General features: G+C 30.7%; 29 protein-coding genes, 9 long non-coding RNA genes and 3 other non-coding genes across 57 annotated transcripts; 19 read left to right on the plus strand and 22 right to left on the minus strand.

The window, feature by feature from the left end:
- Positions 1 to 450: 450 nt before the first annotated feature.
- Positions 451 to 7,261, minus strand: LOC128395711 (myosin-G heavy chain-like). 3 transcript variants are annotated; one of them, XR_008326702.1, is made up of 4 exons: positions 6,137 to 7,261; positions 5,842 to 5,971; positions 3,086 to 5,683; positions 451 to 2,872 (listed from the first exon to the last, which is right to left on the minus strand). XR_008326702.1 is itself a non-coding variant. In XM_053356182.1 (3 exons), the coding sequence occupies exons 1-3, from the start codon at positions 6,823 to 6,825 to the stop codon at positions 5,534 to 5,536; spliced, it is 969 nt and encodes a 322-aa protein (XP_053212157.1). In that variant the 5' UTR covers positions 6,826 to 7,261; the 3' UTR covers positions 451 to 5,533. The 3 variants fall into 3 exon arrangements, 1 of the variants encoding a protein (XP_053212157.1); XR_008326701.1 differs by having other exon boundaries at positions 2,932 to 5,683; XM_053356182.1 differs by having other exon boundaries at positions 451 to 5,683.
- A 337-nt stretch (positions 7,262 to 7,598) lies between these two features.
- Positions 7,599 to 9,480, minus strand: LOC128395709 (glutaryl-CoA dehydrogenase, mitochondrial-like). The gene is made up of 2 exons (XM_053356180.1): positions 8,503 to 9,480; positions 7,599 to 8,434 (listed from the first exon to the last, which is right to left on the minus strand). The coding sequence occupies exons 1-2, from the start codon at positions 9,055 to 9,057 to the stop codon at positions 7,703 to 7,705; spliced, it is 1,287 nt and encodes a 428-aa protein (XP_053212155.1). The 5' UTR covers positions 9,058 to 9,480; the 3' UTR covers positions 7,599 to 7,702.
- Positions 9,481 to 10,011: 531 nt separating this feature from the next.
- On the minus strand, positions 10,012 to 13,104 carry LOC128395712 (DNA damage-regulated autophagy modulator protein 2-like). Its single transcript, XM_053356184.1, has 3 exons — positions 12,336 to 13,104; positions 11,946 to 12,089; positions 10,012 to 11,825 (listed from the first exon to the last, which is right to left on the minus strand). The coding sequence occupies exons 1-3, from the start codon at positions 12,404 to 12,406 to the stop codon at positions 11,105 to 11,107; spliced, it is 936 nt and encodes a 311-aa protein (XP_053212159.1). The 5' UTR covers positions 12,407 to 13,104; the 3' UTR covers positions 10,012 to 11,104.
- Positions 13,105 to 13,179: 75 nt separating this feature from the next.
- On the plus strand, positions 13,180 to 16,677 carry LOC128395720 (uncharacterized). 2 transcript variants are annotated; one of them, XM_053356196.1, is made up of 3 exons: positions 13,180 to 13,812; positions 13,875 to 15,976; positions 16,075 to 16,677. In XM_053356196.1, the coding sequence occupies exons 2-3, from the start codon at positions 15,949 to 15,951 to the stop codon at positions 16,635 to 16,637; spliced, it is 591 nt and encodes a 196-aa protein (XP_053212171.1). In that variant the 5' UTR covers positions 13,180 to 13,812; positions 13,875 to 15,948; the 3' UTR covers positions 16,638 to 16,677. The 2 variants fall into 2 exon arrangements, with proteins under 2 accessions (XP_053212171.1, XP_053212170.1); XM_053356195.1 differs by having other exon boundaries at positions 13,180 to 15,976.
- A 468-nt stretch (positions 16,678 to 17,145) lies between these two features.
- On the plus strand, positions 17,146 to 20,019 carry LOC128395715 (cell division cycle 5-like protein). Its single transcript, XM_053356189.1, has 2 exons — positions 17,146 to 17,338; positions 17,508 to 20,019. The coding sequence occupies exons 1-2, from the start codon at positions 17,294 to 17,296 to the stop codon at positions 19,908 to 19,910; spliced, it is 2,448 nt and encodes an 815-aa protein (XP_053212164.1). The 5' UTR covers positions 17,146 to 17,293; the 3' UTR covers positions 19,911 to 20,019.
- Positions 19,907 to 21,189, minus strand: LOC128395719 (regucalcin-like). The gene is made up of 3 exons (XM_053356194.1): positions 20,565 to 21,189; positions 20,342 to 20,491; positions 19,907 to 20,268 (listed from the first exon to the last, which is right to left on the minus strand). Exons 1-3 carry the CDS (start codon positions 21,187 to 21,189, stop codon positions 20,069 to 20,071), a joined length of 975 nt encoding a protein of 324 aa, XP_053212169.1. The 3' UTR covers positions 19,907 to 20,068.
- Positions 21,190 to 21,194: 5 nt separating this feature from the next.
- Positions 21,195 to 23,407, minus strand: LOC128395716 (adipocyte plasma membrane-associated protein-like). Of its 3 annotated transcripts, none has more exons than XM_053356191.1 (5): positions 23,273 to 23,291; positions 22,914 to 22,975; positions 22,654 to 22,823; positions 22,456 to 22,571; positions 21,195 to 22,394 (listed from the first exon to the last, which is right to left on the minus strand). In XM_053356191.1, the coding sequence occupies exons 3-5, from the start codon at positions 22,815 to 22,817 to the stop codon at positions 21,355 to 21,357; spliced, it is 1,320 nt and encodes a 439-aa protein (XP_053212166.1). In that variant the 5' UTR covers positions 22,818 to 22,823; positions 22,914 to 22,975; positions 23,273 to 23,291; the 3' UTR covers positions 21,195 to 21,354. The 3 variants fall into 3 exon arrangements, with proteins under 3 accessions (XP_053212166.1, XP_053212165.1, XP_053212167.1); XM_053356190.1 differs by lacking the exon at positions 23,273 to 23,291 and adding an exon at positions 23,095 to 23,234; XM_053356192.1 differs by lacking the exon at positions 22,914 to 22,975 and having other exon boundaries at positions 23,273 to 23,407.
- LOC128395718 (adipocyte plasma membrane-associated protein-like) lies at positions 23,371 to 26,479 on the plus strand. Its single transcript, XM_053356193.1, has 5 exons — positions 23,371 to 23,511; positions 23,691 to 23,784; positions 24,127 to 24,305; positions 24,418 to 24,533; positions 24,942 to 26,479. The coding sequence occupies exons 3-5, from the start codon at positions 24,157 to 24,159 to the stop codon at positions 25,982 to 25,984; spliced, it is 1,308 nt and encodes a 435-aa protein (XP_053212168.1). The 5' UTR covers positions 23,371 to 23,511; positions 23,691 to 23,784; positions 24,127 to 24,156; the 3' UTR covers positions 25,985 to 26,479.
- Positions 26,253 to 27,313, minus strand: LOC128395721 (uncharacterized). The gene is made up of 2 exons (XR_008326704.1): positions 26,561 to 27,313; positions 26,253 to 26,478 (listed from the first exon to the last, which is right to left on the minus strand). It is a non-coding gene; the product is annotated as an uncharacterized LOC128395721 (long non-coding RNA).
- Positions 27,314 to 27,503: 190 nt separating this feature from the next.
- On the minus strand, positions 27,504 to 28,288 carry LOC128395723 (uncharacterized). Its single transcript, XR_008326706.1, has 2 exons — positions 27,794 to 28,288; positions 27,504 to 27,703 (listed from the first exon to the last, which is right to left on the minus strand). It is a non-coding gene; the product is annotated as an uncharacterized LOC128395723 (long non-coding RNA).
- A 1,036-nt stretch (positions 28,289 to 29,324) lies between these two features.
- Positions 29,325 to 30,179, minus strand: LOC128395722 (uncharacterized). The gene is made up of 2 exons (XR_008326705.1): positions 29,630 to 30,179; positions 29,325 to 29,546 (listed from the first exon to the last, which is right to left on the minus strand). It is a non-coding gene; the product is annotated as an uncharacterized LOC128395722 (long non-coding RNA).
- A 98-nt stretch (positions 30,180 to 30,277) lies between these two features.
- On the minus strand, positions 30,278 to 30,824 carry LOC128395724 (uncharacterized). Its single transcript, XR_008326707.1, has 2 exons — positions 30,563 to 30,824; positions 30,278 to 30,484 (listed from the first exon to the last, which is right to left on the minus strand). It is a non-coding gene; the product is annotated as an uncharacterized LOC128395724 (long non-coding RNA).
- A 104-nt stretch (positions 30,825 to 30,928) lies between these two features.
- Positions 30,929 to 31,663, plus strand: LOC128395215 (uncharacterized). Its single transcript, XR_008326547.1, has 2 exons — positions 30,929 to 31,370; positions 31,445 to 31,663. It is a non-coding gene; the product is annotated as an uncharacterized LOC128395215 (long non-coding RNA).
- A 2,933-nt stretch (positions 31,664 to 34,596) lies between these two features.
- Positions 34,597 to 35,353, minus strand: LOC128395429 (uncharacterized). Its single transcript, XR_008326635.1, has 2 exons — positions 34,854 to 35,353; positions 34,597 to 34,779 (listed from the first exon to the last, which is right to left on the minus strand). It is a non-coding gene; the product is annotated as an uncharacterized LOC128395429 (long non-coding RNA).
- Positions 35,354 to 35,506: 153 nt separating this feature from the next.
- LOC128395428 (uncharacterized) lies at positions 35,507 to 37,271 on the plus strand. Its single transcript, XR_008326634.1, has 3 exons — positions 35,507 to 35,663; positions 35,742 to 36,991; positions 37,074 to 37,271. It is a non-coding gene; the product is annotated as an uncharacterized LOC128395428 (long non-coding RNA).
- A 2,118-nt stretch (positions 37,272 to 39,389) lies between these two features.
- Positions 39,390 to 45,772, plus strand: LOC128395410 (uncharacterized). The gene is made up of 5 exons (XM_053355836.1): positions 39,390 to 41,392; positions 41,839 to 41,987; positions 43,520 to 44,019; positions 44,190 to 44,493; positions 44,617 to 45,772. The coding sequence occupies exons 1-5, from the start codon at positions 40,066 to 40,068 to the stop codon at positions 45,274 to 45,276; spliced, it is 2,940 nt and encodes a 979-aa protein (XP_053211811.1). The 5' UTR covers positions 39,390 to 40,065; the 3' UTR covers positions 45,277 to 45,772.
- Positions 45,773 to 45,964: 192 nt separating this feature from the next.
- Positions 45,965 to 46,037, plus strand: Trnav-aac (transfer RNA valine (anticodon AAC)). Its single transcript has one exon. It is a non-coding gene; the product is annotated as a tRNA-Val (tRNA).
- A 621-nt stretch (positions 46,038 to 46,658) lies between these two features.
- On the minus strand, positions 46,659 to 87,923 carry LOC128395328 (extracellular serine/threonine protein CG31145-like). The gene is made up of 10 exons (XM_053355739.1): positions 87,785 to 87,923; positions 86,903 to 87,073; positions 82,998 to 83,535; positions 57,641 to 57,765; positions 54,042 to 54,120; positions 53,835 to 53,927; positions 52,532 to 52,644; positions 51,183 to 51,313; positions 49,499 to 49,743; positions 46,659 to 47,174 (listed from the first exon to the last, which is right to left on the minus strand). The coding sequence occupies exons 2-10, from the start codon at positions 86,961 to 86,963 to the stop codon at positions 46,898 to 46,900; spliced, it is 1,662 nt and encodes a 553-aa protein (XP_053211714.1). The 5' UTR covers positions 86,964 to 87,073; positions 87,785 to 87,923; the 3' UTR covers positions 46,659 to 46,897.
- A 1,987-nt stretch (positions 87,924 to 89,910) lies between these two features.
- LOC128395259 (uncharacterized) lies at positions 89,911 to 124,035 on the minus strand. The gene is given in 11 exon segments (XM_053355663.1): positions 89,911 to 93,350; positions 97,007 to 98,360; positions 98,446 to 98,572; positions 99,286 to 99,490; positions 109,169 to 109,274; positions 109,362 to 110,706; positions 110,708 to 110,766; positions 110,769 to 111,190; positions 111,193 to 111,874; positions 116,226 to 116,794; positions 121,826 to 124,035. Coding segments are annotated over 11 exon segments (10,044 nt in total). The 5' UTR covers positions 123,759 to 124,035; the 3' UTR covers positions 89,911 to 90,108.
- Positions 124,036 to 125,191: 1,156 nt separating this feature from the next.
- On the plus strand, positions 125,192 to 131,966 carry LOC128395674 (SH3 domain-binding protein 5-like). The gene is made up of 2 exons (XM_053356135.1): positions 125,192 to 126,232; positions 130,082 to 131,966. Exons 1-2 carry the CDS (start codon positions 125,637 to 125,639, stop codon positions 130,836 to 130,838), a joined length of 1,353 nt encoding a protein of 450 aa, XP_053212110.1. The 5' UTR covers positions 125,192 to 125,636; the 3' UTR covers positions 130,839 to 131,966.
- Positions 131,967 to 132,114: 148 nt separating this feature from the next.
- LOC128395675 (S-formylglutathione hydrolase-like) lies at positions 132,115 to 133,948 on the plus strand. Its single transcript, XM_053356136.1, has 2 exons — positions 132,115 to 133,243; positions 133,323 to 133,948. The coding sequence occupies exons 1-2, from the start codon at positions 132,569 to 132,571 to the stop codon at positions 133,503 to 133,505; spliced, it is 858 nt and encodes a 285-aa protein (XP_053212111.1). The 5' UTR covers positions 132,115 to 132,568; the 3' UTR covers positions 133,506 to 133,948.
- On the minus strand, positions 133,707 to 137,423 carry LOC128395673 (inosine-5'-monophosphate dehydrogenase 1b-like). The gene is made up of 10 exons (XM_053356134.1): positions 136,948 to 137,423; positions 136,778 to 136,826; positions 136,584 to 136,685; positions 136,399 to 136,473; positions 135,793 to 136,299; positions 135,549 to 135,639; positions 135,046 to 135,439; positions 134,762 to 134,905; positions 134,576 to 134,659; positions 133,707 to 134,448 (listed from the first exon to the last, which is right to left on the minus strand). The coding sequence occupies exons 1-10, from the start codon at positions 137,019 to 137,021 to the stop codon at positions 134,427 to 134,429; spliced, it is 1,542 nt and encodes a 513-aa protein (XP_053212109.1). The 5' UTR covers positions 137,022 to 137,423; the 3' UTR covers positions 133,707 to 134,426.
- Positions 137,424 to 138,223: 800 nt separating this feature from the next.
- On the plus strand, positions 138,224 to 138,440 carry LOC128395858 (small nucleolar RNA U3). Its single transcript, XR_008326735.1, has one exon. It is a non-coding gene; the product is annotated as a small nucleolar RNA U3 (small nucleolar RNA).
- A 143-nt stretch (positions 138,441 to 138,583) lies between these two features.
- LOC128395672 (NBAS subunit of NRZ tethering complex-like) lies at positions 138,584 to 142,921 on the minus strand. The gene has a single exon (XM_053356132.1). It carries the CDS (start codon positions 142,728 to 142,730, stop codon positions 138,720 to 138,722), a length of 4,011 nt encoding a protein of 1,336 aa, XP_053212107.1. The 5' UTR covers positions 142,731 to 142,921; the 3' UTR covers positions 138,584 to 138,719.
- Positions 142,922 to 143,398: 477 nt separating this feature from the next.
- Positions 143,399 to 143,615, plus strand: LOC128395859 (small nucleolar RNA U3). The gene has a single exon (XR_008326736.1). It is a non-coding gene; the product is annotated as a small nucleolar RNA U3 (small nucleolar RNA).
- Positions 143,616 to 145,555: 1,940 nt separating this feature from the next.
- Positions 145,556 to 161,130, minus strand: LOC128395351 (uncharacterized). The gene is made up of 6 exons (XM_053355762.1): positions 160,366 to 161,130; positions 154,039 to 154,280; positions 152,398 to 152,527; positions 148,528 to 148,661; positions 148,220 to 148,445; positions 145,556 to 146,063 (listed from the first exon to the last, which is right to left on the minus strand). Exons 1-6 carry the CDS (start codon positions 160,412 to 160,414, stop codon positions 145,939 to 145,941), a joined length of 906 nt encoding a protein of 301 aa, XP_053211737.1. The 5' UTR covers positions 160,415 to 161,130; the 3' UTR covers positions 145,556 to 145,938.
- A 1,665-nt stretch (positions 161,131 to 162,795) lies between these two features.
- Positions 162,796 to 164,144, minus strand: LOC128395821 (ferredoxin-2, mitochondrial-like). The gene is made up of 4 exons (XM_053356304.1): positions 163,935 to 164,144; positions 163,664 to 163,858; positions 163,547 to 163,599; positions 162,796 to 163,445 (listed from the first exon to the last, which is right to left on the minus strand). Exons 1-4 carry the CDS (start codon positions 164,051 to 164,053, stop codon positions 163,342 to 163,344), a joined length of 471 nt encoding a protein of 156 aa, XP_053212279.1. The 5' UTR covers positions 164,054 to 164,144; the 3' UTR covers positions 162,796 to 163,341.
- A 73-nt stretch (positions 164,145 to 164,217) lies between these two features.
- LOC128395266 (phosphomannomutase 2-like) lies at positions 164,218 to 165,979 on the plus strand. Its single transcript, XM_053355670.1, has 3 exons — positions 164,218 to 164,353; positions 164,461 to 164,662; positions 165,002 to 165,979. The coding sequence occupies exons 2-3, from the start codon at positions 164,503 to 164,505 to the stop codon at positions 165,622 to 165,624; spliced, it is 783 nt and encodes a 260-aa protein (XP_053211645.1). The 5' UTR covers positions 164,218 to 164,353; positions 164,461 to 164,502; the 3' UTR covers positions 165,625 to 165,979.
- Positions 165,980 to 166,160: 181 nt separating this feature from the next.
- LOC128395264 (uncharacterized) lies at positions 166,161 to 169,404 on the minus strand. Its single transcript, XM_053355669.1, is given in 4 exon segments — positions 166,161 to 167,692; positions 167,695 to 167,835; positions 167,908 to 168,864; positions 168,953 to 169,404. Coding segments are annotated over 4 exon segments (1,599 nt in total). The 5' UTR covers positions 169,107 to 169,404; the 3' UTR covers positions 166,161 to 167,345.
- Positions 169,405 to 169,533: 129 nt separating this feature from the next.
- Positions 169,534 to 193,831, plus strand: LOC128395787 (calcitonin gene-related peptide type 1 receptor-like). The gene is made up of 9 exons (XM_053356270.1): positions 169,534 to 170,373; positions 170,683 to 170,837; positions 172,754 to 173,088; positions 174,228 to 174,319; positions 181,556 to 181,647; positions 188,090 to 188,687; positions 190,831 to 191,075; positions 191,488 to 191,587; positions 193,388 to 193,831. Exons 1-9 carry the CDS (start codon positions 170,305 to 170,307, stop codon positions 193,466 to 193,468), a joined length of 1,767 nt encoding a protein of 588 aa, XP_053212245.1. The 5' UTR covers positions 169,534 to 170,304; the 3' UTR covers positions 193,469 to 193,831.
- A 934-nt stretch (positions 193,832 to 194,765) lies between these two features.
- Positions 194,766 to 197,349, plus strand: LOC128395788 (transcription factor GATA-4-like). The gene is made up of 2 exons (XM_053356271.1): positions 194,766 to 195,817; positions 196,427 to 197,349. Exons 1-2 carry the CDS (start codon positions 195,311 to 195,313, stop codon positions 197,060 to 197,062), a joined length of 1,143 nt encoding a protein of 380 aa, XP_053212246.1. The 5' UTR covers positions 194,766 to 195,310; the 3' UTR covers positions 197,063 to 197,349.
- A 5,177-nt stretch (positions 197,350 to 202,526) lies between these two features.
- Positions 202,527 to 205,585, plus strand: LOC128395840 (importin subunit alpha-3-like). The gene has a single exon (XM_053356327.1). It carries the CDS (start codon positions 202,955 to 202,957, stop codon positions 204,509 to 204,511), a length of 1,557 nt encoding a protein of 518 aa, XP_053212302.1. The 5' UTR covers positions 202,527 to 202,954; the 3' UTR covers positions 204,512 to 205,585.
- LOC128395841 (alanine--glyoxylate aminotransferase 2, mitochondrial-like) lies at positions 205,474 to 207,799 on the minus strand. Its single transcript, XM_053356328.1, has 5 exons — positions 207,516 to 207,799; positions 206,665 to 207,456; positions 206,523 to 206,595; positions 206,126 to 206,427; positions 205,474 to 206,028 (listed from the first exon to the last, which is right to left on the minus strand). The coding sequence occupies exons 1-5, from the start codon at positions 207,657 to 207,659 to the stop codon at positions 205,828 to 205,830; spliced, it is 1,512 nt and encodes a 503-aa protein (XP_053212303.1). The 5' UTR covers positions 207,660 to 207,799; the 3' UTR covers positions 205,474 to 205,827.
- A 267-nt stretch (positions 207,800 to 208,066) lies between these two features.
- Positions 208,067 to 210,901, plus strand: LOC128395842 (UV-stimulated scaffold protein A-like). The gene is given in 5 exon segments (XM_053356329.1): positions 208,067 to 208,200; positions 208,375 to 208,970; positions 208,973 to 209,234; positions 209,272 to 209,635; positions 209,674 to 210,901. Coding segments are annotated over 4 exon segments (1,617 nt in total). The 5' UTR covers positions 208,067 to 208,200; positions 208,375 to 208,576; the 3' UTR covers positions 210,271 to 210,901.
- A 14,856-nt stretch (positions 210,902 to 225,757) lies between these two features.
- LOC128395835 (calcium-dependent protein kinase C-like) lies at positions 225,758 to 231,462 on the minus strand. The gene is given in 3 exon segments (XM_053356323.1): positions 225,758 to 227,593; positions 227,596 to 229,686; positions 229,824 to 231,462. Coding segments are annotated over 2 exon segments (2,472 nt in total). The 5' UTR covers positions 229,574 to 229,686; positions 229,824 to 231,462; the 3' UTR covers positions 225,758 to 227,099.
- A 709-nt stretch (positions 231,463 to 232,171) lies between these two features.
- LOC128395836 (uncharacterized) lies at positions 232,172 to 236,899 on the plus strand. Of its 4 annotated transcripts, XR_008326726.1 has the most exons (6): positions 232,172 to 232,292; positions 232,371 to 232,456; positions 232,919 to 234,088; positions 234,300 to 234,594; positions 234,807 to 235,902; positions 235,972 to 236,899. It is a non-coding gene; the product is annotated as an uncharacterized LOC128395836 (long non-coding RNA). The 4 variants fall into 4 exon arrangements; XR_008326723.1 differs by having other exon boundaries at positions 234,807 to 236,899; XR_008326724.1 differs by having other exon boundaries at positions 232,919 to 233,832; positions 234,807 to 236,899.
- A 4,953-nt stretch (positions 236,900 to 241,852) lies between these two features.
- Positions 241,853 to 244,237, minus strand: LOC128395845 (uncharacterized). The gene has a single exon (XM_053356332.1). It carries the CDS (start codon positions 242,909 to 242,911, stop codon positions 242,276 to 242,278), a length of 636 nt encoding a protein of 211 aa, XP_053212307.1. The 5' UTR covers positions 242,912 to 244,237; the 3' UTR covers positions 241,853 to 242,275.
- A 2,260-nt stretch (positions 244,238 to 246,497) lies between these two features.
- LOC128395844 (uncharacterized) lies at positions 246,498 to 262,136 on the plus strand. Its single transcript, XM_053356331.1, has 4 exons — positions 246,498 to 247,168; positions 247,873 to 247,968; positions 259,315 to 259,473; positions 261,324 to 262,136. The coding sequence occupies exons 1-4, from the start codon at positions 247,111 to 247,113 to the stop codon at positions 261,692 to 261,694; spliced, it is 684 nt and encodes a 227-aa protein (XP_053212306.1). The 5' UTR covers positions 246,498 to 247,110; the 3' UTR covers positions 261,695 to 262,136.
- LOC128395846 (uncharacterized) lies at positions 250,196 to 261,037 on the minus strand. 8 transcript variants are annotated; one of them, XR_008326730.1, is made up of 9 exons: positions 260,473 to 261,037; positions 260,236 to 260,357; positions 259,963 to 260,148; positions 259,835 to 259,863; positions 258,899 to 259,493; positions 257,725 to 258,075; positions 255,360 to 256,067; positions 254,354 to 254,698; positions 250,196 to 251,112 (listed from the first exon to the last, which is right to left on the minus strand). It is a non-coding gene; the product is annotated as an uncharacterized LOC128395846 (long non-coding RNA). The 8 variants fall into 8 exon arrangements; XR_008326733.1 differs by lacking the exons at positions 257,725 to 258,075; positions 259,835 to 259,863 and adding an exon at positions 256,762 to 257,150; XR_008326732.1 differs by lacking the exons at positions 257,725 to 258,075; positions 259,835 to 259,863 and adding an exon at positions 256,586 to 257,150.
- Positions 262,137 to 262,576: 440 nt separating the features above from the next.
- Positions 262,577 to 265,076, plus strand: LOC128395843 (homeobox protein 4-like). The gene is made up of 3 exons (XM_053356330.1): positions 262,577 to 262,858; positions 262,994 to 264,405; positions 264,502 to 265,076. The coding sequence occupies exons 2-3, from the start codon at positions 263,025 to 263,027 to the stop codon at positions 264,603 to 264,605; spliced, it is 1,485 nt and encodes a 494-aa protein (XP_053212305.1). The 5' UTR covers positions 262,577 to 262,858; positions 262,994 to 263,024; the 3' UTR covers positions 264,606 to 265,076.
- A 1,451-nt stretch (positions 265,077 to 266,527) lies between these two features.
- LOC128395091 (retinal homeobox protein Rx-B-like) lies at positions 266,528 to 268,358 on the minus strand. Of its 2 annotated transcripts, XM_053355489.1 has the most exons (4): positions 268,025 to 268,358; positions 267,576 to 267,705; positions 266,915 to 267,480; positions 266,528 to 266,834 (listed from the first exon to the last, which is right to left on the minus strand). In XM_053355489.1, exons 2-4 carry the CDS (start codon positions 267,673 to 267,675, stop codon positions 266,577 to 266,579), a joined length of 924 nt encoding a protein of 307 aa, XP_053211464.1. In that variant the 5' UTR covers positions 267,676 to 267,705; positions 268,025 to 268,358; the 3' UTR covers positions 266,528 to 266,576. The 2 variants fall into 2 exon arrangements, with proteins under 2 accessions (XP_053211464.1, XP_053211463.1); XM_053355488.1 differs by having other exon boundaries at positions 267,576 to 268,358.
- Positions 268,359 to 274,209: the final 5,851 nt, after the last annotated feature.

Raw genomic sequence — 274,209 nt, forward strand, 5'->3', positions numbered from 1 at the left:
TTATAAATATTAATTCAATATGATTACAATTGATTGGTTGAGTTAATCAAATTTAATCATTTACAATTAAAGGGAAGACGATGAAACTTCAATGAAACGTAAATCAATTTTTTTTGTCATTCGTTTGATCAACAATTTAAATTAAAGGCTAATTTTTTACAATTTAAAGCTTCAATGATCATTTTTAATCATGACCAACAATCAATTAATCAACTTATCAGTCTCTCGTAAAGATTAATAACCTTATCATGGCCAAACAATTAACTCAAACAATCAAAGTTAATCATTGTCTCTATGGTTTAATGGCAAGTAATAAATTGAAACAAAATATCAATTTACATTTTAATTATTAATAGTATCAAACAATTAACAATTAGTTACATTTTAACCAGGAAAGAAAAATGAACAATTAATAAATCACAAGTTAATTATTTGAAATAAGATATAAAATTAAGACAGAAAAATGGTTAATCAGATTTAATTAACTTCCTTGTGTTTAACCAACAACCAAAATATTGTTACAATTAGTTAATCATGTTATATATTTAAATGATAATTAACTAACCAATAAAATCAAACAAGCTCACAAATTGTTAATCATTAACTAAATGATAACAAATCTGGTCACAATTAAGGAAACAATCAAAATCTATCAATAGATGCAAATATCAGTAATACAATAACTCAGCTGATTACCAATTAATCATTTTAATTATTTCACCAAAAACAACAGTACCAACAGCACAATTAAAACCAACACCAAGGTAAAAATCATCTAATTGTTACAATTGAGTTAACAATTAAAGCACCAAAACGCAAATATTGATTAGAATGATGAAGAAAAAAAAAACAAATTGTAATCAGTGTATTGACTTTATTGATATTAATTTAAAACCCGGCGGATTGTGTGATTAACTCTAATTGTTAAGCATATTTTTAGATTGTCGTAAATTAAATCAATTTACTTAAAAGTTAATTGTAAACAATTGAAAAGAACAAGTTGATTAACTTTAAATATGCTTTGAATATGAAGTAACAATAAATGTCGATCATTGAACGTACGACCAATTTGAATGTTAATCTTTTTGAATAATCAGTTAATTAACGATAATTGTAGATAGAAAAAAATTAAGATAATCAATTAATCCTTCCAATTAAATTAAAACAAAATAAACAAAGAAAATGAAACAACAACAATTAGAGAGAGAGAAAAAAATCGTTTATCTAACTAATTATTATTTTCATCGTTCGAAACTAACATTATATAAGTTGTGTCGTTTTCTCTTTCGACAAACTTTTCTTTCAGGCCACTTTCTTTTTGTGCTACATCTTCATCTTCATCTTGATCGTCATCATTATCCTCCCCCGTCATCTTCTTGTTTCACTTTGATCTATTCGTACACAAAACTAACTTGACGCCTCTTTCGAAGCCCGAAAATCCATTCAACCTATTGAAGGGTGACACCGAACCCGAAGCTCCTTAATCACCCTACATAAGACACCCTCCATCAAATTGTTATGCTCATTTGACGGTTAGAACGGAATCGGGAACAATTTAAGAGAAATTATCAAATTGTTAGTGTGTTTATATTCAATCAATCAGATTATCATCTCTAAATTTGGTTTACTTTTCGATCATCATTCCAATTGTTCATCACATCGACTATTTGTCTTGATATTCAACATTCAACATAATTTCATTTTCTTTCTTGTGTTTTCTTAATTTAATTGTTCTCCCCTTCCCCTTTGTGAATTAAATCTTCCATCATATTTTGGATCCATCATCACCTTGGATTATTACTGAGAGAGAGAGAGAGAGAGAGAGAGAGAGAGATAAATAAACAAGTGATTAACTTGTTGATTGATTTGTTTCTTGTTAAGTGTTTAAACTAATCAACTATGGTGGAGATTAGTTTATGTCAACTTTGGTTGTCGATTGTGATTCTAATCACATTGACCAGCGCTGGACTTGTTGAGGCGGGTAAAAAGAAGGAGAAAAATTTAATTATTGTTTTATCAAACGGCGGATGTGGTGGTAATATTTTGGTACAAACCGCTGGTAAAGATGGTAAAAAAGGCAGCGGACACAAGATTGTAGTTAAAGGTGGTGACAGTGGAGGAGGAGGTTGTGGTTGTTCAAATTCTTGTGGTTCTTGTGGCGGTGGCGGTGGTGGAGATCACGAACACCATACAGTTCAACATATTCCCATTCCAATTCATGTTCCTGCCGGAGCTCCTATTCCACCTCCACATGAAATGCACGCCGCTATGATGTCTCACCTCAGGCCAGTATTTTCAGCTGACAATTCTCAAGCCTTAGCGGGGCAAAGTGATTCACAAAGTGATCAAGAAACTCAAGCATCAGATTCATCACCCTCAACACCAGATGATCCAAGTAGAACTTCAACTTCACCCTTACCCTTTTCACCAATACCCTCATCGGCATCATCATCACAACCTTCATCACCTTCACCCTCATCCTCATCTTCATCTTCCCCTGCTGATAAATCTGATATGGTTGCACCTTTATTTATACCCATGAACGTTATGACTCCTCCCTGGTTCCATGGGTCCCCTGTATTCGTGGATCCATCTTCTCAAACTGACCTTTCATCAAGAAATAATAACCAAGGATACCCATCATCATCTTCATCTTCCTCATCCTCATCCGCATCTTCACCAATCACATCAAACCATTACGATAAAGAGTACACATCATCTTCCGATGTGGCACCAACATTTAACGATCCAATGTTCAACTTACATGGAGTTAATGGTCAATTCTTACCTCCACCGGTGGGTTATCAAGGATTTGACCCAAATAACTTCAACTCTCTCTTGCCTATTACTCAATCAGCTGGCGATGGAAACACTAGAAAAGATCAACAATCAAATGATAAAAATAAATCACAATCGAGTAGAAATCGTTACCTTCAACCTCTTATCGATTCAGTTCAAAGGTTACTTCGTGGCCCTGGTCCTTTGCGTCATATTGAAGAGAATTTAGTCAAACAAGGACAACGAATGCAAGCCTCGTTTTCAAATTTAGTTCCGGTTTCGATCAATAATATTACCTCATACTTACCTAGTTTACCAAGTTTACCAAGTTTACCGAGTTTACCCAGCATACCCATACCTGGACTGAGATCGTCTTCAGGTAATCGAGATCGTAAGCCCGCTGGAGCAACACCAACATCGTCATCATCAACCGGCAATCGAGGCTCTCGTTATTTGGACAGTTTACGAATTCGTTTACGACCTTTAACCATGATGGAGGGAAATCGATTGACATCAACACTTGAAAACCTATGGAGAAATATTCGAGGTCGACCATCATCATCATCATCATCTTCTTCATCTTCATCTTCAGATCAACCTTCAGCTTCTGCTTCCAATAACGTGCCCGAAATTAGTGGTAATCAAATTCATCATCATCAACACTCACTCTCACCCAATGGTCAACATCCTCATCACTTTAATGTTCCTGGACAGCAAAACAATCAAGTGATGCAACAATATCTTGAACAGATACTCACCTCTAAATGGTGGGAATGGCCCTCAGGCGGTTTATTAGGACCAAATCTAAATCAATACTAATTAACTGTCATCATCATCAGAAACTCAATCATCATTAATCAACTTCCATTCTTATCTTAACTTTTGTTATCCTCATCACCTCTGTAAATATGTTCATAGATAAAAACAAAAGGAAAAGGAAACAAGAAAAATCAATCAACATATAATAAGGAAATAAACAATTAAGACAATAAGACAAAAGGAAAACCTCATCATCATCATCATCATTAATTAATTAGCTTCATCATTCACCATCACAATCAAATTTTTCATCTTTGTAATATAAAATTAAAATTATTTCTTGTAATAAGATAAATCAAATTGCCAAGTACCAATAATAATCTATTAATTGTAATTAATTCTCTCTCATCTATCTCCCTCTTTCTCCTGTTTAATTGTTTCTCAATCAACTGATTGTAATAATCAATTTGCATTACAAAAGAAACACAAATCAATAGCTAATTGTGATTCTAATCACAGATTGTAAATCATGTTAAAGAAAATGGATGTTAATTGATTGAAGATTAATTGTTACAACTTATATTTGATTTTCGACTAATTTTTCTTTCAGCTGATTTACTGATTGTGATTCAGTGAACATCAGTTAAGTTCTAAATTAACTTTAAATAAGTGGAAAAGATGAAGCATGTTAGTGATGCGAGAAAGAAAAAAAAAATGAAAGAGAAAAGATAATCAGGGTTGAATAGACTGATTCTAATCAAGAATAAGAAATTTACCTTTTTAATGCCTGAATGAGAAAAAGAGAAATTCTAATTGTAACACTTAATTCTTCATTAATTGTTGTTCGCGATGTCTGTTAACATTTTGAACAATTTTCGTTTTCGAATACAAATTAATGTTTCTAAATAATTATAGTTATAAAAAGAAAAAAAAGAGAGAGAGAGAGAAATTAAAGAAGACAATTGATGAGGATGCTATTGACTCGGAATCGTCTTAAAGAGATAATCAATCATAAAAATCTGATTTGATTCTGTTGATTATCTTCAAGATTAATCACAATTGCAACAGCCAAAACACACAGGGATAAGAGAGAAGAGAGAGAGAGAGAGAGATGGAAATGATTTACATAATTTAGGGAGAGAGAGAAAGTTAATAAGGCTTAATTGATAATTTAGAATAAATCATTTGCCTTACAACCTGAATTAGTTGATTGTAATTCGTTTGTTGTTGATGTTGACGATGACTCCTGATTGATTACGATCGTTGATGTTGACACTTTTGCATAGTGAGAGAAAAAAACAGACAATTAACAATTTAACGAACGAAAATATCGCCATCATGATGGAGTTTCTTTCGGACTTCTCGACGCTTTCCAATGATCCTTGCGTGACCACTTTGGACTTTGGGAAATTCGTTTCGTTTTCTTTTCGCTTTCTTTTTATTATTTTGGAACAGGATCTTATTTTAACCCTTAATCGTATCGTAGTAATAATCAATAGTAATAATAATAATAATATATATACATTTGTATATAATCATTATATACAAAATGACGATGAGTTGGGCTTTGGGATCGTTTTTGATTACAGGGTGTTGAGTGTTGAGTGTTGAAAGTGATTTAAGTGAGAGAGAGAAAATTATGATTATCTTAACTTGATCACTTTCGCTTTGAGGGTTTGGGATGAAATATTATGTATATATAAAGAGAGATTTGATTTAGAGGAATCAATTTACTTTTGGTGAAATTGTTTCAGTTGATTTCATTGATCATCGATTTCCTAGCGTTTCTTTTATGGTTCCTCTCTCACTTAAAACGCGTTCAAACGTTCACACAATACTCTGTATAAGTAGAATTGAGAACAAAATTTCAGCGAGTGATTTAGAGACACAAAAAATGGTGAACATTTCAATCGATGACAATTAATAAAGATGATGAATTAATCTCCTGAAATGAATCTGCCATATGACTTTTTCTCTTCTGGTTAGCAAATGTTTTCTACAAAAAGATCCTATGGTAATTTTTTTGGGTTAATTTTTTTCTACAGTTGGGACAACAGTGATTCGTCTTGATGGCTTGTTGAATACACGACTTGCAATAAACATGACCACAAACTGTAACAACAATTTCCCCTCCAGCAGCAAGTATCTAAGAGATAAAGAGTAAGAGAAAAGTAAATTAAGAGTGAGAAAGCATTAAAAAGAGATATAAATCAAAGTGATGTAACAATTAAAAGGTTAAAAGAGCTATTAATTAAATAGATCTTCACCCGATCGTCATTAAGGAAACAAAAACAAGGTACTTACTTTGTGATCTTCCTCAAGGCAAATCGGACATTTTACTATTTTATATCGAACTGGTTCCTGAGGTTTTTGAATCTCCACAATATTTTTACGCTTTGGTACACTTTCCACCAGTATATCGATCGAATTGCTCCTGTAAAGAATAAAACAAACATTAGAAAATGATTGGAATGAAATGAAACACAAGTTGACAAAGAAAACTGGTAATCAGAAGGGAATGAGAAGGTGAGAGAGAGAGAGAGAGAGAGAGAGAGAGAGAGAGAGACAAGGTAAACACCAGAACCAGATGAATTCATACTTGTTTGAACTAGATGACGTAGAGGGTGAAGGTGAATTGGCGAGATCGACAATGAATGAGTCGGATCGAGGTGGACTGATGCTTAATTGCTCCTGTAGCGAAAGTACTGGCAACAGTCTGGGCGGTGTTAGAGGTTGATGATGGTGAGCTGACCGACGGCTAGCGGATCGGGGAGATATTCTATGGTTTGAAGTTGTTGAAGATTCTCTCAGAGAATTTCGACAAGGCCTATGGGGACAGCATGAGGTTGATGTAGAAGATGGTGTTCTATGTTCACGTTTCCGCTTTTTGTGAGGCCTGAAAGATATTTTCTCATTTATGATTTCGATATCATCATCGCCTTCAGTTAAATCAATACAAGAGATATCACGAGATAAATTTGGGTTAGTTGATGAATTACTAGAATCACTATCAAGGGAAATGTTAGTATTATTAGCACTATTGGTATGGGTTAGGATTGGGAGGTTATCATCGGTTACAACGGTACAATTAATGGCGATTATACTGTTATCATCAATATTATTGTTGTTGGCAGAATTGTTGTTGTTGGTCAAAGAGATTGTAGAAGATGTTGAAGAGGAAGAAGAAGATGAAATGGTATTTGTATTGGTCGTCGTTGTGGTTGTCGAAGATTCCGTTGTGGTTATTAACGAAATTGTTTCGTTTACCTGAGAGGTAATATTAATCATAGTTAAATTGTAGAAAAAAAAAGTGAAAAAAGAAAACAAAACAAAAGAAACTAGATTAACATTCACACAGAAAACAACAAATTGTATTTTCCGAATAAAAAGTTTTTCCACCAGATGGAGTTGCCGAACAATCGAATAGCTTTTTATCCGAATTTTTAATTGTTAATTAACTTTTTTTTTCGTTCTTTTCATTGATCTCTGATTGTTGGCAGAGGAAGATGAAGATGATAAAGATGCAATTGAGATTTTGCTATCAGTCTATTATCCATCTGATTAGAAACTTATTTATTTTCAACAGCAAATTAGATGATTAAGTTGATTAGATTGATTTTTTTTTTCTTATGAGTGTTTAACACAAAATATTAATAAAAGCAATTAATTGATGATGATTAGTAGGAAGGAAATGGAAATTGTTACGTTGAGTTTTATTGTGAACAATAGAAATCAGTTTAAGGCCAATTACTTTTTTTTCTAAACGTGGAAAATTAAATTTAGATGATTATGATGATTAAATGATGGCAACAATTTAAAATTAATTTAGTAGAAATGGTGATGGAAACACTGATTCCAATTGTGATTCAATTGTTAGTTGACATAACTACGACTGTATGAAAATTTTATTGAAGAGTCATAATTAATTTGATTGGTTGATTTACCTTAATTTTAAGGTAGGAAAAAAATTTGTTGTTGAAATTTGAATAATTAAACTGTACATTGATAGAGAGTTTGTTAAATTGTTACAGACACTTACGTGTTGGTGAAAGAGAGCACAATTAAACAATATATGGCCTTTAATTGTTTTGGGTATACGAAAAACAAAATAATTTCTGCAAATAAGTCAACAAATTGTAATATAAACGCCAATATAAAATTAGAATCAATAAAATGATTGGATTCCCGTGATCGCTTTTCCCAAAATCAACGCGTGAATATCATGTGTCCCTTCATACGTGTTAACGGCTTCTAAATTATTGGCATGACGCATTATATGATATTCATCGGAGATTCCGTTTCCACCGAGCATATCTCGAGCCGTTCGAGCAATTTTCAGAGCTTTACCACAAGAATTACGTTTAATCATGGAAATCATTTCGGGTGCAGCAAGTCCTTGATCCTTGAGACGACCAACATTTAGACAAGCGGTTAAACCGATGGATATTTCGGTTGCCATGTCGGCCAATTTTTTCTGGATCAATTGATTAGCAGCCAGTGGACGATCAAATTGTTTACGATCAAGTGTATATTGTCGAGCGGCTTCATAGCAAAATTGTGCCGATCCCAAAGCTCCCCAAGCGATTCCGTAACGAGCATTATTTAGACAGGAAAAAGGTCCTTTCATACCATCAACATTTGGCAGAACATTTTCCTCGGTAACTTTAACATTATCCATGACAATCATTCCAGTGGTTGAAGCTCTTAATGATAATTTACCCTCTAATTTAGGAGTAGTTAACCCTTGCATACCTCTTTCGAGGATGAATCCTTTAACTCGTCCACCATGAGCCTCACTTTTAGCCCAAACCACCATAATGTCCGAAATGGGAGAATTGGTTATCCATGTTTTAGATCCACTGATTGAGAAAGTTTTAGAGGTTGGATCATAAGTGGCCTAAGGAAAATTGGAAAGAAAAGTGAGTTAGAAATTGTTAATTATAATTGTTCAGCACAAATCGTCACCTTAGTTGCCATTCCACCGGCATCACTTCCGAAATCTGGTTCAGTCAATCCAAAGCAACCGATCATCTCTCCTGACCTGAGTTTATCCAAGTATTTGTCCTTTTGTTGGTCACTTCCAAATTGATAAATCGCTCCCATTACCAACGAAGATTGGACACTTAATGCTGATCGATAGGCGCTGTCAACCTTTTCAATTTCATTAGCTAACAAACCATAGGCCACTGAAGAGACACCCGAACATCCGTAACCTTGAATTGTTGACCCTAAGGCACCAAGAGATCCCATTTCTTTCATAATATTACGATCAAACTCTTCATGACGATTGGCCATCAATATCCTTGGCATTAATTTCTCTTGACAATAAGCTCGAAATTGATCTCGTATAAGAATCTCATCCTGAGTTAGAAAATGGTCCAAATTGAGAGGATCCGTATAACTAAATTTGGCATAAGAAGCACTGGTTAAAGACATACTTCGGTTAAGTAACAATCTACCAGAGAAGATACAATTTGATGATAGTAAAGGTTTCATACAATTTAAAACTTTAACCATCATGAGATATCAAGGAAAATTTAAAAACAAAACAAAACAAATTAGCGTCGCAATTGATTGAAACAGTAAAATCAATGACAAAGACAACAGAGAATTAAAATCACAAGAGAATCACAAGATAAGCTCCAAGATAATCTCCAAAGATAATTAAAGAAGGAGATTGGTAACAATTACCAAACTCTAACCAAAGCAAAACTAATAACAATTAGAATCTAAAAAAAACAAACAATCAACAACAAAAAAAACATAAACAATGAGCCGAAACTTTCACTTGGAGACAATAAACAGAAACAATTCCAATCAAGGAACTTGAAACTTTGATTGACTGGCACAAAACACAATTAAAAACTCAGAAATTGATTCTAATTAGCCAAGAAACAATTAGAATTGTATTAATCAGATTAAATATTAATTTCTCATCAGAGACAACAACAAGTCTAATTTAACAGCTACTCTTTTGCTCTGAAAATAGCAACGAATTGGTTGTGATTAATTGTTGACATTTTGATGTTTCTAAAAAAACAATCAAGTGATTTTCACCTTTGATTATCAAGGACAATGATCAAGGAATAATTTAATTCAATTTAGATTTCTCTGTTTCCATTAACCTGATTCTCTTCTCTGATTAACTTTATCTTGAGTTAATTATGTATCAAACTGATGAGTAAATTAATCTGATAATTTGGTGTATTCATTGATCAGTTAATTAGGGTAACCACAATCAGAGGAAAAGCTTTGATGATAAAAAAAACAAAGTTAATTGTGATTAGAAAAGAAAAATGTTCTGATTTTTGATTGATTGAGAGTAACTGGATTATCTCAGTTAGAATCTGTAACATATAAATAAACCATTATGGTCATGTGATTATGTAATTTGCTATTAAATAATTAGTCAGATGATTAAATATCTTCTAATTAGTAGGATGGGAGTTGAAAAGAAAAACAAAATAGAAATGATTTACTTAATAACAATAATATTTAATCCTTTTTGGTGAAAGAGACATTTACGATTTTCAGCTTAATTCATTGGTGATAATCTTCAGTTTTCATGGAGGTTTTTAAATATCATCATCATCATGAATCTTTGATTAAAAGATCAGTGAACAGTATTAAAAATATTTTCTAGATGTAAAGGTGGAGAGAGAGAGAGAGAGAGAAAGGTAAAGATGTTTCCATCCTCGGTCGAAAAGATTGTTAATTGTAATTTCTTGGTGAATGGTAAACAATTTAAATATGTATATATGAAGAATCAGAATAATCGAAAGTGTCAAAGTTGTCATCAATTGTCATCTTTCTACTAATTTCGTTTAGTTTCCACTTCCAGAAAGGATATACAATATGAATCTACTAAAAAATTATTATGATGCTCAATATATATAAGATATTTATATATTTATAATAGTGTAAAGATGACAAGAAGGAGAGAGAGTTGGACACAAACACGAAAAAAAAACCAAATATTGCTCTTCGATTTTCGTGATTAGGACACAATTGCGGATGTGGAAAGATTTCATCATGGCTACGTGAGTTTGTTTCATATTATAAGTTGACGATGATTAAGAGATGGTCAATAATGGAGACGCAATTGAATACACAGTCCTTTCGGTTGGTCATAGGCTTTTGATCAAATTTGTTCGATTTTGTTTTCCTCATCGACAATTACCCAATATAATGAAGATAGAATGAGAGAGAGAGAGAAAGAGATTATGATGATTCTTCTCAAATTGTTATATATAAATGAAGATCTGATTTGATAGCAAGCGGGTAGTTGATGACGAAAATTAAAGTGAAATTGATGTGAGCATGATGGTTATTACGACGATGAGGAACAATATTTTCTGAGAATGAAAAGTTTTTGTTGATATTGTTGTGATGATCATTTGATTGTTATAATTGGTAAAAAAAAGAACAACAATTTCCTCTGTTTGTTGTTCTAACTCAGTGTTTTTTTTGTGATTTATGATTTGTTATTGTTATCATTTGGATGTTGAATTTGGTTGTGTGTTTATGTGAGCGTCTTTCTTTTACATTTGTTTTCCTGGGTTCATGTTCAATGAATCAGAACTTGATTATTGATGGAACCTACTTGAACTCCTCCACCATTACCAGTACCTGAATTGGGACGATTACGGAAGTTGGTGTGTAAAGAGTTAATATCTCTTCGTAGGGAGTCAGGTGAATTTGATCCATGATAAACTTCAACCTGATCATCATTGGTGAATGGATAATTGGCTGATAGAATATTAACATTTTCAACCAAGAATAAAACTTTGGGACTGCTCATGGAAATTTTCCTCATCTCAGTTATGTAGGTACCAATAAATATATCCAAACTTAAAGCCATTATCCATTCGGCAATCGAAGCAGAAATGTGTAACCAATAACCTCCATCTTTGATTGTCCATTTTCTAGGATTATCACCATCATAAAATTTGAAGGCTAATGGACCACAAACACTTTGTATAACAAAGGTAATTGTCATTATGGTGCATAAGAAGAACCTAAAAATGGCACAAGATCGACTATTAACAATTGGATAGGCTTTAAAAGAGATCCAAGTTTGTATCCAACAATAGATCATTCCACATCCGAAACATGTAAAAGCTCCGATCAGATGGACAATAATTAAATTGGTCTCTTGAAAATTGGCTACAATGGAAAGGCCTAAACAAGCAATTACACCAACAAACAGTGACCATCGATTGCGACTCATTATTTTAGGACTTTCTAGCGATAGATGATCTCTGTAATATTGTTCGATTTGTTTATATCTGTTATAATAAGGAGGAAAAAGAGAAGAAAATAAAATGAAACATCTTTTCCAATAGCCTTGTTGTATCTCTTCTTCTTTCTTAATCAACTAAATTATTCTCATGGTAACAAAAACATACCTGAGATAGATGGTGAATAGATAAAGGAAGGCAGTGATATTGAGAAATTGTGAGAAAATGCAAGACTCTGGACTATTTGTTCCAGTATCACTGATATATGGAAATTCGGGAGCAACATCATGTAGATAGACAGATAAAGCATAACTGTTGGGAGAATAGAAAAGAGAAAAAAAAATTAGTAAACCAAATCAAAATAGAATTTCAATTGTACAAAGAAACCACAACGGTGAGTAAGAACGTTCAATAGAAAAATATAGAAAGAAACAGTTGATATAAAATTTGAATGGAAAAGCGTTTGAATAACAGGCCGTTAGGCCTAAGCTTCGAATAGATGATTTTAAGGTAGAGGAAAAAACCGTTTTCTTTTTCGATTTTAATGGAAACACTTACGTGGTAATGAAAGTTGTTGGAAGAAGGATGAAGGCTGCTAATGGAATCCAATGTACATTAGCCCAAATCATAATTGTGTCTCTCTAATTACTTGGTAAAAATAGTTGATAAACAATAACAAGAGATTTGATGGTGAAGAAGAAACGAAAACAAAGAGATTACTCGCAGAATTACAGGTTAACAATAATAAAGAGGAAGATTTGCAGAAACAGTTTCCAATGGTTGATTAAATTACTAGCAAATAAATAATAGAAATTGATGAAAAATCCATTGAACATCACATAGTATATATTGAGAAAACAAAAAGATAACCATTCAATGGGTTACATGTTTCATCTTGTGTATGTTCACTTTGTGTTTCTATTCACTTGACAAAGAGGCGAAAACCAATTGAATGCAAAGATGATGAGGAGAAGATGAGGACACACAGAATCAAATTGACAATTAAAACACAGAGAAAGAAATAAAGAGAATAATAAATAAATTGGAAAAAAAAGAGAAGCCCAAATGTAGACACAAACAAAAGGAAAGAGAAAATGAAAATCTATAGAAAGGTAAATAGACAGAGATGGTAAAAGACTCTTTCCAAATCTAAAACTCCTCTTTTTCTTTCCTCGTTCCTAAATATCATAGAAATTAAATTACTTCTAATTACAGTAATTAACAATATTCTTTTAATGGAAGAGAAATTAAAACAAAGAAATAAAATTAATAGAAAAGGTTTAAGACACAAAAAAGATGATGACGGTTAATGGACTTTGTTGTTGTTTCTTTCAAAACAGAAAAGAAAGAAGGTCTCGTGATCTCTTTCTCTCTTTCTTTCTTCTCTTTCTTTTTTCTTTGTTGTTGTTGTTTCTTTTTTGTTTTGTTTATGTTCATTTATTTGATCTCACAATTTAATCCATTGATTAATTAGCAATTAAATCTTTAATTATCTTTTAAATTTTTTGTTAATTTCCAAGTTTGAGTTTATCTCCATTTTCTCAGTGATTCTTTTGTTTTTGTCTATTCTATTTTTTTTCTCAATCTTTTTCTCTCTTTGATTTGATTTCATTTGATTTTCTATTTATTTTTCCTATTCGCAATTCTCAATGTGAATATTTAATTGTTCTGAGAATCTCTTGTAAATTAATAATCTATCACTTGATTTACTTTATTCACGGTGATGTATTAATAGATTGAACTTAATCTTAGATCCGTTTGGATTGATATTCATTTCCTGCCTCTTGGTCATCATCATTATCATCATCTGGCTCCTCTTATTGATATAAAGTAAATACGGATCTAATTAGGTGATAATTAGATTAAATTATGGTTCAAGTTTCCCTTGGTAAAAGTTCAATTGTCAAGAGAAATGACCTTTGGTACAATTGGATCAAATTTGGATAAAAGTCAACAAACTAATTTCAGGCCTAACACGAAATTTGGACTCAACCAAAATGTTAATCAGCTGATTTTGGACATTGATCTAATCATTGTAATGATTTAATCCACAATTCATTTCATCGTCCAAACAATAATGTTTCAATTTCTGTTTAGATACAACAAATTAATCCATTTGAATTGTTGGAATGTAAATTCACTTGTCAATTAGTCAACACATTGATCCTGATGAACCTAAATGGCAAAAAAAGGTGTTAATTTAAATGGAGACAATTAATTTATTGGAATGATAAACATAATTAGAGAGGATGAACTAATTGTAATTCTCAAATGACTGTGATTATTTGAATCTACAATCAATCATATTACACCATAGGGATCAAGGTTCTCTCACAGAAAATTGTTGGAAACAATCAAAAGTAAATCGTTGGTTATTGAGGCTCCACAATATAAGTACAGAGAGATGATTAAAATGTGTAATAATCAATTTCTCAATGTATACTAATTGTTGTATCACTTATTTGTGTTTACCTTTGATGATTAGACGGAATTATGGTTGTAACAATTAAGGAAATGTATTTACCCATAAATTGGTTGAAACAACTTAAGATGAAACCAAATTGTCGCAATAAGGTGAATCCACTTAAAAAGTAAATCCGGTTTATTAATCTCTTAGCAAAGTTAATTGTTCTTAAATTGTTCTCAAATATCAGTTGATACATGCAAGTAAACAAAGGGAACTTGAAATTAAGGATGAAGACCAATTAAACAAGGAAATTCGTCTACATGCAAAAGCGAAATGAATCTAATTTTCTCATGAACTTTTTGCGACAAATTCATTTTCGAAGTTGACAAGTCACTTGTTCAAGATTCGCACTTCGAACTCAGTTGATTAAAATGAGATCGGTAAAATGATCTTTCGGTCGAGAGTTTCAAATAAACTTTTCGGTAGAATTGTCCTTCCAATTTCTTGGGTTCGAACAATTTAATTACAAGATTGATCGATTTAATCAAAACAACTCAACAAAAAGTCAACTAATTTCAGAGTTTAAGGTTAATTGTTTGTCTCTTTCATCATTTGATTTTCATCTGTTAGTAAACAATCAAAAGTAATCAGCTGATTTCTATTTGTGTTAATTGTTATTCTTTGATTGATTTTTCTTTGTAATAATCACTCTACTAAATTAGCAATTGAATAAGAACTCATCAATTAATCCAGTTTGATTTTCTAATTGTGAACTTAATGTAACTTTTTGTCCCAAGGTTAAATTATACCTCTTTTCCCCCAACAAATTAAGTTAATTATCACAATCTAATCAACAATTAAATTCTCCTACTGTTAATAAAATACTCATTGAAATCAAAGGTACAATCCTATGGATTAAATTTAATTAGAAAAAGTTAATTATAACAATGAACCTGTTAAACGATCCTAATCAACTCTAAATGATAATAATCACCAATCGGTTGGTTAAATTTGATTAGTAAATTGGTTTTACTTAACAATCAACAATCAGATGCGAAAGAGAAAACTATTTTATTTTCTATTAATAAGATTAATTGAAGCAATTAAACATTTCTAATGATGATTCCATTATATTTTCCATACGAATCATTTTCTCACCAGGATCATGAAAATCCTTCTCTCCGATTCAATTATAATCATGAAAGTGATGCAAAGTAGATGAAGAATAAGAGTATTTACCTGTTAATCCATTAGAATGGATAACAAAAGGATAAGATTAAATGGCGATGATTAGAATTCACGAAAGCGTAAACATGCAAAAGAGAAAAAAAAAATTTCGCTCTCAAAACGGATTAGCTGAATTCGAGAAAACTTTTGTTCTTTGTACCATCGAAACGTTAATAACTTATTCATCTAATTAATTTATTCACAATTGTTGGCATGACAATTGAAGAAGAAAAAAAACAACGACAACAATTAGATGATCATTTGGATGGTTAAGTGATGATTAAGAAAAAGCGAAAACAAGAAAAACCTTTCGCTATCAATGTCGCTGTTTATTCAAGGGCAAAGGGCTGAAAGTGTAACAATTTACAATCGTTACAACGTTAAGATCGACGGCAAAGTCAAAGTATATAAAGGATCGTCGATTGGAATCAAATATCATCAGTTAATCATCAACATTTATCAAGTAAACATCAACAGTTAATCAAAAATCTTCCAAAAACTTTATCAACTTTCTTATTACAATTAAAATCTTCAACAATGTCTTCATCACAACAACAACTTTTTGGTAAGTTTTAGTTTCTCAATGATTAACATATGATATGAGAAAATTAATTACTCTGGTTACTAATTGATTCATTTTGTTTTGGTGATTTCTTTTTCCAGGTAAAATGATTGTTAATCTTTCACTTGTTGCCACATTAAGTTTAATTGTTTCCCTTATTGGATTAACTGGAGCTGTTTCATCCCAGGATTCGGTTAAAGCTTCATCGGCTAATCTGACTGCTTATAATACACCTTATGCTTATTATGATTACGAACGGGATCCTCGAAGATGGTTTGGAAATGGTCAATTCGCTCCCGGTGCTTCATATGCTGGTCCATTGGCCCAATTTCCCGGTGGATTGGAGGCCATTGCAATCGGTTTAATGATGGCCGTTGGTGCGGGTTTCATTGTTATTCCTCTTATGATTATCCTTTACATGATCTTTGTCTCTCCAAATGGTAATCCCAATCTTAATGGTGGATTTAATTTCTCTCAACTTCCAACCACCACCACAATTGGACGTAAACGACGAGAAGCCGGTGGAAAATCAGCTGAGGCTCTTGTCGGTGGTTTACCAGAAATGATGTCACCATTTGTCCAAGAGAAATTACTTTCTTTCTTCAAGAAATTCGCCAATGCTCCAGATCGAATGGAATATATTAAGAATATGCTTAAACCCTAAAGCGATTTGATTCTCTTTTTGTTTTCATATTTACCTTTTTTCCAAAACTCTCTCATTAATTGTTATCCTCTTGATTGACACATTCACTGTGTTTCCATTGTACGATCACAGAATAAGCTTAACCAAAATTGTATCTAAATGATTGTTTTCAATCACTTTTACCCACCAAAGTTTAAATAAAAGTATTTTTTTCACAAATTGATTGTTGATTAAATAAATTCAATCTCAACACAATCCAAATAATTGATAATCTAAACACTTTGAGTTATAACATTCAAATTGATTCTCTTTTGATATCTAGCAGCTTCATTGGTACATTTCATTGGAAAATTTAACAAACAACCATTGAATAATCATTTAACAATCGATATTTTAATTCGATTAACTAACAAGTTAATTGTTTTCTAAATTTTAAAAAAGAAAAAGTTTTGTCGTGAAAATAGCTTTTGTTGCTATTCTCACGAATTTCTGCTGTTGGAATAACTTGGAAAATGCTTTTCCTATGAAAGAAATGAAAAATCAATGACAAGATTGAAACTCAGCTGATTGTAATAATCTTTTGTTTTAATTGACGATTAATTTTAAGTTTCTTTTATTTGATTTACCAGTAATTAAATTTTCTCTGTTACCAAAGATAATCAAACAATCAAATTAAGATGCCGAGGGTTATGATAAAAGGAGGTGTTTGGAGAAACACTGAGGTGAGAACATTTTTATTTTCTATTTTTCTATTTTTTGTTTTGATTTTTTCTAATTAAAAAATTATAGAATTGAGTAAATGTTATTTTGGAAATGATTCTATGTTTATATTTGCTAATCTCTTTTGTTTTATTTGATTTTTCTTTTGGAATCTTTTTGTCTTCCATTCAGGATGAAATTCTTAAAGCTGCTGTAATGAAATATGGAAAAAATCAATGGTCTAGAATTGCTTCACTTCTTCACCGTAAATCAGCTAAACAATGTAAAGCTCGTTGGTATGAATGGTTGGATCCTAGTATTAAGAAGACAGAATGGTCAAGGGAAGAGGAAGAGAAACTTCTTCATATGGCTAAACTTATGCCAACCCAATGGAGGACTATTGCTACTATTGTCGGTAGAACAGCTTCTCAATGTTTGGAACATTATGAATATTTGCTTGATCAAGCTCAGAAGAAAGATGAAGGTGACCCTACTGATGACCCAAGGAAACTTAGACCTGGAGAGATTGACCCCAATCCGGAGACCAAACCAGCTCGACCCGATCCAAAGGATATGGATGAAGATGAATTGGAAATGTTAAGTGAAGCAAGAGCTCGTTTAGCCAATACCCAGGGTAAAAAAGCTAAAAGAAAAGCTCGTGAGAAACAGTTGGAAGAGGCTCGTCGTTTAGCATCATTACAGAAGAGACGTGAACTTCGAATGGCGGGGATTTACTTGGGCTCAGGTGGCCGTCGAAAGAAAAAAGGAATCGATTACAATACTGAGATTCCTTTTGAAGCGCCAGTTCCAGAAGGTATTCATGATATTTCCAGTGAAGTTTATGTACCAGCTAATCATGACTTCAAGAGATTAAGACAACAACATCTTGATGGTGAATCGAGAACTGAACGAGAAGAAAAAGAACGAAAAAAGGACAAAGAAAAGCTCAAGAAACGTAAAGAAAACGACGCTCCACTTGCCATTACCGCTGATGATACACCAAGAAAACGAAGTAAATTAGTTTTACCTGAACCCCAAATATCTGACGTTGAATTGGAACAAGTTGTTAAATTAGGAAAAGCTAGTCTAACTGTTAAGGAGATTGCTGAAGAATCTGGTAACGAAGCATCAGAAGCTCTATTAGCTGATTATTCAGTAACTTCTTCTCCAGCAATCGCTGCCGCTAGAACCCCAAAAGTTGCATCAATGAGCAGAGAAACGATTCTAATGGAAGCTCAAAATCTTATGGCTCTTTCCAATGTCGAAACACCATTGAAAGGAGGTCTTAACACTCCGTTACATGAGATTGAGACTCCTCTTGGTGGACCGAAAACACCAGTTTCGGCTACACCAAACACAATGATAGTGACTCCATTCCGAACCCCGGGTAGTGCCGCTGGTGGAGGATCAACTGGTCAAACACCGAGTGCCAATGAATCTTTCAACACACCTCGATCAACTAGAAGTGAATCATTCAGAGATCATTCAGTTAACACTACACCTTTACGTGATAAGCTCAACATTAATCCAGAAGAATCATTAAGCTTTGAAAGTGGATTAGCAGTGAAACTTTATGAGAAAGATCAACGTGAAAGTTTAAAGAGACAACTTTCTGAACTTCCAACACCAAAGAAAGATTTTGAAATAGTCCTTTCCGAAGATGAGATGAACTTAATTAACAAAGATGACAAAGATGATAAAGAAACTGAATCAATGATTTCAGAAGATCAAGCAGATATTGATGCTCGTCGTGAAGCCCAACTAATCGCAGACATGGAAGCTCATCTCTCCCGACAAACCCAATCAGTTCAACGTAGTTTACCTCGACCAACGGAAATAAATCAACACTTTGTCCGAACTTTACCTGCAACAAGTACTGATCTACAAAAGGCCGAAGAATTAATTAACCAAGAAGTTCTAACTCTCCTTCACTATGATTCAATAAATAATCCAACTGATGCACAAATATTATCCTCAAGTATTAAAGCTAAAGCGGGAAGTGTCCACAATATAAGCGCTAATTATTTAGAAAAATTTCCCTATCAAGAGTTTGAAGATGAAGAGATTGCCGTTGCAAGGGAAGTACTTCAAGAGGAAATGTACCAAGTTCGAGAGGAAAGTGGCCATGGAGAAATATCTGATGAGAATTACCAACAAATGTGGGACGAGTGTTACTCTAAATTATTGTATCTTCCCTCGTCCAGTGCTTATGTACGTGCCGATAGACGAGATATAACCAAAAAGGATAGAATTGAATCATATGAGAAACAATTAGAAATGAATCGTAATCTAATGACCAAAGATGCTCAAAAAGCAAGTAAAATGGAAAAAAAGTTGAAAATTTTACTCGGCGGGTACCAATCTCGAGCTCAAGGTTTAACGAAACAATTTCAAGAGACTGTCGAGCAAATTGAAGCGACTCGAATTGAATTGGAAACTTTTAGGATGTTAAAAGATCACGAAGACATTGCCATTCAGAAAAGGATCCTCTCGATCACGGAGGATGTCACCCGTCAAGAGAAACGAGAGAAATCACTACAAGAAAGATACGCTCAATTATTGAGGGCTAAAAGTGAATTAAAGACCAGCAATTAAATGACAGAGAATGGAAACTTTAATATCTCATCAATCTTATAATTCTTTTGATTTTGTTTGGATGTACATACGAAAATTGAGCAGAATTAAAAAAGAAAGAAAAAGGCCAGTTGATGGTTATCCCGATAATTTGTTGACTAATTTAAATCAGTTGATGATCATTTAAATTTGAAAGGTCGATTAGCTGAGCCACGAATATTTTCTTGCTCAAAAGTGACCTTAAATATCGAACCAGCTTCAGCTTCAGCGACAAATTCATCTTTAGCAGTAGTAACATAGAGAGTCCGAAAATCGGATCCACCCCAAGTGAGTGAAGTAGTTGAAATGGCTGGAGTTTTAATTATTCCCAAAATTTTCCCTATTAAATTTGGAAAAGAAATTAATTACAAAATCATTAATTAGATTCAAAGAAAAATGAACCATCTATTTACCTGTTTCCGGGTCAATTCTCATCACCTTCTTCCCCTTGTATGAAGCGATCCAAAGTTTATCATGTAGATCAATGGTCATCCCGTCAGGTACTTCAACGCTATTTAAGATCCCAGGTGATTCGTGGTAATCAAGAACTATTTTGCAATTAGCTGATTATATGGTCGGAAGAAAAGTGTTTGTTATTGATTGGTGATTGTTGCGAATAAGTTGACAAGGACTTACATATATTTCCAGTGTGATTATCATAATCGTAGGCCCAAACTTGTCGTTCGATTGATTCAATTACGAAATATTTGGTCTTATCCTTTGACCAGGCCATTCCATTGATCAAGGAAAGTCCATCTCGTTTAAGTGAAATATGAGAAGCAGAATCCAGACTGTAAAGTGCACTAAGGCCAAAGGCGAAAAGTCCTGGTGCTTGTGTCCACTTTAATGTACCAAACCACATTGTACCGAACCAGAGACGACCCTTAGGGTCACATTTACCGTCATTTAAATGAGTTGGTTTTGAAGGTTCAATCAATTGGACACAATTAACTTCCTTTGTTGCCCAATCAATTGTTAGAAGTTTTTTCTGCTGTGAGACAATAAATTTATTTTCTTGACCTTTAATTGGAATTATAAAACTGAGTCCAGGTTCGAGGTGAAATTTACCAAAAGCGGGCGTCTTTGTATCCATATAATAACAATCACCAGCGATTTGATCAATGTGATATAATCGACCTGATCTTTCATCATAATGAGGTCCACTTCCAAAGAAGACGGAGTAAGTTGATGCCCGTTCAATTTTGTGTCGTAATTCAGGAATCATGATGAAAGTTAATTTGATGGATTCAAAATGATACATAAAAATTGTAAATAAATGAAAGTATTGTTAATTGTTGAATAGCTAAACAGTTCATAATACATGGGATTATTTAGCGATTTGATTGTTATTTTTAAAAAAAGGATTGTTTTTAGTGTAAAAAAGTTGATCAATTTGATGATTGGAATATTTTCTTGTTAATTATTATTAACTTTCAAGGGTTAAGACACCGAGATAATTATTAGTAAATGAGCCAAGATATAAAGTTCGTCGACCATTTTCATCGATTTCGTCATGAATTTCAGATATTGGTCCAAAGTAACCATCGTTAGAATGTAAACAATTGATGACATTTCCTTTAGAATCAATTTCTAAAGCCATCGATCGACTATTGGGACCAACGAAAGACCAAAGTGAACTTTTCAATTCACCTTCGGCCACCAAAGCATCAGAATTTAAAATTACTCCAATAATATTGTACAAAGTTCCAATGATTCGATAAACTGTAATCATAAACTTGCGGTGAAATGGTCGTTCGGAATAATAATCAATAGAAGATGGAGTTTTTTTGGTTCGAGGTGAAAACACTGCAATCCAATAAGTTTCAACATCCGAACGTGCAGATCGACGGATATTATCTGGTTCCCCTGGTAAATTAATCAACACTTCAGTGGTACCTTTAGATGGTCCAGTTAAGTAGTATTTTAAAATTCTTCTATGAGTGAATTCACCAATTAACAGGGCATCTTTAGAATCAGTTAATTCGATACCATTTGGAAAGGCCAATCCACTCAGAACAACATCAATCGAACCAGTAGACTCAGTGTACCTTAAAATGCGTCCCGAATCATCCATATCCATGTAAGCGGCTACACAGTCATTCAAATCCCATAAGGAACTGGCATCGGTTATGTAGATAATTTTATCACCATCACTTTCATCAATCACCAAATCGTCAAGAAAAGCGCTTGAATTACCATCAACAGGTGAGCTTATATTAAACAAGAGTTTAAATTCGGGTTGACCTGAAGTTCCATCAATATTGGTCACTTTTATCAGTCCATTAAGACCATCAATTGTATACAAATCTCCCGATGAGGTGACACGAATTCCCAAAGGTCGTCCACAGGCTTTTTTACCATGTTGATTAGCACAAGATTCATCTCCAAATTGAACTACTTTGGAAACTTTATCCACTCCTTCAATTCGGACAATCTGACCATTAGATATTCCAGTATAAAGGTTACCTGAAAATAGAAAAAAAAAATTCTATTCTAAATGAGATACGAATAATCAAAATACTTTTACCTTTGTATTTAGCTAAACTTTCGGGTCCATAAAGATGATCGGTTAAAACCTTTTCCGTTGTAAGTAGGACATTGTTATCAGCCCATGGACCTTCAAACGAGTCAAATAAATTAGGCCTGAAATTGAACAAAAATCAATCAATCACAATTTCACTTAATCACAGTTAATCAAAATTCACTAATTCACAATTCTACTAACTCCTTAATCTTATCTTTTAGTCTGTCATCTATGCTGAAGTAAAAAATAACTGCAACTATCGCAATCCAAGGCCAGGTCTGATTTGATGAGCTCGAACGGCGTCTAGATCGATTCCTATTTCGTTGTCCATTTCGATGTCCACTCTGACCTCTTCTTTGGTCCATCGTTAACTATTGAAAAAAAGAAGAAAACAATTAACTAACTAGAGAAAACAAAAGAAACGAGAACCATCAATGATTAGGCAGATGAGAAAAACTCACATTAACGGAAAGAAAACCAAATGATTACCAGACAAATTTGGAAAATTTTTGAAAACAATTAACTTAAAAAAGTGAAATTGAAAGAAAAGAGAATAAAAATCCAAAAGAAATTAAAAAATAATTCCAATAACAAGTGAATAGAAACTCTTGTTGTCAACCCAAAGTTCCCGTCACAACTAACCGATAATAGAAAAAGAGAAAAAAAATTTTTCTCTAATTGGATTGATCTTCATTAATCATTTGTCCGGATCATCTTCACATTTTGATAATCTCCTTTGTTTGTTTGTCTCTTCTTCTGTTTTACCGGATGATCAACTGTAGATGTTAATTGCTGGAGAACAACAATCTGATTAACTAACCTTTTTCGCTAATTTTAATGATGGTTGTTTATAGTTGACAATTTCCTTATTTTTGCTCGACAATTTATTTCCTTTTCCAATGGATTATGAGGGGAAAAAAGTCTTTCTAATTACATCAGAAAGAGACAAAGAATCTGTCTCCTTGTTCACAATCAAGTGCTCAACAAAACAATTATTATCCAGTTTTCTCTTCATCTCTTCCTGATTCTAGTTAATTAAGAATTAACTTATTCCACCAGGTAAGATGATTGGAATAAAATTAGTAATTAAGTGACTCTTTAAACTGAAAGAGAGAAAAATTAAAAGAGAATTTTTTTATTCTCTTTGTTTCTTGTTGTTTATTATTCACCGTCAAGGTTACAAGTTAACTGATTGATTCTAATTAATTTTCCATCTTTTTGGTTAATTTACTGATTAGTGCCCATGGGTAATTGACTGGATACATGATTTCCATTGTTTTTAATTAGACCGTAACTTAATTGGAATCCAAAAGTGAATCAATTTTCAATCTGGTAAGTTGATTTTTCCTTTTCTCTTCTCTCAATCAAAATGTCGGATCAATGTTTCAATAAGAAGATACAATGATTAGCTTAATTTGATTTTAATCTTAATCTTGCAGCTTTGTAATTTATTCTGTTCACTTCTAATTGTTTATGAGAATAATTAATGTCAATTAGCACCTTGGAAATACAATTTTTGTATCTCCTTCTATACAGAGACATGTGTTAGCATCACCTTTTTACATAATGGATCATTTGACTTAAATTGTTTATATTGTTTTTGTCCAATTGATTAGCAATTAGGCAATTGTGATTAACTTTATTCTCATTTGTTTATCTCTCTAATTTATCCAGTATTGATCGGTGTTGATTGGTGGTGGAAAAATGTCAAAGAAACAAAGGATTGGAAATAAAAATGGACTCCGATCACCAAGCTCTTCATTCATTTCAATAAATCAGATAATCTTGACGGCGATTTCTGGCATTTTATTTTACTTCTCAATTGATAGTAGATTAAGTGACCGAAGCAAAGAGTAAGTTAGATGGACATTGGTCATTCAAATTACATGACCATCTTGATTACTAATTTGATTCTCCGCTTCTATTTCTTTGATCTCTTCTGATGTTAATCTTTTATCACTACAGGTTGAAACTATTCGATTCGTTTAATGGTCCATTTGCCGAGAACAATGACCTGTTCGATGTCGATAAAGTCTTCACTGACCATCTACCTGGACCTGAAAGCCTGGCAAGTTACAAAGGTCTGTAATTAAAGTGTCTCATTTAATTACTTCTCTGTACGTTTATTTGATAACCAGTTTTTTTTTATCCTATTGACGGATTTGAGTTGAACGTTTAATTGTTACACAACCAACGGTATCAATGTCAAAACACATAATCATTCTAGAGGGAATGCCTTTGGCAAGTTAATTTAATTCCAATTGTTGTTGAGTTACCATGGAATTAGGAAGAAAAGATGAAACTTTTTCTGCCATTGAAAAGGGAAAACAATAGAAAGTGAATAATCCTTCATTCATCATGAAATTTTCTCCTCCTTTTACATGACATTTTTTTACTTTCTCTTCCTCTTTTTCTCTTTTGATTCTCAATAATCACTAAAAAGTAATTAAATTGATTAATCTCATTACAGTGAATCTTTTCCTCAACAGGTGATTTTTACACGGGAACTAAAGATGGAAGAATTGTTCGAATCCATGGTTCTAATAAATTGTCCACGGTAATTTCACTTGGACCTGATTCTTGCCTTGGAAAAGTTAACATTAAATCTTGTGGTCGACCTTTGGGTGTCCGTATCACTTCATCGGGCGATTTGTATACAGTAGACGCACTGAATGGCCTGATAAAAGTGATCAACATCGACGGATCCTCAGGGCAACCAGAATCCAAAATCCTCTACGATATTGACGTACCAGTGAATGGAAATTCAAGCGTTTTTCTTGACGATCTAGTTGTCGATGATAGATCACCGGAAGATCGAATCATCTACATGACTGATGCTAGCACTTTATGGAATATTAATGAAGCTGTACCCTTAATCATGGATATGGACGATTCAGGGCGAATCTTGAAATTCTCTGAATCAACTGGTAGAGTTGAAGTTATTCTCGATAAGCTTGCTTTTCCAAATGGTATCGAGCTAACCGATACAAAAGATGCTCTATTGATCGGTGAATTTACTGCTCGTCGATTGTTGAAACATTACATTGATGGGCCTAAAAAAGGCACTACTGAAGTGCTACTAGATTTACCCGGTGAACCCGATAACATCCGTCGATCAGCTCGTCGAGATGCCGAGACTTATTGGGTTGCAATCAGTGCTCCAAGAACCAAATTATCATCGTTAGCGTACGATTTTTACTCGGATAAACCAATTATGCGAAAAATAGTAATCACATGTTATCAATTGATTGGAAGTACAATCGAAAATTTTGGAGAATTATTTGGCTTTGAGAAACTAGTCGAAAATGGTCTAAGCATTAAAACACTTCAACCTTTTTGGGAAACGTATCACCGATCTTTGGTGATCGAAATTGATGCCAAAGGAAATGTAATCAGAAGTTTGTATTCCAATGATGGTTACATTCATTCAATCTCTGAGGTCAATGATGAAATTATGGAAAATGGTCAACATATCATTCGCCTTGGGTCCTATGCAAATGATTATCTTGGAGTTCTCACTCTCAGCACTTAAAAATTGAGTAAACAATTAACTCATTGGATGAATACATGTTACAATCAACAGTACAATCTATTTTCTTAATCATATAAAATGACTCTTTGAATTTTGTAATTTACATCAATTTATTGGTGTTGAAAATGATGCATTTTTAAATGTGAACCCAAAAAACTTTGCTTATTTTTTTCTTCATCACATTTAACTGTAACTTGGTGCTTAATTATGTTCTCAGCTTACTAATCACTTGCATCAACTCATAAGAAGAAAAGTGAGAAATTGAAAATTTGCTTGGTTCTAATTCTTTATTTAAATTTATCAATCATAGTATTGATAATATGTCGAACAATATAAATTAACTTGGATCATTTTAATCAATGAAAACTTCAATGAACGGTTGTTTAATTTTCGTTAATAGAACATTTTTCATAACTGTAATTATCACTTTCCTCCGAGAAGGCTGCTGAGTAGTTGACCGATTGGTTGTGGTTCAGGTTCGGGCTCTGGGTTAGCTGATTGATTGAAAGAGAGGAAAAAAATTATCAATGAATCAATAATTAGCTAATTGTTTGTTGATTATTTAGATGAACTTACCAAAAGCCATTGCGATGGCTGAAGCAAAGAGAGCGACATAAACGATGATTGATTTGGAGTCCATTTTATTTGTTGGGATTGAGTTGAGTGATTTAGACACACGAACAAGGGCAAAATAATCAGTTAATTGTTTGTTGAACAAATGAAGAGTCAGAATGATTTTCACAATTAAATTACATCTCCTTTTATACTAAGAGAAAAACGCTAGAAATTAGTGGATGAGCAAAAGTAAATTGTTGCCACGAGTATAGGATTAGGAACTTGTATAATCAGAACATATTTCAATCAAAAATGAGTAATTAATCAGCCATTGATTTAGATTAATCTTTCTCCAGTCTGACAATTAATAATTGATTACACTTCTCCAATGTTTGTGTTCGGTGTAGCCGAAACTGATGTTTTCGGTCCACCAAGAGGAGTCTCAATCTCATGTAACGGAGTGTTAAGACCTCCTTTCAATGGTGTTTCGTCATTGGAAAGAGCCATAAGATTTTGAGCTTCCATTAGAATCGTTTCTCTGCTCATTGATGCAACTTTTGGGGTTCTAGCGTCAGCGATTGCTGGAGAAGAAGTTACTGAATAATCAGCTAATAGATAATTTTTTCGACGGCCACCTGAGCCCAAGTAAATCCCCACCATTCAAAGTTCTCGTCTCTTCTGTAATGACGCTAAGCGACGAGCCTCTTCCAAATGTCTCTCACTTGTTACAGTCAAGGCGGGATAGCGAACTCAATGATTAATCTTAACCAGTGATCGAATAATCATTCACTCATATTTATGTCTCTCTCTCTCTCTTGTGTGACAATTAACTAATTGCTCTATTCTGAAAAGTAACAGTATATCATAAGAAAACATGTTTACGAATAAAATCTATTAATATTAATAGATTGAAATTCATTGAGAACAAGTGAACTTAAAAATACCGAAAGAAATCAATTAAAAGTTTTTTAGTTTTTAAATGCTTAATTTATTCATCAAAATTTATATAACTGCAATTAACTATTAGTAAATCATAATGACCATTCCAAGGTATCAATGTAATCAACATTTGATTAGTCGCTGTCGATTAAAAGACAATTTATCCGAGAAGACCGTTGACCAAGCTCATGATTGGTTGTGGCTCAGGTTCTGGGGCAGGATCAGCTGATTGATAGAAAAGTGAAAATCAAATATAAAAAGTTATGATTATTATGGAAATAATTAGTTAATTGTCGATCATTTAGATGAACTTACCAAAAGCCATTGCGATGGCTGAAGCAAAGAGAGCGACATAAACGACAAATGATTTGGAGTCCATTTTATTTATTGGGATTGAGTTGAGTGATTTAGACACACGAACAAAATTCAAATAATCAGTTAAATGTTTGTTGAACAAATGAAGAGTCAGAATGATTTTCACAATTCAATTTCATCTCCTTTTATACTTAGAGAAAATAATAACTTTTAAATAGTTTGACATTTTCTTCACATATTTTTAACAATTAAAAATCAGAACAGCCGGATATGAGATAATTAATTAGCTAATTAACAAAAACGCATTTAAAACGGTAACTACTATGACATTTAGATTTAAGCTTTAGTCATTTCTCGTGACAATTAACTAATTGCTTTTCTACCAATCAATTAATCATTAAAAAAACAATGAAAATCCTTCAAATGTAAAGTTTTCTCATTTGTCCTGAAATAAACAATAGTCTTAATCAGCGTAATCATTATTTGTGTGTTACTTGAATCTCATAGATAATCTTATTGGGCTGAAAAACACCAATCAACAGAATAGAGATCAACTGAATTCCTCTAATTGTCCAATCATTTTCCCTATACAATTATTAATAAGTTTTTTTGGCCATATCTTGTTCTTTAATTTTCGAGGGATCATTCTCATATGAAATACAATATCCTTCCACATGAGTGCAGGGAAACGTTATTAAAATAAACACAAAAACACCAACTGATTGCATTTCAAACAAACGAATAACATGAACAACCATTTTCGTTACGTTTCGATATCGTAATTGACTTCGTTCGTTGAACGGAAAAATAATTTCCAGTTTCTTTCTTTTCTGATAATGAGCTGATATCCTCTAATTTAATTGATAACACTTCAGTAAAAGATTAACCCTTTGATATCATATTTTCAAGACCTTTTCTCTAGGTAATATCGGGTGACCGAAAATGAGTGAGTATCTCACGAATCTTAAGTTTTAGTCCCACATTGCTTTACATTTTAAGAAAGTAAATTTTACGTTCATTCCATAAATGTTCGGTTGTTTTTCTAGGACGTACGGTTCTCGAGAAATCAAAATCTCATTGGGAAAATCGCGATTTTGACCTTTAAATACATACCACAGTCACATTTGAGCTCCGAAAATTTTGAAAAAGTTATTCATTTATATTTTATCGATGGCGCGTTTGAAACTTTATTCTAGGACCTAACATTCTTGAGATGGTCACTCATTACCGGTCAACCGATAGTCAGTTTAATGAATTTGAACATCCAAAAGAAAGTTTTTGCTTTTCATTGGAGAAAACGAATTTCATTCATAAATTCACAATACACAACGAATTGAACTCGATTTCTATAAACTTATATGAATATAAAATTATGATGAGAAATATTGAGTATTCTGAACGTTTTATTAATATTTTTAAAGACGAATACCTAAGTTATCATTAATGTTTCAATCTTTCGTATTCATACAATTGACTGCTTATTGCTGATTAATAGTGAGAAAATGAAATATAATTTAAACTTTGCAAGAAATTATTTTGATTCAGATTCTTTATTTAAACGAATTAATCAAATTAGATTCATATGCTGTTTAATTAAAATTCAGTTAAAAAATTACAATCAAACAGACTTTATAATCGATTGATTAAATTTGGTCAGTCCACCATTCTTTATTATTGCTGAGTCTGGCCTCCGCCTCCGAGAATACTGGTGAGTAGTTGCATGATTGGTTGTGGTTCAGGTTCGGGCTCTGGGCTAGCTGATTAATAGAAAGAGAGAGAAAAAAATTATCAATGAATCAATAATTAGTTAATTGTTTGTTGATTATTTAGATGAACTTACCAAAAGCCATTGCGATGGCTGAAGCAAAGAGAGCGACATAAACGATGATTGATTTGGAGTCCATTTTATTTGTTGGGATTGAGTTGAGTGATTTAGACACACGAACAAGGGCAAAATAATCAGTTAATTGTTTGTTGAACAAATGAAGAGTCAGAATGATTTTCACAATTCAATTTCATCTACTTTTATACTTAGAGATAGATACTACATAATGTAGATAATTGTTGCTACGAGTATAAGATTGAGAGGAACTTGTATCATTAGAACATCTTTCAATCAAAAAGATTTGATTAATTAGTCATTCATTCAGAATAATATTTCTCTTTTGTTACAACTAGTAACTAACTGCTCTTCTTGAGGTATCAACATAAACTCGTAAAATCTAGATGAATGATATCGCCCTCGTTCCAAGTTTGTTGACAGACAATCAACTATTAATAGCATTTTCTTTGAGGACTGAAGCACTCGAAGATACTTAGAACATTTGTAACAAGTCTTTTGATAATTTTTTATGTAAAATTAAACTCTATTATTAGAAAATATTATTCAAAGTTGAGTCAATCACTCGCGTATTTGGAAACGTTTTCATTGAAATACATTAATAATAATATAGAATATAGAATATGAATAATTTGATAAGCGAATTATTTGTTTCAAATGCTTTGATTTTATTAGTATTCTTATTAATCCATAACTGTTGCTATTAACTTAATAATCTTCACGACAATTAAAATACAATCAGAATAAAATTTTCTTTTATTCTTATTTCTTCAATTGTTACGTTGATTAACCAAGGATATTCTGAAGAGCGCCTAAAATTGGTTGTGGCTCAGGTTCGGGCTCTGGGTTAGCTGGTTCATTGGAAAAGAGAAAAGTTATTATTAATATGGAAAGAATTAGTTAATTGTCGATTACTCAGATGAACTTACCAAAAGCCATTGCGATGGCTGAAGCAAAGAGAGCGACATAAACGACAATTGATTTGGAGTCCATTTTATTTGTTGGGATTGAGTTGAGTGATTTAAACACACTAACAAAATTCAGATAATCAGTTAATTGTTTAAAAGTTAGAATGATTTTCTCTATTAACTAACATCTCCTTTTATACAAAATGGAAAAATATTTCAAATCAATTGTCATTATAACTTTAGCAATTAAAAATCAGGTGATTAAAAGACATTTAACTCAAACTCAAACCAAGACTCTCATTCATCAATCATTCATCATTAATCTATAATTTAATTTTAATTACTCAGTTTTCAGCTTTTAATCAATTATCATCAGAAACATTTGTCTTTTACATGAACACAACTAACTTTAATATCAACCATGTGGATACATTGAAATTATTAATGTTAATATTGATCAGTAATTAGGATTTTATCGGATAAGGTATTCTAAGCAATCAAATTCAATTCAACTCGATAACTTATCAAAGATTAATTGATAATTATATTAGTTGAAATGTGTTTGAATCACCTGATTTTTACCTGTTCCGATTATGTGAGAAAATGTCAAACTATTTAAAAATAATTATTTTCTCTAAGTATAAAAGGAGGTGAAATTGAATTGTGAAAATCATTCTGACTCTTCATTTGTTCAACAAACAATTAACTGATTATTTGAATTTTGCTCGTGTGTTTAAATCACTCATTTCAATCCCAACAAATAAAATGGACTCCAAATCAATCATCGTTTATGTCGCTCTCTTTGCTTCAGCCATCGCAATGGCTTTTGGTAAGTTCATCTAAATAATCAACAAACAATTAACTAATTATTGATAATTTTTTCTCTATCATTCTATTAATCAGCTAACCCAGAGCCCGAACCTGAACCACAACCAATCATGCAGTTGGTCAACGGTCTTCTCGGAAAGTAATTATAATCATGTAGAGAAATTGTCTCATTATTGAAAATAAACCAATTAATCAATGAAGTTTTTACTGATTAAAATGAGACGAGTTAATTTCTATTAACCGATATGTTACTCTGATTGATAAATTTAAATAAAGATTTATTATCAACTCAAATGTTTAATTTTCCTTTCCTGTTAAACTTTAAGCAAGCGAGAACAAACCTTCTTATGAAAGTTTTTTCAAGAGACCCGTTGATTTGAGATACTGTGAGTCATTTTTTAACTGATTTCTTAATTGCGGATTCGAATATAAATTTCTTTTCCTTTCTCTCGTCGCTTTCTTTTCGAATTGCGCTCTTAAAAAGCCGAACTGCGCCTCCGTTCATGCTAAACTTAGAATCTGAATTTCTCATGAGTTGGTGCTTAGATTTTGTTCGGACTTTTTTTTCAAATAGTTCCAGTGTCCGTTGCTCGGACACCTTCACGGTTTATTTTCAGAAACATTTGGTACTTTGCCCGTTACCGGCAAAGTTTCTTACAAGATGGGTTCGGATGGTACGACGCATAATTTTTGGATTGTTACAATTTGCATTTGATTGAGTGAGGAATTTGTGTTGGGATCGGATTTCGTAGGGAGGGAGATATTGATTTGATTCGGTTGCCTGTTGCAATACATATGTATGGGTACGGATTTGTGTTGGAATTGGATATTTCTAGGGTTCGGATTCGTATACAAAATAATTGTTAAGAACTGTATTGGCTGCAAATTACAATTTGGTCAGGGTGAAAGTGAATTAAAAGGGATTTTTATGAATAATAATAAATGTTGTTGGCAGGCTAGCGGAAGGAACATTAAGATTGACATTGTTTTCTTACAATGTATCACAAGGTTACATTTCTATTTTACAATTCGTTTTTTAGAGGGAGAGGGGGCCGAAGGCATTATCCTTTTCGATGGCTCAGAGGCTTCGGTTGGTTCGACATCGACTGAGACTTCGGCCTCGGCTGCGGCTTCGGCTACTTCATCACTTGCTCTTTTCTTATTTTTCAGACCTTTGTCCTTCTTTTTCCTCTTCTTCTCTTTTCCTTGAGTATCCAGATCGATTAGTTGGGACTCTAGCTCTTGCTTGAGGGTCATCACTTGATGGCTCTCTTGCATTGCCTTCAACTTGGCCGATAGCTCGATCTGTTCATACTCCGCTCGCAGTGCTTTCAGGCGATATTCATGGAAGTCCATCCATAAACGGGTGCATCGCTTGTAAACTTCCTCATCCACTTTGTATATTGATAGAGGCTTTTCTGTTTCTTTCTCTTGGCTTGGGCGTCTGCTACAGTCATGTCGTTCGAGATCGGATTCAGTTCGCAGAAAGTCGAGACATCGGTTGCACCAAATCAACTTGAACTTTGGCTTCCGAGGCCTCGGGGTACACATTTCTTTCAGTTGAGCTCGTACAGCGGTCAGCTCATCTTTGATCTCGTCTTTAAATTTTCCAATGGACGCATTCACATCCTGGAAACCACTTGATTGGCCAGCCTTCATTGTTAGTAGATCACTAATCATTCCTCTAAGTTTAATCGAGTTCTCGTTTGAGAGTATGTTGATCTCAGTTAGAATAGTTTCAAGACAAGACAATGAGGAGCTTTGGTTCGTTCGAGGGCTTGATTTGGCATTTTTATGACCAGGAGATTTGCCAGGAGATTTCGACATGTTTGGGATGAGTTCGGACTCGTTGTGCAAACAACTGTAGAGTTTGGGTTCGGACAAACAAACAGTTCGGCTTGTTTCGGGTTCGGAAGTTGACGTGCACGATGAGAAGACAGAACTATTATGATCAGCTCATGGTACAGTTTTCAATAGGTAAAACTCTCTATTGGCGCCATCTATCATTCCGTTCTTTCGGACCATTTACCTCGTGGATAGGTGATGCTTTGGTTTCGGTTTTGATTTTGTTTCGGCTTGACTAGATTTAGTTATTTACAATGGGTTGATGGGCTTATGATTTAAATATGAGATTAAAATATTTGATATGTTAAAGGTGTTTTATATGTAAAATTAATAATAATTGGGAATTACATTGTTCAAAGGGTTCGTTCGGACTTATTTTCTGTTCTGTAGGATTTTAAGCTGAATTTTGGATACTTTATACCTTACGTAGACTCCTTTTAGGCTAAAAGTTTTAGCTTAAGCATAATCTTAACTGAAAAATCCACCTTATTTTATTTATGATGATGATGATTAGTAGAATTCCGCTAAGGACTATATCCATCTCCAAAATAAATTTGCCCCTCACCGATTTTCTTGAAATTTTAGATCGACGAGCATCAATATCTGCTTGATCTTCTTAAATCATTGATTCAGTTTCTTTATCATCTTTGTCATCTTTGTTAATTAAGTTTATCTCATCTTCGGAAAGGACTATTTCAAAATCTTTCTTTGGTGTTGGAAGTTCAGAATGTTGTCTCTTTAAACTTTCACGTTGATCTTTCTCATAAAGTTTCACTGCTAATCCACTTCCAAAGCTTTGAATGAGTTGATTATGTATGAGATGTTGATGTCTTAATCTCTTAAAGTTATGATTATCTGGATCATGAAGCGCACTGGAAATATCATGAATACCTTCTGGAACTGGCGCTTCAAAAGGAATCTCAGTATTTTAATCAATTCCTTTTTTCTTTCGACCTGAGTCCAAGTGAATCCTCACTATTCAAAGTTCACGTCTATTTTTTAATGGAATAAACAACGACCCTCACTTTATTTCAATAAGACAAAATAGCGAATTCAATAATTGTCCTTAACTAGTGATTGAATAATAATTCACTCAGATTTATTTGGTAACAATTGAACAATGATAATTCCTCTTTTCTGCAAAGTAACAGTATATTTAGGAACAAAACCTATTAGTAGGTTGAAATTCATTTGGAAGAATTGAATTTGAAGATTCAAAAATCTGAATGAACTAATGAAGTTTCATAGATTCACGTTTAACAGAGATCTTATAGATTGCGTTTTCAAGTGTCTCATGTACATATTTTATTGGTGCTTTCATTTTTGCCTCCTCGCAACCATTGACAGAAAACTTAAAGATACCGAAAGGAATCAAACAAAAGTTTTTTCTTTTTCAATGCTTTATTTATTCATCAAAATTTATAACTGCAATTAACTATTAATAAATCATAATGACCATTCAAAGGTATCAACACAATCAATATTTGATTACGAGACAAATTATCCGAGAAGACCGTTGACCAACTGCATGATTGGTTGTGGTTCAGGTTCGGGCTCTGGGTTAGCTGATTAATAGAATGATAGAGAAAAAATTATCAATAATTAGTTAATTGTTTGTTGATTATTTAGATGAACTTACCAAAAGCCATTGCGATGGCTGAAGCAAAGAGAGCGACATAAACGATGATTGATTTGGAGTCCATTTTATTTGTTGGGATTGAAATGAGTGATTTAAACACACGAGCAAAATTCAAATAATCAGTTAATTGTTTGTTGAACAAATGAAGAGTCAGAATGATTTTCACAATTCAATTTCACCTCCTTTTATACTTAGAGAAAATAATTATTTTTAAATAGTTTGACATTTTCTCACATAATCGGAACAGGTAAAAATCAGGTGATTCAAACACATTTCAACTAATATAATTATCAATTAATCTTTGATAAGTTATCGAGTTGAATTGAATTTGATTGCTTAGAATACCTTATCCGATAAAATCCTAATTACTGATCAATATTAACATTAATAATTTCAATGTATCCACATGGTTGATATTAAAGTTAGTTGTGTTCATGTAAAAGACAAATGTTTCTGATGATAATTGATTAAAAAGCTGAAAAACTGAGTAATTAAAATTAAATTATAGATTAATGATGAATGATTGATGAATGAGAGTCTTGGTTTGAGTTTGAGTTAAATGTCTTTTAATCACCTGATTTTTAATTGCTAAAGTTATAATGACAATTGATTTGAAATATTTTTCCATTTTGTATAAAAGGAGATGTTAGTTAATAGAGAAAATCATTCTAACTTTTAAACAATTAACTGATTATCTGAATTTTGTTAGTGTGTTTAAATCACTCAACTCAATCCCAACAAATAAAATGGACTCCAAATCAATTGTCGTTTATGTCGCTCTCTTTGCTTCAGCCATCGCAATGGCTTTTGGTAAGTTCATCTGAGTAATCGACAATTAACTAATTCTTTCCATATTAATAATAACTTTTCTCTTTTCCAATGAACCAGCTAACCCAGAGCCCGAACCTGAGCCACAACCAATTTTAGGCGCTCTTCAGAATATCCTTGGTTAATCAACGTAACAATTGAAGAAATAAGAATAAAAGAAAATTTTATTCTGATTGTATTTTAATTGTCGTGAAGATTATTAAGTTAATAGCAACAGTTATGGATTAATAAGAATACTAATAAAATCAAAGCATTTGAAACAAATAATTCGCTTATCAAATTATTCATATTCTATATTAAGGTATGTATGGTAAAGTTTGGGAATAAAATTTTCAAACTATTATGGTTACTTTAATTTCCAATTAAATTTCTTGAAATTATTAATAAACTTTTGAGCTTCAATTGGGTATCTTTTCACGAATATTGCATCAAATCAAAGCATCGAAAATTCGATTTTTCGAATGTATGTCGAAAATAAATTGTCATATTTTTCAGAGGTAGCTCTGAACAAATGTTCCAAACTTTACCGTTCATACCTTATTATTAATGTATTTCAATGAAAACGTTTACAAATACGCGAGTGATTGACTCAACTTTGAATAATATTTTCTAATAATCGAATTTAATTTTACATAAAAAAATTATCAAAAGACTTGTTAGAAATGTTCTAAGTATCTTCGAGTGCTTCAGTCCTCAAAGAAAATGCTATTAATAGTTGATTGTCTGTCAACAAACTTGGAACAAGGGCGATATCATTCATCAAGATTTCACGAGTTTACTGGATTTGTTATTGTGATATGTTGATACCTCAAGAAGAGCAATTAGTTACTAGTTGTAACAAAAGAGAAATAGTATTCTGAATGACTAATTAATCAAATCTTTTTGATTGAAAGATATTCTAATGATACAAGTTCCTCTCGATCTTATATTCGTAGCAACAATTATCTAGTATTTATCTCTAAGTATAAATGGAGATAGACTCTCATTCATCAATCATTTATCATTAATCTACAGTTTAATTTTAATTACTCAGTTTTTCAGCTTTTTAATCAATTATTATCGGAAACATTTGTCTTTTACATGAACATGACTCACTATAATATCACCCATTTTCTTTCAGTATAAAAGGAGATGAAATTGAATAGGAAAAATCATTCTGACTCTTCATCTGTTCAACAAACAATTAACTGATTATTTGAATTTTGTTCGTGTGTTTAAATCACTCAACTCAATCCCAATAAATAAAATGGACTCCAAATCAATTGTCGTTTATGTCGCTCTCTTTGCTTCAGCCATCGCAATGGCTTTTGGTAAGTTCATCTAAATAATCAACAAACAATTAACTAATTATTGATTCATTGATAATTTTTTCTCTATCATTCTATTAATCAGCTAACCCAGAGCCCGAACCTGAACCACAACCAATCATGCAGTTGGTCAACGATATTCTCGGATAATTTGTCTTATTACCGACAGCGACTAATCAAATATTGATTACGTTGATACCTTCGAATGGTCATTATGATTTATTAATAGTTAATTGCAGTTATAAATGTTGATTAATAAATAAAGCATTTAAAAAAGAAAAAACTTTTCATTGATTTCTTTCGGTATCTTCAAGTTCCCTGTTGATAATTGTGGAAAGGCTGATGATGATCGACCAGATCCAATTCAACCCGAAAACTTATCAAAAGGCAATTATCCAATAGTTGAAATTCTAATTGTCGTGAAGAATATTAATTAATAGCAACAGTTATTAATAAGAATACATATAAAATCAAAGCCTTTGAAACAAATAATTCGCTTACCAATTTATTAATATTCTAAATTGTTTTCAATGAAAACGTTTACAAATACGCGAGTGATTGACGCAACTTTAGATCATATTATCAACGATCTCATCCAATTCTAAGTGAAAAACCATCACAAGAACTTTCTTCAACTGACCTTAGATTATTCACCATCATTCTCATCGGAATCAAAGTGATTGTAATTTCAAATTCCAAGTCTATTTTCTGAATAACTTTTCAAAGGTCAACAGTTTTATCGTTTTTGTATTTCTTCAAGTGTCTTGACTTTCACCATTCATATGAAATTATTGACTCTTTTTCTGGTTAAATTGTTGAGATAAACAATTCACATCGTTCACAATTAGCAGTTTATTGTTATTGTAATAATATTCTGAATCGATTAGTGTCTTTCAAATTAATCAATCGATTAACTGAATGTTATAAGAAGAGGAATAAGAAAAATGGAAATACTTAATTGTAATGATCTGTGTCGATCAAAGAGTAATACAACAATTAAGAAGAAAAGTTCAGCCAACTTGTTAATTCTTATTATCAATACAATTTTCTCCTAATGATGTGGATTAATTGTGACAATTAACTTGATGAGAATAAGAGGAAAATAAATGCTAATTCATTTTCTAACCTAATTATATTTTATCACTTACAATTTGATAATCAGGTAAAAGGTTTTCACCAGAATAACATAGGAAATAATGTCAAGGACAATTAGCAAACAATTTGTTTAAAAAAAAAAGGAAATCACAATTTAGATAATATCGACCAACAATTAACTACTTGGACAATCAATCAATCAATCATCAGCAATCATTTTAATTCAGAGTTACAATTAAAGTGTCAACCAATTCCCTCAAGAGATTGGTGATTAAAATTCAGGGTTAATTGTTGTTTGATCAACAAATGATTGATTGTATCATTTATAATTTAATCTAATCAATAATTTTACCGAAAACAATTTGATTTCAATTGTTTCAATATTAATCTGATTGAATTGTTGACTTTTTTTGTTTCTCTAACAACAAAATATTGATTAAACATCCTCTCCATTTAACAGACTGGACAAACAATTTACTCTAATTAACTTAATTAACATGATTTAATTGGAACCATAGTATCATAATTATCAAAGATAATCAATGACATTAAATTATGATCACAATCAAAAGCAAAAGGATCAAGTTTAATCCTTTGGTTTGTTTCACATCAATGGTTTCGTTTCTTGATTGTTATTTGTTATTGTTGTTGTTTCTAATGGTTTTAATCATGAAATTAAACCTAAACTTGTGATCAACAATTAAGTCAAGGTCAGGTTTATAATGATCACCATTAAACCCTTTTTTTTACCAGTTAACCGGAAACCCATTTTTTTATCCTCTTCACTGACCAAGCCTACTGGTCAACACTATTTGTTATGAATGACAATTAACCAATTATCATATTCAATAGTGACATTTTTTATGATAATAGCAAACAATTAAGTTGATAGACACAATTGAAACAAGAACAGGAATCACAATCAAGTCCCAAGTTCATCATTAATGGTCAGTTTATTATCATTGATGATACAATGAGATTCAATTGATTGTTGAAATCAAAATTGGGAAAAAAAATTTCGGTTAATGATTAAAAATGATAAAACGATTAACCTTGATTTAATTAGTTTTCCTGGTCAATTTACAGTTTCATCTGAGTCTCTCATGAGTAAAATTAGTTTGAGTAATTATCTTAATCATAATTAAATGATAATGATTAACAAGCTTAATGAGTGTATATTGATAACATGATTGGTAAACCGCAAGAGGATTTTGAGGTCGAATGGACCAAGGAAAATATTATCACTTTTCGATATCCACCCTGTATATATATATATGAAATTCTGAGCAAGAATAACAGGAAAAGAGAATGAGAAGATGAAGACAAAGTTAGAAAGAGAAGACAAGAAGATAGGGGAAAAAGAAGGGTGGGAAAAAGAGGAGAGATGATGATGAAAATCGTCTCTCGATTTTTAGTTGTTGTTATTGGTTAAAGATCCAAGGCAACGAGTTAACGGTAAAAAAAAAGGTATTACATTTACCTGAACATTTCGAGGAAGATTTCCTTCCCCTTGTCATCATTATCATCATCAGCACCCACCATTCATCTTCCTCCCTCCAACCCACTCACTTTCACCTCCCAGGTAAAACCTTGGATAAGTTAATGGCAATTCTGATATGAGAAAGAAAAGAGTAAAAGATTTTCTTTGTCTAATTGTAAGTTTTTTTTTTCGTTTCAATTTCTACAATTAAAAGACCATGACAATCAATTTAAGATTCAATTCTATTGATTAATTGTCTTATAATTACTTTAATCGTCATAAATTTTTTGCAAATTGTGGACAAACAATTAAAACACTCAAAGTATTAACTTAAGCTTTTGAATCTGTATCAACATTTTAGTTGATATTTTTTTTTTGTTTTGGTTTTAAATTGTTCTTTACCTAAATTGGTTAATGGTAGTTAATTTATTGTTAATTGTATTGAACAGAATTTTTAATTGTTCTGTCAAATTTTTTTCCTACAATCAGCGACAATTTAGTGATGGGTTGTGGTGTTTCAAAGAGTCAAAGTGTTGAAGATTCAAGTGTAACATCAAAGGATAAGAATCAACGAAATAATTTACAAAAATCTCGAAGGAAATTTAAATCATCATTAGTTAATCATAAAGGAAGTGAATCGTCACCATCATCAGATATTAATAACAATCAACTTAAATCATCATCAACGGTACATTTTGATTCATCAATTGATCAACAATATAATCACCACAATGTTACAAATCATTCAACATCATTTCCACCTCCACCTACACCACATCCGAAAGTTAAATTGTTACCACGACAATTAAGTCGTATTGATGAAATTAATTCAGAATCATCATCTCTCCCATCAACATCAGATGCTCCCACTGTTAATAGTAGTTCATTGATTAAATTTGATTCGATTGCTTGTCAAACTGAATTCACGGCGATTTCAGTGATGACCCAAACTGACCCTTTGCCAACACCCGAAGAGGAATTGGAAATGTTAATCAATTGTGAATATGATTTTCCAAATAATTTTAGGCCCTCAGTTGATTCAGGTCAAGGGTCATCAATGAGTAACGGATTTTCACCATCATCTTCAACAATTGTCACCAATGGTCAGGTAACAATTAACACTGAAGGGTCACTTATGGTAATACCTGCAAATAAATCAAATTGTGTTGATTTTTTCCAAGATTTTGAAATCTCCAAGCAATTAGTTACTCCAGAATCAAGATTAGTAGATGTGGCCATTCAAGTTGCTCAGGTTCGGACATCTTGTTCAACCCAAACAAACATTGTTGCTGGACAATGTCCAGTTCGTCCTGAAGGTGATCAAACACAATCAACAACTTTTGTTAATCCATTAAAAGATGAAGATATTAATTCCAATGATGGTGATAATCGACTTTTCCACCGTTTATCAACAATTAACCCTCAAATTGATAATCATCGTCCATCAGCGACAAGTCCAACAGTAACTTGGTCACAAATTTATAACAATCAGGTTAATCCAAGTGATAACAATCAATTAATTGCTGTTAAAGTTGCTGATTTTGAATCACAAACTGATCCGGTTAGTGAGGTTATGGCTGCAAATGCCGGTGATAATGATACAAATGTATTACAATCATTTAATTTGTCATCGCCATTTTCCCACATCGAGAAACAATTAGGATCAATTGGTGAATCAAGTAGTGATACAATTAACAAATCCCATATGATTACCAGCAATTTAATCAACAACAAACATCAAAACAATGATACTAAACTTCAAGAGTGTCTTAATCAGTTACTTGATGATATTGAAGGTTCACTTAATTTTACCAATACAATTAAAAAAGGTAACTAATCAATTCAATATCTAATAAACTGTAATTGATTAACATTGATCCAAAATGATAAGATAATAATTAACTATTGTTAATAGTAAACTTGATTAGTTAATTGACCTCAATAACAAGGAAAAGTCAACTTGTAGACAGAGCAACAATTAACTTAATCAAATAAATCAAATAAGCAAAAAAAAAGGTAAAATTAACTAGAAACTCTAATGATAACTGATTAACAATTAACTAACTAACATAAATCATTCAATTGAATATCAAGATGGTCTGATCAATGATTAACAATCAAGTAAATTGTTTAACCTTTTTTTTTTTGATTGATTGATAGTCTAATTCAAGTTAAACTGAGAATAACAAACAATCAATCAAAAGATTTCCAATTGGTTAATTATTTCCTATTTACTAATCAAGATAATTAACTAATTGTCCTAACAAACTTCTAGGTGAATACAAAGATGCTTCCGTTCAAACCGTTAATGACCCGATAACCGATGAGGCCCCAGAATTTGCCGCTCGACCTCCGCCCTCAAGGAAAAAGGAAATGATCCCAACATTGACCATCTTTGAATCAATTGATGCCAAAGCTTTAGAGGTCAGTTGAACAATTAATTAATTGATTATCATGATAAAATGCTCGAGTAATCAATCAATCTTGATAGAGAATCGGAAAAGCAAATAACAAAACCAAAGATATTATATTTACCTGTAAGTCTACAGGTAAATCTCATGTGACCTATTATTATTTACCAAACAATTTATCATCAGTGATCACAATTAACGGTGACATTGGTTTGTGAATATGAAAACTCATCAATTAATTGAATCAATTGTTTGGCAATGGAAAAAAGTAATCAAAAGTGTTAATCACTTTTTCAATAACAATCAAAGTTGACGAGACAAAACTTTGATTTTAAATTGTGTGTGTCTGTTGATTGAAACTAAATTATTATCATTATTGTTATTCAATGATGACAATTAATTATTCATAAGCTGTAATATCCTGAATTGTTTAGTAATATTAATGATTAACTTTAATCATTACAAATATTAATATACTTTTATTTGTTATGAAAAACTTTTTGGTTCAATTAAATTGTTTAATATCAATCTTGATATTATTAGATGAGGATTGCATGATAGTTAACAATTAGAATTTTTTAAATTGCAATGTTACATCATGATGATGATTAGTTGATTGTAAACAATTTCAAGATTAGATTGTGGAGCAATTTAATCTGATAATCTAAAAAAAAATCCTCATTTCGTGATTTAATCTAATCAAACTTTCAAAACAATTTAATCAACTCCCAAAGTCCATCACTTAGGATTGATAAACAATCAACTTAATCATAGGATCGTCATGAAAATCAACAAACACAATCAGCTAATTGCAACTAATTAACTTTACCAAAGAGAAAGACTTAATCATTATCGATTTAAATTAATCCAAGAGATTAAAGTTATCATGTTAATACATCATCGTTATTAGAATATAAGTTATAATATTTAAGAAAAAAGTTCTAATATAAAAATCGTCGAGTTTTTTTTTTCTTGAACATCATTACAATCGATAGCATTTCTATTGTGAGTGTATAATTATATTGCATTTTTTCATGATAATCGTGATGATGATAATTCAGATATCGATTAAAAGTTGATTCATATTGATTCATCCTTGAGTATTCAATATTCATGGGATTCTGAATGATAAAAGGTAACATGGAGTCACATGAATACTAATACAATAGTGAGAAAAACAAATCAACAAACTGAATTAATATTATCACCATGTTTTTTTTCATGATGATTGTTATTAGTTTCTGAATTCAGGTTAAACTAAGAAATGATTTAATAATCAACAACAATCAAAAGATTGAATGAAGACTTTCAAAGATCTGACAAATTAATGGTTAACTTCAGTTCAACTGACCGGAAACATATTGGCTTTTGTATCTGTTGATCAATTCTATGGATCGATGAAAGTTCATTGATCATGTTTGAATAATTATCTGAATTTTCTTGATCATTGAACGAGAGATAATTAATATTTTAAACAGTTTTGTTTTCGCCAACAATTATACTTTCATTTTGATTTTCTTTCCACTAATTGTTGACTATTTCCAGGTTCCTGATTCTGAAAGTTCATCACTTATCTCATTAGTCAATTATCTCATCTCCGGTTTACCGAACGATATGTTCAAGGTTCGAGGTATTTTCCGGTGGATCGCTCATAATATTCGATACAATTGGAACTTCATGGGAGTGTCAAGCTCTTCAGAGGAGATTCTTAAATCAAGGGAAGGTGTTTGCAAAGATTATTGTCAATTGTTCGGTGACATGTGCCTACTGGCTGGAATTCGGGTTAAAAAGATTCAAGGGTTCGCCAAAGGATACGATTATCGGCCTGGTCACCAATTCGTTCCCGGTGAGGATATTACTCATAATTGGAATGCTGTTTTTATCCTTGGCTCCTGGAGATTTATTGATCTGACCTGGGGAACCGGATACACTGACCATTCCGGTAAATTTCAACGTAAATTGAATGAGCACTTTTTCCTTACCGATCCAGAAACAATGATTTGGACTCATTATCCTTACAACGAGCTGGAAGATAACTACTCAAGGTAATCATTATCATCATCATCATTATTCATTCATACATTTCATTGATCTTATCATCCTTTATCAATCCTTGACCTTATTATGAAAAAAAAACTGTTACGATTATTGATATTTTTTTTTGTTTATTCTTGTTTATTGATTTTGTTCATTGTATTTTTGTAAATATATTTAGGTGGCAATTACTGGACAAACCACTGACCCTGAATGAGTTTAACACTCTACCCAAAGTAACGCCATATTTTTTTGAATATAATCTCAAGATACGATCTAAACTTGCCAATCCAATTAGTTTTCGAGTTCAAACTGAGATTAAAATTGGTGGACACGAGGCGATGCGATATAAGTATAAGTTGTACCCGGCGGATGAGGTTGAAAATGCTTCTCTTAACCATTACCTTTTCTGTCAACTTAAAGAGGACCGGATGGTGGGCTCATTTCAGGTGACACCGCCGATTGAGGGCCGATACTTTTTAAAGGTAAGGTATCAATCAGGAAGACGAAAGCAGGTTAATAATAATGAGTTTGGTCCATTTGATTTTGATTTTGATTTTTTTTTTCTCTCTCTCTCTCTCTCTCTTTTCATTCAATTTCATGGAAAGATTTATGCTCGACCGGAAAAAGATATGGCCGAATGGAATATTGATGCGACAACTAATCTACCTCCTCCAGCTACAACTTCCTCTTTGACCAGTGGTCAGCAAGGAGCTCAATCAAATCTACACAGTTGTGTTACCTTTCTCCTTGAATGTTCCCGGTCTCGGAAATATCTTCAACCTTATCCACTTAATGAACTCCCCTGGGGACCAACTCAATCTTTTTACAATTACAGGATGAGACTTCTCAATCAAAGTGGACCAGTGGTCACTACATGGGGAGGTAAACGACGTTTAATCCTTGAATCTTCTGAGGCCATGTTAATAACCTATCAAGTGTTAGATGCTGAAGGTATGGAAATGGATGCCAAAAATTTACTAATTCGAGAAGATAATGGGAATAAGATAACGTTCATCATCTCACCCCCTCGACTTGGAATGTTCAAATTGATGATATTCGGAATGCCCAAACCTAAGCAAAAGGGTAAATGGCGACTTCCGCTTTTGGCAACTTTTCTAATCGAATGTAAAATGGCCAAAATTGCAAAACAACCACCGGAAGAGGAAGATCCACCACCGGTGGTTGTAGATTATGTTGAACCATCAATGGAATATAATGAACTTTACCGGCAAAAATTTTCAAATCGATCATCAGTTATAAGATAATCAACTAATTGATAAAATCCACTTTACAATCAATTCAGAATCAATGAAAAAAACAACAACAGTTTCCACCTCTTCACTTAATCATATCCTCTTCATCCAATTTCCCACCGGTGATTTTCAATTCATGTCCTCCAAATTGGTACTTTTTTTGCTGCTTCTGCTGATGTTGCTATTAAACCGAGTTTTCAACAATCAATTTTGATTATGCAAAGAGAAATTAATTAATTAACCTAAATTTCAATAAGCTGATGATTGTGATAAGTTGATTGTTGAGTTTGTCAAGTGGTTAAATTGTTGATTGAAAAGCCAATCAATTTGTTCAACATAAACACATACACACTTAATTACTTATATATACAAACAGAAAAATCATCAGTTATGATCACAATTTAACTAAACAAAATGAAAAAGTGCCAATAATGTCAACAAATTTGTCGATTAAATAAAAACAAATGTTTAAAATTTAAATTTTGATCGAAAATAAATCAAATTTTCACTCGTAACAATTTACAAATTAATTTAATTACATTCATGGTTACTGATTAAACTCAATATCTTCATGTTATATTGCCTTAATTAGGATAAACTTCCTGATTAATTAAAGCTACGAAGAGACAGTTGAAGTGAATACTTGATAAACTTTGTCTGCATTTTAAATACACCAATTAAACGACTTCTTTCATATCAAGTCTTCGTAGTGTAGTGGTTATCACATCTGCTTAACACGCAGAAGGTCCCAGGTTCGAGACCTGGCGAAGACATTTTTTGTCCTCCTGTTTTGCTTATCGTTTGAATCTTGATCTTTGAGCTTGATTAGTATTGAGAGTTTCTCGTAAGCGCAATTTTCAAATTCAAAATTGTCTCATTCTGATAGATTTTCATCCTAATCTAACCCAATCTAACCTACATCACAATCAATTGCAATTGTATTGAATAATATGCTCTTGTTAGTTGAGCTTGTTAATTAGCTGATCTTAAATCGCGTAAGATATTAAACAATTTAGTGTCTCATTATTTACAATAGCAATTTAATTATGTATATTTATCATACAATCAAATCAATTTGATTTTATCTCTTCCAATTAGTAGTAGGAGTAATTAAGATTAACATTAGTTGTATTACAATTTGATTAGTATTTATATTAATTTACATAACAATTATAATATCAACAAATGTAATAAATTGGTAAGACAATAGCGAATTGGGTTAGAGGTTAAAGGTTACAAAAAAAAGTTATTTCGGTCTTAATAACTGTAATTGTGATCAGAAAGAGGAAAGAATTAATTTTCTCTCCAAATTCAATTTAAGAACTGATTCTAATCATCTGTAATCAATATGATCTTTTTTTTCAATTAAAAAGTTGATGATTAAGTCAACGTACTAATTTTTACAAATTGATTTTAGTTTTTTATTTTTGGCTTAATCAATTGTATCATTTTTGTTTAGCTGGATTCCCAACAATTAGCAAATTGTTAGGAATATTGTTTATCTCTCTTAATACAAAACAAAAAGAGTTAATTTTTGCTGAATAAATTTTAACAGAGTCCATTGGTTTTTTTGAATAAAGTACAGAAAAGTTTTAAAAGTTAATTGTTTATAACAATTTAGAGGACAAAGAAACTAATCAATATATAAAACTTGTTCCGGTGTCTTGGTTTTAAAACATGTTCTCAATGTGAGTAAAATAATGGACACCCGACGATCCAAGGCGTTCAGATGAGGTTCCGTTATAACCGGTGAAATTGGATCAGAGGCAAGTGAATTTCTCATCAGGTCAGAAAGGTGATCTGATCCGTTGTGTAGTTCGAGTAGTTTACGTAAGGTTGAAAGGCGAATCAGGCAACATTGGCGAACAGGGGAAAGAATGGAAAGCTCATCATGATTGGCCAAACCGAATCTGAATTGAGACAATTTTGAAAATTTTTCCATTATAATTATTGAATTTGAAAAGTTTTGATCATATTGAAATTGTATTTGTAATTGTGTATGAGTCTAAGTGTGCGTGTCTATTGAGAATAACAATCAGCTGAAAAGCAAATTTTTTGCAAACAATTTCCAAATTAATATCAATGAATTTATATTATATTCAACATCATATACATGATAGATATCATTTCAATTGTACTCAACAAAAAGGTTATTTATTATTTTCATCGGGTGGGAATTATACTAATATTGAATAGAAGAGAGGAAAATTTTTGCCACTTCTACATGAAAAAAGGATAACAAAGATTTTCTCATTTCTTTTCCACTCTGAGTAAATTGAAAAAAATGGATAAAAGGTGAAAATTGTCACAAGAATCTAGAATATATATTGATGTTGATCATCATAAACTTGATGATGTTCATGGTGAAAATTGAAACTCAACTGAAAATACAAAAGTAACAAAAGAGGAAAAGATTTTTCCTTACCCTCCCCACCCTTACCACCCACTTTTATCCTCTCCCTTGAATAATCCATTCTCATCTTTTCCACCCTGATGATAATAACAGATAAATCTATTTCAATTTTCGTCATCATCATGTTATTTTTATCATTTCTCTCTCTCTCTCTCTCTCTCTCTTAGTATATTCCTATGAATACAATGGAAATTCAATTGAAATGAATGAGCAAAAAGCAAGGGTGGGATGTTGACTGTGTGTTGGTAATGAAGAAAAAAGTTGCCTGAAAATTACAAATTGAATTTAACCTTTTCTTAGCCTTTTTGTTGATCAGAATTCCAACACCACCACCATCACCCTGTAACCCCCACTAACTCTGAACGCCTTTATTGTAGTTCTATTATTAATATAATTTCCACACCTTGACAATATATATTAGATGAAAAATTTTGGTTCCAAGAATTTCCCCTCAAAATTTAATTCCATTACTTGTGATGGAGATGGATGAGTTAAGATGAATACAAGAAGATTCTAAAAGATCAGATTCAGAATCAGAATTTTTTTTCTTCATCATCTTCCCATTCATCTTTTTCCTCCTTTTCCTACTCATCATCATGTACTAGATACACACACACTTTTTAAAATACATTCTGAAATTACGTTTCCAAATTGAATATATTTCATCTCATCTCATCTTTGCAAGAATCAATTCTGAGTATTTCATGATAATCATGATAATCATTGTGAGGGTGAAAATAAAATAAGATGAAAAAAAACTAATTTCCTGTTATATGTTTGATGAAAATGAAGATGATGATGATTATCATCATCGTCATCGAGATGTGAATACAAGTAAAAGGATGAATACTGATCATCTTCATCTTCATCTTCATCTTCATCTTCATCATGATGCAAAAAAAAGATTCAGGTTCAAACATTTTCCAAAAGTAAATCTATTTCCAAAAGAGATGGAAAAGTTTTTTATCAGTAAGTAAAATCTTCCCCTGAAAAAGACAGGTAAGTAATAGTTTTACCTTTTAATGATAAAGGTGAGGATGAAGATGATAAGCATGATGAGCATGAGGATGATGAGCATGAGGATGATTGAAGTTGGTCTAACAATTTAAGGCTGGATTACGATAAAAGTTGATTGCCTCAGAACTAAATCTGTTTCCATGAAATTGAGAAAAAAGAAAAGGTTTTCCATGTTGATCATCATCTTCCATGATGATAATTGTTTTCTCTTTCTTTTTACTTTCTTTCAGAACTTTTTTTTTCAATTATCTTGATAAATATATTATCCTCTAAGGAGATGAGGCTACTTTTGATATACAAATAATTTTCCATGATAATAATAATAATAATATCCATGGTATGATATCATGAACATCCCTTATGAATACTCATTCTGTATCTATAATTTATCTATCATTTCATTTTCAATCAAATTGATTAACAGTAGCAATTAACTTTCTATATGATAATCAGTTTGATTAGAATCATAAAACTTTTTCAGTTCTGATATTATTATTTTTTGTGGCTTCTTGTTAGTTTTGATTATTCATTTCAACAGCAACAAAATTGTTTATTGTTTCAATTATTTAGGTTTCAAAGTTAATTTGGTTGATATAAAATTCAATTAGTATCATAAACTTTCATCATGTTGGCTGAATTGTGATCAGTTCAATTTATCTTCACTAGGATAATCTACTTTTCACCTCATTGTTATTCATTAGATTTTTAGATTCAAAGTTTTTTTTTCTACAAAATTTCAAGAACATTTCGAACTTGATATTTTTCATTCTTGTTCTACTCTTCGATATTTGAGGTCAGTCTTACCCTCTTCCATGGTCAAGGTGAAGGGGGAATGTATTGTTTCCGAAAATTCTGAATGTCTCATAGTGGTGACGATCCATGTTCCCAATAAGAAAGTCCAATATCGACATGTCCATTAGATCGGGCAGTCGACGGCCTTTATTGTAGGGACCCGTTTTACGGACAATTGTATCACAATAAGAATCATCGGTCTCCCAAATGGCCTTTCGACGTTTATGATAAGATCTTCTCCATGGATGTCTCCAGATCTAAATGGAAGAAAAAATCGAAATTGTAACGCAAATGTTTGATTTAAATTCTTCTCCATCATCAAGCTTTCTCATTTTCTTTGAATTCTCACCATGGATTTCATTCAAATCATTAAACTTTTTTTTCTCTTCACAAACAATTTACTAATAATCATTAGTAGAAAGAGAGAGAGAGAGAAGAAAAAAAATAGATTAACTAACCAAACATAGAAAAAAACTTTGATTAATATAAAACTCTATTCTTTTAACTTTCGAGTCGATTCAATGGAGAAAGAAAAAACCGAATACAAAGTTCTAAAAGCATTCGAATACACAATTTACATATACTACCCACTTTCGATTAATTTTCAAACTTCTATCGAGAACAACAAAAAAGACTTACAATAAACAGGCAAAGGAAAAAAATGACTACTCCGAGTTCTGAACAATATGGAAACCATGATAATCTCAATTTCATCCCAATGAACAAAAGACATTGATATTGTTTCTTAGTTTCCAATGAAAATGGAATTAGATTAAAGCCATGAATGAAACTCATCAATCTTACATGATGATTATGATGATGAGAGAGAGAGAGAGAGAGAGAAAAGTTCCAAATTGTATTTCATTTTTACTCCATTTTCTTTATTTTTTCATAAACTCTTTTTCCCTCCTTCCATCGCCCTCCCTTTCCCATGCACTGTTTTATTATTATCATGAAAATGAAAATAATATTAGATGAACATTTGAAAATCATTTTCGCCTCATTACCTTACAAGTTTATTCCAGGATTCATTTCAATTGAACAAACTCCTCACCACTCACCCACTCCTTACCATTCATTAAACAATATTATTCTTATCATCATCATCATCATCATCATCATCATCATCATCAATGCATTCAAAATTCAGAGTAAAAGAGAAGAGAAATTTAAAAAAAAAATTCTCAACCTTTTCATCCTCATCTCCTCAATCATCATCATTATCATGATATTTTCACCACCCACTTCCCTCCTACCACCCAACCAACAATAACAACAACATCTTGCTTTGAATAATAATGATAATGATTATGATAAAAGATTATTATTATAATATAATTGAGCTTCAAATTTTTTCCCTCTTTGTATTCATAAGAATTCATATGAAAATGAACAAACAAAAAAAGAGGAGAAAAGATAAAATTAGAATAAAAATTCATGGAAATCCTATTCATCGTCATCATTATCCACCTTTATAACTGTTTTATTTTCAAATTATCATCATCATGAAATGATATTATCAACAATCATCACCACAATGAAACTTTCAACTAAACAAAATTATCAATTATTTCAATTTAAACAATTTAAATGTTTATTTAAATTTGTAGTGAAAATTTGATGGTTTTGATTGAAGATCAAAGTTACTTTTCTTGTTGACAATTAACTTGACCATTTTTGAGTTGATTGTAATTACCTTTCGTGGGGCAAGTGCTGTCGAAGGCAGGAAAGCGGCAAAACTGCCCTCCAGGGTATCGGGATGGCCACAAATTGCATGAGCAGTATCACAGTAGTAACCACATTTGCCGTGGAAGCACAAATTATTGGCTATAAGGTGATCGGTGGGTCGAGATGTGGTGGTCATGGGAGTGGAAAATAATAAGAAAATTAATATTTCTCTTGATACAAATGTAATATAATCAATTTCAACCATCAATTCTGAATATATTTGATAATCAATTCAAATCAAATTCAATTGGATTTACATGGTAACCATTTTTTTCCTTTCTCGAAATTGATTTTTTTTTTCATAGAATGAAAATAAAATTGAACTTTTAACACATTATCAATCAATTTGCTTGATCATCTCCATGAATTACCATGTAATCAATTGATGGAGAGCAAAATGATCAACTGATTGTAAGAAGGATTTAAATTGTATTATGTTTACAGATTCAATTTCTTGACCTCTCAACTTTTCTCCTCCTTCATGAACCAAATTGGGAGTTTTTTTATATATATTTTTCTGATTTTAATCATGAAAATTTCAGCTATTCTAATGTTCAAGATTGATGGTAAGTCGATGGTGATTATGATAGTGATGGGAAATAAGTTTACGATAAATTGAATAACATTATTATCCTCATGATGAAAACCATTTCCATGAATATTCATGATGATGAAACCTCCATGAAATCAGAAAGCTCATGAATTTGATTGCATTTCTCATTCCATATTATTCATTGGATAAAAATTTTATCATTTTCTTTTGCAATTTGATTCACTAATATTCATATGAGGAAATTACTATCAACATGAAAATCATCATAATCTTTGTCATCATAATTATAATCATCATCTTAACTCTTTAAGTTTTATTATTTTTTCATTCATTTGAATTACATATATATCAAAAAAAACCGGAAGGAAATGGTAATCATCATCAATGGAAATGAACAAAAATGAAATCATGTTGATGATTATCATTACTAATGTTGCCTTGGAAGATTCCGAGAGTATGATGATCATTAATAAAAAGTTACATCAATTATGAGAAAGAAAAGTTTACAAAACTTGGAACCGGAAAACGGAAACAGATCATTACAATTGCTCAGAAATTGACCAACAAAAGGCAAGACAATAATCATTTCTCACAATAATCTAAATAGTGATCATCATCATTATCAACAAATTGTCTGGGGAGTGATGGGAATCAGAACAACTAATCATTTCAATATACAACCATGAGCTAATTGAGAGTTGATAGCTCAGAATTGAATCAAAGTTACAATCAAAATAATCTCTTTCTCAAGATGATTAACTTACCAGGAGAAACAAAAAATGTCTTGAGTAGAGCATCATCACTGAGAGCATAGATCTCAGAGGTTATGTTGATAACTCGACCTACGACCGGAGGCGCTCGTCGAAAACCTAAAAGCCTATGATAGAAACAGAGAGAGAGAGCAACAATTAAGTTAACAATTGTAAAGATAATTAGTAAGAAAATCATTGAATTGGAAAGAAAAAATCTCCTAGAATTCTGATCTTAAACAGAGAAAAATTTCTTAGAACTTCAATCAAGATGAACTTTCTTTTGTGCTCAGAATTTTCCCCAGCAGAGGGAGTGAGGTTACTCAGAATTTTCGATAACCAATGAGCCTTTAAATCAATTGAACCACAGAATTGACTCTGAACCCATTATATGTTTATGGATAATCACTATCGGTTATAAGAAGTTTCAATCTTTGAAAGTTAAATTATTTACCAGGAAAATGCGAAGAGAGAAAAAAAATCGCAAGATCTTAAGTTATCATTATTTACCGTTATCTTTATTACCATTATATAATAGTTGATTGTTTTTACTTTTTATTGGTTTTGTATTCAATGAGTTTGAGTTAATATATGATAACCATCATTATCATCAGGATGATGATTATAATTAGGATGCTTAAAGGTTAAGGTAAATAAAGTCTAGGAAACAAAGTGTAATGATATTTCAAGGAGATAAAGTTTCAATGGGATGTGAGATAAAAATTCAATGGTTGATAATAATAAGAGATAACAATTGGAATCGATTCTGAAATTATATCAGATTGAAAGTGCAAGAGGAGAAGCGGGAAAATAATTCAATCTCTTCCAAATTCTTATCCTGCCCACAGAATCCCGGGTGTAGTTTGTAGTTAATGATGATATTATTGGCATGAAATGTTCACCCATTAAATTGTTAAGTCCTTTATTTTTCACCCTGTAAATTATTTGCCATTAAATTTACATGGAAAACTATTAAGAGATTTTTATTTATGAGACAATCATTTAATTTACTGAATGAGTGAACCATTGAGCTTGAAATTTTGAAAAGTAATCCTGAAAATCAGATTCAGCAGAGCAGAGGGGAAAAGTTCAGCGGAAATTGGGGAAACATAAATATAATAGTTGTTGATAATATTAGTTAACCCATTTGATTTACATCTCTCATCTTTTATTTTCCCGCCTTCCTCATTTTAACCTTTAACTAAGATTTAATTTCCAATTCAATGATTATTATCATGATAATATAATAATCATCATGTTGTTTCAGGTTGTAAAAGTTTCATGATAATTCAAAGGGTGTGTACTTGAATTAACTTACCTGTCAAGGTGAAAGGCAGCGATCTCTGAATTGTGTCTTTCAAAGTCAACAAAATAAAAATGATTTGGATCCGTTTCCTTTTCCCTGGGAAACCTGAGATTTATCCGGAGAGAGAAATTATCATGGTAAAACATGATGACACAATTAAATCGGTTTGTTGATCAACGATTTTCTTTCATCATCTTTCATGATGATCGTTTACTTTACCTCATAGGTTTGAATAAGGCTTGCCCTGAGTTCCGGTAATCAATTATCAATTTAAGTTGTGTCCCACCCTCTTTTTGTCCTGTGTGTGTGTGTGTGTGTGTTGTGTGCGTTTGTCAGATTCATGGTGGTAACATGGTGATTATATGAAACAAACAGAGATTCAATGTTATTATTATGAAGAGAAAAATATATATATTATCACACATGAAAAGTGTTCATGGGAGAGGGAGAGTGATAACAAGGTGGATGAAAATATTTGCATTTGGAAACAAAAAGCTTAGATTTGCAAAAATTTCCAATAACTCAGCATTTTGAGTGAGTTCATGGTGATATTCACGAAGAGGAAATTTGCTTTCAGGTTTCAAGATATTTTTCTCCAGTAATTCAGACATTTCTATTCCTGGTTAAAGTAAACAAATTCATGAGATCTAATGATATTCAGGAAAATGGATCATTTTAATACATCATGATGATGATAATTTGATAATATCACCATGGTAGAAGTTCAGATTTAGATTCACAATGAGTAATATATAAATGAAACAAGTATAATAATAGGAAAAAAAAAGAAAGTAATTATTATTATGTCAGAATTTTGTTAAGAAACAATTTCTCATGAAAATTGGGTGGAAAATAAAAGTTCTGCAAATGATAAGGACTCAAGTTTGAGATTTGGCCAATGAGTAGAATTGGGAACATGAATTATATCACAATTTCTGTTTCATCTCTGGCAATTTAATTTTCTGTCAGAATTTTTTTTTCTTCGTTCTCTTTGAAACTAAACAGAACAAGTATCAAATTCCTAATACTACAAATGAAAGAATCTGTTTTTGATAATAAAAACTGAGTGTCAGCTGATCGATATCAGAATTTTTCAATCCAAAAAAAGCGGCAATTCTTAGATTCAAATACAGTATTGAAAATGTACATTTTCAATTCATCAACAACTTTATGTCAAAATTATCAATCGGATTGACAACTAATCAGAGGAAAAGACTAATAAAAAATACCTGGATAAAGGTTAAGAAAATTGTTCAGGATAAATGGTGATGAGTTTCTCTTATACAAGTTCATTAAGTGAAATAAATGATTACATGGTGAATGCTAATCTAACTGAATAACTTCATTTTCTGGCTGATGAAACATTTTTCAATCGACTGACTTGGTAAACAATTTTCCTTAAGCCTTGATGATGCCAACAACAATAATCTTCATCATTAGCATGATGAAGATTCATAGTGATGAGAGAGAGAGAGAGAGAGGAAAATTCTGTAGATTGACTGAGTACGAAAAAAAATGAAAAGGAAAACAAGCAAACAAAAGGACTTCGATTCTGTTTGAATCGAAAGCCAATTTTTCTGTTGCCTCTTCCTCTTTTCTTCCTAGAATTTACCACCACACACTCTTTCTATTTCCATAATAATGAGAATCATGGATGATAATATTATCTTCATTCAGAAACCTTATCAATGATGAAATATAATACAGAGAAAATGTTTATGTACATATATGAATAATCTGGCTTTAACTGTCCTACTTGTTTATGTGACAGAGGAATGGTGAGGAGAATGATAAAAAAAGGCTATCAGCTCATCAACTAATCACTAGAAAAAATTTTCTATCGAAAAGTAAACAATATCCACAGAATTTAGGATAATTATCGAGCTTAGAATCTTAACTGAGCATTATGAGCGCCGAGAGAGAGAGAGAGAGAGAGAGAGAGAGATGGTAACTTATTTCTCTCTCAAATTTTGCTTTGAATATTATACCATTCTACCTGATGAGACATTTTGCTTGTCAGAATTTTAAATTTTCTTTTGCAACATTTATCTCGAATATTTTTTCTTTTAAATAAAAGTGAATTGGAAATTTGTCTTCCAGGTAAAGGTGAAAACGATGGAAAATATTATGTTGAAACTATTTTTTCTTTCTATTTTTTCTTATTCTTATCTGCAAAATGTATAAATATATATTCAGAGTTAGGGAGAAGAGGGTATTGAGTATACTTTTAGCATTTTCTCTCTTGTTACTGTTATGTTTTTTTACTCTGCTATTATTATCTATCTGTCATTGTCCTTCCATAGGTATATCAATCTTGTTGTGAATGTTATTTTTTCTTCCCTTTTCTCTCGAATAAAGTTGAGGGATAGAACTGAATCAGGGAAAAATTCGAGGAAAAAATTTCAAAGAAAAAGAAAATACTTATTTTTTTCTTTCTCTTCCATCTATTATAAAGATGAGAAGATGATAGAGACCAAGATAAAGGTTGTAAGTAACTTTTTCATCTTTCTTTTTATCTTCCTCTCTCTCACTCTCTCTCGCATCATCATCATCTCTTGAAATCCCTTTTCTACCCTCCTTTTAGCTCAGAATTCTGACTTTTTTCCCTGAAACTCCACCATGGATTCTATTCTGAAGACAATTTTGTTTTCCTCAAGTATTCATTCTGATGATCATGTTCATCATCACTAAAATGATTCTTTTAGAAAAAAAAGTTCACAAAATGAAACATTTTCATCCATAAAAAGATTGTAAATGTTATGATAACATGAGAGTCATGATAACCTTTATTTCAATATGTTTTCAGATCTATTGAATCAATATTATAATCACAAAGAATTATATTGAAATGTTTGACTCTAATTTCCATGAGAAAATCATAATCAATTATTTACTCTCAAGTTGCAAGAATTTGGTTAGTCAAAGAATAGCCAATGGTCAAGTTAACCAGATCAATTGATTTTCGTAAATCATCATCAGCAATAGTTTCAAGTCTCATCTTCAAGTATCATCATGATCATGAAATGAATCAAAAATGAGACTGAAAAGTAAACAAGTTTAACCTTAACAGTGATAATCAATGCTGAAAATGATTAGCAAATGATAAATAACAAATATTAGGTTTGATATTAATCCACTTGGATAAGATTAAGGATGAGAAATAGGAAGATAACATCATCATGGTCATCATAATCTTAATTATCTAGCAAATTTATTTCTCCTCTCTGATTGTCATGATTATGAGAATCATCAATTAATCTAATCATTATTTTCACTCAATTGATTAACCTTTTTTTTATCGGTTTCAAATGAACCAAAATGAAAATGATGATGATGATGACAATGAAGAGGAAGAGACAAAGGAAGATGACAATTATAATGGACAGTTGATATGGTTACTTAAAGATGATAAGATGACCTCAACAGAAAGTTAATGATGAGAAGGTAAAAGTTGATGGAGGTGGAAGATGAAAAGATGAAAGCAAAAAAAAAAGTGGTTGATTCAAGTGATTTGAAAGGTATTCTGATGATCATCAATAGGACGATAAGGAAGATGATGATGATGACTACTGGCTGAATGGATGAGGTGTAAGACTTTTCCTTTCTCTCTCTCTCTTTCTTTTTTGCTTCGAAAAAAAATTCGAACTTTTTTCTCTGCCAAATGATATAAGAAAGATAATGAACTAAGAGGAGGGAAAAGTGAAATGGATTCAGAGTATAACTTGATAATCATCATGAGCCCATCATGAGGATAGTCTGTTTATAGTTGAAAGGTAAATGGTTATGGAGACAAAGAAATAAATTCAATGGATACTCACCCACTCGGACAATTGGTAAAGTTGCCATGTCCTTCAATAAATCATCAATAGTTGAATCAGATTCAGTGTATAAATCATGCTGCCTGATATTGAGGTGAAATTTTTCCCAATTGCTTAAATTACGCCTGAGAAAAGGATAAGATAAAATTACAATTAGTTACAAAATGGAAACGGAAATTAATCTTTAAAATTTGCCATAAACAAGTTTTCCAATGGTCAACTATTTGCTGTTATGTAATATATAAGTTATTATGGTCAATCAATATGAATAAGAAAAAAAAAGTTCAGTAATAACTGAATCATATGTTGTCTATGATGATAAATATCAACATCAATATTATAATATTAACAAGAATCAACTATTATTTAGATTGTATCATGAATACACTACGGGAAGTCAAACTGATTACATAATGATGATGATGGGGTGGGTTAGGAGGAGGAGGAAGAGGGGGACAGTGTAATATAATCAAGATAAGACATGGTCATCGTCATCATTAAATATATAAGATGGACAATGATAAAGGATAACAATGAAAGTTTTCTTAGTCGAAAACATTTTCATCTTGAAACATGGTGATGATTTTGTTGTTCTTGATTGTGTTGTTGTTACTCAAGTATCCAAGTTTTTACTGTTCATGGTATTCAGAAAGTTCTGATATCATCATGATCATTATTATCATCATAATACCCCAATATTTATGGTAGACTTATCTGGGATCAATTGAGTAGTGAGTGGTCCTCATTTGTAGGGATTTCATGAATCACTCCCACCTTCAACATTATCTCCACCCCTGAATCTATTTCTCTCTCTCTCTCTCTCTCCCTCGTTATCTCCATCATGATATAAATCAGTAACATCTTCAATCTTCATCCTTTTGCTTATTTCCTCTCAATTTGATTCTAATTCTGAATGTGACTAAATCTTCATCAAGATAATCATCATGAAGGAAACTCAACTACAAATATGTTTCTGAATCATCATGAAATTATCTCTTATCAGTTCAATTGAATCATCTTATATATTTAATTTGACTCATTTCAAATAATAAATTTCTAATTAATTATTAATAGCAAAATATTCACTCAACTTTTTCAATAACAATCATCATTATATTTAAATGAATTAACCTGATAATTGAATTGATTAGTTGAGTTCATTTTCAAAGGACAATCTAAATATAACCATTAGATTAATGTTTCCAAAACAATTTACTAAACATTAAATTGCTCATTAATCAAGAAAATTGACTTTTGGTCATCAAATAGTTGATTAAATTAATCTAATCAGTAAAATTGTTTACCTTACAGATTTAGATGGGAAAATAAATCAGTTTTAATCTACTCTGAGTTACAGTTAATCCAATCAACACTCTAAATATCATAATCAAACACAGAATAACAATTGAAATGTCAATTAATTGTTGATGAATGATTAAAACTGTTAATTACACTCTAATCCTTGTTAAACAATCAACAATGTCAACAATTAAAAACTGTGAATCAGCTTAAAATCATCATGGGGACAATTAAAAATTATCTCCAATTTTGAGCACATTAATAAAGTTTTTGAAACTTGATTAAACTCCCAAGTTGATGGTTAATTGTAAATGAGAGGAAAAAGTTAAATCATCAAGTAATCAATCAATTGAATCAATCATTTTGCTAATAAACCTTTTCCAATCATTAATCTGATAATAATAATCTTATTAATCCGGTCAACTGTTTTCAAATTAAGTGTGTTTCCTAAGTGATAAAGGATTATCCCTTTTTTCATGATGATCATCGTCAAGATTTAATTGTTAGTTAATCATGTTGATAATACCACCAAATGAAATTTGATAGTAATTGTAATCTAACCAGATTAAGACTGGAAAAAGGTTTTGATATTGAGTTGATTAAGCTTAATGAAACTTGAAATGTATTAACTATCTCTCTCTCTCATTGTTATTATTAGATTAAATATCCTTACCAGCATGATGAAAGTTCATGAGATTATCGTGAAAATCCTGAATGAATCACAATTTACAGAAGTGAAAAAAATTCCAAAGACAAAGAAAAGAGAGAGAGAGAGAGATAAACATGATTACATGATGATGTTAATTGAATTAAATTCAATTGATTGCATGAGAAAACTTCATTATGAGTGAATATCTGATCAAAAGAACTTCTTGTCGATTATTAAATGAAAAGTTCTAAATAACTTAGATACAAATTCTGACAATGAGAAGAAAAACTTTTCCAATTCAACGAATGGATTTTATCCCGAATGTGAACATAAATCATATTCTGTTTCATAAACTCAGTGAGAGAGAGAGAGAAAATTTCGAATTTTTTTTTTCATTCTTCTTCGTCATAAACATCATGAAACTTACATGAGATGATTAAGAAACATGCAAATTCAACATTAATCTTCATCCAAATTGTCTTCAGTTGAATCAACTCACATCTTCAACATGGTGATGGTGATCAATAAGTTAAACTGAGATACATAAGGAAAAATATGATGATAATAATCATGATTGAATCTTAATCTTGAATCTTTTCCACCATGAAATCATTATGAATTCATGTTGTTGCTCGTTGACAGAATTGAAACCCAATTCTAATAACAATTAGTTGATGAAAAATCGTCCACATGCAATTGTCACATCTACACCCTTGTTGGTCATCACATTAATCATCAATACCAGAGTTTTTGTCATGGATTCATGATAATATTTAGGAATAGTCATTATAAATATTATCATCAATTCCATATGATTTAAAATGCAATATCGTTGTCACGTTGATAATACCAACGGAAATATTTTTCCAACGCATCAAAAGTTCAGCTTCAAGTTCATGATAAGTTGTAGAGAAGATTGAAAATTCCAAGTTGAATTTTTTCTTGGACGAAATTTTCGAAAGATAATTAACTTTCTCACTTATTCTTTTTCATCATCTGTCGAAAGAAAAGAAGAAAAATGACAAAAAGAATAAAAAAAATGTCGTCATTATCATTCGAACTCTTTGTTCTCATTTATGAATTTTCTATTTTTTTCTCGAACAAGAAAAAAAAGAAGAGAAAAGAAAAGTTCAGTGCCAACAATCAGCTCAGAATTTCAGCCAGAATTTTTGGATCTCTGATTTTCGCTCATCCATTTTTGCTTCTCTTCCATCATAATCTTCAAAAATACCGACAGAAAGATGAGAAAGAGAGTAAATGAGAGAGAAAAAGCACAAAATTCCATTTTATCGATTTTCCATTTAACACTTAATTCACCAGACAATGAACAATATCCATGATATTGTAACGATAAACATGAACAATAATGTTTCCAAATAATCTTTGACCTTTCTCCCCTTTTGCCTTCATCTTTCATCCTGATTATCATCATTCTGATCCCAGAATAAAACCTAAACATTACATATCATTAACCATGATTTACTGACCCTTACCTTTTGGTCAACAATCATGAGCAAGATCAAAGGCTTACAGTCACAAATTAATTGATTCAACAGAATATTGAATTTCTCAAATTCCTAAAATTCATCAATCATTAAACATCACCTTTTAAATTCATTTTCAATGTTACATCAACAGGGAAAAGATGAAGGAAAAAAAATCCAAGTGATCAATTCAATTCCATTGGTTCAATAAACCATAATCATCTCAATCTTAAGCTTCACCATTAAGTCTTGACCTAGTTTGTTAATGATTGTGATGATAAAGATAATGGAAGACAATTAATCAAGCTAATTACAAATTGGTGAATTATCATCATCAATTCAGTTGAATCATTAAAGTATAAATCTTATCGTTTGAATCAGATGGAAACAAATTGAGCTTAAGAGATGAACTGTTTTCTCATCTCACCTTTTCATTGATGATGATTAAAATCGTATCAGCGTAATATCATATTAATAAAGCCCAATGGAGGGTTTTACCTGGAATAATTTATCAATATGATGAGAGATTCAGAGATAAATTTATCATCATTATCATGAATCCATCGATAACTCAAAGATGAAGCGAAAATAAATGATAATAAAAATCATAAATTCTGACCCAACCCTCAATTCATATAATCAAGGCAACTGGTCAACCTTTATATTCAGATTCATGGTGTTCATCATCATCATCATGACGATAAATACAGAGTATGTCTGAATACCTGGGAAAAAAAAGACTTGATAATATTCAGGTAAATACTATCAATGTATATAAATTTCTGGTTCCTTGTACGATGAAAGTTCAGCTCAACTGCCTCAGGGAATAGAGGCTTACTCAACCCAAATTTATTACCATCATCATGATGATTCCAGGGGAAATCATCATGTATAACCCTTTTGAATATAATAATATTTCAATATTATTTACATTCAACTTTGCTATTATATAATAACAATAAATATTTGAGGAAAATATTTTCACCGTAATAAAAAGACAGACATTTAGACAGAAAATATTATATAAATATATTGGTTATCTCATGAGTATCATGACCACTCAGGATCTCTAATGAAATGATTATCATCATCACTGAAATTGAAGCCAAAATGAATATGATATTATCATTTTATCAGAATATTATTATAAATCTTTACTCTTTGCGACCTTTACCTTGGTTACCATGACAACCGGTTCCAGAATCACTATTGATCTTTAATAATATTATCTCAATATTTGATAATAATAATAATAATAATAATCATCATCATAATATGTAATTAATAGATGACGTTGCATATGAAATTGAAAGAAACGAGAAACAATTAACTTAATTGCTAAAAAAATATTATAAGAAAAAAATTCCCAAATTGAATGTTAAATATTTACTTATATTCAGATGATAATTACAATCATTATAAGCTAATTGTTGGTTAATTTATCCTGAAATCATGAGGTTCATCATCCAATACAAATTAATTTGCAATCTAATTAATAATAAATGTTATGTATGAACAAATCGTACGATAATATTACAATTATCTCTCGAATCAGAAAACGATAAACTTGAAGCTGAAAATCACACCAAATTTGATCGTAACAATTAAAGATCAAAGGTAAATAATTTAATTTAATTGTAAAGATGATGATTAATATGAAACAATCAAGTGATTATGTTTTGTTAACATGATAATCAATTGATGATGATGATGGTGTAAAAGGTTATTTCTTTTTCCATATATTCATCTAATAGTTTCAATATTTTCTTCAGCTTAATGAGATGAAACTTTATCATGAGAATCATTATCATCTTTATTCATTATCATTCCCTGTTAGCATCATTATCGCTTTCCCTGTTAATACAATCATCATCATAAGTGTAATGAATTTCCCACCCAACTCATTTACTCACCTTTTTCAAAGGAAAACATGAAAAAAATGTTCATTTTTTCATCTTCAATTTATCTTCAAGCTTTTCACCTTCAACATTTTCGCCCCCAACTTTTCATCATCATCATGATTGTTAATGATGATGATTGTGGTGGTGGTGGTGTGTAAGAGTGGGATGGAAAGAGAAAGAAAAATATTCGTGTTATCGTGAGAATCGACTCATCCGGTTCCGAAGTTTTTGTTTTCCATGAGAATTTATTTTTCTTCTCTACTCTTCTTATTCCAAAGGCTTACCTGTGATTTAACTGTTCCACCTTTTCCCCTGTTCTCTACTATCAATGCTCCTTTGAATATAAAAACTTTCACCACTCCCAGTCAATTATTATCGATTCAATTAACGTTAATAGTTACACTTTATTGATTATAACTATTATTTGACCAGAAAACTGACTATCAACATAGAGACTGCATCAAAATATTATTGGTGAGAAGCAAAAAATTCAAATATCAATATGAAAGTTTCAATAATTCTAATGAATTTACATTCAAATTGCATCACTACAAAGAGACTTAGTTTAAAGTTTCTTGATTTTCTGTAAGTTGTTAGCTTGAATAGTTCATGTTACTAATAATAACAAATAGAAACGGAAATGAAATTAATGTTATCGGTGGAAATAAATATTGGAATGAAGAAACGAAAATGATTGATGTTGAGTAAAACTGAGGTTAAGATGATGATGTTGGATGAAATATGATTTCCGGTCAAGTATTCACTCGCAACTCTCCCATTTCAGGGTAATGGTGAACGAGAGAGAGAGAGAGAGAATCAACTGAATAATTCTGTGAGTTATGATTCAAGATAATTAATCGTTGTAAGTTTGGTGATGGTGATGAGAGAAAAATCTTAAAGATTAAAAAAGTAACAAGAGAAAAAAACAAGACTCCAAAAGGATGAAGATGAAAAATCGAAATGAAAAAATGTTCCAAAATATCATCTAAACTTCATGAGCCTTCACCCAAATTCACTGTTTCATGAAGACACGACGATAGAATAGAAACAAAAAAAAAGTTCTAACAGCCAATTAATTGTCGTTGTTAATCTCTAACAGAGACACTTTACTCATCCTTTTGTTTTTCCATCATCATCATCATCTTCTTCTTCTTAAATCCTCCTCATCATCCCTTCACTTTTTCCTCCTCCTATTCCATCATCATCTTATATCCTCTTCTTCTCATACTTGAAAATCATCTTCATTAAACTTCATTTCTTTTTTTTTCTTTTCTCTCATTATTTCTCATCATGATCCTTCTCATCATCAGAACTTATTATATTCTCGAAAGAAAAGAGAACAGAAAAAAAATAATATATTCTTTATCTTCTCTGTTTATCTCATGACATTTCCATGAACAATTCCAAACCCCTATTTCAATTGTAAAGAATGATACTAATAATTATAATTAGAGCAATATTCTAGTTCTAATTTAATAAATTATCTGCAGAAGAAAAATGTTTGTAAAAGTTTTTCGAATTTTTTTCTCCCCTTATAACTAAATGTTCAATTTGGTAATTCAAAAACTCACAAAGTTCCAGGGTAACAAGATGAATGTCTAAGTAGATTGCTAATGATTCTGTTAATTAGTTGTGTGAGATAATTTCTCGAATAAAAGAAACAACTGAAACTCATCTTCATTTAAGTGCTTAACCATAGTAGATATTCATTTATCAGAATTTAATGATAATTCATCATCAGAACTTTTCCTTATATATAAAGGGTTTCTGTACTTGTTTCTATTTCTATCAGAATTTTTTTCCCATTTTCAGAACTTTTCAAGTTTTGATAAACATAAAGAAGACGAAATTGATTCCAGAGAAAAAGTGACGATAACGTGACAAGGAATTTTTATAAACATAAGATGATGAGGATGATAAAGATGAAGATAAATCCATGATAATAAACTTGTCAGCATTTTAAGTGATTTCCATTTGGCTGGTTAAGTTAACAAAGTTCATATCATCGACTCTGATCAAAGTTATCATGAGAAAGGAAAAAGAGAAAGGTAAACATGTAAATGAATAAGATGACAAAAAGTTCATCTACTACTCAGAATTGATGATCATCATCATCATGGAATGAAAAATTTTGATTCCATTCTCACTATTTATCATCATACTTATCATTCTGACTATTATTATCATTTTCAGTTTAAATGAAACGTTGAAATTGACAGGGAGCTATTTTTATCACTATCAAACTATTCACATACATGATCATCATTATCATCATGAGATAACATTAAACTGGGAGTGAAACATTTATCATTTTTGTTTCTATTCAAGCGAAAAGTTTTATGGATTTTCATGTGAAAGGCGTCATCATGATAATCAGAATTAATTATCAATTAAAATCGATATACATTAGAATGTAATAATAACAATAACAATCAGCATATGACAAAGATATTAGTCCAAAGTAGGAGATAGAGAGAGAGAGAGAGACAATGTAAAGCTCAAGTTTACATGGGATGAGGATGGATGAGGAAAAGATCCAAGAGGAGGAGTAAAGATGAAGGAAAAAAGGGTGAGATTGATGATGATAATGAAGATAGAAAATGAAAATGAGAATTAGAATGAAATTTCAAGTGAGTAAGATGAATGAATTTACAGTTATTCTGGTATAAATATTTGAAAAAAAAAGGTTCGAAACTTTTGGAAAATGTTTCGAAAGAGACAAGCAGTGAAAAGTATTCAGTTGAGTTTCATGTAACAGTAACTCTGCATCATCATCATATTATTCACACTATTACATAGAAAGGGGGTAAGTTATCATCAATCTATGAGAATGCAATGATAATAATAGAAATCATGATAATAAATGTCAACTCAGTTATGTGGAAAAATGAATTGTCTTTATAAAGTTTCATAAAAATGAACTTTTTTTTTGTTCCAACAGAAAAGTTCTAGTTATTCTCAATGAGAATAATAATATTGTAATAATTTTCCAGAATTCTCATTTCCAAATTTCGTCAATCATGAAATTAAAAGATCATTTCGTATACGATTTTCACTTTCATTTTTTTTTCGAGTTTTCAAACACAAAATGTTCATCTTTCGATTCCTATTCAAAAATGAATCACTCGAAAAAGTGATGATGCAAATCAATCAAGTTGTCTTTCTCTCGAGCACTTAAATCTAATTGCAAATTGTGAAAATTTAATCAAATTTATATCAGAGACAATTAATCCTACTAAATCAACTAACCATTATAACAGAAACTAAATTAACAATTGATTGCAAGAGGCTTGACAAAAGGTTAATTGTTAAAGTAAACACATGAAGCCTTTTTTTTGTGATTCTGCAATAATTGCTAATTGATAAATTAAATTAATGATAATTTTGGTTAATTAAATTGATTAACTTGTTACCCTTCACATTGGATTGGATTCATGTCAAGTTATTCAATGCTTTCCATGAGGTTCCTATTTAAATCTGAATCAAATTCATGAACTTTTTCATGATGATTTTCAAATGAAAAAAAAAACTTAAGGTAAATATAAAAGTTGAAAATAAACAATTAACAGTTAATTTAATTCAATTGAATAGTTAAATTATTCACTAATAGAAAACAGTTCAATGGTAATTAGGTTCCTACGTTGATTATGTTTAATTAACTTGATTGCAATTAAAGGTCAATGAAAGTTTTTACTGAGAGGATCCATTATAACAATTGTTCAACTATTAATATTAATATTTACTTAATTATTGTTGTCGTAATAGATTTATGATTTGATATCGACAATTTAATAATTGATGAAGATAAATTTAACTGTCAACTTTTCGTTGCGTTAATTTTACTTGGAAATGTTGTTTTATCACAATCAAGTTAACTTCAATTGATTACATTGATTGTCTCAATTGGTTATTAATAGTTAATTAGTTTGAGCAGATTGTTGAAGATTATCAAGGAGTTGGTGAGAAAAAAAAAAGTTCAAACTAATTATTAAGGTAATCAGGGGAAATTTGCAATTCGATGGAAACAAATTGCTTCAATTAACATGTTAATCTCATGAATCATTCAGGAGATAATCACTGAGTCTCTTCTTCGTGAAATTCAACCTAAGGAACTTGCTTTCCCTGTATGATGATCATCAGGAAGATTGGAAAAAATTTGAGAAAAAAAAATTTAGGAAATTTTTTCCATGGAAAGTTATCAAAATTTGACATTAAAGTGAAGTTTCTATCATGTTGAAAGATATTGGTAATAATCGGTAGGCGTTGATGATGTAGAAAACAAAAAATATTTCCAATCCGATATTGAGCAAGTTCTGATTATCGAGAGGCTAATAAAAAGTTACAGAATTCAATATGAAAAAAAGGAGAAAAAAAAGTTCTATAATAAGTATAATCAACGTTCACGATTCTCATGTTGACCATCATCTCTTAGGATGATGAATGAAAATGACCATTGAGTGATAAAGATGAGGGAAAATAATATTAATACAAAGAAATAATTTATTTGAAGAAATAGTCAAGTCTTCAATACCTCTTAAGGTAAATTAAATTTTCGATGCCAAACAAAATCCCCTGAGGTTATTTTCATCTCTTCTCTTTATCATCATCATCATCATCATCATTTTCTGCAATCATGTTATCCGTGATTCCACCGAGTTATTTCATTGATTTCAAATGACAGGAATAATAAGTTATCTTTGGAATTTTCCTTTTTGTTATTTTTCTTTCAATTTTATTCTCAAAAAAAAACCTTAATCATATTTCATGGAGTTCATGAGATTCACTGCTGATGAAAATGGTCATCAGCAGAAAAATATTCAAATTTCAAAATAGTAAGTTCATGATGTGTTATCTGAATATTCAAGTATTCAGATGATTTTGGATTCAATTTCATGTTAAATTTATATGAGCAAGAAAATTTTTTTCCAATATGTTTGTTTATTGATCTTGTCTCTTTATCAAATCATCAAATATTCAGGGTAATTTTCAGGGGGGAAAATTTTGAATGAAACTATCAGATGAATTGCTAAGAAATCATCATGAAATGTATGAAGATAAAAAAAATTCTGAGCAACTGTTAGATAAAAGTTGCATGACTTAAAATTTGTTACCATGGTTATTGTACCATGAAAATTTCACCAGCCAAGAATCACTGAAAACTAGTTTATTTCTTTCAGGGGAGAAGATAAAGTTCTGATTCAGAGGAAGATTTTTTTTTTGGTTCACAATTTGAATAAATGAATAGATGATCAAGAAACATGATGATGATAAAATTCAAACTCACAATTTCACCAAATTTAACACACACACAGGTAACATAATAAGCTATCATTTGATAAACGTTATCATGAGAATTTCAAACAATTGATCATCAAAATTCAGAGAATCAATTTCATCTAAATTTCGAGTAGATTTAATTTCTGATAGATCTTGAAATTTAAAATCAATTTCACCATGATAATGAATGATACACATAAATTTCTAAGTGTTAAATGTTGCATAGATAATGATAGAGAGGAGAAAATTTGAAATCATAAACTCAGAAATATGAATAACATTAGAGGAAAGAATGAAAAAAAAAACTCTTGACTTGACATCTTTTCAATCAAATGTTATCATGAAATCATCATCATGGCTCATCAATGATGATGATGATGATGAAACAATCGAGAAGATATTTTCTCTTATATGAACATTTCAACTACATCTTCCTTTAAGGTCATCATCTAAGATCACAGAGGGAAGGGAAAGGCTAAAGAATCATCATGGATCGATAACATAATTTTATTCTGCAGATAAAAGTTCTGGCTCCTGAATGTTAGGTGTTCACAGATGAATGAACAGATACAAGACTGTAAAAGTTTCAATTTTATCTGGGATTCATGTAGATACCAACACAGAGTTCTGGTAGTAAAGTTGTAGTAGTTTATGAATACATGATAATACTCAGAATTCTGTAGAATCAATTGCAAAATTGTACTTTCAGAACTCTCTCTCTCTCTCTCTCTCTCTCTCTCTCTCTCTCTCTCTCTCACTGATAAAATCCTTTTCATCTTTTAACTCACGACAGCACAATAGCACTTAAGTATGATGATGACGATTTTCTAGCTCCGCTGTAGTTTATCATGAAATCGTCAACAAATGAACTGAAAAATAATTTCCAAAATTCTGAGAATCAAGGAAAGATCATGCAAAGATAGAAACGATTCCCAATATCTGAGGTTAATGACTCTTGAAACTGAATCAGAATTCGAGGAAAAAGATAAAGTTGAGATGAACTTTTCTTTCACCCTGATCAGCTATGAACTTGAACCTGATACTAATCAAATCACCATGATGATCAATTGAATTTCTAGTTAATCAGAGAGAGAGAGAGAGAGAGAGAGTAACAATTTCAACTGATTATCATTACAATTTAGTTTTGTTTTTCATTGAACATTTTTCATGATAAAAAGGTGAAGAAATTTTTTTCTATTTCTCTCTATCCAAATCAAATACCCTAAGGGGAAGTTTATCTTTTAAAGTTTTGACATTTTCATTGGAAATGATAACAATTCAAACTAATCATCTAACTCACAGGTTCACAATTTAATCATAATAATAACAAGAGTTGAACAATCAAACTCGGACAATTTGCCTTGGGCAAAGTTTTCCACTTTTATCAATATTAATCAAAAGATAACAATTAAGTTGATTATGATTGACACAATTATGATGAGAAAGAGGCAATCAAAAAAAAAAACGACAAAATCAAATATAATATTAAATTGTATCTCAAAAAGCAAATTGTCAAAGTTAATTGCAAATCAAATCACCAAAAAAAAAGTATATATAAATTTCATCTGATGGTAATAGTTGAAAGTAACTTCACAATCAATTGAACCCAATGATTGAAAATGATGAGGAAAAAAATACTTGTCAAAAATTGGTGACAATTTAATATATTTAATCAGATTCATTTGGAAACAACAATCAACCCTCATTGAACATATTTCCAGAATCATTTACCTACTTATCTTCATGGGATCTCAAGGATAAATCCCTGGAGATAATTATAATCATCATAATTGTTGTCATTCTTCTGATTTCAAGTTAATTAGCAGCAGAAAATCAGTTAACAAGATTGCAATCAAATCAACTGAATACATTATCATCATACTGTTGATAATTTGTCCAACATCATCAGTGAGAGAGAGAGGGAGAGAAGAAATAATTTCCTGAACTTTGCATGGAAACAATGTAAATATAATGTGTGATATTCATCAATCATTCATTTCCTCATGAAACTATTTCTATCCTATCATGATAATGATAAATTCAAAATCAATGAGTTTCAATAAAAATTTCAAGACAATTATCATCACCATGAAATAACAATCACGATATTAACAATAAAACCATGAGAAGGGAAAAATAAAATTCTGATCATCCAAGTGCAATGAGTTTTTTGTGCTTTCATGATCCACTAGATATTTTTTTTTCTTACTCACATGGTGATAATAATACACCATGAACTTTTTCAGCTCAAAGAAAATTCCTATGTGTGTATATATATCATTTTCTAGGTCACCCTTTACCTTCCCTCCCAAGCCAAGTTTCATCATGAAATATATCACAAAGTTACTTTGTTGTTGTTTTTTAATAAAAATAAGATGTTGGCAAAAAAAGTATCCTCGAGTTTACAGAATCAGTTCAATCAATCATTTTATCATAAACTTTTTTTCAACATCTTTTATCATCATCATGATGGTGATCATACTCATGAAGATCATCATGTCACCGAAAGAGAGAGAGAGATAGAGAGAGAGAGAGAGAGATGATGATGATTATCAAAGCTTTTATAATGGAAAATGAAGCGAAGAAATTTTTTTCTTGCTCTCTTGAAAAAGTTCAATATTCTTCTGAGTTAAATGCTAATGGTAATCATCATCTCATCATGGTGATGATGTTATCTATTCTTATGAGTAAACATGGACAAGGAAAATTGGGAATCTCAATATTAGTTGACATGTGAGAATGTTAATAATTTTTTCCTTTGGTTTTATCATTATAATAATTATTTCAGGGGAAATTCAAATTATTAATTCAGGGAATAGAAGAAAAATTTTCTCTCTTGATTTTATTCCAAGTTAGCATATATATTATAAAGAAATAGGGGTTTCTTTTGCATCTCCTATGGAATCTGTCCAAATTTCCTGCGAAATTTATGAGAGATATTGTCATTGTTTCTATACTTTATTCAGAACTTTTGAGTTCTCAGTGATAACCGATCATGGAATTATATTTAAAGTAAAATTTCAAATTCCTTGGGTGGATGTTGATCAATTACAGAGAAGGAAGAAAAAGACTCAAAGGTTGCAAGGAAGTTATCATGTAATCAGAATGAATGTCATGATGAAAAGTTCACGAGTATCACTGTTCCAGTTCATTGATTTAATTCAATTCCACATGAATCTTTTCACACACAAACAATATCCCAACATTCTGATCACAGGATAAAATAATTATATCTCAACAACAACAACAACGGTCACTCAAAATGAGAACCCAAGAGAGGGGACGAGGAATAAAATCAAATATCTATTACATTTGTGGTCAATTGAATCAAGACTCCAAGACTCATAAAAACCATCATGAATCATGTTGAAATATTTCATTGAGAATTCTGAAAATCCTTCATATTCAACTTGGTAAGAAAAAAAAACCTCGAAGATAAAGTTTTCGATATATATTTGGAAATTAATGACATGGATTCAATTTTTAAAAGAATCATCTTCTTCACCATGTTGATTCTTGAATAATCTTTACATGAAAATTGAAACAATAAATTGATGAATGATTTATTCTGAAATATTTAATGCGTCAATGTGAGTATTATAAACAACTTACTCTCTCTCTCTCTCTCTCCCTGTTGCTCAGGTATTATCATCATCATCAACTTATTTCATGAGCATAAGGATATTTATAAATATATAATAATCATGATGAAAATAACTGATGAGGATGAAGATAAAAACAATGAGAGGTGGAAAGTGGGTGAGATGGAGGGAGTATGAAAAATCCTCTAAAACCTGGTTTACCAAAATGATGGATCACATGGGATTACATGTAGTTTCCACCCTCACCATGAATACCATCAGCGAGAGAGAGAGAGAGAGAGAGAGAGAGAGAGAGAGAGTATAATTGAAGAGAAAAGGAAATTTTTCTCCTTATCAGATTCTCAGAATTCTCAGAATAATCTCGATTTTTTTCTATTCTTTTTTTATCTTCATCTTCTATTTTTTTATCTCCATCTTTCAGTTGTCAGAATTGTTTCTTTCCATTGGTGAACAAAATTTTCATACGCTCTGTCTTTACCTTTCTACACCTCCCACTCACCCAACAATCCAATAAACAATATTTTCCCATCATAAGTTTGTCACAATTCCGGAGAAAACAAAAAAAAGTAAATGCTTCCATCAAACATTTATTACATTTGCATCTTTTCCGTTTCCGTTTCACTACAACTCTTTTTTTCCTCTCCTGTAAATGACTTCTCACAATCTATTCTGATTGATGGAAACCATTTAATTCGACTGATCCATTTTCATATTTACTCCAAATATATTCAAATATTATTCAATAGTAACTCAAATCGGGAAAATGCAATTATTATAATAACTTAGTGAGAGAAAAAAATATGAAGAAAATTAGAATAACCAAATTGAAACGCATTCTGTTTGTCAGAATTGTTAATCTTTTCCATCTTCATACTCATCATCATTTTCCTGCTCATCTACAATCTTCATCCAGGAATAATCGTCTGTCCATCATCATCATCATCTCGATCGATTTTCCATTTCAACAATTCTAAGCTAATTGCAACTTCTTTCAACACAAATCTCATTTTCTCTTGCACTTTATTTTTATCTCTCTATCTCTCTGTCTTCTATTTTTCTCATCTTCATGATGATTATCATCTTCTACCCTCTTCACCTCCTCCTTTTCCTCTTCTCAACTTATTGCCACTATTACTTTTAATGCTCTTCATCTCTCAGTCTCTCTCTCTTTCTCTTCATTTCATCTCTTTTTCCAGAACTTCCTTGAGCCTGAAAAAAGCTCATCAAAGATACAGTTACAGGATTCTAGAGACTGAGTTTATCACGAAAATGATTATGATGAAAACTACTAACTACTGACAGTTAACAACATTCAAGTAAATATATTTATATGTTATCTAATATTAAAAATGATAACAGTAAAAAAGAGAGACAGAGATGATGTTAGAAATGTCAATGGGAGATTTACAGATGAAGACAAGGAGAGTAGCTGAAGGTTGGACTGAAGATGAGGTTCAATATGAACTTTGTTTTTTTTTTACTTCTTCATACTAATCCTTATACTTTGATGAAATTTTGTTTCATCTCATGATGGATGATGACAGATCAAAGGATGAAGATTCGAGAGGTTATTGTGTAAAAGGAAAGTCATGATAATCATTTTCATGGGGAAAAAAATTAACAAACTATAATATATATTGAGTATGAAGAGAAACAGATGATAATAAATGAACAGGGAAATATTGAAATTGAAATATCAACATTTTACCTGAGAAATGCTCAAATGAATGCTGAATACTGAATGATGATATTGTTATCGTTGGTGATGAAGATAATATTAAATGGTAAAGTTATTTATCTTTTGTCTTCAATGTTGTTATTATTTCAATAGAAAAGGGTAGAAAAGGTTAAAGTAAATTCAATTGTAAAAGTCTGAGTGATAATCATCATGAAAATGTTAAGTATTACAGAAAAGGAGAAAAGAATAAAACTTTTTCCAAATGTAAAGTAATAGTCTCAATGAATGACCATAGATGATGAGATGAATAAGAGGATCACCAAGTTTTAGTGACTGGGAAGATGAGGAAGATAAGGAAGATATTATAAAAAGAGTTTGTATTAAATTGCTTTTCTCTCTCAAATTCTCTTCCATGATCATCATTGCAAAGTTTCATTTCATTTTATTATCATTTGTATAGTTGGAAACTCACTGGGAGTGAAAAGAGCTGAAGATGATGAAAACAAGAGAGAGAGAGAGAGAGAGAGAGAGAGGTTATTCAAGTTAAGAATACACAAAGGAAAAGAATAGACATCATTTTATTCACCATGGAATCAGATGATTTCTTCTTTCAACCGGAAACAGTTTTATAACCCACCTTAACTCATGGAAAAATATACCAACCGACTCATACATGATAATATTGTTCCAGAAAAAAACTTATGAAAAAACGGAGGAAAAGTTTCAAGTCTAATTTCCTTGTCTCTCTTTTTACTCTCGATTTTGGAAAATAATCAGATGAATTGTGGATACGATTTATTTGTTCTAATGATAAGGATAAAGTGTCATCGACAGAGATTGTGATCATTAATAATAATACAGAATAAAGTTAAATACTAACAAGGAAAAAAAAGATGGAAGAGTCGAATAATTTTCCATTCAGATAAATAGTCAATTCGGTTTAATCATAATATCACCATGAATCTTGTTCCATGATAAAAAAAAGTAGGTAATGCTAATGATGACAATTGATTCTCGATGATTATGTTTAATGATAATAATGATTATTATAACAAGGACAACATTCAACAACAATCATGATCATGATAAAGTGAAGAGGAGGAGGAGGAAAAAGCTGAGCAGTGGGAAAGTGGCAGTGGGTAAGAAATCAGAATCCATGGTTAAGTTATACATAAACATACTCAAGATAAATGGATATATCATGTTGTGAATGATATTCAGTTCGCAAAAATGAATCTCGAGATAAATTATCATCTTCATCATCATTATAATCACCAAAATTTTCTCAATCTTTCACCATAATATCATGATAATGATACAGGTAGACAGACAAAGACACTCATGGAAAATTAATAAACATCATCACAAATGAATCATGTAAATAATGAATCAATCAACAAACAGAATTCATTCAATTCTGATTCTGATTCAGATTCTTAAAGGTGTGTCCATGATCATTTGCTGGTGATCATCATTAGCATCCTAATGTAAGAATAAAGTTATCATCATCATGATAGATTTGACTTTTTCGCAGAATTTTTATTTTCAGAGTAAAAATCAGATTCTGTTCAGAAACAAGAGATGAATGTTTTTGACTCTTTTTTGTTAAGGTCAGTTGGTCAAGGGATAAAATACCTTTGATACTTTGACCATTCCTTTAATGTCTTTTCGTCCTTTTTTTTATTTTCATCAAGCAAAGTTTTCTGTCACTTGAATCATCATTTAGATGATTATCTTTATCATCATCATCTTGGATACTTCACATGCAACATCATCAAAAATGGATTCACCTCCTTTTGTGTTCATCATCATCATCATGACCATTTCACCATGAGCATCAGATTATCAATGTTACTATTAGTCACTCACAAAATTTTATCTTTTGAGTATCAGAACTTTATCCTTAATGGTTGTTTATATCTTCATAATGATGATGATGATAATGATGATGGAGATAATTTTACCTTCGTCATGGTGATTCTAATGATGAGAAATCATTCAGAATCAGATTTCGCTTCAAAAGGCAAGGCAAAAAAAACGTTAGCTATAAAAATACATAGCAATGGAAAAGGAAACGGAAGTGATGAGGGAGATAAGATGAAGTTATTACAATAACCTCAATGGTGATAATGAGAATAAGTGAGTGAGTGAGAGAGTGAGTGAGAACCAATATGGAACTGAAAGCAATAACAATAACACCGCAAAGTTGAATTGTAAATGAATTGATGAGAAGACGGAAGATGATGATGACAAGAAAGGGGCTGAAAATGTGAGTCAAACAAAAGACGGAAACCGGTATCATTTCCGGTTCCAAGCTCGAAATACAATTTCAGTAAATAAAAAGAGTTCTCATTTCATTTCTATCAAATGATTTAAAGTTCAATTTCATCATGAAAACTATTCAGAAAATCAAAATCATTATCAACATGATAAACTCTGAATTCTTTGGGTGTAAACAGACAATAATCACCAAGAATCACCATAGAAATCATTTTTTTTTTCGTTCAGCCTGGAACAGAAAAATATATTTGATTATTTGTGTTCATTTTCAAAGAATAAGGAGAATTGGAAACTCAATCAATTTCGCATACAACTTGTTACCATGACAACGTTCTGAGCACATGTTACATTGACATGCTTTCCCTTGTATTATTTGTATCATGAGTAAATGTTGACAAATGAAAACTTGAGAATAAGAAAAATATAAACTCATTTTCTATTTCTTAGAATTGGAATCACCATCATCATGGTAACATGATGATATTCTGGGCACACGAAACTGGACCAATATCAAAGGTCTCTCCCAAGTGGATAACGATATTTATATAATTGAAATAATTTCATGATGAAGCCAGAAAACTAACCAAGGAGGATGTTGATTATCTTTTTCGAATTGGAATTCGAAAACTGAAAAACAAAAAAATTAGATTATCTATCGAACCTGATTAGAGTTTTATCTTCTTATCTTTTCTGTATCTTGTTTGGCTTCATAAACCCACTCATCTAAGAATTAACATCATCAGAATCAACTGAATTCATGTAATAAGTTTTTCCCTGAATTTCCATGTAAATAAATGATAATATTTTCATCTTCACTAAACACGATAAGCTCATGATGTATCCCTGAGAAAAATAAACTATTAATCTGTTCCCATGGAAGTGAAAATTGAGTCAAGGAAAAAAAAATTTCTCCATGTAAATTACTGAGATATTCAATGTTACCCTAAGGGTGAATAATAATAATAATGTCAACCGAGGATAAACTTTCATGTTACCTTAAAATATTCATGATCATCATGTTTACACCGAGTCCAAAATAGGAATTACAGTTGGAACAAAAATCAGATTCTTTCCGAAAAATGAATCCAAATGAATCCGAATGAATATACTCTTGTATAATTAATCATTTCTCTGTCAATATTATTCATGAACATTGAATTTCTCAGGGTAGATTTTTTTGTTCACACTTAAAACCATGATAATTATGTTAAACTATCATCATATTGGTAATAATATTTATATATAATAATAATAATTCGCGAAGAGTTGATGATAATTCTGACAAGTGAAATGTTGTCAATATGTCATGGATATTATCATGATTGTTTCACATTTCTGGTTCAATGGTATCGATTTATCATGGAAAATGTTTTATTACCATAGATATTATTTTCCATCATATTGACAAAAATAAAACAAAGAATCCACTCCCCACCCCACACACACAACACACAACATGATTATTTCCCTTATGATCAACATCACATGATATTTACATAGAAATATGAGACTCAATTGAATCATGATCATCATGATAATCATCTGATCAGCTTCATGATGATGATTCACATTTTTTTCTCACTCAAAAAGTTTCCATCCTGGAACAAAAAGATTCAAACTGAATGTCAATAGCTACTTTTCACCTTGATGATTATTGATTAAAATGAAAATTTCTAACGGTAAATGAATCATATAACTAATATTTCCCCTGGAAATCAATATTATGCTACTATCAACATGAATACCCACCTTGGGAAAATGAAACAGTTTTCATTATTGATTCTAAACGTTATTACTTTTAACCAACAATCAAAATGAATGTTATCAAGTTAATATCATCATCATGATGGTAAAGTTTTTTTTTCTTATATCAACTAGACTCAGATTCAAATGTTATTGATAAAATTACCATGTCCTAAGTGGAAACCTAATCGGTTCATGATACTTTTATCATTATCTCTTGTAAGGAATTTCTTATCTATTCTTTATCGGTTTCGCTCAGCCCCCTCTGAATACTTATCGTAGTCAATTGAACCTGCCAGTGAATCTAATTGTAAATGAGACAATTTGATTCGCAATCATTGAGTTTATTTCCTTGGATAAACTTATGATTCTGTTTCATTTGCATTCACAATTCAATCGAAATGAAACAAAACAGATAAATGTTTTCTTGTTTCATTGTTGTTACATGTAATACACATACACACTGTTCTTGTGGGGAAGGAAAAGGAAGAAGATAAATTCACATTCTCTCAGAATTATCTCCTTACAATGATTCCTAGTAATCGACTCATTATCAATCAACATGATGATTCTCGATGAAATTCATCAAGTTTATCTCAATCAACATTTATCACCGATAACAAATAAACAACACAAACAAAGTTAAACACTCACCAAGATTATATTCCTGATAATCATCGGGCTCAGAATTGGAGTCAAATTTTATCCCTTCAATAAGAGTTAAGAACAAGCGAAAGTTTTCATGAGAATCTAATGAATGTGATGAAGTGGAACTCGAAAGTTCTGAGACAATCTGATGAATGTTTATTTTGGAAATTGTGAGATATTGAGATAATTCTGGCGGCGAAAAACTTCAAATCTTCATAGGAAAAGTTAATCACAATAAACTTCAACTACCTGAGAATATTTTTTGTTCTTGAGCCAAGAAAATAAATTCAAGGTGAAAAATTGATATTCTCTTGTTCATCATTCTGATTCAGCCTGATCTTCACCATGATTCTCGTGTATTCACCAGGTAAATTCAATTTGATTTTATCTAATTTGTTACTTACACTTGATCATCTTTATCTTCATCTTTTTTCCTGTGGAATTTTTTTCTCAAACTCAATTCATCTTAGTTTTTTTCTTTTTCTTTTCTTTCTCTCTCATTGGGAATACCCTGAAATCTTCTGAATTTATGTTATATATCTTCAAGAGTTCAAGATACTTCCTATTTCTCCAGCCCTTTCATGTTATTCTTGTTTCTTTCTCAATCTTATTCTGTCTTTTTCTCTGTCTATTCCATTCAGCATCCTGATTATGTTTCAGAACAATTTTTTCTGCTTCTCTTTTGCTTCCTCCATCATGGTGTATATAAGTTATTTCTAATTCAATGGGTACCTAATAATAACTGTAAACGTGACATCCTTTTTTTATCATCTATTTCTCATCTTATATCATCATCTTTACCTTATTCCATTGTACATATTGTAGTATTTTTATCAATAAAAATAAGAAAAAAATTTCTCAAGTCAGAAATTAACTCAATGTAAATTTTTCAGACTTTTCTTTGAGACCGATTAAGTTTCATGAGTTATCATGTTTCAAAATTCAACAGACTAACATTTATCGCTATCCTAAAACTTAACAATTAACATAAAGAATCAATTGAATGTTCAGCAGAATGGTAAGAATGAGAGAGAGAGAGAGAGAGAGAGAGAGAGAGTAGATTATGGTTGAAGATAATGATGATAATCAAGATAAAGGATGTTGAACATGATTGAAATGAAAATGGATTAAGAGGATATCATGATAATCATCATGGTGATAATAATAATCTTACTGATGAAAGGAAATAAGAGTAAGAAAATGAACTAATCATCATTTTAATCCTATTGAAGATAATGATAACATTTTCAATCACCACCACCACCACCATCATCATCATCATCATGAGATAAACAGTTAATGGTTCATGAGGAAATAACAATGAATCATTTTCAATGGAAACTAATCATTAGATTTTCAACAACAATAAAATATCAATATCGAATTTTTTTTTTCTCTCAAATTGTCTTGATAATAGAAGAGTGATAATTTCATGAGCAATTCAATCATCATGTTAATGATTTATCATCATCATGGAAGATTGAAAAAGTTGTAATAATAATAATGAAACAATTGGAAGAAAACATTTTGTTTCAAATCACAAATAACAGAATCAATATTGACTCTTAAAAAGAAAAGAAAAACCAACTTGGAATTCAAGTTCGAGCTTCAGATCTTTGATAAAAAAAAACTTTTCTTCTCTCTCAGTTTCTATCGATATTATTTCATCATCATCATCATCAGCAACCATGAAAGAAAGAAAAGAAAATCTCTTTTCATCATCATCATCTCTGAATAGGTTGCAGATGAAACGATCTGGACCATGGTCAGATTGGTTTGCTTTTCCAAATCATTTAACATATTAACCACATTTACGATAATTCACAATTCCAACCAAAAACTTATCTTCCTTTTCTTCATCACCATTATCATCCACATCCATATCAATATCATCAACAACAACATCATGAGAGAATTGGAAATGTTCATCATCATTTCCCTGATTATTGTTCAGTTATCATTTATCATCAAATGAAACAATTGAACAGCCAAGACAAAAACAGTAACAAAAACATCAACATCATCACCATTTACATTGTAATATTATATAAGCTTGATTATCAACAATCAAACATGATGATGATTATCATCATAATCATCATCATGATAGCCAATTGATTTGATAATATATATATAAATATCTGAAGGGGATTGAATGTTATTGAAAGGGTCAAGCGTTTGAGGTTTACTGTTAAATAGTAAATTGTAGCAAGAAGGTCAATCAACCGTTAATTAAATTGCTGAATGAAATTTATATTCACCTTAGTTTTTTTATCATTCATTAATCAACACCGTTGATTGTTGATCAACAAAAGCTGATTAAAAAACTATGACAAACTAAATTGTTGTCCTAATTCCTGTTCAACTATAAATATCAATCAAATTGATTGTTTACTTTTTTTTTTAAACTCGCAAAGGCTTAAATTCACAAATCAAATTGTTACAATTGACAAGAAGTTAACGAATGAAAAAAAGTTCCAACTATTTAATCAGTTTACTTGAGAAATCAGAACAAAAAAATCATCATGAAAAAGAAGAGAAAAGTTTTCCTTTCGAATGAAATTTCCTAAATTTTTCGTAGCACTCGAATTAGAATTGGAACTTTTGTTTCTTCTCTATCCTTTCTCTTGATCACAATTAAGCTAATTGTTTCTATTAATTGTAAGACCTGAAGATCAAGGGCAATCAGTTTACATTGTTGTTGTTCAACATTTATCTCAATTGATTGGGTTAATCATTTTGATTGATAATCAATTGATTGGTTTTGTTATTAAGCTGATTGTTTGTTGATTGTAAACAGGAAACAATCAACTGATCACAATTGAGATTTACATTTGAATCATCAACTGAATCTTCATTAGTGTTAATTGAGTAACAATGAAAAAAAAAATGTTGATCACTATTTTAAGGATAATATAAAATAACCAATTTGGTTAATTGCAACTGATCAACAATTTAATTTCATAATGTAACCAAGTTGATTTATTTAGTTGATTGTTTGTAGTTTTCATCTAAATTGCTTTTCAATTATTAATCAAAAACATGAGAGATTGTGAGTCATCAAGATGATGAAAAGGTAAGAATCATGTTGGAACTTTTTTCCTTAATCATTTGTTATTATTGAAGATTCTGAGATGAAGGTAAACTTTTAAAGGTTTAAGGGAGAGAGAGAGAGATACAAGCTTAGTGAGAGACTTTAAGTAGGATGATGGAAGAAGATGAAGGATGATAAGTGTGATGAGAAAGAAAGAGAGAGAGAGAGAGTAAATAAGAAAAAAAAAATTCGATTTGATGTCATTCCTTTGGAAAGGATGAGGATAAACAAAGAAAAGGATAGAATTTGAAAGAGAAGATAAAAGATATGATGATGATAATTTTTCACTCAAACAGGTAGATAATTTTCATCCCTTTATCATCTTACTTTTCATCCTTTCAGAACAATTTTGTTCATCATCTACTATTATATAAAAAGGTAACAATAATAATATGGGTCAAGGGGTTGGTTGAAAGTGATGATGAGGAAACATCTTAACATCATGATAATAATGTGAATAAGATACAAAGGATGAGGATGAAGGTTGATGAAGATAAAAGATGATTTTTCTTTGGTAAAGAAAGAGTTAATCAAATTGTGTAAAAAGGTAAAAATAGTAAAACATTTATGAAAGGAAAAGGATGAAGATGTTGAGGATGAGGATGGAGAGAAAGAGGAAAAGTGATGAAAAAGGAAGGAAAATAGAGAGAGAGAGAGAGAGAGAGAGAGAGAGATGGGTGGGTGGGTGTTATGGTAGAAAAGGATGAGGATGAGAAGAGGGAGTTGAAAGTGGTTGGAAAAAAGAAATAATTTCTTAGTCTCAAGAAGATGAGGAAGATAAAGAAAAGAAAACCAATTAAGTGGTTTACTTTTTTTTCCTTCACTTCATCAGCATCTTCCACCCTCACTTGATCCTCTTCCTCTATCCATAAGGTACCCCACCCACTCTTCCTCTTACTTTTTCTCTTTCTTTCTCTTCTTAGTTATATTCTTTTAAAATTCAAATGTTTCTTCAGTATTAACAATACTTGATGTTCATTAATGAAGTTCAGGGTAACCAGTTCATTTAGAATAACAAATCAACATGAGATTATCTTGAATAAAGAATAACAAAAAAGAGAAATCGAAAATAACAAAAATAACTTTTACAGTTCGAAGTCAAACTTTTCTAATCTTTGAAAAGTTCTAAGAGAAAAAAACTTTTTCGTATCTTAATTTAACATCTCAATTCCTGGAAGATTAAAAGATAATCATCAAGCTTAGATGACAATAATAACCATGATCGGAGATGATTAATTTAATTAGACAAACAATTGATTAACTATGAATTGTCTTTGGTGATCATCGATTTCACTATTGAATCAACCTCTCAAATCAATTGGTTGAAAATGAAAGAGTTAGAATTGTTCAGTCTAATGGAAATACAAGAAAAGGACAAGCAAAAAAAACCAACATCCAAAAATATATCAACAGAATCAACAAATTAACTGAACCAGAATTTTAATTAAAACTCAGAAAACCATGAACATGAGACACAATTAACACCCAAGTAATATAAATAATCATCAAGAGCAACAATAAGATCAACAAATTAAGATAAGTTAAGTTAATCGTAAACTCTGAACACAATGAATTTACAATTAAAAGTAAAATGATCAACAAATTGAACATAATACAAATAGTTAACCACTGGAAAATTGGAATAGCTGAAAAGATGGATTATCTCAATTGGATTAAGAGAGAGAGAGAGAGAGAGACTCACCTTATATCAATGCTGAGAAGTTGAGCTAAGCTTGGATTTAATCCGAACTTTCTTGATCGAAGTGATGATTTGGATGATGGTCTTTTAGTTGATGAGGATGATAAAGATGATCGAACATTTTTAAATTCCAATTTAGTTGTTGATTTATCGTTGAAATTATTCACGATTTTCACTAAATCACTAAAATCATCGTCGATAATTAAAATATCACCTGAGTAAAGTTGATTAGCTGATGAAGATGTTGACGAAACTGGACCACCTCCGCCTTGAGGTGGTGTTAACACTGACCCACCGCCTCCGATCAGACTGTTATAATTACCACCGGTGGGTGAATGGATACCATTGTAATTAACACTTTTAACATAATCAATGTTACCATAATTATCAATCTCGTTGGCAATTAAACTTTTCTCGTTACCATTAACAACTGAATTAACTAATTGTACTGATTCACTTGCTTTCAATTGTTGCGCTGGATTAATTGACTTTCCCGAGTTAATTGTTGATATTAATTTACTACTGATTGGATTATTATTACCTGAATGTGAGATAGAAACAAGAAAATTAATTGTTAATTGTAAAATTTTATTACTCATTGATTGTTATTTATTTTCATAATTATATTCAATTGATTTAATTGTTTACATGATCGATAGTAATTTTTTCCCTCCTTGATTATGTCTCTTTCTGACAATTTAATTAACAGCAATTAATATCAATGTTATTATGATGATGATGATGACGATAATCAACCACAATTAGTAATTAGATCAACTAAATTATGCCAACAATTAAATCCTTTGCTCAATAATAAATAACTGGTTAATTAGCCGATTAAGTGTCTAATTGTTTTATTAATTGATTAATCTAAACACTTGTTTACTCATGTTAATCAAGACGAAACAACAAAAATTAAAGGTAAACCAGGAAATTAATTGTTAATTGATTGATAGGAAAACCTAAACAATTAAACAATCAATTGTTAATAACATTGATTAGTTAATTATGTTTCCAATATTAATAAACAATTTAACCATGAGAGTAATAATTTATTGATACAATTTGATTGTTACGAGAAAAAAAGTTTACTCTTCATCATTTAATTAACTGTTTTACTAATTATTATACCTAATCAAATATTATATCAAAGTAAACAATCAACTGGATTAGTATTGATATCGTTATTTGTGACTCTGATTGTCAACAATTGATGAAAAATTTGTTAATTGTTGAAATGAGAAAGGTTAAATTTTCTGGTTTAATAATACAGTTGATTAAATTTTTTTTCTGTCTATTCTGGCAATCAAAGTTAATCCGGTTTAAATTTGATTTTAAGCCAAGATTGTTTAAGGTCTCATCGATTGGCTTAATTGTTACAATTTGTGATCATGTTAATTACTATAATTAACCATTGAATCATTTCCGGTTCAGGTCAATTTATTGATTTAGTTTCTAATCTTTGTTTAACTTTGATTGAGACAGAAAAGTTTATTTATTATTGAGAAAAGTTTTTCATCAATTCAGATTATTGAATTGAGAGATTGAGGTTAGTATTTATGTTCATCAGGGTGATTCTGGTTACATGTGTAATCAGATTAATGTCTAATAGTTGATTATCTTGGCTTCAGGGTGAATTAATTGGTAGGGAGGGAGGGTGAGTGTTCATCATCATCAGGGAAAAGGATTAAGTTTGTCTCCTTCAATCAACCTGATTGTTAAAAGTTCTGGACAGTGTTCAGTTGGTTCAGAGATTCTGTCTGTTTAGTATCACAACAATTTCAAGGATATAACAAAGGGGGCGAATATCGTTTTACTTTAATTCAGCTTTCAGGGGAAATTTTTCACCTGCCCTCGGGTGATTTCGTTAACTTAACCATGTTTATTATTGTAATAATAATTATAATCATCATCATCATAGAAAAGTTGATTAAATGTTTTATATTTTTATCATCATTCCACTGAGTATTCCCATGGTTATCATTTCATATCATCATGTTTTGTTTGGATGTCAGGGAAGATGAAATTTGAATGTTTTCAAAAATTCATTCTCAAAATTATCATGGAACCATTTTTTTCATATATGTACCATGGGAACAGATAATTACCATGAAAAGAAGCATGAATTAGCTGAAATAATACAACTGATGAAATCTATAGTTTAATTATTGGGAAAATTTGTAAATCTATTATTCATGATAACCTCTTAAATACTGAGTAATGTTTGGATCAAGATATTAACTGACACTGAGAAAAAAGTTGATCTCATGGAATAAGTTTCTGGACATGATAACATGGTGAAGAAATTTCAATCTGAATCGAGGTTTATTTCGTTCAGATTTTGATATTTATTTTCTTGGCCGAGTTTTCATCATGATCACCACACATAAACCATGGTGAAGGATGATAATGGAGAGAGATCATCATCATGATACTTAGACAAATTCATTCTTGTGCAACGAATGATGAAAAGCAAGATGAAGATCTCATTTAGATTGAAAAAGAAAATAAAAAACAACGAGAGAGAGAGAGAGAGAGATGAAGATGGGGTGGGGTGGGTGAAAGAAAAAATTGATGGGATAAGGTGGAAGCAGAAAAGAAATCATTTTCAGCTTTTTCTCATCTTGCTCTTCATCCCCTTTGAGAAATTACCGTTAATCCCTTTTTCTTCATTTTCTGTTGACTGCAGTTCCATCATGCGATGAAAATATACTCAGCAATTGAAACAGATAAAGAATCAGGATCATCATGAAATTACAACCAAAATGTAAACAAGAGAGAGAGAGAGAGAGAGAGAGAGAGTGCAAGATTCTTGAGAAAAAGATGAAGCTCAATATTCCGTTAGGTTGATTTGTAAGGGTGAAAATTTTTATTCCATGAAACATGATCCTGAACATATTCAATTTATCAGAATTTTCATTCAGATTCAGTTGACTGATGATAATCAATAAGATTAACTTGGTTACATAAATATAATTGTTTGTGTCATTGGAGTAGCAACTTAGCAACTTTTTTGTTAAAAAATTTCTCTCTTCATCTTATTATTACTATTCAGGTAAAGATTCAGTTTCTATTTCATGAACTTGTCATGGTAAAAGATGATAATGAGAAAATGTAATAAACCAATTGAAGGGAAAGTTTTCTCATTTTCCTCTTTGATGGTAAATCATTTTTTCCCTTCTAATAATAATCAACTTGTAATAATCAATTGATTGTGTGTACGTTTCTAATGCGATTGAAATTGATTGTTTATCATGAGTATGATAGTCAAATTGCAATTAATTGTGATGACAATTATGCTACAATTGTGTGACACTACAATCAATCATTTACTAATAACTGATTACCATTAATAGTTAACAATCAAGTAACGAGAAAAAAAAACCATCATCTTCAAATAATCAATCAAATTAATCAGAATGAAATTGATGATATTTTTAGGTGAATGTGGATTTTTTTTGTCTCTCATCAAATCAAATTCAACAATTAGTGGTACATTAAACATGGATTAACGGTTAAACTGATTGGGCATCACACTAGGAAACAATTAACATGAATAATTAAATTATTACTCTCATCAATATGATACAATTATCTCAATGAGACTCGAAAAGGTTTCGACTATTTTTGGCACGAAAATATTTAACAGTTTCAAGGAAAGAAAATTATATAATCATAATAAAAATAACTTTTCTCTTCTGAAACAATTAAATATCATAATCGATGAATATCAAGATCATCATCAATGTAATAAAAGAATTCAAATCAAGGCTTTTTTTTCATGAGAGAAATTCATATGAACCCTGAAGAGATATAAAAAAAAACAGTTCTAAACAATTAAACCAAGAGTAAACTCTCAATTGAAATGATTGAATCGTTAACTTGGACACTGGTCACTCTTTACATACCTTTAATGGTCACTTGTGATTGTTGTTGTTTCTTGTTGTTGTTGTTGTTGTTGTTGTTCATACTCTCGGGACATCTGACGATATAAAACCCGCTTCTTGAAGGTGTCACCTAGGCCACTTTCGGGTGACCGCTGCTCATTGAGACGAGCAAAATCTTGACTATCAAGGAACCTAATTTAATAATCATCATTATCATCAAGGTGATAATAGACAAGGGAGAGAGAGAGAGAGTCAAGAGAAAGAGGAAAAAGGTTAACAATCATCATCATCATAATGATAATCATAATCATCATCAATGTAATCATTATGTTCATCATCTTGTCATCATTATCATTATTGTTATTATTATTTTTGGGTGTTACTTTCATATTAACATGGGAAATGAAACAACATTATCATCATCAAAGGTTAATCTCAAATCATTAACTTGATTATTGATCTTTATCAACTTTCAATGACAAAAAAAAGTCTAATTATCAATACAAACTTTTCAAAGGGATAATATCAAGGTAACAAAACAATCTCATGTTGTAACAATTAACATTAATCACATCCACTAATTAACAGTTCTCGTAATGTTATAATCCCCACCCACAGTTGTAAATAGACATATACAGTTATATTAATAGTATTAGAACTTTTTTTTTCGATCGAATATGAATTGGAAAATTGGACGAAAAAAAAATTTCCTTTTCTCCTTTTTCCTGTAAATCTGATGATGATGATGATGATTGAAACTTTCATGATTATGATGACATTATGATTACTTGTCATTGATTAGAGTGACAAATGATGATGGAAAAAGACAAACAATTGATTGGAAATTTTAATTGGATCAAATTGATTGTGAAGATGAATTAGATTGGGATAAACTTTTCTTACCTGTATGGTTTTGGATAATCAAATTGATCGTCGACAATTTTAGCATGTATCACAAATAATATGCAAAGAGCACCACAAATGCCGATTAAAAAGATCACAATTCGCTCTTTGAGTCGCATAATTTCAATTGTATGGCAGTGGGAATGATTCCTTGAATTTATGTCACCGGGAAACTTTCGTGACATTGGTAGACATAATATAAGTAATTAGTTAATCCATTGAAAAAAAAATCAGCGGCAACACAATGAAAAATTAACGTACAAGCAGACACACACACACACACACAACACTCACGAAAGAGAGACACAATCAAGTGAAGATGATGATTTCGAGAGAAAGTAAATATAATCAACACAAACGAATCGAGAAAAAAAAAGGAACAAGAGAAATTAATATTTATTATTCCAGACAAATTCGTATTCCAATTGTGGTTAATGTGTATCCTGTTGTAGATGATGATGATGATGATGATGATGAGGATAATTAACACTACATGATAACTTGATGGTGGTAAATGTGAAGATTAGTCAATAGTTACATTTGATTCTGATGATCCATATAAACACCATGCATACAATACCCACGGTGGATAAAAGTAACTACTCTGATAGATGTGAGTTGTAGATGTGAAAAGTGAGGATGAAAGAAACAGAATGAAAGAGAGAGAGAGAGAGAGAGATGAAGAGAGGGAGCCAGAGATGGAGAAGGCGGGTTATATATGGGAAAGAGAGAGAGAAAGAGAGATTTGGGGGAAGGAGATGGATGATAAAAGGAAAAAGTGGGAGAGTGAGAGAGTGGAAAATAAAAGGAGCATCAAAAAAAGAGAGTCAAAGAAAAGGATGAAAATATATTGAGCATGTTCATCACATCAAATGGTAACATTCAGCTTTCTTATCATCATCATCATCATTCAGAATTTTTCATCATCAACACCAAGAAGATAACTGTTTCTCTAGGTTATATCTTCCTAACAAGATGGCGCTTAAATGTTACAATTACATTTGATTTACTTTTTTCTTTCCATCAACAATCAATTTCACTTGTTTTTTTGCTTTTCTTTTTGGGTTTGATTACCTGAGATTTTCCCGCCCCACCTCATAACCATCATCATCATCTTCATCATCAATATCATCAATAAATTGCATTGATAACGATTGATTAGTTTCTTTTCCCTTTAATTGTCCTCTAAGAAAATTAGTAAATTGTTTGATTGTTAACACACTTGAAGGTCATCAGATCTTTAACCATTTAGATTAAGTTTATCAATTAGATTCTATTAGTTAATTGGATAATTGTCCTCAAACTTTAATCAATAAGTTAATTGTTACAATACAATAACCCTAATCTCACCTTGGGTCGTGATTTGAATAATTTGAATCTACTGTTGGTTATTAATAATAATCCAGTTAATTGTTAATTTCTTTTGATTATTATTATTATCCTATTGTTGTAATTGAATTAATCTGTTTGCTAATCATCTTGATGATATGATTTTCATGGTGGAAAAATGAAAATCCACCACATACATTTACCACCATCACTTTTTAATTGTCACATTACCTTATGTTCAATTTAATTTTCAATCTAATTTATGTATTTATAAATTAATTCACCGAGATAATGTCACAATTAACTTAATTGTTTATTCATATTTCAAACTTGTGTGTCTTGTCTGTTATTGTCTTTAATTGTGATTAAATTTGGAATTAAATTAATGAAAATAATATTGTTTCCATTTGTTGGTTTCGTATTTTTTTTTGTGTCATTTTCATTAAAAGTTCATCAAGAAATTCAATTAACCAGAATAATCAACATTCACAAATGATTATGATGAATGTTCATGACACATGAGAAAAAAAGATCGAGACAAAGATTACCCTGTACGAGGAAATTTCAGAAAAGTGGATTCAACATTGTTGATGGAAAGAAAAAAGTTCTGATTAGATGAATGTTTCATATTCGAGTTGGAAAATTATTCTATCTTTTTATTTTTTTTTCGAACTTTTTTCCCCTCGAACACTTAAATGCGATTACCATGATTAGTCTTGAATTCTCAAGGAAACTTGAGATAAATTAGCGAAAAAGTTACAATGTAAGATGATGATAACTAAAAGTTCTGAAAAGAATCATGATGATATTTATTTTATTCGTTACAATTATATTATAATATTAGAACTTTATTTTTTTTCTATTTCGAAAACAAAAAATATTATCTAACCAGGACAATCGTTCATAAATATATAATCAACTGTATCACATTCTGATGATTAATTAACTTTTATTGTTTGAACTTTTTTCGATTTTTTGTATTTTCTCAGGTCAATTTATTTCCGACGAGGGATCTCTGCCCAATCCAAGAGACCAATAGAACCCGATGATTGCCTCAGGCTAGAGTTATGCTGAATTGTGCCAGATTCAGTTCGAGAAAATCTTCTTGCTCGTCTTGCCGCTCGTCCTCCTGGTCTAGAACCAGCACTCGTAGGTGATGAATAATCGTAAATGTTATCATGACCATTAGGTGATTCCATTATCGTTGAACCGAAAACGTTTGACCTAACACCTTTTTCACCTCTACCAACGACACCTTGACCAATTTTCATCAGGTCAGTATATTTTGACTTGGAAGATGTCGGCTTAAGATTCCCAACCACCGGTGAAGGTATTCCAGTTGAACCATTTTTCGAAGAGTAGAAAAGTTCATCAATATGATCGAGAAATAGATCAACCTTTTCAGGTAACATTTTAATCTGTTCGTGGACAGAAAGGGCCTGAGATGAAGGTTCGTAATTTCCAGGATGAACTGAACCATTGCCGTCGATACCAAGCAATTCCTTGAACTTGGTACAAACAAAATTGACCATTTCGAACTCGTTATTCTGCTTTGCAATATCATGTTTAACTGTCTCAAAAGCGGAAATAATTAACGTCAAGAAAACATTGACCAATATTATTTGAGCGATTAGGACGAATATGAAGAAAGAAGCTGGTCCAAGGGTCGGTGCTGCAGTGACCATGGCTGCGAAGTCAAATTTACCGGTCACCATACCGAAAGAGGTTTCAGCTGCGTTAATGAATGAACTAAAATCGGGAATCGATGTACCAAAGAGCAGATAAAACAATTGGACGAATGCAAAAAAGACGATAAGGAAAACGATGCAAAACGATTTTAGGTCTTTAGAACATTGGTTAAGCGTCGAATACAATAGACCCATTCGCTTGTTGAATCGCAGTAAACGGATGAATTTCAAGATACCGATGAATATAACAAAGGCCATAATATAGCCGAAAAGTTCATCGATAAAAGTTACGTATTGAAGTTTGATGTAACCGTTTCCATGGGTTCGATCGAAGATTTTCAAAATTGTATGGGTTAAAATGGTTCGATAAATGTATAGTCCAATGGCCACATAGGAACAAACGATAATGAAAAGTTCAGCCCAATTCCAGTACGATGTGAAATAGTATAAACCCTCGAGTTTGAGTTTTTTAATCTCTCGAACTGTAAAGTAAATGATGAAGCAAACATATGAAAGTTCACAAAGAATAACGAAAAGTCCAAAACCTTGGTGATATCGAATCAATCGAACAACATCAATTCGATAATTAGGAACAATTCCGCCTCCTGGTTGAAATTCTGCGACAATAGTTACCACTGTAAAGAGATTGACCTGAGGGTTATAAGCTGAAAACTCAGCGAAAACTGAGCGAGTTCGACCATCGATCCAGTTATCGTTCTTGAGAGCAGACAATTTCTCCAAAAGTTGTGCCTTTGAACCTCGAAGTGGAACAGTGTAACCTCCCCCTGAATAGATATCAAGAATTCCCCAGAAAGGAAGGCCATTCAGTTCAGAAGGTTTTCGATATTGCCAGGCCGTTTTCTTACTCTTCGACGGGTTCACAAGAACAATATCTTCCCCTGGAATTTTGGTCATAATACCTTCTTCAACTGGGCCCATATCATCAGCGCTTATATCGTCATAGTCCATTTGGTGAGTGTGATTGCTGCTTATCGATGGCTTACCTTTGTGACCTTGACCGATCGAAACATTAAATGGAGTCCAACCTTTATTATAAGGTTTTCGATCTTCAAAGACAATGTTACCAAACTCTCGGCATTTTGCTCGCTCTCTTAAAAGCCGATCCATTGGTTCGGCTATTGAACAAGTTGACTCACGAATTCTTGTTGATCGTAAAACACCATAGCCCATAACGCGATTAACACGATCATTTAGAAAACCTCGAAGTCCATAAGGTTGATAATCGTTGTACCAAGGGCCAATTAATAGTTCGGGTATGAGTGTTTTTTCAATCCACTTCCAAAGACCTTCAGTAGTTGTTGCCGAGGTAAATGAAGCTCCAGTGTTGGCTCCGTTTATAAAAGTGGCCTTGACAAAGTCTTTGGTGAGAAAAGCGTTTGGATCACGATTACCATAAGACAGAACAATTAAAAGCCACAAGAAGACAAGGTAAGAGAAAATATCTTTAAGAACAATTCCCATTTGGATCTCTTTGAGTCGCTCAAGTTTAGCACGTTCAAGAGCATTTAAATTTGGAGGTCGATAATATTTAGCACGACGACCTCCTCCTCGTTTATAATTGTTCATAGACATCGAAGCTAAATCATGAAGCCATTCCTCGTCTGGCCTTAATTCCAGGTCAATATCTTCCTCGTCTTCCTCTGATTCATCAAAATCTGCGTCTGGAGCTTTGAAAAGCGTTGACAATATCATCGCGGTCAAGAAAACTTTGATCGGCTGAGTTATCAAGACGGAAGCAAAAAACGAGATAACCAACGAGGTCAACCATTTACGCGTCTTTTTATCACCAAATTGAACACCGTAAGCCCACAAGAAGAAAACAGAAACAACCATACAAAGGACACAAAGTGCCCATCCAATGTATCGGCACCACCAAGGTAAGAGAAATTGTTTCTTCGATTTTTTGATCGTCCGTTTGACCTTAGGTACATTTTTTTGTGTCAAACCGAAACCGTTTCCATCACCATCACCACCAAAACCTGCGCTACCAGTGCTAATCGATGAGCTCGTTATTGATGAATGCCGATTATCAGAAATCGTTGCAATAGGTGCGACAGTAGATCCCGAGCTTGGTGCTGTCGACTCGGGTGCTAACTTTTTATACTTGATACCTTGTCTTTTAGCAGCCTCTTCGAGCCGTGATGGCCTCAAGCGACGTAACCGCGACTTTCGGAAAAACAATACAATCAGAAAGGTTGGCGGGAAAACGATCAAATTAGCCATGAAACCGATTCCAATTTGTTCTGGACTCAAAGTAAAAGGGCCAAACTCGAGAGCAGAGGCTCGTGGTTTAGGTGGTGCCTTCTCGTACCACATAGCATTGACCAGCATGGACAAATAAAGCATCGCCATGCAACAAGAGACCCTTTGAACTCGAGTGAATCGAGATCGAATTGGCCTGAGAAACACTGAGAACCATAAATGCCCATCTTTAAGACCTTTTGAAGTTTTATTATGAAACAAGTGACTAAACTCAGTGGCCTCACCAAGACCAGCGACTGGAATCAACCGATCAATAACTCCATCACCTAAAAATAGAAAAAGAGAGAAACATTTAGAACTTTTCGACTCAAAAAAAAAGGAAGAAAAAAATTCCAACTGAAAGAGTTACTGATGGACAGATTCTAAGATAATGATAACATTCAAGTTCCATGATGAAATTACAAGTTACTAGTTAGAAAGTAACATGATCATCATGATGAAGAAAAATTTCAGAGTAATTGAAGATACAGATGATAACCTTAAAAAAGTTTCGAACAGCATTTAGAACTTTTCTTCACAATCTTCGACTTTTTACTTTTCCATGATTATAATCATTATCTCAGAGGTTTTTTTTTCTTCTTAGAACTCGAAATTTTCACCAACAATCACTCTCTCTCTCTCTCTTTATTCTGTCTTCTATTTCTATGCAATGGGTTAGAACTTTTTCTTTGAAAAAACATTCCAATTCTTTTGATAAATGTTCTTATCACATCTCTTCAGAATTTCGAAATCATAAAAACAAACCCATAGAAAAATAACCAACTCGATAAGCGAAGAAGAAAAGTCAAATTGACCACCGAAGTTCAACTGACAGGTTAGCTAGTTAGGGTTAGAACTTTGCTCCAAGTTCGAGAGATAATATTTTAGTTATCCGAATGTCTTGAACTTCTCTCTCAGAGAATCATCATCATCATCATCATCTTCTCCTTCTGTCAAAAAAAAAGTTCCAACGCCAAGAAAGAAAGTCATTTGATAATTTCAATGGATTTTTTTTCACTTTCTTTCAATCAAAGTGCAGGTAAAGTAACTTTCACATCATCTCTTGCCTTATATTCAACCATTTTTTACCAATATCATCACACACACACACACCATAATGATGACCACCATCATCATCATCATTATCATCATCTTGTGTCCAACAAAAGGTTTGCATCAACATCATTGAAGTATTAGAAAAAAAAACGAGACCATTGAAAGTGCAAAGAAAACTTTTTACCAAGTAAACATCAATCTTATCAAAAGGATGGAGATGAAGATGATGTAGATGATGATGATCATATTCCCAAGCTATGGATACAAAAGGCTGCAAGATACAAAAAAGAGGCTAAATATACCACCACCACCACCAACACACACACACAAAACCCATTTATCGAAGCAAAATGATTCTTGATATAATATCAAATATTATATCAATAAGAATCAGAAATAAGCTGAACAACAGGGTAAAAACCCCACTCCCACCCTGAGAAATATAAAAAAAAAGTGAAAGGAAAATAAAAGAGACTCAGAGGAAAAGATTAAGGTGATGTTGGGTGGTGGTGGTGGTGGTGGTTAGATAGGGAGGGGGAATGATGATCAAAATGATGATGAATGTAGGAAAAAAAGTCTCAGTCAAATGTATTGCGATGATTGGTTTTCAATAGAAAGTCAGAGTGAAGCTGAAATTGATTCAGTAATGATGATCATCAACATGATAATAAACAAATAGTTCATTTTTCTCACACCTAAACCCACCCTGAACTCCTACACACTCCTTAACCCACCATAACCCTCATGAAATAAGTGTGAAAAAAAAATCAATTCAATAACATCATTTGAATATATGATTTGTATAAAATTCATCATGGTGATTATCATGATCATGTAGAAAATGTAATAACATGAAAATTTCGTTAGGCAAAGAAATAGTTCTCATATATACATAAATGATATTCTGACCTTTCTCAAGACTCAGAGAACTCAGATTATATAATATTTTTCTTACACCAAAAAATTTCACAAACTGAAAATTGAGTTTCTATTGACAAACTATTGACAATTGAAGTGATAATTCAATGAGATGATCATGATGATAATCAAGCCAATTGAATTATACAAATAAGATGTTGCTAATACACTTGAATATCATCATATATATATATTGAATTATCATCATCATGAGTACCATGAAAACTTGATCATGATGAACATCATTATATTAGATAACAATAGATTATAATAGTTGATTCAGAGAATTGAAAGTTTTCCCTTTTAAAATGTAAACGAATCAAATTTGAAAGGCAAACGTTTATTTACTTTATTAAATTGTTTCTCAATCTCAATTGTTTATCCTCAGAACTTTTTTTTTCCTCTTCCACTCCCACCACCCACTTCCCACCGACTAATAGTCTCATTCCCTTTCTCTGAATTTCCTTACATGTTATTGAATTATCTGTTCATCTCCTCACCCAAAGTTGAGCCTGAGAAGCGAAACAATTGTCAATTTTTCCCTTCCACCAAACTGATCTAATGAGAACATCAATCAGATCATTGTTTCTGATTGTTGTTCGTTAATTGAATAAGCTAATTAGTGATTCTTTATATTAGTTAACAACAATCAAACAATAATAATCAGAATGAGTAAAAAAAAATCCAACTCAATCTGAACAGAAAATACAAAAGGTTGGATATAAACACTAATTGGATATCTTTCTGTTGTTTCAAATGATAATATAATAGGAATAACAATAGACCTTTAAAACTAAATTCATTCCCTGAGTGGGTGAGTTGGGGTGGGTCGAGGGTGGATAATGTCAAGTTTGTGTAAGAGTGTCACCCAATGTGAGTCTATTAGTGAACCAGGAAAAGAGAAAAGGTCACAAGAGATGAAGAAAAAAGGTAAAGGTAAACTGAGAGAAGAAAGGAAAAAATATCATAACAAGAAAGTTCTGAAGGGAGAGAAGAAGAAGAAGAAAAAAAACTTCTTTGGATAAAGAATCAGAATCAGGGGATGGAAATGATAATAAGAGTAAAAAGTGTTTAAACTGAATTTCTGTTCTGCATGTAGAGTAAATTGAAAGTTACAGGGTGTTTATAAATGGATAAAAGTTCTGAGGAAAAAAAATAAGATGAATCAGTGAGTCAACTTATTTTTTTTTCCTTCATGTGTCATTTACAGAGTTCATGTCAATGTTATTCAATGTTGAACATGAACTTTATCATGACTTTTGCCAGAACTTCATCTTGGTCTTTATAACGGCTACAACAAATTATCTTCCCTGTAAACTCAATGATGATGAAACATGATGATGGATAATTTAAAATGAGAATGTACAACTTGAAATAATTTGTGGAAACTTTTGAAATTACCAATCAACTTTTCCATGGTCACTTTTTTTCTTCGTCCTTGACAATTCAGTCCACGTTTTTCATGAGATAATATGTAATTCATGTTAGCCTGTGGTCTCTTCCTGAGTAACAGCTACTGAATTATACCCTCCTCATCCCCATCTTCATCTTCCAATCAGCCTCTCTCTCTCTCTCTCTCTCTCTCTCTCTCTCTGTCTCTCTCATCATCAAATTGTAAGTACAAGTTGAGTTCAATTTAGATTATTGAATGAATTCATTTCTTTAGACTTAATTTGTAATTCATTTTGTATCAAGATTCCAAATTGATTGTGAGTAGTTTCTTATGGTAATCAATTCGTTATCATTCAATTATATCCAATGATCAGTTCATCGATTGGCTTCACAATTAATTCAATATCATGACCCTCGTCATGTTATCGATCTTAATACTAAAGATAATCTGGATAATCATGATAATCCCTTTCCAACCATGTAACATGTAAACTTATCATCATCATCATGTTGCCTGAACATTTTTATCTTCATGTTATAGTATTTATAGTTACTCATTGTGACTTAATGGGCTTACCTTTTTCAACGGCAAACCATTTGTTACAAATGAATTCAAATTTCTCTCCGGTCTGTACATCACGAACTACGATAAAGTTCAAGAACCATGAGCGTTTCTTTCCCGAACCTGAGTTATCATGCCAGATACGTAGATAGGTAAGTCTACCCAATTTTCTTGGAACCGCCATGACAAAGATATCCTGAGCTCCTCGGCGGAAAACTTTCCTAACCGGATCAGTTAAACTACGAACATCCGTCTCATCATCATCGCCCGATAAAATGAATGAAACCTTTGAATCTGTTTCCGATGCTTCCTTATCACCGGTAAAAACTGAAATCTCATAAAGATATTTATCTTTAGGATCATTATCAGGTAACGGGGTTGCTCCCATTTTCTTAAGGTCATCACGATCAGCTGATCGAGCCCAAATAACCAATATAATATAAACAGCCAAGGTCAAAATAACAGTCATATAAATGGTAATATTATCAACGAACCCAGCATTGGCAAAGACATAACTAAAATCAATAGTATTTGGCATGACAAAAAATCCCGATCCGAATGAGGTCAAATGGTTACACTTGCAGTGGGTCATATGGGCATTTGCATGGGCCACAAAGCAACCCTTTCCAGACCAAATTTTCTCACTATAATCGAAAAAGTAACAACCAGAAGTGTAAATACGAATCGAATAATTTGTCCCAAAATCGGTTAACATCCAATCAGCCGTCGTAACATTTTCAATGGTCATCGATGAATTATCTAAGCTAATATTACCATGGATCATCATGTCATCCAACAGGTAAGCATAAGGTGAATCTCGAAGAGCCGTTTCATTAGCTGAAACAATTCCAAGGTAAAAGAAACCAGTTCTATTTGCTATTATATTATTTCCCAAGAAAATATCATGAGTTGAACCCTTTTGATTACCAATAACCCCCAAAGGAAGTGAAACTTCATGGTGAGAAAGGAAAGGTTTACTCTTATAGTGAAGGAATAAGATCAATCGTGCTGAAGGATTTGTCGGAGTTATCTCAATATTCAATGCTGAATAAGCTTTGGTCACAAGGAATTGATGATATTGCATTGATTCACCTTCTCGAGGCTTAGGAACAATAAAATCACCATCATTAGGTAAACTTGAACCTCCAGATAACGTTGAAAGTGATGTATCAATTTCATTTGATTCTGATGATGATGAACCAGAAGAACCCGCTCTGGGTATAATTATTGAGAAATAATCGGTCGCATTGGAAACATCAATTATCCTTAAATCTTCATCCAAGACAATCAATTGTAGTGTTTGAGTATCTTGAGAAAGTAAGTCAACACTATTACCAAACGATTCCAAGATGGATGGCCATGAAACAGCCTAAGGGTAAATAGGTAAAGAGAGATGAAAATTTATATTAGAAACAAAAACAAAATTCCATAATATTAATCCATGAATAACTCACCATGATCCCCATGGTTTCATTTCCATAACATGTATCCCTACTTGCCAGAATTGAACAAACTTCGGGAAAGATATAAACTGCATCCCCATGTTCAATTGACTTATTTGATAATCCACCTCCATTGAACCTGGAATTAGGTCAAAACATTACTAATTAGATTCACTATTAACTTGATTACCTGAGTTTCAATTCAACAGGCAATTCAATTGACATTGGAAGAGAAAAAAATTAAAATCTAATCAACATGTCAAAATTAAATGCTTAAAAATGATATTAATCAATTTCATCATCTTATGAATTTATCATTACCATTAACATGGTGATAAATTCAGTAATTTAGATTCAGAAAATAATGAATGTGCTCCCATGAGATTAAGAGGAAAACTCTTGAAAATGTCCTAATTAATATTTGATAAAAATCATCATCAAAGTGATGAAAAGTATCAACATCATCTTCAGAATCCTAATCAACTCAAGATGACAACAATTTTCACCATCATGAAGATACAGAAAAAAAGTTGTGGCTATTGAGAGATAAACTTGAATAAATGTTAACTATGGTTCATTATTATTAACAATCAGAATAAATTTCAGAAAATTGTTCATCATCATCATGATGGTAATGATGTAATAACACAATGACCATTAAATATTATCTGTTCATGGTGTTATTCAAACCTGAAACAAGGAAAAGGGGGAGAAAAAAGTTCTGAGAATGAGAATGTGAATCATTATCATTAATGTTACATAAAGAATGACCCATTATATCAATAGGAATAATTTTTTTTTCTTATTCTTTTTTTCATCTGATTCTTGATGATCACCATGAGATATACTTACATCTCAATGGTGAGTGATAATCCTGAAGGAGCTGAAAATGTAAGTGGCTTTTCACCAACAACGATGTTCCTTAGCATGGCCAGAACCAGATCGATTGTCAGTCCAACCATTTGCTTAATCTGTTCCTCTCCAAGTTTCCTCTCATTGAGAATAACAGCTCGAGCCAGAGATTCTTCAACTGATGATTTACCATCGAAAACATAATCTAATTTATCGAGTAAAAAGAGAGAGAAAAAAAAACCAGAAATTCATATGTATAAACTCATGGAACTGAAATTGGAACAGGGAGAGAGAGAAAATCATCTCTTTATCTCTCTCTCTCTCTTTCGATCTAAAAAGTGCTACAATTTACAATTCCATCGAAACATCATTAATGATACTCTTTTAGTTGTACATGTTAACATTGTTTCCATACAGAATAATGAGAAAAAAATAAGAGATTATCAAAGAAGATGAGATGAAGATAATGATTATAATCTCATGGTAAATGGATGGTGTTAACCCTTAATGATTATTCATCAATTTAGTTATCAATTGATGTTCCATCCTCATCAATTACTATATTAAGGTCCAAGTAAAGTAAAGGTTAGATCTTGAATGGAGTGAGAGAGAATCGCTTATATCTAATAATAATGAGCCATTAAGATGATGTTGATGGTGATGATGAGAAGATGAAGAGAAGCCTTTTAAGATCATCACAGTTACATAATCATCTCTCTCTCTCTCTCACTCTCTCACTCACTTGCTTGTATTTTTTGTCTTTGTCTTCTACTAACTATTAAGTCAACTCGGTGTCACTGTCATTCTATCAAAGTGATCATGTTATACATCAACATTGTATTTCTCCCTTATGTTTAGTTTAACATTTCAGAACTTTTCTTTGTCTTTCCTTCATATAATATCGCCCTGAAAACTCAGGGAGAGAGCACTCATATAGATGATACAATGTAGATAAATATATTTCTAAAGGACAAAAAAGCTTTTATCAAATTCTTATATTCAGTCAAGAATAATCAGATAATCATGGTTATCACCATTTAGTGTACACACTCAGGGTGGTGGAAATGAGATAAAACTGAGTGTTCATAATTCAGTTGGTTGAAATTTGTCTGACCAGCCAGAGATTGAAGATAGTTTTCAAAAAAAAAGGAGAAAATTGGAAAAGTTTTATATAAATTAATCACAATTAATGATCAATTTTTTCTCGAAAACTTCTAAAGTTCTTAACTATCATGGTAGTTCATGGTAACAGAACTTTTTTTGTTGTCATCAATTTTTGCAAAAATCGAATAAAAATCAAACCAAATCTAATTACATTGGTCAAGTGTTTGTTTCTGTGATCGGCTCATCATCATCATGGTAATTTGGTCAAACATTTACATTGATCATGTTTAATATTGATCAATGATAAGAATCATGATAATCAAATTAACTGATTGGGAACATAAGTTTTATTGTAACATGAGAAAATACAATAAATGTAATAAATTGATGTCTATCTAATCAATGGAATCATCTCACTTTTCAGCTGAATGTTAAATCACCTGAAAAAAAAGTTCATTCTCAATATATTCATTATCAAGGATAATTCTGATTCCGTGGATTCAGCAAGTTTTCAAGTTTCTTTATCTTTGATAAATGATTTTTAGGTTTATTATCACTCAAGAGAAACATGAGAAATGCATGATAAGGTGAAAAAAATTGTCTCTTTTTTATCGTCAACTCAGATTCTCATGTGATCATCAATTCCAAATCTAAATAAATCACCAAACAATCATCATGAATATGAATCAAGACGCAAAATCTACGATAATGATTACAGATTAACAACATCGATAAGAGACCAGAAACAATTTGTTAATCGAGTTCTAATTGTGACTCTGAATCTTCATCATGAGAATCAGGGGAGAGAACAATGGATTCTACAAATTACCTTTCAGAATGGAAATTAATGAATCTTTGATTCTCAGAAAAGACAATCAAATGAATGAACCAAAATAGAAGCGAAAAAAAAACCGAAATGAACAAAAAGTTAGCTAAAATCGATTAGAACTTTTTTCTCTGTCTCTCTCAATCGAATCATCTCTTTCTTTTCATCTCGAGATTTCATCATCATTCCTCTTTATCGTCGGGATTTTTTCGCACTCCTTCATTTCGTCATCATCACCATGTAATCTGAACCCTTCCAAATGAATCAATATATGGATTAAAAGCATCTCTGCTCATGAAATTGATACACAATCAGCAAGAACTTGCCTCAATTCATCCAATATATTCATCAATAGAATCGATAACAATTGGATATATTTTTCTTTCTGTTATCATCTTATTGTTTTTATGTCACTTGAAAACTCAATCATCTGATATCATTGATTTCGCATCACCGTCAACATCATTTTCATCACCATGTAGTTGAAAGTTCATAGATAGCAAAATAATATCCTCATGAAGAAATAAAATCAAATATCAACATCGTGTTTGTTATGATAGAAAACCAAAAGAAAGTATTGTTTACTTTTGGTGAAATTAAGAAAAAAAAATTCAATCTATTTTTATTTGTCATCATGTTATTGTTTGTTAAACCACTTGGAATCATCATGAATCTAATATTAATAGAAAAGTTCATTTCCAAAATAAAACTGAGCACATGAAACTACACCAAAGATGTGAGAATTTCATCACGGGCTCAGAATATCGTTAGAATAAATTTCTTATCGATTCATCTCTTCATTCAGTTTGAATCCTCTATATTATAATCAGTATAAATCGCTTTGAATCTCGAATTATATCAATCGACATAAATATTATCTGGTGAACATTTGTTTCAATTCTGATCAGAATTTTTTTTCTCATTTTCGTTGGTTAACAATTCGAGTAAAAATAAAACCTTCTTCCTTTATAGTCAACCTGTTGTCGACAGTATTGATAGACATGGGGATAAGTTATCACTCCCATAGGTAGGGAGCTGGAGTGGTAAACTTTATGGGTGAGTTGGTGGTGGATTTGTGGGTAAGAATGAGAGAGAGAGAGAGAGAGAGAGGGAGAAAAGTAAATCAAGGAGAAAAATTTATTCACCATAACATTAAATTGGTTCCTCATTCATTAGAAACTGAAATGGATAATTTCCTGAAGATTTTTCAATTTTTACTCGACTTTTCATCATTCAAAGTCACAATCATCAAAATCACTGAGTAAATGTCATCATGTTAGTATCTTATCTTATAGGAAGTTCATTCTGTCAGCTTTCAATTGTCCAGGAAATGAAAGGAAACTCAAAACTCGAGGCAATTGTATTAAAACCATCGGCACCATACTGATAACTTGACAGAAAATTCTGATTCCACCATGAATGGAAATTCATAATTTCAAAACTCTCTCCAAATTGAAACAATTTTTTCGCCAAAACTTAAGCAAATTCAAAATTCAATTTCTCTCTTTCCTTCAACTATTATTATAATCTTTTAGTGACCATTAACCGAATCTGATTCCATGATTACAAATCAAAAGTAATTCAATGATTTTTTTCCTGAAATGATCAAGAAAACTAAAGTCAATCGATTGATGTTAAAAGCTAAATTGTTCATCCCAATTAACTTAAATTGAGCTCATTTAACCTTCAGAAACTCAACAATCTAATGTAAACTATTGATGATGATTAGAGGATGAAAGTGATGATGATGGAAATGATAATGATAATAATAAATTTAATGATGATTATTGGTTGAAATAGTTGATCAGAAGATGAACTTTTTTTTTATCATCATCATGAACGTGCTCAGTGATCTCTTATCCTGATGATGATAATAATAGTCATCATCATCTTGAAACGTATTAAATAACAGTCTTAGCATTTTTCAAGTCACCATGATGATCAAGAGGATAACATACAGGGTGTTAATAACATGGATGATGATATTAGTAACAATAAAGTCCCAAGTTAATTCGTAACTTGAAAGGTACAAGGAAAAAGTTTTTCCATTTTCTCTACTTGAATTCTGACCAGAATTCTGATATTATCATGATGGAAACTTTAGACAGAACAGAATGATAAATGTTGGGTGAATCAAAATTCAAATGAAATTTTAGAAAATAACAAAAAAAAACATAAAGAAAAAGGAGAGAGAGAAAGAGAGAAATTGTGACAATCATAGGAATAGAACTTGAAACATATTCGAAGCTTTTAGAACTTTTCTGGTTTTTCGAATCCAATTCCAAGTGAAAATTACTTTTAACAAATTTTTTTCTCTTCTTCTCAACAGAACAACAAATTCTAGAATATTATTATTATCCCTTATGACTATTATCATGAGGGCTCATCTTCATCATCATCATGCTTATTAGTGACTCATAATGATGAAGCTCATTAAAAAGATTATGAACTTTTTTTTCCATCTTCATCATTATCATCATGGTATTTAGGAGAGAGAAAAATGTTATTATCACTGGAAATATTTTGATATTCCAAGATAATATTACTACAAATTGGATTGGCTTCCAGGCATAACAACAACAAGAAGATTATATTTGTTTGTTTCATCATCATCTCCGTCATCATCCTTATCATCAGCTCCCTCTCACTTTTCATTCTGCTTATTATAACATCATCATCATCATCATCATCATTCCATGTTGCCATTAAGTTGGATTAACAAGAATGCTGAAGAGAGGAAACTTTTTTTTCGATTTCATATATATTTTTTTCATTACTATTCTTACACCAAGGAAGCTCTGAATGGTAAAGAATAGTAATAATAATGACAACAGAATTTTTTCTTCTTATTTTCATAGATTCTTCTACCTTTATCATGATGAATCACCATGAGTCTCTCTCTCTCTCTCTCTCTCTGTTTATTGGATGAAATTCTGGGAGAAAATATCACTCAGATTCATAAGTTCCATCTTGATGAAACTTTTATTTTGTTCGTTCCAAAATCGTGAAATTCACTTCGATATAATTCATATCATTTAATCCGATTTACTCGATATTCTTGTTATAATCTCATGAATTCTTCCAATCAATAAATAATCATTTAGAGATTAGAACTTTTCTCTCTCTCTCTCTATCTATTCGACAATTTTTTTATTCAAATCACTGTAAACTCGCAACAATTAAAGTCTAAATGATTAACAATCATCATGAAAATGGTGATTGTATTAACTCTGAAAGGTTAATATACAAAAGAGATTCTGAAAGTTCTGAAGGAGAAGAAGAGAAAAAAATAAACAAGAGTTAAATAAAGACGAACATAATATTAGTATGGAAAAAGAGAAAAACATTAAACTTAGAATGGAACTTTTTTCTTCTGAATTTGACAGAATTTTTATGGAACATATTTAGGAGAGAAAATAGTAAATATTCAGAATGAAAAAGAAAAAGTAAAAAGAAAAGGTTCAATTTCATGATTGAAAATATTTCGATGAAACAGAGGAAAAGAAAAATTTTTTTCGAGTGCTCTGTTTTCCAATCATGGAAAATGAATTCACTGAGTAACCATCGACATTTATATTCTTGAATAAAAAACTAACCTTAATCCTGATCATGTTAACGGTAATTTATTCAGAATTGAAACTTATGATATTGCTCATTACCATGATACCTGTCAGGATAAAGTAGGAAAAGTTGTGATGATAAAGATGGAAAAGGTTGAATATATGATTAAGGATGAGAATAAGTTCTGGTTAGAAGTTTTTTTTCATTCGATTGTTTCATCTCCATATGATGAAGATCATCATGACGATGGAAGATTATCATGAAGAACGGAAATAAAGGTAAGAATAAATTCTGTAAAATGTTTAGAGAAAAGAAAATGATAAATTGGATGGAGAAAAGAAAACGAAAAGTTCTAAAAATTACTTGGAAACAATTTCGATTTAGAATAATATCTTTTCCAAAATTCAAACTTATCATAATTTCTTACTGGTGGATATCAATTGGAAAGGTGAATCCACCGCAACAATTCAAGCTCCACATTGAGAATCCTGAGAGTGACATTTTCATGATAAATTTTATCCTCGAAAAATGAAAAGGAGCAAGAAAAAGTTCCAATTTGTGCCAAAGAAGAAAAAAAAATGATAAATAATATTGGAAACATGGTAATAAAAAACAAAATGAATACAATCAATATCATGAGATGAAAATGTTTGCTGAGTAATAATTTCAATTTCATTTCTATTTCCCTTGACCATCAAAACTATTCAGTTGAACATTGAGAAGGGCAAATATCATGAAAATGAAGAGAAAAAAAGAAACATGGAAAATAATGAGAATTTATTTCCAATATTTTCCAATACATTTCTCACCCGAAATTCATATTCAGTGAGAATTCAATTTTCTGAAGAAGAAGAAAAATTTGAAAGAAAACATCATGTTAACATATTCCACATGAAGAGAAATGATTTAAACAATTAATTCTATCGACATGAAAATTCTGAGTCATGAACTTTTTCCCTTTATCACTTACCATGTGTTCATCATTATTATCATCATGAGGAGACAGTTAGTGAGAGAGAGAGAGAGAGAAAAGTTGATTTTACTCATTCTTTCACCATTTATCATTATAAAAACATAACTTCAACAGAAAATATCATTGGTATTCATTCATGATCAGAATAATAATCAACTATCATGTAACATTGAAATCACAATCACAATTGGTTCAGATAACCTGAAATTCATTCAGATCAAAGATATTATTTCCCTGATTACAGGTAACTAATAGAAAAGAGATAAGAAAAAGTTCTGATAAGTAAGAGGAAAAAATTCAAAATTCTCACGATTGAAATTGATAGAATTCAATTTCTTCCTCCCTCTTAGTATAAACTTGCAATTAGACATCATGTAGCTCAATATTTATCGTATTTACTCAATTATGAATCTGATTTTCTGATCTCATGTAAATCTATCTTGATTTAAACATCATGAACAAACAGATAGTGTTCAGTATATACAAATACATATGAATATCAATTTATCAGTTGCTCAGTTTTTGCCTGATAATAAGTTCACAGTTTCCATGAAAATTGAATCCGAGGGATGAAAAAAAAGTATGATTACTTTCAGAATGGAAGATGAGATTTCCTATGATTCCTTGAATCAATCATGTAACTGTTAGATATTTATTTAGAGTTACAATAACCATGATAAGTGTAAATACTAAAAATGAAATCATGATAATAATAACAAAAAGGAAAAACATTGAAACTTGATCACGAATATATATGAAAAAAAAAAGTTCTGACAATCATTATCTTTCCATCATGGTAAATATTTTTGTTTCTCTCAATATCTGAACAATATCTTGTTTCATCATGTGGAATCCATATCATCTCTTCAGTTTCCTATTCTGTGTTTATAATATTTGCATGATTGTCAACAACTAAAGGTGTAACCATGTGACAATAATCATCATCAAATGATTACTTTCCTGAGAAATAATTATCTCAGATAATCAAGAAAAAGTTCTGAGTAAATATTAATAATAATGATAACATTGAACAATTGTCATGATGAAATTAATATTGAAACAAATGACAAAAAAGTATGATGATAAATAATAATGAAAATGGAGAGAGAGAGAGAGAGAAAAAATCTAATCAGAACTCACATGAAGATGATAATATCATTTCCATGATATTAATTGAAACTCATAACAGTCTCTCTTATCAAATATCCATCATTATTATCATCATCATGACATAGATATCATCATCAGTGAATCTTCATTAAAATGCTCCTTCAATCTATCCAATTATCAACAATATCTTCCCACCCCACTCCACCCAAATCCCACCCTCTTCCTTAGACTAAATCAGTTTTGTTTTTCTGCTGATGATATCACCAATTTTGTAATAGTTAACAATTAATGATTATATCTTATGATATTAATACACACACACAATGTTATCGAGTACAATAAGTAACCAAGAACGTGGGGCGAGTGAAATGTTTCAGGGTGGAAACTGAGAGAGAGAGAGAGAAAGACAAATGAAAGGAAGAGGAAACAAAAGGATGAAGATAAAAATTTACTAATCGATGTTTTCCTTTTACTATGGAAAACAAAAAAACTGCTCAATAAAAAGGCACCAGAATGAAATTCTGATGACGATTCATGATAATAGTTGAGTTGACTCTGAATAACAGGGAGGGAAAAATGAGAGAAAAAAACAAAGTTCTGATAATGATGATGATGATAAAGATAATAAGAAACGCCTTGTATCAATAATAATTGTCTTTTCCTTTCACAATCATTTGTTATTTCAATTTCACTTTCATAAATCTCCTCATCTCTCATGAAAAACAGGGTGGAAATGAGTTTTTTTCAATGATAACATGATAATCAAAGTAACAACTATCAATATAATGTATCAGTAGTTATTATTAAATCTATTATCATTATCATACTAACTCATTTGCCATTATCATTAACAAGGTTTTTTTTTCGTGTTACCCTGAAATTTTATTCTACCATCTCTGAATTATCATCAGATTTTTTCTCTTTCTCTCTTTTGATACATTTATCTCTCTGTTCATAGATTCATGTCACATAGAAAATTAAAGGCTTAAAAAGAAGATAATTTTTTTCTCTTTTGTTTCTCTATCATGGTTTTCAGAAAATCTGTAAGTTTATTGAGTTTTAAATCTTGAAATGAGAAAACAAAAATTTCATGATAACCTTTTGAAAAGAATGAACCAATTTCTGTTATCAATATCTTCATATTCACTTTATCGTTTTCGATATCAAGAGCAAGTTTCAATATCTATCGGATTCATGTAACAGGGAAAATGATTGATATATTATCAGATTTAATCTGATTGTTAATAAAACAATAAAAAAAAGGTAACCAGAAACTAGAAAGAAAAACGGAAACAGGAAATGAAAGAAAATGCGTCAATAGGTTTTAATGATTAGAATCAAGATGAAGATTAAAAAATTCCAACGAAACAAAAATCTAAAGATCTGATTCCTTTGTTACTATTGAGGAGATTCAGAACCTTTAAGAAGTTCCTAAACTTATTAGTACCATGAAGATGAGAGAGAGAGAGAGAGAGAGAGAGAAGGAAGATGAAGACAATTTTCATCTTCTTCAAAGCGGAAGTAAAGTAATGCCATGAAGGAAATGAGACAAAAACCACTTCACTTGAATATCTTTCAATACGAAACCTTAATCATCGACTCATGGGTGGAGGGGGGAAGATACGAAAAATACAGAACAAGAAGAAGAGAAAAGACTTTTCTTCATTTCCTCTTCCTTATCTTCCTCATCTTCATCTTCGTCTCTAGTCAATCCTTTTTCTCATCATTTCCTTTTCCTAGAAAAAAAAAACTTTTCTGATCATCATCAACTAATCAGTTTGGTTACCATGATAATAGATGTATACATGAAAACGGTTGAATAATAGTATAGTTACATTGACCATTTAAATGGTCAGTTTCAAGTTTTCCTTTTCCTTAATTATCAAGCCAAACGAAAAAGTGATTAGTCCTAAATAACAATGTAATAACAATAATCTGTAAATTACATTGTGAATCATTAATACTCACTAAATATAATCATCTGAAAATCATCATCATCATAATCAGAAAACAGAATCAACATCATTAACCAAACGAAAATACTCACAAACACATAAGATTAACATGTTGTCAATAAGAAAGTAATACAACAATTTAACTCTAATTGTAAGAAACACTTATTGTAAATAATCAATTGGTTCTAATTTAAATTGATTACCAGCAATAAAATTAAGAATAGTAATTGACCAACATTTAGAGATAGCAATGTAACGATGGTTTAAATGTAACGAAATGAATTTAGATCATCAGAGTACAAAAATCTAAATCTAAATCAATGGATCAACAATTAATCTAATTTCAGTTCTCACCTTTGGATTCACCATAATCAGGGGCTTCAACTTCATATTCAATTCCCCAAGCCTTGGATCGGTCAGTCGGTAGGACCACTTTTTTTATCAATTGTTCAGTCATTCTCTAGGTTTGGGAATGTGTGAAGAGGAAACGGAAATGATGAGTAGTTATCTAATTATTGATGATAATTGTCATTAGTGAATAACTTACATTGACAATTGCTCCCATTGTGCCAACAGCAAACATACAGAAATCAATTAACTGTTGAGGAGATTCAACTTCCAAGTTCGATGCCATGTTAATTGTTTTATTTAATAATCTTAGAACAACTTCTTTAGCTTCATTGTCAATACCCTTACCACGCCCTGAGATCGCTGATAAAACTGACCCAATGGCCTCAAGTGAATTCAATGTGTCCACATTCATTATACTCTCAACTGATTGAACCATTTTCGATCGAGTTCTAACTTCCTCCTCGATTTTAGCTTCACTTTTCTGGGCGAAAATGGTTCCATTACCGATTGATGGTTTAACTGTGGTTGTTGTGGTTGTTGTTGTTGTCGTTGTTGTGGTCATCATGTCCAGTAGATTCTCATCAATTAGATCAATATTCATTAAGGATGAGACAGCTTGAGATATCATTGACATTCTTGATTGATCACCGGCGGCATCAGCATTTTCAAATTGCTTCAATTCCATGAAAGCATCAAATTGCTGTTGAGTCGGTGGAATGAGTGTTAGATTAGCTATCGGGTGTCTTGTTAGTGCTCCTTCTTTATCTCGGATATCGACACCAACCATGAATTCACCTGGGGGCAGTATTAATGTCGCTGCGCGTGTGGGTCCATATGAGAGGAATGAAATTGAATCTTTGACTCGATCCCAGATCCAGAATCCATAATATTCAATTGGTTTAAATTCTGGATCATACCAATTGTAACAATTGATTGCGTGTTTGTCCAACAAAGCGTATTGACCAGTTGAGGTCATATTACAATCTCCGCCCGTTGGTGGTTTGTTTATATGAAGGAAAATATCTGATTCACCTCGATCACCACGTTCATTTATAACTGCAAGTTTAGCGAAAAAGTCTCCATATTTTGGATAAAACCGATCGAAAAACTCTTTACCCAAGGCCATTTTTACGTCATGTGCACCGACCACAAAGTCCGCTGCATCTTTAAGGAGATGTTCCTCCCCTGAAATTGAATCGATACCGAAAATTGTCCACTCATAGATTAACGATCCACCGCAATCTTCATCACAAACACCGATAAGTCCAACTCGAACCGGATTAATTTTCTGGCCTATCGGTACGTGTGGGTAACAAAGAGCTGGTGTTTGACATTGAATTGTGATTGAAGGTGGTGACCTGTCAAGAAGATTCAACTGAATACCTGACCAAGAAGGTTCACGATCGGGCGGGTCAATTTTGACCACAATCTCATAGACGAAACCAGCAGCGTAAAAAACTGAGGTCGGCCAGTCGATTGATTTATCCGTTATATTGATCCGACCTGGACCTTTACCAAAGCACCCGCCGAGATCCTCCATGTGCCGGTCGTTCCCACAATGGATTCGAGATTGTCAACTCTTCCTCTCCAGCTGAACCATTTTCCGTTGACCCTTTTGATTTGTCGATCCAGAATCGTTTCCATCACCTGGTGACTCATTTTCGGCATCTTCGTCCTCATCATCTTCATCGGCTTTCAATGGTTTCTTTGGTTTCATATTTTCCTTTTTCTTGTCATTTTCCGAATCGAAAAGTTTCTCACTGGGAAGTCGTCGACAGTACCAAATAAGGCTAAAGTTTTTATTCGTTTCATCATCAGGATCAACTGAATATAATCCTGGTGCGAGTTTCAATCGTTGACCCATACCCCTGATCGCTCTTGATTCGGCTCCAGCGGTCATTTTACCGATAAACGGTGAACGCACCACTCGAATATAAGTCTTGGCATAATTGGAAAAAGGTAACAACGGATGAGGCTCTAAATTGGTCAAGTTAACAACAAACCGAAACTCATAAAGACCCTGGGTAACATAAATGGCGGAACATAAAGAACCGTCTTTCGGTACGAGTCAAGTGTCGAAAGGTCAAAAGGTGCTATGATTTGGCCTGTAGCCTCATCGATTGAATAACATTCCCAGTATTTAGAGATTGTAATTGAGGCATTACAATCAACTTTAGCCAGTGAGTAAAGTTGAACGGGTTTCGATTTCCAAACTTTAGTTCCAAGAGTTCGGTTTGTTACTGGATTGAAAATGCTCACTTCTGGCATATAACAATCGATTTCGAGGACAGTTGTGGTCAATTGCGTTGAAATTGTTTTAGTAATTGCATTCCAAGCTTTTACCGTGACCACATAGTCCCCTGGTCCACCGGTATAATCATAAGGTGCTGTCATTGTTTCATTAATATCACCATGATGAGCTACCAGAATATCAGGAAAACCCTCTGAACAATGTTCAGGTTTACCAAATAGACTAGCCGACTTATGGAAAGGCATTAAATCACCATAGAGTATAGCGACACAAGAATCGGTACCAATCTCATTTAGGGTTATTTGGAAAATCTTATTCGCTGGTTTGGTAACATCAACACTAATATCGGTCAGTCCAAGGCCAGAAACGGGCTTCATAAAGTAAAGATCCCGAGTTATCGGTTCCGTGCGTCCTTGGATTTTATTATAAGCATAGAAGGTGAAATTATGCCAACCAGGCTGAAAATAAGGAAAATTGTTGGAAAGAAATTGAGAAAAGAAAAGTTTTGATATTAAATTGGAAGAAGAAACAATCTGATCGGAAACGGAAATGATGCAGAAGGATAGACACAACTATCAATATATTAATTGAATTCTAATTGCAATCTCTTGAAAATGTTACAGATCAAGATGATTAAATAAATCAGTAACAATTTATTGTTATTTTTGTCAAGAGGCAATTAACAATTTATCTTTGAGATATTAGTAACAAGTAATTGATTTGTTGTTTACTAAATGATAATAATTTCATTGATTATTCCTTATGATCATCAAGATGATTATTAAATGAGTATAAGTGGATTGTTATTATTGATGATTACCATGATATCTCAATATTGAGCCTGTCAATATCATGCTGTTTTCATTTCCTAATCAAAAGATGATATAGTTTTTCAGAATCAGTCTTTCAGATGATGATGATGATCATCATCATCATCATCATCATCAGGATGATAACATAAACATAAATACACTTGATCATCAACAGAAGATGAAAAGTATCAATGAATCTGAATTGATACAGATGAAAAGAGAGAGAGAGAGAGAGAGAGAGTGGGGTGGAAATAGATTAGTATGAGTGGGAAAAGTAAAGGAAACCAGAGGTATCACTAGATACAAATACTAAATACATAATATTATCATTATCGATTAAGTGAATTCCTCTTTTTCCTGTAATTTGCATGACAATCAGCAAGAAATTATATAAACTAAGAATCAGCAAGAAAAAGGATACACGAAGAAACCGAATCTGAAAATAGTTCAATCATTTCATGAGGCGAATCATATTAAGTGTAGATAATAAAATGAATACATATATAGATATGCAACATCAGACGACATTTTCCTTGTAACAATTATCTTCATCCTCAGTAATCATCTCACTCATGAAGATACAATTAAAAACAAACAATCAAGAGAGAGAGAGAGAGATATTCCCACCCAATCAGTTAAATCTTCAAGTGAGATGATAACATGTAATTACAAGAAAGATGGACTTGAAATCCTATCATAAATTACAATTCCATCATGTAATTCAATCAAAATATCTTCATGATTCAGTAAAAGATGATAATTTATCCATATTCATTAATATCTTTGATCAGATAGTGGACAACATGGTCAAGAATAAATTATCTTACGTTTATCTTCATCATCTTCCGTTCAAATAAAATAACTATCAAGATTCAAGAGATTCATGGTGATACTAAATTTCCAGTCACTAATTCAGTCTATAGACTTGGATTCATGATTAATTCTTGGACGATGAATCAATCATTAGTCCATTTTATAGATATATTATTATATTGTAAGATTCATGATGATTTAAATACTAATTAGAATGAATTAATTATCATCAAATTGAATTGTTAAACTAATTTGGGAATCGTTTTTGTTTCACTTTACGAATCAAATTGTTGAAAGACTTTTAATGTGATTAAAATGTTATAACAATTTAATTGATTTAATTGTCTTGATAACTTTTACCATGATGATAATTAACGATAATTAATGGTAAGTATAAGATAATAATTCAATCGTTTAACTTGAATATTAATCAATTAGAATGTTGAATAAATGTAATGTTAGTTAATTGATTGAATTAATGGTGAAACTTTTTTCTTCACCACCTTAATTGTTAATTCAGTTATTATCATAATCATATTCAATAGTTACCATGGAATAGGTTTTATTTAATATTCCACAATCACAGAATTGGAATCATAAGAATATTACAATTCTGACCAATTCTTGAATATTTTTCAACAATTAATCAAACGTTTTATCTTCCCCATGAAAAAGTTTTCATGGTAAATTCAATATAAATACATTCTATTGAATAATTACTGTCAAAATGTTAGAGAAAAATGAAAAGAAAATTTCATCATTAATATAATCATGGAAATTCAGTTGACAAGAGAGAAGAAAAATTCGCAAAACTATTGTAAGAACTTTTTTTTCCTGGGAAAAGGAATGAAAATTCATGACAATTGTTCATATTCTGTATCCACAATTATGATAAAAGAAAATCAATTTATCATATTTTCCATCTTAATCTTCACATTGCATCAGGAAAGAAAAGTTTTTTCGAGTTCTAACCACCACACCTTGATGAGAACATGATAAATATTCAAAGTTTCAAATTCGATAAAAGTTCTGCCAAAGGTAATTAGATATTCCCTGATATTTAAATAGCTCAATAAAAATAATCAGGTTCAGAATGATTCCTAAAATTAACTTATTAAATTTGTGATGAAAAGTTTTCACCATCATAAAGATTGGAAAAGTTTGTCAACTTTTGTTTCTTAAAAAATTGTTTCAAACATAAATCATTGTCTTATCATGACAATTATCATGTACTCTCATTATTATTATCATCATTATCTAAATTGAAACTGAATTATGTTGACAATCATGATCATCTTCATGATAATGATATATTTAAAATCATTGACCATAAGGGTAAATGATTATAATGAACTTTCATGTTGGTTAATATACAATATAAAGATGATGATCAAGATGATGAACTATCTGCAACTGAATTTTCATCAGAACTTTTTTCTACTAGTTTTCTCATTCTCTAAACTTTAATTATACTGATTAGCTCAATTTAATTTAATGAGTTTCATTAAATTACACAAGCAACAGAGTTAAATGTTGCATGAATACACATGGAGACTTTGAATCTATTTCAATCTTTTTCATTTAAATTGTAATCAATTTTAATCATCCAACAGGAATTGCATTTACAAAATGAACCAGATTAGTTAATTGCAAACGCTGATTAAAATTGTAAATCAAATTTTTCCTCAAAGTTAATTACATAAGAATGGGGGGAAGAGAAGCAAAAAAAAGTTCATTTTCTTCAATTTCAGATTAAACTTTGAACTTTTTGCAAAATCGAGGAAATCGAGAAAGAAAAAGAAATAAACTCGAATAAAAGTTCTGAACACTAGTTCGAGGAAAATGTTATATTTCCACAAAGAATACCCTTCATTTGACTATATTTATCTCCAAGGAGAATTCATCTTCTCCTTAAGGTCATATATGAGATTATTTTTTATTCTTTCTCTCTCTCTCTCTCTTTCTTTCTGTCTTCATGATGACCATCATCATTTTCATCTCTTCTCCAGCATTCTCATCATTTTAATGGATGAAACTATTATTCTCAGGGTACTTCTCATCCTGATCTATTTTCATGATATTTTGTCTGTTCAGACAATAATAATTCAAGTAACACTTTATATCTGAGCACACAATATATTTATCATGCACAAATATATATTGTCATCATCACCATCGTCATCATCCTAAATAACATTCATGTTATTTGAATTCTGAATATCATCATCATGAAGAAACTTTTCAGTTCTGAATATCTTGTTCTCTTCCTTATGGTAAAAAGCATAAGGAAAAAGCTTTTTTTTTATATTCTCAACTTATTTTCCACCAGTAATCATTATCATCATCATGGTATTCATACTAAATACCTCATTTTAGTCTTCATATTTTCAAATTTTATAAGAATTCATGATAATCATATTCAACAATTATGATTATCACCTAACCTGAAACTGAATAAATGAATATACACCTTGAATTGATCATCATCATGATAAAGATGATGTTCAATTTTACTCACTTTTCATTTGTAAATATACTTTGAACACCTTTTGGTGTATCAGGAAATTTATCTTCATTTTCATAACCAGAATTGAAAGTTCAACTTTCATCCATGATAAATACTCATGAGTATTACAATTTTTTAAAATTCATCCGAAACATTTTCTAATAGTAACTACAAATATCATCATCATCAATATTGTTATCATTGTAAAATTGTTCACCATGATGAAAAAAAAAATATAAATGCTTTCATTATGATAAAAGTTCATTCAGTTATTTATAAATATGAATTCTGGGTATTCAAGTTTCTGTCTTTCGTTTTTCTGACTTCATCTTTTTTCATCATGATAAAAATAAATGCTAGGAATGAACTAAAGTGGAATTTTCTGAATGGAAAACAAAAAAAAAGAAAACAATAATATTAATATTAATATTGATGATTTGAGAGTTGAGATTGAAAATTCTGGTTCATGTGAAGGAGATTGAAAAGTGTTCAGGCTCAAGATGAAAATCTAAAGAGAGAGAGAGAGAGAGAGGAAAAGAAGGAGAAAGTTATGAAGATGAACCTTTGTGTCTGAATATAAAGGTTATCTCTCTACATGGGAGAAAATAGAGAGAACGATGAAAGATGAAGTTTCCAATTCCGAATCTTTATTTTTCTCTTCCATGTTTATCTTCTTACCTTTTTTCCAATAAAAAGGAATCTGTTGTCAACTGTCTCCTTGATGGATTTTTCATTAAGATAAACAATATATTTATCAACATCACCGGTGGTTTGGTTAAAGGTAAATTTAACTTGACTTCCAATAGGTAATTTATGTCGATTCTTGTTGATATTATCATCAGTCATTATCTCAATTTCAATCCGTTTACCTGCATCAATCGATGATGATGATGACGATGATGAGGTAACATCAAGTTGAGATGATTTATCTGTTATATGTTTACCTGGTCCATAGGTAAAGGTTTCCAATTCAAAGCCATTGATACGTCTCAATAGGAAAATATCAGTTTTTAGAGTCAATGTTGAGACGAGATTGGACATTGTCACGATTACTTTATAATGTCCAGGATGCTTGTAACGATGGGAAAATATTTTCTCTCCATTTGGTAATTCTGACCATTTCTCTGGTATTGTCCAGTCGAGAGTTGACCCATCGCCGAAAAGTATTGAAACACTTCCATTGGTTGGTAATATCATGTCCGAAGTGTTTGACGAAGTTGGATAAGTTAATAGTAAATCAATTGTTCCTTCAAGGAGATAAAAATATTAAGACAATTAGTTAACGATAATTACGATAAAAGTGCCGATTCAATTTTCTTAAATTTCCAAATGACCAAAACAAACTCAATTTTCTCAAACAATCATGTTAACCTTTTCTCTCTGATTAAAATCTAGAAAATTATACAAAAAAAAAGTATCTCCATGGGAGCAAAAACTCAATTTCAATTTCACCATGGTTCTCATCAGATAGATTGAAATTTCAACTCTCTCTCTCTCTCTCTCTCTCAACTGTCTATAATATACACCTTGATATTCAATATACTAATAACTTCATTGAGAAAACCATGTTTGCATGATAACGATAGTAATAAGTATACTAACTGAATAACAAACACTGAATATTAATATTAAATGAACTTTGTCTTCTGGGAGTTTATTTTTTTCTGTGATATCACTTAACCTTTTTTTTTACTTCCATTACCTTACATATATATTCACTATCTTATCAAATTCGTTATAATATCATATTAGATATAACCAGAAATGGTAACGAGCAGATTTCATCATTTACTCTTACTAATGATAATGTTCATCTTTCCTATATATATATATGAATAGAATCAGTAATTATCTTCACAAAGAATGAAGATAATTAAGATTAATTTTAAGGAGATGAAGATGAAACAAACGATACAATTAATAGAAACCAGAGTTTATTGTAAATGAGACTGAAATTGAGATGGAAATTCTGACAAAAATCTCATTTGATTTGCATCTGAACATGATGAATGTTATCAGAACTTTATTATTCTATCTACATTATCACCCTGATTCTTTTATCATGATGAGTATTGTTTACTTTTTAGTAACTGAGTGTATCCAGAATGTTGAGTTTCCGTTCACTTTTTGGGTTCATATGTAAGGTGAAAAAAAAAGATTCAGTTTATCAGCTGAATCATTTTTTTCCCTCGTGTTTATTTTTTGATGATGATGATGATGATCAAGGATGATGAAGATATATATAAAAAAAAGATGATGAGAGACTGAGGAGAAACAGGAAACCGGAAGACAGAAAAAAATAGCAACAACAACAACAATCAAATATAATGTTTATGATGAAGATAAATTGATTACATTGAAATGCTCAATTCTGGTTGAATCAATCGTATCAGGGTATTATCATGATAAGATATTAGATATCATCATGTCGATAGGAAATGATAATTGTTTTCCCTATGTAGTTTTTTTTTTCATCTGCTTTTACAAAAAGGATGAAGACAAGGAAAATGTCATCTCTTATCATCCTCATCTTTATCAGGTACTCAGAAAAAAAATATATTTTTATTTGATTGCTGATGATGACAAAATGTTAACTCAATGATCAATAACAAACAAGACAAATACCTTGAGCATTAATCGTGAGATGAATTTGTAATTTTCATGGAATTGAACAAAATATTATTTATCATCAATTGATCATCATTATCGGCAGAATGAAGATGAGAGAGAGAGAGAGAGAGAAAAGAAATTCAATTCAATGGATATAAAATTCATTGGCAATGAATTAGTTTCCATCGATTCATGAGAGTTCAACTTACAACTTGATGAAATAAAATGGAAGAAATTTTCATCTCCCCAAATATTCAATTCCTGTAGGTTATTATCATCATGGAATTTTCAATCACCATGATTAGTCTTGATAATATATTCATCTGTGAACATGATAATACATCATGTACTTATCATGTTATTATCCTTTTGAGCTTCGTTTCAACAGATTCTTACCCATCCTTTTAATAGTATCACTATTATGTTGAGACTTTCACTAATTGTGACTCGAGGGTTTCACTGTTTCCATCTTCATCATCATCATTTAGCATTAAATGTCTCCCTTTTCTCCCTTTTCTCACTAACTCTCTCATGATCCTTTTTCTAACTCTTTTGGTTATAATCCAATAGAAGCAAAAAATTATGCAAACAACTAACGGGAAGCAGAAATTATCTTGCTCATCTCATCTTCCTCATCATCCCAAGTGCTTTGCATATTCATCTAATTGCTAATAGCGAAAATATTTATCTTCCTTATCGATGAAGATAACGATCAATGCTCAAAATGAATAACATATTCATTGATTTACCATGGAAATTTTTTTCTCCCTCTGTATCAACATTTCCATAAGAATTCATTATCAACATCATCACCATGCAAACATTAAACTGAGTATATTTATTTATTAACAAAGTTATGATGATGATGATTATGATGAAAAAAAAGATCTTCTCCCAATAATAATAACATTTTACTCTTGGAATTTGATAGAAAATTGTTTCAGAGATTATTAAGAAGTGAATTCTAAATCTTGATGAAACCTGAAACTTCAACTGTAATCTGAATAAAAAGACTCATCGACATGATCAATGATCAACCTTGTTAATATCCGAGAAAAATGTTAATAGCTAATTATAATTATTAACTCAATCATCACCATGATGATGAATCATCAGCAGCAGATTGAATGATTCAATTGTTGATGGAATTTATTTAGATAAAAATTCATATGATGCTGATAATAAATGTTCAATATTAACAATGATGAGGAAAAGGAAGAAGAGAAAATTTCATCATGATAACAATCAACTGAGAACAATATAAATGTCAGAATTATTGACAAGTGAGAGAAAAAGTGTCATAATTTTCATGATGAAATATGAATTTTCCATCATCATGTTCCTGAATGGTTCGGATGTGATAACATGATGAAATAAATGGAAAACAAGAGGAACAACAAAAAAAATAAAATCTGAGCAAAAAATAAAGATTATCATGAAAATCTAAATGCAAGAAAAAAGTTCATCTAAATATTACTAATTGTTGACGATCATCAGAATAGAGATAAACTGATTTCATGATGAATCAGAATCGATAATGTTTAGATAACCTTAGATTCAATAGGAAAAGTCAATTGTCTCTGATCAATATTGACTTTGGGTCCTGTTTTTCATGTTGATATTTTCATCATCAGTGGTCACCTTCATGATGATGATGATGATCATCATCATCATGACATATTGATGATGACATGATGACGATGATGCCTGTCAACAGGTAATTATTGAAATTGAATTCTTGCTTTACTGTTTCAGGGTAAAAGTTCAGAATGAGCAAGAAAAAAACTCAATAACTAACAGAAAAGTGTCTACATCTTACCAATGGGTTCTCACGAAACATGCCAAGAATTTCATGAGATTCTGAATCATAAATTCACATGGGAGATAAGTAGAAAAAAATTTTTTTCTCTCACTCTTTCTCTTTATCTTCTCATCCACCGTCATCATTATCATTAACATTATCATTCTGATCAACAAAATGGTTGGCACAAAAAGTAAGTTGATTGACTTGAAAGTAGAAGGAAAAATTTATCTACCTTTTTATTATTATTTTGTATATAGAATCATCATCATGGTATTATCATGATGATTCTGAGCATTGAACATTGAGATTCAGATCGGATCAAGGGAGGAAAGTGATTCCTCTTGATAATAATAATACTAATAATGATAATTGATGGTGATTGTGATGATTATATCTCTATAAGCTAATTGAACAGAAATGAATGAGATAAATGTTTCAAATGGTTCAATGAAAATCAGTTGAAACTGTTGATCAATCATTTAAAACACATTGAGAAAAGCAATCAGGTTGATTATCATTTGATCATATCAATAATTAATCAAATCATCCTGATGTTTCATGGTAAACACAATATTAACTATCATATAATACCTTTGGTAGATAAAAAGTACCCAAGATAATCAAATAATCATGATAATAGAAGTCTAATAATCTTGAAACAATTTAGATGATTGGATATAAGAGTAAAGAAAAAAAGTTCAACGGGAAAACTCAATGAGTAAGAATCAATTGTTTGGAGGTCAGTTAATTGGTTCATATTGGAAATTCAACCAACTCATATTCATGCAAACAATTAACTGGACATTGTCAACGTAACGATTGACCATCGATTGTTTCATCATCTTGTCAACTGGACGATTTCTCATCATAAATCATCAACTATTATCTTTAGGTTATCTCAGTTTATTTATTATTCTGATTATTATTTATCTTTACCATTATCATCATAATAATAACTGGACATTAGCCTTGTCAGGCCAGTTGACCCTCGTAGTTATTATTATTATTATTATGAAAATTGGCTTCATCTGATTGAGAAAATGATAATTTCTGATTTTTTTTTCTCTTCCACGATCAACTTTCAATTCAATATCATATTAATATCATGAACCATCATGAAAGCAATTTTAACCTTCATTGAACATCAATCCACAATTGGAATCAATTTTATCCTAACAATCAAAGTTGTACAAAAATGACCATCAAGTTATATTATCAAAAGGATTATTAGTAATGGTCAAGATAATAATAATAATAAAATTAATAATAATCATGATAAACAATCAGAAAAGTTGATCATAAATTATTAGTTATTGTTATTAATTAGTTTTGATCACTGGGCAGTTATTATTATTATCCTGCTCAGTTGATTTAGTTGTTTATTGCAATGGCTTCATAATTAATTAATGTAATATTATTGACGGTTAATTGTTGTTTCTTGATTGTTGTAATTGTTTTGGATATTGATTTATTTTTGTTATCTGTTAATGAGTGATATCTGATTGCTAATTAATTGTCGTTTTTACTAATAATTCAAATGTCAAAATGATTAATAGTTTGTATTTACGTCTAATGGATTAGATTGTTGATCGATTAGAGACAATTTTTTTTACGATCTGCTCGAAAATTGATCGAAACTATTTCATAAGTTATCTAGAACTTTTCGAACTTTTTTTGAAACTTTTTTTCTGACAACACAACTATCGCCATCTTTTGTAATTTGATTGACTGATGAACGGGAAGAGAAAAGTTTTTGTTCAGGAAGTTATTGGAATCGGGTCAGTTTGAGAGTTCGAAAAGTTTCATTTGGTCATTTTGGTGGGTCAAGATCGAAGTGGACAGAAAGTTAATTTTTCTCACTCACCTGGAAGAAGTTGTGGTGAATTTGATGCTAATTTCCAGTCACTTGTGATCGGATATTGAATTGTAATTGTTTGTCCGGTTGTGTACTTATTTTGAAGGTTCGAAGCGCCGACATTTATACGATAAACACCCGGTGTAGTGTATTCATGAGACTCGAGAAACTTTTGTCCCGTTTTGACGAAATCAACTTTCTTCGTGGTCTTGTAAGTATCACCAAAGTCCCAGGTAAGTTTAACATCCGATCCACCGTTGATACGAATCGTCGCTGATACTTTTTGACCGACCACAGCGTTGGGTGGGACTACTCGAAGTCTTATCTGATCAATTGGTGTTTGTACCGCAATTTTGGCCTCGTAAGTAAAATTTTTCACGTTTTCTAACCAAGGGGAGGTGAGAACTAATTTTACAGTGTAGTTACCGTTATCAGCGTATGGATGTGGTAGGTAAAACTCAGAATTCTCATAAGTTATCACTCGAACTAAAAGTTTTTTACTGTTCATGGGTTTCAATGATTCGTAGCCAATTATTGTTGGTGTTTCACGTTCTAATGGTACTGTAGATGAATAAATAAGGTCAAGGTTTGATGTCGACGATGGTTCAGTCGCTACAAATGCAAGTTTAGCATCAAAAAGTCTAAGAGCGATCAGATCACCAATACGAAAATCTCGAGACTTCGATAAATGGTAATAAAAGTAATTTCGAGTCACTGTAACTTTCACTCGTCGGGCGACCTTGTATTCTGGGAAAAGATCAATATGAGATCGACAGGAATCAGGTGATGGTACCTGAACCGATGGATCTGCGGTCAGTTTCTTCTTGGATGAATCTCCTCCGCCATCGACTTTTGTTCCTGGATCGATGCAGTTTTTATCCCGAAGGCAGAAAACTTTGGGCGGTGAACACGAGACCACTCCCAGAGAACAGGGTGTATTATTACCGCACCAAGGTCGATAAACAATCAACTCTAAGTCTCCGCCGAGTGTTGAATAACCTTCAAGGGCTCGAATGTTGGAATTACTTGAATAAGATTTTGCCGAATCTGATAGAATATACAAGCCATGAGGAGCTTCCTCATATGACATGTTGGCCGAATCAGCGATCAATGGACCAAATGGATTAAATCGAGTATCGGGAATAGTAAATTCAAGAAGCTCCGTTGAATCACCAAAATCAACTGTCGCATTTAAATCTTGTCCTGCAAGAACGGTAACATTACAGCCCGAATCTTCATCTGGTTCAATGACGGGGAAACAATGAAACTCAATATCAATCGATTCCAATCTGTCAACAATTTGAATGACCTTTGAATTGACCACAACCAATCGTTCAGGTTTAGCTGGTTGTCGGGCAAAAAGTTTGACCTTAAAATAACCTGAACCTTCATAGATGTGTGAATATTTTCTTGAACTATTCCATTCAGTTCGAGCTGAGCCATCACCGAAATCAAAGCTAAACTGTACATCAACACCCGTCTTGATGGAGATGGTAAAATTGACCACTTCTTGAGTGTAACCCACCGAAGTCGGGGTAACGTTCATTGTCAGGCCAGTGACGGCGTGAAGAATTTCACCCTTGTAGACTTGAAGGTTACCCTCAACGGAGGTCGAATTACATTCACTTGGTGTTAAGGGAAACAATGATTCCAATGTCGATATCGTTGTCTCATCGGCACACAAACAGTAGACGGAGGATACAACACCCGCCAGTGGGTATTCAGCATCCGCACATAAACCCGAACATCTTTCAGGTCTTAACGGTTTACCGTCGGGTTCAGGTTCGTATTGACCTGGAGTAAAGGTGAACAGCTCAAGGGTCTCATTTGAATAACAGGTCCCATCGGTTAGTCCATTTACTAGAATCGGTGTTAATATAAAAAGGTAAAGAACAGCAATTAAACAAATCAGTCCAACAAATGGTCTAGAAATTAAAGTCATCGCTTAACAATCAACGGCAACTTATTAGCACATCGACAAATCCAATAGCTGATTTAACATCAATTTGATTGTCAATTAGTAGCAAGGGTTAGATTTATGTTACAATTAGCTGATTGTTGTGGGAAAATAAATCGTCAAGTTTTTTTTCTTGTTGATTTGTGGACTTAAATTTAACTGATTACTAGCAAATATTTGGAGTTAGTTGGTTAATTAACTGATTTCTGGTCAATGAGTTTACCATGGTTACCTGAATTAATCTGATGATGAGTTGAATTTTTTGCCTTTCATTGTAAACAAATGTTAATTGTTGTTAGTATTTTATTTCTGGTTTAGTAAACAAAAGGGAGTTAAGGGTTAGTAATATGTATTTGCTTGGATGATTTTAATTGTTGTTAAGGTTAAAGAGGAATAAACAATTTAGTTAAATTACCATATTAGCTTATTATTAATCACTAGAAGTAACAAAAAAAAATCAATGTGATTCTATTTAAATGGTAATATAACAATTAGACCAACCAGTTGAAACGAAATACGTCAAAACGATTCAGATGAATTCATGAAATTATCATGAAAACTGATTTGGAAATGAGATAAAAAAAATGGTCAATCTACCGGTTGATTGGATTTTATAGATGACGATTGACCAATTAGTTGAATTAAACTCTGGTTCCAATGTTTGGGTCAATGTTAACCTTTTCTATGAAGGTGACGTTTTGTATGTCACCTTTATCTCAGATCTGATTAACGAGATTTCCAATTGAATGAAAGGCAAATATTATATAATAGAATCAGGATTAATTGTTGAGAGTTCACTAGAGAATAGACGAAAATTAATCTTTGTTAAGGAACATCGAGAGCAAATTGGTTGAAAGAAACTGATTGTTTGTGATTATTCACTTTCTCTTTTTAAAATAAAACAACAATAAAAATCAGCTAATTGTTTGGTTAACCTTTTGTTTCATTCTATTATTGCTACCATTAGATGGCGATAGTGAGTAGAATGTCATATCTTTGGTTTGGATTCGTTTTCAATCAAAGTTCTGTTCAATAGTGATGAGAATAATGAAATCATGGACACAGTTTATGAACAAGATACATAGATGATCGGTAAACATCGGTAAAAATAGCTGAATAGCCCTGTATAAGAAACTGGATCAGATCAAATGGGAAAGATGGAAACAAATTATCAGGCAAAAGAAAAATGCAAGAGTCAAGCGACAATCTCACTTATAGATTCCAAAAGAGTCTGAATAATCCCATGGTTCTTGAAAATATTCCAAGACAATTAATCTAATAGGAGATCTGATCAAAAGTAAATGTATCGATACAACGATGGATGAAATTCAAATCTCGCGGTTCTTAAACTCGACAGTAGAGACACCTGGTGGTTTTCGAAAACAAAACTGGTTTGTTTTCTTTTGTCTTTCTTTTTTCTCGCACATTTGATTGTTTGCCTTCTGCTCACTGATTGTTTCTTACTCTTGGAAGTTAATTTAACTGTTACTGTTTTTCGGCTTAAATTAGTTCCAATCAATGATTAACTTTGAAAATCTATGATTTACTTAATGATTTAATGTTTCTTGCCTTTAATCAGAACAAATAAATGTTGGTCCAATTTGAATTTGCCCTTAACGATTTGGCTCATCTTTTTCATCTTTAGACTTTTGCTTTTGTGTTTCTTTTGTTCAAATTAATTGTTTTGTTTTGTCTCTCACTTTTTCTTTCTCTGTTGTTGTTTATTTGTATTTATTCAAATTCTCTCTGTGTGTCCATTACTTTATTGTTTTTCTCTTTAATTCTTTTAACTATCCATCACATTATTGCTCATTATTCCTTCAACTTTCTTGTTCACCATCTTGTTGACATATTTTTTCATTGATGAATCAAAGTGACGAAGATGATAAAGTACGTGAAACAAATGACCAGACAGATTCTAGTGCCAATTTGGATCCACGGATCGGTATGAGATTGGAAGATCTTAACAAATGGACGGGTAGAATAAACGCCTTGGAAAAGAGTTTCGAAGAGGCCAATTCCAATTTTCGTTTAATTTTAAGTGAATCAACTGATCGTCTCAAATGTTTAGCCATTAAACTGGGTAAATCAGTTGAAGAGTCAAGGCCTTATTATGAAGCAAAGGAAAAACTGATCGAGGTTCAAGGAAAATGTCAACGAGCAGCGATTAACTATGAAAAAGCCTGTCAAGCCTATCTTGAAGCTAAAGAACGGATTAATTTGGCAGAGAAAAAGTTTCTCACCTCTTCCAGTGATGAATTTGACACTACCTGGCAAGAGATGTTAAACCAAGCCAATATTAAGCTAATGGAAGCAGAGACAATGAAAAAAGAAAGTGAAAGACTTCACCAATTATCAATGAAAGATTTTCATTCGGCTGAAACGATCCTATTTAATTTGAAGAAAAAGTTGAAAACACCATTACATCGATCAAAAGTCTATTTTGATGAAAAGAAAAGGTTAGTAAATATTGTAGAACAATTTAATTCAGTTAACTTACATATTCATCAATTCAATCAATTGATAATATTTTCCAATCAATTCTTTTTCTCAATTGTTACTCTTTTCCAATACCATCAACAGTACCGTTATTTTCACCTCTTTCCCCTCTTGCATCACACTTTCTTTACCTCTCTCTCTCTCTCTCTCTCTCTCTCTCTCTGTTCATGACGATAAGATTCTGGAGAAGAATCAACACTTGATGATTTTTTTTCTCATTATTCATGAAACTTAAGAATCTTTTTCTTCATCATCATCAAGGTCTAAACAATCAAGACCAACTCTTTCTGGGTTGGGTTAACTTTTTTTCATGTCGTTTCCTTGTAATAAGATTTTCCCTTTTAATCTTGCTCATCTTTCTTTGTTTAGAGAAACCAGAAAAATGTTGATTCAGTTGATTACGTTAATTTAAATGGTACAACAATCAACTAAATCTAATTGTAAGATTAACTGATGTTGATGGAAAAAAATTCTCTCTCTCTCTCTCTCTCTCTCTTGACTTGTTGACTTTTCATCTTCCCACAGATTTCAACCAATGTTGATAACATATTGAATTCCTCTAAACCCTTAATGAGTTTTCATGTTGATCCGAATCAGATTAATTCAAGGTTTCAGAATTTTCTTTCTTCATATTGATTACAATCATTTGTATACATTCAATAAGTCACATGTTTGTTTGATAAAAAAGCAACAAACTACATTTACACAATCTCACAATGGATTTCCCTGTGTGTAAACCTAAACCATCATGAAACTTATCATCATCATGATGGTGATTGTTGTTATTAATGGTTAATTGTTGTAGCTACACTCAAATTAAAATACTGTATGTATACATTTCCCGGTTAAATACGGAAGAGTCAACAATCAATAATAGAGTTTTTTTTCTGAACATTTTGATGTAGGCAAATATCATATTGATGTTTCCATCAATTCATTCAACTTATCCTGATGAAGATGATGATGAGCATCATCACCCGTTCAGTTATCATCTTCATCTTTCTCTCAGGTGTAAAAATCGATGAATTATTGAATTAATGATTAATCATTTAAATGAAACCACAAAACTATTACTTAAAGTAAATGAAAGTAACAACTTCCTGATGATTTTGTTTCACATTTACATTCAAATGATACATGAGAAACTTATTAGTATCTGAATGAATCAAATGAATCTCGAGTCAATTCAATTTTTTATTGTGTCATGTTAAATACAAAAACTACAATTAAACATCAACTTGAACGTAATCATTATTATTAACTGTTAATTTGAGTTGATAAAGATGATGATGCTTATGCTAACACAGTTTAACCATGATGATGATGATGATGATGAATGATGAGCATATTTTGTTGTATCAAAAAGTTACATTAATATCATTATAATACCGAAACTGAATCTGAATTGGCAAGATTCTGATTCTGAAGGTTTATTTTGCTTACATTTCTCTCACAATCATTAATTCCAGCAACAATTTGACTCCACTTAATTACAATCAAATGTACTATTTATATTAATTTTCTCTCTTCATTCATTCATCAAATTGATGTCGCCATTTTTATTATCATTATCATTATATTGTAGTTATTACATTAATTATGTTTATAGTATTTATCAAAAATTTACCATTGATTTTGCTTAGGGTTTTACAGTTAATCTTTAAACATTTACACTCTTTCAATCTCTTGTTAATCATCTTTTAGGTTTTAATGATTAACGTAAGTTTAATATAACAACTACCAATCAAATTGCCATTACGAATACACCATCATGAAGGTTAACATGTTGATTACTTACATAATGTCAATGATAAAGTCATCGACATTATGTATTATTTTATCATCATTTTAATCGAACCTGATGATTTATATCACTCATTCTCTTTTTTTTTATTCATCAGATTATTTTCATCCATTAACAAGATGATTATGATTACCTATGAGAGATTATAACTAATCGATTGATTTTTTATTCCAATCACTTGATCGAGTGAGAACTTTTATCGTTAGATTAGCCAATTCTCTCTCTCTCTCTCAGTTAATCTTTCGACCATTAACGAAAATTCAACCTTCGATTACCAAGCAATTAACTTGGCGATTTAAATGAACACAAATGATTCTTACATTTCAACATCTATCATAATCATCATCATGCACCAATCAAATGGAAAATTTTTCTCCATGTGATCAAAGGTTTTTTACATCAATTGGGAAAGAGAAAAGCAAAGCAACAAGAATTAATTATTTATATTTAACAAGCAATTAACTTGATTATCGTATTTGTTACTCTCTTGTTCAATTTGATTACGTTCTTGTTTTCAGATTTACCTGTTTAGTTTCAAGGTGAATCAGTCAACTATTTACAATCGTAAATTTATTTTTTTTTTCTCAATGATTTAATTTATTGATTAGTTTGAAAAAATTTTCTTTTTTTTTCTTTCTGACCATTGATATGAAACTAATTTCGATGACCTTTCATCAATCGTATTAGCGAGGTCACTTAATTAAGTCAAATTTACTAATCAAATGTCTGATTACTTTCTTATCATTTGAACGGCGTTAATTGTATCATATTGATTTCCGGTCAATTAGTTAATTGAAAGATTTACCTTTTCGATTACAATCTAAGTAATCAAGAGAGGATTTAAATTTTTGCTCGATTGCAATTGAAATTTTGTTTACAATCAATCAAACAATAACGATATTGATAATTAGTAAATTGTTGTTACTATTAATAGGTGTTGATGATTGCTAAATCATTTCATTTGATTTGTTTGTATGATTAAAAGTTTGCGAATTAGTTTCTCAATCTTTACCTGATTGTTGATTAACATGATTTACATTTATATTAATTATCATTATGATTATCTGTTTCTTTTACTTTCAAAATTTACCGTTACTTTTACTTTTTCAATTTAAACGCTCTGAGTGTTTCATACAATTCATTAATTTACTGTTAATTGCTATCGTATTGAAACTAATTAAGGGGAGACTCTTTTTTAGTGAATGTATATCTTGAATTTGAAATATTCTGATATATTTATTGTTTCAATAATTATGATAAAATGTAAAAATCTCTCAATGAAATGAGGCCAAAAATCACAATCTTATATTTACCTTTATATTGTTTCCATTATCAGATTGAATCTTTTTTTTTCTGAATAGTTTCCGGTTGACCATTTTTTCCTAATACTTTTTTTTCACTTACTTTTATTCTGAAGACTCGCATCATTCAGCATTTAGTTTACTCGGTCAGCTTTTCCTGTTGTTGTTGTTGTTGCTTCTGTATGGATAATGTGTTTGGTATTAGATACTGATGATGGAGATGCTGTTGATGATGATGATGATGATGAGCTTCATCAAGTTCAGTGCCAAACCCTTTTTTCTTAATGGTTTTCACAACTTATCTTGATAATCACCATCATTACTATTATAACACTTATTTGGAGCCAAAAAACTTGAACTTCAAGAAAATGATTATCTCCGGTTAGTGATGATGATAATCAATCTTTGTTATTATTTTGTTCATCTCTCTCTTTCTCTCTCTCCCTGTTTTTTTTTCATTTCTCATGATGTAATAATATCGTTTCCAGATTGATGAACATGTCAACGTTTTCCTCTATTTTGATGGTTTGAAAGTTTTCTCACTGGGAATCTATTATATTGTGTGTGTGTCTGTTTCTCTCCTTTTCTGATGTGAATTTTGTTTCCCATTCATTTGTCTATTTTTCCATTGAGGAAAAAAAGATGTGATTCTATTTGGCTCTTAGTTTGATAATAATTCTTTTTCTTTTCCATGATATATTTAGATTTCAGAAGAAATTGGTCTCATTGAAAGAAGAAATCGAATCAATCATAAGTCAAATTAACCGCTCAAAGGCTTGTTATGCTGCCACTCTCCGGGAATTGGAGGCCATTTCTGAGGAGATTCATGAGAAGCGTAATTGCTCCCTAATTAAACGTTTGAGGACACAACGAGAACCTGGTGTTGGATCAGATTGTGTACCTGATGGAATGAGTTCCATTGAGATGGTTAATTCCCGATTGTCACAATTGGGTCTCTCATTACCTGAGAATGGAGGATATCCCTCCTCCAAAGAGGAGGATGAAGAAGGAGAAACAGATGAAGAGGATGATGAAGAACTGCCCAGTAGCTGTAAAAGTAGTTCAAGTCTTGCATCTACTTCAACTGATGCCATGATTATCCATCCATCTAATTCTTGCTCTGACATTGATACAATATGTTCAATTAATGAAGAAGACGATCACTTGCAAAGTGAGAAAAGTGATTCAGATTCCATTAATCATCAAGATGATTATGAAATAAGAATACATAAAAATTGGAAACCGGATAATGTAATGGAAACGGATAAAACCATCCACAAGGATATCATTCATGTTAATGTTAATGGGAACGATGATGATGAAAGTCCGTTAACAACAAAGTTAAAAGATCACTTTTTCTGTAATCTAGAAACGAATGGCTTAAGAAATGAATCAACGCCCGATATCCTAAATCACATTAAATCAGCTGATAATAATGCATTTTTCACAAATTTCATGTAAACAACACTTAATGACCAAAGGATCTAATTAACCTGTTCCTCAAACTAATCATGATCACTACCACCAACGCAACAACAACAACAAAACAACAACAATTATCACTTCCTAGATATGAACAGGAAAAAAAGGGCAACAAAGAAAAAGAAACCAACCTTAATTGTTATGAGCTTCGTCTTCCCTAATTATGATTTAAATCATTGTTGATTACCAATTTAGTGGCGCATTTGTTTCATCCAATCAATGAAATCGTCCTTGTTTTTGGTCTGTGACTTTTTCTATGATCATCATTGTTGATTAACTAATTAGTTTCTGTTTCCATCCATGCATTTTAATGATCATCTCAATCACACAAACACACACACACACACATCCAACGACCTTACAATTAACGTCTTTCAAGTGCCAACACAGTAAACAAAACAATACAATCAAGGATCATCTCTGTTTATCATCATCAAGTTTATCCATCATAATTAATCCTTTGCTACTGTTTTCCCCGTCCTTCAACCTGCTTTTGTCTATCTACTTGTTAGACTCATTCATATATTCATCTATTTATCTACAATTTACCTTTAATTATCACCACGATGAACCAATTTAACTGATAATATTTAGAATATTTTTTTTTCTCTCCATTGTTAGTAACTGAGCCTTCCAATACCCTGATGATTTACTAATCACTGCTACTTACATATTCTCTGTTTCTGTCTAATTAATGATGAAAGAAATGAAAAAGTACAACATCTAAATTGTTACAATTCAACTTTCCAACTATTTATCTTGACTAACCGAGTTAGTCGGTAATAACTTTCATTCTGTATTGTACACAAAACTTTTTTTTAGTGACTGTTATTTTTTATATTCATACAAACAAGTCACAAACAAACCCAAATGATATTTTGTCAACTGTAAAGTTTTCCCAATCTTGTGTTTATAATCAGCAACTAATTGTGTCTTCTCATTCACTTATTGTAAACACATAAAAAATTAAGACGAAAAGAATGAAAAAAAAATCGTAATTGTATTTTGATGACAATTTTAACTGATCATTCAAATTGATTGAAAAGTTTATTGAATCAAATCTATTTTATCACAAATTTGTAAAGAAACGAACAAAAAAAATCTCAATCTCATTTTTGTATTTCTCTTTCTTTGTAAATTGTTAACCAATTGAATGGTTAATTAACTCGGATCGATTGTTATTCTCAACCATTAGGATGATCATCATGTTACAATTAACTCTAATAGTTAGGGTATTAATGAGCAGACCCAAAGAGAGACGGGAAAGAAAAACAACTGATTAGGATAATCAATTGATTGTAATTACAAAGTTAACATTTTGGTAGACAATTGATTTGATTGTTGAAAACATATCAAAAGGGAGAAAGGAAAACAAATGACAATTAACGATTCTAATTAAGATTATCTTGGATTAAAGTTAATCAAAGGAAACAAAAGAGACGAGATTAAGATCACTTTTCTATAAATAATTTGATTGTTAATTAACTGGAAACAAATGAAGATGCTTTTTAATTGTGATTAGTTTATTTTGTTTTGCGTTCTCAAACTAAACTAAAGGTTTACAGTTCTGATCAACAATCAACCATTGAAATCAAGGGAAACTTCAGCTTTAAACAACAATTAACCGGTAGTTTTAATAGCTGGATAGTTAATTTACTTTCTAACAGTGGAATTGAAAAGTTAATTGTTGACAATTAACAGAAAAAAAAATGTCTTCATTGAAGGAAATATCGAGTATCAAATTGTTCAATGGTTACCAGAAGCGATACTCACATTACAGTTTCACCAATGATTGGGAGATGAAATTTTCAATCTATTTACCGCCTAAGGCATTGAAAGGTGACCAGTGCCCAGTGATGTTATGGTTAACTGGACGTACCCTTGGTGAATGGGGGTTCACCAATAAATCGGGAATCCAACGATTCGCAGCCAAAGAGGGTATAATTATCGCAGCACCGGAACCAACACCAAGAGGAATTGAGGTTAAAGGTGAAGATGGTGAACTACCTTATGGGTCACAGTTTGGTTACTATGTTGATTCAACGGTTGACCCCTGGTCGAAACATTATCAAATGTATTCTTACATTGTCAATGAATTCTATCAACTATTAACTTCAACCAATTTTCCAGTGAAATCAAATTTAATCGGACTTTCAGGTCATTCGATGGGAGGAACAGCGGCCATACCGATTGCCCTTCGAAATCCTGATAAATTTGTCTCGGTCACCTCAATGTCCGGTGATTATAATCCAATCGCAACTGAAGGTGGTTCCAAAATTTTATCCACTTATTTAGGTGAAAACAAAGATAATTGGGAAAATTATGATTCGACAAAAGTTATCAACAGTTACACTGGACCGGAAAGAACCATTTTCGTCGATTTGGTAAATATCAATTCGAGTGAATGTCGATAACATTTTCTGATCAATTTTAAATTCTATTTATCTTTCTATCTCTAAACAGGGTGGTTCTGATCCGGTTCTCGATGATTTCTCTCAGGCCCCTTTACTTAAGGCCTGCAGGGGAACCAATATCTCACTTGATTACAGGATTCGCCATGGTTATCACCATGCATATGAATTTATTCAAACCTTCATTGAGGATCACTTATTATACCATAAAAAAATTTTCTCCACTTTAATTTAACATCAATTGGACCAATTAACTAATTGTGATAACTAAACAAACCAATAGAAAACATTAGATACAATTATTGGTTTTGATTGTGATTCTGGTAACAATTTAAACGATCCATTGATTAAACAACAAGTAAACAATTATCTTTAATCAATTGCTTTTGTATTCTCATCACAATTAGATAACAATTAAGTTTGATGATCAAAAATATCTTTGCCAACTGATCATTTATTTAGCAATTTTTTTTTTCATTCTGCTTTTCTTATTATATTAAATTGTTAACCTTTACATTAGTGATGATGATTATAATTAAATCGTTAATTATTATAACAATTAAGTGGCACAGTCGATGGAAATTGATAATTTAATTGTTTCATTTTTCCTTGTAGTATTTTGATTAGTTTAATTGTTTGAAAGATTAAAATCAAATCATTTGTATTTGTTTTTTTTTTCCTCCAATTGTTGTCCATTGATTTTCAAACAATCTAATTGGTTTATCTTGTTGTCTTTTCAAAAGTTAATTGTTTTATCACTTTCCAATTAATAAGATTTGATCTGAGGTTAAATGAGTTTGACATATTCAGTATTAAATCATAAATAGTAAATATATATATCGTATATATCTTGTGATTAAAAAGATCAAGAAAATTAAGGTAAGACAGGATTTAGATAGTAAAAAGATTTAACAATTAATGTGTATAAGGTTAATTAGATTTTGTTCATTCATCAACTGAATTGTTAGTTGATTCATGGGAAAAGGTTCATGATAAACAACATGATAAAATGATTTCTCTCTTGGAATGATTTTTTCATTAACTTAACAAAAACATAATAATAATCACATAACATTATTGATAATTAAAGTTAATAACTTTGCTTTTCGGTTTGAGGGATAATAAGATTGGTGATGATTTTTGCTCTTTCCTTTTCTTAATAGAGTCGCTTTTCAAATCTACAAATAGAAAGAGAGAGAGAGAGAAAGAAAAACATTCGATTAGTTATCGATGGATTAATGATAGTTAAGAGATTGAAATCTGATTGATTGATGATGATTGATATTTATAAATAGTTCGACTTACGAGTAAAGTCCATGAACACCACCTTCGACTTGAGCGGATACACTTCGCTTCTCGAATTTAAGTTCCCCTGAGTACATATTTTCTCTGTTTTCAGAAAGAAAAGTTGAAATGATGGTTATTAGTTCATTGATTGATTGATTGGTTTTGTAGAAAATCAACTAATTGTAAATGAAAAATAATTTTTACCTTAAACAATCTAAACTTTTACATCCAATGTCTTGACAACCATATCTGATTCCAGCGATAAGGTAGGGAACATATCGGTGAATTGATCCTTTATCAACGATGGATCCCGTGACTCCCTGAGCAACACGAACTTCATCAACATCACTAATTAGATTTTAAGATTATAAAAGGTAAGAATCATAAAGATAAATTAATTAATATAAATACTAATGAGATAGAGAGAGAGAGGAGATAACAATCGTGGGAGATTGATTTATGATTGGGGATAATGTTGATTAATTTACCCTTGGAAATATCTTTGTCGACTTCCACCTCCATCTTTTGATTCCATTGCATCGATTGAGCCCATTCCTCGATATTTCTTTAGACGAACTCCATTAGAGAAATAGTATTCCCCTGGTGCCTCAGTTGTACCTGCTAACATTGATCCCATCATGACGCAAGATGCCCCTAAGGCTAAAGCTTTAATGATATGTCCAACTGAGGAGATTCCACCATCGGCAATTATGGGTACTCCAAATTTACGAGCGTATTGTGCGACTTTATAAACAGCGGAAGCTTGAGGTCGACCACAAGCGGTCACTTCTTGAGTTGTACAAATTGAACCTGATCCCATACCAACTCGAAGTCCATCAATACCGGCATCGATTAAATTCTTAGCCTGACGCATTGTTACAACTACAATTAAATTAACAACAAACAGATCAATAAATAATAAATCTTTCTTCTTAATCCACAAAGGACAATTAAAAACAATTATCACTGATTATCTTATTGATTATCTTACCATTTCCACCGATAACTTGAAGTTTTGGATAATTTTGCTTGATAAACTCAATCATTTTGAGTTGATAGATTGAATTTCCTTGGGAAGAATCCTTTAATCATCATCGTTATCATCCAAGATTATCGAAGAGGTTTTTGAGAGAAAGAGAGAAACAGATTAAAAGATGAGGTTAGATAATTTTTCAAGTGATAGAATAGAAAAAAAAAGATAAACAATTAACTAATTATGATAACAATTAACCTACAAGAATAACAACATCAACACCAGCCTCATATAACATCTTAAGTCGATTCTTATCATTTTCTCGAGTACCAATAGCAGCACCAACAAGAAGTTGACCATTATCGTCTTTAGATGAAAGTGGATAATCTCGACTTTTCTTTAAATCAGTTCGTGATATAAGCGCAACCAGTTCCCCTTTATCGTTAACTATGGGCAGTTTTCCCTTCTTTGATTGTTGAAGGATCTCATTGGCCTCTTGTAATCTTAATCCACTTGACGATCCTTCGGTAAGAGTAACTAAATCGTTACCTTTGGTCATCACTTTAACCAACGGTGTATCTAAATCATCCTTCTTGATAAAATCGATGTCACGAGAAGTGACAATGCCCAATAATTTACCACCTATTTTACCGGTTTCGGTTATCGGTATACCTGCGAATCCTTTTTGTCGTTTAATATCAACTACATCACGAACAGTATTATTTGGACCCATTACAACGGGATCACGAATGAATCCATGTTTATATTTCTACGGATAAGAATTAAGAATGAAAATTAAATTGTTATCAATCCAAGTAAACTGAATAGAATTGAGATTATCTCTCAATTCATGGAGCTTTCAACTTACTTTTACTTTCTCAACTTCGGCTGTTTGAAATTCTTCGGAACAATTGTGATGAATGATACCGATTCCTCCACAAAGCTGAATGAGTTTAAAATTGAAGTGAACAAAGAAATCAAATTAAATCAACTAACCATCTAAACAACACAATCAACTGATTAAATAAAATCAATTTAGTGATTGTAACTTACAGCCATAGCTATTGCCATCTCAGATTCAGTGACTGTGTCCATTGGAGATGAGACAAGTGGAGCTTGGAGAGTTAATTTTTTGGTCAATTTAGATGTTAATGACTATAATTAAGAGAAGAAACAATTAACAGTAAGATTAATTAGGAAAAAGGTAAAATTGTTATGGTTGAGAAAATAAGCAATTCGTAACTTACAACACTATCCGCTGGAAAATCAATGTAACCCGGAAGAATTAGGATATCACTGATGAAAGAGTGAGATAAAAATTGATTAGCAATTTAGGAAATTAAAGTTAATCATTGGAGGTGCGAGAAAATTAAGAAAACAATTAATCCTTTCTGATTAAGTAGATTATTCAACTCACTTGTAAGTCAATCCATCACCGGCTCCAAATAATTGTTTGGCAGAAAAACCGTCATCAAGATCAATGTCCGACATTTTGAATTATTGGTTAACAGATAATCAGATACACTAATTACGAAGAATGGTTAACAATTAGTAAATTGTGATGGAAATTATAATTTGATTAGAAAATTAGACTAATTGAAAGAGAGAGAGAAAAGGAGAGATTGAGAGAGAGAGAGAGAAGACACGCTGAAGATAAAAAAGAGAATAGAAAATGTAAACAAAAATGGAAACCGATTGATGATTAAGAGCGAAAGGTAATTAATTGTTGATTATTTGATGACCAGATTCACAGTGTTGATTAGATTGAGGTTGGTAACTGGTTTTAAATGTTAGTTTATCATGAAAGAGATTAAAAGATAGAGAGAGAGAGAGAGAGAGAGAAATATGTACACAGGGAAAGAGACACAGAGATTAAGGTAGACAGAGAAAAAAATAGAAAGAGAAAAATAAACAATTCGACAGAAAAATAGAAAGAGAAAATTATTTCATGTTTAACAAAATGGAAAATACAAAGAAAATAATGATGACTAGATGATTAGAATTGATAACCAATGTTGATCAGATATCAAATCACAATCGAAATGTAATAATCACAATCTCTTAATTAAATAACACTAAATAGAAAACAATCTAATCTCAATTATCTTTGATAATTTTTTTCTTCTTCACATTTAAGTTACTCTTTGTATCTTTAGTTTTTTCTTTCCCTCTTTTTTTTCCCTCTCACCTGTTTTTCTTTTAATTTTCAATTCTCTTGATTACTTTTCATCTTATTATCTTAATCTTAATTGTTATTCCATCATCAATTAGGATCATCCAGAGATTATCAATTAAATGATAATCTAGTGAAAGCAAAGTTTCAAAAAACATAATATGAACCGAACAAACAAAAGAAAGAGAAAAAGAAAGTAACTTATTTTTGGAACTCGTTGTTGTTGTTGTTGGTTTTGTTGTTCATCTTCACCACCATCACCACCACCATCGAGATTATCATCATCTGAATGGAGACACAATTTACTAATTTACTAATTGTCATTTGGAAAATTAATTGACTTTCAAGTGAATATTTTGTTCGTATAGTTTGAGAGTGAAAATTGTAGTTGATTGGTTTGAGTTGATTGTTGTTTCATTTTCGATTGATTGTTGGGTTTAATTTTCTTTTCTCGAAAAAAACTCGTTTCTTTTTCTAACATGAGTTGGTATATGTAGAGAGTTAATTGTTGGTGGAAATTAAGATCATACTTCAAAGGATCATTTCTATAGTATGATTGGGACGATTCGTTGACAAAACGAAGTCCAACTCAGCCACAATGAGGATTCATGGAGCTTTTCCCTGAGCGGGAAACCGAAGGTCCAACATTGACCCTGGTCAATTGTTGACTCTCATTGATGACCGTTTCTGTCTGGGGTAACATCCAGTCAGGAGGGGATCAGCTCTATCTGAGTGGTAAACAAATAAATAACAATTCAAAAACAAAAGCACCTTCATTATGAAAGCATCGATTCAGATTCTGTGATCGAATATTCAATTTCTAATTTTTCGATTGTTTTGTTTTCTAGTTGCGAGATAAATAACAAGATGATCAATTGAATTGTTTTGGGTTCGATTACGATTGTAAATAAATAGATTCTTTTATATATTTAATAATTGTAATAATCTTTTGAAAAATTGTAACATTCTGTTGATTGTGAGGATTTTGTTTACATATAAAAGTGTTTTAAATTTTGTTAATCCATTGGATTAACTTGATCATTTGATGATGAAGGTGATGGTGGATAACAAAACTTTTCAATTATTTGATAACAAAGTACTAATCTATTGTGATCATCTGGATGTACCAATGGGAATATCCTCTTCTCGAAATAATCTTCAAGGGAATCCTTGTAATCGGTTAGAATTGTGATGAAATTATCATTTTTGAAAATTCGATCTGCAATCATTTCCACATCATTAGTTGAATCGGTTAACAGGAATTCAAGGTGAGTTAGATAAAGATTAATCAATGGAAGTGAATATTGTTTTCCAAGGGTTATTACGATATTGAATATTTTATCATCTGTTGTCATCGCTAATCCAAGTAAAGTGTCTGAACGATAATCAATCTCAGATGCAAATCTATCGACATCAACACTTGGATCGATTGAGGAAATTGTCTCACTTTGAATGATATTACAATAAGATTCAAAATATGAATCAATCAATTGTTTCTCACTGGTACCAAGATAATTGTTACGTTTACAAATTTCATCTGATTTACTGATAATTGCGCTCATTGGTTTACTTGCTGGATTATCGGGTAAATCATCATCAGGATAGTTAATGGAGACATTTTTTAAATACAAGATTAGAGAGTAAAAATATAATCCAATGTAAATTATTGCCGGAGGCTGTGGGCTAATTGTTTTGAATGGAAGCTCATCATTTTTACCACCAAGAGGTATTATTGTTGATAGACTTAGAAGTGTATCCAATGGTAAAAGGGTTTCACTTAATTGTTTGGATAAATTTTCAACTGATAACCAATTGATTTGCGATTTTAACATTTCACTTCTTAATTGTATCTGTTGATTAGATAGTTTTAGATTAAATTGATTCGTGTAATTGCTGCCAAATCCTAGGTAATTGTAGTCGTAATTGTTTACATTAAATTGGAAATGAGCACTTTTACCAAATGCATCTTGATAAAATGGACTAATATTTATTGAATTGTAACAATTTGATGATGATGATGGTGATTGTTTTTTAATTGTTACTGTATCACTTTCATAAGGATCTAATTGATCATCTTTTTGATCAGCAGCCAGACGAGTCATTGATTTGATCAATTTACTTGTTATCTCAACTGTTGGTAATGATGAAAGTAAAGATGATGATGTTGATGTGAGAGAGGAAAATGTTGATTCTTGTTGATCTGAAGTTGATTGTAGACAATTTAATGATTCCTCCATAAGAAGTAATTTCAATTTTCGTATTGAAGATATAATTTGAATAATTAGATAATCATCACAGTGAATAACCACAAATGAGAGCAATTTAAGACGATAACTGTAATTTTTAAACGATGAACAATTTCCCAATAGTTCACACAATCTCCAGCCCGAGGTATAACCTTTGTCCATAATTAATTTACAAAGTGACCAGCAATGATTGTAATCATCTCGTTCATAGGCAACATTACCCAAAATTGACAACAATTTAACTTGATTGGTTTCATCGGAAAGTTTTGTTTCCTCTTCCGTTGAAGTGAAAATGTTCAAAATTTTTGATAATCGTAATAGTTGAGCAGTTTTCTTGTAAGCCTTTGGTTGACTTGAGATAATCTGATGGATTAACTCAATTTTAGAATCTTCCATTAATCTAATCTGAATTGGTAAAATTTTCAGATCAAAATCATTCGCCAGGATGGATAAAGCTTCAATAAAATCCTTTTCTCTGGCAATTCCTGGATTAGTGGAAACATTTTCCTCTCCAAGTAGATTGAGACACTTTTTCGCTGTTTCAATAATCTCATCGTTAACCGAAGCCGCTGAATTAACGTAATGTTGAGCGGCTTCCAATATTGTTTCAACTGATTTCTCGAAAGACATCAACTTTTTCTTGCTAGAATTTGGTTCGAGTTGCATAAAATTAGAGGCCAATTTAAATTGTTCCAATCGACCCGATGTTAGGATTCCTTTTATAAAAACTTCATAAACGTCTTGTTGTGGTAAGAATTGAGAAAAACAAGCGACTCTCATTCCTTCAAGGTCTTTAAGAAGTTGTAACCAATCTGAATCCTTTAGAATCGCTGAATCAACTTTACGACAAAACTCTCGAGTGATCTTATTAAAGATACTCTTAACACCTTGTTTATCCTTGGATTCAACCATCTCATCTAATCTTGATACGGTAATAAAGTGATTATATTGTTCCAATATCTCGGCTACTTCCAATCTTTTGTATAATCGATTAACTTGATTGTTTCGTTCTCGATCCATTTGGAAAAATGAACTCTCATCTTCGGGAAAAGTTTCAACGATATTAAGAGCAGCATCTAGTTGATCGGTTCGTTCATTTGCATAGATACATTTTATCCCATAATCAATTAAATCTTCATCTGATTGGATTATCTCTTGACTTGAAACGGATCCCAATTCTTTGGCCATTTTGTAATCGATGAAAATTTTCTGTACAATGGTTAGTTTATGTTTCGCTGAATTACATATAAAATCCCAGAGTAATTCTTTCTCTTCTTTGCGATTTTTAGATATTTTATGTAAATAGGGAAGAAGAAATCGATTAAGACAATTTAAGAATCTATTCTCATCACCGGTTGCTCCCAACATCAATAGATTAACTCGTTCTTCTTTCGATAATCTTTCAAATTCACTGAAACCAATATCATCAAGATTGTACATGGGAAAACATTGATAGACAAGAGTCGCATAAGTATCAAGATCATCTTTAAATGAACTTAATTCAGGTATATTCCGATCAATTCCAAGCTCCAATAATTCAATTGCATTAGATACAAGTGATGATCGATTTTCAATCTCACGAGCACGAACAAGAAACCATGAGGAAACTACAGTTGAGTTCAAAGTTGACCTTCGAAAATCGGTAAAAAATGAATTTCGAGAGTAAAAATCTTCAATAAATGAATTGGCTTCTTCTTCCAGTGATAATTTATCACATAGTTGATAACACCAATCAATATCATCGTAAACATCAGACTGACGTTTATGAGAATTCTTGAAACTTGGATAGATAACATCGCCATTTTCAGTATCAACACTTGGAAGTAAATCTTGGTACAATGAAGGTTTCAATGTTTCAGGAAAATTGGACAAAATGGATAACCAGTGTTCCTTGGTATCGGGTCCATGTCGTGAGAGTATAACTTTAATTGATCTCCATTCACTTTTATGGGCAAGATCAATTAGTATCTCGAAACAAGAAGCCGATCTAAAGTGTAACCAATAGTCTTGATTAATACAACCAGTATCCCGATTATTTGATGATAACATTTTCTCATATGATTTAAGACGAACAAGATATTTAACAAACAAATATCTTGCAGTGAGTAAAGTTTTAAGTCTATCATCAATTGTTGAGAAATTAATCTTATCCAAATCTTGCCATTCTAATCCATTGACAATTGATGATTCTTGAGATGAATAAGTTGAACTTTCTTTGGTTATCTCATCGTAATCTTCATCTTCATCTCCATCATCACCATTGAGGTTAACAGTTTGATCATCTTTAGTATTTGTAAAAGATTTACTCTTGGAAGAATCTGTAATTTCATCACAATCAATTGATTCTTTTGGCTCTTGATAAGATTCCAATAGTTCCTCAGTTAAAGATTGACCAAATTGTAACAATTCTCGGTTAGCCTCAAAATCGGTTGGAGTACAATTTAAACACTGATCAATCACCCAATCGGTATTTTTAATCGGTGTTAACAATAGTCTAATTGTATCCGTTGTGATCCTTGATTTGGACCATTTCTTTTTGTAAACAGGATCAGTGTTGAGTTGATATTTTCTAGCCGTTTTCAAGGCTTCTTCATACTCTTCATTTTCCAATAATTCATCAAACTTTTCCTGTGGTGTTGTTGATCTAATTGAATCTGCTACCAATGAATTATCAGTAAGAGCCGCAGTTGGTTTAATTTTACGTATCCATAGAATAATAAACGTTACCAATGTGGAAAACCAAATGTTAACATAATTGATTCCTCGGTTAATCAAAGTCATTTCAGTTTCTTGACCAACAGATTTAAGAGTCACAAACAAACAGAGTAAACATCTAAACACAAAGCCACATTAAGGATCATCTATAAAAGATTATGAAACAGTAGAAATTGATGATTAGTTAGAACAAAAAATAAAAGAGAAATTAAGAAAATTAAATGACAACAATCACAAGAACTCAAACATCTGACTGGAGCTTATGAAGAACACGTACCAATGGTAACCATGGAAACCGAAGAGAGTAAACAAATATGATTGGCGAAAAATTCAATTCACTTGGTTTATTTTTCTTAATTGTTCCAATTAGTGGAATTGATAATTTCTAACCTGTTGAATAATAGGATAGAAAATCGATACTTGATTAAGAAAATTGGAACTCGTTGTTGTTGTTGTTGGTTTTGTTGTTCATCTTCACCACCATCGAGATTATCATCATCTGAATGGAGACACAATTTACTAATTTACTAATTGTCATTTGGAAAATTAATTGACTTTCAAGTGAATATTTTGTTCGTATAGTTTGAGAGTGAAAATTGTAGTTGATTGGTTTGAGTTGATTGTTGATTCATTTTCGATTGATTGTTGGGTTTAATTTTCTCTTTTCGAAAAAAACTCGTTTCTTTCTCTAACATGAGTTGGTATATGTAGAGAGTTAATTGTTGGTTGAAATTAAGATCATACTTCAAAGGATCATTTCTATAGTATGATTGGGACGATTCGTTGACAAAACGAAGTCCAACTCAGCCACAATGAGGATTCATGGAGCTTTTCCCTGAGCGGGAAACCGAAGGTCCAACATTGACCCTGGTCAATTGTTGACTCTCATTGATGACCGTTTCTGTCTGGGGTAACATCCAGTCAGGAGGGGATCAGCTCTATCTGAGTGGTAAACAAATAACAAAAAACCTAAATAATTATTAAAAAACAGACTTGATTATCTATTGAAAATAGATTAGCCCTCAAGGTTTAATCTTATTGGACAAAGTTTCTTCTCAAAGATAACCAAAGCTCTTAGGTAACTCTTCACCTTTGCTAACCTAAGATTTGCTTTGCTAAACCAAATCTTAGTTACTCTTAATTCAATTTCTTTTTCATTGTTTCTTCCAGTAGGGTTAGTACACTAATTCCCATTCTAACACTTAATCTATTATTTAATTCATATTTTCTCTTCAGAATTAATCAACATAACCCTTAGTGTTTCAGGGAAAATGATTAATGTTCTAACTAAGAGAAAGAGAGAGAAAATCTAATATATTGATGAGAAGAGAAAAAGTTTTTCTCTTCTTCATCTATTGGGTTAACACTTTTGTATATGATTCTTCATTAATGTGATAAACAGAATGAAGATGATACATTTACCTAAATGATATAAGAGAGAGAGAGAGAGAGAGAGAGATGATGATGATAATGATGATGATGAGAGAGAGTGAAAAAATAAATGATCTATTGGCGATGATCATCAATGAATTCTGGTTAACCATTGGAAACGTTAACTTAGTTTTCCGCCAGAATATGATCAACATTTTCTTTATCCAATTAATACCTCATCGATTTCACCATTATCATCATCGTTCCTCATGACTTAATATTTACCCTGAATTGGAACAGATGATAAAGAATAAGAAAAGAACTTTCTTCTTTTTCTTCTTCTTCTTTTTGTCTCTTCTATTCTCTTCTCCCTGGAAACCTCAAATTCTGAACAGAAACAGTAACTTCACACATCTAATGTTTTTCTTTGATTATGATGATACTTAATACGATTCCATGTTGACATAATCATCATCATCATTATCATCATGTTTGTGTATCTCTATTAAAAGATACTCAGTAGAAAATGAATCAAGTTTTTTTTTTCTTCTTGTGGTCAAGATATTGACCCTTTTCCTCCTTGACATTGGACATTTTCCTTCATGTGATAATCATGATAACGAGAAACAGTTTAGTTGACCGAAAGTAATTCCCATGATGAAGATAATGATGATTGTTGTTATTTTATCAATGAGAAAGTGAAATCAGATAAACAAATAAGATTGAGAATAAGTTATTTGTAATCTAATTGTATTAACAATCAGATTGATGCAATAACAACAATTACTTTCTGATTGAATAATCATTGATTGTTATTCAAATTTATTTACGGTTTACCTTTAATATTATCATTTGATTTACAACATTTTGAATAAGGTTATGACTTTGGTGACTTGTTTACTTTTCAATATCAACCATTAGCATTTTATCATCATCATCATCATCGTCATACTCATCTGAAGATGATCATGAGAATCATGATAATATGAGATCTGGAACCGATTGGTTTTGATAAATGGATAATGTTGGTTATCCTTTTAAATACGATGATGATAATGATCATCTTTCCATGAAATCATGAAGCATAAACAATCATTGGATGATGATAAAGAAAAAGTTATCATCATAATAAACTCATCATCATGTTGAAAATTCATTCGGAATTTTTTCCTCCTCTCTTTTTTCCGATAACTCAGAGTTTCCCCTGGAAAAACTGATTCAGTCAAATCATTGGACAGAATAAGTCATTGAATTTAATGAGTAAAGGTAAAGAAAGGTAATCATGATGATTAGGATGTAAATGATGATGGTAATGATGATAATCATCATCTTCTTCATGATATCCTTTTCATGGGGACAATAGGAGGTCTGAAATTTTATTCTGAAACTTTGAAAGTTCATTTGATAATATTAAAAGTCTCGGTGAAAATTGTTACTTCATCTCCTGGGGTTAATCATTTGGAATCAAATTAACTTTGACACTTTGGTTTAAATGGTCAATCATCAAAAGTGACCAGTGGTTATTGTTGTAGGCTTTTATTGTTGGTATTAATTATAATTGTACATTTTGATTTGAACAATCAGCTGATTACGAGCTAAGATTTTTTTTTGTGTTTTTGAGCTGATAGATGATTCTGATGGTGATCATGATAAAGATGCTAATACAAGGCTTAATGATGATGATAATCATTTTTAATTGACAGGCAAAAAAATTTCACAATTAACACTTGATTTAAATTCAAAAATTTACTGATTAACATTTAAAATTAAGGTTCAATCCTTTGGCTGTTAATTGATGATGTTTTTTTTTATTGTTGATAGTTAATGAAAACAATTTTTTCTTTGTGCCATTAGTTGATACTCATGTTGATTAAGTAACAATTTACTTAATTACTGTCGCTTATTAAAGTTGTTTAATCTTAATAATCATTAAAATCCATGTTAATTGGCAGATGAAAACTGAGGAATACAAAATATTATTATAATCAATTGATCCAATTGCACATGAAGGTATTGATTCAACTTTGGCTGTGGAAGAAAAAAATAGAAACAATTAAGAAGCAATTAGTAACAATTAGACAAGCAATTAGACTTTAATCATATGGAAATCGTAACAATTAGTAAATCAGTTGAGAATCAAAATTTTGGCCAAAAAAAAACCTCTCACATTAAGAAACTACATTAGTTTGAATGGAAAAGAAAATTTTTTTTCAACAGAAAAAAAAAACTTTTAAATTGAGAAAATACTTGAACTTTCATGATAATCTGAATACTAATGCTCATAATCATGATCATCATCATGGAAATGACAATATTACCTATGCTCTGAATTGATAATTCTGTAAAAAAATTTATCCGGTTGACTGAATTAATCTTGTGATTATTATCATGTAAGTGGTTTTGTATATAAATGTAACAATATAAATGGTTAACACGAAATGAGTGAAATCATTATCATCATCATTGATATTGTCTTTATCTTCATAATCATTATGATAATCATGGTAATTTCATGATAATCATAATGATCATGTAATAGACCATGTAATTTAACCATAACAATCACAATAATATCCATGATACTATTTATCATGAAACTCTGAAAACGTTTCAAGATTTTTAATCAAAAAGAAACGGGAAAAACAATAAGTCCCAATCAATTGATTATCTGATTGTTTTATTACAACATGATAACAAATTGATTGACAGCAATTAGAGTCATTGATCAGCTGTTGATCATTGACATTTAGTTTCCAGTCAGTTAATTAGTAATTAATCACTTATACTCAACTCTAATTGTTATTTTTCAATCGATAAATTAACCAAAAATTGAAACTAATTAGTTAATTAATGTGTATACATTGGATAATATTACAAATGTAATAATAATTTTTTGGGTTTGATTTTTTTTTTGGTTAACAATTAAAATTGATTATTATGGTTTACCTTTATCACCTTTGACCACTGGTGCTGGTCAATTATAATGATTACTATTATTATCAACATTATATTCATGACAAGAAAAATGTGACTGACCATTTTAATCACAATTAACTTTAATTGTTACCGATTATTATGGTTCTCTGATTTTTACCTGAAACTTTATCTAAAAATAGATTGATAATAATTATGATTTTGTTTCAATCTAATGGTTACAATTGTAATTAATCAGTCAACCAGTTAATCATTAAACCTTGTATACATTATATCACATCTAATATGATTTACAATTAAACTTACAACAATTAAAGGTTAGTAAACTTATTTCAAAAGGAATTGTATTGATTTTTGTATTGAAATTGTCAATAAATGTTAACTCGAGCTAATTAGTTAACCATTTACAATCAAATCAACAAGTATCTTAATCATTGTTTGTTATTGTATCGAGTTGAATGTTACTTTGGATTTAGTTTCTTCCGGTTTCCAGGAAGTGTTGATTATTATGGTGAAAAAAATATCAATACAAAGAAAAAGGATGAAGATGAAAAAAGAGGAACAGGAAAGGATGATATTAGAATGATATTTCATCGTTGAAAACATGAAGATAATAATATATTATCATCTTGAGAAGATAAATCATCAATATAAGAATTTTTCTTCTCCATGGTTCTTTCATATATTTGCAATAATAATATATCGTAACATGATTATATTCTGGATGAAAAGTTCTGATGATGATGAACAGATTATCTCACAAGGTTGATATTAGCATCAAACCTTCAACAAGATGCGGAAATAAAGTAACAAATAATGTTACTTATTGTCCTCTAGTCTTTTTATTTATTATCAATATTTGTCTTCCTCATCTTCATCTTCATCTTCATCTTCCTCTTTAGTTTATATATATAATTAACACTGACATTTGATGATAATAAACTAATCATCTTCATCATCTTAAATCATCTTGTTTATTTGTGTTATATAATATAATAAATCTTGTTAATCACACCGATTAACAAGTTACCTTTTAACTTGATTTTCATTTTTCGCCAAATGATTTAAGATTAATGGTCTAATTGTAGTGATGATTAACTGTTATTATCATTATTATTGTTGTTTAATTTACTATCATCTTAATTATGATTGTCATTTTATTGTAGATTTACAAATTGTTTCTCAATTGTTGGATTTACTTTTCGTTAATAACGGTTAATCGTAATCATCATTTTGATTTGATTACTTACGTATTCTTGTGCCCATTATTGGAGATAAATGCTTCTTGCCTCCGGCAGTGACCGTCCAAGTGGACATGATATGATAGCCCGAGGAAAGGGCAGCGGTACACTTGAGGTTCATAAGCCCACCCTGTAAGTGTAACTCTGTCACCTTGAATCTTAATCCTTTAACTGAGCTTTCAAGGCGATCAGGATAACTAATTGTTGGATAATCATATTCATATTCAACTGGAGCCTGGATCAGGAAAATAAGAAATGTAATTGAAATTTATGATTACAAATCAATCGTCTTGTTGGTCAGTTGAATGGTCACTTACCGGATTATCATTGATGTACCACTTGAGGACTGGGGCAGGTTTAGATTTGGCTGATGTACAATTAACGTAAACAATATCATCTAAATTGAAACGGGTTTTAATCTTTGAAATGGATGGACCTTCTTGAGGTAATACTGGATGGACATTATCATGTGGTGGTCATCATCATTATCGTCATTTGGGAGCATCAAGAACAGGAAGTTAAAGAGTAGAAAGTGAAACCAAAAGGAGAAATAGGTAAATGAAAGTTAGTTTATTTTGTTGATAGAGAAGAAGAAAATTTTTTCATCATTGTCTTTGATTCCATTGACCATCTTATTGTTTGTTACAGAAAATTTATCAACATTATCATCATCATTATCACTTCACCACAATGATGATGATAATGAACATTATCATTACTCTTTGTTTCTTGACCATTAAATGGCCTTCAAAATGATCTTATCCATGTACACTATTGACTCCTCTTCTCAGGAAATTCAATGTTTTTCCGTCAGAACGTCGTCTCTGAGGATTTCATCTTCATCTTTTTAGAATTTCACTTTTCATCATCATCATTTTTATCTTCTCTATTTACCTGGGATTTTGTTTATTGAAAAGAAAAGGTATCAGAATAACAGTGATTTGATTTCGCCGAGAGAGAGAGAGAGAAAACTAGAGTGGAAAAAAGTTCCAAGAGAAATCGAAATAACATGAAAAAGATGAAGAAAAAAGAACTTAACATGAGAGAGAGAGAGAGAGAGAGAGAGAGCAGGTAAAGGTGGAGATGAGATGGAATAGAGAAAAAACAAAGTTCTGAGATTAAGATTCGTAAATCCTCATGAGAGTCTTAAAGATTTCAACTGATGTATTTCAATTGTCATCATTGAGATTAATGATTTCTTATTCTGAATTCATCTTAATCAATTGATAAAATCAATTTAACATGATTATTTCATTTAATTACTTCAATAATCAAGATTGTAATTAATCAAATTGTTCATCTATTATCATGAATAACGATGAATATTATGTTAGTTGTTTGTCCACAAGTAAACATGATAACATCGTGTTCCAGGATCTTCATCATTGTTTAACAGATTGTAACATTTGAAGATGGAAATTGATTTCTCTGTGTAAATTTATACAGGGAGAGAGGGAAGAAAGTTGATTTCCAAAAGTGGGTGGGTTTCAGGGAGAGTGGGTGATTTATGAGATTGTCATGAGATTTGAAAGATTTTTGGAAAAGAAAAAACAAAAATTTCAACTCCCATCGAAAATACATAAAAGATGAATGAGAGAGAGAGAGAGAGAGTAAAAATCGGAGCGGTTTTTTTCACCTTCCAGAGAGAGAGAGAGAGAGAGAGAGAGAGTAAACATCTATGATGAAGACGATCATTGAATCATCATGAACATGATATTTTTGTATTCACCATGTTAACCATGATAAGATTATGATGAAAATATGTTTACTTTACATGTAAAAATTTGGTTGACAAATAAGTTTTTCTCTCTGAACTTTTCCTGTTCCCTCCATGCAACCTTTTCGCTGACCATGCAAAACTTACCCACTGCCACCATCATGGTGAAGGGGCTAAAGTTCAAGAACATGATAATCATCATTATGATCCATGGTCAGGTAACCATGATGATGATTGTTCCAAATTCAAGGTTCATTTCGTATTAAATAAAACAAAACCATGAAAGTCATCATGTAAATACATGATCATGATGAGAGACCAAACCTTTCAAATAAATTGATATTTACTTTTTGAAGGTTGATCTATTTCAATGAACAATCAAGTTAATCAACAATCAAACTTTTATACCTAAATAATTGCATTCTAAAAAGTTATAGCATTTAAGTTTTCACCTAAAATCAAATTAATCTGAGATTTAAATTCAAGAATCGGAATCAGAACTTAATCTAACTTAATTGTCTCGTTTTTCATTGTTATCATTGAATCACAGGTAATCGGAGATAAGGTGGGATTTCACTTATGATTATTATGAACCATTCGGTGTAAATTATTTAGCATGTTGGATGTATTCAGATAAAAAAGAGAAACTCTGAATATCTGTCAGAACTTTTTCTCCATCTCTCTCTTTCATTCTTCTCCTTCTATGGATTATGTTCACCTTGTTTATCTGAATCTCTCAGGAAAGTTAAATATTAATATGGAGAAAGATTTACAAAGAGAAAAGGTGAAGAAGAAAAAAATGGATTCAAACATTTGAGAGAGAGAGAGAGAGAGAGACCATGAAATATTCACCATAGATTCAGGAAGGAAATTCTGATGATAATTGATATCATGAAGCTTCATCATCATGTAATCAGAACTCGATGTTAACTGGAAGTTGAATATCACCACAACTGATATGATGTAATAAGAGAGAGAGAGAAAAAGTTGATCCTGAAAAAAGTTCTGAGACTTTCAGGGTGTATCATGTATTTGAAGGTTAAGAGAAGTGTCATCAATGTTAGATCAACATTTTCAATGAGATGGAAAATCAGAGAATCAGAATATATTATAATTTAAGTTGGGTGATTTTCTCGAGCTTTTCAATTTGGAATAGAAGGCGAAAAAAAATTCGAAAAAAAAGTTGATTGTTCTTCTTTTGAGAAAAAAAAGGTGGAAATTCATTGTTTCTCTCTTTAACTTAATGGTAACTGAACTTTTTACGATTCCACGAGATTATCAGATGATAAACGATTATTTATGTTGCCTCATGATAACAATTAACTATTCTTTTCATGGCTACTAAAAGCTATTCACTGACCATTATAAGATCGTAAATCTTAATGATAAATAATTAAGATGTTTATCTGAATTGTTGGTAAAAGTTAAAGGAAATAAATTTCATCTAAAATGAGGAGTCAGAAATTCATGAGAAAAACATGAAAAACAATGACCATTGATTAGAAGATGATGATAACAACATGTTGGAAATTAGCGAAAGTTTTGATGATCAACTCAATTCAGAATATTATGTTATAAGTGCTGGAAAGAAAAACCCATGAACTGTTATCAGAACTTTTCAGAAAACTCGAAGAGAAAAAAATTCGACTCCATCCATGATAATTTCTAATATTATTCAGGAGAAATTTGTTCTTGAATGAAAAATGTTTCAATTCGTAATTTTTTTTCTTCATGATTTAAACTTTTCATACGCTGTTACTTCAACCATATGATATTTATCATCATCATCATTGATGATAAATATGATTTCTTTAAATAAACATGATGACCAGTACAAAAAAAAGTGTCACATTTGAACCCCACCCAGTGAACTTATCTGAAAATTCATGGAAAGTGACATAGAGTAAAAAAAGTTACATCATGAGTTTTGAATTCATTCATATTATTACCTGAATGATTCAGGCTTGAGTTATTCTGTCAACTTTATATTACCTGAAAGTTTCAAGATAAAAACTCACGAAACTGACCAACAAAACATGGACACTGTTTTTTTTGTCGGTCTGATTATTTATTTTCAAAATATCATCAAAATTATCTCATATTCAATTCAATTAAATTCAACCTGAAAATCATCATGCCGACAGATTTACACTTGATTCTCATTATTATTAGCATTTGAACATTCAGTTCAATTCAGTTTCCATGATATTAACTGAAAGGGTAAAGATTCAGTGTCAACATTAGCTCATCTCATTATCTTTTATCATCATCATGAGGATGATGACAAAATTAATTAACACCAAGTATCACCTCCCATGGGGTAACGCCTATTTCAAATCATTCTGGTCATCTGGAGATTCATATTTTTCTGATGAGTTCATTTTGATGATAATCAGGGAGACAATTAGTTGGAAATGGTTGATTATGATAATGATGAAATTTCAAATTCGAATTGAAGAAAAATTCTTACCGATAACTTCCATGTCTTTCTCCAGCTCTGCAGTCTTAAATTCTGGAGCTTCGGTGGACACTTCACATTTATATGTTCCCTGAGATTCAAGTTCAACTTTCTTCAGGTAAACACCTTTGGCTGTTGATCGTTGAGAGAGAGAGAGAGAGAGAGAAGAGTTCAATTAGATTTTGATACTGAAATTTTGTTCGAAGTTCATTGTTTACATTGTGTGGATCTTCAACTCTCAGTTTATTCAATTAATTTTCTGTTTGATTTTAGAATCGCCACTGGTTATCATCATCATGATTCGATGAAAATTAATCATGTAATTGATTGAGTTCTAGATTGTTTTCTTATTTTTTCATTGAAAGCGATTCGAAATTGTGTCAAGAATGTGAGATTGTGTCAATGGAAAGATAATAATGTCCAGGGAAGAGAAAAAAAAGTTCTAAAAAAAAGGAATTGACATTTATCTCTTCTTATCTTAAGTTCATTTTTCATCCATTTTTTCATCTTCCGTTTTCATCATCCCCCTGTTGCTATCATCATCATCATCATCATCAGTCTGTTGATTCCCTTGTTGACCGCAAATTGTGGTGACCAATTCATTTATTTCATTTACTTTCCTCTCTCCCTTTACTTTCACTCCCACTTTCAGTTTCCATCTCTCATGAGTCTCACTCTCTCTATTTTTCTCTCTCACCTTAAAAGTTGATCCTATTTGGATGATGATGGTCATTCTCATGATGACCAACATACTTTTCAAGATGAAAATGTTATACAATAAAATACAATGAAATAATAACAACCTTTTTTCCAATCCTATTATTATGAGTGACGAGATTTAGTAACTCACCCAACCATGAAATTAATCACAACTCACTTTCCCACCTTCCACTTTCCTCTCCATCCTCTCAGTTCACTCCCAATTGCACCTTCACTTTACCAACACTAAAAAGATGTACCAAAAATGATGAAGATGAAGATGAATAAGTTTTTCATCATCAGAAAATCAACTGATTGGTCCATCAATTTACCTCTCAAAAGTCACTTTTCTCAGCTCACCTCATGCGAATCATCATGTACCCACCTCAGTTCAATCTCCACCATTATCATCGTCTTTCAATTTATCATCATGATTGTGAATAAACAATCAAAAGTATTCATCATATTAAGTTTCTTGAATAATCATAAACACTGAACTTTTATTGTTACTTTGAGGTGAGAGTGTGAAAAGTTTTCCACCGCCGAGAAAAAAACCATTAATTTTTTTGGCTCATTTGATAATAACGATGAAAACTTATCAACCTTTTTTTGACCAGTGGTCAGTTAACAGTCAGCTCGAGGTCAAATAACAACAACAATATAATACTTATTGAAAGAAACACTTGATATAATAGTTAATATCTAATAATAAGCTTAGTAGTTGGACAGTGGTCAGTTTGGGTGTGGTAGTACATGAGATGACTTGAGAATATCAATTTTATCATCACAGTTTCCACATTATTAGAGTGACTCTTTTTATTATTATTTTTTTTCATCTTCATCTTAATCTGTCAGTTTATTGATTCAGTTTCATCAACCGATTCATCATCAAATCTCATGTTGTACCTTTACTATGACCACTGTTTACTATTAGATGAGTATATTAGTCATAATACTTACATCAACTTTGATCCCATCAATGGGTAATGTTTGACCTGGAGGCCAATCGTTAGGGACAAAACGGTAAAATTCAACTCCATCTTTGTACCATTTGACCGAGTACAATTTATCATTGTCCAGTTCATAGCTACAGGTAAGCTCAACAGCCTCACCCAAGATGGTGGGTGAAGGAATATCTAACATTGTAATCCGGATACTTGAGCATAAATTAACTTCTAGTAATAATAGTATAAAATCTGTAAGCAAAATAAATAAAGGATTAGTGTTAAAATCGGATTAAAGGAATATCTGAACAAAAAGCAAATTAATAACCAGATTAATCTGATTGAAGACTTAATTGGTTTGCATTTATATTGAGTAAAGATGAGTAAGTAGTGAGTCTTTTGTGTATTTTTAATTGAGATGTCATCATAATCATCTTCATCCTCATCCACTATCATGATTATGATGATAATCTTCACCATGATGAGTTAACCTTATCATGGATAAAGTCAACTCCCTGTTATCAATTCATTCAGTGTAACTATTATCATCTAACTAAACCTCTCTCTCTCTCTCTCTCTCTCTCAGTGGTTTCCACTCTCATCATAATGCATACTCACTGAATCATCATGATTGATTGTTCCCAAGTCATGATGCTAACAACTTAAGCTCCTTGGAAAAAAATCGACAAAAGTTTCAAGCTCAGAATTGAAACTTGGTGGAAAAAAAGAAAATTCTGAAAATTTCCTCTCACAATCTAACTCATTTTCTCTCTCCACTGAAGATCCCCATTGAAATCATTGATTATCACCATGATAATTATGATTATATAATAATAACAGGACAGGAAAAAAAACAAAGCCCATGGTAACTCAGGGTAACTCATTGACTCATTTGATAATTAGGCTCAAGTCTATGGTGACATGTTTAAGTGATTCTCCTCATGCATGTGAAATCAGCCTCTAACTTTACTACTGTCCCACTCCCACCCTACATGCAGGGTGGGAAAGATAATACTCATTTTAATCATCATCATAATCTAATCTCAATTACAATTTAATTACATGACACATACACACACATACAAAGACTGAGGTAAACCCAAAGTTGATAACGAAAAGTTTATGTTAATCATAATCATCTTCATGATTATAATCAGTTAAAGTTCATCCATTGATACATTATATCAGTTGAAAAATTGACTCAACATGATACATGAAACAATTAACTTGATTTTTTTTTATTCAGTGTAAGTATCAGATGATTGGGATAACTTTTAATTTGAAAACTTTGATTGTTTTCGTAGTAACTTGGTCATAATTTATATGATATATTTACCATGCTGAGAGCTTTCAATTATTTATATTGTCATTTAGTTAATTGTTATCAGTGGGAGATGATTATTTCGTCATGGAAATCAATTGATGGCATGAGACTTTGATTGTCTTTTTGTGAGTTTCAATTAATGTTTCAATGTTAATATATTGTTATACTCATGATATGATTAGCTTATTTTGTAATCTCATCATGTGTTTGTTGCTAAGTTTTTCATGATGATGATTTCATTGATTCAATATCAGGGAAAATAGCCTGAGGTGTAAATTTTGTTGCTTGTAAATGAAATAAAAGGTGGGATTTTCAAGGTTTCCCTCTTGGTGGAAACTTTTTTTACCAGGTTAACATATCGTCTCAATTGTTATTGATACTATTATCATGATGTTATCCCATGAAAAAAATTCATCAAACTTTTTTTCCTCAACTTTTATCATCATCATCATCCTGAATTTCATTCTTAAAGACTCAGGAAGTGAATCAGAGAGAGAGAGAGAGAGAGAGAGATGATTAAGTTTCACCATGCACTTTAATCAATGTGTTCATGATGATGATGGTGAGTAAATGATTTTGTCATGTTATTGATGAAAATATATATTTGTCAATCAATAGTAACATGATATCATCATGATATCACACTGATGATGATGATGATTGCTGAGGAAGATGATAAATCCTATGGTATTAAACAATGAAGATACAAAAGTGACTCTGTTGACCAATTGGAAAGCTAATTGAAATCAGATTTAAACAGAACAATGAAGATTTATCATGAGATTTCATGGAAATTCAGTTCAAACGGAAATGAAAAAAATTTACCACTAAACTTGAACTAAATTGATTCTAATCTTTATCTATTTTGATGATAATTCAATCAAATACTTGAGATCCGACAGGGGAGGTTAAGGTAAAGTTCATCATACGGAATACTTGTATTCTGGTGTAAATTCAAGTTTTAGGTCAGTTCTGTGAGAGGCTCTTGGAATCAGAAATTAGTGTAAAAGTTACTCTATCCTTCAGTTTATCATGGAAAAAAAATCAAGAGAAAGTTTCAGGTTCCAGGAATCAGTGTTTTCTTTTTCTGTCACTGATTACCCAGGGGAGTCTCATGGTGAGTGAGTGGAAGAGGTGAACAAACAAACAGGGAGAGAGAGAGAGAGACAAGTACCAATAGTAAATAAACAACAACAGAAAAAAAGTTGAGAATCTTGAGATTTTTAGGAAATAAGAATTGATTGAATTGATTGTTTCACAGGAAATGAGCGATTTAAGGTGAGGTGAATGCTGGGTCAGTATCTATATAAGAGAAAATCTCTGTAAATTAAATTCAACCAGGAGAAGATGATGGAAGAGAGAAAAAGAACAAAAAATTCTGTGAAATTTTCTTCAAGTCATCATCATCAAAGATTCTTACAGAACTGTTTCCTTTTCATGATCAGCATCATGAAAATCAGACTCGATTCTTGAGATGAAGAAAACGAATAATATAAAAAGAGAAGTAGAATATTTTTTTTTTCTTTATTCCATATTTGATATTGAGCTCAAATTCTGAATACAAGGAACAGCTACTAAATCCTGAGCTCTCATGATGGTGTGAAAGCTTAAAAAGTTCAACCAGTGTGTTCAAAGTGATAAATCAACATTTCTTGCACCAAGAGGATTAAGATTAATCTTTGGCAACAATTTAGATTTTTGTTTTCGTATTGTTGTTAAATCATAATCATTAAATCACAATTTGTAACAATAAGCAGCATCTAAGTAAATCGAGTTACTTATTATCAAGAAGGAAAAACTTTTTTTCTCTGATCTAATCAAAAGTTTTCCCTTTAATATGATCACGAAATCCAGCAAAGTTTTGATCCATTTTATATTATCATCTTTACATCACAATTTAAAATTGATTATCAACAATTTACCTCACTTGTTGGTACAAAGATGATGAAAAAACCTCACAACAATTAAACTTAATCATCAGACCAACAACAACAACAACAACAACAACAACATTGAGGATTAAGCGCAAAAACTGATCATAAGGAAAACTTTTCAATCACAATTTAAGTCTCGAGATAATTTAAATCGTTGACAATCATTAAATCACAATCAAAGAGAGAGAGAGAGAGGGAGGGAGGCTCAAATATAACCAACAATTTAGAATTGAAATTGTCAAACTAATATCAAATTTAGAGGAAACAATTTACATAAGAAACTTTTTTCTATGTAAATTGTTTCGACTTAATATCAAAGTAAAATGAGATCACAAAGTTTACAGGTAAATGGATCAAGGTGGAAGGTGGGATTCTAAGTGGGAGTGGGATTTTTTGAGCAATAAGTAGCTTTTGAGACTTAGAATCATCAATGATTGTAATCATCATGATATCCAATATAAAACATATTCAATTGTGATTATAATGATCAGTTAATCATTACGTTAACCATATCATTATAATCAGTTTACCTTTTATAAGTATTGATATAAAACCTTTTCAATGGGTATAACAATTTACTGATGATGATTATATTCAATTTCCCAAAGTTGATTGTGATCAACTCAATTGGTTTCCAATTGTATTAATAATTTTCATAAACTTTAATCGTTGATGAAAATAATCATTTAATTGTCACTGATTTTCCAATAGTTATTATTGTATTAGTAATTAGAGTGCCCATTGAAGGGAAAGGCTTAATTGTTACCAATCAATTTCATCATTAAAAGTAACAAGTTTTCATGATTATATTGATTAGTAGGAAAAGTTTGTCTATGTAAACTTTTTCCCTCTGATAATTTAATCACAATTAATCAATAAATTGAGTTTGAATTAACTTAATTTGCCTTAAGTCTTAAATTTGTTTTCAAGTAAAAATAATGTATTTAAATTGATTTGTTTTGATTATTAAGACCTTGAAAAGTAATCATTTTAAATTTAATCAACTTGTTAAAGTTAATTTAGTTTATTATAAATAAGATTGAATAAAAAGCCTTAAGGTTTTTGGTTAATTCAGTTCTGGGTAAATTTTAATTACGACACTTTGGTAAAATTTTTAAGACACTGAACAATTAAGGAAGTAGAAAGAGACACGGCAACAATTTAAAGTTAATTAAGTAAAGAGAAAATTAAATTAAGTCTTTGTGTGTGATTAACTAAATGATTTCATTGAATCAATTTGAATGAATGTGTTAATATTAATTCATCAGTTTTGTAGTTTTATCATTTGGATTTCAATTCAATTTCATATGGTGATGATATAATGATGATGATGACAAGGTAATGATCAGGGAGTGATAAATATCACTCTCATTCCCACTTTCCCTTCAGGATAAATAATAATAATACAACACTTTTGGGAGGAACCGGAAGAGAAGCGTTTTTTTTTGGTTGTTTGTGTGTTGTGATGAAAGAGAAAAGTTAATCATATGTTTCTGACATGATGATGATGATTATCATCATTATCTTCATGTATGTATGTTTATATTCAGAAGTAATAATAATGGTATTAATCAATAGCATTCTATGAAATTTAGAACAAAGAAGAGAAAAAAAGTTCTAATCTTATTCAGAGTGAAGATTTTTGTTTGGAAATCAAATTTTGATCGATATCGTTATCGATAATATTGTTTTCCTCTTTATGAGTAGAGTAGGAAGAGGTTGAAATGGAGGTGGTGGTGGTGTGGTCAGTGTTGGTCAGTACCTGATCAGTAGATGAAAGTAATGGTCAAATGAGTTGATGAAGATGAAAAGATTAGAGTTGAAGAAAATGTGATTCTCAAGATTTTTGATAAACTTTAAATCGGATTTGTGAAGAAGGGAGAAAAAGATGAGGATGGAATAGAAAGAAAAAGTTTCAAGGAAGTGGAAGTGAGCTTTGGATAAGAAGGTGAGAAGGTAAAAAAAGAAGAAAAGAAAAAAATGGAGACTAAATTTTATCATCATCATCATTTTAATTCTTCATCTCTCTCTCGTTTCTCTGTCAGAATAGGAGTCAAGGCGATCATCTAGAAACACTGACCATTGACCATCATCAATGAAGAGGAAGGTGATATGATGATTATCATTATCAAAAGGTTCTTGGGATGCTGTCGATGAAGATGATGATCATCATCACCAACAGAATCACCATGATGATGATCACTTGAATGCTCTCTTTCTTTTCCTTCTCACTTTTCATCTCTCTCTCTCTCTCTCTCTCTCTCTCTCTCTCTCTCTCTCTCTTTTCGTTATCATCGTAACTTATTTGTACTCTTACCATGAATGAAACCATAGGTGGTAATATAAAAGAGTCTGTTCCTGTCATCCAAAGGGAAGACATGATTTATTTTCCTTTCTTTTTCTTAAATTTTTTTCTTCCCACTCCCACCTCGATCATCATCATCATCATCATCTTAAAGATTACCTTCCGATCCTAACTTATACCCTCATCCACTCCTATCGACTTCATTTCTGCTTCTAATGTATTGATATTTACACTTTAAAAACACACCAACAATCAAATGTATTGACAATGTTTCGCTTTTGATTAGGGTTATCAAAGTTGTCAATTATTATCATGACAATTTACTAAATTGTTACATCTAATCACCTTTCAAATAAATTTGTTACTTTGATTATGTTTACTTGATTGATTAGTTGATTTATTATCTTCTTAATGGTGTTAAATTATTTAGTTGTATTTGTATCATTTGTTGTTTCAAATTAGCATTAAACTGAAATTAATCATTACAATTAAGATGTTGATTGTAAGACTTGAACTGATTAAGTTATTGGTGTTTTCAATCATTTGCTGAATTGTTCAGTAAATCATCATGACTCCCGGAGGAAATTGAATTTAAATTGAGTTACAATTGAAACTTGATTATTGATCTTTGATTTAATAGTTTCATCATGATTGGAATCAACAATTGTAATCAAATGAGACAAAGTTAATTGTAAACCAATTGAAATCACCACAATTAACCATGAAAAAAGTTTATAAAGTTTTAAGAAATAAGTTAATTGTTGGTTTAATTACCTATAAGATAAAAAGCTCCTCTTGGTGAATAATAAAATGATTTAATCATGATGATTGGGACAATTAAGAAACGATGGCAACAATTGAATCAAATTATCCATTTGGTTAACAAGTAATTAACACAATACAATTAACCACATAGTGTTTAAAGATTAGATTAATCAACATAATAGTTAACTACAATTGAGTCTAATCCTTGATTATCACTGAACATGTTTTACAATTAGGCAACAATTTAGTAAAACAAATGAAACTTTTTGTTGACGTTTGAACAATTTACACTTTTGAGATGAGAAAAAAAAAGTTGATCAATTTTTTTGTAATTTTCTGAAACTGGAAAAGTTAAACCACCAAATTGATTTCAGTAAACAGTCAGATAGGAAGCTGAGTTCATGGAGAGAGGGTGAAATTGACACCGAGGTTGAAGTTAACCAAAATACAATGATAATGACACTTAAAGTGTAAACATATAAACACCATAGACACAAATGGGTTTTTTTTCCTGGGACAATGTAAGTTAATAGGTTGTGAGGTTTACCTTTGGAGGAGTTTAAATAACATGAAATAGTTTTTGGGATGATGATGATGATGATATCAAGATGATAATGATGATGTTATATATCAGAAAGAGAGAGAGAGTGGGAAAAAACCCTCCGAGTGGAAGATAGGTTTTCATACAGAGAGATTGTGATTCTAAATGCGCAGAGAGGGAAAACATGATCGTCTATGGGAGAGATGAAAGTTACATGGGAAAAATATTATGATTCCTGTGTGTTCATTGTTACATCATTTTCATGAGGAAGAGAAGTTTTTTTTTCTTCTCTTTTTCCTGTTCTATAAAATTTTCCATGAGAGAGAGTGGAAAATATTGCAAAATGGGTGGGGAAAAGGGTTAGAACTTTTTTCTCGACTTCTACTATCATAATCTTTTTGCTTTTCGTATCTTTATCATTGGAACTTTTTTTTCTTCTCTCTCTAACTTCATCTTCTTCCGTTTTGTTTCAAGCTCAGCTTTTCCTCTTTGTTTTTGTATTGATGGTGGTGGTTCAAGGGAGGACTTGGGTGTTGAACTTGCTGATGAAGATGAGGATGAAGATGAGGATGATCAAATGTATTTATGTATTAATTTGCTTGTTGGCTTTTCTTTGGTGTATTATCAGAGGGTTAATGTTAATGTATTTATGTCAGATTGTGTTAATCGTGTTAAAAATGTTACGATTATATTTGTTGCCCTTTATTATCACTGTTATATTATCCTTTTGATTATCATAATGTTACAACTGAATTAATAACCTTTCAGAACTTTTTTCTTCATCTTTTCAGATACATAATATGATTATATTTACCTTTCTGTGATTATATTGTTATTGATGGTAATCAGATTTAATGATGATCATGATAACTAATTTCCTTGGTCAATTGTTTATATTACAATTAAATCATTAAGAGTTAATTTTTAATGTTACTTTGTTGTTATTGCTGATAATCAATCAATTATTGATATTATCCGATCACTAATTTTCACGTTTAATCATTACAATTGATTTACATTGTAGTTAATGTTGATTCAGTTTGTTTTTCATGATATAAGAAAATCAATCTCAATGAATCGGACTTTTTTCACTCAGCTGATTGTTGCCACAATTTACCAAACATTTTGTCTTTTTTAATATTATACAAATGATTAGAATTGTGATTTATCAGTTAACCGATTGTTAACCATTGAGTATTTTTGTTTTCTCTAAAAACAAAAAAGTTCTGAAACCAATGATTCCCCTGATAGACTATTAAATTTCAATGATTCTTAAAAGTCTATGGGATTTTTTATCTACCTCCTTATATACTGAATCCATTTTTCTTGCTCCCTTATCATCATTTTCAATCTTCCACCTTAACAATTTCCACTCCAACCTGAGTGTGTAGTGTGTACCTTAGATGATCATGATAGTTTATGATTATTATGCTCTTTAAATTGATTGGATATCATCAGTTGATTATATTGTTTCCGAAGAATAACCTTTGTCTTTGTCGATTGGAAATTCCTTTTTTCGAATAATAAAAAATTCGAGATATGATTTCTCTCTCTCTCTCTCTCATCATATACTTTTCTATCATTATGGTTCACTTGTGGTTCTATTTAATCATTGGTTATCTCGATATCAACTGAATCATTATCTCTCTCTCTCTCTCTCTCCATGAGATGATACTCGAAATGTTAATCTTCGAGAGGGTAAAATATTATATCGGTTAAATGATGCGAACTTTTTGTTTCGAAATTTTCTACTTTTTAAATCACGAATTTCTCATCATCATTGAGAATCTTTTATCTTCATTCTGTTGCATCCCATTTACTATCACTCACTATTATTATCATCATTATCTTCCTTCCTGTAACAGGTAAACCACTTTTCTTTTCCCAATTTTAGAATATTTTTCTTGTACACTTTCGAAGTCGAACTTTATTTCATTTGATTTTGTTTTTTCGTTCTTGTTCCAAGTATCTTTTCATTTTTCTTATTCTCTTTCATTGTCGACCATGATGATTAAGAAAATTATTCTAACCACAAATTAGATTATCAATCAATTGAAGTTGATTGTTTTCGTTGAATCAATTTTTTACCGGGTTCAGGTTTATTTAACATCGACGGTCAAATATGATAGCCAATCGAAATTGATGGAGATTTTTTTTCTTCTCATCCTCTAGTTGATATTTCCAATTGAATCATGACTATTATTTAATTGATTTGATTGATTTTTTGTTCCACCATCAATTTTTGTTTGAATCTTTTTGTCTCATTCTCTTTGAGGGATTGAGTTGGATTGAATGGATTCCAATGGACAGAGTTTGAGAATCCTCAGGATCCATCAATTAATCTCAATATCAAGTGTCAAAAAAAAGCTCTAAATTGTTGATTGTTGATTGAGATTAAATGGGAATCGTATTTTAAATTGAGAGAAATTAGTTAAACATAAAGGCTAATGTGGTGTTGGCTTTTTCCCGTCAACGTAAAAGTTTCTAGTAGCCGGTGGAAGAGTAACTTCAATACCATCCAATTCATCGGTAAGAATAATTTGACAACCTAAATGTGATAATAATTGAAGAGAAAAACAATCAATCAGATATCGATTATTGGTTAATCAAATTTTCTAAAACAAAAATAGGAAAATCAAAGTAACTTACTTAATCGAGAATTGGTTTTCAGAAACGGAGCCATATCTAACATATCATCTTCCCTGAGAAGGTATAAAAGATTTTTCTCGGTAAAATATGAGTTAATTAACTAATCTAATTGCTAACCTTTCATCTGGAGTTGGTAGTTTATCGAAAAATTCATCATTTACATAAACATGGCACGTACAACACGCTAACGAAGCCTCGCAAGCTCCTTCGATTGGAATATCGTTTGAATGGGCTAAATACATAACATTGTCACCAAGTTTTCCCTTGATGGTGATTCTTTCACATTCCTTGGTAATATATGTTACATGGATTCTTTAATTGTTGAAGAAAAAAAAAATGGAAAATCAACTTAGCAACAGAACAATTAAATTCTTATGTCAACACTTACCCACCGTTTTCCTTATTTACTTTGGTTAGATTAGAGTTTTTTACACTAGAACAATAAGAAGCTATTCTCATTCTACTTCGACTAACTGATGTGAGAAGAATCGATAAACAAAAGTTCATAACTGTTATGAATTAACAAAAAAAAACGATCAGTAATCAAAGAAAAGGTTAATTAAATTTTTTTGTTTTTCTAAAATCAAAACAAATCAGAAAAACGATCACATGTTTAACTTTAGTTCTTTTCCAATTAAAAAGATGGCACTGGAATCGCTTCGAATGTGCTGCCATCTAGTCGCCAAATTCTAGAAATTACATTGTGAGTTGTTTGTTTATCCTGACAAATTTAATTTTCCAATTTAATTAGTTGATTAAGTTTACAATTTAGAAAGATTATTTTAATTAGATTTTCTTTTTAATTAGGTAAATTTTAAGTCTATTTATCTATTGTGTTCTAATTGGCGGTTGTCTTGTTTTTCTTTTTTTATTGTTTCTATTTTTCTATTTTTTTTCTTCTCATTAATTACCAGAGTGTGGGAACTTGGACTTCCTATTTTTCCAAAGCCAACTAAATGACTAAAAATGAGCGAATTTTATGTTTATTTGATGTCGATGGAACCATTACACCTCCAAGATTGCGTATTGATCCGAAGGTCGATTCTTTTCTAAGAAGATTACGAGAAAAAGTTGCCGTTGGCCTCGTCGGTGGTTCCGATTTGTACAAAATTTTAGGTACATTTACATACCTAATAACCTTTTTCTCATTTTCTCTTTTTATTTTCTCTCTCTCTCCCTTTGCTTTTATATTTGTTTTTCTACCTGTTGTCCACCATTTTGTTTGGAATTTACTTCCATATTATATTATTTCTCTTATTTTATTAACCCTCTTTCCTTTTGAATGTATGACATGTGTTCTATTCTTCCCATCGACATTCAGCTCAGTGGAACTTGTTATATTCTCTGTTGGTTTTTATTTTCCATCCAAGTTTTTTTTTTCATTCTATTCTATTCAATTGTGATTGCTGATTTCGCTAATTTATTCTGTCTCTCTCCCTTTATTTTCCTCAAAAGAGCAATTGGGATACAAGCCTGGATCAGGTGGCCGAGAGGATGAAATTTTCTCTAAATATGATTATTTCTTTGCCGAAAATGGTTTGGTCGCTTATAAAGATGGTAAACTGCTTCGTAAGGAGAGTATCGTCAATTTCCTTGGAGAGTTAAAGATTCAGATGTTTATTAATTTCGCCCTTCGTTATATGAGTGAATTAAGATTACCACGTAAACGAGGCACATTCATTGAATTTCGCAATGGTTTGATTAACCTTTGTCCGGTTGGACGAAGTTGCACCCAAGCGGAAAGGGAAGAGTTTGCCGTTTACGATGAGGAAAACAAAGTTCGCGAGAAATTTATCGAAGCTCTAAGATCAGAATTCTCCGGTGATTTTGGCCTTTCCTTTTCCATCGGTGGTCAAATATCAATCGATGCTTACCCGGTTGGATGGGATAAAACTTATTGTCTCCATTTTCTACCAGTTAAATCTTTTGATAAAATCTATTTTTTCGGAGATAAAACCGATGAGGGTGGAAACGATCATGAGATTTATATGGACAAACGGACAATAGGCTTTAAGGTTACTAGTCCTGAGGATACCATGAGAAAAGTTTCCGAACTGTTTGACGTTCCTATTGAATGAAATCCAATTCCTTCAACCAATAGTCGTCCACATCAAATATTATTATTACATATTATTATTATATTATATACGATATATATTATACATATTTTCCACTCTCTCTCTCTCCTCTCCTCTCTCTCTCTCTCTCTGTAACTCTCATCTTCGCCCTCTTTCCCTCCTCATCTTCTTGACTTCTTCTTATTCTAATGTTAAGTTTCTATACTTTTCAAGTGATTAACAACCCAAGAGAATCCAATCAGATAGATCATATAAATGTCCAAGAGGAGAATTAATTTCTTGTCCATTTAATCGGTAAATTGTGCTAATTATTTAACGATTAGATTTCAATATAGAAATTACATTTAATTCTTGATTCGTCTTTCTCTCCCCTTTTCAATTGACATCTAATCACTTTCACAATCAACTTAATCATCTTTCCATTGTCTTGATTGTTACTTTTGTTTTTTTTTATTTCCTTCATGTTTAAACAATTTCCTCATTCCAGTTAACATCATTTAAAAGTCTAAATTGTTTGAATGAAAGGAGACAATTAATTTCACAGTACAATTGTTTTTAATTGATTTTTGTTCTATTCAAATAGTTTTGTCTTAATCATTTTGGTTTATATTTTTCTGTCTTTGATTTGTACAATCAACTAATCATTTCTAATGAGGAGACATTGATTCACTTTTGAGATAAACAGAATGTAGTTAATTGTGATTTGTCAGCAAAAGTAGAAATTGTTTGCAATTGTGTTTACACATGAGAGAAAGAAAATAATAAGTTAATTGTTAATTATAATCGTAAATTAAGAAAAAAATTTTGTTAATTGTAAAGTTACAGAGAAAGGTAAATAATTGTAGTAAATCAGAATTTGTTAATTGTTGTTATATGTATATAAAAAAAGGGAAATGATTAGAAATGATTCTTAAATCAAAGTTGTCAGAGAGTGAAAATAATCAGATGCTGAATTGAAACAGTTAATTGATGATTGGTTCAATTAACTGAATTAGTTTTTTTTTCTTTGACAAAGAACATTATTACCATTATTATTAACAATGACTATTTGATTGTCTTATTTGCATAGTTGATTCAATTGAAATAATAATAATGGTAATAATATTAATCGGCAATTTGAAAATATATCAAATTTTGTAATGGTAAACATAATTGTGCCTTTGGGGTTGGGAGGTTGCAGTTGATTTTCACCTTAAAGGTAAACACACACAGTAAAGGTTAAGGTTAGAGGGAAAATTTTGATTAGAATCAGATTGGTTGTCCTTAATCAATTGATTAGATTTTGGTCGGATGTGAAGAAATATATAACTGTAGAATAAATTTTCGGTAATTTGTTTCGTTGTTTTGTGATTGGCACTTGAAAAGGTAGTTGAAGATGAAGAAGACAATAGAAAATTAATGAGAGAGAATAATAATTGATTTAAAGGTGAGCAAGGTGATGATTTTTGTGATGAAGTAAATAATTGTTGTTAAATTGTTGTGTCATAAATAGAGAGAGAGAGAGAGAGAGAGCTTCAGTTTCCATGTGAATGTTTTGTGAGTTTGTGTTTTTGTTTATCAAATTGAGATTTCTTTTTAAACTTGATTATTGTGATCTCATCATGGGTGCGGTGCTTTGATTATCGGTGATTTGATTTTTCTTTTGGTATTTTTGTTTTTCACTTTTGATGATATCATGTTAATATCACCGGTGGGTAGAAGATGATGATTATCTTTCAATATTATTCAGCCTTGTGACCATGAACACGGAATCGATAAAGGCAAGTGTACTCATTATGTCCATGGTTACTCAAGACAATTAATGTGATGTAATTGAATGGACGGGCTTTGTTATTTTGAACTTGAAAATGTTGAAGTGGACGATCGTTATCTTGATAGATATAATTTCCAAGTAAAACACCATCGAAATCATTTTCATCTCGTAGACCACGAATTTGTATCGCCTTGGGTGCTGATGAAATGTTACCATCACGGGAAATTTCTTTGGCGATGTGTTCATATGAGAATTCAGTTGGAATGATTCGAGCAGATAATTTAATGGTAACATTACCCATGGAACCGGGAAAGCCCAACATTCACCGGGTGCCATTGATGCTTGAATCATGGTTCGTGGTGAATTTGAAGTGAACCAAATTGGAATTCCCCAAACACTATATTTGATTCCATGAGGATCGTAGGTCTCTGAACATCGAGATGTAACAATTGAACCACCTAATTAAAAAGAAGCAAAAATTTTAAATCATTGGAGATAAGATAGAATAGTTTAAATTAATTTCTTATTACCTGATGATTCCAAAGCGTAATCAGCTTTACCCGTTTTATCAGAATCATATAAGTAAATTGCTTGTTTAATCATCTCTCCAATTCCTTCAACTGTTGGTGTTTCCTGACTTTTAGCGACTTTGATGTTCACTTCGATAGCATCTTCAATTTTTTGAGCAATAAGATCAAATCTTTCATCGATTGAGGCAAAATTTTTACGATTTTCTCGGTCAAGAATAGAAACTTTCTCATTAACAGAATTGATAAACTTTGTTCCTTTGGTGTTTTCATCTGTCAGTTTGAGAACAAGTTGTTCCAGTTTATCTAATCGTTTGTTGAGAATGACAATTTCTTCTTGTGAAGGACAAGATGAGGTTAGATTGCAAAAAGATTGACTATTTGACGATGGTGTTATCGGTGGGGAGAAAGGTGAAGATGGTAAAGGTTGACCAGTAGGTGAAGTTGATTTAGGTAAAGAAGATGAAGATACAGATGAAAGTAGAGCGGCTTGTTGAGGTGTTTGATGTTGAAAGGGTGAAAATATCGCCGGTGAATAATCATAATAATACCAAGAGAAAAGGAAGACTGAAATTGGCAGTAAAAGTGAGATAAAGGCAAGTTTAGTGAAACTTGGATGAACTGAGTTCATTTTACGACTAGAGATCTCAATGGAAGTCATTATTTTATTGGTTGTCCGTCTGATCAGAGTAATTTCCTCATCTGAACTATCATCATCATCTCCTCCTCCTCCAACTAACCGACGTTTTGTTATTCTTCTCTGAGTTTCTTCCATATCATCATCATTGTCATCCGACATCTCAGCCAATCCTTTACGTGGTTCAACCATATAGGGACTTTTATGGTAATGGTGATGAAGATGCGAATGATGCTCATGATGATAATGATGATCGACCGGAGCACTAGGGGTAGTTTTTCCACTTTTCTTTCTCCATCCACGTCCAGTAAGTGAATTAGAAGCTAAATAGAATTAAATATTTCCATTATTACAGAACAAGAAAAGGCAACAATTTAATTGTAACGGTTGAAAAAAGATCAATTTACTTACGACATTCCCCTGAACACATACTTCTGGTCACCATAGGCGGTGACTCCATTGAACTGACCTCCTGTGGTCTCCTTGAAGATGGTGAACTGGGTGAAAGAATTGAAGATTTCGGTGGATCTTCAATAAGACTAAACTGTTGGTTTATTCGTGGCATAATTGATAACACAAGGAAAACAAAAAGAATAATAAATAAACAATAAAAATAGAATAGAAAAAAAATATAAACCCAATGAATTGACTCTTTCTTTTTTTCTCTTGAATCTTTTTCTCTTCCACTCAAAATAAACTCTTCACTTTAGATCTCCAAACATCTAATCTTTTAAAAGAAAACTTTCAGGATAAAAAGACTCCATAGATTAAACATTGAAAAGAATAATAAATAATTATAATTAGTAAAAAGTTAACAAATTTAGAGACAATTAATTAACTGTAAATAAGAAAACAAAAGACAAAGAATCAACTTTTGTTTTGGAATAAAAATCTCTAGGGTGCTGCCATCTGGTGGAAAAGAAAACAAGTTTAGAATTTTTGTTCGATCAGAAAATTTTTTTTTTCTCTTCTCTTTTCAGAAAGAAAAATTTTCTCACTTTGATAAGGTGAATATCTTTTTATTTTGTTACTTTGATTGCAATTTACTTTTACCTTGTTAATTGTTGATCTTTTAATTGATTGTTACTCATTTGTCAGTTTGTAAGTTTTATCAATGTGAATATCTATTGGATTTTTTATTTGCTTTAATTGTTTCTTTTTTTTCTGTGACAATTGTTGATTGATATGATTTTGAATTCTGTTCGTTGGAGCTGTTGGAGTTACCATGTAATTAAGTTATACTTGAGTTTATCTTATCTTTTAATCTTATCAAAAGTAATTAATTCTTAATTTGATTGCTTCTATTTAGTTTTTACATTGTTATACTATCACATAGACACACACAAATTCATTTCAGTGATCAATTGTTTGTCATGTACCCTAATCACCTTTCAATCACCTTTCAATCAGTTTTTCATCTTTTACTTTGGTCATCATCATATCTATTATTTCAATTCAATTTTCCATCATTGTAATATCTTCATCATCATCACCACCATTATCATCGTCATCATCATGGTGTCATCATTTTCAGGCTCATCAATCTTGACCATGTTACCATCATCATCATCATCATCATCATCATAACTATTTATGAAACTTTAACCATCATTGGTTATCCATTTTTTTTTGTCCATCATCTCTGTCCATCTTTAAAACAACAATATCTTCATTGGCCTATTTACTTCAATTTTCATATTGTCTACATCATCTTCCACCATCTTTGATCATTGAATTGAATTTATTTTTTCAACCTTCTTATTATGGCTCCATTTAGATTGGATAATCAACTAACCGCCATTTTAACAGCCATAATTTTACCTTTGCTTCCGGTAAGTTGCTTTTCTCTTTTTCTCCATTAAATGAAAGTCAATCAAAATCTCTAGACTTGTTTCTTCATCTCTGTCTCTTTGTGTCTCACATTTGACTCGCCACCAAGTCAGAATCTTCCCACCTTTTTGTCTCACCTCATTTGTCATTAAACGAAAAAATGGAAGATGAGAGAAAAAAAATGGCCAAAAGAGAAGAAAAAAGAAATTCTATTCCAAAAATATCATCATTTTCTACAAATTATTATTTCCTTTTCTATTCGTTGCTTATTTTTCTAAATTTTCGTTATTTTATTTTACTTTTTTCTACAGATCCAAGTTGTTTCTGTTAACTCAGAAATAACTAACGATAATATTTACTGCCGAACCGAAATTGGCTCATATTTAGCTTTGGATATTTACAAATTAGATACTTGTGCTCGTTGTTACAATTATATGCCAGCCTGGGCCTTTAAAAATAAACTTCAGTAAGTCGCAATCATCTACAACAATTAAATCAAAACATCACATACACACAATATTCATATTCAAATAATAACTCACCGTAGAATCTTAATTAACAAACTAATCCACCCTAAAACTACCTCATCTACTAACATCTAAAACCCTTTAGCACACTTATCAATATCAACAATTAATTGATTATTTCATAATCTTTTAATTGCTCATCCTATTGTTTAACCATTTACTCTAATGATTAACAATCTAGAAGAAATCATTAACTCTACAAGCAAAAGAAAAACCGTATTCTTAATGGATTTAACTTCCTGTTGTTGTTGATTTTTTTTCTTCTCTTTCTTTGCCCTTAGTCTACTAATTGAGATTATTCAGTTAATATTATCTCTTTCTGAGTGATTAACGGTTATGTTGATTTTATTATTGATCGTAAACAATTATCATTGTCTGTCTTGTCCACTAAAAGTTTTAACTTGTTTTAACTGATCAACATACAACAATAACATAGGAAGAATAACCAAAATCCTAATTGACTTAATGCCATTGACCATTGATCAGTAATTATTATTATTACAATTTTATCTTTGTAACAAAATTCTGACTGAAAAAAATTTACTTCAAGAGATACTCATTGAATTGAAACCTAGTTAATAGTTTCAGTCTCAATTCATTTAATCCCAAAGTGATTTAACTTGAATGTAATAGTAGTTACATTTACCAATAACAAGTATCATAATAATAACCATGATAATATTAATCCAATCGAGGCTTTGTTTTTATAATCAAAGTAAATTGTAACACACTAAACATTATAATCTTTCTGGTCAAGTTTCAATTTGGTCTGCAAGTATGTTAAAGGAATTAAACTTTACTAAATACTAATCAACAATTAATGATGATAATAATCAATGTGAATCTGATTTTAACCTTACATTAGTATCTTTCCTATTCTCAGGTTAAATCTAGATCCCAAGTGATTTTATTAATTGTTATACTTTGTTATTAGTTTATGATTAATTCTGATTGAACTCACACTTATACACCTTGATGATTATATTAATTACCATAATGTTTTCCATACGTAAACACCAATTCTCTAAATAGTAATTAATATCTTTTATCACAATTAACCGTTATTATTATCCAATATCAATAATTACGATATTAATTGAATTATTACTTTACTACATATCTATGCATCATTAATATTAACCTTTTTATATTCAATATCATGTGCATTTCAGCAAGAAAGAGAAAACAAATATTAATCAATATTAACCATGACTCTGAATTAGTTATCAAGTCATGATAATGAAGAGAAAAAAAAATCTGATCCTATTTTGTGATTCTAAATGAACTTATATCCATATATATATATATATAGAGATCGAGAGTATTTTGTTTTGCCATTTCTACAGTTGATGGACAAAAATCAACATTTATCTCCGTAACACTTATCATGAAAACTGAAATTCAGCAGAAAAAAAAATTAAAGTTCTGTTGGATTCTCAGGTTATTTATAAAACTAAGCATGAAAATAATTTTCATGCAACTGTTTTATTTTCACTGTCTAATATTTCATTCAATTATTTACATAATTCTAGTCATTATTATGATTTAATATGAACAAGGGTTTACCTGTCGTACACCTTATTATTATTATCCTCTAAACAATTAGTATTGAAATTTGATGTGAATATTGTGTTGAGTTGATTATTAACAATTATGGTTATGGAAAAAAAAAGTTTCACTATATTACAAGATTTTCTTGCAAACATTTTATTGTAATTTGTTGATTTTCCTTTGTAAATCTCATGATAATCATGATGATTTATTATCGTTTTTCTTTTGTTTTTTCTTTTATATATTTTATTTCACTATTTTATTTTGCAAATTAATTATCTCCATTATTTATTCATTTTTACAGATATATTACTCATGGGATTTTATATGATAACCTTGAAAATCGGACAGTTTTGTCCAATGAAACGGTTTACCTTGGTTCAACCTTCCTGACACCACCAATGTATCAAAAATGGCAAGATTGTTGCAGTAAAGCAGTTGATTGTTGCCTTAAATATTTAAGATATGACAAGAGATGGGAAAATCAATCTAAATATGGTACCAATAAATCAGATTCGTGTCCAGTTACCTGGGATGGTTGGTCTTGTTGGCCTCAACCCGCTGACCCAGGGACAGTTGTTGAAATTGAATGTCCAGATCATATATATTGGAATGATGTTTGGGCCCCACCTTGTCGAGGTAAGGAAAAGCATTTCGTTAACATTATCCTCATTCAACTGAACTACTATCATTATTGGAACCATATCCATGTCATTTTCAGTGATTAGTTTTAAATCAAATAAATGATAGACATTGTAATTTATGATACACTGGATCATATCATTGAAAATTGCTGTTATTATTATTAGTATCACTAACCCAAAGAAACCAATAAGTTAATAATATACCATGAAGATCATATAAGAAATGATGATAATAATAATAATAATAATTCTGTCAATGAACTAACTGAGAATATAAAAAAAATATAAATGATCTCATGAAAAAGCAAACGGAAAATCAAATTGACAGTTGATAGGAAAAGGCAACATAAGATATTGAATAAATATTATCTTTCCATGATATCGGTTGATCATCTGATCATGATAACTGAATTAATGATAAGTAAATTAATAATAACATTACAGTTTATCTTAAGCAGCGGTAAATGTAATCTATTATTATAACATGTATCTTGTGACAAGTTAATCAGCTAAATAATTATGAGGTTCAATTGAATTTTCGGTTAACTGAATCTTGTCATGATGTCTATTCAGAATGATAATATTTACACAAAGATAACTATTATTTTCAAATCTAATGATTACAAGCTAAATTGTCTTAAATGGGTTGAGGCAAATTATTAAAATAAGTTACTTTCAAAGTTATTAATGATGAAATATTCATAACATGAAGATGCTACGAAAAATTTTCCAACAGAAATGATAAAATATAAAAAAAAAGTTCTGAGGAAAAGATTATGATGATTCACATGTACGAAGTAGGAATTGAATTCCCTGGAGGATGAGTATGAATGGAGTAAATAAACTTACCTTTTTTATTTATTCTAATCACAAAATAATCTAATGATTTAGTCATTAAAATAATTATGGTCAAGTAATTAAGATCAATCATGTTAATTGCTTTTCTCTCTCTCTCTCTCCGCAAGCTGAATTTTTGCCTCGCCTTGTTGAAATCCTAAAATTGTCATTAAACGATTGTAATTATATTAATAATTTAATCTATAAATTGACCATTTGATTGACCTACAATATTGTTATTATTATGGTCACTTCCTTTTCTGATTTATTATTTTTTTTTCTCATGTTCTGTCAAAGGGTCAGCAACAAAGGCTTGCAGTCCATCCGGAAGTTGGTTCAAATTGGGTGAAGGTGAATGGAGCAATTATACCAATTGTGCTAGAGAAGACGTAAGTTATTTCCTAATTGCGATATTAATCATCTTTCACAATTAAGTTAATTGTCCTTTCATTGACAAACATGACAATATAATCCTTAACTAGTTTCCAATACGCTGACACAATCAATTGAGTTTTCATTTAATTTCTTTCAATCATTATTGTTGTAAATTAACTTGTAAAAGTTGATTCATGATTATAATGTTAGAACATTATCTTGATTATTCTGAGTAAAATTCCCTTTTCCAATATTAGGGAATTGAAAGTAGATTAGTTTTTTTTTCGTTTCCATGAATTTTGATGTTGAAACTTTGAGAATTTGTTGATGATGTTGACACAAGATCAGGAAATCTATTGCGCTATCTATTAATAGTAATCTATATGATGAATATCACATAAAAGTTTTCTTTAAAATAATGAAATAGTTGATTGAATGATTTATCAATATCATGAACTTTGCATGATAAAGGTAATAGTCTTTTTGATGGATAAACATGATTTTTTATTATCTGTAAAGTTTAAGGTTGACCATCACCATCCTCTTTTCATCAGCTATTTACTTATCTCTTTTATTTTTCTATTGACCATTGAATATCCTTCAATTCTTGTTCCTTGGTCAGACTATTAAATCATCTAAATACATATACTTAACTGACTTTGTCCATCCCAGGTTCTGTGGGTAGAAAAGGTCTGGTCATTTGATGACCAAAATGTGTATGTATTAATAATATTGACCATGAGAAAAAAATTCTTGTTTGAATATTGTCATTTTTTGGAAAAACTCTCTTAGTCTGTCAAGCCTCATATACTACATCATCTCATGCTCACTCTCTTTCTCATCAAAACTTCAATCATGTAGGTAACAACAGTTTACCTCATATTGATGTGAATACCTTACATCCGTTTCCACATCTTCATTGTCTTTAAAGTCTGGTTCTCATCTCATTCCTAGTAAACTAAATTATATTAAACTCTTAAACTTGGTTATATTATTTGATATTCATGTATTATATGATAGTATTACATGTGAATCTATGAGCTTTGTTATAATGAGACTTTCTTTGTGTGTAAAACTAAAGGATTTCACTTAATTTGCCCATTTTCAGATTGATATTATTTAACATGCAATCCAGAGTTTAATTAACATTTAAATGTGTTAATTATTTTCTGTTTATTACATTTACTAAAATATCCCTCATCTTGTTAAACTTAATTGCTTACTAACCTTCAGACTGTAGCATTATCATGTCTTGTTTCAATTTTTCATCTTAATTATTATTATCATTTCAGAGTAAAACATAAATACATCATGAGAATCTCCTGACTTCATGAATCTTTAGTTTTTCATTCAAGTAAAATTGTAAATGAGATTCGACTTTACATGTTTTTTTTATAATTTACACACTAATTTACATAGAATAACGAATTACGGAATAACCCATAGTTTAATTTGTCAATTAATCTTCTCAGTCTGGAGAAGTGAAAAATGGACAATTAAGATTAATCAGTTGATTCTTATCCCAATGTGATAATATTTACACCATTTAGATGAACGTTGTCATAAATATTAACCAACAACGGAAGTCTTAGTTGTATCATATGTAATATTTTGATTTGCTAAAAATAATCAACCATGAAATTTTAATCTACTTTACATAGTTATCATGATACTTGAACTAATCCACTCTCAATGAACTTTCATTACTTAAAATTCATGTTAATACATCAACAAAGTGTTACCATGAAATCTAATGATTAATCTAATCCATCAATATCCTGAGATTGATATTCAAATATAATCTATTGATTAACTGACAATTAAGGTTAATGTCAATTCATCCTAAACAATCTCGTCCAAATAACATAGCTATTAGTTGTTAACATGAAATTGTAATTGCTTAAGAAAAAGTAAATTGTTATTAGAATGATGATCATGATGATGATGAGATAATGAATATTACATGATAACATAATGATGATTATCATGATTATTATCTTTACATTGTTCCATGTGACAATTGTTATTTATATATATAAATTTGTCTATTTCTATCATCTACCTCTTTCAATCTCGTTTCCAGGTCACCAATTGTGATACTAAACGGATAAAATTTCCCTTAGGGCATTTATCCAATGCTGAATTTATCTGATGATGAATTTTTCTCTCCTTTTGAGTATTTTCTTTGTTTTCTATTGTCAATTATCATCATCCAATTGTTATCTGGTCATTTTGTGTATATTGCTACAAATTGTTATTGTAACTATTTCACCTTTGAAACTTCAGCTTCCTTTGTGAAAGTGCTAGTATTATGACTTACATACTGATTTCTGTTCATTTCTTTTACCACTGCTCGTATATCGGACCAAGATTGTTCATGATTCTAACTCCTACTCTATATATCCGATATTATGAAGATGTAATATGAAAAAAAAGAAAAATTTCTCCACTGTTTTTTCACTCTGAGGCAGATTTTCCACCACCATGAAACCCACTTCGCCTTATACGTAGATACTGATGTATCAAATATTCTTGGTATTCGTTAGGAATTCAACTAATATCATTCTCACATTCAACTTAACCAATTTTTCAAGCAGAAAGAAGCATCTTTTGTCTTCAATGACGATGATATTATTTGCCATCCTCATCCTCATTCTCTAGCTTCCTGATTCTTTATTTCATCCTGAACAAAAAAAATATAAACAACTGAAAAATTGAAACTCCAACTTTTTTTTTCAAAACTTTTCTTCCTATTTGTGTGTTATAATGGAAAGAAGAAGCAAGAAGAAAGTAAATTTAAAATGTTATTATTTCATGATAAACCGAGATAACAGTAATAATACCAAAGAAAGGCTATTATTAATCATTGAGAATCCTGACTTTCTGAATTTAGAATGAAAACTTTTCATTTCACTTTTTTATCCCATATTAAAACCATCATGTTTTCTGAGGAGAGGAAGAAGAAATTCAATATTTAAATTACTATTACATGGATCTCTCTCTCTCTCTCTCTCTCATCTTATTGTAGAAGATTAATCTATTCACTATCCAACCCATGGTGAAATAACATTCATTTCCGTATCCTATTATTACATCCGAATAACAATAATTATCAATAATGATTATAAACGACTAACTTTTATTACTAAGCTTAAACACTGAGTATCACATGTTTGATCTATCGAGTTTATCGGATTATTTCAATATAATTCATTTGAAAACGATAATCATAACCATGTAATTGAAAGAGTGATAATATAGAATGAAGAGAGAAATAGAGGGAAGAAAATGTTCGCAAGATTTTCATGAAGAGAAAAAGATCGAGTAAAGAAAGAATATGATAAAATAATGATAGCTTAATGTTCAAATAATGAAATATCATATTATTTATTGGTTTGCATTGAGAAATATTCGGAAGAGGATAAAAAAAAAGTTCATTGAGATAACATTGACATGTAAGCTGAATAAACTTGAAGAATAGATTGGAAATTAGTATAAGAGAGAAAAAATTGACAATAACTGACAGAATATGAAGAAGGAAGAGAAAATGAGAAGACAAGTTGATAAATTAACTCTCGGTGCAAAGTTAATCTTCAAATTTTCTTACTAATCATGAAGAGCTGATTTCTGGACATGTAACTAATCCTAAAGAGCCAAAAAAGTTACTATTTGAAATTATGTTTATCCATGAAGATTTCCTAGGATTGTGCTGATGAAATGTTTGTTATCAACTGTCAATTGATGATTTAGTGAGAAAACACTTTAACTAGTATATTATTGATGTGAGCTTTCAGCATCGATAACAATTTATCGTTGAATCTATGATTGAAATTTATCTTCTTCTCTCTTTTCTTAAACTTTTCACCAGGAAAAGAAATTCGTATTTCTATTAACAGTTACTAATATGAAAACTCAATGGTTTTCCTGCTGAGGTTGACGAAAAACCTTTACAACATTCTAACCCATGTTTCCAATGAGATTGTTACTGTTTCCATGTAACATCTCATTAGAACTTGAAAAATTTTCACTCATCATCATCATTATCCTTTCAACTCTTTTATTGGCAACTCAATTCGATGTATACTTAACATGAATCCTTTTTTTTTCTTCTTTTAATCTACATCATATTAATAGTATTACTTATTTTCTTGGGGTTTTGCCATGAAAACAAAGTTTTCAAGTGAATTACATGGATAGTTACATGGCGATTTTATCTGAGAGGTCAAGACATTTTTTTTTCTCGAAAATAAAAGAAGTACAAAGTTTCGAGGATAAAGGATAGAGTTGCCTTTGTATTATTTTCCACAGTTATAAGATATATTTACGTTTGTGTATATCAATCATTTATTATTCTGTAAATTTATTTCTCCATCTTATCTCTTGATATGATTTATGTGATTTATTATATTACCTCGATAAGATCTCTCACTTTCTATTCTCAACAACGTCTCCAAATCAAAGTCTAACTGTCAGCAGAACAGGATGAAAACCCATAAGAGTAACATCGTGAATTTGATAAAACATGAACCATCAGAATCTGAGTGAAAATATCATCATGGAAAGCGAAGGAAACAGAATCGAAATCAATAAGATGCTGACTTGATACTCGAACATTGAATTCGTAATCACATATATAAATGTATTGTTTTAACACAGTTTCAAATACACAACCTTAATAATAATCAGAATATCAACAATTTGCTTGATTGAATTTTGCATTTTGATTGAAGAATAATATTAATAAGTTTCAATTGGGATTGTTCATAAGAAAATTGTACTTCATGATATTTTATAAATCTCTCAGATTTTATCATCTATTCTGTTAACTGTAACTCGCTTGATTTAACTAATTGTGATTATTTTGTATTCTTACAATCTGATAGCGAGTATTCAGTGTTAAATGATTACGATTCAATGAACTTTTGATTGTTGAATCGATTCATTTAAACTTTTTAAGTATATTTTTCTTATTGAGAAAAAAGCTATTAATCATGATGACGATTCCAAAATCATGATAGTGAACTTATGTCCACTCAAGTGAATAATTTTCGTGTATAAATCTCATGAGATTTTGCTCATTACTCATAAAAGTATCAGAAAAAAAGTTCTAATTGAAGGAATCACTCAAATTCATGTTAGAATTGTTGGATTTTTTGATAAATCATCAATTTTGATTAGTTTCTTTCCGTTAATCGTTTTGTGATTTTTTTTCTCATAAGCGTAAGTTGTTTCAATAATCAACTAATTTAAATATCTTTTAATTACCTATTTACACCTATTTTTTTGTCACTTACGATTAATTTAATTGTAGTGATTATCTTTTCGGCGAGAAACATTTATTATGTGTTATGATTATGGTTATGGTGATAATCATATTTATCTAAATTGTATCAGAACTATTTGCTTGCTTTTTTATTGTTATTATTAATGTTTATTTGTTTTTCTATTATTGATTTTGATACAAAAGCAAATCAACTGATTACCTTTATTAATATTAATGATTTTATTGTATATTAACCTTACAATTGAAAAGTTATCAATTGATGATGATTATTATTAAATCTTAAATGATTAACACTTAAGGGACACATTGTTGATACAATTGATTTGTTATTATCAACATGATCATTATTATTAATATGATCGTTATTGTTATTAGTTTTATATTGATAAACAATTGTGATGTCCAGTTAACTTCCTATGGTCATCAATTGGTATCTTCAACATAATATATATTTAAGGAACATGATTATCATGATAATCTTGATAACTTTTGATTCAGTCTCTTCCTTCAGTAATAATAATCCATAAGTCAATTGGTATTATGATTATTATACTCAAGGATAGTATCAGATACCATCAATAACAATAGTTGTGAATAGGGTCAGTGAGAGAGAGAGAGGATTTTTGGAAAGGGAGGTGTAGAGATGTCAGAGTAACACGATAAAGTAAAATACATGAGATGTTAGCATCATGGTGATAAAAAAGAGAGCAGGAAACTCTTGACAATCCAGAGTCACAATTAATTGTGTAGAGACAAAAAAAGATTCAGTGAAATATAAATCAGATCAATATACTCACTAGATTTTGGTGACACTTTCGCAATACATGATATGTAATGTTTCACAATTACTACTATTGTTTATTATTGGTAAATTGTGATTTTTGGATGGACTTCAAAGTACTGGAAAAGATTGAGAAAGGGAGAAAATGAGAGAGAAAGAATTGTATCCATGATATTGGTCACTTTACCTTCTCAGTCTATTTCCTCGATGTTGATTCTTCTTTAATCAACTGACCTTTCACCTGTTTATATTATTAGTGAATCTATTCATTATCTTTACCAATTTACTCATGAACTTCTGATTGACTCATTAGTGGAATCATTTTCAATATCTATTACATTGAGAGTTTTAATTAGTCTATGAAATTAAGTTTAACCATGTAATTGGAAAAATTGTCTTGATTGAATTTTTGTCTATGTAAATGTTGACGAAATTAACTTTATTTGAAATTTGAATCGTTTATCCTTAGGAGATGATAAACAATTTGATTAACTTAATGTCAATTCAACTTAGTCAATGAGTTTTCAAGTTTAGCTCAATGAAAATTGAATTTTATTTCAGATCTCCCTGTATAATGAATCATTACCCGTTTAATCATCTTCCATGATTAATGCTGAAAACTTCAACAATTAAGATTCAAGCGTTGTCTCTATGGGTCTGTGTTCACAAGTAATGAATTAAGATTAAATAGAAATCAGAACAATAATGAATGTTTTTCTTTTCGTTATTTTCTCCAACTTGTTACTTGTAATCATTTTATTTACATATGAGATAAGCTGAGCTTCCAGGGTAGAAAATGAGTAAACCTTTCCATGTGATTTGGATATTTAAATTTCGAGTATGAATCCATGATGTGATATAATTTGAATTTTACGAGATTGAAACTGAATCCCATGAACTTGATAGTTGAAGAGAATGTTATTTTTTATTCATTTCACTTTGCCTTCTTTTTTTTAGCCTTGAGCCTAATTCAAAATTCAAAATATCGAAAACAGTTGATTAATTTTGTTAATCTTCATGAGAACAAGAATTCAGTTAATCTGTTATTTCATCCTCACTTTCTGTCGCCTTTGAACTTTTCCTAATCATGTATCACTTTAAACCTGAATAACTATTTACAATCAATGATTTTTAATTGAATTTAATTGTTAATTAACTCATTCTCTATCTCTTTCTCTCTTTTAGATTTTTTTAAGACGAAATCGTTACCTAATTTTTACTCATTTAACTTCAGTTGCGTTTATAATTCCCGCTCTTTCTATTTTCTTATATTATCGGTAAGTTGTTTTCTTATCAAATAATTAAACCATTTGATGAATTTAATCGAAATTATATTTAGCTCATGAATCGACAAAAAATTGAGGTCAAAAACTTTTGACCTCTAAAGGTTTATAAGGACTAAGGTTAAGGTTCAACTCGCTAGTTTAGATTAATACACAATTTCCTTTGAGATTCTGTGTTAAGAACTTTTTTATCTTCTTTTAGATATTAGGTTAAGAATCATTGATGAAAAAATTCTCATAATTATCTCTAAGGTAATAAATATTTCTATCAATTTTGTAGTTACAAAAAAAGCTCCTTAAGGAGAATTGGAACTTTTCTGAGTTATGGGAATGATAAGATAATATTCTTGAACAATATGAACAATATGAATATTAGTGCATGAGTAACATGATTTCACCAATCCTATTACCTGTTGCTTTCTAATGATATTCATAATTTGATGAAATTAACTTTTTCTCAACTAATCAGCTGAATGAATCAACAATCACCATGGTCATTAGAATAATCAATTGGATTTCTGCCTTTGTTTTCACAACTTTTTCTTTTATCATGAAAATCACTCAAGATGACAGAAATTTCGGTATTAATATTGGAAGTTTATGTTTCCATGATTCCATTATGTGAGAACCATTTAAGAATAGTTTTTCTCCTCTGTTCAATAACTATGGTAGCATGATAGAATTCATGATATTCAGAACTCGATTCCACCCAAACTTTGATTTCTGTTATAAATATTCTGATGAAAAATGAGTATTTTCTGATGATTTTCTATGATTGATGCATCTGAAATTCACTCTTTCCACACATTATAATGATGCGAATATGGTAAAGAGGAGGTGGACAATTCTACCACCCTCCTCATCATCCTTCTCATCTTTATCTTCATCATCCTCCCATATCCTTGGATAATTCAATAGCAATCGTTTTCTTTTCAACAATTGTTTTTCTCAATTCAATATTACAATTTAATCTAATATTAAGATTGATAATGTGACTGATTTCTCATCCTTTTTTCCAGCTCTATCTTAATAATTTTCATCTTTTCTTTTCTTTCTTTCATGATGATGATAACGATCATCATGAAGAAGATGATAAACTTTCCCTTTTCAATTGTGTTGCATCAATAGGATCTTTTGATATTTTCTCCTTTCTAATTCAACACCAACAACAAAAGACTTCAAGATAACATGTCAACATTCAGAGTATAGCACCATCAACATATGAAAAGAGATCGAAGTAGAGAAAAAAAAGTTCTGAGTAGATTGAATGTCAAAATCTATCAATTTCATGGCCTGAGAATATGCGATTCAGAAGTTATCATGGTGATATTTTTTTCTTCTTTCACAAGCAACTACTCTCTCTCTCTCTCTCTCTCTCTCTCTCTCTGCCTATGTTTCTTGGTTGATTTTCAATTACTTTCTCATCGTCATCATCATAATCAACTTTTCGTTATACAATTAATCTCACTTGGGAATCGATGATTTTGATCAGATTATCTCAGTTAAAAATAATATCATTATTTTATTAACCATCCAGATAATAAGATATTTTTGAGATAAATAAAATACGTGATGTGAGATTAATAACAATTTCTCATCAATAAGCTTCCATGAATTAATAATTTAATTGTTGGAAAAAGATGAATTATTAACTTAAAAGTGGAAAAATCAATAAATGTTCAACTATTATCATACAACCAGATATTAGAAGATCATTGAAAAAAGTTCTGAATTCGTTTTGTTTTTCAGTTGAAGTTCTAAAATTTTCGTTCCGATTTCTATCAGATGAGAAAATCGGAACATTTCTTATTATAAATATTGAGATAAATGAGTAGAATTGTAATGATTCATTAAACTGATCACTAAAGTTAATTAGGTCAACATTTAGTAGGATAATTTTCAAACAAAACTGATGGTCAATTGATGGTCATCACTCTTACTCCTTTTTGAATGTGTTTACATATGAAACTTGGAAAAATTTGCATCCATTAAATTAATCATTATCTCTTCTGAATAGTTGATTGAATGAACTTTTTTTCCACTGTGATTTTCAGGTTAATTATTATACTTATTCATTGATCTGACTCCATCAAGATTCAAGGTTTACACTTGAAAGGCTCAAAGGTTGTAAATGACAAAGCAAATATCATGAATATCATGAATACTCAAGACTATGGCTCAGGGGAAAGATGATTCTGTTTATGAACTTGATCATGTTGTAAGCATTCATATGCATAACTGATCTAGATAAACATGTTGATATTTTTCAATCTCTTGACTCTCAATCTTTCATAATGATAACTCTTGATACAAACATGATCATCTTACATGGTAATGATAACACTTGATGAGAATTGCAAGTTTAATAATAATGTTTCAATGGTATCTTCATGATGATCACGAACTTAATTGAGATGGTGAACCAGAAAAAAAACAAACATTTTCATATACAATTGTCATTACTGATTCACGATTAACTATTTTATATTGTTCATGAATCGATTCAGGAATCATTGAGATGAGGAGTTACATTTGGATTGATGGATAATCAAGTTATTATATTGTAATCAGTTTCTACTATTATAATCATGGTGATCTTTTATTATCTCATCATAAAGTTGAAAAAAAAGCCTTCATGTAATAATGATGATGAGATATTATTATTGATAAGTTACATTGTTTCCAGAACTCAGAATTCTGAGCTTAATATTATTCTGTTTTTTTTCCTCCTCTTCATGTGGGAAGATTATGAGTTTTTTTTCTCTTGCTTTTCATGAAGAGGTTTCATCATCTTCCTTGATGATAGAGAGAAAAAAATGAATTGATGACATTATTTTTTTTTCATAAGAAAAATATTCCAATCATGAAATATCATGATGACTTTATCAATCCTTTTGTTGAGCTGAACTTTGTTCAATTTGTAGTGTTGATGACTTTGTCTATTCACAAACAAATAGTTTTTTAAATGGAAAGTAAACTTTTCAAATCATTGACAGTCAATCAGCTGATTGTTTGAAATGAAAAAAATTCACCATGAATTTATTAATATAACCATCTGAATCTGAACTCATTCAAAATGAATGATTTTTGTTTTCATGATATCTAATTCTGTGTAAAAGCATCAAAGTGAATCTATTTATTAATAATAGTTTCATATCATCCCACTGTTGATGTTTTACTTGATATATTGGACTGAATAGTTGCTTTCATGGCTTTTTCATGATAGTCTTTTTTTCATATCAATTGAAACTCATATCATGTAACTTTCTCACTGAAACTTTATCCTTTTTAATTTAAACCTCGATCATGATTAAGGTTATTCTCATCATCTTTGTATTCACTATCAAGGGAAAAGTTTACTTTCCTCCATCAAGAACTTGATCTACAATTCATCAGCTAATTACCATCTATCTAATACTATTGACCAATGGTCATTATATTACAAGAATCATTAACAATAATATTAGGAAAACCTTGAAATTAATCTTAACCTTGAATAAAATCATGAATTCAAAGGTGATATGATTAAGCTGATTGTTGCAATTATTAGTATGCTATAGTTTGACTGTTTCATTGAACTTTGGTGAACTTTTTCAACAGTAATCAACTTGATCAATCTTATATTCTTGTGGATTAAGCTAATCAATAAATTGTTTCGTTTGGTAAAAAGTTCATTTCTGTTTGATTTTTTTACCTTCTTGTTGCTTACTATCAGGTCTCCTGTGGTGATTCAATTTCAAAGACATTTCTAGACGGTGGGTTTTTATTTATCAGGGAGGTTAAGGTGCTATTATTATCAACATGGTAGTTTAATCAGTGGTTAATCAGTTACATGAGTATAAAAATCATCTTTCATTTCCATCTCTTGGTCATCAGAATAATCGATTTTTTTTAAATTTATTCAATTTTCGTGCAAAAAAATCATTATATGAATTTGAGTTTATCATGAAATCTCAATGAAAACAGTATCAAGTTAGATTCTGATTCTGATAATCAGGGAGAAGCAAAAGTAAATATAATTACAATCAACTTATTATTGTACTAATATTGTTGATGATGTGATTATCATAATTATCCTAAATTGTATTGTCTGCAATTTGTGTGTGTTGAGACAACAATTTGCAAATTGAAATATGAGATGACAATTAAAATTGTTAAAAATGTAAATTCAGGTTGATTGTTATCATTAATTTGATTATAATGATGTGGGTTAGGTGGCTGAGCATTTGAATTATGAATATGAAATGAATTTTGAAATTATTTATGACATTATCGTTGGAGTGATATTTATATCCATCCCCTCATCCTCCTTGCCACCGTCTATGGATGATGCTACTCCCACGATAATAGTTATTCAATATTCTTGATGATATTTTAATATTATTCTTAGGTGGAAAATTTTTCCATAAACATTGGTCATTTCACTGACCATCAGGTTCTCATAACTTTAGATAATCATTAGCGAAATGATAATAATTTATAAATAATGTTAGTGAACATAATTCATTAGCTATAAATGTACATTATTAGTGTTACTTTGTTGTTAATTAATTTTTTCTGTTATTGGGAATGTTAATTGTGTTTGATTAAATTGTGGAATAAAAGTAAAACTTTCATTTCTTTCAAGATTTTATTGATTATTCTATTATTATTATTGAGTCTAAGTTAATTGTTAGTTAACACTTTTACTTAGGAATTATATTCCAGTCTGATTATCAAACTCTTACAATTGAAAGTGGTGAGTTATATCAATTGATTATCAGAATTGAAAGTTTTATTGTTATAATCATGATGAGGATGAGGATGGATTTGAATCTTGTCCGGAAGAGGAGGAAGAGGATGAGGATGAGGATGAAACGGAAATATCCATTGTGATGAGCTTTCATCGTAGGGGCTAAGTAATGGTATCGAAAGCGGCTCGATCCATATGGTCCGTTATTGAGAAATGAATAATAATCACGATCTGGTGATGAAACGATTGGCGATTGATATGATTGCTGTTGTTTGGACTGGTCTTCCGATCTTGGATCATATAATGATTCCGATGATGATGCTGATGGTGATCCTAGCGAATTGAGTATTGGTCTAAATGACCTTTTCCCGTGACCACCGAGACAAGAATGACCATATTGTTGGCAACTTCCTCTCAAAGTGTTAATATATTCATTGGCTGAATTACGTTGATTACGATTTTTGGTATCACGGCATTTAACTTCATTTGGCCAGGTCAATATGAAAAATATGATCAACAAATTGACCACAATAATTGAGACTCGTATCATTTTTCAAACTTTATATTCACAACAATTAACTTGAAGATCACAAATCAATTAAATCTCAGCACAATCTAAAATATAAACTTTTATTTTTCTTGCTCACTTAATAAAGTGTATGATGTATCCTGGAAGATTTGACCATTAACTGACCATTAAGGTGATATCAGTCTATTGTTTTATACAATTTGATAATCTTTTAGCCGATTGATTATTTAATCATCATGCAACATATCAATTGATTATCTCTTTTTAATCATCTACCCTTAATCAAATAATCAAATAGTCACCATCGCATGTCTATCTGTTCAGTTTGACAATCAGTCTAAGTGATTGTACACAATTTATTGGATCGTTAATTGTTGATCATTTTTACGTCGTTGAAAATTATCAAATGATTAACCTAAATTGTTATCCTTTGAGTTGGAAATGTTTTCCTTTCACAATTAATTTCCCAATGAATTTATATTATCCCTTATTAACTGGATTGTAATAACAACGATTAAGATGTTAATTGTTGTAACTCTTTGAGAAGTGTTTTCTTTTCATCTTAATTTCATTGAAATGTTGATTGATGTTGATATTTAAACGTCATGAACATCGTCATGATGTTCATGAATAAGCTGAATGCATACACAATATGGATAAAGAAAATGTTATTTTCAATTGTTTCCTCTATTTTGGTATCATAATCAATCCCGAAAATCAGTCAACCTTAAATTAGATTTGTTTGTGACGTTAATTGTTGACAATTATCGTATTAGTCTGGTTTAGGTCATTTGTTTACTGAACATTTCCTATTATCATTTAACTGGTATCGAAAAATTTTCTTTGACAATTATCACAAATCAATTGTTATCATTCACTGATTTTCTTGTGATAATTAACTGATTGTTATCTTGCAGAAAAAAAAACACAATAGCATAAATTGTTTATTACTCACCAACAATTAACTAACTTGGCATCAATTAAGATGACAATTAACTTTGCATTTCGATTACAATTTAAGAGGAAGAAAAGTTGATCCATTGATTATCATAACTCACAATCGATTCAATTGAATTTGATAGAATCTCGGATGATTTACTTTCTTCAACACTCTAATTAATTGTTTACATTATAATTCTCGCTAATAGTTGATTGTTTATTAATTTTTTCCACAGACAATTGTCTCAAACCAATCGAGTTAAAATTCATGTCCATCTATTGATTTCCCTGTTGTCATATTCAATTCTTATGTCATTACTAATTCTCAATATGATCAATGGATCAACGGAGACAATTTATGATTCAAATGAAATTGATTCGAAAAATATATCATCAAGTGCACAAAAATCATCAATAATTTCGATCTCATCATCATCTAAAATAAAGACTGGTCAGTTTCGTCTTGGGACAATTTACTGTCTATTCCTTTCCGTGTTGGTCAAATATTTTAGATCGACAACTTATTTTTGGATGTTCAATGAGGCCTTTTACCTTCATCAATTAATGGCCCGAGTATTTGCCACTCCACACATGAAAAGTTTAATCAGTTTGGCCTATGGTGTCCCCCTGTTGACCAATACCTCTTATATTATTGTCCGATCCATTTCTAGTTACTCTTCAGGGTCTCAAGGGTCAAGTCGTGATTCATCTGGAAATGTGATCAATATTCCCGATAATCAATTGTCCGTTCAAGGTGATATCTGTTGGCTTCTTCCGTCTCCCAGTGCATGGCAAGAGTGGATCATCAATGCTCCAAACTTGTCAATTCTTGTGGTCAGTATTTTGTTGTCTCTGTCCTTCCAAAATCTAATTTAATCATCTAAATTCTGTTTTTATCTCTCCTCTGGTCACTATTTTCTCACCATCGAAATTAGTTCATGAAACTTGATCATTTTGTACGATCCTCAGTTAATTAGATTGTTGTTAGAACTTATTTTTTTATCATCTTACCTTTATTTTCTCCTTCATCTCTCTCTCTCTCTCTTTCTCTGATTGTTTATCATTTTCGATATCATCTGATTGATGACCAATGAAAACAAGAGTAAAATAATAATACTGGACATAGAAATGTTGACCAACTATTAAAAAAGTTTTTTATCTTCTTTTTTCCTCATTTAACTTTTATTACTCTGCTTTTGTCATCCTTTTCATCATCATCCTTTACTTTTTTCCTCTCTCTCTCTCTCTCTCTTACTATATTTCTCCATCAATTCAATATCTTGTTCCTGTTTTATCATCAATACACAAAGAAATGAAAAAGAGTCGATGAGTAGGTGTTGGAATGAAAGTTCTGGGTCCAGAAAATTGTCCACTTTATGTCCACTAATTTTATTAGATTTATCTTGAGTTTCAATTACAGTTATACTCAGAATTATTTTGAACTTTTGCTCAATATCATCTGATGAATTTCCCTGTTCCCTGTATCTACTAGAACGATGATTTTTTCCATTATCTATCCTCTTGTTAATGAGCATTCTTTCATGATGATAATCATCTTGATGATGAGAGACTCTAGTAGTTTCATTATAAGTTCATATTGTTTAAGTTAATTACTTCCGACTAGTGATTCTTTTCATGATAATGATTACAAGTTGATCTTAATCTGAAAATTTGATTTCTCTTTTGTCTTAATTGTCATTAAAAGGATAAGAGATTATGACAAAAGAGATGATGATGATTTCTTTTTGTTTTGTTTCATCCATTGCGATATTTATCATCAATATGATGATGATGATGATGATGATGATTAATGATCTTCTTCTGATTATCACTCCCAAATCTCCCTCCTCCCACTTTACTCTCCTCTTGACACTAAAAGCTTTCGATGATTATTTCAGCTGATATGATTGAGCTTTAATCATCATCTTCTTGACAATTAAGATCATTTAATCATCTCGATATCAATGATAATCAATTTTACAATCAGATTCCATTTCTTACAATTCATGGAATCTCAAAGTTTTTGTCTTCCGATCAAGAGGAAAACAAAAGTTCTGATCTCATTCTGAGATTTTAACCTTGAATTATTTATGGTGAAAATCATTTCCAATAATCTGACAATAAGTGTTAACTAATTTCGATAATCAATTTTTTCTTATACTTTGTTCACTTTAGTTAATTAATTACTTGTAATCGTTAGAATGATTTGTTTAGATGTCAATCAGATATAAACATTAATTCTGATAAAGATTAATTGTTATCCTTTTTACTTTATTAATCTTAATCTTCATCAATCATTACGTCAATTGTGATTAATTAATCTGATTTAACTCTATCAATATTTTTTTCCTCTCAACTGAATTTGATATAATCATTTGAATCACTTGGTCAAGATCAACAATCAAGCAATAGCAATTAACTTATCTTTCAAATAGATTTTCCCAATCAACGAATAATAATAATTAAAAATTGACCTAATTAAATTATTATTCTACTGATTAACATGGTTAATTCTGTTTTAATTAATCAATCATCACCAATGAATTCACCTTTTCTCTCGTAATTTGATTTAGACAATGATGTTCAGATAATCAGTTGATGATTAATTCAACTAATTTCCTTTTTTCAACCAATTTTCATGTTCCGTTTCCAGGTAAACATATATTTCCAATCCAACTACTAACCATTAATTATTTAATTAACATGATTATCACCTTAATGAATGACCTTTAGCTTGAAATGTTTCGTTGGTCAAATTTGTAGTAATAAACTTTCATGGTTATCATGTATTTCTGAGTAAACCAATTGAATCAGAATAGGAATTTAATTGGTCCATTTTTTTTGTAGGGAAAAAAATGCCACTCAATTAGCTAACAATCTAATTAGGAGACTATGAACTTTCGTATATTTTAATTGTGTGATGTTGATCAGTATTCGTAGAGAATTTTAATTAATTTTTGTTCGTCCAAATTTACAGATAAACTTCATCTTCCTCATCTCGGTTTTACGAGAAATATGTGCCAAAGCCGCAGCGACACCCGCTTCGTCCACTTCGACACCTTCGCCCCACCAGATCCGTCGGAATCTATTAAGAGTTCCCACCTCTCCCGAAAAGGCTCCGATCACCAGGGCCAGTTTTCTAGTTTCCCTGCGAGCGGCAAGTTTACTTTTACCGCTCTATGGACTTCACTATCTATTCATTGTTTATCGTCCAGATACCAGGTAAGATAATCATGTTAATCTAATCTCATCCTGTTAATCCGATAAGCAAATCAGTTAATTAGTTAAAACCATTTACAATCTATAGATGGCATTACTTTAATTACTTTTCATCATCATTAACTTTCAATTAATAAGAACCGTTTCCGCCTCCTCTTCAATTAACAATTACCTATTTGCGACTTTAATTGTTTAGAATAAGAAAAGAAAATGATTAACTAATCATTTTATCTCAGAACAATAATTAAATCAAAGAAACTTATAAATATGTTTCAATATAACTTTTAAATTCAATCGAAATGATTAGAAACTCTGAACTTTTTTAATGTATTTCGACAACAATTGCAACTTTTTGCACGCTGATTGTTGAACTAATTGTGATTTAATTTTCTTTTTTTTCTTAATTGTTTCATAGTGTTTGCTGGTTATCAGAATCATATCATTATGCTTCAATTACACTGGATGGATTACAGGGAACAATTGTCTCAATACTTTACTGTTTCCTAAATAACGAAGTAAGTTTGACAATTAGCGACAATTAATTGATCCAATTTATTGGGCAAAAGTATCAGAAAATCAATTATTTGCAAAGGTTAATATTAAATTACACGATTTAGGTTTAATCATTTGTTTCAATTCAATTAACTCTCTAATCAATTTGAATCAAATTGTCACTTCCTTGTCAATTAATTAATAAAATGGATTACTAATTAAATTTACTAACTATCATTAGCTTAGGACTAATCATCATCCTTTAGTTAATCAAAACCATTTTTGGAGTTTGACAATTAATAATCCCTGGTAATTAATTACCTTAAAAATTAATTGTCACCAAGCAACTTGAAAATGATGAAAACAATTTATTAATTACAATTGTTAAACTAATCAACATGAAAAAGTTTTAATCCTTTTTTTATTGTAGCATAAAAGTTACATAATTTAATTAAACTAATCATTGACAGTTAATTCAAATGTTAACCCTATATATAATCATCTTATACTTGGAACTAAATTAGTTAATTGTTAGTTAATTTTTTTCAATTCAATCAAACTCCAACTTGATCAACAATAAACACCAAATGCCCGTGTGATCAATGAAACGCCCCAACAATTAGCTTAAACTGTTAACTGTTGTAACAATTATAATACTCAACTTGATGATATGATGAAAAATTATGTCGTCATTACAATTAAATTGATTCTAACAATTAATCAATTAACAATCTTCAATAATTTTCCCTGTGTGTGAGATACTTTTTTGTTTTCTAATTGCAAATGATTAAAATCAAGGTGATAATTTGATTAGAGTAACAATTGTCATTTAGATCCTGAAAACATATAATTATAATCTTGATTAGTACCTTTGGTTAATTTATCTAGTTTAATTGTTATTATTGATCAACTGATATGTTAATTAAGTCCTAATTGTATTGATTACAATGGTGTTTATATATTAAAACAAACAACATTAATTTTCAATTGTTAATTGATTGTCACGATATTAATATATTATGATATTAGCTTTAATTTGAATCTTTTATATTTTACTTTCAATTACAATTTCTTAATTGTTGATATTCAATAGTCCCAGGTAATTAAATTGTAATTGATAAATCAATTGACTGTTGATTGAATATTGATTATTGGAGTGAAAAACTTATGTATTTTTTTGGTTCTTTATTTGAATCTGATAATATGATTTTCAATTGATTAACAATCAATATACTTTTTTTGTTGATAATCAACTGATTTCCAATAACGATCAGAGCCTAATTTACTGATTATTGTTCAGATGATTAACTTAATCATTCCCATATATTATCATGATAACTATCATTACTCTGAAACTTTGTAAAGATATTGAAAAGTTCATTGATGAAAATTTGATTGTTCATTTCAGATTATGATCTTAATCTCAATCAATATCCTCATAGTTATCTTATCTTAATCATTGACAATTTAACGTTACAATTGAATTTGATGGTTTCAAATTTAATCGACTCAATTGTTGGACCATTAACTTTGTAACAGTAAAAACCTTAATGACGATTTCTTAATGATCGTATTCATTGAGATCAACTGTAAATAATGCTAAAAGTTTAACAATTGGATGACCATTTAATGGAAACAAACTGACCAAAGTTAATGTTTATAATAATCAGCTGATTGTGACCTTGACTCAAAATTGAATAACATTGATTTATTTTCATCTTGCAAGATTATAACAAATATCACTAACTATTATTGCCCAACAATAATCATCAATTATTAATCTAATCAATTGTTTGCATCGATTCTCATTATTATCTAATTAGGTTCGAGCTCATCTGAAAAGATCATTTTTCAAGCGACAAGATCAAACCATCAATTTTACGGAAATCGTAGCCACTCATTGAGACATTAAATTGGAAAATTGGGAAACCGCAACAATGGCCCATTCGCATCTTGAAAGTTAATGATGATAATGATAACCAATGGGTCAGAATTTGTCGATATCGATATTGTATAATCCGCAAACTTGAACCTGGAATTATATAATCATTAGAACTGTAAATCGAATTGTAAATTGAACAGAGAATCGATTACAAATCAATCACATGTTGGCCTTTTGTTTTTGTTTGTTTACAAACAGAAAATGTAATCAAAATGATGTTCGATTACAATTAAAGGTTACAAAAACGTTAATTTAATCAACAAATTGAAATCAACAAATTAACAATGAAAAGCAAAACTGATTACAATTAAATGAAAGGCTTGGAAAACAGAAACAAAAAGTTCAATCATTGCTCGTTGTAAAATGATGAAGATGATTGAAACAAAGATGATGACTGAAGATGATGATGATCATCATAATTATCAGAGGGAAAAAATTAAGGTAAACAAAAGATAAATCTTCCTTCGGGGAGACGAGGAGTAATATGACACTAAGAAAACAGAGAAATCCTTAACAATTAACTAACCAAAACAATCACAATGAAAGAGAGAGAGAGAGAGAGAAAGAAACAGAATAACAATTAAATAACTAATTAACTAATCACGTTAACCAGATATTTCAACTCTTTCTTTTTAATTTGTTGATATGTTAACAGACACCAACAAACAATCAGCCAACAATCAACAATCAACAATCAATTGCAACACACAAATTGTATCCTTTTTCTGTTCTATCCCCAAACTGATTGATTAAAAAGTCTAAAGTCTAATCAAGTAAAGTGGAAACACCAACACAACACAAGCAAGGAGGGAACTTCAACCCAACATCAACACAACAACAACAACAACAAAAGCATCAGAATCTTTTCTGATGATGATGATGAAAAAAAAAAGTAACATTGGTGCTTATATTTTGTTTCCTTATCAACCGAGAAATGTAAACTCACATTTATATATATTGGAATACATTGTTTACAGTAATTAGATTGAGAGGATTGATTAGATTATCTGACTAACTGTATATTGGCATCACCAGGCATTTTTATTGATAACAATTAAACCCCTCGGATTGGGTTCCCTTTTCATCATCATGGTGATGAGGATGATGATGATGATCGTCAATATCATTTATTTATCAACCATCAACCAAACACATTACAATTTTTTCTGCTCTTTCAAGACTTTAGACTTTAATCTAACGGTTGTTAACACCCCTTGTTGTCCTCTTACTCTCTCTCTCTCTCTCTCTATAATTCCCACTGATCTTTATAACCTCCTGATAGTGTTTGGTATCTACCAGAAAACGAATTTCTGTCCACCTTTTTTTCCTCATCTTCGACTTTTTCCTCTCTCTCTCTCTCTCTCTCATCCTTCTCATCTCTCTGTATCTCACTCTCTCTCTCTCATCCTTCTCATCTCTCTGTATCTCTCTCTCTCTCTCTCTTTCTCTTTCTTTCTCTGTCTTTTTCTGTTTGTTTCCATTAATTTACCTTTCGATATCATCATCAATATTTATCATCAGTTTTTGTCGTTCTTGTCGTCGTCATCATCATCTCATCTTTTACATCTCATCTCCTTCATCTTCATCACCATCGGCAACAGTAACTCCAACATCTTAATTAATTAATTATTACGACAGAGAGAAGAAAGTAAAAATTTCTTTATCTTGATTGTGATACTTATGTCGTTGTGAAGAGAAAAAGAAAGAAGAGAAAGAAAGTAAAAAAAAAAAGAAAAAGAAAGAGAAAAAAGAATTAGGAAAACAATTAGAATTGTTGGATTGTTCTAAATTGCTTTTCCATTCCATGGAGACATTTACCGAACAATTTATTCCACTTTATTCAACTGATGGTAATGATGGTACTTCCAATGGAACCAATGGAGATGGTGGTGGTGGTGGAAACGCCGGTGGAGGTGCAAGTGGAAACAACGGTGGTTCGAGTTCATCTGTGATCAATACAACGTCGACCGTTACTACGGCGACCGCTGCCGCCGCCGCCGCCGCTGCTGCTGCTGCTGCAGTGTCATTCAATTCAAACAATCCAACGATTAATCCTTATCAAGGTTACGCTATTTTTAATCAAGTTCATCATCATCCGATTGTCTCACCAAATGATTTGGGTCGACGGTTAATCAATGATATTGATAAATTTTCCTCCTCAGAGGGAAGAGAGTGTGTTAATTGTGGAGCGATACAAACACCGCTTTGGCGTCGCGATGGAACAGGTCACTATTTGTGCAATGCTTGTGGACTTTTTCATAAAATGAATGGTTACAATCGACCATTGGTCAAGAATCAAAGACGATTAACAGTAAGTTGTAAATTGATTTCCCACCATAATAATCAAAACACTCCATTTGATTATAATCGCTCATTTTGTTTTCTAATTGTTTCTTTTATCTTGCAAGTGGAAACAACGGTGGTTCGAGTTCATCTGTGATCAATACAACGTCGACCGTTACTACGGCGACCGCTGCCGCCGCCGCCGCCGCTGCTGCTGCTGCTGCAGTGTCATTCAATTCAAACAATCCAACGATTAATCCTTATCAAGGTTATGCTATTTTTAATCAAGTTCATCATCATCCGATTGTCTCACCAAATGATTTGGGTCGACGGTTAATCAATGATATTGATAAATTTTCCTCCTCAGAGGAAGAGAGTGTGGTGTGGAGCGATACAAACACCGCTTTGGCGTCGCGATGGAACAGGTCACTATTTGTGCAATGCTTGTGGACTTTTTCATAAAATGAATGGTTACAATCGACCATTGGTCAAGAATCAAAGACGATTAACAGTAAGTTGTAAATTGATTTCCCACCATAATAATCAAAACACTCCATTTGATTATAATCGCTCATTTTGTTTTCTAATTGTTTCTTTTATCTTTCTTGTGGTTGTTGTGTCCACTCCACTTTTCTAGAGCTCTTCTCGGCGAACGGGTCGTAAATGTGCAAACTGTGGGACGGCGGTCACTTCGTTATGGCGGTGTAACAGTAAAGGCGAATCGGTTTGCAACGCCTGCGGCTTATATTTCAAATTGCATAGTATCCCCAGGCCACTGACCATGAAGAAAGATTCAATTCAAACACGGAAAAGGAAACCGAAATCCCATCAATCAGGTGGAGGTGGCGGTGGACCATCACAACTACAAGTGCAGCTACAACACCAACACCATCAACAACAACAACAACAACAGGTTATCCAACATCATCATCAGCAACAACAACAACAACACCATCAATTGCAAACACATCAACTTCATCTTCATCAACAACATTCCTCTAATCATCATCATCATAATCAACAAAATCCTCATCATCACTCCCAACAATCAAATCAATTACAGGACAATGGTACCGATGGGCCAATATCCCTACAACTCCACCACCCCCAACCCTCAACTTTACAAAATCACCTTTTATCGTTATCAAAGGAACTGTTAATTACCAATGGTCAGCAAACTGTTATCCAATCACACCAATTAAATAATTCCAGTCTACAAGATGACCCTTCAGTCCCATTAGAATTAACCTCAACTAATCATTTCGACAATTAAGTCCACAATTGCAATAGCTTTTTATCAACGCAACTAATCAAATTAACAAAAACAAAACCTCAATTTACAATCAAATTTTAAAAGCAACAAAGTTGTTAACTTTTTAGTAACAATTTAACAAAACAATTGCGACAAAGGGTTAAAAAAGCAATTAATTTATCATTCAAAGCTTATTAATCAAAATTGTCAATTTGATCAATGATTTTTTAAGCGAAAAAAACCAATCAATTTGTATACAAACAATTTATTGTCTTTAATTATATTAACTTTTTTTTGTTAATCAAAAAGTATCAGCCGTTCGTTTAGAGTTTTATTATAAACGTTATTCTGTACAATAGTTGGTGTTTGTAAGGATAGTGGAGTTTGAACTTGGATTTGGTGTTTGGTGAAACGGGAATTACAAAGAAAATGACCAGTGGCCGTTTGTCTCCATAACGAAGTAGCAGTTGAAGCACAATTGACACAATCTCGACCCGTTGGGTCACTCAAATCCATTTCATTGTTATTCGCTACTTTAAGTGTTTTCAAGTCAACTAAAGTGGCAACAGTTTGATGCTGAGAGTGGGGAGATGATGAATTTGAAGATGAGTGTGCTTGTTGTTGTTGTTGCTGCTGATGCTGCTGTTGATGCTGCTGCTGGTGATGATGATGATGATGATGATGTTGTAGCTCAATTGGTTGACTGTGTTGTTGAAGAACTTGTAAATGTTGATGTTGCTGTTGTTGTTGATGAGAAAGTTGTTGAAGAGCGTGAATAGCAGCTACAGGAGATTGAACTTGATACCCATTGTTAGTTATAGAAATAATTTTAGCCTGATTAATACCGCCAACACCACCACCGACACCAACACCAACACTATCACCACCAAGAGTTGATCCAATATTTACACCACCACCACCGTTAACAATTGTACCAAAATGATTACCAAGATTATTGTGAAGTATATTAACATTACCACCGCCGTTTGAAACATAACCACCATTAGAAACACTTAATTGTTGCCCTTCGTTAGATAAATTTGCCAAATTGGCCCAAATAACTGAATTAATACCATGGGAAGCATCAGAGTTAATCCATTCATAGTTGATAACGGGATTTATTGTAGTTGTTGTATTCAAACTGGACATTGTCAGAATACTATCAGTTAGATGAACGGCTAATCTTATTTGATGTGAAAGATAAAAATAAGATATTAATTGTCTTACATCGATAATTTGATATTTTTAAGTTAAGAAAATCCAAAGGAGAGAGAGAAAGAGAGAGAGTAAAAAAGTAAGAAAATGACACAAACAGAGAGAAAGAGAGAGAGAGAGGATGGAAGCGAGGGATGAGGTAGATTAGTAACCGATAATTGTGAAGGTGATAACAATTGAATTGTTGGTTAATATAAAACAATAAATATTCATGACAATAATCAGAACTGTAGTTGTGATGTGACTAGAAAAAAAGAATGATACAAACTTGAATCACATAGAAAAGATAACAAAATAAAAAAGAGAACATTTTTTTCTATCAATTTTTGTTCTTCTTCCAAAACCAATCACCATTTTGATTTAATTCGTGTATCTAACGGACGATGAAAAGTATTAGATGAGAAAACACAAAAGGGCAAGAGAAAGAGAAAAAGAACAAAGGAGAAAGAGAATTAATAATCTAATCTAAATAAGATTTTATCTTGACCATAATGAGTCACCAAATCTTTTGATCTTTTAATTTCTCTTTCTTTTTCAATTCATTTCAAGAAATTGATGTGACCACAACAAAAAAGAAAGAGAGAAAGAAAGAGAAACAGAAAAGAATTTAACTAATGTTCTTTTCTAAATGTTATCTTCTGATTGTTTTTTCTTCTTCTTCTTCTTCTTTAGTCACTAATTGTCGTATTTCTCTTGTAAACTGAGAAAGAAAAGAAAAAAATAAATGTTGACTACAAAGAGAAAAGAGAAATTAAAAGTCAATAGATTTTCTTAATTTCCTCTCTTATCTTACATAGATTAACGGAGATTAACAAGAAAAGATATTAAAACAGTTTAAGATGATCGAGTTAATCTCACTTGACCATAGTAAGTGAACAAAGACAAGAAAGAAGAAGAAGAAGAGAAAAAATCAATCATAAGGGAATGAATTGGACAAACATTTGAAAGAGAAAAGAAAATTATTCAAATTATTCTGTTTCTCTCTCTCATGTTATAAATGAATAATCACAAAAAAAAGAAAGAGGAAGTTACAAAAGAGAGAAAATCAGAGCAATTAGAATAGCCAACAAATCGGTTACTTGTGGTCAAGATAAATCGTTTGAAAGATTAGATTATCTCTCTTTCTCTCTCTTTCCGTTTCTCCTTTTATCTTAATTAATCATCTCTATCAACACTAGATAAGTATTTATTTATAAGTAAAACTAAAAGATGATGATTGGTTTTGGAAGAGAAAAGAATAGAAAAAAAACTCTCTCTTTCTCTCTTTCTTTTTCTCCTCTCTTTCTCTGTTTTCTTTTGGTTCTCTCATTTTATATTCTTTTATATTCTCTCTCTCTCCCTCTTTCAGTTGATCCCAAGTTTTTTTTTTCATTTCTCTTGTTCTCTCGTTTCCACTGGTTGTGAATACACGATAAATATTTAATTGTTATCATCCTCGCAATTATCAGTGGTTACAATCTCATCTCTCACTTTCTCTCTCTCTCTCTCTCTCTTTCTGTCTTTGTGTTGCCCCCTTTCTTTATACCACCTTAAGAAATATCTATCCATCAGATTTAATAGATTAACTGTTCATCTAACTGATAGTATTCTGACAATGTCCAGTTTGAATACAACAACTACAATAAATCCCGTTATCAACTATGAATGGATTAACTCTGATGCTTCCCATGGTATTAATTCAGTTATTTGGGCCAATTTGGCAAATTTATCTAACGAAGGGCAACAATTAAGTGTTTCTAATGGTGGTTATGTTTCAAACGGCGGTGGTAATGTTAATATACTTCACAATAATCTTGGTAATCATTTTGGTACAATTGTTAACGGTGGTGGTGGTGTAAATATTGGATCAACTCTTGGTGGTGATAGTGTTGGTGTTGGTGTCGGTGGTGGTGTTGGCGGTATTAATCAGGCTAAAATTATTTCTATAACTAACAATGGGTATCAAGTTCAATCTCCTGTAGCTGCTATTCACGCTCTTCAACAACTTTCTCATCAACAACAACAGCAACATCAACATTTACAAGTTCTTCAACAACACAGTCAACCAATTGAGCTACAACATCATCATCATCATCATCATCACCAGCAGCAGCATCAACAGCAGCATCAACAGCATCAGCAGCAACAACAACAACAACAACAAGCACACTCATCTTCAAATTCATCATCTCCCCACTCTCAGCATCAAACTGTTGCCACTTTAGTTGACTTGAAAACACTTAAAGTAGCGAATAACAATGAAATGGATTTGAGTGACCCAACGGGTCGAGATTGTGTCAATTGTGCTTCAACTGCTACTTCGTTATGGAGACAAACGGCCACTGGTCATTTTCTTTGTAATTCCCGTTTCACCAAACACCAAATCCAAGTTCAAACTCCACTATCCTTACAAACACCAACCATTGTACAGAATAAAAACTCTAAACGAACGGCTGTAAGTAGATCTCTCAGAATTACCAATTGTTGCATTTATCGTATTATTGTAGCCAAGGAGAAAACAGATCCATTGATAACTATTTACACCTCCAACTCTTGAATGTGCAATTTTCTCAATCCAATAATTTCGTTCTTTTGTAATCTAAATATCAAAAGTTATGATGACGAAATTGATAATGGCAATGAGAACCAGAGTAACAATAATAAAATCAACGATTCCAATGAAGCTTCAAATCCCAACGACAACAACAACAACAATAATATTAATAGTACAAATAATGGTAATAATTTAACGAATACAATTAACGATAATCAACTTGACGATTCTCAAATCAATCAAACCCAACAAACAAATGGTGATGAAATTAGCCACCAAATAGCATCAAATGATAATTCAAACAATTCAACAGGTAATATTCAAATTACCAACGCCGATTCCAATAATCCATCTGATGGATCCAATAGCAATTCAATTGGCAGCAATGTAGTTGATTAATATACTTTTATTATTATCATTACAATTGAATCAACTATGCAAATATAATCAAAAAGTCATTAATAACAAGGGTGATAATATTTTTCGTTAATCCAAAGTAAATTAACTAATTGAGCTACTGAAACAGTAGCTTTATCAATTCAGCATCCTGATTATTTTCACTCTTTAGAAACTTTTCAAGAAATATTTCTAATTGTTTCCCCCTTTTTTTTTATACCAACAATTAACAAATTTTGATATACTAAAATTATTTATCCTTCTTTGTAACTACAATTAACAGCAAATTTTTTGTTCTAACTTATAATTAATTAACAATTAATTTATTCCTCAGATCTATTTTTTTTTCTTCCTCTTCTCTCATAAGCAAACACAATTAAAACATTTATTATTATACAGTTTTGCTGACAAATCGTAATTAACTATTCTGTTTATCTCAAAAGTGAATCAATGTCTTCTCATTAGAAATTATTGTAAAATCAAAGACAGAAAATGTAAATTAAAATGATTAAGACAAAAATTATTCTATTAAAACAAAAAGCAATTAAAATTATTAAAACAATTAACTGAATTTATCCATTGAATGGACAAGAAATTAATTTTACTCTCTATGGGAAATTTTAAATTGTTAATCACTTGAAAATTATCAAAACTCAACATTGGAATAAGAAATCAACAAGATGAGGAAGGAAAAGAAGATGAAAAAGATGATAGATTTTTTTTCTCAATGAAATTTTCGAAAACTGAATTCTATCAATCGATTCATTGAACAATTCAAGATTACTACTGAACGGAACTGATTTCTAATTATGATCTAACTGCCTCAGGCTCTTTGAGGTTATCGCTATCAAAAGCAACTCTTGATAACGAAACTTAATCTGATAACAATTCAATTAGTTGGATAATAATTTATTCATTTACATAAGTAGCAATTAAACTTGGAGAACATGAGACTTTGGTTCTGTTAATTCTAACGAATTTATGATATTTACTCAATTATATTGAAATATTTTCGAAATCAATTGGATCGACTTGCAGATAATGGAATTAATTTAATCAATGGTCGAATCCCTCGAAAAGAGATCGAAAAGATCATTTTCTTTTTCTCGATTCTTCTAATTCGAAAAACAATCCGTCACCTCGACGATGATTTCTAACAACGGGATGAGAATCTCCTCATGTATTAGAAATTTGCAATTCTCAAAATCATCAAATAATTTGATTCAAATTTCCATCGAATTTACTTGAAATTTTATTCTTTGAAATTCTCTTGGTGGTTCCATCTGGCGGCGAAAAAGAAAATTGTTGTTGATCGTTTTTCTTCTTGAATGTCTTTCTTTCTGCTTTTGGATAAACAGAAATCACTCTCTTTTTTACTTTCTTTTGTTTGGTGAGTTTATTTGAAAATCTCTTTCTGTTTTTCTCTTTCTTTCTCAGAATATCTTTATCTTCATACAATTGTTATCACCAATTTCATCTTCATCACCACCTTTATCATCATCATATTCCAACTGAGTAGAGACAAAGAAAAAAATAAAGTCCATTGATCTTGTTTAATTCGATAAGATTTCCTTTTGTTTGTTTGCATCATTTTTTTCTCTCTCTCTCTCTTTCTCTCACTATCATCATTTATAATCGGTTGTTTTCTTGAAATCTGTGGTTTCAAATTGTAAGTGTAGTGGCATCGCCTCTCTCTTTCTCTCAATTGCTCTGGTTGGTTTTCTTTTTACCTGTTGATATACACCGAAACACATATTCATACACACATCATGGCTTCGGATGGTTTTAGCCGGAAAATGCGTCTCAATAATTTTAAGAATCGTGGTAAGGATGCAGAAGAGATGAGACGTCGTCGGAATGAGCAAACAGTTGAATTGAGGAAGAATAAGCGTGAAGAGTCAATCCTTAAGAGACGAAATGTACCAATAACGGATGCACCCGTGGACACCGATGATGAACAATGGAGATCAACCTTCAGCAGTTTAACGGAGATTGTTGCAAGTGCCGCATGTGGTCAACTTGAGGCTAAATTAAATGCGGTGCGAGCGGCTCGTAAGCTGCTCTCAAGTGATAAAAATCCACCCATCGATGAGCTAATTGGTTCGGGTATATTACCAATTTTAGTTGAATGTTTAAAACATACAGATTCCCAATTACAGTTTGAAGCGGCTTGGGCATTAACCAATATTGCCAGTGGTACATCAGAACAGACTCAAGCCGTTGTTGAATCAGGTGCTGTGCCCATTTTTCTGGATCTTCTTCACTCTTCAAGTGATAATGTCTGTGAACAAGCGGTTTGGGCTTTAGGTAATATTATCGGTGATGGTCCCCGACTTCGAGACTATTGTATCAAATTGGGTGTAGTTAAGCCTCTTCTATCACTAATTGAACCTGAAATGGCTTTATCATTTTTACGCAATGTAACCTGGGTAATTGTTAATCTTTGCCGGAATAAAGATCCACCACCACCAATAGAAACCATCCAGGAGCTTCTTCCAGCTTTAGCTTACCTGATTCACCATGCAGATATTACAATTTTGGTTGATACAGTTTGGGCCTTGTCCTATTTAACCGATGGTGGAAATGAACAGATTCAATTAGTTATTGACTGTGGAATTGTTTCCAACCTTGTACCACTTTTGTGTCATAAAGAAGTTAAAGTTCAAACAGCAGCTCTACGTGCTGTTGGTAATATAGTTACCGGTACCGATGAACAAACTCAGGCTGTTCTAAATTGTAAAGCATTAAGCTATTTTCCTGCTCTCCTTGAACATCCAAAAGAAAAGATTAACAAAGAAGCTGTTTGGTTTTTATCCAATGTTACCGCTGGTAATCAACAACAAATTCAGGCAATCATTGACGCTAACCTAATTCCTGGTATAATCCGACATCTTGCCCGAGGTGATTTTCAAACGCAACGTGAAGCAGCCTGGGCGATAACCAATATGACCATTTCAGGAAACAAAGGACAAATTGAATACCTTGTCTCTCATGAAGTGATCGCACCAATGTGTGATCTATTATCGGTTAAAGATGTTCAAATACTTCAAGTGGTCTTGGATGGACTGATGAATATACTAAAAATGGCGGGTAAAAATTTCTATCCCGTTGCTGATCAGATAGAGAAATGTGGTGGTCTAGATAAGATTGAACTTTTACAAAATCATGATAATCCTGATATTTATAGACTTTCCTATGAAATAATTGACTCATTTTTCTCAGATGATAATGATGAAGATGCCTCACTTGTACCAACATCTAATGATGGTACCGGATTTCAATTTGGTAATGCCAATACACTTCCCGATAAAAGATTTAACTTTTGATCTTGATGATGATATTGAACCATAACAAACAAAGTACATAAATATAACAACAACATCAACAACCGATATCAACTTCGCTAGCAACAGAAAATCAAGCAAAGAAAATTCATCAATCCTAAAAATCAAAAGACAAGACCCAACCCAACCCAACCAATTGGAATGGAACTTAAATTGTCTCATCACTGGGCAATTGTGAAATTTGACATCAAAGTTGCGGAATAATTATAACCTTCTAATTGGTCAACTCTGATTTTCTCTCTACATCTCCCACTCCCACTCTCTCTCTCTCTCCAATTTCCTTAGCCTTTTTTCAGCTATAAAATGCTGATTTATTTCTGAAATCGAGAAATTTTCTCGTAACAGTCAGAGTTACATAGATGATGACGCATATATATTCCAAAAACAAAACATCAGCAATTAAGCAAACAAAGCACATGATGAACTTGCCTAATTAGTAATCCATCTTTGCTTGATTTTTTCTCTCCTCTCATTTTTCTCTCACTTTCTCTCTCTCTCTCTCTCACACATACATACACATTAAGCTTTTCACGAGCTTTCTGTCGATCTTAAATCAATCGCTCTAATTGTAAGAAAAAGAAAAACTTAATATTTATAAATTAAGATTAACAAAAATTGTACGTAAATTTAAAGACAATTAAGAATTGGAATATATACTCCATCTATGTAAATCTGATTGAAATTCTGTGTTATTCAAATTTCAATTCCTCCTCTTATCATTTCCTTTTCCTTTACTTATATTATTTTTTTTTCTCCCAAAACTCTCCGCCAAATCGACCGCCGCCACCACCACTACACCTCCCATATGATTTTCTGTGTATTTGTAGACAAAGATTGTGACAATTTGTTTTCTCCATTATAAGAAAACAAAACAAATTGATTACGATGGACATGGATTCCTCCGACAAACTTGAAACCCTCATCACAATTAACCAAACTAAACCTTGATGATGAAAACCACAAATGTGTTTTTTTTAATTAACAATCTAATTAACCAACAAGATTCCCTTTGCCTACACAAAAACAAATATAAACAAGAAATTAAGGTTGACCATAGTTGAAATTGTTTCTCATTTTTCTTTCCGTTTCTCTGTTTTCACCTTTAATTTACCAAATTAACTTGTTAATATTTAATCAATCAATTCGATCAAATTGTTAATTGCTCATAGAAAATCAAGTCTCTAATTACAATCGGCCCTCGGTGTTATCGCGATACTTTTTTTTTCCTCTCAATGTTCGGGTTACATATAAAATTATTTTTCGCCACGAATTTAGATGATTAATTGTGGAGTAATTGGTCAATCAACATGTCGATAAGTTGAGAAAATGTGGTCAGCGATCTGAAGAGTAACATCAACATCGGCAGCGGACAAACACATCGGCGGTGTGATTCTGATTACGCTCCCAGAAGGTCCGCCCTTACCAATTAGAAGTCCATTGTCTTTAAATTGTTCAAGTATCGAAGCGAATCCTTTAGGATCGATTGGTTTCTTCGTCTCCTGTGTCCAAGACGATTGGTCATCGAAAGGAAATGTACAAATTGTCCATGGATTAATATTCAATATCGATTTAATTGTTCGACAAACTTTCACTCACCTTATCCTTTACTAATTCTATTCCAATCATTAGGCCTTTACCTCGAACATCGCCAATTACGTCGGGATATTTATCACGAAGTTTTCCAAGGCCAATAAGTAATTTCTTTCCTTGGATCGAACTGTTTTCTTGCATTTTCTCATCGTCGATTATGTCAATCACTTCAGAGCCAATTCGACAAGCCAACGGATTACCACCAAAGGTATTAAAAAATAGCGCTTTCTTCATGGACGAAGCGATTTCCTCGCTGGTTACAACGGCCGCTAACGGGAAACCGTTACCAATTCCTTTGGCCATGGTAACTGATTTTATCGAAAGGAAAAAAATTCAAAAATAAAAGAAAAACTTGAGAAAGTTAAAAGATGAAAATCTCTCTCATTGTCCTGTTTAAACTGACCGATATCTGGAACTATTCCATGAGCCTGAAATCCCCAATAATGAGTTCCCGTTCTGCCGAATCCTGTTTGAACCTTAATTCCAATAAGAATCAATTAACTTATTAACCGATTGAACAATTGATCGGATTGAATTTTTCTTACCTCATCAGAGATAAATAATCCACCTTGTTGTTTAATCTTCTCATAAGCTTTTGAGATATAATTAGATGGAAATTGAACAAAACCACCGACACCGAGTATCGATTCAACAATGAATCCTGCGATTCTACCTTTTGGTACTACGGTTGTTAGAACTTGATCAAGGTCTTGGATATATTTATCTGATGCTTGACAATTATCCCCCGATGGACAATCACAATCACGAGTTGTTTGAATTAACGAGTCCCGACATTTTGATCCACCAAAACGACCTTGATATGGATCAGGACAAGTTGTATGATGGAATCCAGGTAAACCTGGTATTGGATATTTCCAGGTACCAATACCACCCAAAGCCATGGTATTCGGTGAGCAACCATGGTAACAATTTCTCAAGGAGATCATCTCATAAGATTGGGTGTGAAGTCGAGCCAATAAGATGGCGAATTCATTTGCCTCAGAACCAGAATTACAAAAGAAAACGTTATTCAATTGAGAAGGAAATTTTCCCAACAATTTATCGGTGAATCGGTAAATCTCATCGTAAACATAAAGGGAACTCGTGTGCCAAAGTTTACCCGCTTGATCGGTCAAAGCCTTTACCAATCTATCGTGACAATGACCTACACTTGTGGTCACTATTCCGCCGAAAAGGTCCAAATATTGGCGACCCTTTTCATCCCAAACATATTGCATCTTCCCTTGGACCAGAATCGGTGGATTCTGGTAGATTGTAAGTAAACATGGATTCAAATGTTTACCATGAACTTTCCTGATCTTCTCAAGGTTCCAAGTCTATTAAGACAATAACAATTAACCATCAGTCAAATCAACGATCTTAATTGTTAACTTACCTCATAAGTTGCCGGTTTAAAGTTCCTAAGCTCTGGTAGTTTAAATTGACTGGAAAAATATCTCAATGCTAATTTAGACACTGAGTTAATCACAGATCTTGAAGTTAACATATGATGATGATTTAAATTGAGTCCAAATTTCATTATTAACAATCAAATATTAATTGGCAACGATTAACAAACAACAACAACAACAATAAGATTGATTGAGTAAAGTGGACACATTAATTATGAACAATTATCAACACTCAACATTAATCTATGTGTATACTTTGATTGATTGATTGTTGATTACAAAAAAACTATAGATTGATTGTTAATAACAATTAACAAATAAAAACAAAGGTAACAATATAACAATGGTGAAGACAATACAATCCAACGGAAAGAATTAAAGTTTTACATGTTGGATACAAAAGGATTAAGATAATTATCGATCAGCAATTGTAATTAGATTATTTTTGAGATGATCAATTAGACTTAATTGTCGATTGATTTGAAAGAAATCAAAAGATTTTCTCATTTTTTGGTTAATCGTTTCGAGCGCCACAAATTTTATCTCATCTTTTGATCACCAGTTTTTTGTTTTTCTTTCAACTTGTTTACATTTTCATCACAATTTAAATTGTTCCCATGTTTTAATTGCAGTTAATTGTTCTAGAGCAACAATTAGATTTTCTAAATGGTAATTAAGATCTATTTTATCTTACTCTTCATTTAGATCAATAGTTTATTCAATTCGTGGTTATGTTGTTTTTTTTCATGGGGAATTTGAATTGTTTTCAATTTTCATTTTTTCTATTCTCTTTTTTTAGACTAATTAAATCTGATTGTTTTTGTTTTTCTTCTTGTTTAATAGATTAATTTGGTTTCTCTCCATCATACTGATTAACTGACCATCAGTTTTCATGTGCCTTTTAATTGGATCCATTGAAGTGACATCGATAACATTGATTACAATGTTTTTCCTATGATGTTTGTTATTACTTATCATTGATTGTTATGGATTAGATTTTGATTGTCTTTGGATTTGATCTTTTTTCTGATTATCTTTTTGAACAATGTTTTCTAATAACAATCAAGAGGTTGGAGCATTGGTTGAAAAGATAACCACCTCTGGTCGAAAGGATCTTGACCAAGAATCATGGGAAAAGCTTAAACTGATCTGTAAACAAGAAGGTGATTCAGTTGTGGAGCAAATTTTTCACATGTTAACCTTTCAACTGTCCCGAGGTCATTCACAGATACGATTTTGTACCTTACTATTAATCGATGAGCTTTTCCGGCGATCTCATTGTTTCCGAAATCTTTTACTTCGTCACGACCATTTAAATAATTTCGTTGAACTAACCTTAGGATTGAATGAAGAGAAACCTTTACCTCCACCAAAGGCCTGGGCCAAAGACTTGAAAAAAAAGTCCATCGAGTGTATTGACTTTTGGCACGATAAGTTCAAAGAGGATATCCATCATTGAAGAGTTTATATTCCCACTTTTCAACTAATTGTATCAATTTCCGTCAACGGGAGATAGTCCGTCAAAATGAGAGAGCTGCAGTTGAAGCGGAGAGACAACGAGAATTGGAAACATTGAAGAGAAAGATGGAAAGAGTTAATCAAAGATTCGGTGAAATTAAAAGTTCATGTGAATCTCATATCGTTCAAATACTCAGTTGTTTCCAACTCTTGTATCCTGATATTCAAAAGGAAGATATTTTCAGGTATTCTGACAACTTTTCCTTAGAAATTCAACTTGAGGTTAACTAACTGTTCAGTAGAGGATTCAGAAATCTCGATAATCTGATCAGATGTACCGGTTACAGTTCGACCTTATATCGAAATTGTCAAAGATTCGGACAATGAAGGAGTTATTCAAAATCTTAAAGATGTTTATCATGATATTGTTACTCATGGATTACCAAAGATTAAGACAATTTTAAAAGATATGGCGGAAGGACCAGAATTTTGTAAAGATGAGATGAAAGAAGCGATTGATTTGAAAAGTAAACTGTTAATCGCGATACAAAAGTTCATTGAGTTAAAAATAATCGATAAGCCGATTGACGAGGATCAAGAGTCTGAATCAAAGGATAAAAAAGTAAATTCATCTGGAAACTTGAAGGTGGAAAATCTGATAACAATGATGATGAAGATACCGAGGAGGAGGACGAGGAGGAAGAAGATGATGAATTTGAGGAGGTACAAGAAAAGGAAGGACTCGAATCGATTATCCCTCAACATCGACTCAAAGAATATGGTATTAATCCTGGAGTGGAAATCGATCCTAATCAACCATGTTCTTCTCGAAGTTCAACTGGTACCATGTGTAAAGCTCCATTGCCGAATGGTAAACTATGTCCTCGCCGTGATGCTCGAAAATGTCCCTTCCATGGTCGTATTATACCTCGAAATGAAATGGGTGAACCTTTGAACGAAGAAGATAAAAAAACTGTCGAACCAAAGAAATCACCGGATGAGGAAGTTCCTGATTGGCAAGATCCAGAATATTTAAAAGACTTAGAAGCTCAAATTGGAATTGATCTAACGGTTCATAAGAAAGTTAAAGGTCAAAAGAAACGAATCAAAGTGAAAACACTTCAAGACATTAAAACTTGCGACGAAACACCAAGGAAACGATTGAAGAGGCGAATCTTCAACAAAGATGCTCAAGAAAGATTAGCTCGAGATCTTGATCATATTGATGAACGGAGATCACTACAGTTTGAAGATCAATGGAATTACGCTCTCAACAATTAACCAAATATGCAAATTCACCAATCACCAGAAAGCTAATTGAAATACTACCAATCATTAAAATACCAACAAAATTATCGTTGGTTAATTTTAGTGTTTATTTTTACTCATCTATCAAGACCAAAAGGAGTAGGAGGAAGATGATTAAAGATACCATCATCTTTATATCCTCATCATCTTCATCATCATGTAAACACAGAGAGGAAACTAAATGATAAATAATTTTAATGTTATACAATTAGAAAGAAAATCGATAAAACTTTCAGGCCTAACCTGTTATCCACCAAAGTTGGTAAAAAGGATGAGGATGGAGAAGAGGAAATGATGATTAAAAAAAGAAAAGGTTATAAAAATATTTTCTAATTATGATAATTAATGTGGAAAGAAATTAATCTTTAAATAAGGCAAACCACTAATTGACTTGTAAATTGTATATTCAGCTGATCAGTTTATTGGAAAAACAGGAAAAACGAAATATAGTTAAAAGTTTTTCGAGTAAATTAATCACACTGATTTAATTATCTTCCAGTTTTCTTACAAACCTACTTGTGCTGTTTTTTAATCTGTATCATAACATTAATTCTGGTTAATTGTCTTCGTTTTGTAACAAAGTTAATATAATAATTTCCTCATCTTTTTTATGTTATATCATTTAGTTATAAATACAATTGATATGATTTATGATTTTGGTGCAAATGTTGAAAAGTGCCAATAAAAATATTTCCTAATTATGATAATTAATTTGGAAAGAAATTAATCTTTAAATAAGTCAAACCACTAATTGACTTGTAAAACAGACCACGAATATTAATAGTACCATTTGAAATGGTTCGAGCGACTGAGAATATTTTTATTTTTTAATTCCTTCTTCTCGGACTTCAATTTTTCGATCTTAATTGAAGATTTCGTTTCGAGGCCACAAAAACTTTGTTCCGATCAATTTTTCTAAAACTAGTAAACACAATAGTAAGTCCATCGAGAATGGATAATCCAAACCAAAGACCCAGAATACTACCAGTGTAAATAAGATATTCAGCCAGAGTAAATGCTGGATAAGCTGTGGTTTTCTGGACAAATTCTGATGGACATTTTATGTTGAACATTTTGAATAATTCATCGTCACCTTCACCTTCACTTGCAATTTTCATTATCAACGACTGATCGTCCATCGATCGCCAGTTTATCGCATAAGATACACGTTCACATTCCGGTTGTTGGATCTTTTCTATGCAAAATTCGTATTGTTTTTCGTAATCGTTACCAGAAAAATCGAAAGTCCTGTTCGTATAGACAGAATACTTTTCCCATTCATGTAATGAGAATTTGCTCATGTAATTATTATTCTGCAATAGACTTGATTCTATTATACATTCATGTAGTACTTTCAATCTATCATAATGACGACAGTTCGTTTCATATGGATATTCAAGTGATTTGACGATTGTCTTTCTATACGTTAATGCGTGTGCTGAGACTTTCTCAGTAAATATGGTGTATTGTTCTGGATCTTCACGAGGATGAATGTTATGATCACTAAATCGCAATCCAAATGGAGTAAACGTTTGCAATGCAAAAACACCGTAATTGCCATTCGTCTCAAATTTTTGAACGCTGAAAATTTTACTGTTGTTGTTACATGCGATTCGAGAAACGATAGAAAAAGAATCAAAATACAAGGTAACGTTACAAAAATCAATGCTAACGAGGTGATCTTCCCAAAATACTGCGTAATTCATTTTATTAAATAAGTTAAACTCATTAATGTCACTTATTGTAATGAATTCCAGAATATATGGCCAAAGTCGACTCATAACTGGAGCCAATTTTACACATTTATCGATCTCCGAATCACCAGCGTCATAAGAAAGGCCAATTTTCTTTGTAATTACGTTGAAAATATCTAAAATTTTATCCGAATATCGGGAACAAAGTTGAGTCAAATTCATGGCAGAAGCCATCGGTACTAGTATATCGATTGCTGGTAACTCAACGGTTGTCAACGGTTCGTATGTAACATCGTTACGAACTTTAAAAGCGAAAAACTCACTGGTTATAACGAACAATTGAATTGAACAACCAATTGAGCAGAACAATTTAACAAATAATGTTAATTTCACCATTTTTCGCGTAGAATAATGATAAATGATTGAGAATTAATGATTTAACATCTAGTGTAACAATTAATTTGTCGAATTGAAGTGAATCTGTTTTTATCGACTTTTGGAGATTTAATAATTAGCTGAAAAGAAAATCAATCGATTCTTTTAATTATCAAAAGATAATGATGATAAAATAACTTTTAGATATTAATAAATTGATTCGATTCTTCAATTGTGTTAATCACTGGAGAGAGTTGATCATTATTGTTAATCAAAAGTTAATTGCAATCGTTTTGTAACAAAGTGAAAATAATTTCCTCATCTTTTTAATGTATTACAATTCAATCACATAATTGGTACGATTTTTGAAGCAAACGTTGAAAAGGGCTAATAAAACACGGATACTAATACAGTCATCTCCATACATTATTTTGTTATCTTCGACAGATTCTCAATTTCTCGATAGTTTATCGCATAAGATACACGTTCACATTCCGGTTCTCGAATCTTTCTTACGCAATATTCGTAATATTTCCTGTAATTCTCTTCAAAAGAAGAATGGGAAGTGCTGTTCGTATTGTTAGAATATAATGGAAATTTACTCAGGCGATTCTTATTCTTAGAAAGCGTCAATTCTATTATTCATTCATTAAGTGTTCTCAGTCTATGATAATGACGAGAGTTCGTTTCATATGGATATTCAAGTGATTTGACGATTGTCTTTCTATACGATAATGCGTGTGCTGAGACTTTCTCAGTAAATATGGTGTATTGGTCTGGATCTTCATAGGGATGAATGTTATGATCACTAAATCGCAATCCAAACGGAGTAAAAGTTCTTAAAATTAAAATACCGTAATTGCCATTCGTTTCTAATTTTTTCGTGTGGAAAAGTTTACCGTTAACTCTACAATCAAGTCCTGTAACAATCGCAACAGAATCAAAATACAAGGTAACGTTACAAAATTTAATGATATCTTACGTAATTTCCCAAAGAACTTCAAATTTCATTTTATCGAACAAGTTGAGCTCTTTCATTTCTCTCATGTCGACAAATCACCGATCACAAGCTGAATTTAAATTTTGAATTTAGCGCGAAATAGGCAAATAATATGTCGAATTGAAGTAAAGTCTTTTAATTTGTCAACTTTTAGAGCGGAATCAACAATTAATAACAAGATTTTTTTAATAGCAATTGAAGATCTTTGAATGATTCACTAATTAGTATTTTATTGATGGATTTGAAAGAAAACGATTCTCTTATTAAATGATGACAAAATATCTTTTAAATTAATTGCTCCGATTCTCATTAATTTATGAAATGGATTTATGACAATTGCATCATTGCCGTTTGTTTATCAACCATCTTATTAATTTCTCTAATTTGATTGCAACAATTAATCAATATAAAGACCAGTTTTCTTTATGTTCACCACTCATGCTTTGGATAAGGAAAAAAAATTGTTAATTATTTGGTTACAATGACAATAATCAACTAACCATGAAGATAATTAAACACTAGAGTAATTAAAGGTTACGATTATTAATAATTTTGGAATAATTTTAATTATAAATAAATTAAATTTATACTGTCGTTGATTAGTTTAATCACTAGGTAATTAAATTAAAAGCCTCCACTATCCAATGATTTAAACTAACAAACTAACAATTCAAATTAACTGTAGACTAATTTAAAAAGTTTGTTTAATCAATTGGAAATAATTTTCACTCTCAATTGTACTAATAATAAAACACTTAATTGGTTATGATTAAACTCGTAATGTTAATCACTGGAGAGAGTTGGATCATTACTGTTAATCAAAAGTTTTCTCTTCTCAGATAGAAATCATCAACAATTAACTAATCATCATCAGAGAGAGCAAAAGGTTTCCCATTGATTTTGATGGTTGAATGAAGAGGGAAAAAAGTGATTGTCACAATTTAAGTGGAAAAGGAAAATAAATAAATCATTAAGACTTTAATTCCTTGTAACTTGTTACATTACCAATGGACTGGAAGATGAGAAGATGATGAAATATCATCTTCTTCTCATCTTCATCACCATGGGAAGTGGACAAAGGATGGACATGGTGAAAAAAGAGGTTAGACAAAAATTCTGTTGATATTATATGATTATCATTATTTTCCGTTCCAACGATATTGATAATCACACCCAATAGAAAGGTAAAGATGAAGATGTAACCATTTGCTCATGATCTTCATCTTCTTCTTATCATCATCATCATCATTTAGTTTCCATGGATCAATCAAGTAAAAAGCATCATCATCAGAAAAAAAGTTCCATCAGAATCAAAAGGAAAGAAAAAAAATTCTCAATATTTTCATTCCAAAAATAGGGAATCATGTTTATCTTACCTGAAGAGATACTTATACTCGTTATTATTATTGTTTTGATTTTCATCTTCATCATCATGATTATATTGTAATCTATTGATTATTTGGGTGAAACCATTAATATAATAATATTGTATTCGCTTGGTAAAGGAAACGGTTTTTCATTCCAATTCTGATTTTGGTTGGAATAAAAATCCAATATTTTTTTTAGCTTTTCTTTTCATTCAGGATAATCTATTTTTCCATGAATTTCAAGCGATTCTGTTATCGTCAGCATTTGTTATTTTCATCCGTTATTAAGATTCAAGGTTAATCATCATCATGTAAAACTCATAATTTAACTTTAATTTCAATTGATTTGTTTCCTGATTCAATAATGAATCTAATATGAGTTATAACATTTTTCAAGAACTTTCAGATTATCATGAAAGGAAAAGAAATAAAAAAATTTTCTTCTCTTTCTCAAAGTTATCATTATATGAATTCTTATGGAAAAATTCATATATATTCATTCATTTGTTCAAAGTTCGTGTTCATTATCATGATGTTGATATTTTTGACAGTTACTATTTGAGTGTACTCACAATGAGTAAATGATAATCATGATGATTAAGCTTGAATGATCCTGGAAAAGATCATGTTAGTTATCATGAAGATACTCAGATAATAATGATTATGATTAAAATGTTGAAACCACTAAAATGTTGTCACAAAACAATTAATCTAATAAAGATTTAGATGAGATTAAAGGGATCAAGTTGATTGTTACCTGATTGTAGTCATTAAATTGTTGCAATAGTTAAATCAACTAACCTTTGATTATTTCATTTCGTCAGGCGAAAGGGTTTAATTGTTGATGACAGTGATTTGATTACATTTGATTGATTAGATTAAGTATAATTTAACTTTTGAATGAATTAAGATGAAATTAAGTCAACTTGAAGTTTAACTAATTGTTACTAATATTTGTAATGGTGATGATTAGTTCAATTGTCTAGTTGATTATATCTGAGTAAATGATCAATGATGAAATTGAAATCCATCAGATATCGTTAGATATATTATATCAAATGAACCAGAATAAGTTATCATGGTGGTGTTGATAATGCTGATGAAGATGAGGATGATAATGTTGTCCATTGTGTTACAGGAAGGATGAGGAAGATAAAAATGGAATGAATCAAAAGATGATCATGGAAATGATTTGATGCGAAACAATCGATGATATTGAAGATGAGAAATATAATGATGATAATACACATAAGTCAACAAAGAAGATGATCAATTGATGATGATGGAGAGAGAAAAAAGTTCTGAAAAAAGAAATCAGAGGAAAAAGTTCAGATAGAAACTCAGAATAAGGTGGAAAAGAAAAGAAAGTTATTTTTTCCTTCTAAATAGTAACAGAATAAATATGTAATCTGATCAGCATTTCAAATCGTTCATGATGATACTCAGAACTTATTGAATGAAATTATACTTAAAGATGAAGTTGAGATGATGAAGATGATTAAATGATCATTTTATCATCATTTTGATTGTTTAATTTTCTTACCTTTCATGTTGATCTTCATCTTTATCTGGATTCTTTTTTCTTATCATCTCATGGATCAAGGTGAGTTTCGAGAGGTGGAAGATGAAGATGATGATGATAACCTTTATTTTCTCATCCAGTAAACTTTCATCATTCATCCTGAATTCTGAAGTAACTATTCAGTTTCTTATTGAACTTTTTTTTCTCTTTTTCTTTCTTTCATCTTAACTCATTCAGATGAAGATGAGAATCAGCGGGTGAAGATGAAGATAAAAAAAAGATAAAAGGAGAGAAAGATTGATGGTCAATTGTCGAATACAAGATAAATTCTACACAAGAGAAATTCACTTGTGACACTCTTGAAAAGTTCTCACAAGTTCGAAAGTTCTGATCGTAACTTCGTTTTTTTTTACTTTCGAGCAAAGTTTTTTTTTCTATCTCTCTCTCTCTCTCTCTCTCCGTATGGTCACAATTTCCTCGAATTCAATTGGAAATTAACTGTAATGATCTAATCATCATGAAGATAATAAAATATTCAAAGATGAGTGATAAGCTTTCATCGAGTTTCATCCCAAAGATATGAAGAAAAGTATTGAAAAAAAAAGTTCGAGAAAAATTTTCGAGACAATTTTTCAGCTCATCGATCAATTTTGAACACCAAAGGACAATTTCAGCTCTATTACTCTAATCATGATTATAATAGCACACTGATTATATTAGATTTAATCATCATCATATTCACCCTCAATGAGATCATCTTTCAAAGGGAGACACCGAGAAAAAAAATGAAAACAAAAAAGTTCTGAGTGGGTGGTTATGATTAATACTCTAGTGACAATCATGATATTATCATTAGAAACTGTTAACATCATCATAATTAAATTATTTCAACAATTGAAAACTTCATCACTTTTAGCTGAATCATTTTGCCTGATAAAAAAATCCTTCCCACCTCCTCCATGATGATTTAAACAAAACTTTGAACATGAAACCGGAACCAAGAACAACAAACAACAACAACAATTTAAGTTAATCAATGGCGGACAATTAAATCAAAGAGATTAACTTTTATTATACCAAATAAAAAAGATCTGAAAATAGATTATCATGTTTAGTTGAACAATAAAATCTGTTAATTTAATCTAATAGATCCCATGTAAGGGATAAATTACCATGAAAAATGAATGGTTATGTGAATAAGTGAAAACGGTTACATGAATACCAGAATTTTCAACTGAATTGAATGAGCTAAATTCTGAGAGAATTCAAATTGAATCAAGTTAACCATCTAACATGTAATTTTCAACCTTCAACCTTGTTCCACACATTATATATACTCCATGTTCATGTATTATAATATCAAGTTGATGAATAGTTAATGACTGAAACTACCAATTAACTGTTCGTAATCAACATGAGCAACATGGAAACTGAACTGAAACAAACTTGAGGAGATAAACTTGATTAACGCGTTAATATATTAATAACCAAAGCGTAATTATTATATTATCATGATTAGCGTTTCCTTTCATACCTGAGAAAGTTAATTCATCCTCTTTTTTTTTTGCTGAATTTTGTTTATTTATATTGTTCATTTAACATGACGAATATCATGTTGATAGCAAAAAGAATTAGGTTAAAATTTCAACAGAAAGAAGATTAAAATTGATATGATTCTTTAATCGTAATATATGAGGTATTATTCAATTCTGAATTTTATTAGTTTTTACTTCTCATGAATATGAGAAATTATCGTTACTAGTAGTTACTAGTTATTAGAATAGCGATTCTCAGGTGAGAGAAATTGGTTTATTCCAATTTACTGGTTAGTTGATTGTTGGAGGAATTAACTTTGTCCAATTGCCATTCAAGTGACACCATTGGAATTATCTGATTATAATGATGGCGATTTGTATGCTATCATGAATATGATAAAAGCTTCTGAGTAAATATGAGTTTAAAAAGCTAAATGAGAATAGTAATGAAATAAACAATATCAAATGAACTGGGAAGGAAAAAAAAATAATCACCAGAATTGATAAAATCTCATGAGGCTGAATGAAGGTAAGAAAAATAGATTCTCTTTTATTTTATCAAATATTATTAGTATTTATTATTATCAGTAACCAAGTTAACTCCCAGTTGTAATTCCGAGGATCACCATGAAGATAATGATCATCACCATGATGATAATGATCATCACCATGATGATAATGATCATCACCATGATGATGATGATGATGATGATAACCATGAGACAGAAAATATCCAGGATATACATTTACGAGGAATCATGATAATGAAATTGAAGGGAAACTTTGTTATTTTTTTTTATTATTATTTCGAAATGATGATTTCTTTTTACCTTTTTATCCCCAATTCTCAACCCTTCAGATGAACAATTTTTACCATAAGCATCATCATCATCATGGAAACTCAAGATTATATAAATCATCTGAAACTCTGAATCATTATAAAAATGATGATAAAGAGATAAATTCTGCAATTGGAACAATTTCCTTGTCAGAATTCATGAGATATCTCATTGAATAAAAAACAGAATGGTTAGATTTTCATGGAGATTTTTTTTCCCTCTCCCACCCTTCCAACCTTCATCCACTCCACATCCTCCACCAAGAACAATATAAATATACATTTTATTATTATTATTATTATTATCTACTTGGAGTATTATTTGTTTACCTGGAAGAGAAAAATTCAAATTTTCATCTCAATCAACTGAACCCTTTTCACATTATGAACATCGGGTGTGTCAATTTGCTATTCAAAATTGTTTTCCAATGAATTAGATATTTATTTATTGGGTTATATTAAATTTCACCCAAGTGATAAAATTGAATTATCATGTTGAATCAATAATAATATTCCGATTGGACCCAATGTCCAGTCTCTGTATTGTTTCAACCTTGAGGATAAATATGATCACATCATTCAGATAATATCTGAGTTGGTCAACTGTTAACTTTCAACCAACTGACCATCATTGATTAGCCAATTGTCCTGTTTTCCTTAAATTAAGCAACTTGATTATCTTGATTATAATTGTGTCTTTTTCATTTCAAATCACGTAATCCCTTTAATCAGTTAAATATGTGAGTTAATCATTGTCATGATGTTTAATAATTGTAACGACTCTCCTATTGATGATATTGTTGAAAGCAATTGTTAGTAATCAGTGATGATCATGATAATCAAGCAACCGGATCAATGAATTATTTTTATCTCGTTAATTTGATTATTGATTGTTAATAACAGTTTCTTTTGCTTTCCTCATTGTCATTTAATCAGTAATCAGCTGAATACCTTTAATCATTTAGTCAGATCGACTAATTCATTTTCAATTTTCACTCAAGTTTCATTTGAATATCTCATGAAATTGAATCATGTATATGATTTGAGATTCAAATGATTAGCTAATCTAGTTAGTTAATCAATCACAATCAAAATTTAATATCTACAATACCAGATGATGAGTGATTAACTTTCAAGTTGCTATCAAGATTAATAAAGTTTAATTCACAGTTAATTGTTGAAAGTTTTGTTGTTTCATTTTCTTCTCGCGAATTGAATTAAATCAAACTGTGCGATAATCAAGAAACAACAATCAAATTTAATCATTTGTTGAGACTTGAGATTTCCTAATGATTGTTATGTTAATGACAATCAACTTGTAGGATTATTTAAATTACTTATTATCCCTTGAGGTGATAATCAAATTAACAACAATCAATCAAGTTGATACTTAATTCATCTGGTTGATTATTGACGTCAACGAACCACAAATCAAAGTGAAACTGGTTAATTTAAATTCACTTGATTAAATCAATTGACGTAATCAGTTAAAGTTAATTGTTGCCAAAAGCTTAACAATCAGAGCGCCAGCAATCATCATGATAATATTAATCATAACAATTACTGTTCAAATTTAAATGATCACTTTTAATTGTTACTTAATCGCCAATGATAATATATGAAAATATTTGAACAATTAACTTTAATGATGAAAGGATTGGGAATATAAATGATCTTATCAATGATGATTAACTGATCAATTGTGATCATAATCAGGTAATTGTTTCACTGGAAACATTAACAATCAACGTAAGTTATTAAAAGGTTAATATAATGATCAACTTGCCTGAAGGTTAAAAGGTAAAAAAAACAACATCAAAATCTGATCATGAAACCAAAATGTGAACAATTAATGATTGGATATCAATCAGGTAATCAATGAATCAACTAAATTGCGGAGAAAAGTTTTCACAATTTAAATCAATCAATCGGTTAATCAACAAGTTAACCAGTAATTTGAAGACGGAGGATCAAATTAAAATGATGAACAATTAACTTTACATGGAGACGAGGAGGTAAACAGGGTGTGGATTTGAATTTCAATGAATCTGAACTTTTGCAAGGAAAAAGTTGAGTTAATTGAAATTAATCAGATAAAATATTTAATTGTGATGATTATTAACCAAGGTGAGATTTAATTGTCGATCAGAAAAGTAATTAATGAGTCGATGATTACAATTATCGCTTCTCAAATAGTAGTTTTGATTTTTTTTTCGGCAAATGGAAAAATCTAAAATTCTGGTTTTCTCATTTGCTGATTATTTCCATCATGAAATCTGATCTTATTATTATTGTGATCATCATGATTTTCTGATTATCATTCTGATTCCTTGACTTTTCTCATGTTATCACTAATAAACATATCTTATTACAGATAAAAATATTTTCTCGTATTCTTTTTCATTATGTAAGTTTATTGTATCTCATTTTAGATGAATATGAATTCGTCTTTATTTCAGAACTTTTTTTTTCTTTCTTTTCTTACCTGAAGTTTCATCATGATCATGATGATAACTTTTTGCATTCATCATCTATCATCATAATCTTCCTGGAGGATAAATGATAACGGTTAACTCCCAGTTAACTCCCCTGAATAATCATCATCATGAATGGATCTCATGAATAACCTTGAATATTTGAATAAGTTTTTGGTGAATGAAAAAAAAGTAGAAAAAAAGTTCTGATTCAATAGATAATCTAAATTTTTTCGAGAAAACTTTATTCACTTGATCAACATGAACAACCAATGGAAATATTAATAAATTTCATCATGTATTGACACTGAACTTGAGATATGGAAATGAATTGACAGATACTTTGCCAGGGAAGAGTAAAGTAAACTATTCAGAACTTTTTTCTTGTTCTCAATTATAATTTTCCTAAATAATCATTTTGAAGTGAATCAATTTTCAAGGTTAATCCTTCATTCAACTTGATGATTATCCTCATGATCAGATCAAACAATCATCATGAGCTTTTATCTTATCATGTTCATTTTACTTGTATTATGTTTGATATAAATAAATACTCAAAGTCGTAGAGTAGAATAAAACTTTCATCAGTCTCTCATGAGATTTACAGGGTAAAATTCATGATCATGGTGATGAACAGTAAATTAGTTGAACAAGAGAAACGTTTTTTCCGCATCTCATTCAAACCAAATCTTTAATTTCTTCATCCTCATTTTCACTCTCACTTTGATACCTTTTATAATAAAAGTACATTTATCATGGTAGATCAACATGATGAATGAACAAAGTCACCTTTGAATTCAAAGAAAGAGAAGAGAGAGAGAGATAGTTCAGATTCTGAACCACCCATAGTCACCACACTCAACAGAAAACTCAACAAACATGATGAGTTACATTTGGAAAACTTTTTTCCCCGAAATCAGTTAACAACTTTCTCTTAGCAAAGCATAAGTTTAAATAAAAGATGAATCCATTATCATGCATGATGATGATGAAGATGAAGATGATGAGTAGAGGGATGAGGATAAGGGATGATAAAAGAAGAAGAGGAAGAAGATTAAGAAACTGTTAAAGAAAGAGTAAGAATAATAATGAGACATAAATCATTGGAGCAAAGAAAGTGGGTCAAATTTTGTGAGTCTGGATGAAAATTCTGGGGATTCAGTTGAAATTCAGGGTGAGAGTGATAAAAGAAAACTTATCATCATCATCGTGCAAATTTTACTCAAAAAAATGAAACAATATTAACTTTATCTCTCTGTCTCACTTTAGCTCCCTGACGATTGTAACATTTGAATAAAAGTTCATTTTCATCTAATTTCAATTGAACAAGAATATTGTTGAGAAAAAGTATAATCATCATGCACATATCATGTTGATGATAATTTATATATTCATTTATATAAATCAATCAGAATTTAACTTATCAACATTAAAACAGAAATGAAAAAGTTTTCATGGTTGTATGAAAGCCAATGAATTCATCATCATCATCATGGGTTCTCATCAACTTCTCATGGTGACGATGAAAAGGATTGAAATGTATTCAGAATGATGAACAATAAGCATGAGGGAAAAGAATAAGAAACTTAAGAGAAAAAGAGAAAAATAAGATAAAAAGTTCAGTTCCATGTGAAAAGTTTCTCTACATAATGTAAAGCAAAGGAGAGAATGAGAAAAAGCAAAAATTTCAATCGAAACTCAGAGTTACCATGAAAAATACATGATGATGACAGATTTTAACTTAACTATGGAAATATGTATGTTAAGTGAAGCAAAGAGGAAACAAACTCATGATGACGAAAGACAAAACAGTTATCGTTTTATTAATAATCTGAAAGACTGAACTTTTTTTACCATCACCCTGACATCATGTCAATGTTGATTCAAACTCTTTATTTGCTAACCAAGTCAGATACAAGACATTTCATGATACCCACCATGAAATTTTGCCTCTACTTTTGTTTCGGTGATCATTTTAGTTGGAAAAAAATAACAACAACATATATACAAATCATCAGCAATCAAAATCAACTTCATGAATCCATGAAGCTCATATGAAATGTAATCAATGAATATAAATAAAACTGTTTCCAGTTAAATTCATGGCAATAATATTTTCATCTCGGTTACCGATCATTAATTTAACGGGGATCATGATAGTGATGATGAATAGCAAGATGAAGATAGTCATGAGGTTATCATGGTGAGAGAGAGAGAGAGAGAGAGAGAGAGAGACATGAAAATTCATTTGGAATCAGAGAGAAAATAAAAAAGTTCTGAACGAAAAAAAATCGATTTTCCCAGGTAAATGCTTCAAGGCTTCGCTACTGTTTCATTTTTCCCTTCAACTAACCTTCACCTCCACCACCATGATGATCATCTGATATGTTCAATGGTATGAACATAAAAGGTACAGTTTATTATAACCAATTTACAGTTGAATTACCTGAAACATTTTCTTCGTTCATGTGATACTTTGAGAAATAAACATTTTCCACCAACATCATGCTGATTATCGTCCATGATATTGAATTATGAGCCCAATTTATCTCAAATTTTGTATGAGTAATTTTTTCTTCTTCTTTGCTTCTTAATAGCAAATGAGCTACATGATAAGTTCATTATGGAGCAATCGAAAGGTTGATTAAAAATTTTGAGGCAAGAATTTGGTTCAGTTGAAAATTACAAAATTTTCCGAGAAAAAATAATGACTCACATTCTGAAAATTCATCAAAAAAAATATACACAGAGAGAGAAAGTGGAAGATAAAATGATCATCTTCATCTTCATCATCATCATTAATATTATTGTTTTTATGATCATCATTAGTTTTCCAGGTTATTATTTTTACTTCAACATTTTATTCAACATAATCTCATGATGAGATATATACATTATCAAATATTCATGAACTCAGATGAGTCTCAGTTTTATCGTTTCCATGATGAAGGGAATAAATTCTGTGAAAGTTTCTTCATGATCTTCATTGAGTAACTTAAGTTATCGTCTCTTTCTTTTTAACTTAACAAGCTTTCGATTCTAATAAATTAATTATTATCATAATAAAAGAATGATGGAGATAAGGAGGAAGAATATTCTCTTTGAGATGATGTTCGAAAAAAAAATTTCGCTCATTCGAGTGGAAAACGAGAAGAAAAAAGTTCTGTTCAGTAGAAGGAAATTTTTTTCTTTTTCCTGAAAGATGAAAGTTAATTTAGATTCTGATTGATAAACTTGATTAAATGATCGACTAATTATCTGGGAGTTAATCATGATAAACAAATTCTGGAATTGGAATTTGAAAATTTCCAATTCAATCATTGGATAAGTTAATGAATGTCTAGACATTTGGGTTCAGGTAAATGGTGAATATTATGATTATTATATTTTCCATGAATTATCATGACTATGAGTTGGTTTTACTCCCAGATTATTATTATGATATTTCACCTTTTTCATGATGAAAATCATGATCATGACTCATGATAATTATGATGGAAAATTTGAAATCGTTGAAGTTGAATTAACTTGACATTCAATCAAAATTTATGATCAACACTTTTCACCATGAAAATCAGAATATCTTAATCTGATTGAACAACATTAATCTTATGGATTGAGTTAATCCTGATCAAAGTTCAGTGTCTCATGGGTTTGATTGATTGTAAACAAATGTCTTTCAATTTGATTCATTAATCACTACAATTTAGGGTCAGAACTTTTCATCATCATCACCAACATCATCTCTTGACATCATTTCATGAGTAAATAATGATAAGAAGAATCATCTACCTGAGAAGGAAAAAAGAAAAAAAATTCTCCAGAGAATTGAATCAATCGAATCTGAAAGAAATTATCGAAAGAACTTTTTTTTTTTTTTCTATCAATTTAAAAGTTAACCTTTCCATCCTCATCTTTTTATTATCTTCATCTTCATCCTCATCTTCATCCTCATCTTCATCCTCATCTTCATCCTCATCTTCATCTTCACATGAAATCCTTTCACAGAAAATGAAAAGTCATGGTAAGAATCAATTCTGAGATAAAATTTAATAACAATCAAGTTAAATAATGTATTGATTATGAACATGATTAAATTGATTGTTTGATAAATCATCGATTGATTTGTTCAACAGTCAATTGATTATCTATCAATACAAAAATGATTAAATTTAATTGATGATAACAATTTAAGTGACCAGATAATTGACAGTTATTAGTTTTGTTAACAGAGTTAAATTGGTTATTCCAGTAACTAAATTAACTAAATCATGTTAACTTGATATTAATGATTAGTAAACTGATCATCATTGAATATTAATTATTCACGATAATGTTTATTGAATCAACAGAAAACAAAAACAAACGTTTCAATCAACTTGATTTTAAATTGTTGTTAAATTATTAATTTTGACAGGAAACTTTTAATCAACTCCCAAGTGAGTTAATTGTCAAACTTGAAACACAATTAATTTGATTCAAGTTAATCCAAACTTATCAAAGTCTATTAACTTTTAATTGTGATCGAAAATTTTACTTTTCTCTTGACCTCTTGAAACAGAAACAGGTTGATTGTTGTTTATCATTTAATTAACTTCCACTGATTGATTGTAACATGGACCAATTTAATTGTTCAGTTAAAAGATAATCTGGCATAAAGGGTTAATTGTTTTCTTTTTAATTGTTTCAAGAACAAAAACAAAACTACAGCAACAAGAGATAAATTTGGTAATTTGATTTTTAACATTGTTTGCTTTTAGATTGTAAATACAATTTAATTGCAGGTAATTTAGTGTTAATTGTTAGAGTTGTTGTTGTGTATGATTAGATTATTTCAGATTTTGGTCCATCATTGGTGCTGTGAGATTTTCATTGGAGTGATTAATATGTATATATAAATTGTTCAGATCTTAATCGGTGAATATTAAGTGTTTGAGAGAGAGAGAGAGAGAGAGAGAGAGAGAGAGAGAGATGATACACCTAAGGTGATTGGAAGATGAATAGGATAACAGTGATTATGATACAATCCAGAATCGATGATGGTGATAATTATAACAATAGTAAATTTATCAGGAAAAAAATATAATCAAAAATAGTTGAAAGGAAAACAAATGAACAGTTATAAATATGAACAGGTGAATGTAACTGTTTGTGGTGTGTATGTTTAGTGATAACAATGATAATAATAACATTAAGATATATATATTTATGTATATGCATAATTATGTAATTAATTATGATGTGAGTTAAATGCGAACGTGTCAACAATTTAGTTGCATCATCATCTTTATCTTTCTTACTCTTTCAACGTAAAAACCTATTATTATCATGGACACACATAAACATGATGAATACTTATATTGTTCATCTGACTGAGTATAAATTATATCTCTCATTTTTTTATCATCCTCATTTCTTGTCATCCTCCTCTTGTAATAATCTTTGATCGTCATCATATTGTCATCTTCCTGTGTGTGTGTGATAATGTCTCTATCCTCCTCTTTGTAATTTCAGCTCTTTTTACTTTTGTCTTGGTTCATTTTACGTCTTCTTCCTTGTGGCTCTCTCCTTATTGTCATCATCTTCATCTTTGTTTATTTATAATCTTTTTTATGTCTCTCTCTCTCTCTCTCTCACTCACTCACTCACTCATTCACTTTCTCTTCCTCTAGAGATATTTATGTAATAATGTCAATATAATATATACATAAATTACTAAGAAATGTTGATGATAATTGTTATTGTTTGGCCTTTTAATTGAGTGATGTAGGTGTTGGTTTGTTGATGATGATGAGAGTGGGAGATGGATGAATATGCATATTAATTTGAATTATGTTCATTCATTTAATGTAACAATATTTTTGTGTTTTCTTCCTTTACTGTTGACATCATCATCTACTGATTCCTCCGGAACTTGAGATAATATCATAATTATTGCTGATTTTATGGAGATTTTTTTCCCTCTCTCTCTCTCTCATACATTTATCATTGTGAAGTTTACAGGTCACTTATTATTTGGTTTGTCACAAATTCTGGGTTAACATAGGTGAAACCATTAAATTCATTTCCTGACATAATACTAATTATCGATGGATCTGAAGGTGTTAGTGTTGGCCTGGCATTGGTAAAAATGGGATCAAAATTTTCAGCTGATCTTGGATTACGAACTTTAGGTATAAAGGGAGGTTGAATTTCACGAGCTTCCACTTTAGCCCAATCAATACGACGGAAAAATGGATGACCACGAACTTCAAATTCTCCATTACTCCCACAGCCTAATCGTTTACTCGGATTCTTGGTCAGAAAACCTTTACACGCTTCTTTGGCCTCTTTAGAAATTGACTTAGGATAGGAGACACTTTGCTCGGTTATCGAGGTAAACAAGTCTTCCTCATCTTCACCATCGAACGGAGGTTGACCTACCAACATTTCGTAAAGTAAAACACCATAAGCCCACCAATCAACCGATTTACCATAAGGTTGATATAAAATAATTTCGGTGCAATATAATCAGGTGTACCACAGAAAGTACGAGTTGTCTTTTTATCGTCAATACCGTCTTTACACATTCCAAAATCGGCAATTTTAATGTGACCTTCAGCGTCCAATAAAATATTATCCAACTTGAGATCGCGGTAAATGATTCCTCTCTCATGGAGGAAAAACAAACCGATAGCAATTTCAGCGGCATAAAAAACGGCAACAGGTTCCTTGAATTTACCACATTGTTGAATCTGGAACATAAGATCACCTCCGTTGACATATTCCATGACAAAATAGAGACGATCGAGTGTTTGGAAACAGGAATGTAATTTCACAAGGAAAGGCGGTTTACCGGACAAGGCTAGAACTCTCTTCTCGATTATTGCACATTCAGCATCATCATCTTGAATGAGAACGTCTTTTTTTAAGATTTTTATCGCATAAAGTTCATTGGGTGATGATTTTTTCTCAGCTAACATAACCTTACCAAATGAACCTTTACCCAATACCATTAGGAAATTAAAATCACTGGCACTTATTGGCTTTTTACCGTCAACACCGACGGTGGTTAAATTTTTCATGGTACTTGATAAACCTTCAGTTGAGATTATGGATGCACTTGGATGACGTTTATTCAAATTTAAAGCTCGATTATAACTTTCAACCAATTCTTGATCAGCTGGTGGAATCATAACATTGTAAAATTCACCCTCTTCTTCAGTTAGAAGTTTAAACCAACCTTCAACGGGTTTCTTGATAATCTCTGATATACCAAATGAAAGTGAACCCATAAAATCATTTCGAGAGGTTCGATCCCAGTCCCAAACACCGATATATAATCGACGATCTTTATCCTCCTTTTTAAGATCAAAATATAATCTCTCATTCCAAGTAGGATTAAGTGAACCCTTAATTAGATGAGTTTTTCTTTTAGCACTATCCTTACCTTCCGGTATTAGTTTACATTTAACGTAAGGATCAGATAGACCATTTGGATCCATTGGAATTAGATTAGCCGCTTGACGAATCTCACAAACTAAGGTTAATGAGTCAATATCATAATTAACGTCATTTATGGTAAGTGTATTGACTAATGAGTTGTTCATTGAAGGAGATGGTGAACATGTTGTAGTTGTTGTAGTTGTTGTAATAGTTGATGTAGTTGAAACTCCTGAAGTTGAATTGGTTGAAAGCGACGTTGCCGTTGATGAAATTGGTACTATTGATGTTGGTGCAAGTGGTTGTGTTGGTGATGGTGTAGTAGCAGTTACACTTGTTCCAGTTATTAAAGAGGAGGAGGTGGTGGTGGTGTTGTTGTTGTTGTTGTTGTTGTTGGTAGTGGAAACTGTTGCTGGTGTTGGAGAAATATTTGAGGAATTTGAGTTTGTTGATATATTAGCAGTTGATGTTACTTTTGGTAATGATGTTGATGAAGCTGAAGATGAAGACGATGATGTTGATCCTGTTGATATAAAATGGGTTTTACGTGAGCTTTCAGGTAAACTTTTCTTTGGTAGACAATAAACTTTCAATTCTATTCGACCTCTTCTCTCGGTGAAATCACATCCACACAAATTGGGAACATTTTCTTTGCATCTTTTATGAACATTCATATCACAGGCTGAACACCTGAGTCCCTGATGGATGATTCCATATAATAGGGAGCCACATTGGTCACAAAAGGTTGGACTTGTGTAGGTGTGAGAACTAAACTTATGTTGTCGACGTTCATCTCCATCACGATTATCAGCACCAGGGCAACTAAAGGAGACAAATGAATGGCACCGCTTATGAACAACAAGGGCACATATTGAACATTGGAAACCCTGTTTACCAATACCCCAAATAAATTCTTTACAATGGCAACAAAATGTTGGTTGTGGAAAAAATCGCGGAACAAATTTGTGACCTTTAACGTCGATAACATTTTTCTTTTTAAGAGCACCTTTACGATGAACTTGCTGTTGAAATCCAGTGGAAGAACTCATATTGATTATATTGTATATTCTAAGTAATCAGATATAAACAAAGATGATGGTGATGATGATTTATCGGCTTGAGAAACAATAAAATGAGCAAATCAATTGATCCAATTTCACACCTAAAATAATTACAAAAGAATAGTGATAAAGAGAAATAAAACATATAAGATATATGAAATTTTCTAATAGATAAATTCATCTAATTCTATCAAAAAGGTGAAGAAAAATGATGAATAATCGAGAATAAATACTTTACCTTGTTAATCCTTTGACTCTTTTGACTATGGATTAAGAGAATACAGTTAGTATAATTTGTAGAAACATCAATTGATCACAATTAGAGATTATAACAAAAATCTATCGATTTAAATGTTCAAATGAATTGTTGTTGAATAAACTGAATTTGTGAACGTTTTTGTCTCAAAGGCAGACATACAATAGAAAGTGAGAGTTTTGGATAGAGAGAGAGAAGGAAAAATCAAATGTAATTACACACAAATAGAATCAATTTTCAACTGATAAAAGTAGAAAAGGTTTTAAAGAGTTGATAATAACAAATGAGAAAATGAAACAAAATAGAATAGAATATAAAAACAACAAGAGAAGAAACAAAAAATAGAATTGAATTTCACTTTAAACACGTTGTTCCAATTTTCCAGCAATCAGCATATTTATAAGAGAAAAAAGAAGAAAAATTGATGATGTCAAAGGCGAATTTAATTTGTTCTCTTTCTGGGTTTTTCTTCTTATTGTCCACCATTAAAGACATAACAGTTTAAACATAACGGAAGAAAAGCTTATGACTAATGATGACGGTGAGTTATGGAGTAGAAGTGATTGTTGTTGTGGTGTTGGAATATATGATGATTAGTAAGGTGGAAAGGATGAGAGGAAGAGATTATTTGACATGAGAATCAAACCACAAAAACGTTAACCAACAATAATTTATCAACACTCAACAGAAAACGCACCAGAAGAAGGAAGATAAATAGACAAGTTGTTTTGAAAGAGAAGAAGCAAAAATGAAACAAAATAGAAGAAAAAAAAACAGAGGATGAAAGGGAGGGAGAAAAAGAGATGAAATTTACGTCAAAATGATAAACCGGAAAAAGCAGTAGTTGTTTAGTTGATGATGGAGAGAAAAAGATTGAAAGAGAAGGCAGAAAATTCAAAATAAAACGATATTGAGGTGATAGCGTTAAATTTGACTATTGGTGTTAATGATGTGGTGTAGGAAGAGAAACATGGTAACACACAATGTGGAAGATGATGAGATGAGGATGAAGGAATGATGATGATGAAAATAAGGCAAATAGAGAGGAGATTGAACAGAGAAGAGAGAGAGAGAGAGAGAATTGAAGAAAAAGTTTCAACAGATGATGAGGAAGAACGAATAGATTGAGATGAATGAGAAAATGATGATGATGATGTTGTTGTTGTTGTTGTTGTTGTTGATTCGGTTGATGATATTTGAGTGGTGTGAATGATGAAGATGATATTGAGATGAGTAAGAAAAAAATAGAAGAACTAAAAAAAATCAGTTAACGTTGAAGAAGAAGAAAAAGTAAAATGAAAAAGAAGAGAAAACAACTTGACTCATCAACAGTTGCTTGCTGACAGAGAGAAAGGCAAAGATAAAACTCAAGTTACTTTTCTCTCTCAGCCTCAGGCCTCACTCAGAATTTATCACATCTCACTCAGTCTCTTTCTATTTTACATCATCATCAGAATCTTCCTTTCGTCCTACTTCGAAAACAGAATTTTCTTTCTCTCTCTCTCTCCCTTTCTCTGCGCGCTCTCCTCATTATTTTTCTTCTTCTTTCTCACCTTCTCTCACTCTTCTTTCTCCATCATCTCTGTCTACATTTTTTTCATCTCTCTCCCTCCTCTCTCTCTCTCTCTCTTTCTCTCTCTCTTTATTATTCACAAGGAATCTCTTTCATCTCCCTCTCCTTTTTGTCTTCCCTTGATTTCATCAATCTGTGATGAAACAAATTCTTTTCTCTCTCTAATTTACCTTCTTCCTTCTTGTTCCTTGAATATCATTAATCCGGATGGTGATGATGATGATGATGATAACTGATTTACTTTGATTATATTACACTGACGATGATGATGATTCCATTGTTTACATATTCCTCTGTTTTTTCCTTCTAATATTTTTTCTCCTTTTTTTTAGGTTGATTGTTGTTTTTTTTTTCATCTTCTTCACATAATTACGAAGAAATTGATTTGGTGTTGATGACGATGATGATGATGATGGTTGTATTGGAGAAACTGGTTAATTAAGAGAAAACAATAAAAAAAATCAATTAGTTGATTTGTTTGTTGATGGTGTCAATTAACACTCAACCAACCAAAAAGCTCTCGGTGATGATTGACTTTTATTCCGGTGGTAATGTTATCCGTTTATCCGACACAAATTGTAAATAAATATCACACAAAATTCAAACCAATTTATAAACTAATTAAGTGTTGAAAGATTTTAAAGATAAAACTGGAAAATTAATTCATTAGTTTAGAATTTTAAGTTAATCAATTTCATTATTTTATCGAAAACAACAAAAAAAAAGCATAAGAAAGAAAAAAGAAAAGAACAAAACAAACAGCTGATTGTTTTTTATTCTTTTCCACGCCCAATTGATTAGGAGAAAAGAACAAAAGTTGAATAAGAAAATGAGTTAATTCTTTTTCTCTCTCCATTGGAACGTGTTAATTGTCAATGGTGAGAACAAATTATCTATTGATTTCCATCAATTTAATGTTAATTCTAATTCTTATTAATCTTCTTTGGTGTTAACAGTTTATTTGGTTTTCACTTTTTTCACACGAGAAAAGGATTAGCAGGGGCGGTGGTCACATGGATAATCCAAACGACGTAATTGATTGGTAAGATTAACACTTTTCTTTGTTCTTTTTTCTTCTTCTCTTTTTTTTATTCTTTTTTTCTTGTCTTCATCATCTTCTTCTTTTTCTTGTTCTTCTTCATGGTCTTAATTGTCTTCTTATGAATTCACCTCGTTTTCTTTCATGGTTACAATTCTCTTGTGAATAAAAGGAGTGAACAGTTTTCTCTTCTTTATTGTGTCAATAGATTTTTATCGACGCCATCTTGATATTATTTATTGTTTTACTTCATCATCATCATCATCTTCATTTAGACTATGGGTATTGTAAAATTAAATGAGCTTGATTATTATTATGGTGAATGATGATAATGTCAACTGTTGATGATTGATTTGTCCGGTTGATTATGTACATGTATGAGAGGCTTTCATATTAATACACTAGATTTGATTATTATTACATTATATTAACATTATTATCTTTTCATCATCATTCTTAATACAGATTAACGTTGCAAGTATATTCAGTGGAAAAAGAGATTGAAACAAAAGGGAAATCATGGTGAAAACAAACGATGAAGTGATTCAAGGATAAAGTGAGAGAAGAGACTAAATTGAAATAGAATCGAATGATTTTCAACAAGGAAACAGCAACAGGAGTATCAATCTCTCTTCTCTCTCTCAACTTGCCATGAGAAGAGGTTGAAACAATGAAGAAATTCAAGTCTTATGAGATTTAACGGATTCCTTATTCTTATAACAATCACCTAGATGATCGTCAACATTATCACCATGATCATTATCAACAGAATACGTTGTTTCTTTTAATCTAACTTTCTAATTCTCATTCAAGTACTGTTAATGTTACTATTGAGTGTTAACTGAATGATGTTTACCAAAAGAGGAAAACAAAGATTAAGTTTGAATTATCTCTATGTTACCTTTCATTATCTTAATCATCATCATTTTTCTTGACTCACTTTTATCACTCAGTTGATTTAATTTCAAACCTTGATTCTTTTTCTTCATCATGGTTACAGGTTCAGTGTTCCGGTAACTTGACCAATGATAATCGTCTAGATGAAACTTACTGGTCAATTCTGGTTCATGGCGTGAGGCCTGACTTGCTTATTTATAGTCATGGCTCCAAACTCATCATCATCATAATCATAATCATCAACAGCAGCATGATTATTATCATTATTTCACCTTGGCATCTTTCCCCTCGTCTCTCTCTCTCTCTCTCTCTCTCTCTCTCAACCCTAACGTTTCCATCTCATCATTTTTTTTCTTCTCCATATATTCAAACCATTTTCACGTTCACTATCCCTAACTCATCATCTTCATAATCATTTCAGTCAACTGAATAGATGAGTATATGGATCAATAATGATCATCAAACCTTACATGTAATAACTGGTGAGTTACCTCTTCCTCTCTCATCCTATTGAGATTGGAATTCTTGGAAAACGATAGAGGAAGAGAGAGAGAGAGAGTGAGAGGGAGTCATCACTTGATGAAAACTAAGATTTTTTTCTTATCACTTTCTATCATCACTTACCTTTGTTTCTTTCATTTCCTTTTACCTATCATCATCCTCATCTTTTTTTTTCAATCAACTTTCACTTTCCAACATTTAATTCAAACTTGTTTAATCTTTCTCTCTCATTCCCATGTAAGTTAATGAATATAACTCAGTTAAGAATCTAACCTTTGATTCAAATCTCATTATGTCGAACAATTTATTATATAAGTTACTCGAAAGTTCATCTACCTGTTTATTGTCAAATGTTGCCCTCTTTTCTTATCTCTCACTCTCCCTCTCTCATCCTCTCTCTCCCTCTCTCATCCTCTCTCTCCCTCTCTTTCTTTCTCTTGTTACATAGACACTCACATGCAAAAGGAATAATATTAATTCTGGTTTCAATTGTCTCTTTTTCCTTGTTTACTTGGAACCATCATGATGATGGAAAAGTTTCCACCACCACCACTACCTTCATCATCGTCACCATTAATCATGAATATTTCATCATCATATTCAAAATTTGATTCAATATCAAGAAGTAATGTTCAAGTAACCAGAGAGATAGTTGTTGACTCAGATGATGGGAAAGGTAAACTTGAAGAGAGAGAAAGAGAGAGGTAAAGAAAATTGAGAATAAAAAAAAACACCAAGAAAAGGTAAGAAATTGAAGATGATGAAGAAAAAAAGTCAAATACAGTTATAATATATTTCATCGAATTGATTTTCTTCAGGCATCAATAGAATAGAAAAGTTTTCAACTCGTTTTCTATCATTTTTATTAATTCTTTTCTTCTGTATTTTCCTTGATTCTTTCACAATAGATAAATCAACTAACAACTGTATTTTTGATTAATTTTATTCAATACAGGTTTCGATATAACAATAATTTTCCATGTTTCCAATCGGTTAATTGTTGATAAATTACCATTTGATTAACTACAGTTGATGGTTGAATATGAACTTGCAAAGTTTCAATCCAATGGATGGATACATATGAAGTTAATCAATCAAAAAGAAATCAAATTATGATCAACGATCGGAAATTTTGGAAAATGACTATCATTATATTCATAATTTTTTGCTTAATTGTTGATAATTTAATTTCAGGAGAGTTAACTTGAAATTGTTGAACTTTCCCTTAATGATGGTTAATTGTACTCTCTCTCTCTCTCTCTCTCTCTCTCTCTCTCTCTCTCTCTCTCTCTCTCTCTTTCTAATCATGATCATTATAATATGATGAAAATGATTCAAATTGTTAAGAGAGACAATTAATTCTTGGCAAAGATATTAGCAATTACATGGTGGTTTATATTACAAAGGAAACTTTTTTTCTCAACAATTAACTATGAAACGAAAACAAAGTTACTCAATCAAAATAATCATCATTATCTCAACATAATTAACATTGAAAAAACAACAACAATTAATACAAAGGCTTTTCAAATAGACAACAACAAAAAGTAAATTTAAATTGTTTTTTTCTCTTCCCTTACAGATTTTAATTGTCACCATCATCACCATCACAATTTAGAATTGATTATAATCAATGGTTGATAAATCACCTCTTTACATCCATTGGATATATTTTTAATTGTTTCGAGGTTTAATCATCATGATGGTTGTTAATTGTGTTAACCAAACAATCAAATATTACCATTTGGATGAAGAGGTTTATTCAACAATCAAAAATGACGGTGACCATGAAAACAAAATTGGATCTGAAATGGTCAATGGTTGATTAATATGAATTAATAATGATTATCAATTACTATTATTGACTGACCATTGGACTAAATGGATTATGTCTACTAAACCCTTAACTATTTAACATACAACCAAAGTGAATGGTTGATCATTATAATCATTATCAATATAATATCTTGATTATTTCCACTGAACCATTGGAAATCTTGTTTTCCATGATAATACTTTTGATATTATCATCATTAAATGTGATCAATCATGTAAAAAGGATTGAATCAAAATATGAATATGTAACTAACTTATCCTAGTTTTTTTTTGTGTTATTACAGACAAACAATCAAGAGTTTTTGGTCATTAATGGTCATCATCAGAGTGGACAGAAAAAAAGGACCAATGGACAATAGATTTTGATGTTTGATTGAAATCAAAGTGGATGATATGGTGAACTTTTTTATCAAATTGAATCGCAAAAGCTCAAAAATGATCCACCATTAGGAACCAGAACCAGGAAAATTTGACACCATCTCTTTTTCATTCACTTGTCCATCTTTTTGGCTCAATTTTTGGACAATTTTTTTTCTCCAAAAGTGATCAACCAATAAATTACTTGGAGATAGAAATTGGATAAAATTATGGATCCAAATGATGTCGATAGTTTCAATATAAACCTAAAGGAAGTACAAATTGTAAAGCCAATGACGAAGATGATGATAATGATGACGACGATGAGAAGATGAAGAGGAGAAAAACGGAAATTCAAAAGACTCTTGATGATCTTTTCTTTCAATCAAAATGAGACGAAAGTAAATCCATAAAGAAGAGAATCTCTTCCTCTGTCTTTTTCACCATCTTCCTGTCTTCCTCTCTATCTCTTTCTATCTTTCTATGTGTGTTAACCTTTAATGGTTTACAAGTTTTCATCACTTTGATGGTCATTTTGGTCATCCATTCACACTACTGAACAACATTAACCAAGAAAATACCGGAATCAGAGTCTCAACACTCACGATTCAATAGTCAAACTCTGGTTTCATCATTATTATTACTTTTCTCCCTTACTGGTCATCTAGAGAAAAGAAAATAAATATCTCTACCTTACTTGAGTTGACCTTAACCTAAACCTAAAGGTCCAAGCATGTAAATAAGAAACACAGATAATATAAATCATCATATTGGATGGAAACAATTTCCTGGATTTACTTTTCACTCGATCAAAAGCAAAAGGACAATAATAAATATAAAAAGATTGGAAAAAAAGAAAGTGAAAAATAACTGACCAAAGGAGAGACAAAAACATAAAGTAAAGGCTTTAAAAGTAAAGGACTGACCAATGGACATTGAAAGGAAACAGAGGGATAACATTAGAATTGGAAAATCTCTTATATTCTGATCAATCCTTTTATCTAAATCATTGTGACAAGAAACTTAATACCACTCAGGTATAATATAAAACTATTATCAGCTACTTTTACACAGAATGATAACCATGATGATAAAGAGATGAGAAGATAAAAGATAACAAGGAGAAAGAAAGAGAGAGAGAGGGAGCCAAAAACGAGAGAAAATATCACAGGTAAGTGAAAAAGAAAATAGGAAATTAAGGTAACATTTTCTTTCCTTGTATCATGAAAAGTTCTTGTTTATATCATGATATATATTGAATTAAAGTTGATTAGGGTCAAGTCAACTATCAGAATCAAATGTAATCCAATATCCAATATCCAAGTTTCAATTGTTATTGATAATATAATTTACAAAGGAAACAAAAATCTCATCATTTAAGGATTAACCTTGATCACAATCAAAATGTTGGATTAAAAGGAAAACAAAGAAATCAAATCAATTATAATGAAAATAGAAAAACATTTCCAATGGTCAACAATTGGATTACATGATAATAACCACATTTAATTACTATTTCATAACTGTAATCAATTTGATGTCCTTCATGGGCAAAAGTGGTAGTCTAATAATCAATTTTGATGGTTAACTTTTTTTTTCTCCCTTTCGTTGTGACAATTTATCTCCTCTCTTTAAATCATCACTTGTAATCTAATTTGATTACTATCATTTAATATAACCGGAAATTTTTCATCTTCCTTATCATTAATTATCATCTTGATGATGATTATTATCATTAATTTACTGTGTCCTTCTTGATTAACCTGATATATACTTTTCTGTATCCATCATTAAGATGATAATATGATAACTATTAATAGTGAACCATTAAGATAGATAATAGATTAACTCAGTGATTTATTTATTTCTTTTCATTATTATTCTGATTATTACAGAGGAAGAGTTGAGATGATGAAGATACTCAGCATGATGATGATGACAAGAATCTCTTTTCATCATTTTCTCTCTCTCTCATCTTCATCATCATCAAGGTAAATCAATTGTACTTTAATTCATGATTATCATAACAACTCATTAATCAACTTGACATAATAAACTTTTCATTGTTTCTCATCACATTATCAATGGAAAACAAAACCCAGAGACTGATTAACCTAAATTTCAATAGTTAATCAACTCTTTTAACTTGATTATCTTCATTACAATTTTACCTTAATTGTTGTTTTAATGGTTGTCAACATGATTGAATTAATTTCTTTTAAACTTCTATTATTATTTATGATCAAGTTTCGTCTCTTGTTTAATATAATTTTTTTGTTATCTTTTGCCTTGAGGGCTTTTTTTCAGTCTCGAAATCAAATTAATTTGATCAGATTACTTTTGATGGATAAGTTTGTTTTTCACAATTTAAATTTTCTCACTAATTTTGGTTATTAATTTACATCTAAATCAAATATACCTTCAAGGTTTAATTGTATTCTAATTATAAAGTTAATTATTTAAACTTTTTTTCTTCTTCTACTCATTTAATCAACATCTTAATTATTAACAACATTTAGAATTCAAGAGTTGTATTAATTTGATGGTTCTAATTGTTTTCTAGATGTTTAATTACGGTTAATTGTTAATTGTTAATGTTAATATAATTTTCTTTTTCAATTGTGTTAATACCAATACAATTTATTGATTATTTTAATTGTGCTCAGTGACGCTTATGTCTCCATCTTTTGTTAACAATTAGCATTAAGTTGTTGTAATTTATTTTTCCCCAAATTTTTAGTTAATTGTTGACAGTTAATTCACTTTCAATCAAATTGTTTTCTTTAGGATTTTTAATCGTTTTTGGATCTTTTAGTTTAATCATTGATCATTTTAAATTGAATTTGATTAATTGAGTAGATGAACAATTTATTATCTTATTGTTCATTCACTAGATGGCATGATAACCGTTAATTGTTACATTTAAGTTGAAGCACAATTAGTATAAATTGTATGCACAATTAATGGTAATTCATTGATTAAACAATCAACTTTAAATTAACTGCATGATATTGATTATTTTGATAGTTAATTCAAATCACTTGAATTAATCATTTCGATTGGTTTAAAGATGATAAGTTGATGATTATCAAGTTAATTGATTAATCTTTATAATGAATGAAATAAAATCAACATTAACAATTGATTTCTAATTGTAGTGATCATATCTCAATGAAATCTGCATGAAAATATTAATATCTGTCATCATTATCATCATCATCTTGAAGATGAGAGATGAAGATACATATTGGGAAATTATTGATTTCAAGAGTTTTTATCAGAATTGTGATTCAATCTCTGAGCTCAATTGGATTTCATGGTAACGATAACAACCGATAATCAATTGATTTGTAAACTCAAACAGTGATAATGATGAGTAACATAATCAGAGGATTAACATGATAACAAACAAGGAAAAAACTGCTAACCATGATAATAAAGCTGAGAATAATTTCCAGAACTTTATCCCCAAAAGAATGGGCGGAAAATTCATGAGTCCTGATTAGTTTTCTCCATGAAACCGATCATGATGGTTATAACAATGTAAGAGTGCAACATGAAATGATTTAGAAAGCAAAATGTTAATTTGTTTGAATTGTTGGTTTAAGAAAATCAGAATCTCTGAGTAAAAGTTTGAACACAAGTGAAGAAAAAAGTTCAACAGATTATCCCATGTGATTTGAACTGAAATTTAGCTTTCAGGGTGATTCGAGTCTCAACTTAATAAATATATTGCTTATTATCATGATAATGTGCTCGGTATCATGAAGGTTTGGTTAGAAAGCCTCACAAGAATTGAAACATTATCATGATGAAAATTCAAAGGATAGAGAGAGAAAAAAGTTCTGAATCAGATTAACAATATAATCCTCATGTGAAAACTTTATGATTGAAAAGATTAAGAGAGAGAGAGAAACTTTTCCAACCAAAATCAGAATATTAATCAGGATCATGATTAAGCTGTTTGGTGAAGTCTAAAAAAGATGATCGAGTTAATTGTTAATCAATAACAATTCATCCATGATTTATAAGTTATTTACGATTATGGATATAAATGTTTCATTGAGAGTTAAAGATATGTCAAAATCTTGATGAAACATGATGAAATTTACCCTGAAAACTTTGATTTCTGGTGATGAGGTATATTTATATCATCTGATAAGATGATTGTTACAATATTAATATTAATATCATGACATTTATTATATTTGTTGTTATTGTTACAGGGATTGTGTGTATTTTTATGGGTTTGTATTTGAAATTCAGAAGGAGGGATTTTATCATGAATGAAAAGTTCAGTTCAATTGAGATAAAATTAGTTTATCTCTTTTGTGGTTCATCATATTTTCCTTGTCCCTGATTATCATGATAAATATTTCCAATAGACTTTTCCATAGATGTGTATTATCATCAAAGATTATTATTAACGTAAACTCAGTAATATCGAGGGTGGGACCATATCATCATGAAGATGATAAAATGTAAGATATTAGTTGAATTCAGTTCAGTTAAAGTTCAGTGAAAACGGAGATAACTGTTTTTTTTTTCATTCTTTTACTTTTTTCTGTTTCTTTTTTGCTTTTTCTTCTGAATTCAGTCTTTATCTTCATCATCATCATCATCATTTGCACCCTAAGGATGTTGATGATGATGACAGATTAGGATGATAAATGAATGGAATTTTCTACAAGGAAGATAATGTAGAATGGAAAAAGAAAAAAGGCAAAAAAAGAAACAAAAATTTTCGATTAGAACTTTTTTGTTTCTCTTCTTTTACTTCTTTTTCTTAAATTCGAACTTGAGAGAGAAATAATCTAACATGGAGGTGGTGGTGGGTCGTGGGTGGTGGAAGGAAAAACAGGTAAGATAATTGGGGAGAGAATAATATCTTCAACCTTTTCATCTTCCATCTTTCATCCTTCATCTTCTTTCCCATGTTCAACATTATCTTCTTAAATATCTCTCTTTTTTTCCATTTCCTATCAATCTGAATCTTCCTCTTCCCCCCTCAGGGTAGTTTCTCTTTTCTCTGATATGTTTCATTGTCCATCTTCATCCTCCTCCTTTTTATTTGATGTTATTTATCATGAAATTACATGAAACAAATTGAATGTTAACAAGAAATGATAAAGATGATTCCTAATAAGAAAATGGTCCAGGAAAACCTTTGACAATGAACATGAAACTGAATCAATTATCAATCCAATCGTGTTCACAAATAACAATATTTACTTTAAATTTATTTCTAAATCTGATTTTTCAAGTTGATTAACTGAATTGAAACCGGAACCAACAACCAAACATGGAATCACATTATTTCATCATGAAAATAATTTAATAACCAAGATAATCATTGTAGATAATCAACTAAGTTCAGGGTTGTAATGTTCATTTTACTGAATTTCTCTGAATTTTTAACTTGTACTTTTCTCAATCAAATATTACATGAGCTTTTCTCTCATGATGAAAAATATTTATATCGATCAATTGAATTGAGGTTTTTTTCAGAAAAAAACAAAGAAAATAATCAATTCTGATTGATTAAAGTTCAGGTTATCTTATAACTTCATGATAATCATTATCATTTTCATGAATAAATCTCTGTCTTTTTACCCTGGAAACTATTTCATGGTGAGATTCAATTGAGACAGTAAATGATTAATAGTCTCAATCAAATGTTCCAGTTTTTTTTCATGGGTTTCATCATGACAAAAACAAAGAGTTGAGAGAATCTAAAACTCTGAATGAATTTTGTTAAAATGGGAAAAAAAGTTCTGATGGAAATTGTGAATAATTTGAAATTCATGATCATCATTCTCGGGTGATAATTTCAACCGGAATCAATGTTATCACCATCAAAGTTTAATGTAATATCAATATATATGTTCATACATGTATATAAGGTGGTTTTTACATAAGAGTGGGAATATTTTTCCAGTGAAAATGACAGAATTGATAACATGATAACCATGAAATGAGACATTTAAAGTTAATGTGTCGATGTTGAAGATAAGGATGATAATGACCAAGAGGTATGATTGATGAGGATGATTGACCACTTTGATGAATGGATTTGATTTTCTTTGTATCTTATTATTTTATATGAAATCTGATGAGATGATTAACTTATTGGATTAATAGTAATAATAATTGGATTGTTGGCTTTTTTTTTATTTCATTTGGAATCGTTGATGTGAGAGTAATGGAGTCATTAATTGTCCATCAGGGTAATCATGGTGTCCGATAACCAGAAGCTGACCGATTCGATCCACGATAAGGTAAAAGTCGCTTAGCTTTTTTAGCGTTACAATGGCTTTTGTAGACCACAAATATTGCAAATAGGACAATGATTCCGAGGAGGGAGATCGCAATTCTGATTCCCATCATGGGATCATAATCAGAATAATAATCAGTAAACTGGGAATCAACCAAATTAACTGATTTAATTGAGCCCGATTCAAAATTTGAAGGTAGTCTTGTTGTTGGTTGCAGTGTTGATGATAATTCTGAGGGCAGTTCACTCCCTGTTGACCTACTTCCCACTCCCACTCCTCCTCTGGGTTGTCTTCCAGAAGCGGATATTGAACTTGAAGCTCTAACTCCTACTATTGAAGAGGAAGATGACAATGATGATGATGATGATGGCGGTGATGATGACTTGGAACCGGAAGTTGTGGAGCAAAAATTACCTCCTCCTGGGCACTTTGGATTAATATTCAATGAGGTTGATGATAAGTTATTATCATTGGACGTTGATTCATCAAATGTTTTGGAGTAATTAACAAATGATAACGCAATCCTAATTGCTTTGGCTAAATTTGACCTTCCATTTGGAGGTTGAGATGATGAAGAGTCGGACATATCCATTGGAAGTGATTTGTTAACTGGACAAGGGTCAACAGGTTGATTTGAATATCAAATTACCTTTTGTTTTGTTGTTCTTTTTTGATTGTTGATCAATCTTAATATTGTCACAATTTACAAAATTCAATCAAATTATCACAGAATCAAAGCTCAATGTAATTACTATTTACGAATTAGATAAGAAAAACTCAGTAATTAGGTTGATGATTTTGATGATATTGAACTGATTCAGTTGATTGTTAATGATTTATTTCAACTTCTTATAATGTTGAATAATATTATTGATTTTTAAACTTGTTGTTATTTCATGAGATTCATGATTCAAATGAACTACTCAGTTGATTCTTTGGGTTATATAATAATAATGATACGAGCCTTTCTTGTTAATGACCGTTAGTTGATGATGATGAGGAAGATGATAAGGAAGATAAGATCATAATGTTTTTCAAAAGAACTCAAAATATCATGAAAATTAATGGGAATAGTTTATTATCCTTGATATCATTCCCGATTTCATGGTGAAAGTGATGAACACAAACACAAACTATTGGAATTTAAAAATAATCAACTTAATCAATTTGATGGTTAAATTAAATCCATAAATATGATCAGCACAATGAGTTCACTTTAATTGTTATCCGTTAACTTTTCTTCATGAATTAAGCATCGTCATCATCAAGATACATGTAACCTTTTTGGATCGATAGATTCAGAGGTTGATTCAGATGATGATGGAAATGATGATAAGGATGATAAGGATGATAGAGTAACAAAAAATTATGATATCTATAAAAAAGGCTTTTCAGTTTTAAGATAATGTATAAGGTGATTAATAAATTGTTGATAATCAATGGGATGAAGATGATTATTATTAGTCCATTAGATGATAATATGAAGATGATGATGATGATTTGATGTTCATTTCACTAATTATATTGAGAAATTGTCATGAAAAATACTAAGTGAAGGAGAGGAAAATTAATTTGATTACTATTACAATTTACTGATTTTCAGGTTTTATTTCAGATTTTGATTGTTATTGTTGATCTGAAAGCTCTTGATGAATATTGATGTTTATTGAACAGCGTTTTGTTGACAAATGAAGATGAGTGAGTAAAATAATGCTCATGATGGTGAGAGAGATGAGAGTGAGTTCAAAGGGCTTTTGGTTGAAGACCAAGGATGATGAAAAGAGAGAGAGAGAGAGAGAGAAGAAAGTTGCGCATCATCATCTTCCATTGAAAATCCTTAGCAATATATTTCATCTTCTCTCTTCATTTCCATCATCCAATTCATCTGCATCTTCATCTTTATCTTCATCTCTCTCTCTCTCTCTCTCTCTCTTCCTCTTCCTCTTCTAAGCTATATAAATGGGTGTAGAACTTGAATTATTTCAGTAGTTTTTTTATTCCATGAACTTTTTTTCCTCCTCATATTCATCTTCATGGTAACTCTGATTCCATATCTTTACCATTTAATAATTGTTATCGTTTGTCATGTTGTTGTTTCTAATCATCAAACCATAGCAAATATATTTTTTCATTAATCTATAAGAGACTAACAAGTTCAGTTCAATTTGTTCATTTCATCATGAACATTAATCAGATAAGTCTTATTGATAAAATCCTAGGTAACCTTGAGTTGGATTGACTTTCATTCATATAAAAAGCTTAACTTTTACCTGGATTATTTAGTTTGCTTTAATATTTGTAAGTGGATAAGTTAATTGTCCATCATAATCAAAGTACATATTAATAAATATCTTACTATTTATGTGTTTATTTTAATATACATTGTTGCTTAATTCACGAGTATTATCAAGATTATCTGGAACAAATAATTGTAATCATTACGATTGAAACTGTTTTCCTTGAAATCAGAATTTGTTATTTTGTTTCTCATTTGAAATTCAATAGATTAATAATTTTTCCTGACACAGTTTTCAGCTTAGTGGTTATTTTTTCAGACTCAACAATCATGGAAATTGAAACATGATCAAGGTAATTGAAATCTCAGGTAGAATTGTAATTTAAATAATCAGTTGCATATACACTAGTATGAATACTTCTCGTTTCCACCAGGTATCAACAAATTAGTTGAGCTTTTCTTTGTATTTATCTTGATTGTTAAGAGTTAAAAGTTAATCAACTGTTCATTATCACATTAAATATTAACTTTGCGATTGAATCAACAACTAAAATGAGCAGCAATTTTTTCATCAACTTTTTTCATAAGAAGACGACAAAGAGAGAGAGAGAGACAGAGACCATTATCATCATCATCATCATCATCTCTCTTTGTTTATTATCATTGAAGATGACAAGAAGATGTGAATGCAATCATGTGTTGAAATAACAATAACAACAAATGACAATGAATTGCTTATATGTTATTGGAAGATGAAGATAAGGATGAGGATGAGGATGGATATGAGGATTGAGATGAAGATATAACACCCAGGAGGTTTCACTTTCTTTCATGAGAAAAAAAACTTGAAGAATTTTTGTCAAGATGAAAAAAAGATGCTCCATGTTTTTTTAGGTTAAAACTGAAACTCCATCATGTTGTTGTTGTTGTAGGAACTGTTATCAAGGTTGAATCAACGCCAACGAGGATCAAAGATGATGATGAAACTGAGTAAACAACAAAAAAAAGAGATGATGATGATGATAAAGATGATAGAGATGATATTGAAAAACATTAGCTATTGATGAGTAAAAAACAAGTTGACATTGTAACCAGAAAACTTTGTAACTGTCACTCTGTGAGTCCTTGATTGTTTCAAAGGATAAAATTAAATTGCTAATCATTGATAATTATCACATTTAATTTTCTGTGTCTCTTCAAACTGATTAGCTATGCTATTTAATCAACTTTTAATTGCTTCACACTCACAATCTATTATTAAACATTCAATTGGCTGGACACGCAAACCAAAAACTGGACACATGAACTACTTTGGTGATTATAACAATTTAGAAAACGAGAAAATTTAAATTTCATGTGTGTGTTAATTGTTATGCAAGAATAGATGAAAATAATAGGCTATCAGTTTAATCAATTACAATTTATGGTAATTTATCAAAAGAAAAAGAAGAAGCTAATTAACTGACCGAAACAATTAAACGATGATTTTAATTGTTAGCGTCAGATGGAGTTGAAAACTGAAGCTAAATAAGGGAAAGAGGAATCGGGAAAAATTTCAAACATTTCAATCGTGATGAGAATACATTGGATGATAAAGATGAACATGATGACGAGCATGATGATGATGATGATGATGATGATAACAATTTAAATGTCGTGCCAACGGAAACGGTTACATCAGATTTATATGGGTTGGTCTGTTTTTTTATGTTCCTTTCAATGAAGAGGCCAGTTAGTTGAAAACAACGGGAGAAGATGAGGAAGATAAGTGAGCCTCTTTCTCAGTTCATCCCCTCTCTTCATCATCATGGTAATAACTGTGCAGATAATCAAGATGATGATGATGATGATTGAAGGGGGATGAAACAAGGAAGATAAACTTTTTTTCTTCGCCACGAAATTTTAACTACTAGATACGTCGAGTCAAGTATTGGCAACAAGCAAAAGGAATCATCATCATCCTCGTCATCATTAATAGCTAAAAATAAGACTCTCTCTCTCTCTCTCTCTCTCTCTCTCTCTCTCTTGGTCTTTCTCTCTCACTAACTTTCTCTTCATCTTCCATTCTCACTCACGCACTCTACACGTACTTTTCATCCTCATCTCTGTGTTTCTCATCAAGTCACTTTCACCATCACTCAAACATTTTTGGGTTTCCATTCATTTTTCAATTCTAATCCTTAATCTTAATGTAATTTCTGTCTCCAAGTTTTACATTTTTATACAAACTGATTAACTTAATCATCATCGGAAGATTCAACTGATTCAATTAGTGTTTGTAACAATTTAAATCTAAATTTCACAATCAAACAGTTTCAACGGTTTTCATTGTAACCATTTTGATTTTTTTGCTTCCATCAAACTTGATACAATTTAATTGTTCTTGTTATCAACTCAACTAATTCCTGAATAATCATCAATTAAAGACATTTCAGTTTTGTGATTACAATTTACATAAAGAGCAAAAATAAATCAGCTGATTGTTTAATTGTTTCCAATATCAGTTGTTGTTGTTTTTTGTTTATATTTGTTTTTTTTGTGTCTCTCATTCAAAAATGGATTTTGTTTACCAAACAATATTAATTGTTACCATTGTTTTGATCAGTTTTTCAGGTAATTAAAAGTTATCATCTTATAATAATCAATCATTAAGATGGCATTGAAATTGGGGTAACAATTAAATGTAATAATGAGATGATTAAGTTGATTAAGTTGATAACTGTCAACGAATGAAATTTTCAACGATCAATCAAAAAAAAAAAGTTAATACAAACAAATTGTCACAGTTTGATTGAGCTTAATCATTGACCAGCAAACCAAATGACAATTGATTAAGATTATTAATTGTGTGGATCATTGTTGTTGATAGTTACTATTGATTCCCAAAACAATTTAACCAACAATCAACATGAATCCATCTCATCATGATCACTGCCTATTATCATCAATATCCAACCCGCTGATCATTATTACAATTATGTTACTAAAAGTTTCTCAATGTAACCAGAAAAAAAAGTGAACAACATGAATTCAATTGAGTTTTCAGTGATAATATATAAATATCATGAGAATCATGATGAAACCTTGTAGATAATAAATGAGATACCAAATGATTTATATGAACAATCAAGATAATTAACATCATATGAGAGAGAAAGTGAAAGAAAAGACTTTGTTGATAGTTCGAAGCAAAAAAAAGTTCTGATGTAAGAACTTTTTTTCCAATACCTGATAACTTGTTTTCCTTGTTTATTTTTTATCATCTTCTTATTTATCATCCTCATCATCTCATTCTCTTTCTTTTTCCTCTTTCTCAGATCTTGGATACTCTCAGAACTATGATTGTGCAGCTCAAATACGTACAGTTGAACAAAGATGCAAAGAGGAAGCATTTGGTTGGATCAACTATTCAGGTAAATTGTAACAATTAACTTTACCCTCGATATTTCAATTGTTCAATTCAATAGTAATTTTCTAAATTGTCAACAATCAATAATCCAATTTATACCAATCAATCAAATGGTTGGACAAGAAATAATTTAATTCCATCAGGTTATGTTTATTTTCTGGTTTCAATTTGGGTAACTGAATCAACAGATCAATCAATTAATTATCATTTCCTATGTTAATTGTAAATCAATTTCTGAAAAAAAAGGTTAACTTTTTGATGGCCATTCAATTAGGTAAACAATTAAGTTAATTTTATTTACCATTCTCATCCAAAGTTAATTGTTTCCATCCCATTCATTGATCTGATTGTTTTTCCTTTCAATTTGCCAACTTTAATTAAAGTTAATTGTTGAAGATTCGGAGATTTTTTTAATGATTCAATTGTGAAGATATAATTTTTTATTTTATGATTTAAAGTCAATGATTTATTAACAATAATGATTTAATTGCTATCATATATATTTAAGTGCTATTAAGGCAAACAATTTGTGGTTTAACTGTTTTAATTTAGACAATTAAGATTGAGAAAATGGTTAAATTGTTGTGGTTAATTTTTTCTCAAGGCAAGAAATTAAATTTAATTTCATATTTTGTTAGCCTTTTTTTTTTGGTTAATTTATATTTTCTTGGTTGGTTAATTTACTGATTAAATAACCATGCAATTGTTAATTCAAATTAACTAACCTTGGTTTAATTGTTGTTAACTTGAATTTGTTTCCATGTCAATGGTTTACAAAATCAAGTGAATTAAAAAATTTAATTGTTCAGCAATACAATTTAGTTAATTATTAAGGCTTGCCAATTTTTCATCATCATCAAAATCTAGATGATTAAGATGAAAACAATGATTAGAGAGTTAATTGTTGCCATGTTCAATGGAATTAAATTAAATTGTTATCAAATTAAGAGATTATGGTTTAGGGACAATCGGGTATTGCTTTTGTATTGAGAATCAAATGAAACCGGAAACGGAAAATGAAAAGATGAGGATGGAGATGATGGTTTCTTTTTGCTTAGTTAAACCTTTTTTTAAACTTTTGGTGATGATATTAATAATATAATCCTGATCTTAATCAGTTAATCCTTAAAATAGATTAGTTAATATTGTTGTTAACAGTTAACTAACTGCTGATTAATCAAATCATGTTGAAAGTAAACAAATTTAGACTTTACCATAATTGTCATTGACCGGAACAATTAAAGTTCATTATGATATTAGGATTATTTGTTGATTAAGGGAGTTAATTGTTAATTTGGTTGTTGTTATTTAATTGTATATCTTATTCATGTGAACCTTTCAAGTTAATCATGGTAATCAAAAGGGTGGAGAGAAATTAATTTTCTAAATTGATTAAAGGGCTTTTCCATTAACTAATTTTTAAAACCAATTTGATTAATCTGAATTATGGTGAGTTTTTTAGATAAGATTATCTAATCATCACTACGATTAGATTACTTGTTGGTTATTTGAAAAGCACAGTGGAAGCTACGGCAAAAGTTAATGGAAAAGGTAAGGTTATTTTCACAATCAGCTGACAATTAACCAACCAGCTGATATTTTAACCAACATTCACCGAGTTTAATTCGGTTTTTCAGTTAATGGAAAATTAAATTGCTTGATTGTTATTTTGTTGGTTAAATTTGATTAGATCATCAATTGAAGGTTCTAATCAATGATTCATGATTAGTGTATAATCATTATCATGATTAACATTGATTATTAGTTAAATGTTAATCTTAAAGGTCTTAATCTGAAGCAATTTGTTATTCATTTAATTATATTTGGTTAATTAGTTTAATCCTTATTGATCAAAATTATTGATTATCACACATGAGTGGATAATTTTTTACAATTTAGTTGATTCTTTCAACTTTTACAGGTTATCATTCAGTTGATTGCTAATTTGATTGTTTGATTAGCTATCAATTGATTGGATCAATTTTAGTAAATAGTAAACAAAGTTAATCAATAATATTTACCTTGATTATTGTTTGGTTTTGTATTGAGCTTGAGTTAACAATCAGCTAATTGTTGATGATATTATTTTATTTCAATTGAAGGACATTCGGATTGAAACATGTTTATCTTTTTATCACCTTAATCAACATGATGAAATATGATCATGATTGATTTAGTTAATCCACTGAATCAACTCAAGTGGATTAGAAAAATAAAAATTTTCGTTTCAATTAAGATAAACAAAATTGAACAACTAATTTTATTCATTAATTAAACATCGTAACAATTAGTTGATTGCTAGATGATTAGCTAAATTATAACAGAAAATGATTAATTTTTTCTGGTTTCAAGTTTCTAATCACAAATGATCATAATTTGTCTAAGGTAATTTACTTTCATGTATTAAAATGATTAACTATTGAAAGTAATCATCATTTACGGTAATTAAACTGACGATCTTTAACTTTGTCTTATAATACAATTAACTAATTAGATTATTTTCTGAGTTAACAGAAGCATAAACTTGTATTGTTAATGAGTGTGGGTTAAAGTGAGAGTTAATTTTTTACAATTAAGCTTTTGAAAAATAAAAGACCAAATTTGAAACAATCAAACTAAATTGTAGTAAACTAATTGAAGGGAGATGAATTTTCATGCTAATTAATTGATTAGTAAACAAATTTCATGACTTAATACAATTAGTGTTACATATCAGTCGTTGGGGTTATTTGATCGTTGAAAAAAGTAAATTGCAGAAATAACAATTAACTAATACTCGAATGGCTACTTGATTAAGGCAATTCTCTCAAATTGATAATTCGTTCAATCAATTGAATGAGTTTCTTACACTCTCAAGATGATTAGGTTGGTTAATCATCATCGATACAAGTTAATCTATCAAAATAATGATTAGTTAATTGGCTTTTCCAAAGCTACTTTACATGATTCTCTCCGGAATCATCTTAAGATTAGTCATTTATCTTCCTCTTCCTCTTCCTCTTTTCCATTGTTATTCACAACGTACACATTATGGAGATATTAATGTGACCAATCCTCCGAGTAGAAGTTAATTTAATTGCTTCTCCATTGAATTAAGAGTGAGGAGGTTAATCCGTAAGTGAATTAAATTAAATTCAGTCTCGAAAATCTGTTGAAAAATTAATACAAAGAGAGAGAGAGAGAGAGAAATATTCAATTAATATCATATTATTTAAAGAGATTAAAATTAGTGATTAGTGAACAGTTAAGTCAGTGAATTGGGATTTCTAGTGTTATTAATATAATTTAGTTGAGAAAATTTAAAAGCCGAGGACAAGTGATTAGGATAGTCAATGATTTAAAGTATGATTATGATGATGATGATGATCATCATCATGTTTAATTATCATTAATATAAATTATGATTAATATTATGAAACTTGTTGGCTATGAGTAAACAACTTGAGTTACTATTAACCAGTTAACCTTGATTTAAATTTGAGGGAATGTTAATATTTGTATTAAAAAAAAGTGTAATCACCAATTATCAAGGGAAGGGAAAGTGAGAGAAATTATCATCACTATTAAGCAATTTAATTCAGTTAAATGGTAAATTCTTGCTGAAATAATATATCGCTCTCATGTTAACCACCAGTGGCAATGGGATACCCAAAGTAGGATAAAAAGGAAGCTCCAAAAAAAGTGTAATCATAATCTAACGTTAATAACAATCAACGATGGAATGATAATTATCATCAAAGTATCATAAAAGAAAAGCGTATTAACCAAAATCTTTTGGTATTTAGGGTTGGTTCATATTCGCAATGAATATAAGTAAGTGAATGAGATTATCAAAAAGGAAAAGAATAGAAAATGTTAATACTTACTTTCATTTTCTATTCCAACTTATTATCATTGTAACTTTTTTCTCTTCGAAATTATAAACGAAGAGAGAGAGAGAGATTCGTTCCACTAAATCAATTAGGTTAATTGTTCCGATAGTTTGTCTTGATTAAAAAGCAAAAAATGAGATGAAAAACAAACCGAAACTAAGATTTAATCACAATCGCTTTTTCCAATGGTAATAATAGTTACACAGTTGGAAGATTACATAAGATGAACATTAGAAGTTAGTAAATTGTTTCTCACTAATACACTAGAAGGTAAAAGATTAATAATTTTATTATTAATTCTTTGACTTATTAATATGAAAAGAGTAAAAAAAAACATTATTTCAACTTTTGTTGAGAAAATTAATCAATCAGCTGTTTCCCTCCGAAACTGAGAATAACAATTGATTGTCTATTCTCACGAAAAGGTTAACCCTTTAAATTTATCTCTCAATTGTAATCTAATTGCTTATTTATTAATATATTGTCGAGTTTGATTAATTAACAATTTCTTTTATTCTTATTATTAATTAAGGGAATGAAAGAACGTTAATTATTTATCTAAGATGATAGAAAATCTATTCTTCATATTGAGATTTATTGTTTTCTTTGTTGATTCTATTTTCTATTTTGTTGATTCTTTTACATTCTCTTCTCCATGTCATCGCCATCTTTGTTTTTGGAACATTTTTCTTCTATTCTTTTCTCTTTTGCTTGTGGGTTAAAGGTAAAGTAAATTGTTAATCAGCAAAGAAAAAGGTTAAACATTAATCAAAATCAATTGTGATTATTTTGTCATGTTGTTAATTTCAAAACTATTACAAGTTCATTATACCAAAGTGATAAATCACCGAATGGGACAATACATGTTATTATCATGTTGATCCACAAATTTTCAACCAATTGTGATATATAATAGTTAATACATTTTCGCTAACAGTAAGTTTGCTAACTATTACCAACCAGCTCAGTGATTTTTAACACAATCAATTTTCATCTAATCGTCGTATTGACATGATACATGATGATTATATCAACAATCACGAATCCCTATCATCTCACCTCATCAACTATTGGAAAGAAAATTTAATTTTTCCTCTATTCCAATTGTTAATCATTCACTTGGTGTATCGTTCAACATGATAAAAGTTTCTACTCATTTTCTGTTCCAATAGTTGATTGTTCAATTAACACTTTATCAACAACAATCAACTAACCCAACAATTAAAATTCCTGATAAATATAACCTTTTATTACCTATTGAAACTCCTTCTCTCTCTCTCTCTTTTTTTTTTGCTAATTTAATGTATACTAATTAACATTGAGTAAATTTCTTATAATCAATGGTGAGAAAATTAATTGTTTCCTTAACACACTTTCTATCCAAAAGTGAGAAACAATTAATAATTTTATTAATATTCAGTCAAACATTAGGTAATTTGAAAAGGTCATTTGAATAACATTATCATGTGTTAATTGTTTAATTCCAATCATTATTAATCATCACTTCACAATTTACATGAAAATTAATGATATTCATCATTCAGCTAACGGTAAATTTAATTTTCTTTTTCTTCTATTCTAAATATTAGATTTTGATTATCATTTATAATTGCAAATTGTTAATGGAACCAAATTTAAGTAGATTAACTATATTTCTCTCTTTGTTTTTCTTTACCTCTGTTACCTTTTTGATAACAATTTCAATTCTAATTTTAAATTCAAATTAACTATTAACACGGAATAAAAAAAAAGTAGATGAAAAATTTAAGCTGAATAGCTTATTTCTCTCACATAACTGAATCAACTGTAATTCAAATTGTTTACAAGTTTAAACCTCAAAAACTGAAGCAATTAAATAATTAATTAGTCCAATTTTCCATTGACAAATGTTACCTGTAGAAATGAACAAGTAAAATTAGGAAAGAGGAGAAAAATAAACAACTGAGAATGAAATTTTCTCAATCAGAATTAAGCAACAATAAATCAACATGATGGAAAATGATTATTTGATTGTTGTCTAGTTGATTGTGATTATTGTTATGGAGAAAAAAAAACAATAACAACCACTTGGTGAAAAGAGTCTTGACTTTTTTTTCATTCTTTCGTTCATGAAACTATCAGAATACAATCAACAACAATCAACAATCACTTAAACATAGAGAGAGAGAGAGAGAGAGAGAGAGAGATGAAGAAAATAACTTGATGATTCTATGAGAATGATTAACATTATGTTAATCATTTGATTTCTATTGTTAACCTTCAACTATAATCAATCAATTGCAATGGAAAAAAAAGTCATCACAATAAACCGAAAGGTAAAAGATGTCACGATGTTTATCTGATGGTGAAATAAACAACAATCTGTTTCATGATAATGATGATGAGGAAGATGAGAAATAAAATAATCAACAAGCCTCAAGGTGTTGACATCATTATCATCATCATCTTCATCTTCATCTTTATCTTCATCTTCATTCAAGGACCCAAACTGTATAATCAATAAAATATTCAACTCACATTTTTCCTATGGAGAGAAAGGTTAACATTGGTGAACATTATTCAGGTTGATTGTCATCTCTTTTCATCTTCCTGATCATCATCATCTTTATGTAATAGTGATGATGAAGAAAATAAAAGAATGAAAAATATGATGATTATTGTTGATTTTTTTTGTTCTTCTTTCTTTTTCTCTTGTCGTTCAATCCATCATTTTCCAATGTAAATAGCCTGGGGCATTATCGTTACTCTAATTTTTCACTTCCATCTATTTGACAGGTAACAAGTTCATTGATGATTATTATTATTATTCAATGATGGATGCAACTCAACTCTCCATGGTGATAATATCATAAATGTAACAATCTGTTGATAGAAAAATATAAATGTAACAATTAATTTCGATTACTTTGTTTTCACTTTGTTGATTGTAATTATTTTTCTTCTGAAGGATGTTGTTGATACTTTTGATTATTGTGATGATTAAATTGATTGTTATTAAGGTGATAACTGTTACAATTTGGCAAATAGCTAATCATTTGTTTGTAACTTTAATCATTTGTTATGTTAATGTGAGTTTTAACCAATGTTGATGATTAACTTAAATAAATGAGTAGATTATTGAGATCAACAACTAATCAACAATTTGATTGTTTTTGATGATCAATACATTTAATTCACTTCCCATTACCTGGGGAAAAAAGTTCAATTGATAATAAAAATTGAACTCACATGATAATTTAAACTGATTAACTGGTAAACAATTAGTTTGATTGTCTTTTCTTTCAACAATTAGCTAATCGTTCAATTGTTCTAACGATAATTAAATCAAACTTGCAATCTGAACTGATTGCTGAATTCAAGGTGATTGTTTTTTCTTTGTTAATCAACACTAATTAATGATTATTGTCGGATAATCAAGATGAGAGAAATAAAAAAGTTAACTGTAAATCTAATTATTTACCAATTTAATCAGATTCAATTGATTAACGAACAAGAAATTCAGTCAACAAAATAAATCATTTACCTTTTGTTTTCCTGTTGATTATTATTATTATTAATGATAATTAATTGTTCCTGCTTGTCAAACCATTTAAACCAGATCGTAAAGCCAATTATCACAATTAAGTTAATTACCAATGGCATTGTAATCATAGTAATAAAAATCTCAATCAGCGTTATTAAAAAAAACCCATGATTCCAATTCTGTAGATTAAAAAAAAACAATCAGCATTAATTGTAATCAATCAAAATTTCATTTCATTAATTTATCAACAAAATGATATGAAATTAGAGATGTCAAGGTGAAATCATTGATTGTTGATAAAACTATTTAACACAACAGCTCAATTAAATCAAATGCGATAATAGTTTCTTGATTGTTAATTATAATAAGTTAATCATAAATTATTATAATAGTGAAATATAAAGTTAACGGTGTGAAAAACTATCATGATTTAAGTGAAATAATTGTAATCATGTCAAAATCAGCAGGGGAAAAGTTGACAATTTAGATGATGAAATGATTTGGAACTGAAAATTGTAATTTTTTCAATCATTTTCAACAATTTGTGTGAGTGTGTATTTGACTTTAACCAATTGAAAGTAAATCAACTAGATATTATCAATTGATTGTAAACATGGTTGCCAATTTTTCCTTCTCAATTCTGGTTGATACACTTCCTTGAATCTTTTAGTTATCCATATACACCTTGAGTGGCTTTTAATTTTAGATCTGAAAGGAGAATTGGGTGAAAAATATAAGAGAAGATGAAAAAAGATCATGAATAGTGAAGATAAGAGGAGGAAGATGAGGAAGATGAGGGTGGATTTGGGGTGGGTAACATGAGTTTCTGTGATCTTGTTTTCCTTCCTGGTGAGTAAATAATAAAATATATTAAGGTGAAGATACTGAGATGGAATATATTTAAGGTGAATGACGAAAAGGATGAAATGTTAGTGAGTAGGAAAAGGAGAGAAAAAGAGAGATGAAAAGAAATCGAGAGAGAAAAAAAGTTCGAGCAAAGAAGTAAAATTAGCGAAAACATTATCGAGATTCTAATTTGAGTTGACAGGACTTTTTTTCTCTTCTTCTTCTATCACCGTTACCTTTCGAATCCACCTCGATCTCAATTTTCTTGTTAAGTAATTTCTCTTCTTTCTCATCATCATCATCATCATCTTCCCTTTTCTCGTACCAAACAATTCAATGTAATTCATCGTGAACAGAATATATTAAGATTCCCTTCTTACTCTGTTTTCTGTTAACTTTCACACTCTGTTGGTGATTTTGATTCAATTTACTTTGAATCTTTGGTGATGGGAGAGGAAAGAGGATGAACATGGTGGTAAGTTGATTCGAGTGAGCTACTTATCAGTGATAAAAGTAGTTATATCAATCGCCAAAGATTCTGTTAGATTTTTCTTACTTTATCTTCATCCCTTCTCTATCACCATAATCATAATCATCATCACCTTCTTCCTTTATTGGTATATCTTTAGATGTATCTCTATACCAGGAAACATGGAAATTCATACATCTCACCTTCTGCTTTATAACAAAATGGTCAATATCTTGGTCCAGTTACTTATCCCTTAGTAGAATCTAATACTCTTTTTATCATTTAGTCTCTTTCTTTGCCAATAATCATTGAAGATTTATATATCTCTCTCTTTACTCATTGATCCATTCATCCAAAAGAATGAGAAAGAAGTGGGAGGAAGAGGAAAAGCGTAATCAGCAATATATTACACAGGATCAGCAGAGTTACCATTATCATGTTCTTGACCTATTAAGAGTTGAGTATTTTTATGCAATCTGGAGGAAAGATGAAATAGTACAGGAAGAAGGGGAAAAAGATGATATCTATTGATTCGTTGGAAGTTGAAAACATCAGATCAATATATCGACAAAACTTATATCATCATCTTAAAGCAACATGGAGTAAGCAACCAACATACTAAGAAACATGAATACAATGAAAAGGAAGGAAGAGTATCATGATGATGGTGATAATGTAGGAGAAAAGACTTTCTCTTTCGGATGAAGAAATTGGATGAAGGCGAAGGAGAAAGAGAGATTAAAATGATGAAGAGATCGGATCATAAAGAGCAAAATCTTGTACTTTACATTGTCAACAGAATATAAAGTTATAATAGAAAAAGAGTTTAGCCTGGGATTAAAGGGTTATCTTTAAGCGTAGAGAGAGAGACTATGTGGGTGTATGAGTAGAATTACAAAGATGAAGAGAGAGAGAGAGAGAGAGAGAGAGAGAGAGAGAGAGAGAGAGAGAGAGAGAGAGAGAGAAAATGAACATTTCAATCTCAATTGTTTCAACTGCATAGTAAACATTTGATACTTGATAACATCATTTTCGATATTCTCATCTTACTTGAAGAGCGAGAGAATCAGAAATTCACTTCCATCTTTTCAAGTTCTATTTTTTGATCTTTTCTCGTTTATCCAAAAACAAATAACAATCAACTTTCTGTTGTTATCCAGTCAATAAGCAGGATAAATACAGAAGATGAAACCGAACTTCCATCCTCATCATCCTCGATTCTTTTAAGGTATTTCTTTTTTCATCACACAAAATTTTTCGAGACAAACATTTTTGTCAAAAGCCTTTTCATCATCATCACCATCTTTTATCATATTTCTCCTTATTCGTTTTGGGCATGTAGTCTATGTGAGTGTTTATGTGTGTTCCTTATTTTCTCCTTAAATCCAGTTACTCGTAGGCCTAAAGATAAATGGAAGATGAGAAAAGAATAGCGAGGGAAAAAAGAATAAGAAATGACAATGATGAAGAAGCGGATATTAAGTTTCGCTGAATAAGCCAAGAAAAAAAAGGTTTGTCTTAATATGAATATAATAATATGAAGATGGCGATGCACAAAGGTAGAGAAAGAGAAAAATTTGATAATTTGAAAAGAACAAAAATTCAAATGTAACTCATGCTTGACTATTCTACTAATTCAATATCTTTCTCTTTCTCTTTCTCTTTCTCTCTCTCTCTCTCTCTCACTAATTAACATTAATTTTCTGCAATATTATTCAAGCTAACAAAAAGAAATTCCTAAATTACTCTATGATTTATGTGTATTTATAAAAATGTCTACATATTCATACATAAATAATTCAATTCAATCATAATAATCAGTCTCATTTAATACTAAAAATGTATATTCATAGTATCATGTTTCAATTAGCAAAAATAAGGCAAGAGAAAGATTATGATGAGAAGGGGAGAGGATGATAAGCAAGATGAAAATGAAATTTTCCCATGCATTAGATGAGAGCCTATTAGTGTAATCAAAACCTAGAGTAAAAACCAATGTTAATGAATAGGAAAATGAGGAGGAGGAGGATGAGGTGGTGGTGGTGGTGGTGGTAATGGTTGGAGGAGGAATGACGTTGATGGAGATGAAGGATGCTAATGAAATTGGGAAGGTGAGAGAGAGAGAGAGAGAGAGAAAGGAAAAGGAAATAATATCAAGGCAGCGAAGGGTAAAGAGTAAGAGTTGATCCAAAAAATAATATATAACAATAATTAGTTGACTTACACGAAATCAGAGTTGTTGAGATGAGAAGATGGAAATTATTTGTGTGATGATGATGGAAGACAATGGAAATCGTTTTTGGAAAAGGATCATTAAAGTCTCTCTTTTTTGTGATTTTTTCTTCCACTTCCTGAATGTTGCTATTTCTTTGTGATGAGGATGTAGATCAATAAATGATGCTTATATAACATGTAATAGATTGTATCTGTTGCTCTTTAGCCAACTCATTGGATTGATAATCTTTGATTGAATATTTTTGTAAATCGATCACTTCTCTTGATGGATCATTTGATTTAGATACTGTATTTGTCCATGGCTTGTTAATTTTGACAATTTATCATCCAATCCAAAGTCTATTTTATGATTGATATAACCTTAAACCTTTCTGATTGTACTTTAATTTTTCTTTCTTTCATCAGGTATTGGGAAGGAGTGTTGTCGTAATATCGCCTTGGATCGATGTATGAGACAACGGGTTCCAAGAGAATGTCAAACATTGGCAGCTAATTGGTTATCTCCTGAGCTTAGAAATTGGATTTTCACTGCTTGTTCCAATTTCAATGAACGTCGTTGCGAAGGTAATAATATTCATGATAACCTAATATACAAGGGGAGAGAGAAATAGTAATAACCATTATCTTTCTGATCATGATAATTTTGTGGCAATCAATTTCGTGTCACTTGAGGATTTCAAACATGAAACAATCTCTTCCTTTCATCTTCTTCTCTATCTGGACTTTTTTTTCATTTTCTGCTCCTTTTTCTGCTGACCATGGGTAATTTATTTTCCTTTGTAGGTAGGAGGCCAGTTTAGTGTTGGATAGAAGATAAAATTAAATGGAAATTTGTAAACATCTTTTCGCCCAGAAAAAAAAGTAGAATCCAAAGTTATGAACACGATTTGGCAAACAACTATTTTCGGTACACAGATAAACTAACCTAAGAAACATGGAGATAAATACAAATTACTAATGAAATATATTAACCAGAAAGTCCAAAATTGTAGAAAGAATTAGAGATTAATTATCGAGAAAGAAATATTTTTCATTCTATTCTATGATACAAACCTTATTCTTTCTCTATTATATAACAGTAACAGTGAGAATTTGTTAGTTTCCTTGTATAATATAATGGATGTTGACTTAAGAAACTTTGTTTGTATGTCCTTTTGCTTCCTCTTGTTAGATTAACGAGATCGTGAAGTCTGTTAATTGATAATCATCACGAAATTAATTGTTAGTCAAAGTCAAAACCTAGAAGAAAAGTAATAGAAGTGAAGAAAGAAAAAAAATCATAATGAGTTTACCAAAAGCAAATATAGAAAATGAATGAAAATTTACCTTTTTCATGGTTAGTTACTGAATGTTGACCTGTTAATTTAATTATGGTTATCCAATTCTTATGAGAACTGATTATTTAATAAACTAAATCAAGGTTCCTAAATTTAAGCCTTTCATAATAACTTGACAAATAATTTAGGTAAAGGTAATATAAGTAATAGGCAACAAAATTGACAGGCTTGGCTTTCCAACTGTTGCCTGTTTCTAATACACACAGAATATTTATAATATACTTACCATCAAGGAGATTGATGATGGACAATATCAACACCAAATGGATTAACTTGAAGGATATAAAAGAAGATTAAATTGAATAGAAACAAAAAAAGGGATAATAAATGATTAAGCAAAAAAAAATGGTTAATCAAGGTAACCAAACATAAAGAGTTAAAGATGAAGAAACAAAAATTGTTGTCGGAATTGAATTTATTTCAATCCAGTGAATTATCACTTGTTCATAAGAATCTCGATGAGAGAAAGTGATTAATCAACAACAATTAATCTAATTAAAACTATGTAACATTGAAGAGAATTAGTTAATCGGATTAATAAAAAAAAAGAATTTTCGCGAAAAAGGGGAACATTAATTAAGAAACAATTGTAACATTTGATTGGAAATTAACACATTGACCCTTAGAATTTTTTCCATTGAGATTTTTAATTTTTCTCTAATTGTTTTGGTTGATTGTTTTTCTAATTCTCTTGGTTAATTAATGTTTTCTATTTTCCCGTCGATTGTGAATAAACATCATCACCTAATCTTCATCATCTAATTAATTGTTCAGCTAATTAGTTAACACTTTTTTGTTCTATTCTTTTTTTCTTCCTTTGTCGTTTTCTATTTTTGTGATTGTATAATTTTTTTTTCTCTTCTCTTCTTGGATTTGGTTTTTATTTCTATTCTTTGTTGGTGTTGTGAAAATGATTTATTTTTGGTCTCTGGTTAATTCTGGTTACAAGATTATCTCTCATTTCAATAAAATGATAAAATTACCTCTGCCATCTTATAGTTAAAGTGGTTAATTTGTCTCTTGTTGATTGTAATGATTCTGATTCTATTTTTGATACTTTTCTTTTAATTTGTTCAGAGCTTCTTTTCCACTGTAATCGTCAACGAGAGGAAAGGATTGCTGATTGTACCAGAATTGGAAAGAAAACTTGGTCTAGTGACAATTTAAAGGATCGATGTTGTTTAAGTCATAATGTGGAAAAATGTTTAAAAGGTCGTAACATTGATGAATGTTATGATAATTCATATTCTTTGGCTACATATTTAGCTCAAGGGCGAGATTACAGATTGAGACAAAGCTGCGATGAATTTGCTGACATTTCCGCTTGCGAAGAAAATACCTGGACAATTGTTTTACTTGGAATTTTGGTCCTTGTTCTGGCAATTGTTTTAATTGTTCTCTGCATTTTCCTGGTTATGTATTGTCTTAAAAAACGACGAAGCAAATAGGACAACAAGGCAACAAGATGATTACCTTTTTCTATCCAAAATTCATAATCTCTCTCTTGCTCTCTCTCTCTCTAATTTCGACAACTATTGATATAAAATTTGAATGTAACGGCAACAATCAAATGGGTCAATCGATGGTTTAACAATCAAACTGGACATAATCACCCGTTAATATAATATTGTAATATTATTGTAATACAACCAAAGCTTAAACCATCAACTACGAATTCATTTACTATCAATCCTTTTTATCCTAATCTACTTCTTACTTTTTTTCCTCTTTCATCATACCTTTTCTTTTTCGTTGAGATTACCAACAAAATGATCATAACTAAATACCATTAATTGTTATCCTTTTAACTCCAATTATCATGAGAAAAAAAAAATGTAAAGAAAAATTTATCTTTTGATTATTAAAAATGATCCAAAAGATTTTCAATCATTTTCATTGTTTATTTCATTCTCTCTCTCTCTCTCTCTCTCTTCAACAAGTAAATATTTTCTCAATCAATTGACTTGATACAATTTAGAATATTTAACAAAAAAAAAGCTACAAAGTGTCAATAATTAAAACAAATAATCAAAAGAATTTAAGAAAATAAATTCAAACGAAAAGGAAACAAAATGGTTAAGCAAATTGCAACAATTTTCTAATTACCAATCAATTGGTGAGCTTTTCTTTCCTTCAAGTGGACAGAGTTGAATTTACAGAGTAAACTGTTATAAATTGTAAACAATTTAATCTAAAACAATTACTAAAAGATTAAGATAATTAAATTGGCACGAGATTAAAACGATTGATTCATTTTGTTTGTTTACTTCTTAAGAGAAACACTTTCGCCATCTGCTGGTGATAAATAGAAACGAATTTCTCTCAGCTGATTGAAAGAGTGAAGTTGATTGAAGATTTTGTCTTCATTGTTTATTAATTAAACTTTGATTATCTCTCTGATTTATTGAATCTATTTTTTTAATTGCTTTTCTTTTAAATCTAATTCACGATTAGTATACGATCTCTATCGGTTTGTTCAACATACGAATTATTTTTTACCTTTTACTTTTTAACCTTTTGGCATTTTCTGTTTTCTGTTTTCCATTTTGTTTTTTTTTCATTCTTTGTTCTTGTTAATTGTTGTGATAATTTCTGGCAATTAGTAAATTAAGGTAAGTCAATTTTGTCCATATTCTATGGTTTCTTTGTTCTTTTTTTTATATCCTTCTCGTGATTCATTTGGGTTTGTTTTTTATTCTATTCGATTTTGGTTGATTTCTTTTTTTCTTCTATTCTTTTTTTTTCAGAAAAGAGAATTTTTTTATCTCCTCTCTCACAATGGCTACTCTTACAAAAGGCAATATTATTGATGAAATAATTCTTGATGACGATGAAGAAGATAACATGGATGATAACAGTTTTGATAGTTCATCTTCAAAGGGACATTTTAATCCTGGTTCATCGGAAATGAATGGATTTCAAATTGAACAAGGACGTGGTAATTATGATTATGAAGATGGTGAAGATGAAGAAATGGATTGTGATGATGAAATTTCTCAGGTCAATCAACCCGTTGATTTTATATTTGCTGTTGAAGATGACAATGGAGTTGAAACCGAGTTTGATTCACAAAAAATATTCTCCAGTGATTTTAATGAGAATAATTTAATTAAAAATGAATCACCAGTTAAAACTCCTCAAGTTAAATCATTACAAAATCAAATATCTGCTGAATGTGATAAACCAATTAGAACTCGATCCGCATTAAGACAACAATCAAATCCTCAAACTGTCCAATCAAATATAACCTCAACTCCGACAACTACCAATGGTATCAAAAAGAGAGCTAAAGTAGCCGAAACAGTTGAAACAATTCCCGTTAAACAATTACGATCCTCAGTTAGGGAAACAAGAAATGTTCAAAACAAATCAGCCCAACCAACACCAGCAGAACCTAAAAGTATTAACAAAAAAGGAGCCAACACACCAACAAACACCAACAACAATTCAACCCAGTCCAATTCAGCCTCAAGTGCCAACAAAAAATTAGCAAATAACAATAGTTCAACACCCAATGGTGTTACCACAAACGGCGGAACCAAAAATAACAAGAAACCAGTGAATGGAACCAAAGTAGCGACCAATACTCCAAGCAGCAATCCCACCAGCGCTCGAACTACCCCTTCAACCAATGGTACCACTAAGACGAGTACAAAAAATTCAAAAACCCCAACGGAAACTCCGGTAGCAGAAGGAAAAACAATAATACCAAGGAAAAGAGTAAAATCTTACTGGAACGGTAAAGAACACGGAAAAGCATTGGGACCTGAAGCTCCTTATGTTATGATTGAAAAACTAGAGCCCATATTAGTGGGTCAGACCGAGTACAGAGGTCACGATTGTCTGAAAACCGTGTGTCCAGCTAAACGGACTAATAAACGGGCCAAATCCCCTGTACCACCACCACGAATTCAACCCTTAGTTGATAATTTAACTTCAACAATCAACAGAGTAGCTGAAGATGTACCACTTAGTCCCAATGGACTTCCACCTCCCGGTCGACCTCAAATGGGTCAAATTGTACGTTTCCAATTCTGGCAAACACCATTGGGCAACAATGTACCCGCTAAATCATCTTATCAAAAGGCGAAAATAATTGGTTACGATGAAGAATTTGATTTATATACAATACAATTATTTCACTACGATCATCCATTTAGTAAGTTGATCTTGATCAAATTTCTCTAAAAGCTTTTTTTTACAACGCTAATTGTTTTCTCTAATTATCCTATTTTCTCTTGATTTATATTTCCAGTAATCAACTCAAAGGACAAATCAAAAAATCAACGAATCACCACTAATACAATGATTGTCGATTGGGACTCATTAGCTGATCCAATAATTATAGCAAACAGTTAAATCTAATTGTGACATCAAATGAGATAATCAACAAGCAAAAAAAACAAGTGAAAAATTAACATGATCAACAACAACAACAATTAATCTCTATTCAAATTAGATAAACAAGTTGATAATAATGAGGAAAAAAACCTTCAAGTGTATTTTTTTTTTTAAAAACCAAAACCAAATGAACCTAATTAACTTAGTGTGAATCAACAATCATAACAATTTAGTTTTAATCGTTTTAGATATTGAATGTAATTGATTAATTTCCAAGCTAAATTGTTATCCAATTAAATTTTTCCACTATTTTAACTTTGTTGTTAAAAGCAAAATGTAAATAATTGTGAAAATGTCAACTCAACCCCAATCTCCATCCCTGTAAATTGTATCCACTTTGAAACAATCAGATGAAATATTAATCATGATTTAAATTGATCAATAAGATTATTATTATCACTATTATAATAAAATCTGATTAGAAATATATTTTCATGAAAAAACAAAACAAAACAAAACTGAATAATAACTTAGGAGGAAATAAAGGAAATCGGATCAATCGAATTAGTAATCATTAGTATTAACAATCAAAGGTAATTGGCAAACATGATTAAATATCACGATTTAAATTAAATTGTCTCCTCTGTGATTTGTCATGTTACATTTTGATCACTAATAGTTACCATTGATTATATTTCAGAGTAATTTAAATACCATTTAATAAGCTTGACTCAGCCTCTTGCCATTTAAATTGTAACAGCAATTACTTAGTTAATCAGCTTAAATTGTAAATCAAACAAAAATACAAAACATATCATCATAATCATAATCATCATCATCATCATCAAACTTAATCTCACTTAATAATAATCACAATCAAAAAGGATTACAATTTAGGTTTTACTGATTAAGTTTTAGTTAATTAGTGAGCCTTGAGACAAAGAATCAAACTAAATTCAAAGCAATCAAACTAATCAACTTGTTCAATTGTCAAGTGACTTGAAACTAATCAATAACAAAATCAGGATTTAATGTCAATTAGTAAATTTTGAATAAACAAATTGTCTACTAATTAACTTAATCAACAATTTGATTTGAGTTTTTTTTTTATAGTAAAACAAATAATGACAGAAATGAAAAGTGAAACAGTTTTTAACAAAGAGTAAAGAAGAAGAGACCTCAGCTCTATGAGGAAAAGAGAAGTTGCAAACATTTGATCAGATGATTGCACTTTTCAATAAGAAATTGAGGACGATGTGTAAAAAGTGGACTTTTTAATTAAGAGTTGAGACTTTGTGAATTTGTAGGGCCGCTAATGACGAGTCCAAATATATATATTTCTTTCTGATCTGATTAGTAGTTTTCGAGAAAATCGAGTTCGAAGTTAAAACTTCAGGTCAATTTTTCTCAGCAACGACGCGTTTTCAGATCATGAAATTTTAAATTGAATGACAACTTTTGATGTTCTTTCAGAAAATATTTATTAAAATAACATTAAAGTATTGATACTGGGACTAATCAAGGTTCATTTGTTACAATACAACGGAACTGTGGCCGGAGGCTCTTGGGATAATTTTCTTATAAGAAAAATATGCTCGATAAAAAGAGCATCAAAAGTTGTCATTCAATTTAAAATTTCATGATCTGAAAACGCGTCGTTGCTGAGAAAATTGACCTGAAGTTTTAACTTGAACTGATTTTCGAAACTACTAATCAGATCGAAAGAAATATATATATTTGACTCGTCATTACTAAATTCACAAAGTCTCAACTAATTAAAAGTCCACTTTACATCGTCCTCAATTCTCTTTCCCATTGAAAAAGTGCAATCAGCGCCATCTGATCCAAATGTTTTAACTACAACTCCATCATCATTAACTGATCTCTCTTTCTCCTTACTCTTTGGTTTTTAATCATATTGAGATTAACTTGATAGTTAATCAACATATTTTAATTGATTTGATTGTAACTTGATTTTAGTTTAACTCGCTAATTGTGGCAATTAGTTTTAATTATCTGATTTTTTAAATGATTATAAATAAAGTTTACACAATTGATGCATCCACATCCATTTAGATTGGACAATGATGGCAATGAGCTTGAGTTGATTGTTAAAGGTAAACAATTTAATCGGCTTGTTGGTGAGACCAAAGAATCAGTTAATTGTGAATGATTAAGGCCAGAAGACGATGGATTATCCAACTTTTCTTGCCTTCGCCATTTAGCACGACGATTTTGAAACCAAACCTTTTTACCGAAATAAAGATCGATTGAAATTTAGCTTTTCATTAATATTAATTCAAACAAATGATTGATTATCGACTCACCTGAACTCTGGCCTCTGATAGACTGACCTTACAGGCCAGTTCTTCACGAGTAAAAACATCAGGGTACTGAGAGTTTTCGAATGCTCTTTCGAGTTCGTAAAGTTGATAAGTTGTAAAAGTTGTCCGGGTCCGTCGGTGTTTCGATTTTGGTCCAGAAAGTTCATTATGGTTGACGTTTGTGTTACCCGAAGGGTAACCAGAGTTCGAGTCCATAGATGCACAAGTATCGTCGTCGTCATCATCGATTTCCTCTAATCGACCGTTATTATCTTCATCGTCATTGTGATGAATATTATCCTCCTCAAAATTATCTTCATCTTTATATGATAATTGAGGTGATGGACAAGGAGAGTAGCCATTAACATGATGACGAAGTGGATGATGATGATTGGGATTAAAACTTGTTGAGTTAATTGCTTTAGTCAATTGATTGTTTTCACCTAAACCAACTCCAACTCCGACACTTTGACCATTACCGTTGACCACAAGTAAGACACCTCCTTTTCTGTCGAGCTCATTGTTACTTCCGGAATTATTAAATCCAAAAGTAAAAGATGATGAGGATACTGCAGAAATAGAAGATGATGTGAAAAGTTAATCAAATGGGATATTAGAATGATTTAGATTAAAGAAGTTATATAGAAATCAACAATTAACTTACTTTTATCCTTTTTATTTGATTGCTGTTTAATTGTTGCCAATGAATTAATTGTATCAATACGCTGAATTCCAAGTATAGCATCAATACTGTGTCTCTTCATTATGATTAACTAATTTAATTGATTGTTGATCTGATAATAAGATAATAGGACAATAATTGAGGAATTAAAGTGAAAAGAAAATGAATCGAAAATTTTTTTTTCGAATCTAAAATGTAACTTTTTTTCTCGCTACAATTACGTTAACATCTCATTGAATGAAGATGATGATCGATTTTTTGTCATCTCTCTCTCTCTTTCTCTCTTCTCCTATGTGAGATGATGATAAGGAAGATGAAAACTAGAGGTCACTAGAAAATTTGACTATTATGATTTACGTTAATTCATCAGAAATTGTGGTCAATCATAGATAAAAACAGTTGACCACAAGGTTAACAAAAACGAAACTGACCAAAGGTAAAGTTGTTTTTGTATCGATAATATTAATTGTTGTGAAACTATTTGTTAATTGTAACACCCATTGTTGTCTAGTAATGTCCATTACTAAATAGCCTCCTTCACCTTAGCACTGACGACGTGTTTCCTGTCGCCTTTGCTACTCGAGGTGGTAAAAGAGACACAGAAAAAAAGGAAAAAAAAGAGAGAAGATAAGAAGGACGGAGATGGAAGATGAAGATAAGAAGAGGAAGAAGAAGATGAAGAAAGACTGATAAAAGAGCCGCAGAAAGAGAGGAAGAGAAATTGGAGAGAGAGAGAGAGAGAGAGAGAGAGAGAGAGAGAGAAGAAGAAAGTAGAAGACAAGAAGATGAATGAATTAGATATTGGCATAAAATTGAATTGAAAGTATTGGGAGTGATCCAGGTAAGTTGATGATAAAATGATGATAATGATGAGGATGATGATGAATAAATAAACTGTAAAGAAAACTATTGACAAAATGTTTCCATTTATTGTTAACCAACAACAATCAAAGACTTAAATTGTAACCAGTTAATTGTTATTGTTGTTATTATGTTCATACTACTTCAATATATCAACAAGTTTATAATCTATTAGTTTTTTGTTACTATTATTTATTATTATCCATCACCATAGGTAACAATATATTTCCTATGGTTGATTTACTTTAAAGTTAAGTGTTTATTGTTAATCATAATCATCGTGTTTACAATTTATCATCACCATTACAATTACAATCACAATCACCATCACCATCATTATCATCATTATTATGATTATCATCATCATCATCATCATCAGCATCATAATCATGATTAACATTATCACATCTCAATCTGTCCACTTACGTTTAAATACAATTTCAATATTCATTTTATTTATCATAATCATTGATTGTTAATCTGTTCACTATTATCAACTATTAACTAGCAACAATTTAAACTCTTTAATTGTTCAACCATTTTATTCAGTTAACATTATTATTTTCCTTTCGCTTCTGATTACCGTTGATTGAGCAAATTTGATTGGATTGAGATTATAATTAAGGTGACAATTTTATTTACATCAACAATTAAAGTAAATTGTTGTAGTAGTTGAAGTTGTAGTAGATTAAGTTAGTTGATTAGTTTTAGTTTAGTTGTTGAATAGTTTAAACCGAGACATTGGATTATCTTGTTATCTTGTCAAGGAATCGATTCCTTTGTATTGGTTAATCCTAATTGTTACACTTTAACTATAATAACAAAGCTTAATTGTGATTAAGATGATAATTAGGATGATAAAAAAAAGGGGAGATTTTTATTATTTATTTTAGTAATATTATCATTTTTTTCAGTTCTCATGTTAATTATTATTTATAGATAATTAGGTTTCCATATAATCAATTGTCCAACCGTTAAATTAATTGTGTAAGTCAGTTGATTATCAGCTAATTATCATTTGTCTTTGCATGTTTAATAACAATTGATCATATTCAGACAAATGATATTGATTGAGAACAACAATTAACATTTATATTCATTAATAAGTATATATATTGAGTGATATACTATGTTATAGATGTAATTATTTATACTGGTTGATTGTTGATGATTAACATTTATGATCAGTTGATTGTTTTGTGACTGTTACTATTAGATTGACGTTAATGCTGAGCACACTTTCAAGGATCATTGTAAATTGAATGAGGGGATTAACTGTTAATTTGAATGGATAATTAATTTTTCTATGTCAATTTGTTGATAGTGATGAGGAGGAAGATAAGATGACAAGGGAGTGGGTGAGGGATGGGTGATGGTGGGTAAGATGATGATGATGATGATGAAGATATGACACACGGCGGAAAACAAAAAGTGCAAGAGCTTGTTAGAGGATTAAAACATTTCCAAGCTAATCCATTGGAGGTCATACTGGATTAAACCTCAACTAATCATGTTACTCAAATAATTTACTAATACTTACAATCAATTGGGTTTCAGATTAACTGTTTACTTTGAGTGTTCATTTACGTTTGACAGTTTTGCTCGCAAAGCAATTTAATCAAACATAATTAACTTTAATCAACCGATTCTGACTTTGATTAGTTTCCTCGAGTTGCATATGTGAGTGTGTGTTGAATACTCAGGATGGACAGAGTTCAGGGTGTGGATATTAGGGTGGCCAGTTTTTTTTTTTTGGTTCGAAGTCGGAATCTTCTCTTTAATCTTTTATTTCCGTTTCCTCTTTTTCTTTTTTCATCTCTCAATTATTACGATAATTGTGATTGTTTTTGTCTCTTCTTGAGTAATATTTTGTTGATTGTTAATGACTGATTGTTGAAATATCAACAGAAACAAAAACTAAAATAGTAAATTGAATCTGCATTTAAATTTGAATTTTGATTTGATTGTTTTGATTGTTTCAAATGGTGACAAATTCAAACAATTTAATACACAATTGAATCAAATTGTATATTAACAGTGTTGAGAGTGAAACAATAATAATAATAAAAAGTAAATTTAATTGTTGATTATGATCAGAATCAAATCAAGGTGAAAGAAAAAAAAACTTCATGTTATCAGTTTATTCAATTACGTTGAAACTTTTTTATTGTTCCCTTGATTATGATTATGATTATGATTTGATTGTTTAACATTAAATTGTCAAAGGTAATTGAATAATGTATGATGATAATGATGATGGAGATGATGAAGATGATAAAAGCCTTGAGTAGATTATTGTATTATCATTGAGATAGAATGGAGAAAATTTTTCTTTCTCCTGCAAACTTAATTGTTGATGATTTCTAATGACGATGATGATCAACAATCAATTGAGTGTAAAATTGTTTCCAATTAATTGATTTATCTATCACACACAATACATTAGTTAATTATCTTTATCAATTGAATTTATCTCCTAAACTAATAATAACATTTACAATTGAACAGTGGAAGAAATTAAATCAAGATTAATCTGATTGTAAGTGAATTAAATTAAACTCTTATATATATATTAAAATAGTTAATGAATAATTTATCAATGTGATGATATATAAAAAAAAAGGTTTTAAATTGTTGATCAAGTAATTAAATACACTTGATGATGATTAAAAGGCGGAGAGTGAAGATAAGTTAATTGTTTGATTGTTTGATAACCTAATAATAATAAACTAATTTAAGTTAACAATCAGTTACTGTTAAAGTAAATTTCCGTTCATTGATTATCATCATCTTCATCCTGATGATGGAGATGATGAGGATGAGGATGAGGAAAACTGTTCACTGGATAATATTGATTATCATCCTCATCATGGGTGGAGCTTTGGGTGATGAGGAAGATGAACAAAAAGGTGTTGAGATGAAGATGAAGATGAAGATAAACATTAGATAATATTATTGTTTGAGAGCCAATAGAAACATTGAGAAGGAGGAGACAAGATGATGATTAATATTTAAGGATAACATTTATCATCTTCATCCTCGACTTGATCCTCATCTCCATCATCATCTCATATGAAACTTTCATTCAACCAGAAAATTTCATCAACTGTAAACTTAATTGTTCAAATATAATCATTTCATTTGATTGTTGTTATTTTCATGATTAATATTTACTTTGTTGTTAATTTAGTTTGATTTATTTTTTTATAATGATGATGATGATGATTAGGATGATTAGGACGATTAGGATTATAATTTGTGTCTCTATGTGTTTTACTTTATTAGGGTAAAATATACAATCAAATTAAGTTAATCAACTTTGATTATGTTAACCTACAATTATCAATTATTAATCAGTGAATCAGTTATAATGAAAAGTTTTGAAGAAAAATTTTTCTACCTGAGATGAATTTCAATTTAATTGTTATCAATTAGATGATTATGTTGATTATGGTTACAATTTAGTTACCTTTACAACAATCACAATTAACAATCATCATATTGAATATATGGTTGAGTTAATTGTGATGATAATGATGACCATTGGTCAGCTTTGGGCTGTTAACTTCAATAATAATCTGAACCTTTTAATTGTTGAATGGGTGGTGAGGATTAACAATTAATTCAAAATTAATTGAACCGTTAATTCAAAATTGTTTTGATAATCAGTAAATATATAAACCAAATCAAATCCTAAAACAATATAATAATAAAAAAAATTAGTCAAAGACTAAAGATTAAAACTAAATTAACTATTTAACAGCAACAATTAAAAGCCATTATAATGATTATGATTATAATCATCATCTGAATTTAATGATAAACAAAAATAATTATATTATTAATTTGATTCACATCAATTGCTATTATTGGTTTAATTTTTACCTTTGAATTATTATATTTAAATCATTATGTATTCAGGTAACATAATGATAATCATGGAAACGTAATTACAATTAGTTTTTAACAATGATTAACGTTTGATAATCATTGATAATCAACAATCAAATATCATAATAATCAAATTTTCTCGTTGATAATCAGTTTAATTATGATTGCAGGGGAATCGAGAAAAAAAAAGAAATCTGAATAAATATGAGAAGAAAAAAAAATCAATAACAATCAAAGTTAATCCAATAATTAAACTGCAATAATAACAATTTAATAAAGTCAAATTGAAATTAAATCAACACAACAATCAAATCAATTGAATGATATATTATTAAGAGACAAACATTATTGGTGTTGAATCAAGTTGATGATGATGATTAAGATGATTAACATAATCAGATGATAATATAATAGTAATGATGATAAAAATTCACTCCCACTTGATGAGGTGGCGATGGTGAGTGAGGGTAAGTGAGGGTGGGGTGGGGTGGGTGAAGTGGATTGATTGTTGTGGAGGTGAACAAAATAAAAGTGATTAGATTCTGATTCTTGAGTATGATTAATATTATATTTGTATTCATTGAATTGTTGTTGATCATAAATCACCGGAGTGTGAAAATGAACAGAATCCTTTTCATCTTATCCAAAAGCCAACCCACTCCACCTTATCCACCTCTTGACATGGTGAAGAAGATGATGAAGATAAAGATGATAAAGATAAGAGGTAAGTTCAACAACATAGAGAAAAGTTAATAAAAGTTTTTTTCTTCTTCTTCGAGTAAAAAAAAGAAGAGTTTTTTTTTCTTTTCTCATTCATGTAAAAAACTTTTTATCATTTTTGGGTTTGATTTAATTTTAAATCTCACACACACACACACACGGAGGTGAAGGTGATGAGGATGATTATGAAGGTGGAAGAGGAAGTTAAGTGGGGTAGAGTGGGTGGATAGAGTAAATGGAATCCATTGAACGAAAGAAGCGAGAAAAAAAAAGGTTCATGGGGAGTTTAGAATGTTGATTTTGATTCGAATTTAATTCAGGAAGAAGTTCTTATAATTCTCATTCATTTTAAGCTTTTCTTTCTCCTCTCTCACTTTCTCACTCTTTCACTCACCTTCTCTCATCTTCCGTTTCCTCTTTTTCTCCTTCCGGTTCCTTCAATCGGTTATATTTGTGCTTCGTACTTATTATTATTATTGATATTATTTAATAGTCTACTTAAAACACTCACTGGGAGTTGAGTGAGATCAAGTGTTATCACTATTAACTAATATTAGATTCTGATGATCAAGTGGAGGTTGATTGGAGGTTGGGGTTGGAATGGCAATTTAATTACAATTCATAGATTATTATTATTATTATTATTATTTTTACTATTGTTGTTGATGATGATTATTTGATTAGATAATAACAATTAGTTAACTAACCTAAGTGATGTGATTGGATGATAATTAGTTTTTCTTGTTATTATCATTATTACTATTGTTGATTTATCTTAATTGCTGTTAATTGATTTCCATGATCATTCAATTTAATCAAAATCAATCAAATTGTTTATTACTATCGTTTTGTTTTTCTTGATGATTGTTGATTGTTGATCAACACAATCAATAAATGAAATTACAAAATTTTTGTCCAAATGACAGAATTGGTTATTATTATTATTATTGATCAACCTTTTTGTTTACCTTTAACATTTTGATTGTTGTTAACTACTATTAACTTTAATCAAAATAATCAATCCGTAATCAAATATTAGTTTAACTCAATATATTTATTAACAGTTAAATCCAGTTTATTGTTATTTCAATGAATTTAATCAACAACAATCAAGAATCGGATGAAAAAATATTCAATAAATGGT

The sequence above is a fragment of the Panonychus citri genome, unplaced genomic scaffold (assembly GCF_014898815.1).
Source record: "Panonychus citri isolate SS breed McGregor unplaced genomic scaffold, ASM1489881v1 Contig00141, whole genome shotgun sequence".
In the NCBI taxonomy this organism is placed as follows: Eukaryota; Metazoa; Arthropoda; class Arachnida; order Trombidiformes; family Tetranychidae; genus Panonychus; species Panonychus citri.

What these genes read in the sequence shown, in the direction of transcription:
- LOC128395711 (XM_053356182.1), bottom strand. Translation starts at nt 6,825, where the DNA reads ATGATTAATATTACCTCTCAGGTAAACGAAACAATTTCGTTAATAACC. An exon ending in ACGTCATCTAGTTCAAACAA is followed by an intron (nt 5,972 to 6,136) that starts GTATGAATTCAT and finishes TATTCTTTACAG; the next exon opens with GAGCAATTCGATCGATATAC. An exon ending in GCCTTGAGGAAGATCACAAA is followed by an intron (nt 5,684 to 5,841) that starts GTAAGTACCTTG and finishes TTTATCTCTTAG; the next exon opens with ATACTTGCTGCTGGAGGGGA.
- LOC128395709 (XM_053356180.1), bottom strand. Translation starts at nt 9,057, where the DNA reads ATGATGGTTAAAGTTTTAAATTGTATGAAACCTTTACTATCATCAAAT. An exon ending in CCGGTGGAATGGCAACTAAG is followed by an intron (nt 8,435 to 8,502) that starts GTGACGATTTGT and finishes AATTTTCCTTAG; the next exon opens with GCCACTTATGATCCAACCTC.
- LOC128395712 (XM_053356184.1), bottom strand. Translation starts at nt 12,406, where the DNA reads ATGATTTGGGCTAATGTACATTGGATTCCATTAGCAGCCTTCATCCTT. An exon ending in CCAACAACTTTCATTACCAC is followed by an intron (nt 12,090 to 12,335) that starts GTAAGTGTTTCC and finishes TTCTCCCAACAG; the next exon opens with TTATGCTTTATCTGTCTATC. An exon ending in CTATTCACCATCTATCTCAG is followed by an intron (nt 11,826 to 11,945) that starts GTATGTTTTTGT and finishes TTATTATAACAG; the next exon opens with ATATAAACAAATCGAACAAT.
- LOC128395720 (XM_053356195.1), top strand. Translation starts at nt 15,949, where the DNA reads ATGTCTTCATCACAACAACAACTTTTTG. An exon ending in ATCACAACAACAACTTTTTG is followed by an intron (nt 15,977 to 16,074) that starts GTAAGTTTTAGT and finishes TTCTTTTTCCAG; the next exon opens with GTAAAATGATTGTTAATCTT.
- LOC128395715 (XM_053356189.1), top strand. Translation starts at nt 17,294, where the DNA reads ATGCCGAGGGTTATGATAAAAGGAGGTGTTTGGAGAAACACTGAG. An exon ending in GTGTTTGGAGAAACACTGAG is followed by an intron (nt 17,339 to 17,507) that starts GTGAGAACATTT and finishes TCTTCCATTCAG; the next exon opens with GATGAAATTCTTAAAGCTGC.
- LOC128395719 (XM_053356194.1), bottom strand. Translation starts at nt 21,189, where the DNA reads ATGTATCATTTTGAATCCATCAAATTAACTTTCATCATGATTCCTGAA. An exon ending in TAATCACACTGGAAATATAT is followed by an intron (nt 20,492 to 20,564) that starts GTAAGTCCTTGT and finishes CCATATAATCAG; the next exon opens with CTAATTGCAAAATAGTTCTT. An exon ending in GAGAATTGACCCGGAAACAG is followed by an intron (nt 20,269 to 20,341) that starts GTAAATAGATGG and finishes CAAATTTAATAG; the next exon opens with GGAAAATTTTGGGAATAATT.
- LOC128395716 (XM_053356192.1), bottom strand. Translation starts at nt 22,817, where the DNA reads ATGGACCAAAGAAGAGGTCAGAGTGGACATCGAAATGGACAACGAAAT. An exon ending in CTAAAAGATAAGATTAAGGA is followed by an intron (nt 22,572 to 22,653) that starts GTTAGTAGAATT and finishes GTTCAATTTCAG; the next exon opens with GCCTAATTTATTTGACTCGT. An exon ending in AAGTTTAGCTAAATACAAAG is followed by an intron (nt 22,395 to 22,455) that starts GTAAAAGTATTT and finishes TTCTATTTTCAG; the next exon opens with GTAACCTTTATACTGGAATA.
- LOC128395718 (XM_053356193.1), top strand. Translation starts at nt 24,157, where the DNA reads ATGTCAAAGAAACAAAGGATTGGAAATAAAAATGGACTCCGATCACCA. An exon ending in TTAAGTGACCGAAGCAAAGA is followed by an intron (nt 24,306 to 24,417) that starts GTAAGTTAGATG and finishes TTATCACTACAG; the next exon opens with GTTGAAACTATTCGATTCGT. An exon ending in AAGCCTGGCAAGTTACAAAG is followed by an intron (nt 24,534 to 24,941) that starts GTCTGTAATTAA and finishes TTTCCTCAACAG; the next exon opens with GTGATTTTTACACGGGAACT.
- LOC128395410 (XM_053355836.1), top strand. Translation starts at nt 40,066, where the DNA reads ATGGGTTGTGGTGTTTCAAAGAGTCAAAGTGTTGAAGATTCAAGTGTA. An exon ending in TTGATGCCAAAGCTTTAGAG is followed by an intron (nt 41,988 to 43,519) that starts GTCAGTTGAACA and finishes GACTATTTCCAG; the next exon opens with GTTCCTGATTCTGAAAGTTC. An exon ending in AGGGCCGATACTTTTTAAAG is followed by an intron (nt 44,494 to 44,616) that starts GTAAGGTATCAA and finishes TTTCATGGAAAG; the next exon opens with ATTTATGCTCGACCGGAAAA.
- LOC128395328 (XM_053355739.1), bottom strand. Translation starts at nt 86,963, where the DNA reads ATGAACAACAACAACAACAACAACAACAAGAAACAACAACAATCACAA. An exon ending in ATCACAAGTGACCATTAAAG is followed by an intron (nt 83,536 to 86,902) that starts GTATGTAAAGAG and finishes TCTCACATTCAG; the next exon opens with GTAATAATAATCCAATCAGT. An exon ending in CACCTTGACCATGGAAGAGG is followed by an intron (nt 47,175 to 49,498) that starts GTAAGACTGACC and finishes GTCTCAATTCAG; the next exon opens with ATTCGGTTTGGCCAATCATG.
- LOC128395674 (XM_053356135.1), top strand. Translation starts at nt 125,637, where the DNA reads ATGAATCAAAGTGACGAAGATGATAAAGTACGTGAAACAAATGACCAG. An exon ending in TATTTTGATGAAAAGAAAAG is followed by an intron (nt 126,233 to 130,081) that starts GTTAGTAAATAT and finishes TGATATATTTAG; the next exon opens with ATTTCAGAAGAAATTGGTCT.
- LOC128395675 (XM_053356136.1), top strand. Translation starts at nt 132,569, where the DNA reads ATGTCTTCATTGAAGGAAATATCGAGTATCAAATTGTTCAATGGTTAC. An exon ending in GAACCATTTTCGTCGATTTG is followed by an intron (nt 133,244 to 133,322) that starts GTAAATATCAAT and finishes ATCTCTAAACAG; the next exon opens with GGTGGTTCTGATCCGGTTCT.
- LOC128395673 (XM_053356134.1), bottom strand. Translation starts at nt 137,021, where the DNA reads ATGTCGGACATTGATCTTGATGACGGTTTTTCTGCCAAACAATTATTT. An exon ending in ATTTTCCAGCGGATAGTGTT is followed by an intron (nt 136,686 to 136,777) that starts GTAAGTTACGAA and finishes TCTTAATTATAG; the next exon opens with TCATTAACATCTAAATTGAC. An exon ending in AAAAGTTTAGATTGTTTAAG is followed by an intron (nt 134,660 to 134,761) that starts GTAAAAATTATT and finishes TTCTGAAAACAG; the next exon opens with AGAAAATATGTACTCAGGGG.
- LOC128395672 (XM_053356132.1), bottom strand. Translation starts at nt 142,730, where the DNA reads ATGACTTTGATTAACCGAGGAATCAATTATGTTAACATTTGGTTTTCC.
- LOC128395351 (XM_053355762.1), bottom strand. Translation starts at nt 160,414, where the DNA reads ATGATTAAATCATTTTATTATTCACCAAGAGGAGCTTTTTATCTTATA. An exon ending in AGGAGCTTTTTATCTTATAG is followed by an intron (nt 154,281 to 160,365) that starts GTAATTAAACCA and finishes TTTTGCTTACAG; the next exon opens with ATTTTATACTATTATTACTA. An exon ending in GGATCAAAGTTGATGTAAGT is followed by an intron (nt 152,528 to 154,038) that starts ATTATGACTAAT and finishes TCTCTCTCTCAA; the next exon opens with CGATCAACAGCCAAAGGTGT.
- LOC128395821 (XM_053356304.1), bottom strand. Translation starts at nt 164,053, where the DNA reads ATGAACTTTTGTTTATCGATTCTTCTCACATCAGTTAGTCGAAGTAGA. An exon ending in GTAAATAAGGAAAACGGTGG is followed by an intron (nt 163,859 to 163,934) that starts GTAAGTGTTGAC and finishes CAACAATTAAAG; the next exon opens with AATCCATGTAACATATATTA. An exon ending in GAAAACCAATTCTCGATTAA is followed by an intron (nt 163,446 to 163,546) that starts GTAAGTTACTTT and finishes TATCACATTTAG; the next exon opens with GTTGTCAAATTATTCTTACC.
- LOC128395266 (XM_053355670.1), top strand. Translation starts at nt 164,503, where the DNA reads ATGACTAAAAATGAGCGAATTTTATGTTTATTTGATGTCGATGGAACC. An exon ending in CGATTTGTACAAAATTTTAG is followed by an intron (nt 164,663 to 165,001) that starts GTACATTTACAT and finishes TTTCCTCAAAAG; the next exon opens with AGCAATTGGGATACAAGCCT.
- LOC128395787 (XM_053356270.1), top strand. Translation starts at nt 170,305, where the DNA reads ATGGCTCCATTTAGATTGGATAATCAACTAACCGCCATTTTAACAGCC. An exon ending in TAATTTTACCTTTGCTTCCG is followed by an intron (nt 170,374 to 170,682) that starts GTAAGTTGCTTT and finishes TTTTTTCTACAG; the next exon opens with ATCCAAGTTGTTTCTGTTAA. An exon ending in CCAATTGTGCTAGAGAAGAC is followed by an intron (nt 174,320 to 181,555) that starts GTAAGTTATTTC and finishes TCTCTCTTTTAG; the next exon opens with ATTTTTTTAAGACGAAATCG.
- LOC128395788 (XM_053356271.1), top strand. Translation starts at nt 195,311, where the DNA reads ATGGAGACATTTACCGAACAATTTATTCCACTTTATTCAACTGATGGT. An exon ending in AGAATCAAAGACGATTAACA is followed by an intron (nt 195,818 to 196,426) that starts GTAAGTTGTAAA and finishes CCACTTTTCTAG; the next exon opens with AGCTCTTCTCGGCGAACGGG.
- LOC128395840 (XM_053356327.1), top strand. Translation starts at nt 202,955, where the DNA reads ATGGCTTCGGATGGTTTTAGCCGGAAAATGCGTCTCAATAATTTTAAG.
- LOC128395841 (XM_053356328.1), bottom strand. Translation starts at nt 207,659, where the DNA reads ATGAAATTTGGACTCAATTTAAATCATCATCATATGTTAACTTCAAGA. An exon ending in TTAAACCGGCAACTTATGAG is followed by an intron (nt 207,457 to 207,515) that starts GTAAGTTAACAA and finishes TTGTCTTAATAG; the next exon opens with ACTTGGAACCTTGAGAAGAT. An exon ending in GATTATTTATCTCTGATGAG is followed by an intron (nt 206,596 to 206,664) that starts GTAAGAAAAATT and finishes ATTGGAATTAAG; the next exon opens with GTTCAAACAGGATTCGGCAG.
- LOC128395845 (XM_053356332.1), bottom strand. Translation starts at nt 242,911, where the DNA reads ATGGATATGTCCGACTCTTCATCATCTCAACCTCCAAATGGAAGGTCA.
- LOC128395844 (XM_053356331.1), top strand. Translation starts at nt 247,111, where the DNA reads ATGGATTTTGTTTACCAAACAATATTAATTGTTACCATTGTTTTGATC. An exon ending in TGTTTTGATCAGTTTTTCAG is followed by an intron (nt 247,169 to 247,872) that starts GTAATTAAAAGT and finishes CCTCTTTCTCAG; the next exon opens with ATCTTGGATACTCTCAGAAC. An exon ending in TGGTTGGATCAACTATTCAG is followed by an intron (nt 247,969 to 259,314) that starts GTAAATTGTAAC and finishes TTCTTTCATCAG; the next exon opens with GTATTGGGAAGGAGTGTTGT.
- LOC128395843 (XM_053356330.1), top strand. Translation starts at nt 263,025, where the DNA reads ATGGCTACTCTTACAAAAGGCAATATTATTGATGAAATAATTCTTGAT. An exon ending in TCACTACGATCATCCATTTA is followed by an intron (nt 264,406 to 264,501) that starts GTAAGTTGATCT and finishes TTATATTTCCAG; the next exon opens with TAATCAACTCAAAGGACAAA.
- LOC128395091 (XM_053355489.1), bottom strand. Translation starts at nt 267,675, where the DNA reads ATGAAGAGACACAGTATTGATGCTATACTTGGAATTCAGCGTATTGAT. An exon ending in ATCAAATAAAAAGGATAAAA is followed by an intron (nt 267,481 to 267,575) that starts GTAAGTTAATTG and finishes CTATTTCTGCAG; the next exon opens with TATCCTCATCATCTTTTACT. An exon ending in TATCAGAGGCCAGAGTTCAG is followed by an intron (nt 266,835 to 266,914) that starts GTGAGTCGATAA and finishes TTCGGTAAAAAG; the next exon opens with GTTTGGTTTCAAAATCGTCG.